This window comes from Panthera onca, chromosome F1 (genome assembly GCF_046562875.1).
Source record: "Panthera onca isolate mPanOnc1 chromosome F1, mPanOnc1 haplotype 2, whole genome shotgun sequence".
In the NCBI taxonomy this organism is placed as follows: Eukaryota; Metazoa; Chordata; class Mammalia; order Carnivora; family Felidae; genus Panthera; species Panthera onca.
Window position 1 is genome coordinate 10,765,573 of NC_138355.1, and position 241,724 is coordinate 11,007,296.

At 38.6% G+C, this 241,724-nt stretch overlaps 2 protein-coding genes and 1 non-coding gene across 4 annotated transcripts; all 3 read right to left on the reverse strand.

Moving 5' to 3' along the window:
* Nucleotides 1-5,994: 5,994 nt before the first annotated feature.
* On the reverse strand, nucleotides 5,995-44,802 carry EXO1 (exonuclease 1). Its single transcript, XM_078441336.2, has 15 exons — nucleotides 44,690-44,802; nucleotides 43,891-44,328; nucleotides 41,781-41,954; nucleotides 40,793-40,912; nucleotides 37,954-38,077; nucleotides 36,824-36,961; nucleotides 35,677-35,889; nucleotides 33,911-34,098; nucleotides 33,240-33,336; nucleotides 27,409-27,634; nucleotides 22,798-23,041; nucleotides 16,222-17,113; nucleotides 12,917-13,018; nucleotides 8,765-8,958; nucleotides 5,995-6,351 (listed from the first exon to the last, which is right to left on the reverse strand). Exons 3-15 carry the CDS (start codon nucleotides 41,939-41,941, stop codon nucleotides 6,210-6,212), a joined length of 2,841 nt encoding a protein of 946 aa, XP_078297462.2. The 5' UTR covers nucleotides 41,942-41,954; nucleotides 43,891-44,328; nucleotides 44,690-44,802; the 3' UTR covers nucleotides 5,995-6,209.
* A 14,919-nt stretch (nucleotides 44,803-59,721) lies between these two features.
* LOC132686991 (U2 spliceosomal RNA) lies at nucleotides 59,722-59,911 on the reverse strand. Its single transcript, XR_009613941.1, has one exon. It is a non-coding gene; the product is annotated as a U2 spliceosomal RNA (small nuclear RNA).
* Nucleotides 59,912-96,089: 36,178 nt separating this feature from the next.
* On the reverse strand, nucleotides 96,090-236,318 carry WDR64 (WD repeat domain 64). 2 transcript variants are annotated; one of them, XM_078440900.2, is made up of 28 exons: nucleotides 235,988-236,318; nucleotides 230,624-230,754; nucleotides 217,832-217,934; nucleotides 216,392-216,495; nucleotides 213,407-213,436; nucleotides 212,089-212,199; nucleotides 209,392-209,606; nucleotides 203,680-203,814; nucleotides 184,043-184,122; nucleotides 173,021-173,160; nucleotides 144,742-144,868; nucleotides 141,149-141,297; nucleotides 138,736-138,859; nucleotides 135,657-135,832; nucleotides 133,860-134,033; nucleotides 128,130-128,260; nucleotides 125,461-125,562; nucleotides 124,337-124,406; nucleotides 122,682-122,718; nucleotides 121,977-122,116; nucleotides 119,737-119,842; nucleotides 114,715-114,773; nucleotides 111,119-111,228; nucleotides 108,003-108,191; nucleotides 105,860-105,965; nucleotides 103,001-103,081; nucleotides 102,055-102,165; nucleotides 96,090-96,611 (listed from the first exon to the last, which is right to left on the reverse strand). In XM_078440900.2, the coding sequence occupies exons 1-28, from the start codon at nucleotides 236,130-236,132 to the stop codon at nucleotides 96,528-96,530; spliced, it is 3,270 nt and encodes a 1,089-aa protein (XP_078297026.2). In that variant the 5' UTR covers nucleotides 236,133-236,318; the 3' UTR covers nucleotides 96,090-96,527. The 2 variants fall into 2 exon arrangements, with proteins under 2 accessions (XP_078297026.2, XP_078297027.2); XM_078440901.2 differs by lacking the exons at nucleotides 216,392-216,495; nucleotides 235,988-236,318 and having other exon boundaries at nucleotides 230,624-230,713.
* Nucleotides 236,319-241,724: the final 5,406 nt, after the last annotated feature.

The following is a 241,724-nucleotide window of genomic DNA, read 5'->3' on the forward strand; positions in this document are numbered from 1 at the left end:
CAAACACACAAGATACAGAACCAGACTCAGAGATGAGCCAGATGTTGGAAATATCAGACAAATAATTTATAATAACTATGGTGACTGTGTTCTAGCAGGAAAAGTAGGTAATAGGCATGAACAGATGGGGGACACTATAAGAGTAAAATAGAGAGGCGCCTAGGTGGCTCAGTCAGTTGAGCATCTGACTTCAGCTCAGGTCATAAGCTCACTTTCGTGGGTTCGAGCCCTGCGTCGGGCTTTGTGCTGACAGCTCAGAGCCTGCTTCAGATTCTGTGTTTCCCTCTTCTCTCTGCCCTTTCTCTGCTCACACTCTGTCTCTCTCTTAAAAATAAAGACTAAACACACTAAAACAGTAAAATAGAAACGCTAGAAATAAAAACCAAAAACACAGCAATAAAGAGCCAAGTAAAGAACTGGTAAACTTGAAAATGGATCTGTAGAAATGACCTAAACTGAAAACAGAAAACAGAGTAGAAGGTAGATATAACAGCATTAAGAGTATGGGACAATTTTGAAAGTGTGACACAGTATAACCGAGATCCCAGCAGCAAAAGTGAGAATGGGAGGCTGAGCAGAGAGATGGGACTGGGGATCACACTGTCAGCTTATCTCTCATCATTCCTTCTTGCCAACAGCAACACCCCACCTGTCCCTCCACTATGCTCTTGGTCCTTAAAGTTCAGCAGCTGTCTGGTGCTGACTGTCCAGAGTAAACTTCAAGTCGTTGGGAAGTGAGGATAGCTGCTGGATTTTGTGTATGAGGGACAAGACCTGCGATGTCTAAGTGCTGCATTTCATCTATTCTAAGGTGCACATTGTAACATTTTTGAAAATAGTGTGTCTTAAAGTTGGTGGTGTCAGTATCACAGATTTTCTTCTTTCAATAGTAAAAATAAAATAATGGTGCCCCTTTGCAATCAATTACATCTTCAATATGACGAATTACTATTTAAAAAATATCATAAAACAGAAAACTACACAAAAGAGCTAAATAGCTTAAGTTATTATAAAACTGCCAGCCACTCCCAGAATCCCCTCCGTGTGCTTTTTCCTAACATCAGTGCCCTCCTCCTCCCTGGAGTAACCACTCGCCTGAATTTTAGTTATCACTGCCTTGTATCTTTATTGCTTTATCAACAGTGTGCATCCCTAAACAGTCTATTTCAGTTTTTATCCAGCTTTCAAAAAAATATGGACTTCCCCTCCTTATCCCTTTCCTTAGCTCGCCTGTTGAAAATCCCAGCGTATTAAATCTGTGGCTTCCCATTCTGGACTGTGCTAACTGCACACTTAAGATACAGTTCCACACGTTCCTCTGTCCTCCTTGTTCCTACATTTTGGCAGCTGCACCTAGAGGCATGATCAGACTCCCCTCCCATCCCTTGGCAAGACTGTAAGAGGATGCTGAGTTCTTTCACTAAGAGGTATGATGTGTCCAGCTGTCTCTTGGGGTTTTAACTGCAGCTGACGCTCAACGTGTAAATCCATTAATCCACCAGGGGCTGCAAAATGGTGATTATGATCTCACTTCTTTTTCATTATTGGAACACTAAAAAGTTTTCTTTCCCTCCTTCATCTGTTTGGTTACACAGTGGTGCGGTTCAGAGGAAAGAAGAAAATGATTGATGTTTCTCCTTTATTTCCCTGTTTTCAAGATCATGAGTTGGATACCCTATCACTCTGAAGGTGATCATTTGTCTTTAATCTGTTTCTGATGCATTTCAGTAAGTTGCAATTATTACCCTTTTTTCAAGATCAACTTTAACCATATTTGGGCTTCTTCAAGTTGGCTCCTGTCTTAGCTTCGGTTAATAAGATATTCCAGGGCTTTCTTATATATTTTCTGCCAGGTAATCCCCCCCCCACCCCCTAGATGTTCTGGTTTCCTTTGATAAAAAATAGTATTTTAAGACTTAAAGTTGAGTGGGGCACCTGGGTGGCCCAGTGGGTTAAGCATCCGACTCTTGATTTCGGTTCAGGTTATGATCTGTTTGTGAGATTGAATTGCTCATCAGGCTCTGTGCTGACAGCAAGGAGCTTGCTTGGGATTCTCTCTCTCTCTCCCTCTTTCTCTTTGTCCCTGCCCACTCACACACTCTCTCTCCCCAAATAGACATAATAAATAAATAAATAAATAAATAAACAAACAAACAAATAAATAGGGGCACCTGGGTGGCTCAGTCAGTTGGGTATCTGACTTCAGCTCAGGTCATGGGTCCTGTAGTCCATGAATTCAAGCCCTGCATCGGGATCTGTGCTGACAGCTCAGAGCCTGAAGCCTGTTTCAGATTCTGTCTCCCTCTCTCTCTGCCCCTCCCCCACTCACCCTCTGTCTCTGAGAAATGAATAAACCTTAAAAAAAAATTAAAAAAAAGAAAAAAAATTAATTTGTTTAAAATAAACATTAAAAATTTTTTAGAAAGACTTGTTAAACATAAACATTAAAAAAAATAAAGACTTGTCTAAAAAAAAAAAAGCCTGTAAGCTGAGCAATGCTTATTAGTACTAGATTAGTTAATTTTTCCTAGGTCTCTTCAGCATGTATACATGCAGCATATATGCATATAATGAGTGTATACATACACATATTTTTAAGTTTCTATCACTACTTCCAACTCAAATTTATAACTATAGGGATTAAAGGGGCTCTTGGGTGGCTCAGTCAGTTGGGTGCCTGACCAGCCCAGGTCATGGTCTTATGGTTCATGGGTTTGAGCCCCACATCAGGCTGTGCTGACAGCTCAGAGCCTGGAGCCTGCTTTGAATTCTGTCTCCCTCTCTCTCTGCCCCTTCCCTACTCACACTCTCTCTCTCAAAAATAAACAAACATTGAATTTTTTTTTTTTTAAATATCCCATAAATGTCCACATTATACACCCAAGAGTCTAAACTAACAACACTATCAGATACCATGAGCTAAGCCAAATGTTTCTGCATCTGCTTTCCTCTTTTTTAGTTTTACTATCATCTGGACATGAAGCCGTTGCACATCACACTGTCTTGCTTGTAACTCCAATTAAAATACAAAATTTTTTTTAATGTTTTATTTTTGAGAGAGCATGAGTGGCGGTGGGGGGGGGGGGGAGGACGGGGAGGGGAGGTAGCAAGAAAGAGAGGGAGACACAGAATCTGAAGCAGCCTCCAGGCTGAGCTGTCAGCACAGAGCCGGATGTGGTGCTCCAACCCACTAACTGGAAGATCATGACCAGAGCTGAAGTCGGATGCTTAACCAACTGAGAATTAGGGGCCCCTTAACTCCAATTTCTATATATACAGGCTGCTATATTAAATGCCCACTAGTTTTTATGATGCTATTTCTCTAGTTATTTTGGTTTTGTAAAGGAGCTCATTTTCTGATAGGTTCTTTAGGAATAACTTAAGGGAATACTATTCCCCAAATTCTTGCCTGGAGTATGTTCAAAATGTTACTTCATTTTCTTCAAGTAAAAAGTAATTGTGGAAAAATCTGTTTTTGCTTACCCCAAGGATTTCTTTTTAAGTAACTTTGTTACTTAGGTCTTGGTGTTGCACGTTTTGGATCAATAATCTTGGGTATGAGAGTGCCCTTTAAAAAGTTTCAAATTTTTTTTTTTTATTAGGAGAGTTTTCTGAAATTACATTTTTTTCTATTGTATTGTATTTCTATTGTATACAGACTATTACCTGTATATTGCACCTTCTGTCCCTATCTTCAATATTTGTTGCTTCCTAATCTTTCTTTTTTTTTTTCTTTCCATTTTGTCCAGATTTTTACTTCCCATCTTGTATCTGTTATCTTGTATTACTTCTGGTTTAGTTTTCACTTCTGAAATGTCCATTTCTAATGCTTTTCGGGGTTTACCTTAAATTTTTCCAATTCTAAATTTCCTTCATATCTATATTCCTTTTTCTTAATTTTTACATTTTTCAAACGGACTGTTTTTCATCTGCTCTGTGGACTTTTTTTTGGTAGATTTTCAATATCTATAAAGATGTTATTCTGCTTTTTAAATTATCATAAGAGATGGATCCAAAAGCTTTCTCGTGGTTTCAAGTAAAATTAGTTTTCTTTGAGAAGGAGGCACAGTTCATGGGAGCTTCTTGAACATCAAATGTTTCTAAGTGTTCAAAAACAGGTATTCTGCGGAGATTTCTTGGTCACCCTTGCTCCTCCCACTATTTCAACCATCTCTCTCTCCTTTGCTTCTGTTGTTTGTCCTGCTCGATTTTGGGCTTCCTCTCACCAGTTTTCTTCCATGGGGGACCCTGTCCCAGAAGGAGCCTTGGCCAAGTCGGCAGCTAAATTGCAACAGTTCACGTGGACCAGTCAGCATTAGTTCCCTCAGAGGTCACGCAGGCCCCGAGCACTTACCACGGGAGTGGGAAAGGCTTTCCCGGGTCCAACATGACCTACTATGTTTTAATGGTTATTCTGAAATTCTGTTCTCAGCTCCAGTAGACTCCCTGTTGCCTTCCTGATTCTCCATCCTGTGGTCTTGCTGTTGGGAGCTTGTCTTCACCCACTTATATCTTGGGATTTAAGGAAACTCCATCACCTGTGTCGTAATGCTGTTCCTAAGTGTTTGATTTTGATATCCACTTGGTTATGTGGGGATTTGGAGGCTGATAATCCATGGCATGGCTGCCATCTCCCCACCCTCCCTATACCAGTTTTGAATGTTTTCAGCCAGCTCCATTTTCAGATTTACCTCCAGCTCCTGGTTTTGAAGGAAGCTGCATTGCCAATTGCTGAGCCCATCTGAAGTCTGCCTCTTGTTGGCTTCTACCACTGCAGAATTGATCATTTCTTTGCTAAATCACTCACCACTTATCCATCTATTTCCTTGCCTGATGTCTCTTCCTCGGTTAACCTTTATGGATTTAAACTGTTTTACTCCTTTTCTGTCATTTAAGTGGCATTTTAAATGGGCAAGGAGATAAACATTTGTAGACAATGTTTGACTCACATTCTTAATTTGTTCTATAACAGGAAACATTCATAGAGTTCAAATTTGTTTTTGTTTTTTTTCCAGATTGTTGGTTTTTAAAAATTTTTATGGTGTTTCTTACAACTTTTTTTTTTTTTTCCATTCTGACTCTTTATCCAAGAGTCCTCTATCACATCTTATTTAAAAATTAAAATAATTTGGATCTCTTTCCTTTACCCTCTGTATCTCAGGTAAACCCTCTGCCCCCTGCCAGATTTTTCCTTCCTTCAGCTATTCACCTGCATGGCTGGTTTTTTCTAGGTACCTGACTGTGGGGAAATAGGTTCTACTTACATAAATGGGTTAGAAAAACAGCTTAGGGTAAAGCCGCCACCACTGGGCGAAAGCACCCAAGGTTAGCTAGTGACATACTGTAATGGGATCACAAGTAACTTGTTCTATCACCTGCAGGAAATTGCTTTCCATCTGGAGCCAATATACCTTGATCACAAACTCCACTTGCCCCCTAGACCTTTTGATTCTTACACATACAAGTTAATGATTACGGTCTGATTGTTTTCTCCATGTTCACACGTATAAGGTCTTGTTTTACTCACGTTCACCACATGGGTAATACCTTATGAGCTCAATAAATATGGAGACGAAACCCCTGTTCCGGGCTCTTGTCTCCTCCTGGACATTAGCCTCTCGTATTCAATTCTGCGTCCACTCTCTTTCTGGACAAGAGAACTCCAGACTCATAGTCTGCGACACCTGACCACCCCTGTAGAGTGTACTCTTCACAGACCCTAATGCTTTAGTGTCTTACACCATACCTAAGACTCTAGTTAAGGGATTTTCAGCTCACACTTTAACCTTTCCAGCTACCCCTCCCATTCCAGAAACTTTATTTCCAATTCAACCCTGAGAGGAAATACAGTGATTCCCTCCAGGCTAAAATGATTACAGAATTGTGGCTTTTCATTTACTATCCTTACATTTGACAACATGACAGAAACCTTCAGAGTAGATTTTTCTAAATTCCAGGGGCCTTGCCCCAAAACATCAAAACTTCCAAAAACTGTCAAAGATAAAATTATTTCTCTATTTTAGCTTCTTACAAAATATAAAAAGCTGAACAAAGAAATAGTTACAGTTAATATACAAAATGTACTCTATTTAAAAAATGGCATTACATCTATGCATAAATCTTTCAGTCTGGTAACTGCCTCATTCCCAAACAGCACTTCAAATTGATAGAGATTGTCTTGCAGGCAATAGCCTCCCAGCTGCCTGCATTTATTGGAATATTGCTCTCTGAACACGCATGCATTCAGATTTGTTAAATATATCCTCTTCTGCTTCTGGAGTTAGTTGGATGTTGTCTTTGACTGGCGACAGGGGATCTGGCTTCTTACAAGAAGGAAGCTTTTCAAAATCTCTGTAAAATACAAGAAAATGAATTTGGGGTTTTTAGGGTACTAGTTATTAGAGAATAGTCTACCTAGACAAAAGAGATATATGAAGACAAGACCTTCTAATTTGTCTCTGAGTATCCCAATAAAATGTGAGTTTTGCTTCTCAGTTCCCCCTTCCTGCTTCCTAAATTACCTTTTAAAGCAGGTGCAAGGCCACTACTAAATATGTACTAGCTAGGAAAGAATGATTCCAATAAAGAACCTTTAGTTCCTTTCTCCTTCTTAGCACCCTTCTCCAGTCTGGCTAAGAACCAACATAAGTGAAGCATGAATAAGGTTTAAGCCCTATCTTTTACTCCTGCCTCCTCACAACCTTTTTTTTTTTTTTTCTTTTTTTGGGCTGAAAATCTCTAGGTCTATAAACATCCTATTAGGAACACACTTAGGAATGCTTCTGCACCCTCAATTTCTCTTTAGTAGCAGTTCTCGAAATAGGGCCCATGGTCTCCTAAAAATTCTCAAGACCGTTTCAGGGGGTTTACAAGATCAAAACTATTTCATAATAATATTTACACTTTATCTGCCTTTTCCACCGTGCTGACATGTGTTCATCCAAAAGCTGAACTGACGTAGAAGCTACTGGCAACTTAGCACGAGTCAAGACAGCGGCCCCAAACTACACGAGAAATACAAGCAGTATTTGTATTCTCCAGCTCCATGCACTTGTAGTTAAAAAAAGCCAGTCTCACTTAAGAATGTTCTTAAAAAAGCAGTAAAAATCATTAATTTTATTAAATCTCAACCTTCAACCTCTTAGTGTGAGAAAATGGGAAACCAAGGAGGCACTTTTGTTGGTACTGAAGGATGATGATGGTTATCTCCAGGAAAAAAAGCACGTGTGACACTATTAGGGTTATTCAAATTTAGGTAATCGACTAACAGTATTTGTTGCCAAGGATAAAATTTAAACTTTCAAGAGAAAGTTAAGATTTTGGAAAACTTCCTAATTCTTAAAGACTTTGCTGATAAGATTGTGATTTCTTTATATTGTAAAATGAAATGTGTCAACATTTGGAAGATAACTCAGTAAGACAACATTTCCTAAATGACCACTTCATGCATGAATAAAAGAGGCACTCAAGGTGCAATCTGGACCAATGGATGTTAATGTAACAATATGCAAAGTTGGCTGACAAGTTTCAGACTCTACACTGCAACCTTTAAGAAACCATCACTTGTTGAATTTTGGTATCATGTCAAAGTATAAAATTTACAACTAAACAAAAAGTCTATTAAATTATGTTTCCCAGCCAAAAATATGTATGGAGCCAGATTTTATTCCTATACTTCAACCAAAACAATCTACCATAACAGATCTAACACAGAAGCAGACATAAGAATCCAGTTCAATCCTGTTAAACCACAGTAAAGATTTGCAAAAAAACCATACTTATTTTATGTAATAATATACTATTGATTTTAGTATGGGCTTGTCACTGTTAAAGATAAATATTTTAAAATGTCCATTTTAATTTCTACGATAGTTAAGTGCTGACAGGTATAATCACGTAAACCAAAGTATTATGGGGCCCTTAGTAATTTTTAAGGGTGTAAAGGGTGCCTGGAAGCAAATGTTTGAGAACTGCTGCGATATGGTATAATCCTAGACTTTACACAATGCAAAATAAAAAAACAGTTGTCTGGCACTTGCTTATTTAAAGTGAGTCCCCACATACCATCCATTTCATCTGATTGTGACAACATTTCTATTAGATAAGATTTAATCCCCCCACCCATGTAAGTTTCCCTCCCTCTATTCTTAGCACATTTGCTTTATTGAGAAGAACAAGAGAATAAGTTAATTATAAATCACAGCTACTCCAAGGCTAATTTTGTAGTCTAACAGAAGGAAGTACTATGGCTCAAAAAACATACATATACAGAAGATCAATTCTATTAAAATAGTGTCTGCCCCCTACATTAGAAATCTGGCACATTCATCATAAACACTGGATGATTCTCCCCACTTTAGATGTGATGATCTAGGGAAACAAATTGCTTTAAATCAAGAAGTGTGATGCAGCATTATTTTCCCACCCCCGTGTCTAGAACAACCCTACTCTCATCACAATCCTGAGTGACAACAGAACAAAGCTGAGACACTTAGGCCAGAAAAAGTAATCTGCTTCAACAAAAGACCCCAAAGCCAGACCAGGAACTCAGGATTTTCAGTCTGGCACCTTTTCACAAGAAGGCATAGACACTAAAATTAAATGTACTTAAAAAGAGCTAAAGAGAATAGAGAAAAATAATTCTTATAGGGTACTAGAAAACAAAACTGACTCATATGAAAATAGAAAGAAATGGGAGAAAGTAATTGAAGTTACAAAAAACAATAACTTATCCTATCTTAGAAGAAGTAACACGGCAACTCACTTTTTAAATCCAAAATTTTTCCAGAGCTCATTGATTTTTATCTGCAATCCTGGCCTGTTCTCAGCATTATGATGATTTCTCTTCTGGATGTTTGATGGCTTCTTGCTGAGCCCACTGGCTCGAGCTGGAACTAGAGGCTTGATCCTGGTCGCAGAAAGATTGTCCACAGAACTAGATTTATACAGCCCGGGAATCTGAAGAATAAATGCTCCTTTTAATACTGTTCTGTTCAGGCAACTACCTTTAAATAACTTTGAACTAGTATCTGTAGATACTAGATACTGTTCTACTAGAACAGTAGAACAGAAAAATAACTGATAAGCAATGTGTAAAAATGTTCACTTAATATATTTCGATTCTACTTAGTAATGTATATTGGATAGTTTTCTTTTTTACATGTAGAAGTGAATTTTGCTTTGAATAAGTTGTTCAAACACATCACTAATGACATTTAGCTTTTTCTATCCAAGGGTTGATTTTTATCCTGTGGGAAACATGGAGCCATCAACATTTTGTTGTTGTTTAGGATAGTAAAGAGTGAGGAAGATAAAACAAGGCTTTCAGAATGATGCAACTACCAGAGGAGGTATGAAGAATGGAAAAGTTCACACATGAAAGATGAAATCTTGTCTTGGGGTGCTGGTGAGGGGAAAAGGGAGAGAGCAAGAAACAAGACAAAGAAAGAAAGATTAGAACTTGGATAGGTACAGATGTGTGGTGGTTTTTCTTTATCTCCTGCAGAAGGATCGAGCTGGCAGAAAGAAAAAGGATAACCCTAAGATTTTGAAACTAAATGGCAAAGAGAATAATATAACTTATGTAACAGATAGAAATGTTCTGAGAGGTTTGAGGTTAAGAAAAAAAAAGGTTTGGGGTGCCTGGGTGGCTCAGTTGGTTAAGTGTCTGACTTCGGCTCAGGCCATGATCTCACGATTTGTGAGTTCAAGTCCCGAGTCGGGTTCTGTGTTGACAGCTCAGAGCCTGGAGCCTGCTTTGTATTCTGTGTCTTCTTGCTTTGCCCCTTCCCCGCTCACACTCTGTCTCTCTCAAAAAGGAATAAATGTTTAAAAAAAAAAAAAAAAAAAAAAAGGTTTTATTTTAGATATTAAAGATGGATATTGGGGAGCAAGGGGGAAAATTCTGGGGAGTTTCACTAAAACAGGAGTGACAGACCCCTGACAACTTCTGAGAGCAAGAATAATAATAAAAAGATGGCTTAATGTCCAGACATAACTTCTTTTGCGAAACTACTTTCTACATTTCCAGTCCTGTCGCTATAAATAATTTTGGTATCTTTCCGACTTTCTACTGTGATTATGTAAACATAACACAGTGTGCCTGAGTATTTGTGAATATTTAAACAAAAATACCGTGTCATACATACGTTCCATGTTTTTTCTCTTTACTCAAAAATAAAATGGAGGTGCCTGGAAGGCTTAGTTAGTTAAAAGTCCAACTTCAGCTCAGGTCACCTCAGTTTGTGAGTTCGAGCCCCACATTAGGGTCTCTGCTACCAGCACAGAGCCTACTTTGGATCCTCTCTGGCAACCCCCTGACCCTCCCCTATTTGTTCTCTCTTTCTCTCTCAAAATAAAATAAACTTAAAACAAAAACAAACATGGATACCTTTCTGAGACAGGATGTTTGAAAAAGGCTTTTGCACTCAAAGATTTAAAAATAATCTTTTTTTAATGTTTATTTTTTTTGAGTGAGAAAGAGCGACAGAACATGAGCAAGGGAGGGGCAGAGAGAGGGAGACACAGAATCCAAAGCAGGCTCCAGGCTCTGAGTTGTCAGCACAGAGCCTGACACAGGGCTTAAACCCACAAACTATGAGATCATGACCTGAGCTTAAGTCAGACGTTTAACCAACTGAGACACCCAGGAGCCCCCCAAAATAATCTTATATTTACATATTCCACATTTATATATTTAATATATCTAGGATTTATATTTGTATAGTAGGAGATGGGGGATCTTCTTTCAAATCGATATGCAGACCATTTACTGAAATTTTTAAAAAGTGTTTATGCTATTAGAAAAATAATATGTTCACTGTGGAAAAACAGGGGAAAACAACAGAAAAAAATTCACTTATTCCTACCACCTAAGAGCTAAAACCAGTAATGTATTTAATAATTCACCCCCTTATTTTTAGATAGGCAATTTTCAATTTTTCACTATTGTAACTAATGCAGGCTAAGTGTTCATGTACTTTTTTTTAATGTTTATTTGTTTTGAGAGAGAGAGACAGACAGCACAAGCAGGGGAGAGGCTGTGAGAGAGAGAGAGAGAGAGAGAGAGAGAGGGAGAGAGAGAGAGAGAGAGGGAGAGGGAGAGGGAGAGAGAGAGAGAGAGGGAGAGAGGGAGAGAGGGAGAGAGAGAGAGAGAGGGAGAGAGGGAGAGAGGGAGAGAGAGAGAGAGAGAGAGGGAGAGAGAGAGAGAGAGAGAGAAGGAGAGAGAGAGAGAGAGGGAGAGAGAGAGAGAGAGGGAGGGAGAGAGAGAGAGAGAGAGAGGGAGAGAGAGGGAGGGAGAGAGAGAGAGAGAGAGGGAGGGAGAGAGAGAGAGAGAGGGAGGGAGGGAGGGAGGGAGAGAGAGAGAGAGAGGGAGAGAGAGAGAGAGAGGGAGGGAGAGAGAGAGAGGGAGGGAGGGAGAGAGAGAGAGGGAGGAGGGAGAGAGAGGGAGGGAGGGAGAGAGAGAGAGGGAGGGAGGGAGAGAGAGGGAGGGAGGGAGAGAGAGGGAGGGAGAGAGAGGGAGGGAGGGAGAGGGAGGGAGAGGGAGGGAGGGAGAGGGAGGGAGGGAGAGGGAGGGAGGGAGAGGGAGGGAGGGAGAGGGAGGGAGAGAGAGGGGGGAGAGAGGGGGGAGAGAGGGGGGAGAGAGAGGGGGGAGAGAGAGGGGGGAGAGAGAGGGGGGGAGAGAGGGGGGAGAGAGAGGGGGGGAGAGAGAGGGGAAGAGAGGGGGGAGAGAGGGGGGAGAGAGAGGGGAGAGAGAGGGGGGAGAGAGAGGGGGGAGAGAGAGGGGGGAGATAGAGGGGGGAGAGAGAGGGGGAGAGGGGGAGAGGGGGAGAGAGAGAGAATATCCCAATCAGGCTCCATGCTGTCAATACAGAGCCCGACTTGAGGCTCAAAGTCACAAACGATGAGATCATGACCTGAGTCGAAATCAAGAGTCGGTCGCTTCACCAACGAGCCACCCAGGTGCCCCAAGTGTTCATGTACTTAAACTCTCATGATTTCCTTAGACAAGTTCTAGAATTGGAACTTGAATTATTTAAATTGGGTTGAATTATTTAAACTCATTCAAATTGCTTTCCTGAAACGGCAGAGCAATTTATACACAATTAATATGTTTATTTGTCTCGCTATAGTCTCATAAAAATGAGTACAACTAAAAATATTTTTTGAAAATCTGAGCGGTAAGAAATTATGTTTCATTATTTTAATTTGCATTATTTGATTACTAATGAGGTTGAACATGCTTTTATGTGTTAACCAACCATTTATACTTTTTCTTTTGTACTATATATGTCCCTTGTACATTTTTGAGTTAGAAATTAGCATTTTTCATATTAATGGGTAGAACACTTCATACGTAAAATATGTTTTAGCTTATGAGCTTTCCCTTTGCAGTCATGCAAATATTTATGTATCTTGATAAAAAAAATAACCTGGCTTCTCGGATATACAGTTTCTAGAAGGTCTTTTGGCAACATATATCAAAGCTCTAATTCTGGTGCCTTTAGACTAGCAATACCACTCCACGGAATTCATCCCTATGAAATAATCAAGAACGGCACGTAAATATTTATCCACAAGTTCTTGGTTGCAGTCTTGTCTGCTACCGCAAAAAATGTTCAGTTAAATGACAAACATAGAGGGTTGGCTACACTCATCCAATGGCTATTACTCAGTCATCATGAGTAACGCTGTAGAAGCACATGAGAACAAGAGGTTTATAGTGCAGAAGATAAGGGTTTCTTCAACAACTTTACCACCTACAGTCAGGCATAAACATGGCCCTAGAAGGACTGAGAGTAAACATTTCTCCTGTAAATTAAAATATACGCATTTTCAATTCTGTTGATATTTCTCATTTTTTGGTAATAAACATATACTGCTTCTGAAATTTAAAAAAATTAGATGTTTGTTTTACCTTGTTTTTTAGAAGTGTGACTTTTCTTGAATACTGAGATAAATGTAGTTTGGATTCCAGATTACCTTGATTCTCAAATGACTTATTATTGCAGTCAGATTCCTAGATTCCCCAATAAAAAAATAAAATAAGATTTTTACTATGGATTTTTTTATGACAACTAACCAGTATTCAACAAACTAGCAAAATGTTTTACCTCAAGTAAATTGTATAAAAGAAACGATACATTTGAATTTGAAGACTTTTTCTAACCCTTTCAGGAGCCTGTCAAAATGCTGACTCTGATTAGACAAAAGTCTCCTGATGTAGTATCATTGCTTACCCAAGCTCGGCTAATAGGTTTTGTGAACTACTAGCTACAAAAAGCTGAACCAGTACAGCCAAATCTTTAATTGTGGAACACATTCAACATTAAAGAAAAAAAAAAGGCATCTGCTTTCAAGAAGTAGAGTAATATTGCGTCAAATGCAGTTACTTTTCCCAATGCCACTGAGATCTAACCTCTGCCCTATCCCATCATATAAAGCTTTGCTTTACACAGAAAAATCTGGATTCCCACGAAACTCAAATAAAAAAAGGACAATGAATGAAGACTTTACATTTCTGCATTTTTCAAGAGGATTTTTTTTTTTCAATTTATTTTGGGATTCTTTAGAGTATTAGATACTTAAAAAATAATCCCAAAGTGAAAAATACTCCATTAACTTGACTGTAATTTTCAGAAACTCTAATATTCCTTGCTCATAGTTAACAGTAGTGGTGACTCAGGGACAAATCATTTGCTTATTTTTCTTTCTTCCTTTTTTTTTAGTTGACACGTTACATTAGTTTCAGACGTCAAATCATTTCTTAAGATAAAGGTCATGAGTAAGGTCATAAGATTAATTCACCTCAAATAGGGTCAGTGAACTCAATACACACAGAATCTAAGATTGTTGCTTTTCACAGTGAACTACCAATGGAAGGCCCCAATACAGAAATATTTTCTTCAGAGCCACACGGTAAAAACTAATATTAAAGATGAAGCCCAATGGCACTGTGGCTTTCTGACACATTTTCTGAATCAACGAAAGATTATGTAATTTTATGTTAACTGTTAGTGTTCTAATTCGTTGAGAATTAACAATTCATTTATCCTAACAGGAGTTTACTCCATCTGGTGGCAAGAGAGGACTTAATGAATCATTTCTAGTTTAGGTGGGTAGTTGTTTTTGTGGGGAAGGAAGGGAGAAGAGGGTTCATGTGTCTATAACTGATTAATACAAAAAATGGTTAGCTAGAAGACAGAAATGTGGAAAGTTCATCAGCATGACCAGCCCACAGCCTGTGAACTGGTATGCTTCTCAGCAACACATGGCTAAAAGATTACAAAGTGAAACAGGAAGATGTCTGTTGAAAAAGGAGAAAGCACTTGCCCTGAAAGAGCTCAGCAGACCTAAGAGTAGTCTCATAAATAGATGACGTTTTCATGAAAGATGTTCAAGAGACAGCTACTGTGTTGGCACCCAAATGGGGCCAAGGGCAAATGCAGTATGCAGTACAAAATGAAAAGGATGGTGTTAAAATGGAGGATTGTAGTATTGTTTTTTTTTTTTTAACGTTTATTTATTTTTGAGACAGAGAGGGACACAGCATGAACGGGGGAGGGTCAGAGAGAGAGGGAGACACAGAATCCGAAACAGGCTCCAGGCTCTGAGCTGTCAGCACAGAGCCGGATGCGGGGCTCGAACTCATGGACCGCGAGATCATCACCTGAGCCGAAGTCTGATGCTTAATCGACTGAGCCACCCAGGCGCCCCTATTGTATTGTTTTCAAATGTTTATTTTTGAAAGAGAGCGTGAGCGGGGGGGAGGATGAGGGAGAGGGGGACTGAGGATCCAAAGTGGGCTCTGCACTGACAGCAGAGAGCCTGATGTGGGGCTCAAACTCACGAACCATGTGATCACGACCTGAGCCGGAGTCAGATGCTTTAACTAAATGAGCCACCCAGGCGCCCCTAAAATGGATATTAAAAGAAACAGAAAGAGTGTTGTAGACCAGTATGGATGAACTGAGGGCAAAGCAAATGAAAGGAAGAAGAAAAGCACACGTCTCCAAGGCAGCCCAGGGGTGGCCTGGCCTAGTCTTCACACTTCAATACCGCAGGGAACAGTTTGAATTCAACATATTAACTGATTTCAGCATTCTCTAAATGAAAACAATTTGTTCTCACATTGTAAGTTAGCTTTTTTCTTCACTTTGAGTCCAATACAACTCAAGTTTCCTTTGGAAACTTGAATAAAATATTTTCCTTTTGATAAATACAAGCTATCCTGATAGACACACTCCAAAATTGAGGATTATCAAAGTTCTCTCAAGTAGTACCGCGGCTATAACTGTTCTTATAACTTGGTAATTACAGGTGGTGAAGATAAAACGAAGTATGTTATATTGGTAAATCTGAGGTAACTCAGATGTAAAGGAAGCTATCCTGTCGTCATGTCATTTTACAACCTCACGGCATCTTATGAGCAGTACATACTCGAAGCTTTAAGTCAGACTAAAAGATATTTCATAAGCAAGGGAAAAAATGGTTAGGATGCTTTTATTAACTTAAAACAGAATGACAAAATCACATGCATTACCATTTTGTTTTGTTAGAAAGGGGAAGTTTAGCAGGACTAAGAAGGGTAAATGAAAATATATTTCTAAGTACTAAAACCTTAAGATGAACATCATCAAATTAATAAGGCCATTTACTTATAAGGATTCAAATGTTATTTGAATCCAAAAGTATATTAAGGAATTAAATGTTAAATGTATTGTAAGTTACCATTCTGCTTACGTCTTAACTGTTCCACAGTATGTAAGTAACTCAGGAGACAGAGTTAGATTGAATGTACAAGAGTTTAAAGTATTAAACATACAGAGAAGTCCTTACAATGAATAAAATGTGAAGTTTCTACACAGTAAGACCTAGAATAAAAAATTCAGACAGCAGGGGTGCCTGGGTGGCTCGGTCAGTTAAGCCTCGGACTCACGATTTCAGCTCACATCATGATCTCACGGTTTTTCAGATTGAGCCCCACATCCAGCTCTGTGCTGACAGTGCAGGGTCTGCTTGGGACTCTCTCTCTCTGTCTCTCTCTGCCCTTCCCACACTTGCGTGCATTCTCTCTCTCAAAATAAAAAAGTAAACTTAAAAAAAAAGTTAAGACAGCCAATTATTTCCATAACGTAGGCAAAATTTCCCCAGTGATCTGATCAATACCAGATCTTCTCTTATGTATGGATTTAAAAACAAAGGCTTCATAATGTGACTTACCTCTGAGTCGGAATCCTTACTAGAAGGCTGAGACAGTTTTGACACATTTAAATTGTGTGGTGACAGTTCTGGGCTTCCTTGAGACTTTGGACACCAAGCCGCTGCCTGCACGGGAGGCGCTCCATCACCGGACTCCTCACTCTTTAACTGGGACACAGCAGACGCTTCCCTCTGGTCCGGTGCCACAGTGAGGGAATCGGTCCTTCTCCGGAACTGCTGCAGTGCTGCGCCTGGAGAGGGGCTTGAAGTTCGTGAAAAATCTCCAAGACTTCCAGACCAGCTAAAACAATTTCTGAGTGTCCCCAGGGTGGGTGGTGAGATGGTCCTTGTGAATTTGCTGGTCTCCAAACATAGAGAGTCGTCAGCAATCATAGTTGCATTATCTGGAACCTGATCACCTGAATTATATGCTCCATCTGGACCAGCCAGCTTCTTGCCATCCTGACAGTCTGATTTATCTACACTGGTCTCTTCATCTGCGATAGAACTTTCATCTGGAACCTCATCATCTGAATTATATGCTCCATCCGGACCAGCCAGCTTCTTGCCATCCTGACGATCTGGTTCAGCTACACTGGCCTCTTCATCTGTGACAGAACTTTCATATGGAATCTCATCATCTGAATTATATGCTCCATCCGGACCAGCCAGCTTCTTGCCATCCTGACGATCTGGTTCAGCTACACTGGCCTCTTCATCTGTGACAGAACTTTCATCTGGAACCTCATCATCTGAATTATATGCTCCATCCGGACCAGCCAGCTTCTTGCCATCCTGATGATCTGGTTCAGCTACACTGGCCTCTTCATCTGTGACAGCACTTTTTTCTGGGGGCTCACCGCCTGCTTTCGCTGATACACAGTTGGCGGAATCCAGAGAGCTGCAAAAAAATCTAACAAAAAAAATAATACAAAGAATGCATAAATGTTTTAGAGTTTTCTCACAAAGGTGATAAGATTCAGATAATGAAAAATGGAAAAATGGTCTTGTTTCTTCAAGAAAAACTCTCCTAAATACATAATTTCATAAATAAAGAGGAAACCGTTCTTGAAAGTTTAAATTTTGATTATAACAACATTCACACATTCAGAAATTTATTTGAAATCCTGAAGTTGTAGACAGGATTTCCTAAAACCAGTCCTCTCTACATACGTGTATTTGGAACTGGCATAATTTATCTATACCTCATCATCATATAGGTATCCTTTCTCCTAACCTTCACTGAATAGACTCCCAACAGACCAGAAGCTCCTTGAGGACAGCTACCATCCAAGCCATTGTGTCCTCCACAGTACCTACAATAGTGGCTAACACATGGCTGACAATCAAATATTTGAGGAGATATGGAAATATGCGACAGAAAGGACAATTTACAACTACTGTCTCTTACTTTGTAAATGCAAAATAAAAAAATTTAGTCATTTACTCTTTATCTTGGCTTAGTCCATTGTAGTGAATCATCTGGGAACTTGTAGTGGTCCATACTCTACTGGCTTTTAAAATAAATATCCTATAAACTTTCACACTATTTTAAATATGTGAGGTTATGACTTTCACCATCAATCATTTTTTTAATAAATTTTTAAAAATGTTTATTTATTTTTGAGAGAGAGAGACCGAGAGACCAAGCACGAGTCGGGGAGGGAGGAGGAAAAGACAGAATCTGAAGCAGGCTCCAGGCTCCACACTGTCAGCACAGAGCCTGATTGGGGGCTTGAACTCATGGACCGTGAGCTGAAGTCGGACAATTAACCAACTGAGCCACCCAGGTGCCCCTCACCATCAATCATTAAATTCTGTATTAATAAGAGGTTTACTCAGTCTGGTAGCTTTAAAACATCACTTATAAACACCCCAATAGAAAAGAAAGATGAGTATCCTTATAGAGAAGATATATTCAGAGAGTTTTTAGGTTAAAAAGGAAATTCCCAGAGTATATGATCAGATAAATATGAAACCTAAAGAGAAATTACTGCTTTAATTAGTTCAAATCCAAGATGATAAACAGAATATTTACTAAATGCTAGAGAGTAAAAATACCCTCTCTATCCTTCATCTAATCCCCAGCTGAGGTGTGGGTACAGGGCAGGAAGGAAAGGTCTTACTAGGCTAGTCACTAAGCACAAAACAGCTCCTAGATCTGATTACATAATTCATTTTTAAATAATAACCCCTATGATATCCAAGTATTCTTCCAGGTATGATTTCATAGGTAAGAAAAGTTATAGTAACAGTGCCCAAGGTTATAAAATTAATCAGCAAGAGAGCAGAATTAAAACCCAGAACTCCTCCCAGATCATGGCTACCTCTTCCCAATTAGTGTATGTTGCTGCTTAACTTATATTTCTAGATCTCAAAAGATAAACTGGCATGTTTCTAGGATAAAGTATCTATATAATAAAAGAGTTAAAACAGACTTCTAAAAAAGCAGACAGGATGAAGACAAACTTTGGCATATTTAATACCTCCTGTTGCATTAGGTTAATGTAGTGGGGTGATATTATATTAAATACAAATCACATTAAAGAGTGGGGTGATGATAAATTCTCGCAGATATATTACTGACTGGGCACTGTGTCAGGTGCTTGATATACTTCTGCTAGTCTTCAGAACAGCTGATACATATTTTATAAAGAAATAGGCTCAGGGAAATTCAATGGTGTGAAAGATCACTCGATTAAATTTTTTTTTTAAATTCATTTATTTATTTTAAGAGAGAGACAGTGCAAGCACAGGAGGGCCAGAGAGAGGGTGAGAGAGAATCCCAAGCAGGCGCTGAGCTGTCAGCATAGAGCCAGACGCAGGGCTCGAACTCACAAAATTGTGATATCATGACCTGAGCCAAAACCAAGAGTCAGACACTCATATGACAGAACCACCCAGGTGCCCTGGATCACTCAATTAATGTGATGACACAGTGTGAATTCACATCCAGGCCGATCAGATCACGTGCTCCTTTCCACCCACCATGCTGAGGAAGACCAGGACCTCTCCCATCGCCAGTCCTAACTATGCCACCCTGGGAAAGTTTTTTTTTTTTTTTTAAACCTCTTGGAGCCTGAATGTCTTAACCCAAAATGGAGAAAATAACACCAACCCTGAATGTCTCATCATTTTGCTGAAAGGAGGAAGAGAGTATGTTAAAGAACTTTGAAAATTAGCTACAAATACCAACTTCCTAACACTTAGTTGTTATTAGATGTTGTTATACCACCCAGGTCAGAAAACTGTAGAGACTTACAATTATTTCATAGGAAAGTGACAGAAAAAAACTTTTATTTTTCCAAACATCTCTCAACGATTTATCAGTGCCACATCTACCTAAACTATTAAAGCAGCGATGTGCAGCTGTGAATGGAAATTTGATTAAGCTTCGCTGGTGACTAGGTGAGGCCTGCAGAGATATGCGAACTCTGTTCTCATTAGCCCGTCCTCGAAGAAGAGGTGGGCACTGAGTGACAGAAAAGGGAAATTTTATTTTCTCCCACATGGAAAAACAAAACGCAAGTTCTAAAAATTTCTCCAAGTAAGAAAAGCCAACTTTCTAGGATGTTATTAATCAGTGTGTATCATCTAGAGCCGCCTTCATCTTTGGAAGCCTCCTTTTTCATCGCTGCACTGGTAATGCCATCTTTAATGACAGTGACTAGGAAAGGCAGAATCAAAATGATCCTTTAATTGGGACATGGCTGTTCCCTTGAGAAGGCCTGATGGGAGAGGAGCAGTGGGGGGTTCCTTCCTGCCCACTTCCCACAGTCATGGTCAGACAGCCTGGCTCAGCCTGGTGTATACACTTGAAGACAACAGCCTCTCCAAGTCTCCTAGGGGAATGCGGGGGCTGCTCGGTTCTCAGAGTTGCTACCTCATGTGCCCACATAACTTTCGACACTGAGACGTCCTGTTGCTCGTTGTGACTTCACCACCCAGACAACAGAAGAAGAGCTATTCATTGTGTATTGATCACCTATCAGGTACTGTTTTAGGCACCTTTATTTACAGTATTAATTTAATCCTCTCAGTGGCCCTGAGGTTGTCAGAGATGTTGGTCCCATTTTTTTTTTTTTTAATTTTTTTTTTTTCAACGTTTTTAATTTATTTTTGGGACAGAGAGAGACAGAGCATGAACGGGGGAGGGGCAGAGAGAGAGGGAAACACAGAACCGGAAACAGGCTCCAGGCTCCGAGCCATCAGCCCAGAGCCTGACGCGGGGCTCGAACTCACGGACCGCGAGATCGTGACCTGGCTGAAGTCGGACGCTTAACCGACTGCGCCACCCAGGCGCCCCGGTCCCATTTTTTAAAGAGGGTGCGCCTAGGTGGCTCAGTCGGTCAAGCGTCAGACTTGATTTTAGCTCAGGTCATGATATCATGGTTTGTGAGTTTGAGCCCCGTGTTGGGCTGACAGCCCAGAGCCTGCTTGGACTTCTCTCCCTGCTCTCTCTGGTCCCCACACCCACTCATGCACATGCTCTCTTTCTCTCTCTCAAAAATAAACATTAAAAAAAAAAAAAAAAAAAGAGGGAACTGAAGCACCCAGAAGTCCGCTTACCTAAGTCAAACATCTCATGAGTGAACAGGATGGGATTCAAATCGAGGCGGTCCAATCCCAGGGTATAAACTCCAGACCCCTACATTATCCTGACCCCAAAATCTCATCATCACTCACAGGGACTACAGAACAGCCTACCCAATCTTTCTGTTCCACTTTGGTCTTCTAGAATCCATCCTTCATGGCACACTTGGAGTGGTCCATCAAAAGCAGGTATGATCAAGTCATACCCTACCCTGACCAAAACCCTCCAAATATCTCCTGTCACCTCTAAAGATGAGAAGTTCCTTAGCCTGGCTTGCAAACTGAACTGGCCTTGTGCCTATTTCTGCTCCCTCAGCATCCTTCTAGACTTGCATTTTGGCAGCTAATAAGAACGACTGACAGCAAGAAGCTGTCCCCATGCTTGCCCCATGCCGCTGCCCAGCTCCATGCCTCTGCCCAAGCTGCCTGCCTCTACTGGGAAGGTAGAGGCTGCATTCTTTGTAATGGCACCTGACCCCTGCCCCTTCCTAACCACCCAATCTGCATGAGACGTCCATTTAATGCCCCCAGAACACCTCAGGGATACTTTTGTCACTGTACCCACCACACTGTATAGATTTCCTTTACGGATCTATTTTTGCAACTGGACTATAAGCTTCTCAACAAATACTAGGTCTCTCATTTTTGTAACCCAATGCTTAGTGTGGTATTGGTTTTCAATTAATATTAGAGCTCTATAGTCATCTGTATTTAAATGTACTTCTAAAAATACCTTGCATCCAAAATCTATAAAGAACTTACCAAACTCAACACTCAAAAAACAAATAATCCAGTGAAGAAATGGGCAAAACACATGAATAGACACTTTGCCAAAGAAGACATCCAGATGGCCAATTAACACATGAAAAAATGCTCTACATCATTTATCATCAGGGAGATGCAATTGCACTACTAGGCATTTATCCATGGGATACAGGTGTGCTGTTTCGAAGGGACACATGCACCCCAATGTTTATAGCAGCACTATCAACAATAGCCAAAGTATGGAAAGAGCCCAAATGTCCATCGATGGATGAATGGATAAAGACGATGTAGTATATATAATATATAATGGAGTATTACTCGGTGATCAAAAAGAATGAAATCTTGCTATTTGCAGCTACATGGATGGAACTAGAGGGTATTATGCTAAATGAATTAGTCAGTCAGAGAAAGACAAATATCATATGACTTCACTCATATGAGGACTTTTTTTTTTTTTTTTTTTTTTTTTTTTTAACGTTTATTTATTTTTGAGACAGAGAGAGACAGAGCATGAACAGGGGAGGGTCAGAGAGAGAGGGAGACACAGAATCTGAAACAGGCTCCAGGCTCCGAGCTGTCAGCACAGAGCCCGACGCGGGGCTCGAACTCAAGGACCGTGAGATCATGACCTGAGCCGAAGTCGGACGCTTAACCGACCGAGCCACCCAGGCGTCCCCATATGAGGACTTTAAGACACAGAACAGATGAACACAAGGGAAGGGAAGCAAAAATAATATAAAAACAGGGAGGGGACAAAACAGACTCTTAAATATGGAGAACAAACAGAGGGTTACTAGAGAGAGGGGTTGGGGGGGAGGATGGGCCAAATGGGTAAGGGGCATTAAGGAATCTACCCCTGAAATCATTGTTGTACTAGATGCCAATTAACTTGGATGTAAATTAAAAAAATAAAAAAATAAATGCTCAAAATAATAATAAAAATACCCTGCCAAATTGTTTTTAGCTCTTAAAAAAAGTAGAAACAAAGAAGCAGGGGACCCTCCAAAACAAGAGAATTTTTCTAATGCAAAATATAATAAGTCGACAGTTCTTATTTTGCGTCCGCATGACAATAGCTGTGCATTTACGTCAGGACTACAGCTACACATGATACAAATGGTCAAGGGATTAAGCCAAGCCCACACCTACTCCATGGACTGCTTATTTAAGACAGCTGAAATAAATATCAACAGAGTAGATAATACAACAGACACACAACATCCTGTAGATAAACTGTACCTGCTTCGTGTCCCTGGAACCACAACCGCACCACTTTCTTCATTTTTTCTCTGTAAAAATGCTGCAAATTTATTTCTTGTCGTAGGTGGTGTGCTTATGTTTTTTTTAACAGTAGTTCCATCTACCAGGTGAGGCATGAGCATTTCAGAGTTCAATGATTTATGACCTTCACAGTTACTTTTCTTGGTCTTCTTTGTGAATGAAAGGGAATACTGACTCAACAGATCGTCTTCTGGCAGCTCCTCTAAACAGAAACAAAAACAGTCTGTAAATCTTTGTGCCTGCCGTGTGCAGACTCAGCCTTAATGTTACAGCCCACATCTCACTGTCTTAAGGATGAAGTCTTATTTCTTTAACAGTGCATCCCAAAAGGAGATACAAGAATGACTTAGAAGAAAAAGGAAATTCCCTTAAGCTGTGGTTTACAATTTCACAAATTAGTTAAGATTTAACGTCCATTGTTTTTATGATTTTATGTGAAATTACTGAAACCAAAATTTCAGGATACGATCAATTCTGTAAGGCTATATACTTATTATACTAAAGGCTTGATTTTGAATGAAAAAAGAAATTAAGGCAATTTACATGCCAATATATGATTTACTGTTTGATTTTTAAAATGTTCCAATAAGACAACTCAGAGCCTGGAGCCTGCTTTGGATTCTGTGTCTCCCTCTCTCTCTGCCCCTCTCCTGCTTGTGCTTTAACTAACTAACTAACTAAATACAATGTTCCAATAAAACCAGCAGCCATTTCTACACACCGTCCATACGTTACAGTCTCTACAGTCTCGGAACTATATGTGACTGTCATGTTGTGAAGTAATCTATGCTCCAGTTCTGATCCTCATTACCGAGTTATGGGGCCCTAGAAACCTGTGTGACAAATGTATTCTATGGCATTAGAATAAATCATAAGACTAAATAATACAATACGTTGATGCCTGACATAGGCCACCAGAGACAGTGCTAAGGTGCTTTAAATCAGTCCAACTAATTCTTTCTGAACGGCCTCACTCACGTAGCAAAAGTACTCACTACTACTTTATGAGGCCAGAAAAATGGTTGCAGGTACCAAACGCTAGAGAGACGATGATGCCTCAAATTTAAAAACCTATAGATTTTTAAGAAGCCACAGATCTGCAAACTTGATTTTGATTCCTGGCAAAAGCCTAAATTTGTTTATTACGCAGAGAACTGTGGGCCCTTATGGAAGAAGGAAACAAACGCTGATGATCCTCAGCAAGGTTTCTCCAAGAAGCAGTCATGCTAGGCAGGCTAGCCTCATTTTCCTTTTGTGATAAGGTTTTAGACTAGCTATTTGGGGGAATGTCACGGATTTAGCATATTTTGAATTGAGCAGGACACCTCAGTGTGTCTCATATTATCCTGGTGGACAATGCAGAGCAAAATAACTGTATATTAGCTATTATGTGGAATTGCAGCAAATTGAAGAACCCCAAAGACTGCAGGCTGAACGGCGGTCTGGAATCTAGTGTACGTTCTCTCAGTGTCTCTACTTGTGCTGATTCCATCAAATGTTACACCAGCAAACACATTTTAACACAGGGAGCCACACTTCTCTAATTTCCAGGTGACATAGATAATACCCATAAATTAGTAGACAATACGAAGATTTTTTTTTATAAAGGCAGAACAATGGATTATAGTGAAGATTGCCTCAATACAGATAATTTACTTCACATTCAAGTTTAAAAATATAACTGTACCTAGTTTAACAACTAGTGGATTCTGATTATAAACAGTAAATGCAGCAAAATGACAGGAATGTTAATAAAAGCTAATGCTATCTTATTTTGTAATATTAAAGCATAGTCTCTGGGTGAAGGGCTGAAATAGTGACATAATTCTTAATTTTTACTGTGCTCTGTGGTAAGAAGACTGTATTTCAACAATCACTGACTATAATAGTCACACAATCATTAAAAACTACATTGTATCCAAAACACAACATGGTAGGTAAGAAACAGCTTGGGAAAGAAATTTAGGAGTCAAAGTGGCTGTCTCTAAATCTATGACAGGCTGCTGACTAAAAGGGGTAAACTTATGGGGCTCTGGGGTGGCTCAGTCGGTTGAGTCTGACTTCGGCTCAGCTCATGATCTTGTGGTCTACGGGTTTGACCTACATCAGGCTCTATGCTGATAGCTCAAAGCCTGGAGCCTGCTTCAGATTCTGTGTCTCCCTCTCTTTCTGCCCCTCTCCCACTCAATGCTCTGTCTCTCTCTCAAACAAACAAACAAACAAAAACCTTCAAAAGCATTTTTTAAAGGGGTTAACTTACTGTTTTCTGTTCTGTTGTTGTGTTTAGATGTGTGTCCAGGGCACAAAATCCAGTGATAGGTGGTAGTTATAGCATAAAGAACTTACAGATAAGAAGCTCCCTACATAAAATGAATAGCTGATTTTCATGGGAACAGAAGGGAAGGAAGGAACTAACATGTATACTGTACTTGATACATACCAGGGGCTTTTAGAGGTTACCCTATAGAACATATACAAAAATTTGTGAATAGGCAACATCGTTCCCATTTCAGAAAAGGAAACAAAGCTCCAGAGATATTATCAGGAAAAGATTTAGGTGCAGAAGGAATCAATACATTTTGACAAAAGATGAATAATCTATACCTGAATTTACAAAGGGCTTGTTTTATTTTTGTTGTTAGACTTTCATTCATTCATGTAGCTATCCGAGGAAAAGAGAGAGGGGACAGATTGCAATCATCCTTTCTACTTCTACACAGCTTCTAGGAGAAAAGTAAAACACCTTTCTTTGCCCAATACTTAGTATGCCACTCTCAGTACTTCTGTTCAACATTGTACTGGAGGTTCCAGAAGACAAGAAAAAGAAATAAAAGGAGGGGAAAACAAATGAACAAACAAACAGCATCTAGAGTGGAAAAGGAGAAGCAGACTAATCTACCATTATTTGCAGGCAGTATGGTCATCTATACAGCAATCCTGCAGAGTCTACAGAAGAGATACTATGAACCAATATATAAATTTAGTAAGGTTGTCAAACAGGAGATCAAAGCACAAAAGTCAATTGTACAGTTGACCCTTGAACATGAGAGTTAAGGGCACTGACCCCCTCGAGTCAGAAATCTGTGTATAACGTTGGACTCCCTGAAGACTTAACTACTAGTGGCCTACTCTTGACCAAAAGCCTTACTGATAACACAGCTAATTAACACATATTTTGTATGCTATATGTTGTATTGTAATAAAGCTAGACAGAATAAAATGTTAAGAAAATCATAAAGAGAAAATACATTTACTGCACTGTATTTATAAAAAAAAAAAAAAATCCACATATAAGTGGAACTGGACAGTCCAAATCCTTGTTCAAGAGTCAACTGTATTTCTAGCAATGAATAACTAAAAATCAAAATTAAAAGTGTTTGCAATAACATCAAAAATCTGAAACATAGTGATAAATTTGACAATATATGTCTGTAAGACCCGCACACTAAAAATTACAACACACTGCTGAAGAAAAATGAAAGACTTCACTAATCAGATCAGAAAATCCAAAATAGTGGAGTGCCTGGGTGGCTCAGTTGGTTGAACATCCGAGTTTGGCTCAGGTCATGATCTCGCAGTTTGTGAGTTTGAGCCCCACGTCCAGCTATGTGCTGACAGTTCAGAGCCTGGAGCCTGCTTCAGATTCTGTGTCTCCCTCGCTCTCTGCCCCTCCCTGCTCATACTCGTCTCTCTCTCAAAGATATAAACATTAAAAAACAAAACAAACAAAAAACCAGTATAGTTAAGGAGTCAATTCTCCCCAAAACTGATCCATAGATTCAACCAAATTCTAATCCAAAATCTCAGCAGGCTTTACTTATTAAAAAACATTTTTTAAAAATGTTTATTTATTTGAGTGTGTTGGGGGGGGGGTGGCAGACAGAGAGAGAGAGGGAGACACAGAATCTGAGGTAGGCTCCAGGCTCTGAGATGTCAGCACAGAGCCTGACTCAGGGCTCAAACTCAGGAACCACAAGATCTTACCTGAGCCAAAGTCGGATACTCAACTGACTGAGCCACCCAGGTGCCCCTATTTATTTTTAAATTGACAGCTGATTCTAAAAATTGTATGGAACTATGAAAATCAGAGAATAGCCACAACTTTGCAAAACACGAACAAACTTAGAGAACTTCTTTTACTTAATTCCAAGATTTACTATAAAGCTATGGTAATTAAGACAATGTTCCGGCATGAAGATGGGAAAAGACCAATGATACAGAATAATAGAGTCTAAAACAGACTCACAAATATATGGTTAAGGTCAACTGATTGTCAACAAATGTGCCAAGGTAATTCCATGGGGAGAGGGCAATCTTTTAACAAATGGTGGTATAACAAATGGATTGCCACATACACAAAAAGTGAACCTTGATCCTTACCTCACACCATATAAAAAATTAATTCAAAATGGATCAAAGACCAAAATCTAAGACCTAAAACTATAGAAGTTCTAGGAAAAAATAAAATAAAGGAGAAAATCTCACTGACCTTGGGTTTGGCAAAGAGTTCTTAAATGTGATCAACACTCACTAATATTTCACAATATGTACCACAAGCAAAATACATACCACTTCTTGGTCTTTTCACAATGGATGACTTCCTTGGAAGATTTAATCCTTTAACACTGATCACTTGTTCAATGCCCACAGTACTTGGACTTTCCTTCAATCTTATAGCATCTGAAGCAATATTCAGTTCAAGTCTAGGGCAATAATTCCTATGCCAAATGCTATTAACATTAGAGGACTTCTGGCATGTTTTGTCATTCCAACTATGACTTCTTGACTGGGCAGGCTAAAATAGTAAAAAGGAAAAGGGTTACTTGAAGAAGGAAAATAGCCAAATCATTTCCCTTATCAACATAAATTATAAGTAAATAATTAACTTATTCTTTTGAATAGCTTTTGAGGAAATATCTGTTCTTTTTTCTTAATATTTATTTTTGAGAGAGTGAGAGAGAGAGAGACAGACAGTGTGAGTGGGGGAGGGACAGAGAAAGAGGGAGACACAGAATCCAAAGCAGGCTCCAGACTCTGAGCTGTCAGCAGAGCCCGATGTGGGGCTTGAACCCATGAGCCGTGAGATCATGACCTGAGCCAAAGCCAGACACTTAACCAACTGAGCCACCCAGGCACCCTGAGGAAGTATCTGTTCTTTAATAACATTTTCTATTTTGATGTACTACACTTTTCCATTAAATGTGTCTTGTATTCCTGGGTCTGCTTCTCGTAATGAAACTCAAGTGACCTTGTTAGCTCATTTCTAAGAAAAAGTGAATCTTCCTAAGATGAACAGTGCAAGAAATGAAAATGCACTTGAACAAATGTAGCCAGAAAAAAAGTACTTTCTTTTAAATTTATGTTTTAGAAACATTTTACTTATTTTTATTTTAGAGAGAAAGAGCATGTGGGTGTGTGTGCAAGAGTCAGGGAAGGAGAGGGAGACAGAATCTTAAGTAGGTTCCATGCTCAGTGCAGAGCCTGACGCAGGACTCGATCCCAAGACCCTGGATCATGACCTGAGCTGAAATCAAGAGTTGGATGGTTAACAGACGGAGCCACCCAGGCGCTCCAAAAAAAAGTACTTTTAAAATTCCAGTATTGTTTCAAAAAATAGTAATTAGTTTAACAAGCATCTGGTAATAAGCCTCTGAATAGTCATTTACACACCCTTTACAAAGCACCTGAAAGTTAAAACCATAAAACAGTGTATTTAAAGTAATCAACCATCCCACCTCTAGAAAATGGTTGAATTCAAACCAAAACAATCTAATTCATAAAACTCTAGTTTGTATTAGACCCATACTTGGTACCGTCTTCAGTGGACAATCTGGAGAAACAGAAAGCTACTTTGGTCTACACTGAGTCTTGCATAAAACTTTCTCTGACAAAGAGTTTACTGACAGTAAGTGCTGGTAAGTAGTCATTCTTAATGCTAATATAAGTTATTCACAATGGCATCATGGATATATTAAGAGGATATCAATAAAACTCTAATAGAGAGGCAAAGGGAAGAATTAACAAAGGCATAAAAAATGTTGGTACTCAGGGCACGAATTCCAGTCAACAAAAATCCCACCTAACTTGGAATGAATCTAAGCTCTCAAAGAATGGATAAAAATAAATAAAACAAGGTGACATTATTCAGGATACGCTTTGAGAATTAACAAGGAAGGTAATTTGGAATAAATGAGGAAATGGTTATAAAAAACAGCTTAATTGTAACGGCTCATGGCAATAGATCCCATTGACAGTTTTACTGAAAAAGACAACAGGCAAGTAGAAAACCAGACTGGGAAGACTAAATTTTAAATAAAAAGGATTAATTCGCTTGTACAGTTAAGGATTCCTACAGAAATTTCTCTATAAAGGGATGGACATCTTAGTGAGCCATAATACTCTCATTAATGACTGGATAGATTCGATACAGCCAAATATTATAGAGTTTCTGAGACAAAGAAACAACTTAAGAATCATTCCTGATGAGGGGCGCCTGGGTGGCTCAGTCGGTTAAGCGGCCGACTTCGGCTAGGGTCATCACCTCGCGGTCCGTGAGTTCAAGCCCCGCGTCAGGTTCTGTGCTGACAGCTCAGAGCCTGGAGCCTGTTTCAGATTCTGTGTCTCCCTCTCTCTGACCCTCCCCCATTCATGCTCTGTCTCTTTCTGTCTCAAAAATAAATAAACGTTAAAAAAAAAAAATTAAAAAAAAAAAAAAACATTCCTGATGAAATTATAATATCAATAATTCAAATGTGTAAAGATAGCAAAGTATACACTTTTCAGTCCCCTTCTTTTGATTATTATCCCCCAGAACAAAACACAAACTCCATCTGCAGTAAAATTAGAAGATACCTGTGTCGATCAAACAAGAGTATAGACAGAGGAATTTTAAGAACTCAGCAGAAGAGAGATCAAGCCCAAGTGTCTGCAGAAAATACCAAAGAGAAGTCAACTTCACCTGCACACACATGAGAAAAGCTCAGGAATTGAAGGCACCAGTTACCACACAGGCTTTACATGGGGCAGGGCTAAGAAAAGGAAGATTATTGGACTCTTGGGCCTTTATCTTCCAACTGACCAGTCAACTCACACCTACCTGCCTTCAGAACCAGAGCAACTGTTCAGCTGAAACCCAGAAACAGAAGGCACTTCAGAAGGTGGGAAGATCCATTTATCTAAAGACAGATATCAAATGAAAGGCTCACCCCAACTCACTTTCCCTAACCTGCTCTTAAAATGCAAACTGCCATGGGGGCACCTGGGTGGCTCAGTTGGTTAAGCGTCTGACTTCAGCTCAGGTCATGATCTCGCAGTTCGGGAGTTCGAGCCCCATGTCGGGTTGTGCTGATAGCTCGGAGCCTGGAGCCTGCTTCAGATTCTATGTCTCCCTCTCTCTCTGCCCTTCCCCCGCTCATGCTCTGTCTCTCGCTCTCAAAATTAAACATTAAAAAAAATGCAAACTGCCACGTTTCCATGTGCAAGTAGAAATTGTAGGATCCCTTTTTGGAAAAATGGAACTGTGCAGAGAAAACATGCTGACATTTGGGACTTCACAAAATCAAGCCAGCTTGTTGGCAACCAGATCACCCAAGGGTAAAGCCCAAAACTGTAGGCCCCACTTGTTCACACAAATCTTCTCGAGCTTCTCAGTGCCTCTCTCAAATAGGAACAAATAGACAAGAAGCTTCAGATGTTTGAATAAAAGTCTCCACTATGAAAGAGAAAAGGCCAAAACAAGTAGAAAAAAAAACCCAAAAACAATTCAGAGCAGAAAATGCAGACAACAGCAGAAAATGTGCAGGAAATTATAATTGGTATTCTCAGAGAAAGATCCGTGAAACAGAATCTTTAACAGGCCACATGTGGCCACTGGCTACTACACTGGATAGTACAAAGTTGGAAGACAAACGTTTCCCAGAAAAAAAAAAAGGACAAAGACATGAATAAGAAAAACTAGAGGACTAAGAAATAACATCTAATTAATAGAGAGGTTCTAGGAAAATAGAAAAGAGGAAGGTTGGGGCACCTGGGTGGCGCAGTCGGTTAAGCGTCCGACTTCAGCCAGGTCACGATCTCGCGGTCCGTGAGTTCCAGCCCCGCGTCAGGCTCTGGGCTGATGGCTCGGAGCCTGGAGCCTGTTTCCGATTCTGTGTCTCCCTCTCTCTCTGCCCCTCCCCCGTTCATGCTCTGTCTCTCTCTGTCCCAAAAATAAATAAAAAACGTTGAAAAAAAAAAAAAATTAAAAAAAAAAAAAAAAAAGAAAAGAGGAAGGTTTACATGATTTGAGATGATCAACATAAGGTTCTTTCCTAGTATCATTAGGGATTTGTGTCCTCCTGGTAGGCTTGGTTTATTTCAGCTGACAGTAATGATTTCTTTCCAATGCTCAACTGGTCGCCAGTTTATCAGCAGCCACCTTCTCCAGGCTCACCTCTTTTTCTTTCTCAAGGCCCTCTGCTTCCTTCACATGGAACACTAGGACATTCTTGGGCCATCCATAATGAACTGCTTACTACCCTCTTCCACTCATGCTTCAACCTGGAGTCACTCATCATCTTGAAAATCCCCACTGACATTTGCAAACCCAGGACACATGTTTCTCCACAAGGAGACAGCAAAGCTTGGCCTGGGATCATAACTCCCCAATTATTTAAATGTGTGATCTGGGCAACTTCCCTAACCTCCCTCTTGTTGTTTATTCATCTGTAAAATGGGAATAATAATATTGACCTCACAGGCTTGTTGAAGAGTAAATGAGTCACTATGCGTAAGGTTATTAGAATAGTATTTAGAACATAGTAATGCCCCGTAAATATTTGCTACTATTATTATGAAGAATTCTCTCCAGTGGAGTTAGGTGCATGGTCTTTTTTTTTTTTTTTCATGGAGCCTAGAATACATCTCTACTACAGAACTTACTATTTCTATCGATATAACGTCTCCCTCCCCTAAGGAATGAGCACCAGAGAGGAAGAATTAGATTTTATTTTTGTTTATATTCCAGAACACTAGCTAACCTATGCTAATTACAGTGCTTAATAAATGCTAAGTCAGGAACTGAATTAGTGAGCAAGGGTGGGAAGACCTGGATTAGACCAGAAGCTTTGTGAAAGAAGAAACTATCCTTCAGGAGGACAACTTAAAAGCAAAAGGACTTAGCAATGAAAGAGCAGCCAAAGTTTATTTCCAAGTGTTCTAGTCTGAGAATGAAAGAGATCATGTAGCTGATATTCATTCCTTCCATAGATAAACATGGTAAAAATAATATAGCAGCGAAGTTCTTAATGTCCTGCCTTTATGAAAATTGCATTCTGCTGGGAAGACTCACAAAATCAAGTATTGAGATGTAATTTATGTAGTGAAAAGTGCTAAAAAAGAAAAAGGAGAAATGTTATTAAGGAAAGCTGATAAGGAATGAAGAGTTGTTTGTTTTTTTTTTTTTATTTTTTTCGTGTTGATTTTTGAGAGAGAGACAGAGCGTGAGTGGAGGAGGGGCAGAGAGAGAGGGAGACACAGAATCTGAAGCAGGCTCCAGGTTCTGAGATATAAGCAGAGTCCAACGCAGGGCTCGAACTCACAAACCACAAGATCATGACCTGAGTCAAAGTTGGACGCTTAACTGACTAGTCACGCAGGCACCCCAAGGAGTTTGTTCTTGACTGTGGATGGATTTAAGGTTCTAGGAAAACATTTACGTAGAAATCCAAGAAACATTCAGAATTACGTGGCTGGTACTAGACTGGAGATAGGGTTAAAGATGTGTGAGGTTTCTGCATGAGTAAGTAAAGCCATCAGAACTTATTTTAGGAATAGATATGAACAGAAAAGAGAACAGTCAGAGAAAGGAGAGAATGGTTGGGGGGGGGGGTGGTTGTCAGAAGGGATATACAAAACTGGGAAAAAGTAGAAGAAAACATGGAGGGGCTCAAGGACAGAGCTCAGAGGCACTCAATATTTGGTCAACGAGCAAAAAAACCAGGTTTTCCTTCTAATGGTAGCATTTCTAGGTTTGAATCTTCAAAATGCCAAAGGCCAAAGGCAAATGGAATGGGATGGAATGGGATGGAATGGGATGGAATGGGATGGAATGGGATGGAATGGGATGAGAAGAGAGGCTTGTAGACACAAAAGAAATGTTCACATCTAAAGGTCTGGTAATATATCATGTGATTGCTTTTTAACTTAAGGAAATTAACCAATATACCTATGTTCTAAGACAGACAATTTCTCTAGCATCAAGTTGTTTTAAACCCACATTGTGCAAACAGCTGGGATACAGCAATCCTTAGAAGATGTTTATTACATGAAGATTTGCCTTTCGTCACAGTTCCTAACACATAACTAAAACATGCTCTCTAAAAGTGAAGTCACTTAAAAAAAACAACTCATTAAGACGTTACCGTAGCAATGTCTGGATTGTAGTTATCGATCTGTTCAAAAGTATTTATGTCTTTATTTCCAAGTGCTATTTGAAGAGCTATGGAATCATCAAAATACCTAGGTTGGTAAGATTAAGGAAAAATGCTTTCATTAACAACCAAATGAGTGTAACTACGATAGAAAAGTGTTTCCTATCGTTGCAGAAAATGCTCAGGTTTAGGGCTCCAGCAGATCCTGACTTTCTACCTTCAGCATTCCTGAAACCACAGGTGTCGTTCACTAGTGTCTACTTGTCACTAGTAGATCACATATGTGACCCAGGGCTCTGAACCACACTGAGTGTATGTAGCCCGGGTTAGGAGCAGGGCACACGGTGTGCACACGTCCCCAGGATGGCCCTCCTAATAAATCGAGCTTGTTTGCCGAGAAATGCCACCCTTGCCATGGGTACCTTAAGTGACTGACTCGGTACATGTTTCTGTCAAGTCAACCCAAGTAATTAGCAAGTTATAAACAAAAAGCTGCTCTAAATTTTCACCAGCATGGTATTTAAAATTAACAAAAGATAGGCTTCACTATAAAAAAGAAAGCAGAAAACAATTTACAGGCTTTTTACTGAATGTTTCACTAAAAATATCTCCATAAAAATAAGAAAGAAATACAAAATTCTATTCTGGTTCAGAAAGGATACTGCCCCGCGTAGCTCAGTGTTTCAGGATCAATGTCGTCTTCATATGCATTCAGAGGGATGAGTTTCCTTTTGATGGGATCAAAAACTAGCTGATAAAGAAAGGTATTGTTGGCCCGAATAAATCCTTTGATGTAATCTTCTGGTACCGTTATATTCATCTTAAGATAGTGTCCAATTTTCTTGATGACCTAATAATGGATGTAAAAATATTTACTGGTTATCTACAAATACAGAATAGGGAATGTATCATCTCCAAGACCAACTGGTTCACATTACAGGAGGCTGAGGCAAGACAGAAAATCAACTAATTTTATCTACATTAAAAACCTCTACCAGAAAACACAATCATGTTGCAGTACTAAAAATTGTCTCTATGACAGTATCTTCTTTGATTTTTCTGTTAACCCAAAGAATGAACAATTCAGTTACGACGTCAAGTTTATATTCCCATGTGTGATGTTAAGACACATTCCTCACCCTCAAAGTCCCTTTTATCTAAAAAAGCAAAACAACACACAAAACCTGAGAATTAAAAATGGAGTCATCATCGCATCACACTCACAGGTGAAGAGCCAGAGAGTGAGAATCAGTGGCCCGGGAGTCACAGGCTAGTTAGTGCCCACGGCTCCAATCCCAGCTCTACTACCAACTCCTGATGAGAACTGCCCAAGGCGGGTGGCGGAAATTAGCTTAACATATACTTATTTTTTAAGGTAAAGCTATCTGGGAAATGACAGAGTGGTGATGGAGGAGTCTCAGTTTTCCAGAGGATGCCCTCCACATGATATTGCATCAGATTGTATGAGGATGTAGATGTGAGAACTCAGCTGTCTCCTATCAAGCCATGTTAGAGATTTACATAAATGTGCAGTTCCTGTCATTTTCATGTTTTTAGAAGACACGGCTATTTTTCTTTAGAATATGCTATATATGTTGAGAGTGAGAGCAAGAGCAAGAATCCCAAAGAGGCTTTGCACTGTCAGCACAGAGCCCGATGTGGGGCTTGATCTTACAAACCATAAGATCATGACCTGAGCTGCAATTAAGAGTTGGACACTTAACTGGCTGAGCCTCCCAGGTGCCCCATGAATTTATTATTGTTAATTTTAAATTAATAAACATTTTAGTTTTGTTTGAATTTCATTCAGTAAATATCAATAGCTATAACCCATTAAACAAAAATTATTGCCACGAAGAGCTTTTAAGAGTGTAAGTGGTGGGGCGCCTGGGTGGCTCAATCAGTTGAGTGTCAGCTCTTGATTTTGGCTCAGGTCATGATCTCAGTTTGTGAGTTCGAGCCTCACATCGGGCTCTGTGCTGCTAGCACGCAAAGTCTTGGGGATTTTCTCTTTATGCCTCTTCCCTGCTTGTGTGCTCTGTTCTCTGTCAAAATAAATAAATAAACTTAAAAAAATTAAAAAAACAAACAAAAAAAAGAGCGTAAGTGGACCAAAAAGTTTGAGAACCACTTACAACAGACAATAGGACAGAAACTGAAAGATAATTTTAACATTAATTTTATCTAGAACACTTTACCCTTAAGTCACTTTATATAAGTCTTCATTTAAAAAATTTGTCAATTGCTTAAAACAGGTCCATCAGTTGCCAAAAACAAAATTCTAGTGTTTTAGTCATTTTTTCCTTTCAATGACATAACATGGGCTGTTGACAGGATAGAATATTTAAAATTCATATTCTGAGGGGTGTATCTATGACGGAAGAAATGGTTTGGAAACTGAATATGGCACTTGGTGAATCACTCCCACCTTTACAATATCCGGATTATTGGCTAGTCTGAGCACTTTGCAGGCCTTTGCTAACCCAATCCCACGCAGTGAGGAGAGGTAGTCACAGCCTGAAAGTATGCACATATACCGGAACTTCTCCTCGGTGAACACGTCCCCAAGCTGCCTGCACATTCCCAGCCGAGCCTGGTCAATTTCTAGTCCATTTCCAAACTGGTCCATTTTTAAAATCACCTTCAAAAGGAAGGGAAATTGTTAAATACCTAAGTACCTGTAAGGGTCATTTTAATGTTTCGTGATCTAACCCATTGTAATATTCCTAAGAATTCTTTCTTGTTATTTAGCATCACATTGAGAAGAGAGATAGGCCAGGTAATCACTGTGCAATTTGTAAATAAATTAAACTGAAACATACACTATGTCTAGATAGGGTCCTGCACCAGGACTCCCTTGCCCTGACTCTGGTAGAAAGAGTGTCTCTTACCCCCTACTGACATTCAGAGTTGTCATGGCAATCAAATAACAATCCATACAGAAATCCTTTCTCTTAGAGTAATACATGTTCATTGTAGAGAATTTGGAAAACAAGGAAATTCAGGAAGAAGGAAACCAAAGTTGCCTGACACCTCTCATTTGTCACTGTTACCCAACATTAACCCTTCAACAGATCCTTCTAGTCATCTATAAAATATGTAGATAATATGAATAACATTGGCAGTAACAAAAATGAGATCATCTTATAGTTTTGTATCTTAATCCTCCCTTACTATGTCATGATAAAATTTTCCATTAAACAGTTTTATACATAATTCTAAGTAACTGCAAAACATCCTGTTAGGTAAGTTATTTACCTCACCTAGTTGAAAAAAAATAAAGCATATAAATTATTACCAAAAATAAGAATAGCAAGTCTACACTCTACTGAAGAATTCGGATAAAACAAAACCTTTTAACCGTAAGAGCTTACTCTGAAAAAGTGTCCAGATTACACAAATGTCAAGCAGCAAAACCCTGCATTTTAAATAAAATAATTATTAACATTGTAAAGTAGATATTAACTGTAGGTATTAAATAAAATAAAGTGATGATTCCTAGAAAAGAAAAACCTTAATGCCTTGATTTACACCATTACCAACTGCACAGAAAACAGTATGTAGTAGTAAAGTACCTTTTTACAGCCAAAAGCGAGGAGATCAGAGTCCTCTGTGATTATGGCTTGTACAATACCAGCTTTGTTAAGATAGGCCAGCTGCGCGTCTGCTTCGTATGGAGCCACAAGACAATCTACTCCCTGGGACCGGGCAGCCTGCCAGAGAGGATCATGGTCAATCTCCAGGATGGCATCTGGAGAGCACTGAACAATTTCCTGTTTCACTACCAGCCTCGACATGCACATGCTGATAATTGTTTTCAGAAATCATTTCCTTTGAAGTGTTTCTTAGTCCTAGCAAATATTGAACTAATCATATAGCCACAAAGAATTTAAAAAATTCTTTTTTAAAAAATCACTTTATAAATGTGGAGAAAATAGCTGTACATTCAGAGGGAGAAAAAAAAAAAAATAGAAGCCAGAAAACTTTAATTATTTCAAGTTGTAGAAAGCTTGCATCTTCAGAATGGCTACGCTCCAAAAGCATATAAGACATTTGTTTGGAGCTCTGGATGTATTTTCCCTATGAAAATATATTTTCTTTTCACACTACAAAAGTCTACCTGACACTGTTTTGATAAAACTACAGAATTTAATCACTATATTTATTTTCTTATTTGTTTACCAAGCAGTTTGAACAGAGGCCTGAAGGAGGGTAAGTGAGGGCTGGGACTTTGGGCCATTGAAGTAGGTCTATGGTTGTAAGATGCTTTTAAGCAGAAGCTGATTGAGGAAGACTAGGGTCGGAGAGTTCCGGAGTCAGTGAGGCTCGTTCTACAGACCTGACGGCCTACAGAAGTGAAGGTTATACATGTTGAAGACTACAGGGCAGTGGGGTGAGACTGATGCTCCAGGAATTAACACTTCCGTCTCTACGGAACAAGGTGCCCATGGAGCTCATTAAGTCACTTATCTAAAAAGGGAGAGTGTCTCTTAGTCCTTAGGATTTCTCCCCCTGGAGACTGGTGGACTCTTCTCTGTCAAAAGATCCTGCTTCCTCTTCCTGAGACCTGCCACTTCCTTGAGGTTAGACCGAAAGTAATTTCCCTCCCTTCATTTTCTTGCTCTCCCATCAATATACAACTCATAACTAGCTTCGATGAAGTTGGCCATTTGTTCTCTTTGGCTTCATTTCCTATTGGGCTTACTTTAATGACTTTGTGGGCCATCACATGTGTGATATTGATGGAACGGGTAAAACATTCTCTGGCTTCTGAAACCTTCCCCTCACGAAGAAGCTGCTTTCCCTTAAGAAGATTGGCTTGTCGTCTTCTGCAAGGGGAAAAAAAAAATATTAAGAGGCTGACTTCAAGAAATTCAAGAAATTTTCCTAGGGGAAAAAAAATAAACTTTGACTCATTGGACAGTGTGTACCAGGTGCTTGAGAACATTAATCTGGATCTTTTGGGCTTCGAGTCAAAAAGAACACAGGTGATTTATCATGTACGCACACACAAGCATATCCTCAGACTTTTTTACATCATGCTTTATGTCAAAGGAAAATGCAGTAATTAAGACACTTAAGAAAATATGAATCAAGGGTTTTATACCATCAAAACTTTATGGAATATAAAGAACTTGAGAAATACTGTTTCTGAGCTTTTCTGTGGAATCTACTAGACAACAAATTTCAGAAAAACCAAAATAACATCTGCATAAAAACTGTCAATAATAATCAAGTATGTGGTAATTTGTAGAATACTAAATATAGGTTTAACGGAGACAGTGATAACACACGTTCTAACAATATGGAACCACTATTTTTAAATGGGAAGAAAGCATATGCAAAAGGAGAAAGAAATTTTAACCGTTTTCAATAATCATATTGGTAGGGGTATCAGTATTTTATTCTGAATCTATTCTTGAGTATAATAAAATATGTGCATTTATTTTGGGATAGAACAAAGGAGTAATTATAAGATACTCCAACTTCGTCATCCCTTTACCCTTGAAAATAAGGATTCTACGTATGAAGAAAGGAGGTGAAGATACACTGCAGAAGAGGTAAAAACCCTGAGTCCTGAGTTTGACTTGGAAGAATCAGTCTGAACTTATGAGGTTTTTATCTTTAGGTAAATGTGCGCATACATATACAAATTCCCTAGTTCCACAGACTGGGCTCCATGGAGGAAGAGACTTGTAGGAAAGGATTTTAAGCGCCCCCTCTCACTGCTACAGTGGCACAGAAAAAGCTGATCTTACAAAGACAAAAAGAATATGCAGGACAGAGACAGGCAGCTGAGACATGTTTTTAGCCATTCTTGAGCTTAGCAAGAGAAAATTAGTAAGTATCTGCAATTAGAATTAAGACCCGGTGGGCAACACCCGGGTAGGATGTGGTTTGGACTAGTCTCTCAGCCGCTCTGGTTTAGGTCTGTCATTAATCCTTTCAGAACTAACCTAGAATGAACTAACTTTTATTGAGAGTATATTTGGTAAACTGTACATTATTTGTAATAGAACGTGGGCTCACACAGTTTCAGTTATTCCTTTATAAACAGTCTTTATAAAGTTCTGGCTTTAAGAATCAGAACCCTCCAGCGTGAAACTGATTTGACTCTGTATGTGAATCAGAGCCCTCCAAGTACAGCTAGGTTCCAAAACCTAGGTCTGAAAAACTCTCTCTAACCTATCTAGGCCGAGAGAGAGCACAGCCAGGACAGCAGCACCCTAACAGATGGCTCCCTCAGCGAGGCTTACTTCTGTCTGGGTGTGATTCACACTAGCTCTGACAACTAAGCCCAGGGGTCTTTCCTATACAACACAAGGACTCTGGGACCTAGAAACACAGATGGGAGTGGGGGTGTGGGGGGGAGGGACAATGAGAGCAGATGAATATGGGGAGGATACCTGTTTTATTAAAATACAGAAGTTCTTTCTGAGGCCTGTTGTTAGAAACTTACTAGAATATGTGAAGTTAAACATGAATGATAAAATTTCTGGGTTAACTATTAAGGGAAATAGAAGACATTACTTTTCAACTAGAAACAAGAGACAATAAAGGTAGAAAAAACAATCCAGAAGTCAAGCAAGGCAGGGGTTAACCTCCCCCCCCCCAAAAAAGAGAGAGATGGACAAATATAAAATACCAAGTAAGAGAAACAATGTATTAAAATATACTAGTAATTAATGGTCAATGTGAAAAGAATAAACTCTCCATTTAAAAGATTTTCAGGGGCACTTAGGTGGCTTAGCCGGTTGAGTAGTCTGAGTCATGGTTTCAGCTCAGGTCATGATGTCACAGTTTCAGGAGTTTGAGCCCTGCCATTTGGCTCTGTGCTGGCAGCGTGGAGCCTGCTTGGAATTCTCTCTCTCTGCCCCTTCCCTGCTCGTGCTCTGTCTCCCTCAAAATAGATAAATAAACTTAAAAAAAAATTTTTTTTTTTCAAAAAATGGCAAAGATTGACAGAATGGATAAAAAAACAAAAACAAAACATAGTAATGTGTTCTTTGTAAGAGACAAACCTTAAAACCAATGAAGTAGTAAGCTGTAGGTAAACAAATAAAAAAAGACAGTGGGAATATAGAAGGAAAAGTTATGGCTACGGTTATAATCGGACAGAAGACTTTAGAACAAAAAAGCAAAACTAGGGACTAAGAGTCACTAGTAAAACAGTTACCACAAGAATGTAACTAATTCTAAACTTGAATGCAACCAATAAAATAGCTTCAAAATAAAACAAAAATGATCAGAACTATAAGGTAATTGACAATTCCACTACCCCCACCCCCCCACGACCAAAACCAAACAAAACAGTAAAGATAGATTTGAGCACCATAATCAATAAGCTTGACTTACTGGACAACCAATCTTCCTCTTAATAACTGGAAATACATATTCCTTTCTAGCACACATGAAACATTTCAAGAAATTTGTTGAAGTACTAGGCTATGAAGCAAGCCTCAATAAATTAAAATTCAAGAAAATTGGTACAGACTATAGCATCAGACCTTAACGCAATTAGAGTGAATAGAGAATCAGCTTACTCTCTTCTAGACTTTTCCACTTCCTTTTTAGAAGGTAAAGTACATCCATCGAATACAAGAATAGGCTTGATCCCATGAGAGAGTAACATATTTACAAATTTCATACAAAATCCTACATACCTATGAAAATAAAGAAAAAAAATTTTAGGTGCATTGCGTATTATAAAGTAATACTCTTTAAAACCAGAGGAGATGGATTATGAACAGGGAAGTTTTTTTCTTTCTTTTCTTTTTTTAAAGCAAAATGTTTTCACAGGACATGGAAACTCTAATTTAGGCTTCAGGGTTCAAATCCTGCCTTGGATCCTAACGGGCTATGTGACAGCTGATGAGTTATTGACATTCTCATCTACAGACTAAAAAAGGCTTTGACATCCCTTCCAGTTCTGATATTTTGTGGTTCCAAATCTTACCTTTTTTCCATTTTTTTTTTTTTTGCTTTGAAAAATTTCAAATCTACTGAAAAGTTGAAAGAATAGTACAATAAATACCTGATCCCTTCAACCATACCATTATCACACCCAAGAAATTTAACAGCAACAAAATATCATCTTACGTACAGTCTGTACTGAACTTTGTCCAACTGTCTCAACAGCTCTTATAACCAGTGTGTTCTGGTGAAGATTTAACAACCAGTTTGGCGAGAGGAGGCGCCTGTTCCGTAGCATCTGTCCATTTCCCGGACATGAATGTATTACAACGGTGGATAAACTACCAATGCGGGGTCACGGAATGCTGAACTGGGAGAAGACGGTGGTGCGCTGTGAACTTGGATGAGTTGGCTGCAGCACAGCATTGCTACATCCCACCCTGCAACGGTCCAGGATCCAAACAAGGATCAGGTATTGCATTTAGTGCTCTATTCTGGCAAAGCAATTAACTGGACAAAAAGAGCTACATCACAACTTCCCTCATTTATGAACAAAAGGATATTTAATATAAGTCTCAGTCTTAACTGGCAAAGAGTTAATACAAGGTGCAGACTTACTTATCAGTAGGTTCACCTTTGGCTAGTTTTTCAGCACAAGCAATAGCTCCTTTGTGAAGCCAGCAATATGTATCCACAGCTACTACCTGTCCTTTATACTTCCTCACGTGGATTGGTTCAGAAGCTTCTTTGATAAATTGCAGTAATCCTTGTATCCCCATTGTGCCAAGTTAACTGCATGATACGAGGGGAGAAAGAGAAAACAGCAATATTCAAAGCAAAACATATTTATCCAAAAGGTTTAGAAAAATAAGAAGAGATCAGAAATTGATATAGCGACTGTTATTGCTTATTTGAGAATCACCTCTTTAATACTCAATTGGGCTCCTCCCTGCCAACAATTTCCATAATCTAGAATACTTTCACTAATCGCTAACACTAACTCTAATGTCACGTGATAGTTCCTTAACATTTATTCTTTCCAAAGTGCTTTCTCAGTTGGAATCATCAAGTATGTTTCAAGCTGTTAACACACTACTAGGCACACAGAAAGTGCTAAAAGAGCATAAGTCTCTCTCTCTCTCTCTCTCCAAAAAGGCATTGCTAAAAGCCACAAAACCGTGCATGCTAACGCATCACAGCGCCTCTACACAAGCATGTTAAGAGCCAGCATGCACATCAGCGTAGGAGTGGAAACTCCAAACAGAAGGAAAGTAGACATTTCAACTGAGAAAATAAACAGAATTACAGAAGTAAATTGGTACATTTTTAGGACTTAAATTTGCTGCCATCAGAATGTCTTATTCCAAGCAACCAACATTCTGTTAATAAGCAGCAATGGTGCCCAGCGACAACTCCATCAGACTCTCTGAAAGTTACTCCAAAGAAATGTGAAAGTGTGCTCGCTGTGCAAAATACTGATTTCAGACGAATGCTTCTTTCACTTCCTACCCCGTCCCGCCCAGAAAGAAGCCCCTAAGTCCCTTCTATACAGAAATTCTGGACAAGGAGGGGGATTATTTGCACCCACCCCTACCCAGTCAAAAATCCACGTATGCCTTTTGACTCCCCCCAAACTTAAAGCCTCACCAATAACATAAAGTCAGTTAACATATATTTCATATGTTACATGTGTTACATACTGTATTCTTATAGTAAGCTAGAGAGACGGAAATGTTAAGAAAACCATAAGCCACACTTACAGTACTGACGAGGGAGTGTGGGGCAAGCTGAAGGCTAAGTACAGGCTATTAGCACCCGCCCCACCCCCGCCAGGTGGAATATGTGTGATATTCCTCAGACCTCCTGGCTACCCAAGAACAAAGGAAAGGGGTGTAAGTGCTTGCCATGGTGATGTGGGAAACTAAGGCAAATGAAAAATTAAATTCCCTTACTGCTTACAGACCACTGACAAGTCCTTGAAACAGTAAAGGAGCTCAGCTGCCTTGATGATGACAAAAGGTAATCTTTCCTAGGGGCAAAAGGTAATCTTAGCTTAACATTATCCCAACCTGGAGGACACTGTCAGTTTACTTTAGCATAAAAATTCCTTGGGAAACGTCCTTCATCTCAACTCCCCCAAGATATATGCTGGCAATCATACTCCAAGCTTATGACCTCCCCTGACATGCATCTGAAGGGTCCCCGGTTTTACTAATCCCAGGTATTACTGCAGTAATTAATGGCATTTTCCTAACAGCAGCTCAAGGTCCTGGTAACCTTGCTTCCAAAATTCCTTAGAGACCTACCCTATCCTTAACCCTCTCCCAACCTGAGGGGATATAATCAGTTACCCCCAAAGTTACCCCAGTGCAGCTCTACCTGCCCATGGGTCCTGTCCCTGTGCTTCAATAAAATCATCTTTTTGTACCAAAGACTTCTTCAAGAATTCTTTCTTGGCCATCAGCTCTGGACCACCACACCATCACCCAGGAACTTCACCAGTACTGTACTGTATCGAAAAAAATCTGTTTGTCGTGGACCCTCACAGTTCAATCCCCTGTTGTTTAAGGGTCAGCCGGCCTACCCACCCCCCCACTCCCACTCCTCATGATAAAAATTGATAGCAATGAGGCTGAACAGCTGCTTGGTGTTTCCTAACATCAACCTCTCCCACCAAACTACGTTTGGAAGGAAAGGAAGAAAGCACAGGGTGGCAAGTCAGCCTCACCTTGATGCTGTATCAAAACTCGGATGCTCTAGTTCAGCAGCGCATTCACCAGCTGCGGAGCCAGGTGGGGGGATTCCGACGTTTAAATCCAGGTAATCTGGCTGCAGGTGCTCCTCAAGCCGCAGTTTGAGAAAAACAATCAGCCTCCCACCTCTCAGACAATGCCTCTAAAAAGAGTTTTCTTCCACTTTGAGGAAAACTGACGTAACACACTTTCTGTGAAGCTGATGTCTCTTCTAAGCTGGGTAAATACGCTCGCATAAACGTTTCCTCTGGAGCGTGGTGGGAATGGCCGGGGGCCGCTGCGCAGGCATCATCTCAGGGCGCCCGCCAGCGGCACGCCAGCTACAACACCGGCGACCTCGCCGCCCCACTCCTGTTCACAGGCTGTGCACAAGCGGCCCGCAAGCCCATTCCAGAGAACACGCTTCCTCTCGCCTGCACGACATCAAGAAGACAGTTCACTTTCCACATTTAAACGCCGGGGGAGACTGCTAGGTCGGCGGCAGCCCTGCAGGAGTCCCGCACGCAGGAGCCTGCGCTCGCGGACCCTCCCTGCCCTCCCGAAGGGCAGCCCCGGGCCGGCCTGCACCGCGATATGCACTCGGGACTCTGCGGCCGGGCCGGGAAGACCTCGCCGGACCCATCCCCCCGTGCTGGAAGACAGGAGTCCCGAGAGGACGCCACCCAGGGCCCACGCGTAGCCCGCTCCGCTCCCTCTCCGGGCAGGGCTCTCCCCGTCCGCCCCAAGGGAGCCGTGAAGGGGCTCCGAAACCCACCCCCGACGCGCCCAACTCACCCTGGGCCAGCTCGCCCGAGGCAGGCGGCTCGGAACACAGAGGGCCTGGTGGCAGCCGGGCACCAAAGACTTTTCAATTTGCGCGGGAGAGCCCGAGGCCCCGCCCCAGCGGAAGTGACGCCAGAACGCCCCTCCGCGGCGCCGCTTCTCTTGGCCTCCACTTCCGGGACGTGAGCCTCGCTCCTCGTGGAAGCGACGGCGGCCCCGACCCTGAGACCCTGAGACCCTGCGACCCTGCGACTCCGCGACCCCGGCCGCCGCCTCCCGCCTGCATACTGTGCTGCCTTCCGATGGCGCGGGTGGAGCTGGAGCAGCTGACCCACGGGAAACAGTCCCCGGAAGTTGGTAATTTTCACTCGCCGGCGCTGCTGGGAGTTGTAGTTCTCTGCTGATTGCGGCCTTCAGGTCGGGTCTGCTAAGGTTTAAAGAGCGCCATCGCGTGTTTGTGTGGAGTTTTTTAAGCCTGAAAAAGATCCTGCTGCAAATTAGTCTCCCTTAATTTCTGTGGTGTGCTGTAAATCCCGAGGCTCTTCAGAGACAGATGCGCGGTGGGCTCCAGGGAAACAAGATGCCTCTTGGGTTATATTTTTTGGACCCTTCCTGTAGACTTTGGGGGAGGGGGGGGGGGGAGAGCGGTTAGTAATCAATGTCACTAGGAAGTGACAAAGAGTTGCTTCTTGACCACACTCAGCCCAGACTGCTATGAGCCCTTCTCTCTACTGGGTCCCTTCCTCGGCCCATAAAGACTTGAACAAAACACTAACACAGTTTCTAACACTTCAAGGCCACATCCCTAGGATTTACTGCTGGTTCCAGCCCACATCTGATAGTAGGGTCTCTGTCTCCCAGGGTCTGTAGGAGCCTAACTTCTACAAGGCTGGTAACAGTCCCAGGTGACTCACTTACTCTCCCGTCCTGGGTTTTGTCATTTTTCACCTCCCGGACTCTACTGAGCCCTCATTCACCCCTCCCTGTTCCCTCACTCTGTCTTCATTTTATTTTTTTTTTTAAGTTTGTTTGTTTGTTTGTTTGTTTATTTAGAGTGCAAGCAGGGGAGGGGCAGAGTGACAGGGAGAGAGAGAATACTAAGCCGACTCCGAGCTGTCAGCACACATTACCACGTGGGCCTCTCACCAACTGTAAGATCATGACCTGAGCAGAAATCAAAAGTCCCCTGCTTAACTGACTGAGCCACCTAGGCGACTCCCTCATTCTCTCTTTAAAACAGCCCTCCCCTTGCACCACCTCAACACAAACCAAAGTTAAAAGCTGGACTGTGTCCTGCTGCAATAGCATAATGCTGATTAAAACTGTCCTTACCACTTTATCTGGTGTCCAGCTTTGTTCATCTTTGACCTAAGTCAGGGGCGGGAGGGAATCTTTATTGGCAAATAATCATGGAAATGAGCCTTATGGTTTGCAGAACTTAAAGGCAGTTTGGACTCTGGTAATCACTTGGGTGAGCCTTCCTATCTTCGTAACACTCTAGACCTTGTGTCTGTCCTCTTCTCTTAGAGCTACTGTGGTAAAAAATTGGGAAAGAACCTTAGACCAGACCACGAAGTGTGTTCTGGATCCAGGGATGGGGAGGAATGATAATTCCTACTCAATTTAAAGAGCTGATGGGAAAGAATTAAGCACGTTTAACAAGATGCTCCCCATTTGATGAGCTTCTCTACATGGTTCCCTCCTTCTTTTAAGGTCTTTCCATGATCAATTTAACATCAATCATGCCAACATTCTCCCTTAGCAACTGCTGAAACGGTGCCACTTTTGGGTTATGTGCTCAGGGCTGCTTCCTTCCCTGGTCTGGTCTTTAGAGCTGAGGCTAGGAGAGGAGGTCAGAAAAGTTACCTTTCCTTGTGCTTCCAACAGCGATGGGTAGACTTCATCCTGGACCAGCGTGGAGCTGACTGTAGGGGAAGCTGGGGGTCAGTTCCAAACTGCAATAGGGTAGAGAGGAACTTAAGGGTGGGTGGGGTGTGTTTGTAGAGAAACGTTCTAACAGTCACTGGACTATCGAATTGTAGCCAAGAATATGCCACATATGGGTCCCTTCCTGACACCCAGGCATCAGAAAGGTGCCCATTCCAGCCACGCTGAATCCATCATGAAGCGAACATAGAAGATGGCTGCACTGTAAACAGCTCATACCTTTACTGCTAATTTGACTCCTTAGTGTCAGACTGGATTCTTGGCTGCAGCGTTTGAATTGGCCACAGCATGTGAAGGCTGAAACTAAAAAAGAAAACATGAATTTGAAAATGATTTCATTGAACAGGATGTTTTTAACTTTTTGAAGGGATAAAACCATTTGAATCAATCCATGTGGTAATGTGCCCGAGGTGTGCCTGTCATCCTAGTGGTAGCGGAACACAAAGAAATGGTCTCTGTCCTCAAGCAACTTAGGATCTAGTTATGCAGACAAAACATGTATTCATGAAAAAGTTGAGGAACAAACCATGATGGTGTGTTATTAAAATCTGCAGTGAATGGTACAGCCCATAAGTTCTCAGCTGAAGACTCTGCTGAATGCTACCGGCTTTCTGAAATTTTCCCTGACGTGCACCCAGACACCTTGTGATGACCACTTTGCCCCGATGCTTTTCATACTCTCTATTTTATGGACTTTGCCCCTAGGTTTAGCAAGTAATAATAATATAGACCCAGTGAAATTTGAATTTCAAACAAACATAGGAGACATTTTTAGTTATGTCTACTGCGATATTTGGGACATAGACTAGAAAATCCATATTTATCTGAAATTCAAATTTAACTTGGTATTCTCTATTTTTATCTGGAAACCTAATTTTCATATGCCTGGTGTTTTGCACTGGTATTGATAAAAAAAAAAAAAAAAGTCTGAATTTATGGACTAATAAATGAATGTCCTAGCTACAGCACTATGCATTCTAGATTTTCTGGGAAGCTCTGATTTTTAACCTTTTTTTTTCCTTTCTTTCTTTTTTCTTTCTTTCTTTCTTTCTTTCTTTCTTTCTTTCTTTCTTTCTTCCCCCTTTTTTTTCTTTAAGTAGGGTCCATGTCCAACATGGGGTTGAACTCATGACCCTGAGATCAAGAGTCACATGCTCTACCAACTAAGCCAGCCAGAGCCCCTGCAGCTCTGATTTTTAATTTGTTGAAAGGTCATGCATTCTGATTTTTATTTTAGAAAATACTACCTCTGTTGTTACGGAGCAGTGTTTTCTAAAATGAGGAACAGGGGTGATTGTTAGGGGCCCCTCTGGGATGTCCCCCTACCCTTGCCTGGTTTAAGGTAGGCTTGCTACAGCCACAGCAGACTGGCACCCCCACCCCCCACCACTCATAGAAAAGTGAGCGCTTTCCAGGAAAAGATGTGGGAACAGGGGTTCTTTTTGTTGGCAGCACAGGAGGCTTTTTCTTAGCACCAAGTTTCCGTCCAAGCCATGGAGACACGGAACTGAAAATGACCTGAGGTGCTGGGAAAGTCAGCATCCTTTGTCATAGAGTTGTGGGGACTGCATTTTCATTTCGGTCCTCTGTTGAACTCAATATGAATGTGTGAAAAAGGATGCTTAGAGTATAAGGGTGAAGACGATGGTGGTGATTGTTGTAAAGACATGGGACACAGTGCTCCTCTCTCTGGTCATTAACAGCTCTAGTTTTTTGACTGATGGGCTGGTTTTTAAGTGTTCATTTTGGTAGCTCAATTCGATGGATTTTTCTTTACATTTCTTTGTTTTTACATTTTTTAATGATTTCAAGTGAATGACATGCTTTCCTTGTATTTTTAGTTGCTTCTATTATGGCAAGTGACACTTATAATTTGAAATAAATTTAAGTTGAAAATGAGTCAGTTTAAAGAAAACGTAGTTAAGTAAATAATGGGACAGGTGTTTCTCTCTCATGGCAAATATGAGTAAGTGGAGTTTCCCAAACAGTCATTTATTTCTCCCAGCCTCAGAATAACCCTTTTGCCATTGTCCCATTTCTCAGCTCCCCTTATGGTAAAATGTCTTGACAGGATTGTCTGGGGTGGGGGGATAAAAAAAAGAATTGTCTGTTCTTGCTTTCTCAAATTCTTCCGTTCACTATTGTGTATTGTTTTTAATTCATGTATAAATATGTACAGAAAGGTGCACAAATGCTAAGCCAGTTCTCCCAAGATGAACATAACATATTACCCTCACTCAGCCCTCCCTGAAGACCCTTGTTCCCCCTTTCCACTTGCAAATACCTCTTTTCCTCTCAAAGTTAACTATGATCTGTCTTCTAACTGCATACATTAGTTTTGTCTTCTTTGTAAAGTTTATGGAACTGGAACTATGTAGTTTTTATTCTTTAACACTTGGCCTCTTTTACTTAACATCATGACACTCATCCATATTGTTGACAGAACCTATATTCTTTCTTTTTCATTTTTATGTGTAATTCAGTTACATATATGTACAATTAATTCATTCTGTCATTGATGGATATCTGAGTTGTTTCTAGGTTTGGGCTATTAATAATGCTCCTGTGAACATTCTTGTGACTTGGTGTGTGACTTCAATTCCCACTAGTCTTGCACTTGCTCACTCTATTTCAGCCCCACCAGGGTCCTTACCATTCCTTGAACAACTACTACCTTTGCTCTTGCTTATTTTATTTATCTATCTATGTATCTATCTGTCTATCTATCTATCATCATCTATCTATCTTTCATTTGAGTGTAGTTGACACACAACATAGTAATTCAGTTGCTTACTTTATTTTAGCTACAGTAGAATCCTTGCCATTCCTTAAACATTCCAGGTACCTGCCCACCTCTAGGTCTTTGGCCTTCCTCCTAGAATGCTCTTCCTCTAGATATTCACATGACTTACTCCATCACTTTTCTTAGGCCTTTGCTGACAGACTTTCTCTCAGTAAGCATTCTCTAACCATGCTACCTACATTAAAATTAAATTCCTGTCCCTACCTTGGGACACTCAGTTTTTTCCCCCTGATTTATTTTCCTCCATGTTACTTATTGTAGTTTGACATATTTGTGCATTTTAGTTGTCTATTGACTGTCTTCCACCCCACTATAATGAAATCTCTACAGGGGTAGAGATTTTTTTTTTCTTCTATAACACGGCTTGACATGTAGACTCCCAGTAAATACCAGTTGAATAAATGAGAGAGTAAATATTAAAATTAACTACCAGCCGGAATCTAAAGTAGTCACTGACATTTTTAGAACTTTGAATAATGTAGCTATTTTCAAAGCTGTTTATTTTATTTTATTTTTTTTATTTTTTTACCGTTTATTTTTGAGACAGAGAGAGACAGAGCATGAATGGGGGAGGGTCAGAGAGAGGGAGACACAGAATCCGATTAGTCTCCAGGCTCTGAGCGGTCAGCACAGAGCCCGACGCGGGGCTCGAACTCACGGACCGTGAGATCATGACCTGAGCCGAAGTCGGCTGCCCAACCGACTGAGCCACCCAGGCGCCCCTCAAAGCTGTTTTACAGTCAAATTGAACAATCAAAAAGTTATCAACACAAGTATTATTTGAATATCTAGTACATAAAATGCAGAAAGAATAAATGTTGCTTCTCATTCCCTACTATGGAGAGAAAACACTTTAAATGGCCTTTCTATGTAATACATTTACACAAAATGACAAGTCCAACAAATAATATCCCCAAATGTGCATTTTAGAGAAGCTGGCATAGATATTTGGCAAAGCTCTCTTTTAGGGATTGAAACATCAGAATAAACATTGTCTGTCTAAATAAAAGTTTTTTTTTAAATCTCTTTTTTTTTTTAATGTTTATTTATTTTAGAGACAGAGCATGAACAGGGGAGGGGCAGAGAGAGAGAGAGACAGAATCTGAAGCAGGCTCTAGGCTCTCAGCTGTCAGCACAGAGCCTGACGCGGGCTCGAACTCATCAACTGATGAGATCATGACGTGAGCCGAAGTCAGACGCTCAACCGACTGAGCCACCCAGGTGCCCCTAAATAAAAGTTTTACTATGAGAATACTCATTATAACAGTTAGAAAGCACCTAGTATCCTTCAAGGTTGTTGTATGTTTTACCTGCTTATCTTGTTTAAACACTCATAACAATACTATGAGGTTGGTAAATTTATGATCCCCATTTTACAAATGAAACAACTGAACTACAAAGGGATCTGAACCCCATGTAGCTTAACTCTGGAGCCTGTGCTTTGACCCACTACCTTTGGACGGCCATTATAGATGCTTATCCACGCACATAGATATTGTTACATTTTCAAAGTTATTATTTTAATTTTTTTAGTTGTTTTGGGAATAAGAAAGGAAAAGAACAACTTTTATTTAGAATCTACCATGTTTTGTATGTTACCTCATTTAATCCTCAAAATGGCTCTGGAAGATGACTATTATTGCCCCGTTTACAGAAGAGAAAACTGAAGCACAGAGAAGCATATAAGCTTATCCTAGTCCTAAAGCTATTATTATGTGATGTGACTCAAATGTGGTTCAAACCTAGGTCTCCAAAAACCCATACTCCTCACCATGATTTACAGGGAGGAAAACTGGTGTTACCCACTAAACAGTGGAGCCCCGGGACAGGGGGAGTGACACACAGTTCCAGCTGGGAACAGGCTGTAATGGGGCCGTGGAATCAGGAAGACAGAAGACACAATCTCAGCTGAGAATTTCTGGGCCAACAGATGCCTTTTCCTGACCCAGGCCCTCGGGGTTTCCTTGCCACGTGAGTGCTAGGAGAGTAGGTGGAGTGGGGCCCTGTGATCACAGCCAAGCTAACTCTTCATTCCGGGAGGAAGACTTCAGTAAGTCACACATACTGGGTCCAGTGGTTCAGACTGAGGAAACTCCTCTTCCTGCCATTGGAGCGGCAATCACACCTCCAATGATCCTCACTGTTACCATGACTTCTTCATGGCCCAGGGTTACTCACTCATCTCAACACTTCAACTCTTCGGTTTTGTTTTGAAAACAAAATGAGGAAAAAAAAAAAGTTCAGAGAATGCTATCCCCTTTCCTGGTGAGCTTGGGATCAGTCATTCCATAGGCACAGAATAGATATGGCTTTTTCGACTTTAGTGGGAAGGTGTGAGTTGCAGTAGGATGTCAGAATAACAGTTCCAAGGTGGTAAGCTAATGGGGAACACTCATTCACCATATAGCTGGAAGGGACACTTGTATTGAAAAACTCAGTGAAATACAACCTGGAACAAGAAGCAGACGTGAATACATCAACGGAGTGAGAAAACAACCAGAAACAGCCTGCTGAGTGAGGAGAAATACAAGATGGAGAGGCTGAGCTTGAACAAAGGAGTCACAATGATTATGAGGCAGAGTGGTCCTTGTGTTTAGAGAGCCAGATTCTGCATGAAGCAGCTGCTGTCAGAATGAAAGAATAATGAATTCCTGTCCATTTATTGGTCTTTCAGCCTCCAGGGCACTTACTCAGCCAGCAGTTCTATTTTCAGAAGCAGAGGATAAACACGTGCTTTAATCTCACCATTTAAAATCTAATAAATATTTTTGCCAAACATCTGTGACCAATTTTTCCATTGTTCTTTTGTATATTTATAGGCATATCGATATCTAGCTGCCTTCTGTTATCCTTTACATACTGCCTCACTTGCTTAAGAGCTTAAGGTCTGTACATGCATTACTCAGATTCACATCTGGACTATACCACCTGTTAGCTATTAATTAGCTGACTTGGGAAAAATTTCCTTGTCTCCTTATTTTTCAGTTTCTCTGTAACTGCAATGGATAAATAGATCTAGGTTAACTGGTTCATAGGATTTTGGATATTAAGTGAGAGGATTTGCGTAAAGCAAATATAATGTCTCGATAATTGGTTAAGTGAAAAAAAAAAGCCCACAATATTTAATAGTGTGTGGTGATCTATAGTGTGCTGAGGGCCTTCACACACAATTTTTATTTGGTTTTCACAATGACTTAGACAGTCCAGGTTTGTCCTGGTAGGAGGACCAGGTAGGAGGTTTCTAGCTCCATTCAGGGGCTCACATAATACCACAGAGCAAATGGTAGATTCGGAATATTTTATCTAACAAGACATTTTTGGGATACCTGGGTGGCTTGGTCAGTTAACAGTCTCACTTCGGCTCAGGTGATCATCTCATGGCTCATGAGTTCAAGCCCCACATTGGGCTCTGTGCTGACAGCTCAGAGCCTGGAGCCTGCTTCAGATTCTGTGTCTCCCTCTCTTTCTATCTTTCCCTCTCTCTTGCTATTTCTCTCTCTCTCTGAAAAAGACATTTTAATCCTTAGATTAATGGCTTTTCCACACTTTTATGTTACTTCCCCTTAAAATGAAATTGCTGTTCTTTTTGTAGCTGATTTGGCCAACTTCATTCATACTAGGAGGAGCCTAGGTCTCCTCCTGCCAGAACTCATCCTGAACTTCCGGATTCCCTCAAGAACTACTCAGAGGACCTGAATTGGTTAAATAAAAATTGTGCCTGTGCATATTGTCGCCCATTTCTGGAAATATGCAGGGGCTTAAAGGAATACTTAGTTATGTAAGGGAAGGAAATTGAAATTTAGTGAGCAGAAGTCTTTTAGTTGCAAATGACAGAAGCCCAACTTAAATTAGCTCTTCTAAAAAGGGAACGTATTCCCTCTGTTTTGAGTTGAATTGTGTCCCCCTCAAAAAAGATATGTTGAAGCTCTAACCCCCATTACCTCAGAATGTGACTTTATTTGGAGATAGGATTATTACGGAGGTAATTGAGTTATCATGAGGTCATTAGGGTGGGACAGAATCCAATGTGACATGTCTTCATGGAAAGGGGAATTTGGATACAGAGATGTGCACAGAGGGAAGACAATGTAAGAGACACAGGGAAAGGTTTACCATCTATAAACCCAGGAGAGAGACCTGGAACACAGCCCTCCCTCACAGCCCTCAGAAGGAACCAACCTGCCAACACTTTGATCTTGGACTTCTAGCCTCCAGACCTGTGAGTTAATACATTTCTTCTATTGTTTAAGCCACTTGATCCGTGTACTTTTTTATAGCAGCCCTAGCAAGGCAATACACCCTCTTATATCTGAAAAGTGCAGGAGTAGCTTAAGGATTTAGGTAGGAGTGGATCATCAACTATTGAGGCTTGGTTCAAGAATTGTGTCAGTCATAGTGAATCCACCCCATTCCACTGTGAGACTGTCTCCATTAGGCATAGACTTAGGTTTTCTGCATCAAAATTCCGGTAAGCAGTGTGGAATCTATAAATATTTTTGACATTTCTGGCATTTCTGGGTTTGCATAACCCAGATACAGTACCCCGTTCTCCATACCATTTTCTCTTTATACACCTGTCTTCAATAGCTCTTCAAATGATATAATTACTTTTTCTGAAACTTTGAATTGTCAGTTATATCTGTAACTGATACTGGTGAAATGTGGCTAGTAGCTTTCTAGAAATTATCAGAACTCCCTAGAAATCCCTTTTGAGTTTCAAACTGTAATGATATAAAGAACCTTATGTTTGAAAAGGACACTGACTTTATCCATCAAAATTTCTCAGGTTGAGTGACCTTTTGATAGTGAACCTGAGTGGACTGCAGACCATTTATTGCCTCTGTTTTACTCTGCACATCACATCTCCTCTAAATGATCTGGCTGTGGCAGTGGGAATCCTAATGCACCACAAGTCCTGCTCATCCCTTTTTTTTACACTGTATATTTTGTAAAGATCTGGCTCCTAAAAAGTAGCAACTGCAGAAATGCTCCTGGCAATCACTTTGTCATCCTTGGGTAGTATTTCTGCTTAGACCAGATGTCATGTCCTTCTTCCTCAGATTATCTGTTCATGACAAGTCAAGATGTCCTTGTGCTTCTTAAATTATTTTGTATTTTCTAATTATAATAGAAACACATATTTTTGTATTGTATATTTTGTAGTGACCTTAGGTAAATACAGAAATGTATGGAGAAGAAAACAAAAATTCCCAGGAAGACTATAATATTCAGAGAGAACTGTTAACATTTAATGTGTTTTCTGGCACTGTATATATGTACATAATCTCATGTTTTTCCCATACATTATTATCTCATGAGCATTTTACTGTGCAGTAATAATTTTGAACACATCGTATTATATATTTCTTCCTTATAAATGAATCATAATAATTTAACTCTTCACCTATTGTTGGATATTTAGCTTGTTTTTATCTTTTCTTATAAATGGTGGACATAATTATATCTTTATCCTCTTATCCTTATCAATTCCTTGAAGAGGAATTGCAGAACTTGATTATCTTTATCCTTAATGTCCTTGATGTGTACAGACTGCCTTTCCACAAACGATTAGCAATTTAAACCACCAACTCATTATGAGTGCTTCTCCTCTTCCAATGTTCCCCCAATGATATAGGACATTCTCATTAAGAAACATTTTGACTGTGGGCTAGCTGAAAGATGTTATCACACACTTCCTTTACTTCTTTGGTTACTAAGAAGTTGAGCATTGTTTCTTGTATGGTTTTTCCTTATTTGCATTTATTTTCTATGTTCATTCGTTGTGTCCTCTGCTTATTTTTTTTTTTTTTACTAGTTTTCAAGTTTTCTTTCTATTCTTTCTCTTTTAATATTGGACCTCAGAGAGAGAGTTGAGTTAGTGATACTCCTCTTTTCATGGACATTGCTCCCTTTCATCCTGATTCCTGATTCCCATCTTACTACTGCCTCTCCCCACACCCAATGTAAGCTTCCTAGTATACGCATTCATGTGTGTTGTAAAATAGATACTATTATAAGCATATATTTTAGATTGATATAAATGAAATGGTATTGCATATTACATTTACGTCTGCTTCTCAGTTTCACTTACAGCAATTTTAAAGGTCATCTATGTTGCTCGGTGTGTATCTGGTACTTCTAACTGCTGCAAAGCACTACATGGTGGGTGGATATGTGCATATTCAACAGGAGTGGAATTGCTTGGTGATACCTAATGTGACTATTGAGCCAGTGCTCTTTAGAAGGCTAGTCCAGTCTTAATTCGCACCAGCTGTGCATGAAAATTCCTAAATCCCTACATTCTTCCCATACTTACTGGTCACTCTAACAAATGAGAGTAATAAGGTATTATTTTACTTTGCTTTTCTTTGGTTGCTAATGAATTTGAGCATCTCGATTTGGGTTTTCTTTTGTGTATATTGCCTAATCATAGAACTTCTGCAGTTTTTAAAATATTTTCTGGTGTATTTGTTTTTTTCTTTTTTGTAGATTTCCAAGTCTCTTGTATGTTTTGCTCTACTTGTACATCATATTTGTTAGAAGTGTTTCATCCAGTTCATTTTACTTTTAATTTTGTCATGCTATTTTATGCATTTCTATTTTAAATTAGTAGGTAGTCGCTTCTACTAATGGTATTATGTGATTTTGTCCAATGCATTTATGACATTTGACAAAGTGAATTATGTTTTCTTTGCACTAGCAATCTATCTGTTTTACTGCTTTCCCCAAATACAGTCTTCCAATATGCCAGCCAGTTGTTTCAAAAAGTGTGTTACCACTTTTGATCCACTAGGGGCCAACACTTCCCTGAAAGAAACTGATGTGCCTTCCTAAAACTCATCCTTTCCTCTCTGAAAGGGAGGAAAGTAGCTAAAAATAAGTAATTTCCATTTAAATTAAATGCCTGGAAACTATGTGAAAAGATCTAAATAAAATGAAAAGGCTACCGAATTATATCAAAAGAATTCCAAGGTTTTTTTAGTGAAAAAAATAAAAGCAAAAAATACAAGTAAAGCAGTTAAATGTTTAAAAAATTAACTAAAAACCTTTTAGTTTTAAAGGTTTTTTTTTAATGTTTATTTTTGAGAGGGAGAGAGAACGAGTGGGGGAGGGGCAAAGAGAGAGAGAGAGAGAGAGAGAGAGAGAGAGAGAGAATACCAAACAGGCTTTGAGCTGCTAGCAGAGTCTGATGTAGAGCTTGAACTTATGAACCGTGAGATCATGACCTGAGCTGAAACCAAGAGTTGGATGCTTAACTGACTGAGCACCCCAGGTACCCCAAGAAAGTTTTAGTTTTAAAATAAAAATAAAAATGGTTCAACCTCTATTCAAAATCTACATAAGACATTAGTAAATAAGAGATAGGTAACGAGAAACAGCAGTAATGACTTTTTCTACTTTTCTACACTTCTTTGCTCTGAAAAGGCAGGGAGCTCTCCTGGCTTCATATTTTGTAGCTTCTACACAAACAACCAAGTCAAAAGCTGTTCTCAAGCTAAAAAAAAAAAAAAAAAAAAAAAAAAAATCGGTGTTTTAATTCCAATGAGGCAATCTGTACAAAAGGTCCATGCTGACCTTAAAGCAATCCTTGAAAAATGCTTCCTCTCTGAGTCCCATTAAAATTCTTAAAATCATGCTTATGACACAAAAGTAGACAACTCCACAGAGGAAGGAAAGGAGGAAGAGAAAGAGGGGAATGAGGAAGGCGGAAGAGAAAGGATAATCAATTACCAAGGCTGCAATTCTTTTATCTAGGAAGATACAAAAGGACAGCTGAAGACAGTTCTTTACACATAGAGAGCTGCTTCTGTTTAGTCCTGGAAGAAAGGATCAAGATCCAATCATGGCCCACATGGAAAACAACATGAAAATAAAGTGCTATTATTCTTTTAAATATTAAAAAAATTTTTTTAACGTTTATTTATTTTTGAGAGACAGAGCATGAGGAGGAGAGGGAGACCCAGAATCCGAAGCAGGACCCAGGCTCTAAGCTGTCAGCACAGAGCCCGGCATGGGGCTCGAACTCACAAATTGAGAGATCATGACCTGAGCTGAAGTCGGTTGCTTAACTGACTGAGCCACCTGGGCACCCCTAAAATTTTTTTAATGTTTATTTTTGAGACACACACACACACGCACGCACGCACACACACACACACACACACGCAGCACACAAGTGGAGGAGGGGCAGACAGAGAGGGAGACACAGAATCTGAAGCAGGCTTCAGGCCCTGAGCTGTCAGCACAGAGCCCGCCACGTGGCTCGAACCTGTGAACCATGAGATCATGACCTGTGCCGAAGTCGGACTCTCAACAGACTGAGACACCCAGGTACCCCTAAGGCACTATTATTATACAAAGATGCATATGTCAGGTTGGAACTTGGTTTCTGGGGTGTCCCTTCCTAAGGGCGGCGGCTATCTCCTATCAAATATGACAGCCCATGCTATAAGAAGCAATTTGCATGTGAATTCAATCAAAATGACATGATCTAAGAAGCGATTTGTATGTGAATTCAAACAAATGCATGGAAGTTTTATATTTGTATGTAAGACAAGGTAAAATTTTAAGGATCAGCTAAAACACATCTTAAGCATGACAATTTACATTATAAAACACTTTCGAATTAATGTCTATTCTGTTTACTTTCAGTTTAGTACTTATAAAAGCAGGATGTACAACTGTAAGAACACATTTACGAGTACTAAGAAAGCCACGAATTAGCTCATAAAGTTTATTTTTTTAACCCTTAATTGATAAGGGTCATTTTGTATGTGTAACTAATAAGCAGAAAATTATTTTCTCTGAAAGCACACTATCCTTCTGTCTCCACCCCCACCCTCTGGTCTCCTAGTTTCACTCTCCAGAGGTGGAAAAAACTGTTTTATTGCCAGTTTCTTCCTTTCTGATTCATGTGAATTTTCTTTCTTTTTTTTTTTTTTTTTTTTTTTCAGAAATGGTAGTATGGTTATAGGGATTGTTCCATACCTTGCTTTATTTTTTTTTCAAGTTTATCTACTTTGAAAGAGAGAGTGTGAGTGGGGGAGGGGTAGAGAGAGAGAGAGTCTCAAGCAGGCTCCACACTGTCAGCCTGGAGACTGATGAGGGGCTTGACCCCATAAACCTTGAGATCATGACCTGAGCCGAAAGTAAGAGTCAGATGCTTAATCTAGTGAGCCAGACTGTTCTTGTTATTTGCAAGCCTTTTAGTCAACAGCAGGCCACTAGCAGTTATGTTTTGGGGAAGTCAACAATTATACATGGATTTTCAACTGCATGAGTTGTTGGCACCCCTAAGCTCTGTGTTGTTCAAGAGCCAACTGTAGTTTGGCTTTCATTTCAGGTCAGTTAGAACAGAATGAGGTATGTCTTGTTCTTTTTAGTGGTTACAAAGTATTCCATTGGTTGAACATATGAGAGTTGATTTCTCTAGTCTCCCATTGAAACACATATAGGTTGTTTTCAGGCACTGACTATCACCACAATAATTAAGTGATTTGCTGTGTACCTGTATTTCTTTTGTGAGAATATAATTTAGGAATAGAAACTTGGAAGAGGAAGTGATGGATCAAAAGTTATGAGCATGTTGTGTGTGAATAGTGCTGAAATTGTCCTTCAGAGGGATGTAGCAATTTATATTAACACCACACTCTCTCCAAGATTGCTTTTTGTCAATTTTTTTTGGTCTTTTCCAATATATTGGGTGAAAAAAAGACTCTTATTGTGATTTTTAACTTTCATTTCTCCTAATATGGGTAAAACTTCAACATCTTCCTATATTACTTAAAAACTTTTTTAATGTTTATTTATATTTGTGAGAGAGAGAGAGAGAGAGAGCGAGCACACATGGCTGGGGGAGGGGCAGAGAGAGAGGGAGATACAGAATCTGAAGCAGGTTCCAGGCTCTGAGCTGTCAGCACAGAGCCTTATGCAGGGCTTGAACTCATGAACCATGAGACCATGACAGGAGCCAAAGTTGGACACTCAACTGACTGAGCCACCCAGGCACCCCTCACATCTTCCTATTTTAAAACCATTTGTATTTTTGGTGAATTGATTATGTTTTTTGCCCATTTTCCCATTTTTCCATATAGTTGTAAGGCATTTTTTTAACGATTTGTAGATATTTGTGAATATGGAAATTAGCCCTTTGTTTTTATATGTTGAAAATAATTTCCCTGAGTTTATTAGCATAAATTTAACATTTTTATGTAGCAAAACTATTGATTTTTTTCTTATATGGCTTTTGTGTGTTTTATCAGTCTTTATTTTATTTTATTTTTTTATTCCCCTGAGGGGGTACACCATTACTGGAGGTACTGCAATTCCAGATTGATGCGTGGAGTGGACAGAGCAAGCTCCTATTCCATTTCCTGCTCCAGAAATCCGTTTGATATACTGCCCTTGGGTAGAGGACATACCAGAGATTAAACTGATAAGAACAAATAGTATGCTTGATCTTAGCTAAAAGGCTGAGAAGCCACATCATGTCAGGTTTTAAAAGGTCCCCAAGTCTGAGACTGCTGTTAAAATTCTTCCATATTTCCTTCCAGTATTTTCATTGTCTCATTTTTCCCTTTAGTATACTTAATCCGGCTAAAATTTGTTTTGATGTAATCCAGAGTATTTTTTTCCTAGATGGCTCCCCAAAACTCTCTAATTTATTGACAATTCATCTTTACCATTGATTTGAAGTATTCATGTCTCAAAACTGTCCCCATAAGTATCTGTATGTTTCTTGACTCTTATGTTGATTGATCTGTATATTTCTTTATGTGCATGTAGTAGACTATTTGATTACTATTGCATTTTAATAGGTTTTAAAATCAAGACAAGAATGCCCACTGCCATCACCTGTATTCAACATAATACTGAAAGTCCAAGCCAGAGCAATAAGGCAAGAAAAGAAAAGGCATTCAAATCGGAAAGGAAGAAGTAAAATTGTTTCTATTTTCAGAAGACATGATCTTATACATGGAAAATACTAAAGATTCCACACACACACACACACACACACACACACACAGAGAAAAAAAACTTTTAGTACTAATAAACAAATTCAGCAAAGTTACAGAACACAAATCAACATAGAAGTCAGTTGCATTTATGCACACCAACAATAAGCTATCCCAAAAGGAAATTACAAATACAATCCCATTTACAATAGCATCAAAAAGAATAACATACTTAGGAATAAACTTAACCAAGGAGGTGAGTGACTTATACACTAGGAAGTATAAAACACTGATGAAAGAAATTTAAACAGACAAATAAATGGACAGCTTTGTCATGTTCATGTATTAGAAGAATTAATAGTGTTAAAAGATCCAAAGTAACCAAAGAAATCTACAGATTCAGTGCAATTTATCAAATTCCTAAAGGTATTTTTCACAGACATAGATTAAAAACAACCCTAAAATTCATATGGAACCACAAGACCCTGAATAACCAAAATGATTTTGAGAAAAAGGAACAAAGCTGGAAGCCTCATGCTATTTATTTATTTATTTATTTATTTATTTATTTTCAATTAACTGACATACAGTGTAGTCTTGGCTTTAGGAGTAGATTACATACAATACCCAATGGTCATCGCATGTTCCCTCTTCATTGCCCATCACCCATTGTCCCCACCCCCATCAACCCTCATTTTGTTCTCTGTATTTAAGAGTCTCTTATGGTTTGCCTCCCTCTCTGTTTTTATCGTATTTTTCCTTACCTTCCCCTTTGATCACCTGTTAAGTTTCTCAAATTCCACATGTGAGTGAAATTATATGATATCTGTGTTTCTCTGACTTATTTTGCTTAGCATAATACCCTTTAGTTCTTCCATATTGTTGCAAATGGCAAGATTTTATTCTTTTTTATCACTGAGTAGTATTCCATTTGTGTATGTGTGTGTGTGTGTGTGTGTGTGTATGTATGTATTTATGTATGTGTGTGGATATATGTATATATATATCACATCTTCTTTATCCATCAGTTGATAGACATTTGGGCTCTTTCCATAATTTGGCTATTGTTGATAGCACTGCTATAAACATTGGGGTACATGTACCTCTTTGAATCAGGAATCCTGAATCCTTTGGATAAATTCCCAGTAGTGCAATTGCTGGGTTGTACGGTAGTTCTATTTTTAATTTTTTAAGGAACCACCACGCTGTTTTCCAGAGTGGCTGCACCAGTTTGCATTCCCACCAACGGTGCAAGAAGGTTCCCCTTTCTCCACATCCTTGCCAACACCTGTTGTTTCCTGAGTTGTTAATTATAGCCACTCTTACCATTGTGAGGGGGTATTTCAATGAGGTTTTGATTTGTATTTCCCTGATGATGAGTGACATTGAGCATCTTTTCATGTGCCTGTTGGCTATCTGGATGTCTTCTTTGGAAAAGTGTCTATTCATGTCTTCTGCCCATTTCTTCACCGGTATTTGCTTTTTGGGTGTTGAATTTGTTAAGTTCTTTATAGATTTTGGATACTAACCCTTTATCTGATATGTCATTTGCAAATATCTTCTCCCATTCCATCGACTTTCTTTTAGTTTTGCTGATTATTTCTTTCGTTGTGCAGAAGACTTTTATCTTGATGAGGTCCCAATAGTTTCTTTTTGCTTTTGTTTCCCAATAGGGTTAAAATATTTATTAGTTAATTATTATATGCACACTGCAAAGCTATTGGTTTTTTTCTGCATTAATTTTGTACTAGACAGCTTGCTGAATTTTCTTCTTGTTTATAATGGCTTTTAAGTTAATTATCTTGGGTTTTTCAGGTATATAGACACAACATGTGAGAATAACACATTTACATTTTTTTCTGTCTTCATTTTTAAAGAGTAAAGTAAGAATCTACTAACAAATAAAGCTGTATAACTTTTTGTTGTACATAGAAACATTATTGATAGAATAAACACTTAGGATACAGAGTAAAAGTTAGGACTATTTTAAAATAATTGGGGGTGGGTGTAGAGAGAGAGAATTTACCAGGAAAAAAAAAAAAGACTAAGTTCTTAGCAGTCATTAAGAAAATTAGCAAGCAAATCATAAAATATGTATAATAAGCTTGAACATTAATGGACATTAGTGTCTGTGAAATCTGTTATATTATGACTCCTACCTTGAACTTTAGGTTAAATACCTCCTTGTGTTGTGAGTGAGATGGTCAAGTTATGTGGCCCATCCTTCAGCCTGCTGCAGTGGCAGCTACTGAAAAGAGGGTACCAATGTCCCCTTTTCCAGCAGCAAAGCTGCAATTAATGGCCAATGATCACTCTGACCTGCTTCCTCTTTTTCCTCAGCCAGAGATTAAAGAATTGTCACTGACTCTTCATAAAAGGAAGGGGGAGAGAAAGGGTGTGAGAGAACCACTGGATTCAGTTGAATATGACTCAGTAATGGACTGTTAACAAAAGAGGGCAGCTGTGTTGCTGTTATCACGATGGGGACACTGAGCACCTGGTCCCTTGTGGGAAGAGTCGCCTTATGGACGGGGCAGTTGGCTTCACTCTTTTAGAGACACTTCCTCGCTTTGTTGGCTTCCTTGAAGTTAGCATCACTGCACTGGCTGGCAGCCTGCTTCCTCCCTGCCAAAAAACTATTTTGGATTCAATTCATAGTTTGCCTCCTAATTTATTTTTACACTTTAAAGAAATCGGATACTATATCTATTTGTGTGCTAAGTAAATTTTATGTGCATTTAAGTATTCTCAGGCAGACCAATAAGTTCTACAGAACTCTTTTTGTAAAGACATAGAGAAAACCAACTTGATTGAGAAATAGAAGCCTGGCAGAACACTGGTTATGAAGTTTCAGTTACATGAATGAGATTATATGTTTAACTACATGAATGGGCTTAACTGTTCAGACCTGCCTTTTTCACCAGAACAGTCCAGCTTGACTTTTCATGTCCGTACATACAAGTGTAACTCACTCTTTTAATGATTTATAATTATGCACTGTGTGAATGTACTATAAATGAATCGACCCGTCCTTTGTTAATGGAAATTTGAGTTGCTCTCGCAAAAATTCATTGCATTATATGTACCAAGGTATACAGAATGAGAATGAGGATGGTTATATCAGAATCCCAGTTTTGCCCAGAGCAGGAGTATTTCTTACTGGAGCAGTATCCACTCTGTGGCAGTGGAAACAGCAGAGAGCTGCCAAGCATTGGGAACTGTGATCAGGGCCATCGATATTTGGATGTGACAGCATTGGCAGGTGGCCTGACGCAGAGGGAGGCCATGAGAGGAGCCATAGGAGTCGATTTGGTAAGCTCCAGGACTGAGGCTTAGTAACTGCAACACTGGAGAGAAATAACAGGACTGGCCATATTTACATTTTCTTAATCCTGAAATACTGGCACAAATGTTGGTATTACTGGCAGTCTTCTATTTAAGAAAATAATTGTATGGTGTTGTCATCTACACTTTGTCATGAGAAAATCATGAACTTGAGAGAGAGCCAAGGACTGTTGTTCCTGTGCCCTTCTAGCCTAAATCTTTCTAGAAAGGGTAAGCTTGGAAGAAGTTAGAATAAATTATCCTAGGGGAGAACCATCTGTTTGTATGAAAATGGGTTTGGTGCTCTCAGGAAAGAAAGGGAGGAACCTTTAATCCAGAGCTTCCTTATCTTTTCTTTTTCTCCTCACCCAATGCCTTCCCTCATACTACATATTCCCCAGGGCCCCTTCCTAACTCCCTATCCCCACCCTCACCCCCATCCAGATTCCATCAGGGACTTCTGGACACTGGGCCCAAACTAGCTTTGGGAAATACAAAGTGCTCACCTTCATCTGTAATTTAGAACATTGAAATTAATGCAACCAAAGGATACTTTGAACAGGTCTTTCTTTTCTTTTTTCTTTTCTTTTCTTTTCTTTTCTCTTCTCTTTTCTTTCCTTTCTTTTTTTTGAACAGATTTTAAAAGGGAAGTGATGCAGTGAGAGAGATTTCTAGCAAGTCACCTCTATTTAATACAAAATGTAAATGAAGTATAGAACTTTCTGGATATGTGTCATAATGTCCATAACTCAGAGGTTAGATTTTTGAAATACTGAAATAATGGGACTACACTAAGAAAAATACCACAAGATACTTGGATTTTCAAAAAATAGCCTGATATTCCGGCATACCAGAATGCAGTTGAGCACTGAACAATACGGGGGTTGGAGCACCGACCCCCACACAGTTGAAAATTTGTATTTAACTTTTGATTCCTCCAAAACTTAACTACCAATAGCCTACTGTTGACCAGAAGCCTTACTGATAACATGAACAATTAATTTACACAAATTTTGTATATGTGTTACTGTCTTCTTATAGTAAAGTAAGCTAGAGAGAAGAAAATGTTATTAAAATCATAAGGAATAGAAAATACGTTTATAGGACTGTACTGTGTTTAGCAAAAAAAAAAAGCCCGTGGATAAGTGGACCCATGCAGTTCAAACCCATGTTGTTCAAGGGTCAGCTGTACTGCAAAACGACATTTCAATCATTTATTAGGTCAAGGTTGGAAAGACAGAGCAAGGCAAAGTACTAGTTTGGGATACCAACTGACAATTAGAAGAATCCCATGAAATTGGGCCAAGTAGAATGGCATAGCAAAGAGGGCCAGAATTTGGTGCCAACAAATTAAGTCTCAAGAGTCCTGACTATTTTACTTATGAAGGTGGCTGGGTTGAAACAAGGTCTTCTATCCCATTGGGCCTTACTTTCTTCATCCATAAAATAAGCATAGTAGCACTGCTCTGTCTCTCCCACAGGGCTGCTGTAAGATAGTATAGAATATTGGCAATAGAAACTATAAAAATAAGACCTTAAGCTTCAAGGGTAGAATTGTCCTTTATTTAAAAGTGTCAGTGTTAGGAAAGAAACGTTATGATTTTGCTCTCAATCTCTGCATAAAGATGGTTCCTTCCTTGAATGTTCTCTTATTCTTATGTAGATGTAAATTGAGGGGAAATTTTGAATTACAGGATGTTTCCTTCCTCACTAACAATGTTAGCTCATACCTCTCATGAATGTGTTTAATTTTTAGCTACTGTCATCTCCATTCAGAATGATGTAACCTGAATGAAAAAAGAGCTCTCATACCATACTGTTGGGAAGGCTAGTTTTGTTTAGTCTGTACACACGGGGTCCTCTCCCCATTATTTTGAAGCAAGGCTCAGATATCATATTAACAGACTCTTTGAATTTGATATTTAATTTGAACTGTCTTTGATTTCTGCATATCTGTTAGCCTTACACCCTGCAGCTGACCTAGTCTTGAAGATTCATGGGGCATGAGAGCCTTTGGCAGTTTGTTTGCTTGGAAAGGAAGCTTGGCTCCTTCCTGGCAATCATCCTATTCCATTTGGTCCTCCCTTGTTCCTGCTCTCTCACCCCATCTTTGAACTCTGGCTCACTGAGGCTTCAAGCCCCTGCTTGGTATTTGTTGCCACTGAGCTGGGTTCTCACTCTCTCCAAGGGACAATGGCTTATACTTCCTCTTCTAAGCTTTCCTGACTTTTGCTTTCCCAAGCAATTCACATGTACTTCTAGCCCCTCAAATCCCAACCCTGGCAGGACTGGTTCACTGCCAGGCCCAGTCAGGAGGAGAAAAGGACATGCAAATTTGTGACAGCTTCCTCTCAGGTTGTGGTGTTGCTTCTCCTTAATCTGGTTCCTTAAATTATCCTCCAATGGCACTCTTCCAACCAGAACTGACTAGTCCAAATTTTCATGGTTTAGTCATGATAACTGCTGGGAAGAAGATGATAAGTATCTCATTTTGTGTTAAACCTTGCCATTGGGCCACTGTCTTGTTTTTGGCCTTATGATCCCAGTTTTCTATAGCACTTTTAGGTCAGCAGCTCTTTATCTTGACTTGTATGGTTCTGATTCTGATTCCAGTCACATTGTTTGGGTTTCCCACACCCAGGCAACTTTCCAACACCAGCCAGGTGTCCTACAATTCAACTCTGTTCAGATGGTATCTGATCTCACAGGTTAATGGCTCAGCCCCACAAGACTGTCTACACTTCAGATGCCCAAATTGCAGGTCCAGATTGTTCCCTCTGCTTCTGACCAACTATAAACCAGAGGTTCCCATGACTCCCTCTTTGGGTTGATTAAAAAACAAAATTCAACCAAGTAAATTTGAAGATCAAATTGGCTTTATGTAATGATTCATAATCAGGCAGGATCCCATCTAGATCCAAGAAGCGGAAAGCTCCAGGAAGCTGTAGAAAATGGAAGTTTTCTAAAGCCAGGAAGGGGCAGAAGAAAGAAATTTATTAGCAAGGAATGCATTATTTTAGGCAAAGATACCCTTCTAATGGTGTTGGGAAAATGAATAAAGTTTTACACCATAAGATGGCCAGTGGGACTAAAACAAGCTCTGGTCTCTAGCTTAGAGACTCCTCTTCCAGGTTCTTCTTGCCCTGTTTGCAGAGCGTGTGAAAACCCCCACTATTATGGGAGCTGATGGAAGCTCTCTAAACCCCAGACTTCTGGATTTTTATGGAAGCTGCATTACATAGGCATGACCGATTAAATCATTAGCCATTGGCGATTGAACTCAATCTCCTGTCCGCTCTTCTCCCAGAAGTTTTAACCTTTTACTTTATTTTTAATTTTTTTTAACGTTTATTTGTTATTAAGAGACAGACAGAACATGAGGAGCAGGCAAGGGACAGAGAGATAGGGAGACCCAGAATCTGAAGGAGCTCCAGGCTCAGAGCTGTCGGGCACAGAACCCGAAGTGGGGCTCGAACTCACAAACTGCGAGATCATGACCTGAGCTGAAGTTGGTCGCTTAACCGACTGAGCCACTCAGGCGCTCCGAAGTTTTAACCTTTTAATCACGTGGTAGGTTCCTCTGGTAACCAGGCTCCAGTCCTTAAGTGACCTAGGAGTTTCCAACAATCATTCATTAACATAACAAAAGACTCGTTTATAGCTATGGTCACCTAGGAAATTCCAAGGATTTTGGAAGCTCTGTGCCGGAAAAGGTTTGAAACTACTATCACCATGTGACAGCTTGCTCTTCAGAATTCATGCAGCCCCTTTTGCCCAGCGAGGCTAAGAAGGAACCCAGGGAGCACATCTCTCTGCAGCTAAGCTGCAAGACAGTTTGGGTAACACCAGACATGCAGCATTCAGAACCGTCCCTCAGGACACCCAGCTTCTCTGTGTCTGGAACCTCCTTGGGATTCTTTCTACTCTCTGCCCTTCCCCTGTTCTGTCTCTCTCTTAAAATAAATAAACTTAAAAACAAAACAAAACAAAAACTTTCCATCCTGTTCTATCTTGGATTAGAGTCAGATTGGCTTTTGAACTAAATTGAGGTCCAGGGCGCCTGGGTGGCTCAGTTGGTTGTGTCTGACGTCGGCTCTGGTCAGGATCACGTGGTTAGTGAGTTCGAGCACCGCATCAGGCTCTGTGTTGGCAGCTCAGAGCCTGGAGCCTGCTTCAGATTCTTTGTCTCCCTCTCTCTCTGCCCCTCCCCCACTCATGCTCTGTCTCTCTGTCTCTCAAAACAAATAAACATTTAAAAAGATTAAAAAAAATAAGTTGAGGTTCATAAGAGAAAGGATTTTCTCTGCAGACAATAAAAGCTATGTGGGTTTGTTTATGTTTTCTGAAAACCCATAGAAAGCTGGCCCTACAAGATGGTCTAGAATCTCAGAATTAGAATCAGTGAAGGAAAAGCACGTTATCGGTGACCCAAGCTATTTTTCATTTTTCTTCTTGTTATTTCAAGCAATGAGGGAAATGTCAGAAGAACTGACATGGATAAAAAATGGACAGTTTCTAAGATGTGAGCTTTGTTTTTTCTGTCTCCTTCTTATTAGGTTACTTGTGTTCATTCAGGAAAGGGCAGTACAAAATGGAGTGCAATGTTGGAGGAAATATCAGAAAATATTTTGTGTATAATATTGGCAAGAACAAAGTGGGGTGAATACCTAGGTGAAATAAAGCTGAAAAAATATAAATGCACACATGTATCTATCATCTATACACATATAAAGTGTACATTAAATAAGTATATATGTGAATATATATTTTGCTAAGCAGTTTTACATGCACTATGTAATTAATCTGCATAATAACTCGATGAAGTAAGTACTATTATCATTTCATTTTGGAGACAAGTACACTTGCACACAGAGATCTCAAAGAACTTGCCGCAAACCATGTTCATGTGGAGACAGGATTTGAATCTGGTGGGGGATGGGGGGGGGGCTAATTCCAGAACCTGTGTTCTTTACCACAAAAATAAGTCTGATTTCCTTCTGTGAATTATGAACAGCAGGAATTTACAGAGTTTCTCTGAGGATTCAGTGCCACTCAAGGGAAGTGTGGGTGGCCAGTGTGATCTTTAGACTAGATCCAGATGGTCGCTCTCCTCCAGAAGAACCTTTAGAACAACCAGAGACAGTCCTGGAACCCCAGATCAAAAACATATTCTGGTTCTGGACTGAACTGGCCTGGCCATCTGAAGAGAAAAAGAGGAATTCTGTTTACCGTTATGTTTGATGGACAATCTACATGATTATCACCTGTACAGGTGAATTGGAAGCATATATATTCTTTCTGTTGTTCTGACTTCTGAACCAGTGTTGCAAATAACTGCATGTAACATTTCTTATCATTGTGCTATTTTAATCAGAAGAACATAAATAGTGAAATTAATGAAATTCCTTAACTATTGTTTCAGCATATAATTTTCACCTATTTGTAAGACTGTTCTAATAAAAAATCCTTTGTTCTATGTAGCAGAAGTGTTTTCTTCCGAACATGTTAATCTTCTTTTGTTCATGAATGATTAAGTCAGTATGGCAGAAAAATAATATGTCCGGGCAGTGAACAAAAATGCAGACGTTGAATTTACTAGCCAAGCACCAAATCTGAGTCATTATACCACAAGTAAATTATGCTGTGCATGAGCAATGCATTAACTTGTTCAATTTGTTCTGATAACATACGACATTTTAAGGAAATGTTAGGGATGTTTAGTTTATTTCTATTCATTGAAAAATTTTATTTAGCCACCGATGCCTTTGAGCTTTCTTGCTGTCTCCAGCCTTTTATGTAGGAAAATACTTCTAAAAGTAGATATGACATTTCTTTTAAAACCAAATGCTTCTTCGAACATGTTGCCATTATAAAAATAGGAAGTAGTACAGATGGCATGTAGCTGTAAACGAAAGCTTATTTTGACTTAGACGCCACATGCAATCATCTAGCATTTAATCATATAAAATTGGGACTGGTGGTATAAATAGGAATCCTTTTTGTTGGTCATTTTCATACCCATTTCTACTGCCAAATCTTGTTGACCCTTTTATGTATTATTTCCTGCCTTTAATGTGGTGTACATTTCCTATAAAATAAAAACTGGAGAATGGCTTTCATTCAGCTTAAAAATAAATATTTCCTCCTTTCTGGCCGCTGCACAGATGATGACTGTCACTGCAAGTGCAGGTGTGTGTCTGTCAGAATTAGAAGGTTTCCCATGTTCATGTGACACCTGTACTGACTTCCATCTGCACACCTGTAGCACTCGGTTCTGATTCCATCTGTGTTTCTTCCAGGTGATGAGTATCGTAGAGATCATCTCATATTTTCCTGGGTATCTCTAGTTTTTTACACAATATTTACTGAGCAAATTAATGTCTCCTTCTGTTTCTTACCTAATTACTTATACATCCATTTAAAAACTGGTATGTTAAAGAAAAATATAAAGGTAAGCAAGCTCATAAAGAGGTAAATTAAAATTTGGGGACACAAGGGTGCCTGACTGGCTCAGTCAGTAGAGCATACACCTCTTGATCTTGGGACTTGAGTTCAAGCCCCACCTTGAGCATGGAGCCTACTAAAAAAAAAAAAAAAAAAATCAGTTCTGAGGCACTTATACTCTAATAATGTCTGAACTAGGTATTTAAGGAAAGTAGAAAAGAAATACTACATAGACATGATCTATTTCTTTAAAGCACCTCTAGATAATGGAAAGAGAGGGCATGAAAACACATACACAAAATGTAGGAACATCTATCACTGAAATGAGTGCAGGCATTTTGTTCACACACAAATACAAGCCACACAAATACAGTCCATTTTACTAGTGTTTGAGTATGCAATTTTGTGCTTTGCATTATCTCTGAGATATTTTGGATCCTAGCTAAATTTTCCACTGCCATCTAGCATGCTTGTATCCATTTTCCCCCCACCTATTCCGCTGTTATGTATTTGGTGGATGACAACTGTCCTCAGTGTTAAGCCACAACAAAGTCTGGAGGTATATCTGCTACAAAAATATCATAGTATGTATTTCAAAGCCAAAAGAAAAAATCAGGTGTGGATTTCCAGATTCCCTCCACCACTGCTTTCCACAATAGTTTGGCTATTGTGAATATTCTAGACTTGTTCTTCCTGACCCTCACCTCCTAAGAGCTTATAATTGTGTTGCTCTGCTCCCTCTATGTTTTTGCCAGCTCTTACCTCACCATGCACACACACACACACACACACACACACACACACACACGTCTTGCCTGCCTCTCTTATCTTTGTGTGCCTTCTTTCTTTTTCAGCCTTTTGAAGTACCAGATAATCTGACAAACAAGTCTTCAGGGATATATTCATGGAGAGGGCATATGTCGATTTCTCTAGACCTCTAGAAACAATGTTTTCATTGGATGACCCAGGAGGGTACCCCTCAAATGCCTCTAAAAAAGCAGATTGTTGCTCAACCTGTAGGTAGGGTTGGAGATCTGGATTCAGGAATGATATGCTTGATTAGACATTGGAAGACTAGCAGTCTAAATAATGCTGCACATATTTGCAAATGGGATTGATATGGTGGATGTAATTGCTCACCACTCATACTACCTACATGTAACTTGACAGAAGCCCTCTTGTCTTGGCCTGAATAAGCTGGCAGGGAATCAGGGAATCTGAATAATCATTTCAACAGTTGATTTCGCTGGTAAAGAGAGCATTCTCAATTGTCTGTCCTTCCTTTTTGGGTAGGGGAAACTGACTGGGGCCCATATTCCAGACCCCAAAGTCTGCATATCATAGATCCTTAGGCTTGGAACCCACTTTACAGATCACATGAGCAAATCCACAGTCCACACAGGACTACCTCTGCAACACCCCTCCTTGGACACCAATCTGCCAACCAGGCGGGGATGTATCAGCAAGGACAAGTAGGGCCCCATGAATAGCCTCTTTTATCTTGGGTAGAATTTGTGGCTGTCAGTCAGCAGCCTGCTCCCCTAGCCAGGATAAGCATTAACAAATTGTCTTTTCCAGACTCTGTGTGCTAACATGCCATGTAGGAGTTATAGTTGCATTATTTCATTTGTTCATCAAATTTACAGACACCTATTATATATTTCCATTGTTTCAGGTGGTTTTCTGAATATCAAATGTTTATATTTTCCATTATTACATTTCAAATCTAAAGTTACTGGGTGGGTACTTCTGTAAATTTCAGTTGCCATGTACATATTTCTTTCAAGATTAGTAAACACATGTATATGTTCTTATTAAATCCTTTTTGATTTCTGCTGAGAACAAAAGGAAAGGGAGGGAAGCTCGTGTACCTGGTTGTCACTGTGCTAGGCACCTTGCACCAGAGCTTCTGAGGGGGATTCTGTTCTAAGGACATACATGAGAGAACTGAATCCTGCAAAGGTTTGAATCTGAATCTGCTTGGTCACACAGCTAGGAAAATGGCCAATCAGGATTTGAAACCAGCTCTACTGGACTCTGTGCTGGCTGTCCTGCCTGGGGCTTCTTCTCTGGGTACTTGTTCCTATGTAGCCTCCCCAGTGTGCCCAGAGTTTCCGGGAATCTCCATTCAGCAATTCCTTCGATGATGTAAGTGGTGGCTCCTACCTCTATCACCCATTCCAAAACAAAAACGAGAAGAAAAACCTGCTCTCTCCACCTTGTTTTCCCCTTACTTTGCAATCTCATTGCTTTCTCTCTCTTTCCAGCAAAGCAACTGGAAAGGCTTGTCATCTCTCCACTGTCTTCGCTGCCTGGCTCCCCACCTTGCTCTACAACATGGCTTGCTTCTGACTCTGCCCTTCTGCTTTCAAAGGTCTTCAAACTTGTCTTAGTTCAAAGAACTTACAGCACAACTTTATGCTCTTAACCTCTCTCACCTTTGAAAATGTCCAGTGTTGATGAGTCCTTCCTTCTTAAAACCCCCTCCTTTCTCGTAGACACACAATGGAGCCATATTCTCTCCTGGTCCACCTCCAACCTTCTCTCATCCCCAGGCTCTTTGACTACCTCTTCTTGTCTCACCTGCTCCTTCCATGGGGGAGACTGCTTGGTGTCTGCCTTTTTTCTTCCCCCACTTCCACTTCCTCTTTCTCTGCATTTAATTTATTTTTTTCCTATGAAGTCTTATCCATTGCCATGGCCTCAACTCTCAAATATATGTCTTCAGTTCCAGACCTTCCTTGTAAAGTACATACTGGGCATCTCCTGGTGCATGTCTCAAGATGCTACAAGCTTCTCTCCCCTCTCTCCCCGTTGCATCACTCAGTAGACCCCCAGCCCCCAAACAATTGGTTGCTCTGTACTTGGTGATAATGTAATACCTTTACATTAGATAAAAGATTTCTCTTTTATCACTTGATGTATTATAATTATTTATGCATCTCTTCCTTCTGTGGTTGATTAACTATGGAAGAGCTTATCTTCAACACTTGTAATAGTTTCTTCCATTTTTAGCATCGTTTCTGGCCAAAAGTAGGGGCTCAGAAAACATTTGTTGAATAAATGACTCAGACTGCAGATATGCCTTTACAGACTCAACTGAATCATTCTGAAGTAAATCTGGAAGCACAGTAATGAAGCCTACCTTTATGGCTCTGTTTTCTGTGATCCATACGGATAACCTGAATCCCTGAGATAAAAATGTGGGCCACTTTTGTTGAATGTTCTAAGCATGTGAGTGAAGAATACTCAGGTCTTGGCAAGGGTTCGGTTTTAGTATTTCATCCCACTGTAAAGAGTTATATAACCTTAGCTTCTATGTGATGACTCTATACCAAGCCCACCAGAACACAGTAGAACCATCAGTTCAGTCCCAGTGCCCAAATGTCCTGACCATGAGCCTGCATCACAGAAACACTCTCCAACTTTGCCACTCATGTTACCTTCCTTTTTCTTTCTCATCTCTCAGTTCACTGCTTATAATTATTCCCAATAGATTTGACTCAGTCCATACAGCATCACCTCTGGTAAGTTAGAAAGTTCTGAAGGTTTTAGGTGCAGCCATGAGAAGTTATGTAGACTGAGTATTTCTTTACAACCTCGTATCTCAGACAAAATATAAAACTGTTTGTTACAAAGATGTTTGTCTCAGTCCCGTACAGAATAAAGCTGAATTGGACAAGGTATGATTGAGTAGGTATTTCTAACTATAGTCAATCGGTAAGCATTGATTAAGCTTTAGAGTGAGCAAGGCATTGTTAAACACAGTGGGTAATAAAATGAAGAAAAAATGTGGTTCCTGTTTTAAAGATGTTTGTTGCTGACTCATTTAGAAATTGATCACAAGTATTATGTAATGTCCTGAGTCAGTCTTAACAGCCTAAACCTATCTGTACGTCACAATCACTTTGGTACCTTTAAAATAGTAAGGATGCCTTGAACCCACATTGGACACAACTGAATCAACATTTTTAGGGGATTAAGCCTGAGAATCTGCATTGGTTTTTTTTTTTGTTTTTTTTTTTTAAACAATTTATCAGCTGGTTGTAACGCAGCCAATAGTCTGGCTTTTAGAAACCACTGGTCCATGTTTCACCTAAGTAAAACTCAGTGGAAATATCTGGCTGTGGGAATAACTAAAAGAGCCGTGTTAATTTGTCCCTTCAGTTTTAGTGACACAATTTTTAGAAACTCAGACAAATTTTCAGTTTCATAACTTTGTAAAGTAAAAGCTCAGAGAAAAGAAAAATGTAAGTCCATTTTTTTCCTAAGTGAAATGTCTGCGTTTTTTTTTGTGTGACTTTTATATAATTTACTTGTCATGCTGGAATGGTTCATGATTCAGCTTTGCTAATCAGTGCTAATAGCAAGAGCATCTGGCATATTGGAATAGAATTAGTTATGGCAATCATGAAATTCAAATCAAACAACAAATATTATCAAGTGCCAGCTATGTGCCAGGCATAGCATACAAATCACCAAAAATATTTTAAAAATAGATGAATTGAGCTACTAAGTAAAGGCAGACTATGGGAAAATATTAAGTAACAATGATTTCTAGGTAGTAGCATATTATCAGGGGAATTATAATAATCCTTCTGAGTCAATCAAGGGCAAATTGAATGAAATTCTGTAGTGTTAGAGTTAATGCCATTGATGTTGGTGTTATTAATTTCATAGTTTTAATATACATCAAAATGGACTTCAAAGGTCTTGTGTTGCATACATTCAGTAAGGTATTTATTAGTTTCCCAAGCTTAGGAAGGTCAATTTACTAATTTTAAGACAGCTAAAAGAATATAGAGGTGGAATAGTAAACGAGTTGAAGGAAAGTGTGAGAGAGAGGTCTCCTGATCCATGATGATTGACTTAGAAGCAGGAACTAAATTATTCCTTTGGTAGAGGTGTGGGGGAGGGGAAAAGAAAGCAGAATGATAAATGAGGTCGGTTTTGGTAGAGGTCAAGTGTGTGGGGAAATGGGGGGGAATGTCTTTAAAGGTAGAAGAAAATTATATTTGGAATCCACAATGGCATGGTATGCTCATGTTCTAGAATCTAGAAATATATGGTTCTCCTTCAGATGGATGGATCAGGGGAAAAGAGGAAGGGATGACAGGAGGGTCTAGAAAGGGGTCAGATCAATATCTGGGACTCTAAATGTTTGAAGGAGGATTTAACTTCCTCCCTCTGCAATCAAAAGGATTTGCAAACCAATCAAAAGAGTTTTGAAATTTCAATTGAGAACAACTTAGAAGTTAGATAACACTTCCTACATTTCTAAACAGTAGATTAAAACATGTAGATTAAAACAGTAGATCTAAACATGGTTAAATTTTCTTTATATTTATTTATTTAATGTTTTATTTATTTTTGAAAGAGAGAGAGAGAGAGAGAGAGAGCGAGCACACTAGCAGGGGAGGGGCAAAGATAGAGGGAAACACAGAATCCAAAACAGGCTCCAGTCTCTGAGCTGTTAGCACAGATGTGGGGCTCGAACTCACAGACCATGAGATCATGACCTGAGCTAAAGTCAGCCACTTAACCAACTGAGCCACCTAGGTGCCCCCTGATTAGATTTTCAATGTAGTATTTCAACCCCCTGAAACTTCTTATGTAATAGCAAATAAATTTAAAGAAACCTTTTACCTTTTACTCAATGAAAATATATTTTCTAATGGCTGGATATCTCTCATAGGCCTTCTGAATGGTTTAGTGGCAATGTATTCTCCATATTTATTATATATCTTTCGAAACAATTAAGAGGATCATATTAACAAAAAAGAATGCTTCATCAGTTATGACAAATGTCATTCGTGTCCCAAGTTCTGTTTTTGGTGGATTTTGTTTTGTTTTCATTTTGGTTTTTGGCTTGTCATGATTTTAATAATAAAGAAAAGGGTTTTAATTCTTCTTTTCTCTTTTCCCTGGAGGCCTATTTACATGGAACGATCTAACTTATTCTCTACAATTCTAGAGGTTTCATGAATCCCATTTTGGGAGGAGGCACTCTTATTTGCAGACATTGGCTACTGACTTTTGGATTTGCAAATAGACTGCTATATTTCAGTTGTGCTTTATGGAAAACAGGTCGGCTTTGGGAGAAGGAACTTATTACTCATCAGAGGAACGTCATAGAAACAGACAAGATCAATTCATAAAAGAGAACTAGAGACTTAGAAGAGAATTTGAAAACACATTTTGTGCATTTTAATTCTTTAAACCCTGAACTACAAAATATGTGTACGTATATAAAATATGTGTACACAATCATCCATCCACACTAGATCTTATCTCACGAAAGGGCTAAATTAATTTATAAAAATACATACCATGCAAAAGGTTAACATAAATTTCTTGGGCAATCTGGGCCAGAGGACTATTTGTGCGAGAACCTAAGATATAGTCATGTTCTAAAACAATGGGTAAGGGAAGGATACAAATTTGGCTCTAAACTTTCTAAGCCATCAGAGAAAAGAGGAAACAACATCCACTTATATGAACTATGGTGTTCCCAAGATCAAAGCATGTCAGTTCTCTGGACAAAGCACAGCCTTCCTTAGCCCTGAGACCTGAGAGAGAGCTCTCTCTTGAGTCTTTGTAAAGGACTCTATGTGATCTAGGGACGATGCTGTCATCTCTGTATCACTGGGATGCGTACCACAGAGCCTTCCATTTGCTGTTTATCACAGTGTCCCTCAATTTAGGTCTGACAAAGCCAAAGTACAATTCAGTGAAAGCAATTCAATGGGTTACCAAAATAATGTAGCCCAAGTAGGAAGCTTCCAAACAGCATGATATGATACAAGGGACAAAATGTATATCTGAATTGCCTTTCACATATATTGACAGGTGTGTTCCATGCACAATAAAATAGCACATGATGTCAGCACATCACTCAATAGTATTTAAGATGCTGAGAGGTAAGCAGGACAGGTAATGCTCTTATTTTCCAGTTAAAATAATCTAGGATTGGGAAGATAAATTTATCTGATTCACACAGCTTGTGAGTGGGCCACACCTGGATTCTTAATAATGATCTCCTAATTCCAAGCCCAATGCTTTCCCCACCACATTCAGCAAGTTCTTATAGGGTACCTTCTATGGGCTTGCACCTTTCCAGAACTTAGGGACACAGCAAGTTGTGTGACCAGTGTCTCTAATCTCAGAGAGGGAGGAGTAACAGATACTAAAAAATAAGCAAATGGATATTATCAGCTGGTGCTAAGTGCTATAAAGAACAGTAAGGAAGACAGAGAGCCAATGAATAGAGACAGGGATACAGGGAGGGAAGGTGCCATTGCAAATGAGAATCCTCAGAAAAGAACTCTTATGAGGTGATACTTGAGCAGAGATCTGAAGGAAGTGAAGTGCCCTGAGAGAAAAATATTCTCCTTTTACGCCAGATATACTGGCTAAGGTATATAACCCTCTTTTTTGATACTCTGCTCATATTTGGCTTATATATTTTAGACTTTTTTTTTTTTTTGCCTCATGTAAAAATTGCCTTTGGTGATTATTATCACATTGGTAATTATTATGACGTGTCTCAGCTTGGTGGGAGTAAAATCTGCTAGACTGGAAAATAATCTAATTATATCATCCTAAAATGTGGTAAGAAATTTCCTGAAATATCCTGGCCACACACAGCCCCAAAACTGGGCTGAATCAAATAGCAGATGGAGTTTTAGGATATTATGGAATAAAGATAACCAGAGTTTGATGGCCAAAATTGTATCTTCCACAATGAATGAGCCCAAGGATCCATTTCAATTGGATCTTAAAGAATCTAAAATCTCCCTCCTCTTGAAAGAAAGACTTCATGGAGCAGCTGGTGGCTGTGTAGGTCTAAAGGGTAACTAAGATGTAGCAAAGTGAAAAGAAGGGTAGAACTTGTTCCAAATCAAAGGAATAGATGCATAATGGGAAAAATAGTTCCTGCTATTGTGATTTTCTCTATTTACACTTTTTAGGGACTGGAAGTCCAACAAGAGCTGCAGGTTTGGCCTACCCCAAACTGGGGCAGCTTATGACACCACCGAGTGACCCCGGTTGCTCTCACCAAGATATCTTTGAACATGTGTTACCATCAGAATCCTGAGACTGGCCAATATTACTTTATCTTTCATTCCTGCTGTCCTTCACCCCCCAAATCCCGGGCCTTTCCGGTCATCTGTCCTCACTTATCCTTTATCCTAGTTCTCTTCTGGGCTTCCTCTATCCTGGCTTGTCCCCATACTCTTGCCCTATTTGCTAGTCCTTTCCACTGGGCTTGCCAGAACCTCCATTCAATTGCAAACTACTCCATTCTTTTTAGTACAACCCAAGGTCAGATTCTAGCCTCGCTCCCACCTTTTTTCCCCAAAACTGTTACTCCTTCACCCTCATACAAAATGAACTTTTGGCTCAGGGTATTTTCATTCAAATTCAGTCCCACCATCTTCCTGGGTGTCTTTTATATCTTGTGGGAAATTTATTTAATGCATAACATTAGAGTTTCCTGATCTCAGTTTTAATGAACTTCATCTCTACTTTCTTCCAGTTTTCTTTCCCCATGACCATCCACTCTATACTTCGCATCTAGGATTGTTCTACTTCTATAATCTAAAATGTCATTAACCTGCTCTGACCACACCACAGCCTATTAACAACTCAACCTCTCTTACTTTTCTTTAAAAAAATTTTTTTTAACGTTTATTTATTTTTGAGACAGAGAGAGACAGAGCATGAACGGGGGAGGGTCAGAGAGAGGGAGACACAGAATCTGAAACAGGCTCCAGGCTCTGAGCTGTCAGCACAGAGCCCAACGCGGGGCTCGAACTCACGGACCGCGAGATCATGACCCGAGCTGAAGTCGGCCGCCTAACCGACTGAGCCACCCAGGCGCCCCCCTCTCTTACTTTTCAATACACTTTGAAAGTATTAGGTGGTCCATGACCACACACTTTCCCTGGGTTGCCAGTACTCTGCTAGGTTCCCCATCTTCTCTATCAACCTCTGTACTGTGGTTTGCCATAAAATACTGCCTCGCTCTTTCGCTGAATCATTTGCCCCTTGTCCTGCCATTGTGTTCATTCTGTAAAATCTCTGATCAGACCACTGAGATTTCAGTCTCTGCAAGAGATATAGAGAAGATCCTATAACTCTATAGATTGGAACCATTGCAAATTTATATTAAAAAAAAATCAAAACAAAACTCAGTTGGACCTTCAATGCTACCTGGTGGTCTTTGGTATATCTAGACAGCCTTCTCTTGCATTCTTCATCAATAGCCAAGTTTCCTCATTCATTCCTTTTCTTTTTTTTGTTTTTATATGAAATTTATTGTCAAATTGCTTTCCATACAACACCCAGTGCTCATCCCACAGGTGCCCTCCTTAATGCCCATCACCCACTTTCCCCTCCCTCCCACCCCCCATCAACTCTCAGTTTATTCTCAGTTTTTAAGAGTCTCTTATGGTTTGCCTCCCTCCCTCTCTCTTTTTTTTCCTTCCCCTCCCCCATGGTCTTCTGGTAAGTTTCTCAGGATCCACATAAGAGTGAAAACATATGGTATCTGTCTTTCTCTGTATGACTTATTTCACTTAGCATAACCCTCTCCAGTTCCATCCACATTGCTACAAAAGGCCATATTTCATTCTTTCTCATTGCCAAGTAGCATTCCAGTGTGTATATAAACCACAATTTCTTTATCCATTCATCAGTTAATTCATTCCTTTTCAACCACCTTTTCAGGCCCCAGCTCCAATTTCACTACCAGTTCTGATTGCCTAATGATGTGGGTCTGGGAATCAGAATTTGATTCTCCTCCACTTCCTGAAGATGTGACTTTGGGCAAATTGCTTAACTTCTCGAAGCATCTGTGTTCTCCTATGTAAATTTAAATACTAACAACATCATTGTATTATGAAAATTTAATGAGGGAAATCCATGTCTAGTGCTTAACCTGGGATTGATAGATAATAAATATTAAATGTATGTTAGTTATTGTTATTATTCATGGGGGAAGCTGAGACAAATTGCCAGGAACTCCCTCAACTTTCTCCTGTGACAACTACCATTTCATCTGTGTTTGTACCAACTTTTACTGTTTCCTGTCACAGAGGAATATGAATACTGACTCTGGTCTAAGGCAAATCTTACTCCAACAAATATCACAGATATCTCCAATATCTTCAGTTTTTCTCTTTACTGTTTTGACTCACTTTTCTGTCTTTAAACATGTTTAAGCCCCTCCCCTCCTACAGTCCTGGCTACCCTACTTTCACAGCCAAAAATAAATTGATTTTAAAATACTAGATATAAAAGACTATTTTAAAAGACTATAGATTAGATATCTCAAAATTCTCAGAACCACAAAGAAGCTTGAATAAAAACATCATGAGCTAACACAAAGAGCTTCCCACTGTTTTCCTTGATCTCACTGCTAAATTTCATACCATTGATAACTTCTTCCTTGAAAGTCTTGGCTTCTGTGTGTCCAAGTCTCTCCCGATTTTCCTCCAAATTTCTTTTCTAAGCAAGTCTTTCTTTTCCTCTTTTTTAAACAAAGTTTATTTATTTATTTTTGAGAGAGGGAGAAGGAGAGAGGAAGAGAGAGAGAGAATCCCAAGCAGGCTCTGGCTGTCAGTGCAGAGCCTGACATGGGGCTCAATCTCACAAACTGTGAGACCGTGACCTGAGCTAAACCAAGAGTCAGATGCCTAACCACCTGAGCCACCCAGGCACCCTTTTCTTTGCCTCTTACTACTGATAGTCCTTGGGGTTCTGTCCTTAGCTCTTTCATCTTTTTATCTTATGTACTGTCTCTGGTTGACCTGATCAACACCTACTGATGTGCCTAACACTAAAGCTCATGATCCTCAAATCTCTCTCTCTGACCCAGAACTCTACCAAATCATGAAAACCTGGAAAGACATATGAGTACCCAAGATAACTAATTCAAAGTAGAATGTGTTAAACACTACAAAGGAGGTTCAGGTGGAAAAAGTGCTATGGAAGCCAAAGAAGAGGGATCCTACTCTTGGTGAGATCAAGCACAGGGAAAGATTTTTATGGAGGACATAAAATTACCCAAGCCTTGAAATGTGATAATTTCAAATATCACATTTCAAATGTGATAATTGGAAATATTTGGTGGCCAGGAGCAAGAGAAAAGGAAAATAAGGGAAAGTTTAGAGCTTGTTGGGGAGTGGTGAGCAGCCTGGATTTCCTAAAATTTAGCAAGGAGATAAGTCTGAATATTTAGTTTGGGGCTAGACCTGGCAGTGTAGACTTTCTCAAGTTGTTTTTTAAGAAAATATTTTTAAATTTGTGTTAGAGAGAGAGTAAAAAATACATTTTACTTCATGATCCAGCAAACAGATACAATATCTGCACATGCATCCTGAACAAGGTTCAGTACCTTCACAAAAGGACACAACGTTTCTATGTGCAAATGCACACTAATATTGCCTGTTCTATTATTAATTAAATTCTCTAATATTTTTAAAAGTTAAAAATTTAATACTTTATATATTTCTCTTCCTTAGAATAGGACCATTTGAGAGCTTCTGAGTATATATAGTCCAGATGCATGTGACAATTTTTGGAGGTCATGTTAGCTTGGCAAGGATCTCATAAGCTTTTAAGCATTTTCATATTTTGTTGAATTTATACTCATAATGGATATGGGTTGAAAGCAGGAATTGTAACAAATGTTGAAGTTGAAATGCAATAAGGCAACAAGGACAATAACATTTAATTCAGTAAATGTCCTCAAGGTCATAACTAAATTCACATATTACATCCATTTGATCAACATTCTCAAATAGCACATCAATATGCCTCTAACATTTCAAAGTAGAATTAAAGAAGACAAAAATTTAGTGATGGTTATAACTATTTTGGCTTTCTCCTTGTTAGAAATAAGGCTTTACACACCTTTAATGTATTACTTTCAGAGAAGAACCTGTAATTAGCATACTGAGCCCTTCTCTGATGGCTCATTATTTAGAAATGAAACACAAAAATTATTAAACTATTTTTTAAATGCGCAAAGTGCAATAATTGTAAACAAGTCTTGACAGCAGTTTTGGTCTGTTTTGGCTCTAACATGTAATTTAGTTATTTTTTAACTTTTCTTGTGAAATATAGCACAACTATAGAAAATTGATCTAAAGGTAGACAGAAAGCTCACTTTATCATCACAAGTCAAAAAATAGGATGTTCTCAGCACCCAAGAGGCCTCTGTCATGCCCCTTGTGGGTCTCAATGACTCATTACAGAAAATGATGAAGATTGCTGTAGAGTATGGGATTTACCCTTACACAACTGTGTGAGCTGGGTGAATAGATTATATATATACACAGCTGCTGCTTCTGGGTCCTGTGCTGGTTCTGAAGTCAGCAGAGCAGGCAGTCCAGCCCAGGAGTCACAGAAGGTGAAGAAGGAGGTTTGGGGTAGTTATAGAAGCACAGGTCTGCCCCATGTGCACCTTTGTGGCTAGGACCAAGGTGAACCGGGAGATGAGTGACAGCATGCACTAAGTCAACCACGGCACCCTGCACCACCTTTTGTGCATAAAAAATATATGGTCACTGCTGTACCTTTGCCTTCCATATTGTGCTCAAGTTCAGATGGTCTATGCTTAACCTAGAATTATAGAACGGAAAATTCTGGAAAAAGTCGTTACAAATAAGCTGACACTGTACAAATAACTACACTTTTCTTCTGCCAAAAAGGTAACCACTATCCTGATTCTTATAGTGGCCATTCCCTTGCGTTTCTTTTTTGTTTAAAAACTGTATGTAATTCATACCTAAAACCCTATAATTTCTTCATTTTTCTGAAAACATTTATTCTAGTGGAATCCTATAGCTCAGGTTAATTTATGTCTGGCTTCTGCTCAACATTCTTATTTGTGAGATCCATCCATGTTTTGTGTATAGCTGTAGTTTATTTCTTTTTATTGTATTCTATTATATGAATATCTATGACAATTTCATTGTCCATTCCACCATGAAAAACACGTGCGTTGTTTCCAGTTTGGAGGAATTGTAAATAATAGGGCTGTGATCATTCTTTTACTTGTCTTTTGGTGTAGATGTACACATATTTCTGTTGGGTGTACAGATCTAGGATAGAATACTGAGTCAAGGACTGTGCATTTGTTCAATGTTGACGATATCAAATTGTTTTCTAAAGTGACTGGATCAGTTTACACTTCCACTCCCCCCAGAAGCATATAAGAGTTCCTGTTGTTCTGTATCTTTGCCAATTGCATTGTTAATTTTAATTTTAGCTATTCTGGGGTTTGTGTAGAGGTATGTGATGTGGTTTTGGTTAGCCTTACCTTAATTACTAGGGGGCTTGAACACCTTGTTACATGTGTATTGGCTATCTGGATATCCTCTCTTATGAAGTTTCAGCTCATGCTCCTCTCTTATGAAGTTTCAGCTCATGCTTCATGCCTATTCTACTGGATTCTCTGTAGTTTTCATATTGATTTGTTGGAGTTTTTCATATATTCTGGATGAAATTCTTTTCTTAGTTATGCATGATGCAAATGTCAGCCATTCTGTGGCTTCCTGTTTTACTTTCTTGATAATATTTTTGTTGAAAAGGAATTTTAAATTTTAAGGTAATTCAATTTTCCAGTCTTTTTCTTTGTGTTCAGGTACTTTTGTATACTACTTAAGAATTGTTGGGGCACCTGGGTGGCTCTGTCGGTTAAATGTTCAACTTTGGCTTGGGTCATGATCTTGTGGTTTGTGGGTTCGAGCCCCACATCAGGCTCAGTTGGTCTGTGCTGACAGCTCAGAGCCTGGAGCCTGCTTCGGATTCTGTGTCCCCCTCTCTCTCTCTGCCCCTACCCCATTCATACTCTGTATCTCTCTCTCTCTCTCTCTCTCAAAAATATATAAAAATAAACATTAAAAAGATTTCAAAAAAAGAAATAAAAAAGAAGAATTGTTTCCCTGCTCCCAGCTCATGAACAAATTTTCCTTTGTTTAATTCTAAAATCACTTTATATTTTACCTTTCATTCTTAGAATTATAATCACGTGATATTGATTTCTATGCATGGTGTTAAATAGAGGTCATTTTTCATGTTTTTCAGAGCAGACACCTGATTCTCCCAGGACCACTTTTGGAAAAGATAACCTCTTCGTACTGTGCTGTAGAGCTGCCTATGACATAAATCAAATGTCTTGATATGTGAGAGTTGCTTTCTGTGCTCTTACTCCATTCCATTGGTCCCTTTGTCTATTCTTCACTTGATCTTAGCCAAAAGGCAGAGAAGTGATTCCCTTTGTCTATTCTTGTGCCAATACCTCTCAGTCTTAATTACTGTAGCTTTATAATAAGTCTTGATAATAGCCAAGCCATTCTGTACTCTTTGATTTTTTAAGAAGAATTATCCCTTATACTATTGGTGATTCTTGACCCTTTTTTGTATTCTTAAAAATTTTTTTTTAATCTTTATTTTTGAGAGAGAGAGAGAGAGATAGAGAGAGAGATACAGAGTGAGAGTGGGGGAGGAGCAGAGAGAGAGGGAGACACAGAATCTGAAACAGGCTCCAGGCTCTGAGCTGTCAGCACAGAGCCTGGCAAGGGCCTCGAACTCATGAACTGCGAGATCATGACCTGAGCCAAAGTCAGATGCTTAACTGACAGAGCCACCCAGGCGCCCCGACCCTTTTTTATATTCTTAATTAGAGTTTTGAAAAGCTTGTCAATTTACTCTTTAAAATGTTTATTTATTTTGAGGGGGGAGGGGCAGTGAGAAGGGGAGAGAGAGAGAGAATCCTAAGCAGGCTCCATGCTGAGTGCAAAGCCCAATGTGGGGCTCCATCCCATGAAGTGTGAGATCATGACCTGAGTCAAAATCAAGAGTCAGATGCTCAACAGACTGAGCCAACCGGTGCCCCTAAATTAAAAAAAAAAAAAAAAATTAGAGATTTTGATTGAGATGGCATTAAAGAATGTGGTAGATCACAAAAAAAAAATAGGTTCACATTTTTCCTAATTTTGCATGGCTGCCTCTTTGTAATTTGACTATTTCTCCGCCCCCCTGGAATTGTGGTTTGCTTTGTAACTTAATTCTGGGAATCCTCAACCTCGGCTTCCAGAGATATTGCAGCTTTTGTTCTCATCCTCTTGAAACCCTGAGACTATCCTGTGAAGAATAGCGTCAGCAGGGACGAGAGACCACATACAGCGACAGGTCCAGCAAAGAGCTGGCTCCAACATGACATGTGTGAGGAAGCCATGTTAGGCCATCCAGCCACTCATTGCAGTGACTGATAACAGGTGAGATCAGAAGTGCTCAACTGGGCCCAGCCCCCATTACTGACCCACAGAATGATGAGCAGATAAAATAGTTGTTTTAAGCCACTCAAGTTTCTTGGGGGTTTTAAAATGCAACAATAGATGATTAACCTACAGAGTATTGACGTCTTTATAAAACTGAGTCTTCAAAACCATGAACAAAATATACCTTTGCATTTAGATGAGGCTTAATTTCTTTCTTATGTGTTTTACTGATTTCCCCATTAGACTTCTTTTCCCTTCCTCATTTTATTGTGGAAAAATTTTGAACACTCAGAATTTGCAAGAATTCTATAACAAATACCTATGTACCTACCACCTATTTTTCAGCTCACTAATGTTCTTTTTAGTTGACCTACTCTGTCATTATAACCTTTGACTGAGTTTTTAATTTTGGTAATTGTGTTTTTTGGTTCTAGAATTTCCATTTGACTCTTATCAGCAAATTCTTATTCTTTGCTGAAATTCTGAATCTTGTGCTTTACCTCCAGTTGAGCAAAGCAGTTATTCTATTTTATTATTATTTTTAAATGCTTATTATTTTTTTGAGAGAGACAGGAGGGTGCAAGTGGGGGAGGGGCAGAGAGAGAAGGAGAGAGAGAATCCTAAGCAGGTTCTACACTCAGTGTGGAGCCAGATGCGGGGCTCAATCCCACAACTGCTTGTGAGATCATGACCTGAGCTGAAATCAAGAGTCAGACACTTAACCAACTGAGCCACCCAGGTGTCCCAAGCAAGCAGGTATTTTAAAGTATGTTTGTTTCTGTTACCTGCTTTTCCCCTGTCAACTCTCATTCTTGTTGTCTCCTCAGGTAACTGGTCAGTTTTTATAGAGTGTCAGACATAGATTTGGAATCATGAAGATATAACTGAAGACCTAAAGTGATGTCCTCTTTCTCTGTGGGGTTTACCCTTGCTTCTGCAGGCTCCTGGGGGCTCTACCAGTTTAGGATTACCTTAGTCCAACTTCAGGAATTGAAATAATTGGAAGGTGAACTGTAGTCCCAGTAAAGATCTGTCTACGTTTGCATCACCCACATCTATGTAGTTCTGTGGAGCCTCCACCCAAAGTGAGAGGGGTTTATCCCTTGATGAGGCTTGGATTCCATTCCCTGTCCCCTTGGCCCTAGTTACCACTTCAACTTCTTAACTTCCTACTCTTCCCTTCTGGAATCAGCACATGCTTGCATGGGAAAACTGACTTCAAAAGCTGGACTCACCTACCTGAGCGTCAGCCCTTTCCCAGAGTCTGGTATGTTCATGCTTTACCATTTTATTTGCATTCAGATGCCTTCATTGAGATGTTTTTTTAAATATTTTGTCTATGTTTTCTAGTTATCCTCAGTGGGAGTGGTTGGTCCAAATTACTTGTCTCACCATTACCTGAAGCAGAAATCATTACCTATATTTTAGTAAACATTTTAACCATGCCACACCAAACATGATATATTATTTGTCAACAAGTCAAGACCTTTTTCTCAACATTTCTCAAATGATGAATCTAGTCAACCCATTGTTTGATAATTGAAAGAAAAGATAAAAATTTTAATATATTATGTGTATCATTAAAGCTATATGTTATGATTAAATAGTTATAGTGCCATTTCAACAACATACTAACATGAAATCACTTATTATATGATGTGTGAAAATGCTTAAATATAATTTGTAAATCCTAAGAAGTTCAAGAAAATGTATCTTTATTTCAAAAGAGGTTTGAGAGATTTCCTCAGTCAAAAAGGGAGGGGCTGCTAATTTAGGTCCTGAATGGCATGTTAAAGAGATTGAGTACTTGGCAGGTGTTCAATATGGTCTTGCTTTAGTAAATATGTGCCTAGGGATAAAATGACCTTCTCTTACAATGAGGTCAAAAGGTAGAAAATGGAATCATTTTCGTAAACTTGGAAATTTTCAATTTTACTTTTAGAAATCTTAAAAAAAAATCTTCTGGGCAAAAGGTACAAACCTCTAGTTATAAGATAAATAAGTCATGGAGATGTAATGTGTACCATGGTGACTATAGTTAATAATAATGTATTGCATATTTGAAAGTTGCTAAGAGAGCAGGTCTTAACCCCGTCACAAGAATGAAAGAAATTTTGTAACTATGTAGGTGACAGATGTTAATCAGACTTATTGTGATCATTTTGCAGTATATATTAATATCGAATCATTATGTTATACACCTGAAACTAATATAATGTGATATGTCTTTTATACCTCACTTTTTAAAAAAAGGATCTTTGGGTTTACTTAGGTATTGATAAGTGCATACTTTCTATAACTATGCTGTTTTTCTAGAGTCTCTTCTTTCATTTGAGTAAATTGTTCAAATTATTATTATTATTTTATTTTTTTAAAAATTTTTAAGGTTTATTTATTTTGGGAGAGACAGAGAGAGTGAGTCAGGGAGGAGCAGAGAAAGACGGCAAGAGAGAATCCTTAGCAGGCTCCACACTGTCAGCGTGGAATCTGATGCGGGGCTCAAACTCAAGAATCTTGAGATCATGACCTGAGCCAAAACCAAGAGTCAGACACTTAAGTGATTGAGCCACCCAGGGCTACTAATTAATTAATTAATTATTAAAAAATTATTTACTTTTATTTTTTAATTTACATCTAAGTTAGCATATAGTGCAATGATGATTTCAGGGGTAGATTCCAGTGATTCATCCCCTATGTATAACACCCAGTGCTCATCCCAACAAGCGTCTTCTTTAATTCCCCTTACCCATTTAGCCCATCCCCCCTCCCACAACCCCTCCAGCAACCCTCAGTTTGTTCTCTGTATTTAAGAGTCTCTTATGTTTTGTCCCCCTCCTTGTTTTTATATTATTTTCATTTCCATTCCCTTATGTTCATCTGTTTTGTATCTTAAATTCCTCATATGAGTGAAGTCATATGATATTTGTCTTTCTCTGACTAATTTTGCTTAGCATAATACCCTCTAGTTCCATCCGCATAGTTGCAAATGGCAAGATTTCATTCTTTTTCATTGCCGAGTAATATTCCATTATATATATGTATGTGTGTATATACACATATATATATATGTGTATGTATATACACATACATATATACATACATATATATGTGTATGTATATACACATACATATATATACATACATATATATGTGTGTGTATATATATATACATACTTATATATACATACATATATATGTATATATGTGTGTGTGTATATATATATATATATATATATGTGTGTGTGTGTGTGTGTGTGTGTGTGTGTGTGTGTATGTATATATATATACACACACACCACATCTTCTTTATTTTATCCATTCATCCATGGAGGGACATTTGGGCTCTTTCCATACTTTGGCTATTGTCAATAGTGCTGCTAAAAACATTGGGGTGCATGTGCTCCTTTGAAACAGCACACCTCTATCCCTTGGATAAATACCTAGCAGTGAAATTGCTGGGTCGTAGGATAGCTCTATTTTTAACTTTTTGAGGAACCTCCATACTGTTTCCAGAGTGGCTGCACCAGTTTGCATTCCCACCTGTAGTACAAAAGGGTTCCTCTTTCTCTGCATCCTCACAAACATCTGTTGCTGCCTGAGTTGTTAATTTTAGCCATTCTGACAGGTGTGAAGTGGTATCTCATTGTGGTTTTAATTTGTATTTCCCTGATGATGAGTGATGTTGAGCATCCTTTCATGTGTCTGTTATCTATATGAATGTCTTCTTTGGAGAAATGTCTGTTCATGTCTTTTGCCCATTTCTTCACTGGATTATTTGTTTCTTGGGTGTTGAGTTTGATAAGTTCTTTATAGATTTTGGATACTAATCCTTTATATGATATTTAATTTGTAAATATCTTCTCCCATTCTGTCGGTTGCCTTTTAGTTTTGCTGATTGTTTCCTTTGCTGTGCAGAAGCTTTTTATTTTGATGAGGTTCCAGTAGTTCGTTTTTGCTTTTGTTTTCCTTGCCTCCAGAGACATGTTGAGTAAGAAGTTGCTGTGGTTGAGGTCAAAGAGGTTTTCACCTGCTTTCTCCTCTAGGAGTTTGATGGCTTCCTGTCTTACATTTAGGTCTTTCATCCATTTTGAGTTTATTTTTGTGTATGGTGTAAGAAAGTGGTACAGGTGCATTTTTCTGCATGACACTGTCCAGTTTTCCCAACACCATTTGCTGAAGAGACTGTCATTATCCCATTGGATATTCTTTCCTGCTTTGTGAAAGATTAGTTGGCCTTGCGTTTGTGGGTCCATTTCCGAGTTCTCTATTCTGTTCCATTGATCTGATTATCTGTTTTTGTGCCAATACCATACTGTTTTGATTACAGCTTTGTAGTACATCTTGAAGTCTAGGATTGTGATGCCTCCAGCTTTGGTTTTGTTTTTCAGGATTGCTTTGGCTATTCTGGGTCTCTTCTGGTTTCATACCAATTTTAGGATTTTTGTTCTAGCTCTGTGAAGAATGCTGGTGTTATTTTGATAGGGATTGCATTGAATATGTAGATTGCTTTGAGTAGTATCGACATTTTAACAATATTTGTTCTTCCAATCTAGGAACATGGAATATTTTTCCATTTTTTTGTGTCTTCTTCAGTTTCTTTTGTAAGCTTTTCATAGTTTTCAGTGTATAGATTTTTCACCTCTTTGGTTAGGTTATTTCTAGGTATATTATGGTTTTTGGTGAAGTTGTAAATAGGATTGATTCCTTGATTTCTCTTTTTGTTGCTTCATTATTGGTGTATAGAAATGCAACTGATTTCTGTGCATTGATTTTATATCCTGCGACTTTGCTGAGTGCATGGATCAGTTCTAGCAGTTTTTTGGTGGAATCTTTTGGGTTTTCCATACAGAGTATCATGTCATCTGTGAAGAGTGAAAGTTTGACCTCCTCCTGGCTGATTTGGATGCCATTTATTTCTTTGTGTTGTCTGATTGCTGAGGCTAAGACTTCCAATACCATGTTGAATAACAGTGGCAGTTGAATAACAGTGGACATTCCTGTTGTGTTCCTGACCTCAGGGGAAATCTCTCAGTTTTTTCCCCATTGAGGATGATATTAGCGATGGGTCTTTCATGTATGACTTTTATGATCTTGAGGTATGATCCTTCTGTCCATACTTTCTTGAGGGTTTTTATCGATAAACGATGCTGTATTTTGTCAAATGCTTTCTCTGCATCTGTTGAGAGGATCAGGTGGTTGTTGTCCTTTGTTTTATTTATGTTATGTATCACACTGATAGTTTTGGAGATATTGAACCAGCCCTGCATTCCAGGTATAAATTCTACTTGGTCATGGTGAATAATTCTTTTAATGTATTGTTGCATCCGGTTGGCTAGTATCTTGTTGAGGATTTTTGCATTCATGTTCATCAGGGAAATTGGTCTATAGTTCCCCTTTTTAGTGGAGTCTTTGTCTGGTTTTGGGATCAAGGTTATGCTGGCCTCATAGAATGAGTTTGGAAGATTTCCTTCCATTGCTATTTTTGGAATAGCTTCAAAAGAATAGGAATTAACTCTTCTTTAAATGTTTGGTAGAATTCCTCTGGAAAGCCATCCAGCCCTGGACTCTTGTTTTTTAAGAGGGTTATAATTATTAATTCAATTTCTTTACTGGTTATTGGTCTGTTTGTATTCTCTATTTCTTCCTGTTTCAGTTTTGGTAGTTTATATGTTTCTAGGAATTTGTCCATTTATTCCAGATTGCCAATTTTATTGGCATATAATTGCTCATAATATTATCTTATTATTGTTTGTATTTCTGCAGTGTTGGTTGTGATCTCTCCTCTTTCATTCTTGATTTTATTTATGTAGGTCCTTTCCTGTTTCTTTTTGATCAAATTGGCTAGGGGTTTATCAATTTTGTTAATTTTTTCCTGGTTTCATTGATCTGTCCTACTGTTTGTTGTTGTTGTTGTTGTTGTTGTTGTTGTTGTTGTTGTTGTTTTGGTTTCAATACCATTGATTTCTGCTCTAATTATTATTTCCTGTCTTCTGCTGTTTTTGAATTTTATTTGCTGTTCTTTTTCCAGTTCTTTAAAGCGTAAGGTTAGGTTGTATATCTGAGACTTTTCTTCCTTCTTTAGGAAGGCCTGCATTGCTATATACTTCCCTCTTATGACTGCCTTTGCTGCATCCCAGAGGTTTTGGGCTGTTGTGTTATCATTTTCATTGGCTTCCATGTACTTTTTAATTTTCTCTTTAATTTCTTGGTTAGCCCATTCATTATTTAGTAGGATGTTCTTTAGTCTCCAAGTATTCATGGTCTTTCCAAATTTTTTTCTTGTGGTTGATTTCGAGTTTTATAACTTGTGGTCTGCAAATATGCACAGTATGGTCTCTATCTTTCGTATTTATTGAGGGCTGATTTGTGTCCCAGTATGTGATCTATTCTGGAGGATGTCCCCTGTGCACTCTAGAAGAATGTGTATTCTGCTGCTTTAGGATGAAATGTTCTGAATAATGTTATGTTAAGTCCATTTGGTCCAGTCTGTCATTCAAAGCCATTGTTTCCTTGTTGATTTTCTGTTTAGATGATCTGTCCCTGTTTGTGATTGTTTATATATTTGGGTGCTTTCACTTTGGGTGCATAGCTGTTTACAATTGCTAGGTCTTCTTGGTGGCTAGACCCTTTAATTATGATATAATGCCCTTATTCATCTCTTGTTACAGTATTTATTTTAAAATCTAGATTGTTTGATATAAATATGGCTAGTCTGGCTTTCTTTTGCTGACCATTAGCATGATAGATGGTTCTCATCCCCTTACTTTCAATCTGAAAGTCTAAAATTTTAAGTCTAAAATGGGTCTCTTGTAAACAGCATATAGATGGATCTTGTTTTCTTATCCATTCTGTTACCCTATGTCTTTTGATTGGAACATTTAGTCCACTGATGTTTAGAGTGAGTACTGCAAGATATGAATTAATTGCCATTGTGTTCCCTGTAGAGTTGGAGGTTCTGGTAGTGTTCTCTGGTCCTTTCTAATCTTTGTTGCTTTTAGTTTTTTTTTTCCGTGTTTTTTCCAGAGAGTACCCTTAAAATTTCTTGCAGGGCTGGTTTAGTCGTCATGAACTCCTTTAGCTTTTGTTTTTCTGGGAAAAATTAAAAAAAAATTAACGTTTATTTTTGAGAGACAGAGAGAGAGACAGAGTGTGAGCAGGGGAAGGGTGGAGAGAGAGAGGGAGACACAAAATCTGAAGCAGGCTCCAGGCTCTGAGCTGTCAGCACAGAGCCTGACACGGGGCTCGAGCTCACGGACCATGAGATCATGACCTGAGCCAAAGTTGTATGCTTAACTGACTGAGCAACCCAGGTGCCCATTTCTGGGAAAAATTTTTTATCTCTCCTTCTATTTTGAATGACAGCCTTGCTGGATAAAGAAGTCTTGGCTGAATATTTTTCCAATTCAGCACATTGAATATATCCTGCCATTTCTTTCTGACCTGCCATATTTCTTTGGATAGGTCTGCTGCGAACCTGATCTGTTTTCCCTTATAGGTTAAGGACTTTTTTTTCTTTGCTGCTTTCATGATTCTTTCCTTGCCTGAGTATTTTGTGAATTTGACTATGATATGCCTGTTCATGGTCAGGTTTTGTTGAATCTAATGGGAGTTCTCTGTGCTTCCTGGATTTTGATGTCTGTGTCTTTCCCCAGGTTAGGACAGTTTTCTGCTATGATTTGCTCACATAAAACTTCTACCCCTTTTTCTCTCTCTTCATCTTCTGGAACCCCTATAATTCGCATGTTATTCCTTTTTAATGAGTCACTGAGTTCTCTAATTCTTATATCATGCTCTTTTGCCTTATTTTCCCTCTTTTTTTGTGCTTCATTATTCTCTGTAAGTTTGTCTTCTATATCACTGATTCCCCGCTCTACTTCATCCAAGTTGCCGTGGCATACATTCAAGATCACATCGCAGTTACAGCATTTTTAATTTCGTCCCGAGTAGATTTTATTTCTTTTATCTCTGCAGAAAGGGACTCTATGCTTTTTTCAACCCCAGCTCGTATTCTTATTATCGTGATTCTAAATTCTGGTTCAGACATCTTGTTTGTATCTGTGTTGATTAAGTCCCTGGCTGTCATTTCTTCCTATTCTTTCTTTTGGAGTGAATTCCTTCATTTCGTCATTTTGGAGGAAGAAAAAGAATTAATAAAATAAAAAAATAAATAAACATTTAAAAAATTAACAGCAACACACACAAAAAAATCAAATAAAGGATCCTAGGTGTGTTTTGGTCTGGCTGTTGCAGGAAGCTTGACAGAATAGAGAACAAAGGGAAAGAAAAGAAAGAAAAAAGGGAAGAAAAAGGAAATCATTTGAAAACTTAAAAAATGAATGCAGTAAAAAATGAAATGATGAAAGTAAAATAGAATTTAAAAATTTACAAAAAAGTAAAAAACAGTACAAAAAATTAAAGAAAAATCTTTTTTATAAAAACGAAAAATAAAAATAATTTTTTTCTTTCTACATTCAAGAATAAGAAAAGAAAAAGAAAAAAATTTGAATAGATGGACCAGAGGACAGAATAAAATATGACTGAAATTATGTCCAGTTCCCCCCAGAAATCAAACTATGAAGCAGTTTATAGTCCGTAAAGTAAGCAGGTGGAGAGACTTGTGTTCCTCTAGAGCATGGTTGGCCCAGATGGACAGAGTTTGGCATAACACCCTGTTCTCCAGTAGATGGCACTCCTTAGTTTACTGGGGTGATTTTTGTGGTGCATATAGGCATGTATGCACATGCGCGGGAGGGTTGACAATGGTATCACCCAGCTACCCAGTCTCTAGTATCTGTGCTCTTGGTCACTGGAAATCAAGCACCCCTCCTTTGTCTCCAGCTTCTGTCCACTCCCTGCTTCTACATTTTCAGCAACCAAGTCATCAGCCTGCCAGGCGGCACCTCCTTCCTGAGTTTTATCTCAGATGGGCTGTGTTTCCAAACCTCTCACTTCTGAGGGCCCTGCAGATTTGAACCACTCAGACCCTCTGGGGGAAGGAATCGCAGAGCAATGGCTGGTGCCAGCCTGTCCCCAGGAACGTTCATGTGACCACGCTGTTACCGATGCCCAGAGACTGTGGCTGAGTGCCAGCCCACCCCAGAAAATGTTCATGTAATTGTGTAGCAGTGGTGGTTCAGGGATTACAGTAAATCACAACACACTTCTGGTGCCAGGCTTCACCATTAATGTTCTTGTTCCAACAACAGTGAACATGGCTGTTCTCCAGGGTCCACTGGGACTTTACCTCTGGGTGGCCACACAGCCTCTACCAAATGTCCTCCCAGCAGGGGAACCACCTCTTCCTGTGTGGCTCGAGGACCACTTGGACCTCGCTGTCTGCTCCAGGGGATTTGCTCTTCCTACCAGAGCTCTGCCAGGTATCAAGCTGTGGAGTTTCAGACTCTGCACTCCCCTGTTTATAGCATCTTAATGGTATTTAAACCCTCTCCTTTCTCCCTTTCTTGTTCAGTCCCTTGCTGGTGCTTCCACTCTTTCTCTTTCTCTCCAGGTGCTTTTGGGGGGAGTGCTTTTCCTGTATCTTCCCCCCTGTCTCCATCCTCTCTCTGCAGCAAAAGCAGCTTCCTGCCCTCCACGGCTTCTCTCTTCCCCAGTTTGCCTCTCCACTCCATGTACCTGCCAAATTCTGTGGTACAAGTTGTACTGATTTTTTTTTTAAATCCTCAAGTAAGTTTTCTAGGTGTGCAAGATTGTTTGTTATTGATCAGGCTGCATTTCAGGGACAAGACAGGCAAAAAAAAACTTCCATGCTGCTCTGTCACCTTGGCCTCTTCCCCCCCCCCCCAACTTATTTTTTAGAGGGGGAGAGACAGAGAATGTGAGTGGGGGAGAGGGGCAGGAGGAGAGGGGGAGAGAGAGAGAGAGAATGAATCTCAAGTCGGCTCCATGCCCAACTCAGAGCCCAACATGGGGCTTGACCTCATGAACTGGGAAATCATAACCTGAGCTAAAATCAAGAAAAAGAAAATTAGGAGGAGAAATAATCACATTCCTACAAGCACCCAAAATTAGTACACGCCTCAAAATAAACATGGAAATGTATAAAGTTTATGTGAATAAAAAATTTCTTTATTTTTTCCAAAGTTGTTGGAACTTTAAGAAATGGAGCCCTTCAGAATGGAAAGGCAGAATCACATCTTAAGAGACCACAGTTTTTTATTACCAAGTGGTATCATGCATATAACTGCTTTGGGTGCATATAACCCTTGACATGGGAATGCTTTCATTACCCAGAGCTCTGAATCATTTCCCAAAGAGAAGTGAGGTCAGTGAATGTGCAGGCTTCAATTCTGATACCTTCCTCATGCCTTTGATTTATTTAAAATCTCTTGTATTGTTGATCATATTTAGGTGCTTTCATACAAATACAAATATAAAAATACCAAAAAATGTAAAAATACATGCGTGCCCATTGGTAAAATTAATGATTTGGCCACATTACCAAAATAAATTAGTAAAATAATTAATTAAAAGATGAACCCAAGAAAGGTCAGATAATTCTTTTTATCTGGACTCATTTCTAGGCTAAATGTAAATAACTTCTAACTTTAAGAAACTCTAAACATTTTCTTCCACATGACATTTCCCTAAATGAAGGAAATAAAGAGCTAGAGGCTTGATTTGCACATTTTTCTTTTTAATGTTTTTCTTTGTATAACACATAGGATGAAACAAATTCTGATAATTCTGCTTATGAATTCAGGTGAACAAGGGGGAGATGCAAACAGCTGATCATTGATAACCATGTTATTTTCAATCTACTTATGCTATTGATTCTCTTTGTTTCCTTATGTGTCATGTTGCTGACAGTAAGCAAGAAACATTCCCTATTCATTAAGTGGATTTCCATCTATGAATGAAGTTGGCTAACTGTCTGCTTGCTGCTTCCTTGTTCAGATCTGAGGCCACCTGGGCTCCATGAGCAACCTTCTCCATTGAAAGATGGCCTGAGGATATAGATATGGATGACAGTGTCTGGGAGACCCACACTTTCATCCTGAAGTAAAGACTGGAGTATCATACATGTGAAGCTCAGGCCACCACAGTCACATCTGATTTTTCTCTCTTCATTTGTTGATGGCTGGGAAGAAGGAAGAAGCCAGATTTATTTGTGGGACGAAATTTCTTTTCAGACTTTTCTTCCATTGACTCTGTGAAATAAAGGACATGTCAGTTAGTAACTGGCATTATATGATAAATACAATTTTTAGAGTCAAGTTGCACCACTAATTTATGTAGAGATTTTAATCTTCCTAGTAAGAAAGTATAGTTATTTGCTTAACTATCCTGTATGCTTCCAGGGTAAATATGTGTTAAAAACTGGAAGTAGGGGTGCCTGGGCGGTTCAGTCAGTTAAGTGTCAGACTTGATTTCAGCTCAGGTCATGATCTCATGGTGAGATCGAGCCCCGAGTTCGGCTCTGTACTGGTCGTGGAACCTGCTTAGGATTCTCTCACTCTTCCTCTCCCTTTGCCCCTCCCCTACTTGCTCAAGTGCGTGCCTGCATGCACACACTCTTTCTCTCTCTCTGAAAAACGAAATGAAACGAAACGAAACAAAACAAAACAGGAGGTGGGGTTCCAGAAGGGTATGGTGGAAAAGCAGAAGCTTTGGACTAACTACTTGACTGGGCAGTTATCCCATGCTGGGACTCAACTACCCAGTCTGCAAGGGTTTGATTAAAATAAAGCCAATTACAGAAGTTTGCTATGTTGTTGTCAGGCATAAAGATATCGTATATGAATATCATCAGAGTCCATTGACTTATAGGAAAATAAGATCAAGTGATGATCCCACAAATGAGAAATGAAAATTAGTTTTGAATTAGATATTTCTGGAAGACATACATATAGAAAGTTAAACTCATTTGGTTTAAAAATTCAGAACAAGAAGTATCTAATTTTTGTCAGTAATATTCAGCTAATATTGACAGTACACATCAGTTTGATTTTATGCTCTATTATGGAGAATAAGAAAGAAAGAAGGAAGAAGGGAGAGGAGATACAGAGAGTTTTAGCTAAAGAAAAAAACAGAGAGAGCCCCAAGGTAAAATTCAAACACCTAAAGATCTCTCAGGCTTGAACGCTTACAGTCACCTGACCAGTCCTCTCTGAGACACAAGGTGGGAAACTTAGTTCCCCAGATCAATCCACTAACCAATTGGAGCAAATTCCCAGCTGCACTGATTTTCTAATCTAATTTTCTATCATTATTCTCCCCCGCTTCCTCCTGCTCTCTCCCCTCCTTCTTGATCTCATTCATTCTTTCATTCAGCAAATTGTGTGTGTGTGTGTGTGTGTGTGTGTGTGTGTGTGTGTGTGTGTGTGACTTATGTGTCTGTTCTAAGCCCTGGAGATCCAACAGAGAATAAGCCAAAGTGCCTGCCTTCATGGATCTTACATTCTAGTGGGGGAGAATCATTACAAATAAATCCATTTTTATGACATGTGATAGCAGGTAGTGATTGGAGCTGTGAAGAAAAATAAACTAGGGTGAGGGCACAGAGAGTGATGGGAAGGGAGAGTTCTTCCTTGTTCGTTACCTGCAGACTCTCATCTGGTTACTTAACCCGGAGACACCGAGCAGCTTCCTGACTGGCTGAATTACACTGCATTGTATTTAAGTGTCTGGGCTCTGAAGTCAACCTGCTGGATTTAGATCCCAGCTCTACTATTTACCTCTTTTGGGATCTTAAATAAATTATTTATCCTCTTGTGCTTCAGTGTTCTTGAATATCAAATGGGGATGGTAACCATAACTCCCTCGTTGTTATAAAGATTCAGTGAAAGAGTGCATATAGAACCTACAGGTTTGTGCCTGGCATGCTAATTTAAACACCAATGTTAGCTATTATCACCAGCAGTAGCACTCAGTTACAGTTTATATCCCCTTTCACCTGAAATAAAATTGTGAGTGTTTTTCTCTTATTCTTTGAAAAGTTATAAAGTATGCTATTATATATATTTTTTCATTGTTTTAAGTAATGGATGAAACACAGTTGTATGAATAATCCAAAACTAACAGGTAGTCAAAAGAGTGTTTGTTTGGGGTTTTGTAATTCATATATTTTATGCCTATGTTTGCATTCTTATATATCTTTCACTTAAACATTTTTCTATTATTGGCTGTGCTTCCACAATTGTGTAAATGGATCACATGTCACAAAGTTCATGTTCTCCCACTCTCTTCCACATTTAAATTGAAAAGGAGCTACAGTTGACCCTTGAGGATCCCCCCATGCAGTAGAAAATCCACGTATAACTTTTGACTCTCCCCATACTTAACTACTAACAGTCTACTGTGGACTGGAAGCCTCACCAGTAACATACACAGTGGATTAGCACATATACCATATTTTTATAATAAAGAAAGCTACAGAAAAGAAAATATGATTAAGAAAATCATCAGGAAGAGAAGGTATACTGTACTGTATATTTATTGAGAAAATCATCAGGAAGAGAAAATACTGCACTGTAATTATTGAAAAAAATATGCACAGAAATGGACCCTTGTAGTTCAAACCTGTGTTGTTCAAGTGTCCACCGTATAAAATTGGCTCTGATGTATGCTTTCCTGTGCTATGGTTAATATTTTGTAACTTGTTTAATTCTAAAGGGATTTACAAGCTATTTAAAGACACTAATAATTGAAATCATCATTTCTATTATTTAAAAATAATCAGTTGAAGAGATTAAGATACCTGTTTTTGGACTATTTGGTCAGAGAACTTTCTCTTCTCTTTACTGTGAGCTCTTTGATCTATGAATGGCTTCTTAGTGCCCAACACAGTGCAGGGCACATTAGTAGGTATTTCAAGATATTCTGTACATGTTTGTTTCACAAAACTGGAATTTGAACACAAAATTTTCTGAAGTAATGTTATGCCTAGCTTCTTGGAAGTGCTTTTCATGAAAATAGATATTTGATGGGTATTTATTAATTGGACCTCATCCACTATTTTCCCCACTTAAGCTGTATGTTTTTTTTTAAATTGCAGACAATCAACATAGTGATTCTTTTTTTTTTTTTTAAGTTTATTTATTTATTTTGAGAGAGAGCAGAAGTGGGGTGGGGGTAGAGAAGGAAAGATAGAATCCCAAGCAGGCTCTGTACTCTCAGTGCAGAACCCAGTGAGGGGCTTGAACCCACAAACTGTGAGATCATGACCTGAGCCAAAGTTAAGAGTCAGATGCTTAACAGACTGAGTCACCCAGGTGCCCCCATGATTCTTTAATCTATACCAGTTTCCAGATTTCATTGTCATCTTGCTAAGTGCATAATTTTGTGGAAAGGACCTAATATTATTTTGGAAACAGATTTTAACCCCTGACTATACTTAACTCTTTTCTACATTAAACTAGAAAGGGAATTTTTACCTTTTCTATAAGCAAATGGAGATATCTACTCCTTTTACCCTTCTTGTATGGTTAATGATTTTTCAGAGTGAAAGAAAGCTTTATTCTCTTTATTAAGAGAAAATAAAGTTTTAATATCTATTAAAACAGTAGATATATTAAAAATTCCTTTGCATTTGGAGAAATAATTTATCATATTTCATGATCGTTGACAAAATTAATCATAGTGGAATCAATTTCTGATGATCTAAGTGTAGATTATTCATTATGTAGATTAACCATGACTAATTTTTATTCCATTTTTGTCTTCCTCCTGGTATTTAAGACACATTTGGCCACCTTCTTTCTTCACTTAGTCTGTACTTAAAGAATGCAAAGTATACTTAATATCAAATGAGGCAAAACAAATAAGAATGGAAATACAAGCATAAAATATACAAATTATAAAACCCCAAACAAACACTCTTTTGCTTACCTGTTAGTTGTGGATCATTTTATACCACTGTGTTTCATCCACTACTTAAAACAATTAACAGTAAATTATATTATTTTATAGAAAATCCTCTATTGCCAAAAATTCATATTCAAACAATTGGTAGAGTTGATGATTAACAGGAATCATTTATGTACATAAGCTAACAAAATAATGGTCAAGATTTCTATATAATTAAACAAAGCAGCTTTTTGTTCTGGTGGTGGGAGTTATAATTTTTATCGTTTATTCCATTAGGCACAGACAGTATGAACCAGCTCTTTCTGTTTTTAGTCTGACATCATGAAATGTGGCTTACAAGAAGTACCATGTGTTAGATCCTCCTCTTAAGGTTTGATCCATTTTTTTAAGTTTATTTATTTATTTTGAGAGACAGAGGGCATGAACAGAGGGGGGCCAGAGAGAGAGAGGGAGAGAGAGGATCCCAAGCAGACTGTGCTATCCACCTCAGTGGGGGGCTCGAACTCACGAACCGTGAAATCAAAACCTGAGCTGAAATCAAGAGTCAGGTGCTTAACCAACTGAGCCACCCAGGAGCCCCACATTTCATCTATTTTATTATAAAGATGAGACGAATGGCCACAGGTTAAGTTGAGCCAATACAAGCTTCCTGGAACTAGTAGAAGAGTGACAGCATTTGAATTTTCTAGGCTGTATGGCTTAATATGATGAGCATGACATTTAGAGTCACAAGTAGAACTCAGCTTATCACTTATTTCTTATGTGATCTTTGGCAAGTCTCTTACCCTCTGGTTAGGCTCTACTTTTTCCCAGTTTTAAGACGGGTATAACATTTTTCTTTGTAATTGTTGTGAAAATGAGGGGAATAATTTCTAAAAGTACTACGTAAACTGTAAGTCGTTGAACGTTAGCTACGCCTATTAATACACAAAACAACTTCTTGACGTGGCTGGTGAGACAGAGGCTTACTGATTTCATGGCTCCATCCTGTAGGTACCATAACATTCAGAAGCAAGGATGGTTATACAACCCTCGGAGATGTTATGTCATGTTACCTAGCTTTTTTTTTTTTAACTTTATATGATTTTCTTTTTTTAAATATGAAATTTATTGTCAAATTGGTTTCCATACAGATTCCCTCCTCAATGCCCATCACCTACTTTCCCCTCCCTCCCACCCCCCACCAACCCTCAGTTTATTCTCAGTTTTTAAGAGTCTCTTACGGTTTGCCTCCTTCCCTCTCTGTAACTTTTTTTTTTTCCCCTTCTCCTCTCCCATGGTCTTCTGTTAAGTTTCTCAGGATCCACATAAGAGTGAAAACATATGGTATCTGTCTTTTTCTGTATGACTTATTTCACTTAGCATAACACTCTCCAGTTCCATCCACATTGCTACAAAGGCCATATTTCATTCTTTCTCATTACCAAGTAGTATTCCAATATATATATATATATATATATATATATATATATATATATATATATACCACAACTTCTTTATCCATTCATCAATTGATACTAGCTTTTAGAAGTAGGCAGTGAATCTAAGTCTTGAATTAGCTCTGGAAAAATTTCATTTGTCAGGTTCAGAGGTCCTGTTTAATTTTTCCTCTCTGTCCAGCAAATTCATGATTTCCATCTCACAGAGCTAAAACACATGCATCCTGGAATATTCATGATAAGAATATGGACTGAGAAAATCTTAGGCCCAGAATGTCCCTGGGAACAAAGAAATAATTAACAGTCCACACAGAAAAGGAATACACTAGGAATTCTAAGTACTAACCTTATCATGAGTGTGACCTCCCTTCTTTTTTCCTGGATTGATGTCAGAAGATTCCCTTCGTGCTTCTGAACCAATGAGTGGAAGAAATCTTAGGCTAGTGGGGCTTGGTACCTAGAAGCCATAAGTAAAGATTTAGTGAGACATATTTAAGGTGATTACACCTGTAATGTGAATTCACGGGGGTGGAGAATAGGGAAAGGTTCAACTGCTTTAAAATATACCCCTCCTTCCCAAATGCCCACTATGACTTCTTGACACTTCATCCTTAGCATTATCTGTAGCTTAAGTGTTTGACCCTATTACAGGGAACGTGTTCTTGGGAAGGAGAAATAACATTTTATGAAATAATAAGTTAAGGTTAAGTTGAAGTATTTCTTCTTCAGTTTATTATTCTTGGTTTAATTAGTTGTTTAATTTAACAGAGGTTAGCTCTAGTGGAGACTGGAAGAGAATGAGTAAGGAGGAGAAAATTCTGGGCAGAGGATGAATTCTGGGCCAACGGACAGCACAGGCAAAGTCACAGAAGAGGGAAGAGTGGTGATGCTTAAGGAATGGCAAGTAATTTGGCACAGCTGGAGTATAAGGTACATGGGAGAATGTGGTAGAAAATGAAATCATACAGTTCAGGCAGATGCCAGATTATGAAAAGTTTGTATGCCAGGTTAAAGGTATTTGGATTTTATCCTGTAGGCGATGAAGAGCCAGGTTAAAATCTGAAATAGTTTCTTATAGTGTTGTTTAACGTGAAATGGCAGAGGCAAATGGTCAAGACCATGCACATCTAGAACTAGAGACTTCTTTGGGATCAGATGCAGCACGCTCATAGAAGCATCAGTCTGCTTGGTTATGTGATTTTCTTCAACCTTGTTGGGTAGTCCAAGGTCGGGAATGAGACATCAGATTCCTTGTTTTCTAACTACTCCAGTTCTAGAAGCCTCCAACTTACCCTATATATAGGAAGAGAGCCGAAAACAATCCCTGCCTCTCTGTTTTCCATCAGGAATCCTTCTAAGGCACGTCTTCGAATCTGCAAAACACAGGAAGTGGATGTTTAGTGATGTCGGCACATTCTATCAGTGGCAAAATTCCTGGGTTTAAATCCTGACTCTGATGCTTATTAGCTGAGTGATCTTGGGCAAGTTCTTTCCCTGTTGACTATTTATGAGGATCAAATGAAATAACACAGATAGTGTGCTACTCAAATGTAAGATTTACTATCATTGTATTATTATTACTGATAATGATATGTCAAAAAGAAGTGAATGAATACATTTTATATAATTGAGAAAGAAAAGGAATAGGCAAAACAAGATTCTGGAAGAATTCAGAGATTCCTAAGAAAAGGGTGTTTTAATTCAACTTTAGCATTAACGTTTTATTATTTTACCAATGAATTGAAAAGATAAAGTTGAGCTAAGGGGTAGACAATCCTTGGGGCATTTGATTGTTTCAAGGCCTTTTAAACTTTGCTAAAGATTTCCCCAAAATGTATTTAATATTGCAGTTAAATTATTTAAAAAATTATTTCTTATCTTCAAATTGGAAGAGAATATTAAAAGGACATACCAGTCTTTATTTTTAGGTTGTACTATTTCAATCCTATTCAACAAAATTGAGTTATATGCTATGCATAAGTTTTTGGCCATAAAGAGCTTAGGACTCAGTGGTGAGTGGGAAGTAAAGATGAGTACACAAAAAAATACTGATTCATTGGAGAACATGGTAAATGAATACGCTATAAAACACAAAGCAGGGAGAGATCAGGGTTGTTGGAGAATGTAGAATTAACATTTATTGAGAATCTGTGATGTAACTGTATGCATCTTCACATCTAATCCTCACCACAACACTTTGAAGGGTTTGCAGATGAATAAAGAGATAAAATTATTTAAGACTAAACCTAAGTCTGTCCCACTCCCCATCCTGTCCTTCTCCTCCTTGTCACCCTGCCCTCTGGGAGCAGCTGAGTTCCATTTGGACAGAAAGGCAGGACTTATGAAAACTATTTAATTTGGAAAATATTAAGTATTTATCAAATTATGAAGTTGATAATGTGAAAGAATAATGACATAATGAACATCCATGGACCCACTGCTCTGTTTTATGTATTGAAACAATACCCTCAACTTTGAAGTTCTGAGTCCTTTTCATCTGCCTTTAAAATGTAATGACTGTCCTGAACTTTGTGCTTTTAATTCTCTTGCTTTCGTTTATATAGTTTTACTTTATGTAAATTTTTGCCCAAACAATATTTTATTTAGTTTGGCTTCTTCTTGACTTTTATACAAATGAAATAATTATGTACATATTCTTAAGCAAAACTTTTCCCATTTAATAGCATGTGTCAAACAATTATTCATATACATGAGTGTTGTTTTGGTCCATTTATATTCACTCTTCTGTAGTATTCCAATTTATAGATATGCCATAATTATGTTCCAATTATAATGTCTGTGAGCATTTAGGCTGCTTTCAGGTTTTTCTATTACAAACAGTACTGCTCTGAACATTCTTGTGCCTGCCTCCTAACCATGTGTTTAAAGGTTTCCCAAAGATATATATCTAGGATACTATAACTATTTTCAACTTTACTAGATAACGCCATATTGTTTTCCAAAGTGGTTCTACCAATTTACACTATTTCCACCAGCAGATTAGTGTTCTGATTGTGCCAAATGCACACTGACCCTTGATATTGTCAGACTCTCTGACATTGGCCAATCTGCTGGGTGTAAAATGATATCTCATAATATTATTGATGTGGATTTCCATGTTTACTAATGAGCATCTCATCATGTGCTTATTGGCAATTTTTTTTTTTCCTTCTGTGATGTATCTATTCAAGTATTTGACCATTTTTTAAATTGGACTGTCTTTTTTTCTTATTGATTTTTTTAGGAGTTCCTTTTCTATTCTGAATACTAATCTTTTGTCAATTACAAAGGTGGGGTGGACTTGACAGAGAAAGGTCACAGATGTGGTACGGACAGCTCAGGCGAACTGGAGCAGAAGGCAGGAATGCTCAGGAAATAACAACTAGCCTGATCTGTAGAGGGTGGGGCAATGGTAGGTTAGTAACAGGAGACAAGTTTAAAAAGGTTAAGTTTGGCTTATTGTGTTGAAGATCTTGAAGAAATTGATTTCAATTAATACCACACCTTAGCCTAAAGACTCATGCTATATCCACTTTTTACAAATATTGCAAATAGAATGAATAGCAGGACCCATTTCTCTCCTAATTCTGCACTGGAGAAAAGTGTGTCAGTCTGTGATAGGCAGAATCATGGCAACCAAAGATGTCCACATCCTATTTCTCCCACCCCCAACCTATGGTTTCACTGCCTTACTTGGCAAAAGGAACTTTGCAGATGTGATTTAGGTCAGGAACCTTGAGGTGGATTATACAGGTGGGTCCAATCTAATCCCAGGCATCCTTAAAAACAGAGAACCTTTCCCATAGGGTCACAGACATGTGACCACAGGAAGATGGTCAGGGAGAAGCAATATGTCTGGCTTTGAAGATGAAGGAGGAGGGCCCCCAACTAAAGCATTGAGATTCTCCCCTACAGCCTCTATAAAAGGAACATAGCTCTGGAAACACTTTAATTTTAGACCAGTGAGAACCAGGACAGACTTCTGACATATAGAACTATAAGATAATGAATTTATATTGTTTAAGCCACCAAGTTGGTAGTAATTTGTAACAGCAATAATAGAAAACTAATATACCAGAGAGATCTAAATTCAGGAAAACAAAAGCAAAGTGCTTTATCTTTTTTTGTTCACTTGTTTGTTTTAAGGCTACCTTGGGAGAAGAGAGAGACTTGAAAAACTTAAAATCATGATCCACTTCAAAGGCCTTGGGAGGTGTACGTTTGAAAAGCAAAGAGATTGAGCTCATTTTTTTCCATCTGTGTAAAAAGATACAAGAAAAACTGTTCAGCACATACCCACATCTTTTATTCTCTGCCTACTGCACATGTATCCATTAAATCCTTCTTTCTCTGGGTCCCAAATTCTCTGGCTTTCATGGCACCAGTCCTAATGATGCTACCTCTGCACTTAACTAGTCATTCTTTATTTGTTCACTCAAATACCTTTTAAGTGCCTATTGTGTGCTAAGCACTAAGCTAAGAACTGGGTATATAAAGATGTATAAAACATGGTCTTAATCCTCAAGGAACTCACAGAGCTAGTGAAGGAGATGCATATTACCAAATTAGAATATACTATTTTGAGTACTAAGATAAATGGATGTTCAAGGCTCAGCAATTACCCATTGATCAACTGTGTGTGGGGAACTTTACCACAACTTGATGAGTCTTGACTCTACTACACCACCTCATGTTTTGGCACGACCTCTTCTCTGGAGCTCTTGCTGGCCAGTCAAGGCAAGGCTTGAACCCTTCAGTGGAGTCTTGGCAGTCACGTGGAACCCTTGTCGATTCTTCTAAAATTGCTGCTGTGTGGCTTGTGACACTTTGCTTCAATTTCTCTTTCTTCTACCAACTATTGGACTAGATGATGGCATGCAATCTCTCCAGCTTTGGCGCACTTACGATTTCCCTAAAGGGATTTATTTTAGACAATCCCTTCTGCTTCTTCCCATTTTTGACTCATCTGGTCAGTTCCCCCTGTTCTGGTCTGCTCTATATTACCAGTCCAGGGAGGACCCCCATGCTTTGCTGATGTTGAGCTCAGTTAAGCTCCAATCACTTCCATAATGACAAAGATCCAACCACATCAAAACCAGGACTGAATGTTACAAAAGCGCAAAACACCTTTTGCCAACACTCTGTTCCCTACTAGGTAACTGTCCTCTTTTTCTAAGCCTTTAAGCAGTGCTCAGGTGTCCTTGAGACACAAGCATACCCATGAATCAAACTCTTGTTTAACGTTAGAGCTATCTGACTTCCTTACAAAGCAATATATACTATCATCACCTCACATCTCCTATTTATTTCTCAAGCACTAGCATGTGATTGTTACCCACCACTCCACTGACATTACCCTCTCCGAGGTCATCAGCTGAAATAATGCCAATCGTGTGTTTACTTTTCTGTTGTCCTATGTGACTTCACTGCCACGTTCTACAAATGTGTCCTCACTACCACTTGTCATCATACCATGTGCATGTGGTTTTCTTTTCAACAACCAGACATGTCTATCTCAATGCTCATTAAATATCTTCACTTGGATGTCCCACAAACATCTAGACTTACACTTGTCCAAAACCAAATGCACTATCCTTTTCTTCAGACTTGTTTTTTCTCTTCTGTATTCTGTCACTATGATTTCTGTAAAGCTTAAAATCCTTCTGTTGGTCTGTTACAAAACCCATTGCGATTTGGCATCTATAAAATTTTCTTGCTTTATCTCCCACCACGTCGTCCTTACTTGCTCACTGGACCCCCCAGTCTTGAAAAACTACATCATAGTCTTTCATTATTTAGTGATTTTACTTACCCATGATTTAAGGAAACATAGAAGATCAAAGTTGCCTCTTTGGTCTTGTTTGGTTACATCCCATCTACCCCTTGGTGATTATCTTGAGAATTACATTTTCCTAGAAGTACTATTATACTAAACTGTAGCTTTTTGTTTACATATTTTTCCCCTCCACTGGATTGCAATGTTATTGAAAAGTCCTGGACTTTTCACCTTTGAATTCTCCATGTCCAGCACAGTGTCACATTCTTGGGGTGCCTGGGTGGCTCAGTCGGTTAAGTGTCTGACTCTTGGTTTCAGCTCAGGTCATGATCTCACGGTTTGTGAGTTTGAGCCCCACATTGGGCTTTGTGTTGATGGCACTGAGCCTGCTTGAGATTCTCTCTCTCATTTCTTTGCCCCTTTCCTGCTTGTGCTCTTTCTTAAAATAAATAAATAAACTTAAAAAAATAGAGTTTAATTCTTGTCTGCTCATCTAAAGAAAAACCCAGTGGTCTTACTTTTGCCGGTCAAATACCAGAGGATATTCATATTTTTGCGTCTTCTCTGTGAATTTGTTTTCTTCTTTTATTTCTATGGGATATTCATTAACATCACATGGCAAAATGAAATCATTTGTTGGTGATATTTCAAACATTCTTCGCTGTCCAAAATATCCACAGTAATGACCATTGAGGGCATGCCAGACCCTGAGGAAAGGCAAAAGTAGGGAGAAGAAAGTAACTGGAATTCAGTGAAAGTTATTGTTTATTAGATCATTTATATGGGTTTTTACTGGTCCATCAGAGATTTTAAGCTTGAATCGAGGACTATTCCTGTTAAATACATGGAACCAATCATAGCATAAGCATTTTTATCCATTAGAATTCTAATCAACAATTTTGGGAAATGTTGATTTGAATCTGTACTTATGATGGCCATTCATTAAAATCAGAAAACAAGGAATGGATATTTCCCAGAATAACACTGTTCATTCATTGTGATCAGAACCTGTGTTGACTGACAGTATGCTAGTTGAATTAGGCCTTACAGTGTGCTATATCTTAGTTGTCTACCTCTGCATCAGCATCAGTAGGGCTTGTGGGAGGAGTTTCCTAAGGATGCTTTTACTATTAACAAAATCCTCTCAACCTCCATCCATAACTCCTACTGTTCTGGAAAAACCATACTATTTTTCACAACTGAGTTATGAAATAAGGTGACAAAAGAAGTGTTTTTTTTTTTTTTTATCCATATGCATAGTTTTACCATCAGGTCACTCTGTGAGATCCCTCTAAGCAGCCCACTTGATTTAAAGTCCTATAGAATATCCTTAGCAGGAGTGTGTGCCCTGCATCTTAAGGAAAGATAAAACAGTATGTGGAAGATCTTGCTTTTATATCTTGACTTCAACCTCAGAGTAACAAATGATGGAAGCAGTCATCATGGCCCATGAGGAGGACACACTAAATGAGGTAAGAGTAAATTCTGCCAAGTTCAAGTGGTTTCCCAGGTCACGGGGGCGGGCATTGAGGAGAGGACAGAGGAGAGGTATCTAGCCAGGACTCCTCACACCTAATAGCATCCTAAGAATGTAACATGAGCATTTTACATCCCTTACATATTCTAATTCTCCTACACTGCCTTGCCAGAGCCTTCACCAAAGTGAAATGGACCGGTCCTTCCAGCACAGAAGTTAGAGGGTAAGGACTACCTTTAGGACAACTCCAAACTCACTCTATTCTAGGTCAGGACTGAAGCAGCTTCTGATCTTGTTTTGTGACATTTCCTGCTGCATGTGGAATTCTTCCAGATGACTGATCCCACCTCTCAGCCTGATTTCCTGGGTCTTAGATAAGTATCTTAGCCCTGTCTATCCTCTGTCTAAGAGCTAAGTCTTTATTACACTTTTTCCTATTATAATATCACAATCTTTTTGAAAACAAAGATTTAGAATGTTAAAATTCCCTACCCCTTTGGAAAGTGGCAGCCAGTGTTTGCAAAAGGACATAGCTTAGTTATAAAGGGAAGTGTATCTGAGATAGTTATTCATAGAGCTACTTTTTCTGAATTGAGTATCTAGGGAGATCTCCACTTGAAGGAATCATATAAAAGAAATATCTGAGCAGGGAATGCTCATAACAACAGAAGTGTGTGCACATGTGACATGTGGTGCACGTGCACACGTGCATTTGTGTGTGCGTGCCTGTGTGTATTACAATCCCCAATTAGCACTTCTGCTGACAGGTAGCTGAAAATAAACTGGAACAGAGACCCAAGGGACAGAGTTGTGAAAAACATCTGTAATAATGAAATGACATGTTTTTAATTTTTCCTATAAATAAAATAACACATTCCCTTTCTGGCGGAGGAAGAGCTCTGTTTAACCCCAGTTAGGACCTTGCCCCCTTCCAGACTCACCTTTCACTCAACATTTCTAATAATTTACTTTCACCCTTCCATATTTAAAGTATTTTCCTCTTTTAGTGCCTCCTTTCTCTCTCTTTTTTCTTTTTTTTTCTTAAGTGCCTCCTCTCTTCATGAATGGTACCATCGTTCACTGAGTGGTATATGGCAGGAAGTAGGCTTGACATCCACTGCTTACCTTCCCTTTCAGTTACAGTTTATGTCTCCTGGAATTTATCTCCTGGACAGTTCTCAGATCCAGACTATCTGCTTCCAGCACTGTTGCCACTGCCCTAGTCCAGGCACCTGCACTCAGCATAGACTTCCAACTGGTCTCTTTGCTCCCACCTTGCTGCTCTGAGATCCATTCCCTACACGTTATTTTTTTTAAAAATGTAAATCAGATTATGTTAGTCCTTCACTTAAAATCCTTTGGAGGCTATTTCCTTCAAGGTGAAGATTCAAACCAGCCCCAGGCTCACACAGGGTCTTTTACCCAATGTAAAAGATTCCTTCCTTTTTGCCTTCACTATGTTTAAACTCTCCAGCACACTTTGAAACCTCTCTACCACTCTCGATCTTACCTGACTTTATTCTCCCAAGAGGATAATTCATTACCATGATTTTGACACATTTTAATATGCAGCAATTTGTCTCAAGAAATGTCATGGCATTTCCTTTCTTTTTGTATGTGTGTATGTGTGTATGTGTGTATGTGTGTGTGTGTGTGTGTTCAGTATTGGTGTATGTATCCTTAGCATTATCCAGGCAATTAGAAATAAGTAGGCTTTGCAGAATCAATCACAGTGTCCATGAAAACATTAGCTTGCTTTCACTTTTCTCAGTGTTGAGTTGCACTTTGCTATGACTTTCTTTATGCCTTCTGATCCTGTGTCTCCTGTGGCTATTCCTGGGCTTGGGTCTATCTCTCTGAGATAATCATCTTGCTTCATTCTTTGAAATGAGTACACAAAAAACACTTTTATTGAAGTATTTGTCATACTCTGACATGGATGAGCAGGGCATCTTGTCTCCTTGGACATGGAAAACAATTCTAAGCCAGTGGCCATCTTTCCAAAGCCCTTTCTGTGTGCCACATTTTGTTTGTTTGTTTATGTATTTATTTTAATTATCCAATCAAGATTGTATTTGGGGTATAAACTTAAACCGTAGCTTAAAATTTTTACTTCTCGTGCTCAAAACCCTAAATTCACAATATGAAGGTCCATACCTTACTGAGCCATCAACGGAGGCAGTAAGTACCACTTGTTTGTCTTCTACATAGATTACTTGAACAATTTCTAAAGAATGAGCACGCCAGGCAAGCCGCTGCTTCAGTTTCTAGAAAGCAACAATAAAGCATATTCTGTAGCATAAGTATGTGCTGATCATAATCCAATCTCAAGCAAAACCAGTAACCACGAATGAGCCAAGCTTCCAAGTGAATGGGTGTGGACATCTGTGCAAGTCGAAACCCCTCTCCCTGTGAGCTCTTTTTCCTTGCTCAGGTACCCTAACTCCATTTTTAGGTGTTTGTTCATCTCATGTATTCCTGGGAGAAGAAAGACCTTATGTCTTTAGCAATTTCTCATTTAAGTGAGGATGAACATTTAGTTGAGGATTACAAGATGAGTAGACAAAAGAAAAGCCTTAGGAGAAAGGCTGTGGGATAGGCAGAGGCAGAGTGGAATCAGGGGCAGGAGGAAGCAGAGCTGAAAGGTGAGGACCGAAGGGGAAGTTGGCAAAACTTCCGTGTTTTCAAATTTTATCCAGAGATAGCCCTGGTGATTTTGTTCTCTTTTTTTGGCGGTGGTGGTGGTGGTGATGGAGGTAGTAGGGTTATATACGATATCACAAGGAATCAACAATTAGAATGGGCCTGGCTCATTCTCTTTGATAGACCTCAGAGGTCTCAATTCAAGATGTGGCTTATCCTCAAGTCTAGAGCCTTTAAACAGGCCTGAACTGTGTGAACTAGAGTTGTCCACTGGAAAGCTGACTCTGTAGCAACATCTCCTTAGAGCACATTCTGTCTCTATCACTGATGAACTCACACCAAGCACTACTTCTTCTGGGGTCATCTACCTAGAATGTATGTGTAGCCAGAATTCTGGCAGCTTGGAGTTTTCTTATGAGTCTCCTATTCATTTAGACTTGAACAAAGTTCAGACACAATTCCTCCTAAATTTATTGACCTTCTGACTCAATCCCCTCTAGTTGTTCTTAGACAACCAGGGTGAAATCTGCATTCTCTTACTTCTTATTGTCTCATAGTTATTCAATAATAGCTTGTTATCCAAGGGTTCTTTCTCTGCTTTGGGATTGGATTCACTTAGGCAAGTGTTTCTCTACTATGGGCCATATCTATAGTAAGAAAGACATTTTACAGATGTCAACAGATATAATATCTGCACGTGCATACCGGACACATTTCAGATTCTTAACCTTACTATGTGCAATGCACACTGATATCATCTATTCTATTCTATTGCATTTCATTCCCCTTTTAAATTAAAATACTGGTCACCACTCATTACACTGGTTTTATAACCCACTAGTGGGTTATAACCTGTATTTAGGAAAACATTGCTCTAAGACTTTTTTTTTTGTAGACAAATGTATATTATCATATGTATGATTTCTCTTCCTGTGGACAGGTTTTGACTATCCTATCTCTTAGAATATCTATATTATATAGAGCATCTTTTTAATAGTGATGTTGCAAGAGAAGCAGATTATGATGTATGCACTGACATATTAGGTGTTTGCACTGACATATTAGGTGTTTATTGTAACTAGTTGTAATCTATAACTGAACCTGATTTAATTCATGATATATATTAATCTGTGTAATAATGAGGCATCTTATAATGGGATTCTGTTGTATATAGGTAGCCATGTACAAAGTGGAAAAAATACATTGCCAAAATACAGAAAAAGGTTGAAATGACATTGAATATGGAGTAATTTCAAGTAAGTTATTAAAATAAATCTTTGCTTTTGTAAATTGGTGAAAATGCTTTAAAATAAATTCCACTGATAGTTTAATTCAATATTATTTTATAACTTTGTTTTTAAGATTTTCTCTAAATTTTATAAGGTCTTGTATCCCAGTTTATAGAAAGTTCATTTGCAAAACTGTAAGGTTTTTGGGTCATACTTTTGTGCCTTAAAATTAATAACAATATATGATAGTCATCAAAATTAAGGGGGAACAGATAACTTTCCACTTATATATGGTTCAAGCATGTCATTTGTTTTGTTCTGCTCACAACATGACTTGATTTCAGACCATTTATACCTGTTGATAAGTGAAACTTTGTGCTTCACAAGTTGTTTGAACGTTGTTTTCTATCTGATAGCAGTGAGTGTTATATATGGAAAAAACACTAGACTTGAGGACAAGAAGCCTGGCTCTAGTCCTGACTAAGTCATTAACTGTCTACATGGAGTTAAGGCAAGACAGTCTCTGATTTCCCCTCTGCAAAGTGGAGATAATCATAGGAAAAATAAACATCTGAACATTAGAAAACCATCATTGGTTCTTGGAAACAAAAAGAAAATTCTATGGATCAACTGAAATAAGGTTTGAAACAGTACCATTCTGTGACACTCTGCAAGGAATCCAATCTTAATCTATGTAACCATAGGAAAATAATAGTAAAAGAAATACTATTTATTTACGTTTTAGATTTAAAATATGACCTTAAAGAGAAATAAGTCTATGGTAAAATAGTGCTTCCTTGCTGTAACTTTTAATTAGTCAAGTTGAGTCTTTATAATAGATGTAGGCATATTTGTTTATCCACATTGACACAAAAAGTTCATATTCAGGTGGTTTTAAATAAGGATGGTGACATTTACATTGCGTTCACTCTAAAAAGAGCATAAAATATGTTTGAATCACAAGGAAGACTTAGACTAGATGTGAGGAAGAGTTTCTTTTTTTAAAATTCAAGTATAGTTGGCATGTAACGTTATGTTAGTTTCAAGTGGACAACATACTGTACATTACTCAGTGCTCACCCTGATAGCATGATAACATGTTATTGCAGTGTTATTGACTATATTCCCTATGCTGTATTTTTCATCCCCAATGGTTGGGCACTAGATTAGGCCTGTAAGGAAAAGTTATAGCATCTCTTTCTGTTTTTTTTTTTTAAATGTTTATTTATTTATTTATTTATTTATTTATTTATTTTTCTTTTTTTTCTTCAATATATGAAGTTTATTGTCAAATTGGTTTCCATATAACATCCCAAAAGGTGCCCTACTCAATACCCATCGCCCACCCTCCCCTCCCTCCCACCCCCCATCAACCCTCAGTTTTTTCTCAGTTTTTAAGAGTCTCTTAATAGCATCTCTTTCTGTAAAGTTATGTCATATATATAAACTGACTGTGGAGGACTAGATGATTTGTGAACTTTTTTAAGCTCTGGGTTTCTACATAGATTCTCTCAAATAAATCAAAACATGAAGATGATGTAATGTGGCCAGTGGCTAGATCACTCACTCACTCACTCATTCTTTCTTTTCACCAGTAAACCATTATTATTTGGCATGTAGCTTGTTTCTTTTTTCTTTTTTTTTTACTTCAAGTATAATTAACATAGACTGTTATGTTAGTTTCAGGTGTACCATATAATGATTCAACAACTCTATACATTTCTCAGTGCCCATCAAGATAAAATACTGTTAAGATTCAATAGTATTATATATGACTCCAGAGTAGGAAGTCTTGGCTTGCATTTCTATCTTTTGTGGTGTCTAGCACAGAAAAATGGTCAGTTTCTGGTTCATGAATTAAACTAAAACTAAAGTTCCTACCTTTTCATTGTGAGGTGAATCCAGGAAGGAACTAATGCTGCAAAGGATAACATGTCCTTCTGTAGAAAATGTAAGCATTGGAATCTTTAGTTAGGTATCCTTTTTGTCTAAGCACATACTATCCAGCCCGCCAAATTAATTTGACTTAGGCATTTATAATGGTAAATAAAATAGAATCTGAAAAACCAGAAATGAAAGAAAAAAAATTATATCACTTATACGTAGGAATTCTGATATATGGCAACCTCATTGTGACTTACTGTTGCCATGTATGCTCAAAGTCAAATTTCCTCTCGATGTCAGGGTAGATGAAATAGGAATGAAAACAACACTACCAAATGGAATCCAAACCATTAGAGAGATAATCATCCTACAATCCACATGATAGTTATAAAACTAGATTTAAAAAAAAGCAACAGGGTGCCTGAGTGGCTCAGTTGGCTAAATGTCTGACTTTGGCTCAGGTCATGATCTCACAGTTTGTGTGTTCAAGCCCCACATCGGGCTCTGTGCTGAATCTGGATCAGAACCTGGAGCCTGCTTTGGATTCTGTGTCTCACTCTCTCTCTGCCCCTCCCCCGCACATGTCTGTCTGTCTGTCTCAAAAAATAAATAAACATTAAAAAATTATTTTAAAAAAGCAAAAAGGACTACATCTAGGCATATTCAAACTGCAGAAAGAAAAAAAATCTTGAAAGAAACCGGTGTGGGGGGGGATATCTTATCTATAAAGGAACAATATAAGAATTACATCTAACTTCTCAGAAACCATTAAAGTTAGAAGAGAATGGAATGAAATATTTAAGTGTTGAGAGAAAAACCATCAACCTAGCATTATGTCCCTTGTAAACTGTCCTTCAAAAGTGAAGGAGAAAGGTGACTTTCCCAGACAAACAAAACCGGAGACAATTTGTTGCTAGTAAACTTGCCTTGCAAGAAGTATTAAAAGAAGTTCTTAAGAGAGAAGGAAAATGATATAGGTAAGAAATTCAGATTTATATAAAGAAAAGAAGAGCATAAGAGAAGGAATAAATGAAGATAAAGTAAAAGCAATTTATTTAAAGCAATAATAGCAACAATGTATTTGACAATTGTAACTTATAGGTACTTGAGCTGAATGACAGTAGTGACACAAGAAGAAATTAGGAATATTTTGTTATTATAAGGTACTCATATTACCAGGGAGGTGGTGTAGACTTGTTTGACACGAATTAGTTGTAAATGTATATTGCAAACTCTAGGGAAACCATTCAAAAAATTTTAAAAAGATACATAATTGATATGCTAAGAGAAAGTAGAATAATATGAAAGGTCACTTAAAACCACAAAAGGCAGAAAAAGAGTGAAAGACAAAAATAAGAACAAAAACGAGGAATAAATAGACCACGATAAGAAATATGGTAGATCTATATCAAAAATCACTTTAGATGTCAACAGTCTAAGTAAACCACTTAAAAGACTGAGATTGTCAGAATGGATTAAAAAACAACACCCAATTATATGTTGCTTACAAGAAATCCACTTTATATATAAGGATACATGTAGACTAAAAGTAAAGGGATAGAGAACGACTTACCATGTTAATGCAAATCAAAAGAAAGGAAGAGCATCTATGTTTCAGAGAAGACTTCAGAGTAAGAAAAATTATTAGGGATAAAGAAAGGCATTACATAATGATAAAGGGGCAATTCTCCAAGAAGACATAACTATCCTTAACATGTATGTGCCGGGGCACCTGGGTGGCTCAGTCAGTTAAGCATCGGACTTTGGTTCAGGTCATGATCTCGCGGTTGGTAAGTTTGAACCCTGCATCAGGCTCTGTGCTGGCAGCTCAGAGCCTGGAGCCTGCTTTGGATTCTGTGTCTCCTTCTCTCTCTGCCCCTCCCCCACTCTCTCTCTCTCAAAAATAAACATTAAAAATTAAAAGAAAAACATGTATGTGCCTAACATCACAGTATCAAGATATGCAGCTGAAAACTGATAGAATTGCAAGGAGAAATAGATAATACACTGTTATAGTTGGAAACTTCACACCCATCTATCAGAAATGGACAGACCCAGGGGGCAGAAAATCAGTAAGGACATAGTTGAACTTAATCACACCATCATTCAACTAGATATAATTGATATCTATAGACTACTGCATCCAAACACAGCAAAACCCATATTAATCTCAAGCTATCATTCACCAAGATAGACCAAATTCTGGGCAATAAATTATATCTTAACCAATTTGAAATAAGAGAAATCATATAGTGTATGTCCCCAGACTACAATGGAATGAAATTGGAAATCAAGAGAAAGGGAGCTGGAAAATCCCAAAATAATTAGAGATGAGACAACATACTTCTAAATAATAGATCATAGAAAAAAATCTCAAGAGAAAGTTTTAAATATTTTGAACTAAATAAAAATGAAAATATGACATCAAAATTAGAGGGAAGCAGCAAAAACAGTGCTCACAGGGCAATTTACGAGCAAATATTAGAAACAAAAGGAAGATCTATAATCTAAACTTCTCTTTTAGAATGAAATTAAAAAAAAAAACAAACAAATTCACCAAAGTAAGCAGAATAAATGAAGTAAAAATCAGAACGGAAATCAATGAAACTAAAAATAGGAACTCAATAGAAAAAAATCAACAAAACCAAAAGCTGGTTCTTTAAAAAGATCAACAAAATTGACAAACTTCTATCCGGGCTAACTAAGAAAAAAAGATCTCATGGGAATTAAAAGGATACAAATGAATACTATGAATTCCATGCCCACAAATTTAATAACCTGGATAAAATGGACTGATTCCTTGAAAGACACAATCTGTCAAAGCTCACCCAAGAAGAAACAGATAATATGAATAGGCTTATATTATTTTTTTAAAATGTTTATTTATTTATTTATGGATGGGGTAGGGAGTCAGAGGGAGAGGGTCAGAGAACCCCAAGCAAATTTCATGCTGTCAGTGTGGTGCCCAATATAGGCCCATGAACCGGACTGTGAGATCATGATCTCAGCTGAAATCAAGAGTAGGACGCTCAACTGACTGAGCCACCCAGGTACCCCAGGTCTATATTATTAAGGAAATTAATTAATAATCTTCCCAAACAGAAACCACTGCGTCAAAATGAGTTTAATGGTGAATTCTATCACACATTTAAGTAAGAAATCTTACCAATTATGTACAAACTCTTCCAGAATATAAAAGTAAAAGGGAATACTTTCTAACTTGTTCAATGAGGCCAGCACACCCTAATACCAAACCCAAAGATATTATGAGAAAGCTATAAACCAATAGCTGCTATGAGTATAGATGCAAAAATCCCCATCAAAATATAAGCATATTAAAAGAATTATACACAATGGTCAGCATTTGAAGATCATTTCATGTAATCCATCCTATCAACAGGCTATAGAAGAAAAAAATCACATGATCACAATAGATGCAGAAAAAGCAGTTGACAAAATTCAATACCCATTCATGATAAAAACTCTCAATTTGGAAATGCACGTTACACTTTTCCCACCAAATTCTAAAAGCCAAAAAACCCAGATCAAAACAACTCTAAGCGTAACATGCAAAACTATAAAACTGGAAGAAAATCTAAACCTTGGGTTTGGCAATGACTTTTTAAAAACAACATCAAAGGCACAATCTGTGAAAGAAACCATTGGTAAACTGTACTTCATTAAAATTGAAAATTTTGTACAATCTCCGGAAGACTGAAATAATTGAAGGTACAAACTGATTCATAGACTAAGTTTTGAAATGAGAACAATGTTCTTTCAAGAAAAGGTGTAAAACAAATATTATTACTTTTTGTTTAACATTTATTTATTTTTGAGATACAGAGAGAGAGCACAAGCAGGGGAGGGAGGTGAGAGAAGGAGATACAGAATCTGAAGCAGGCTCCAGGCTCCTAGCTGTCAGCACAGAGCCCAACACAGGGCTCAAACCCACAAGATCATGACCTGAGCCTAAGTCGGAGGCTCAACCTACTGAGCCACCAGGTGCCCCTAAAATTTAAATATGAATGTAATAGCAGTACCCGAATGCAAATATCAAGGTTACAGTAGCAAATGATAAGTGAAGGGGTGGGTGTAGAAGAAAAGCAAGAGTAAAGTGGGCTAAGCTTTTGTTTAACTGAAAAGATGCTGTTTCAGTCTAAATTCTAACAAACTGGTTAGTTTTGTCTGTTTTTTGGAAAAACTTAAAAGTGAACACTACTAAAACTTAAAAATGTTTTTACACTAGGAATGCTCATTCACACACTCACATAATCTTTTAAAGTAGATGAAAAGAAAGATAATTCATGATTAGTTAAAAAGATGAAAGAAAGGAAATAAAGCATTAGAAAAAAGAATTTTGTGACATCAAAGAAGAAAAACCAACTGTATGAGTTCTAACAATCAATACAAAATCCCCTAATGAGAGCAAAGAATCCCTCTCCTTCCTAATTAATGCTGTTACTCCCTTTATGAGATAAATACAACATAACCTATTCAAGATGGAAAATGAAAACTTTACATTCTTCCCAATATGTAAGGTAAGAGAACAGGTAGTTCTGTACCCCATTAAAAATTTTTTTTTCAATGTTTATTTATTTTTGAAAGACAGAGAGAGACAGCATCAGCACGGAAGGGGCAGAGAAAGGGAGACACAGAACCCAAAGCAGGCTCCAGGCTCTGAGCCGTCAGCACAGAGCCTGACGTGGGGCTCGAACTCACGAATGGTGAGATCATGACCTGAGCCAATGTCAGACGCTTAACTGTGTACCCCATTTAAAGATGGGAAAAAAAAGATTGTCTCACTCTAAGTAAAGACCTCAGAATGGAATAGGTTCTATTCATTGCTCTATTCATTCATTATTCTCTTTATTCAGCAAGCTATTCATAACACTCTCTCCTGCTTCAGCATCCTTCTTTTTCTTTCTTTTGTCTCAACAAATGTCATGTATTTTCCTACCTCCATCTTTATGTCATGTGGTTATGGAGCAACCTGTAGACGACTACCTAAGCATGACTTACCCACATTTCCAGTCAGAAGTATCCTGGTACATGGATCAGTATACAGCGATGTCAGAGAAATGGCAGAATGTTTTGTGAAAGGCAGCATATCTTTCAGTAGCTTTCCCTGAATGAAGTATAATAAATTCTATAAAATATTAATCTCAGAGTTGAATTTCTCTATAAATAATCCATCTAAAAAATTATCTCTACTACTGCAACATGATTCTCTTCTTTGTAATAAAAACAATTTGAAACTATCTGAAGGGACTTATTTCCTTGAAATTAAATATTCATAAAGCTGTAACAACTATTAAGAGCATCTAAACTCTGATTATTACAGACCACTTCTATTCTTGGGGGTTGTTTCTTGCACTTCCATGACCCTTTCCATGAACTTCCTCAGACCTCTTTTCCAGGTACATATTCCCCTTCTAAACAAACATTCTTTTCAGGTTTAAGTGTATCTCACTTGTTTAAGTGTATCTCAACCAGTAATATTGCACTTACGTTTTCAGACATATCTATTTTGAAAATTGGTGCAAGATAAAGAGATTGTAGGAGATTCAAATTCAGCAGATTATTTTTCAGTGCTTAGGATAAGTCAGCACCAGGAAGGATTTTCCACAAGCACTGCCTCACTTAGACAATAAACATCCCTGCTTCAGAAGAGAGATTTAAATTTTTTTTTTAATTTTTATTTTATTTTTGAGACACAGAGAGGCAGAGTATGAGCAGGGGAGGGGCGGAGAGAGAGAGAGAGAGAGAGAGAGAGAGAGAGAGAGAGAATCTGAAGCAGGCTCCAGGCTCTGAGCTGTCAGCACTGAGCCCTATGAGGGGCTCGAACTTGCCAACTGCGAGATCGTGACCTGAGCCAAAGTCGGATGCTCAGCCGACTGAGCCACCCAGGCACCCCAGAACAGAGAATTTGATAGGGCACCTGGGTGGCTCAGTTGGTTAAGCATCTGACTCTTGATTTTGGTTCAAGTCATGATATCATGGTTCCTGGGATCCAGCCCTACATGGGGCTCTGCACTGACAGCATAGAGCCTGCTTGGGATTCTTTCTCTCTCCCTCTCTCTGCCCCTCCCCTGCTTGTGCTCCCCCCACTCATCAAAATAAATAAATAAACATCAAAAAAAAAAGAAGAGAGAATTTGAGTCTGCTAATCACTTCCTGAGATTTATTTGGGTATAATCTTCCTTCTGTCACTCTTATTTCTCTGTCAGAAAAAAACAAAAAAAAAAAGGCATTGCTCCAATACCAAGATACTCTCAGGAAAAGTTGTTAATGATAGTTTGTATTTTTGGGGCGCCTGGGTGGTGACCAACTCTTGATTTCAGCTCAGGTCATAATCTCACAGACGTGAGATCGAGCCCCACATCAGGCTCAGTGCTGGATGTGAGCCTGCTTAGGATTCTCTCTCTCTCCCCCTACCTACTCCCCCTCCCCCACTTGCTCTGTCTCTCTCTCTCTCTCTCTAAAATGAAATTTAAAAATTGTTTCAAAAAGTTTGTATTTTCAAACCAAGATTTTCCCACTTACACGCTAAGATCTATTGACAGACCTGGACATTTTACCCAGTAGACGCCTGCACTATTCTGTGTCACTGGGTCTCACTATCTGCCATACAAAATGGTGGCTCTTTTCTCACTTGCCTCTCTAGTGATTTCTTGCCTCTCTACTGATTTCATTGTTATCAGCACCTTCCATCAAGATCCTTCCTTCCATCATTTCTGTCTTCCTAGTTTTAAACTCTGCCACCCTCCGCTCCAAGTCATTTAAAATCTTCTGGGAAATAAAAGCTATTTTTTCATTGTAAAATACTTAAGGACACTCAGTACAATGTAATAACTTCTTCCAATAGTTTAGATAACTAAAAATTTATACATACTCAATATTTGAGTGTTCTTATATTCTTTTACTGTAATATTCTTTTACTGTAATTAATATCCTCTAATGTTATTTAAATATCCAATGAAATAGTTAGCGGCATGTACTCATAGCTCAATTTAAAGAAAAGAAAGATTTGAAATAGTTAACTTAGGAGTTTTGATCATTTGACCCGAGTTACAGAACTGTTCTATTGTAATGTTTGAGTTGCACTTTCAGTGAGAAGGCTGAGGAACCACAATTTGTTATAAGGTTGAAAAATACTAGAATTGGATGTTCTCTGGAACCTTAGAAGGCTAGGATTCATTCCACAATACTTTTATCTTTCTCATTCTCTGCTGTTCCAGGTAAACAATGGGTCCCATCACCTCCATAGTCCACAAACGAAGATGTCCATCCTCATGAGCACTGACAATGATAGGGGGCTGAGCTTCTATTAAATTGGTGCCTCCAGGATGTTTTTTGTCCACTGGATGTTGCTCTCCCATTGTGACATCAGTTTGTTCACCTACAGGAAAGTTAACGAGCTACCATGGGTGTTTGCAATACTTGGAATTACAAATTTTATAGAACATAAAAGAGGAGCCAGGTAGGAAAATAGTAAGACAACACATTCTTTTTCCTAGAATATTTTTTTCAACCTCAGATAACTTCACTCAGGGCAGAGAACAAAAAAAAGCATTAACAAATGGAATCCTAGATCACTGGGGGGAAGAAATTATTTTTCATCTTATTACAAAAGCCTCCACATTGTATATAACAGCTAAAACTAGATATATACCCAGTGTAAGTCTTACACACCCCAAATGGCTTATGAATCTAGTATAAGTTTTAGGAAAATGGACTCAAGACTAAGAAGCTCAGTAATGCATTGGATTTTTAAAAATCTAGAATTAGTATTTAAAACAGCATCATCATAATGGAAATTCTGCCTCTTAGACTACTGAATCTTATACCACCTCCTTAACATTTAGCCACAGAAAGGATATAATGTATATTCATAAGACTATTCTAGAACCCGAACTCCTGTAACATGAAATTGTTATAAGAAAGAGAGGTGATTTCATACTTACGTTTAACCTCAGTGTCATGTATGCTCTGTTTGCTTCCCTGAATTAGGGGAGAAAAAGAGAAGGCATTTCCGTGACATTGTAAGGAAATGAGATGTACTGGATGAGTTAGATTCTTCAGGTGCATTTACATTTTTTTTAAATTTTTAAACATTTGAGTATAGTTGACACACAATGTTACATCGTTCCATTAGTTTTAGGTGTACAACACAGCAATTGGGTAGGTCTTTAAGTTATGCCATGCTCACCACAAGTGTAGCTACCATCTGTCCCCATACAATGCTGTTGCTGTACCGACTATATTCTCTATGCTCTATCTATATCTTTTTTCTTGGGATTTATTCACCCCATAACTGGAAGCCTGTAACTCCCCCTCCGCTGCACCTATTTTGCCCATCCCTCATCCTCTCCCCCTGGCAACCATCAGTTTGTTCTCTGTTAATTTTACATTTCTCAGTATTCTTTTTGAAGTTTTTATTTTATTTTATTTTTTTATTTCAGAGAGAGAGAGAGAGAAGGAGAGAGAGTGGGGAAGAGGGGCAGAGAGAAAGAGAGAGAATCTTAAGCAGGCTGCATGCTAAGTGCAGAGCCCAATGTGGGGCTTGATTCCACAACTAAGGGGTCATGACCTGAGCCAAAATCAAGAGTCTGACACTCAACTGACTGAGCTATCCCAAGCACCCCTGAAGTTGTTTTTGAATTAATTATTTTAAAAAGTATATTGCAGAGATTGTCATGTTCATAAATATGGTATCTGTAACACAACATTCTAGTGGCTTAGGGAGGGCATAACAATGAGAGCAATTATGTGTGTAATGCATGCCATGTTCTTGGTGTACATGATCTCCAATTCTATTAGCAACCATGTGAATTAGACTTTATTTGATAAAGAAACAAAACTCAGAGATTAGGTGATGTCTCTAAAGCTAATCAGAGCACCTGATTGAAGTACAAGTCTGTCTGACTCTTACATCCTTGTGAGTTTATTCTTTTCATCATGCTAGTCATTTTAAAATAATTTTTCCAGGGAAAAGTTTCCTTTAAAACAAAATCCTACTAGAGGGGAGCCTGGGTGGCTCAGTTCGTTAAGCATCCAACTTCGGGTCAGGTCATGATCTCATGGTTCATGAATTCGAGCCCATCAGGTCAGGCTCTGCTGACAGCTCAGAACCTGGAGTCTGCTTTGGATTCTCTGTCTCCCTGTCTCTCTGCCCCTCCCCAACTCTCTCTCTCTCTCTCAAAAAATAAATAAACATAAAAACTATTCAAACAAAATAAAACAAAATCCTACTAGAGATGTAATGTGCCAAATCTATGGACTGAGAACAGAGTTTGAAAACCACAGTATTACTCTGTGTGTCGTCTCTTCCCTGTGTAATGTATGTAATACTTTTTAGCAAAAGAGGTTGTCTAAAATTGATTTATTATTTCAGAAATGTAAAGATAGCATATGTAATGTATTTTATTTATATGTATGGTTTATTTTCAGATATGAAAACCTTGAAAATACAAAACAAAACAGATTTTACACATGCATGTACACACAGTTTTTCCACCTTGACCTTCTCTCAAAAGAGCATCTCAAGTGGGGCCAATCACTATTTCTAAACCAACATTGGATATAACAGGAAGACATACTCTTTCTATTTGTTGCTTACCTTGCTACTCTGTGGACCTTTACTAGAATCACATTGTGATGAGGAGCACACAGAATCCTGACTTGATCTCCTACAGGAAGAGGGAAAAGCCCAAGGAAGGAAAGTTAAGATATTCTATCCTACACAAAGTGTGCTCTTTTCTGCTTTAATTTCAGTAGGTTACTTCTCTCATCATCTATGGATACTGAGCCACTCAAGAAACAAATCATACTTTCTATCTTGGGTTACAAATGTTCATCTGTCTGGTTTTGGTAGATGCTGTTGGGGAGCCTCAGTAATTAAGATTTAATGTTGCCTGGGTCTGGGAAATAAAAATATGCCCTGTACCACTGCTCAGGGCTAGATGTATTCCCAGGAGCTGACACTGAAATGGCAGAAGCAGTGTTGGGGGGTGGGCCCCTGAAAAGCCTGGCTAACCCCTGCTCTGCTCTGCAATCCCCAGTTCTAGCCTGGTTGTCTCGGCCGTGCTCTGCTGGAGTGAACTGGAAAGTGACTTAGGTTCCAGTGAGGGCACTGATATGGAACAAGTCTTCAAAATAGTCTCAGTTAAGACAATTTCAAGTCAAGGGGTAGGGAAGGTGGTACATTCTTGCTCACTGCTGGGTGACTCAAAACCAACATGGAAGCCTTTGCTTTCTCATTTCCTTTCCCATTACATGTTGCCTGAAAATCAGAACTCTGAAGCGCATCTAGACAGAAAAAATAGTTTTTCTTAAATATTTAGAAAACAATATCCTTCCCCTCAGAAATGAATGGAGATGGCTCCATTTTAGCAGATGTCATATGAAACCTTCTGCTATAGGTTTAAATTTGCCCTGCAAGTCCTTCCTTATTCTGGCCACAAGTGTGGTCAAGTGGGCATTTTCTACCTCTTCTACTAGTGTAGAGATCGCTGTGAGGCTGACATGGTAAGGGAAATGAGAACCCCACACAGCAAATCAGATCCCAGAGGACCACCTACCTACAAAAGATAGTAGCAGGGAAGAAAGCTTAAGCCAAGTAGCATACCCAATTTATGTCTTCCCTCAATTGTACCTTCCTTAGTGCTGGGATAAGGAGAACTCTTTTTACATCACCCGCATAAGTCCCAGACAGTATTTCTTCATCAGTAAGTACTGAGTTACCTTGCACATTCAGGCGGTCGAAAGAGGAACAGTATGTCATTGATTCTAAAGCGTTTGGGATCCAAATCAGGGTCCACCTTGAAGCAATTTTCAGGTCTGTACCTGGGAGTGAAGCATACATTTACATGATAAACATTTACAAGTTAGGCAACTTGCATTACTTATACATCCCATGAAGAACTAATCAATTCCTGCAATGCTGGTATCACTGAACATAAAGAGAAAACCTAGAGGGGTAGAGTTGGAACCTATCTCCCTTAATAAAGCCCTGTGTAACCACATGACCAACTCAGTGTTTAAAAGTCTTTTAATCCAATTAGCAGGTCTAGCCTTCTACTAATACGTCAAAGTGGACTTACATATAACCTCCTGGAAGTTTCAGAAAGTTTGAAGAATAGAATTCTACTCTGAGTAAGTGGAGTGGCAAATTTCCAGTTTGGGCCCCCCAAAAAGCATGAGACTTTGAACAGGAAGAGAAAGGCCAGGTCTCCTGACTGGTGAAGGGATCTTAGGCAAATTTGAGCAGAGGTAGAGACGGCTTCCACCATGAATATGGAAACCACTTTCAACTTTAGAGCCTTTTGAAAGCTGGGCCCAAGTTACATTAGACAGTTGTGTACTAAATTGTATGTTTTGCAAAATACTAAAGTGATTCTAAGTCACTTACTTGTGTATAATCATCTTCTCATGGGAAGGGAACATGATGTATGGCTCACCATACCGTTACTTTCCTCTGACTGAGTGCTGTATTCACATTCATCGCTTTGCAAAATACTAGCACTTCAACAAGGAGCATCTCCTCCTTCAAGTTGGGAATAGTCTCAGGAGAGCTTCCCTCCTGATGCTGTGGAAGCAGGACTACAGTCTCTCTGCTTTCCTTTTGTAGTGAGTCACGCACAAGCTGACACAGCATGAGAACTGCTTTAATAAGAGACTGAAGAACCACACAGTGCATATTGATATGGGTATCAAGTGACAAGTCTACAGTCATGAGAAAGCCCAAGGGCAAGTGTTGAGAGGAAGGAACAGGAGAGTGACAGGGATTCGAGGGCAGGACCCAAGAGAACACTGGCTGAGGTACAGAGGGAGAAGTCAACGAACGGTTCAAAGGAGAACAAATCCAGGATCCAAACAAGAGAGGACTATGTCCTGTCAAACGTTGGTTAAAGGTAAAGGCTCAGAGTTACACTGGAAAGGGGCCTGGGGTCCAGATGGACCAGGAGTGTTTAAGGCACTGTGAATAGAGAAGCAGAGGTTTCTTCTGTTTTCCTCTTTCCTCTTGTCCTTTCTAATGCTCTTCCCCCTCTTTCCTTCCTCTGAATGCTTAGATAGACTTGATGTTATTTTTATCCATTCACTAAGGTTCTTGACCGCCTTGTACCTCAAAGTAAAACACTGCGAGTTCCCTTGATACAGGATGTTTACACATGGCCCTTGCTTATGGCCCAATTACAGAACTGGGGAGAGTTTGTTATTTACAACCTATCCGTAGCAAATAATCCAATGTTACATTACTTTCTTTACAGTCAAAGGTAAGAATATTTAGAAATGGATAGCAGGGAATGGGTAAAGCTTTTGGCTATGGTGCAGGGCATATCTGATTGGTTGAGATCTATTTATTTAATTGCATATGCCACCCCCGTGTTAGCATTGACCTATAATGCACTGTACACATTGCAGTGGTGAATAAAAAGAAAACCCATGTAGAATGCTACTCACCATTTGAGGTGACTAAGCAGATGGTGGTATCACTGGGAATACAGGAAAAGGAGATGCATGGGAATGGGGAAGACTGGGACACAGTTTTGGTCTTTCAGGGTGTTGCTGGTGACCCAGATGGTCATCGCCAGATATGTGTGTTTAAAGCTTTAGGGAGATTAGCGTTTAAAACATATATTTTAGGGGTGCCTGGGTGGCTCAGTCGGTTAAGTGTCCAACTTCAGCTCAGGTCATGATCTTGTGGTTTTATGGGTTCAAGCCCCACATCAAGTTCTGTGCTGACAGATCGGAGCCTGGAGCCTGCTTCGGATTCTGTGTCTCCCTCTCTCTGCCCCTCCCCCGCTCACACTCTGTCTCTCTCTGTCTTCTCTCAAAAATAAATAAACATTACGAAAATTTAAAATATATACATATTTTAACTTTTTATGTAGGTTATAAATTAGGACAGGATCACACATGAAAGTATGTACTAGAGGGAGAAGAGTGAAAGTCAAGGGACTTGGGAATATGAATACTTAAGTTTCCTTTTATTATTATTATTATTTCCTTTTATTATTCCTATTATTACTCTGGGATTTGGACATACAGAACAAATCTCATGAATGTAACTTCCAGAAAAGCCTCTCTTGAGAGCATCACCGCTGTTATACCACTGATTTATTGTTTTTAAAAACATGTTGAATGTGGGGCACCCGGGTGGCTCAGTTGATGAAGTGCCCGACTTTGGCTTAGGTCATGATCTCACAGTTCATGAGTTTGAGCACTGCATCGGGCTCAGTGCTGAAGGCTCAGAGTCTGTATCTTGCTTCAGATTATGTGCCCCCCTCTTTCTCTGTCTCCCCCCCCCCAAAATAAAGAAACATTAAAAATTTTAAAAAATAAAAAAGTATTGAATGTTATTTTGGCTCTTTTGCAGTACAGCTTTTATATTGTTTAAAGATGCAACTTACACTTCTTTGACAGTAGAGTTTACAAAATTCCATAAAATAATCACACCATTTAAGGTTCCAGCAACTATCAAATTATATCCTTCTACTTGCAATAAATCAATGCAGTTCACTTCCATACTGATGGCAGGATTCTGAAGAAGGAAGCAAAAAGACTTATGGACCATCATGAACACAGTATCTAACCACAGCAGAAATGCTATGTGTACAGTTTGTTATTCTACCATTAAAACAAAATGTCTCATTATGATTTTTTTTAAATTTAGAGCATGAAATTTAGTAAAATAGATTTAATTTTGCATTAAAGTTTTTTTTTGTTTGTTTGTTTTAACTAGTTGAACTCATTAAAACAACAAAATATACTCCTCAACTACTGGCTCCTTCTTCCCAGACTTGACTTATTCTTCCCTGGCATACCAACCATTAGATTCCCTTGCCTTCCTTCTCTTTCCTTCAATCTTCTTAAAAATATTCTATATTGGCTGATCCTCCCTACGACTTTCCCTTCACTCACTGTTTGGCTTCTGCTCCATACTTCTCTATGAAAACTTTTTCTATTTATCACTAAGCACTCTCTATTGCCAGTGCTATTTGGCACTCTTCAATTGTTGCTTCAACTATTTGTTGGACACCTGCTGTTAGGTTCCTGAAATACAAAGTCAAACAGAATGTCTGTGACCTGGACAAAACTTATCATATCATGAAAGTATTAAGATAAAGCCCTGTACAATTTAAAAGTGCTGTATTGGAGGCATGTATAAGACTTTCTAGGAACATAGAAGAGTGACATCTAAATAAAGTAGAGGTCTATTATACAGATGGCCAACAGGCACAGGAAAAGATGCTCAACATCACTCATCATCAGGGACATGCAAACCAAAACCATAATGAGATATTGCTCCACACCAGTTAGAATGGCTAAAATCAAAATGACAAGAAACAAATAAATGTTGGTGATGATGTGGAGAAAAAGGGATCCTCATGCCCTATTGATGGGAATATAAAGTGGAGCAGCCACTTTGGAAAATAGTATGGAGGTTCCTCAAAAAATTAAAAATTGAAATACCATATAGTCCAATAATTCCACTACTGGGTATTTACCCCTCACACCAAATAAAACCCCTAATTTGAAAAGATATATGTACCTCATATGCTTATGGAAGCATTATTTACAATATCCTAGATATAGAAGCAGCCTAAATATCCATCAATAGACAAATAGATAAGGAGGATGTGGTGTATACATACATATGTGTACCTGTGTGCATGCATGAGTGCTCGTGCACACACACACACACACACACGAATATTACACAGTCATAAAAAAGGATGAAATCTTGCCATTTGCAATGACTTGGATGGAGCTAGAATGTATTATGCTAAGCTAAATAAGTCAGTCAGAGAAAGACAAATACCATATGATTTCTTATGTGGAATTTAAGAAAATGAACAAGCAAAGGGGGAAAAAGAGAGAGAGAGAGAGAGAGAGAGAGAGAGAGAGAGAGAGAGAGAAACCAATAAACAGACTCTTAACTATAGAGAACACACTGCTGGTCACCAGAGCGGAGGTGGGTGGGTGAATGGGTGAGACAGGTGGTGGAGATTAAGGATTGCACTGGTGATGAGCACTGGGTGATGTATGGAATTGTTGAATCAATGTATTGTACACCTGAAACTAATATAACACTATATGTTAACTATACTCAAATTAAAATTGAAATAGGGGATGAGATCGTGCCATCTGAGATACAATGCATGGACCTAGAAGGTATTATGCTAGGTGAAATAAGTCAGACTAAGAAAGACAAATACTATATGATTTCACTCATAAGTGGAATCTAAAAAAAACAAACAAACTAATAAACAGAAAGCAGAGTTGAACCTACAAATACAAAGAACAAACTGATCGTTGTCAGAAAGGAAGGGGGTGGGACACTGGGCAAAATGGGTGAAGGGGAGTAGAAGATATAGGCTTCCAGTTATGGAATGAGTAAGTCACAGCATAAGGATACAGTGGATGATATTGTAATAGCAATGTAATGGGACAGTTGTAGCTACATTGTGGTGAAAATAGCATCATGTATAAACCTGTCAAATCATTAAGTTGTGCACCTGAAACTAATGTAACATTGTGTGTCAGCTATACTCAAATAAAAAAAAAAAAAGATTATAGGTGTATTATTCTTGTCACTCTCAATTGCTCTCTCCTTCCTAAAACTTCTTACTCTGTTGACATCTTTGACATGAGACTCCTAATTTTGCTTGTGTCTGACAACCCTTCCTTTTCTGTTTCCTACTTGGTACCTCTTACTCTACCAACCTGTTAAATATTAATATGTTGAGGGTTTAGCTCTAGCCCATTGGCTTTTTCTTTTTTCCAACTCCTCTGGGCAATCTCATCATCTATGTTTTAATAATTGTTCCAATTTCAGTGTTCTAATGATCTTTTCAGTCCCCTCCCATAAACTTTGGGGTTACATATTTAATTACTTAGAAAGGTTACAGGTATCTCAACATGCATAATTTCTCACCTCCTTCAAGTATGTTACTTCACTCCATTCTACAGCTCACTGGGTAGCACCCCCTCAGTCCATCTTTCAAGTAGGAAGCTCCATGCTGTCCTTGATTCCTTCCTTTCTGTCAGGACCCTCCTCTCCCAACTACATAACATCAATCACTAATTAATGAAGTCCATGTTCTGCTACATTTGCCACCTAAAGATTGTTTGAAACCTCTCCTTCCACCATCCTATCATGGCCTTATCTCCTTCACCAAAAACAGTGGCCTATTGCCTGAATCTTCTGCCTGCAATCATGTCCTATTCAAAACTGTCATCAAAGGGTGCCTGGGTGACCCAGTTGGTTAAGTGTCTGACTCTTGATTTCGGCTCAGGTCATAATCTCACAGTTCGTGGGACTGAGCCCTGTGTTGGGCTCTGCGCTGACAGTGTGGAGCCTGCTTGGGATTCTCTCTGTCTCCATCTCTCTCTGCCCCTCCTCCCCAATAAATAAATAAACTTAAAAAAGAAAACCATAAACTGTCATCAAAGCAGCATCAAACGTGCTACCCACAAATTTGATCATGTCATTTCTCATTTAAAGCCCTTCAATGGCTATTTCTTATACAATATTCAAGTACCTTAACACCATGAGCATGATCTAGCCCCTACCTATCTATCCATCACCATCTTCTCTCACTCCCCATCTTCTTTCAGCCACACTGAGGTACCTGCAGTTATTCCTCACAAACCATGCAATTTCTTACTTTTGCGACATTTTTCTTTTTATCTCCTCCACTTGGCATTCACTTTGTCTTCTCAACTCCTGCTGGAAACTTTTAGATACCCTATCTGGGCCAAGCTACATCTTAGTAATTCTTTCAGACCTATTCAGCAATGGTTTTTAGGAAACTCCCCTGACCTAATCCTCCCAGCTCTCTGCTGTGCTGCCAGAGTGCAGTAGGTATAGGTACCAAACTCCACCAACCTGTTAATCCTGGTGCTGAGAACAATGCATGATACAAAGTAGGTATTCAATAAATAGCCCTTCATAAATGGAAGAGTTTTAGAGAAAGATAATTTCCATGCACAACCCAAGTTTTTTTCCCTAAGTGACTTTTGCAAACTTTCCGTCTATAGAGTAATTTAAAAATGTGTTGCAAAAAAGAAGCGCCATAAATGCTAATTATGATAAATACAAAACATAAGGGCTCAACATCAGAGATAATTTACATTTTTATTATAACCATAAAGGTACTTTGATTATACTTCAATAATTTATTCCAGAAGTTTTTCTCATTTTTTCCAAAGTAAGCGTTTTTCATTACCCATGTAATAACTTGCCAATTGCATCAGGTCTAGTTCACTGTGCATTAATCATTGTTGAGCTTTCATTAGCTCCAAACAAGGAACAAAGAACTGAACCTAGTGTTTCCAATTGTGTGGAGCTGGAAGAAAGGGACTAGAATGAGTGTTTGAGGAGATGCATTCTGTTCTTCCAGCTTTGGCACACATTATGTGGTAATGTTATCCTGAGACAGTCACTGTATATTTTGATTTCAAGTCCTTTAGCAAACTATGAAACCTACTTATCACTTAAACTAACAAGAATGGAATTGGAATTGTAGAGCTGAACTAACATTTAAATTTGAGGGAAAATAATACAATATCTCTCCATGTAGGATGAAATAATAGTTTCCAAATTCTTTAAAAAAATTTTCCTAATGTTTATTTATTTTTAAGAGAGAGAGAAAGACAGAGCATGAGAGGGGGAGGGGCAGAGAGAGAGGGAGACACAGAATCCGAAGCAGGCTCCAGGCTCTGAGCTGTCAGCACAGAGCCCAACGTGGGGCTTGAACTCATGAACCATGAGATCATGACCTGAGCCAAAGTGGGACGCTTAACTGACTAGGCACCCAGGCGCCCCAGTTTCCAAATTCTTTAAAACAAGCTATATTATTCTCTCTCAAATTATGTTTGTTTCACTAATGACAGCGGTAAAACCTTAAGGCTTTCTTCAATTGCTCCCTCTATAATTTTCAGTTTCTTGCATTCTTTAGCATCTGACCACTTATCCTTGTAAAAACTGGAAAGTATAAATGGCTTGAGCTAATATTAGAGTAAGCAAACACGATTGATAAAGTCTCAAGAAAATCAATCGATCTGAATCCTTATGGGAACAAGGGCAGCTTCCTTAGTTCTCTGTTCTTCAGCCTGAAACATGTCATGCACTGTACCCCTCAGGAATGATCACGTGCTCCTGCCATACTGAGTAGATACAAGTGCCTCACAAAAATACTTTCTTAGAGATTTTAATTTAACTAATTAATTTTTAAAGCAACCATTTTGTGAATCCTAATGGAAGTATATGACAGAATCTATCGAATCTAATTAAAAAAAAATCAGGGGCACCTGGGTGGCTCAGTTGGTTGGGCGTTCAACTTTGACTCAGGTCATAATCTCACGGTTTGTGAGTTCGAGTCCCACCTCAAGCTCTGTGCTGATAGCTCAGAGCCTGGAGCCTGCTTTGGATTCTGTGCCTCCCTCTCTCTCTGCACCTCCCCCTCTCATGCTCTGCCTCTCTCTCTCAAAAATAAATAAACATTAAAAAATTAAAAAAAAAATCAAAGCTCATGCAATTAAGCCAGATTAGAGGAAGTACAGACAGAACTCCTTAAATTACACCAGGGGGTGCAATCAGCAAAATCCAGAAAATGGGAAACTATGGCACCAACTCTTACTATCTTCAGTAGATAAATTGCAAAGGAAAAAGAGAAATGGAAATATGTTTATAGATTAAAAGAGATTTAAGACACTTATCAACTAAATGCAACAAATGGACCTTATTTGAATCTTGTAAGCCATAAAAAAAATGAGGCAATCTAGGAAATTTGAGCACTGTGTAAATATTTGATGATATTAAGGACTTCTTAAAAATTATTTTAGAAGATATCTTAAAAATAACCATGTCCTTCCATTTTTTGAGTCATTATCATGTAGAGATACATACTGAAATATTTAGGGATGAAATGACCTAATGTCTGGGATTTGCTTCAAAATAATTCTTTTGTGGTGGTTGTGGGAAGTGGTAGGAATAAAAAGGAATGTTTGGCCATGTACACATAATTCCTGAAGCTGCATGTTAGTACATAGAAGTTCAATGTATTGTTCTCTCTACTTTTGTATGTCTATAATTTTCCATAATAAAAGGAAAGAAATGAAGAAATGAAACTTACATTAGCACGTTGAGAAAAGTTTTTCTCTATCAACTCGACTTGTGGGAAAGGAATAGTCATGCTCCTGTTTTGAGGGGATGTCCTCAGATGCACAGTGTGAATCCCACTTTGTAGCATAGGCATGACATTGGGCAGCTCCCATATTACCATAAGGCACATATCATCTTCCTTACCCTTCAATAGAAATACAGTGAGTATATGAAAAATTCAATTCACTGTTTTATTTTGAGCTGTTTTAAAGGTATAGGAAAAATAGAACATACAATGATGTACCCCCCATCTGGCTTTATCAAATCTTAAATCCTGTCTAGATCTCTTTAATATAGTCCTGTTTCTTCTTCCTTCTCCAGAGGTAATTAGTAACCTGAATACAGTGTTAGTTATGGAAGTTTTAATATTTCTACATAAACTTATACGTACATTCTGCATATACATATATTACATATTATTGTACATATATACGTGTACATATATAATGACATTTCTTTATGCCTATTTATAAATGCTATCAAACTGTATGAATTCTTTAAATTTTTTCACTTAACATCATATTTTTGAGATTTGTACAAATTATTACATATCTTCTAAAAGGTTTCTTATATTTCTTCATTCTCTCAATCCTTAATCAGCACCTGCTTGGGGCAGAGCAGGAATACAAATATGAATAAGAGAGGTTTTCAGTCTTCATCAAGCTCAGTCTATGGATTTTTGAAACATGAAGAACCAGAATAATCAAAATGAACAATGCTGCAATAAAACCAAAACCAATTTTTACTTGGGAACAGCACCAGGCTTTTTTTTTTTTTTTTTTTTTTTTTTTTTTGGAATGGTTAAAAAAGGCTTGTTTATAATAGACACTGTATATTAGGAAAAGCATACTGGTGGCCAGTTGCACTAATTGAAAGAAGGGAAATCACTATGTTGTCATGTGGTAGAGTGTATAATAACTAAAACATTCCTTTCTATGGTGCTATCTGGATTGCTCAGACAACATGGGAAGAGTATATTGCATCAGGGATGTTTTTCACTCCTTTTTTCCAGCAGCAGGGACATCAGTCACCTTAATCAATGCTGAAATTTCATGATTGCTTCCCTAATTTAAGATTTTTTTTTTTCTGATTTTAGCTTTCAGAAGGGGAATAATAAATTCAATGAGTCCTCGAGTTCCAGGCAGAGAGAGATCCACTCAGTAGCCAGGATAAATGATCTAGCCTTCATTTTAAAAATGAAGAAGGCATTAGCATTCTTAGGTGGTAATAGACTCGCAGAAAAAATAAATTAGCCTACCTCAATCCTCCCGAAATGGCCCTGAGCAGATTGCATCGTTAACCTCAAAGTAAACAAAGCAATTTTGGTGACAAACTGAAAAAGTGACTTGAGCATCGCTGAATGCATTATGAGTTCTGAGAACACAGGGGAATCATTGCTCCCTTACACCGAGACTGCTGGGGAGCAGTTCCGCCAGGGAATTATCCCCAGACGAGGGTATAAACAATGTCTGAGGTGGCAGCTGTGGGTCAGTTTCATCTTTCTGATACCTGCTCCAGGGGCTCCTAACTAATCCTTCAGCAAATGCTGGCTGGGCGAGATGCTGTCGCTGATCAGCTATTCTTTTTTGTTCTTTGCTTGGACCTGGACAAGGATGCTCTTAATTGGGAGCCTCCTAGGAAGACTCGTGGAGAAATGTTATCCTCAGATGACTGGTGAGAGAGGCGTGAAATGGGGATCATCCATGGACTCCATTGATTTCCCCAAGAAGAGCACATAGGATACAAATATAAAACTGAGATTGCAAACCTGGATCATTTTGATCTTCCCGTTGTGCTCCAAGGTGAGGATCAAGTACTGGTGTTTTTCCTGAGCTTTCAGGAAAATCAGGCGCCGTAGCCAGTGCTCTTCCTCCTTCCAGTCTTTCCCTTCAGGCAACATTTTCATCTCCTGCCCACTGCCAAAGTCCCAGATTTTAATTGTTCCTGAGCACACAGGAAAAAAACTATGTAGATAAAAATAATTTATAGAAAGCTTGGCTTTTATCTCAGACAAAACTGATCTAGGAGTGCCTGGGTGGATCAGATGGTTAAACGTCTAACTCATGATTTGGGTTTAGGTCATGATCTCAGGGTTCATGGGATCCAGCCCTGCGTAGACCTCTGTGCCAACAGTCTGCTTGGGATCCTCTCTCTCCCTTTCTCTCTGCTCCTCCCCCACTCACACATGCGCGCTCTCTCTCTCTCTCTCTCTCTCTCTCTCAAAATAAATAAATACACTTTAAGAAATTGATCTAATTGAAAGCTTTCTGCCAACATTTATCCTATGTTTATTTCCTACTATGACGTGTGAGTCTCCCTAGCCTTGCTGTGCAAAAAATGAATCTCTGTATGCCTTTATTTGTCACAGGCTAATACAAATTAGCAAGACTAGGGGCGCCTGGGTGGCGCAGTCGGTTGAGCGTCCGACTTCAGCCAGGTCACGATCTCGCGGTCCGTGAGTTTGAGCCCCGCGTCAGGCTCTGGGCTGATGGCTCGGAGCCTGGAGCCTGTTTCCGATTCTGTGTCTCCCTCTCTCTCTGCCCCTCCCCTGTTCATGCTCTGTCTCTCTCTGTCTGTCCCAAAAATAAATAAAAAAAAACAAAAAACAAAACAAAACAAAACAAAAAAAACAAATTAGCAAGACTAGGCAATGTTTTGAAATTTGTGACAGGTTTTTTGAAACACTTAAACTCTCCTAGCTGAGCTTTCTGTATGAAGTAGATCTTTCTTCCCTTATTCTTCCAATGTCCTCCAGTTCACTAAATACCCTCCAATATCTTCCTATTTATCTAATATTTTGTCACAGTAGTCAGCTGTAGTGAAAGATCAGTCCAATAATGTCACATTTCCTAAGGTGCTGACATGTTTGAAGAATTTAGCTCTTACTAGGTAATAAAATATTTAAGAGAATTCCAGCAGGTAGGAATCTATCAAGCTTTGAGTTGTTTTATTGGTTACATGGGAACGAAATGCAAAAGGGGTGCTGAGTTTCTTCTTACATCTGAAATCATATTTTCTTTGTCATTAACTTGGGTCATTTGATTTAGGGGAACTTGATGAGGGGCCAGGAGGCTTGATTCACTGCGTGGCTGTTGAATGTTTGTTGCTAGGTCAAAACTCCATGTAGGAATTGTCTCATGTAGGCTTTTCTAGGGGTCACCTCAGGTTTAGAATCCAGTGGACAGCCCCTCATGTCACTTTCCTCCCCTTGTGTAACCCTAATCCCACCCTGTCTCCTGCTTCTTATTTCCCAGCTTTACTCTTGCTGAACATCCGGAATGTTCTCACTGTGTTCTTTTACTCCCTTTATGCCAGGTACTCTCTATCAGCAACACTCACAACTCCTACCATTTGTTTACTCACTAACAACATCATTACACGCTGACTAAATTCTCCCTATATACTCAGCACTGTGCGAGTAGCTGGGGATGAAAAGTGAACGGGCATCGTTCCTGCCCTCAAGGACTTTATGGTGTTGGAGGAACACAGTCGTGCAAACAAATGAAAGAAGGAATGCTTCCATTCAGTCCTGGATATGTGGACTACAGTCTCATGGCCCAGATTTCCTGCTACTTTGGAACTTTGGCAGTCAGATTTAATGGGGACATAGAGAGCCAGGAGAGGTACGGCTCAGCTTAGGTGTGCGGGTCGGTGGGAATGAGGGGGACCTGATGGCTTGTGAGCAGAGCTGTTCTGAGACCCGAAGAATCCTGCTTCCCAGGGTGTCCTAGAATGTCTCTGCACCTTTGTCAATTACCTCTGTGGAGGACAAACTGTCCAAGTTTGAAGAAAATCTCCACCCTAGCACTAATAATGAAATGTGACTTGCTTGTCCAAAAGTAATACTATCTTAGTCATCTGTATGAATTGCTAATGCATATGCCTGATAATAGTTGTGTACATTGCTCAGAATTTCTATTTTAACTAATTTTCATATGTATGTAGAGTGTGCTTATAGAGCAGGAAGGCTGTTTTTTAAGAATTGTCCACATGCAGAGCAGTTGCACCAATTCACACCCCAGCACTTACATTCATGATTTTATTTCATGTGTATTGTCTGCCACACTTTAAAAAATCAGACTTTCACATCAGCGTGTACACACATCCCACCAACAGGCTTACAAGCAAGAATTTCTTTGGCAAATATATCTCTAGAATAAATAAACCATGAGTTGTGCATACAAGTTGACCATATGGTCTAGATGAAGTAGTTCTGTTGTGGGGGGTCAGGCCCAGGTGACATGATAGGTGAGGCAGCTGGAGTGCTTAGTTCCAGAAGGTTTTACACAATGCTCGATAGATAACACAAGGAGCAGCAAGCGACCTAATACCACTGGAGACTGACATCCTCTCAAGTGTGACCTGGTGTATGCTCCCAAAGAGCTTAGACATATCAACAAGTCCAATAGAGAATTCTAGGTGTTGTATAACAATGTTGGCTGGATTTTTGTCTGGTCCTCAAGTCTACTGTCAGTAAAAATATTATCAGCAAGCACTAAATGTAATGTCCATCTCTTAGCTGAAGGTACCCAAAACGAAAAGGGCAAAAGGAGTCAATGCAAGTAATGCAATGCAAGTCAATGCAAGTAAATCCCACCAAAGATAGAATGAGATATGCATGAAAGACTTTTGCAAATGTTAAAGCAATACTATAAATGTAATCTCAGGTATTGATATCAGGGCTCTGGTGCTCATTAGAGAAGAGTCACTAAGGCAGAGCACTCTCTGGCATGCTGACATATTCCAGCCTGATTCATGCTCTCTCTAACCCACACAACTAATGAATTCCTAGCACAAATTCTCAGGGCACTAAGGCAGGGAGGCCATATTCTGGATATAAGTCTGACCATTATATGCTCCTGTGGCAAAAAGAAATCCACTTTCATTAATAGCTGCAGAAGTCAGTTCAACACTGAAGCCATGAGGGTCTAAAATCTGGTATATTTGGAGGCCAGTCTCGATTTCCCATACCTGTAGGAAAGAACAACAACAACAAAAATAAAATAATCCATATACCCTTCAGTTATTAACAAATTTTACAATATTCAAAAAGCCCCAAAATTGGTACTATGCACTTCTAAAATCTTTCCCAACATTCTGCCATGAATGTTGGTTTGAGCAAACAAAGTTCTAAAAGATACATTGCTGTCTAGTAGCTACTGTGCTACCCTGGACTGTGTCTGCTGTAGGTGGCCGAGACAGGCAGCGACTATTCCAGGCACCCTGGCTGTGGAGGAAGTAGTCAATTTTGCCACTGTAAGCACGAAGCAAGATTTGCAGCAAGATAGAAATGTAACAATTATAACAGACAAAACAATGAAACGGGATTTATTCCCTGTTGACATTTATCCAAATTAGCCACGGTCACAGGACAGAATCTGTGGTTGACACATGGAATCTAAGAAGACCCAGAGGAAGGTCAGGAGCTCACTGACCTTTCCAAGAAGTGTTCTGATTAGGGACACAGGCATCACTTTTAGAGACAGAGAGAAAGACTTCAGAGAAAGCTGTCTGTGTAGTCAGGCTGGGTGTGACTGAAAAATCCAGAAACATGTCAAGACACATCATTATTTCTCTTTGGAAACACGGGAGAGGCTCTACACCTCCAGCCTTCCAGTCTAAATCTCTTCTTTTTCATGGATCTGTCATGCTCACATGTGAACTAGGCTGTCAGTGAGTAATAAAACAGAACTGGCAAGCACAGAATGGTGGCTCTCAAGGTATCTGGGGATATGGGATTGCATAAGCAAAGGGCCAGAGATGGGAAGGTGCATTGTCCCTCCGGGGAGCTGAGAGGTGTTGCAGCTGGAAGAGGGAGAGAGGGACCAAATGGAGCTCAATGGAATCACCTGGAGGCCAGGTAGCCAACCAAGGGCCACCGACTGATCTGAATGAGGCCAGTTTGGCCCTAGAGCCCAGATGTCAACATCTGAGTGCTCCCGAGTTCAGACAGGGTCCTCAAGGGAGAAATGAGTGATGCTGCATGAACAGGTTTCAGACATCATCCATTTCCTGGCCTGAAGTAGGATCACTCTTCAACCAATCAATCATAATGAAAACTCACCTAGATGCATTCCTTCCCCCACTGCTTCTCTTACAAGGAAGACATTTTCTCCATAGTTTTAGTTTTCCTTTACTTATTTTGTAGGCATTATCAGAAATAGGTGATAATTAAGTGAACTCAGGAGATTTTGGCTCGAGAAAATTTCCAGCAGATGAGCACAAAAGGTCAAAGATTGAGAGGGGATTTAAAGGGTCCCCACAGGATGCTCTCTACTGCTCGAGCTCTCTCCTTTTGGAGATCATGCATGAAATGAAAGGACAGCATGAATGAAATGAAAGGACAACACTCTGAAGAAAACACTGCCAGCCATCACTGCTGGATGGCTTCAGTGGTTGCAATTACAGGTGTACTCAGGATAGCTACATACCCTGGCCCCTGGGGAACACAGTAATGACAGGGCAGAGGAATGCAGAGAAACAGACATAGGTATCTACATCAGGCAAACCTGGATTCATATCCTAGCTATGATGCTTACTAGTTATATGATCTGAGGCAAGTTTCTTGATTGCTATGAGTCCTAGTTTCCTCATCTTTAAAATGTAAACTTTTATGTGTCCACAGAAAACCAGTGTGGAGATTAAATAAGATCATGGGTTTGAGGCACTTGGCATACATCCTGCACCTATAGGGGTTACAGTAAACATTATAAATTTCTTTCCCTTCCTTCTTAACGTATCTTCTTCCCATAGCTCAGATTTAAAAATCATCTATCATCTATCTATCCTAGTTCTCTTTCCTTGATATATTTCCTTTAAAATTTCTATTCTGATAGTAAAAACGAGCTTTATATATTTAATTGAGTGTGTGGCCTAATAAGCAGTGTAGGGGTGCCTGGATGGCTCAGTCGGTTGAGAATCAGACTCTTGATTTCAGCTCAGGTTGTGATCTCATAGTCATGGGATTGAGCCCCAAGTGGAGCTTTGTGCTGAGCACGGAACCTGCTTAAGATTCTCTCTCTCTTCCTCTGCCCCTCCCCTGCTCATGTGCACTCTCTCTTGAAAGAAAAATAGCAAGCTGTCTGAGCTGGCTTAAAATACTTGTTTTTCACATGTGCATGAACGCTTAAAAATAGCTCTACTGTTGAGTCTCATCAAATGCACCACTACAGTTACTTAATTTCCCAAAGACTTACCTGTAAAAAGAGAAAATTCTATTAGCTCTGACTTTTTCTTTCCGAAGAGCCAATATGTACTCACCTTAATTATGGATTCAGAACAGATAGTAAGGACTTGGTGAAAATATCTGTTGTAAAGCATGACATTGATCTCTCGTTCATGAGTATGAGGAATCTGTTTTGTATCTTGTACCATCCTCGTCAGAGGATACATGTCCATAACACCAGATCCTAGAACAGAAATAAGTATCTCACAAATACCCAATATTAGAAGTTTTGAATCACAAAGGATTTTACTCAATCATTTGTGTTTGGAAAGAACCAATCAGTGGGATTAGTAATATCAATTCCTAGGATATCTAATGAAGTGAAAACACATTCTTTTTCTCTAAAACATTTTTTACAAATAAAGCCTGTTATTCAGTAAGGGAAAAACATTCATTTTGACGGCTTCATTAATTTTCAAGTACAGGCGATTTGGATTCGCTGATAGCCTATTTTCAGTGACCCCCATTTTTCTATTTTTTTACAGTCTACTATCTTCCTTCTTTTAGAGAGCCTACCACATGCCTCTCCATCTGGTGTATAGTAGCTTTCTGCTGAAAGGTCAGCTTTCTGCTGAAGGTAAACTTCCATTTAGTGATTGGAATTTATTGTTAGAGAGCCTATTCCAACCAACAAATGATAAAGCACTCTGTAAACACATTCCTATTAAATGTAATGAAAGAATGGTTGCAAGCCAGTGCTTGCAACATCAATATTAAATAAGATTAATTTCTAAATCACCATGGGGAAGTAGATGGAGAGCAGATATTCCTTATTTACATTTTCCTAAGGGGGTAGTTTGGTTTTACAGGAATATATAAATGGCAAATATGATTTAACTCTCAAAATCAACTATGTATTCTGTTTCAGTGTAATGTCTAGAAATATAAATAAGAATCTCAAAGCATTTCAAAGATCAAACAAAATGAAACTTCTCTGTTTTATTGATGTGGAGATTAAATTACCAAAGATAAACCCTTTGTATTGAGTTTCTCATGACTTTCCAATCCCACCTGCACCTGTAGGAAAAGGTTCAGCAGGAGTTACTAAGCACTTTCCTAAGGTGCTTAAATTTTAAGATAGGGGCGCCTGGGTGGCTCAGTTGGTTGAGCGTCTGACTTCGGCTCAAGTCATGATCTCACAGCTCGTGAGTTCAAGCCCCGCATCGGGCTCTGTGCTGGCAGCTCGGAGCCTGGAGCCTGCTTCGGATTCTGTGTCTCCCTCTCTCTCTGCCCCTAACCCACTTGCATTCTGTCTCTGTCTCTCTCAAAAATAAATAAACATTAAAAAAAAATTTAAAAAAGAAATTTTAAGATAAAATCTGTTCACGTGTAAAGAAGGACTTAAAAGGCTTTTCTGGTAATATTTCTCAGTTTGAATGTCCCAGTATGGACATGTGAGAGGAAAATAGTAACCAAATAACCAACACTCAGAGCTCTTTGGTAGATCATTTAACATTATATTGTGACTAACTTTTTTCAGAACTCACATCAACAAAGCTAGATATGCTTATGAACCAATGGTAATGCTCTACATTTTGGCTATGCAAACAATGCAGTTACAGAGAAAGAATGTGGTTTCAGGAACCAGAAGCTCTGGTAATGAATCCCAGCTCTACCTTTTAACCTTGTGTTTTAAAACTAGTCAATGGGGGCGCCTGGGTGGCTCAGTCGGCTGAGCGTCTGACTTCGGCTCAGGTCACGATCTCACTGTCTGTGGGTTCGAGCCCCGGGTCGGGCTCTGTGCTGACGCTCAGAGCCTGGAGTCTGTTTCGGATTCTGTGTCTCCCTCTCTCTGACCCTCCCCCATTCATGCTCTCTCTCTCTCTGTCTCAAAAATAAATAAATGTTAAAAAAAAAATTAAAAAAAAAACTAGTCAATTGAACTGTTTTAATATTTCGTTTGTCATTTATAAAATAGGATAAGCAGTAATTCCCAACTCATGGGGTGGTTGTGTGGGTCAAATGAAAGTACATGAAAGCACTTTGTAAAAGAACTTTACAAAAGGTAGTTGTATTAACAGAGGAATAATAAAAACGACAGTAACAACAGTATATTCTACAAAACATTTCCAGAATGTGGTGCTGCTGTCATTGGGGTTTAGAAGATTACTATGGCAGTGTCATTTGAATCAAAGCATGAAATAGAATCTGAGAGATAAGCTTCATGTAATTCTGATGTCAAGTTGATGGTTGCAGTTGATGTAAGCAATACACAGAGCTCTATATTTTTGTAGGTAAAGTACTGTCAAGATTACATAAAACTGGGAAGTAATCTTGATTTTCTCTTCTCCTTCCTCCTCTTCCTTCTTTTGTCTTGATACTTGAGTCCTTAGTTACTCTGATGATAAGTGGGTTGTAAATGCTGAGCCCACTAATCAAATATGCAAGTGGGGATACCAGGAGAATATGCTTACAGTCATTAGCATGTTATTTTCAGAGGAGGTAATAAAGAGGAGGGGTGCTTATACCTAGAATTAAGTTCTGTTTTACAAGGTGGAAAATTGTCAAGTATGAAATGCTGGTTTGGAAAAAGACCCCCAGAGTTAAAAAATAATTATATTTTCCACCAACAGAGATAGCACCATTTCCCTACTCTAATTAATCTCACAGGAACTCAGAACAGGTGGTCAGTGGGAAAATGCTTAGGAAATGCATTCTGAGTTGGTGTTCCAGAAGGAAGAAGTACGTTAATATTGTGTATTTTTTCTTCTAAAGCCAGAAGGCATGCATGTGAATCACATTTAACCTAAATGCCTTAGCAGAATCTTTTGTGACTTTAGGAAGCATTTTTTGTTTGTTTGTTTTTTAAGAGACAACAAGAAAAGGAAACAAATCTGTTAGCATCAGCCCTGGGGATCTGTCATTTGGAACTCTATCCTCTCTCTCCACTTCATTGTCTAGAAGCAAAGACAGGTGGGAGGGTCAGCACCTTCTAACTGACTGTCTCAGCACCAGAATGCATGGGGCTAAATTGCCTCACTGAACAAAGGGGGCATTGATTCAGCGTTCTGATGCAGCCACTCTAAAATGGATTATATTCCAGCTTCTGAGAGTCATAACAGAGCTGGCTTGCCTTCTATGCAGCAACACATCACATCCTACTTCTTGCTCAACCCAAGCCATCATCCTAGACTCAAGAACTTAGAGCACTGACCTGGTCTTTTTGAGGAAGTTCAGTCACACATTTTATCTACCCGGTAATGGAAAGACAGGACAGGGTGGAACTGAATTAAATATCTACTGTGATGGGGACACCTGGATGGTTCAGTCTGTTCAGTGTCCGACTTCTGATTTCAGCTCAGGTCATGATCTCACAGTTGTGGGATCAAGGCCCAAGTTGGGCTCTGCACCGAGCATGGAGCCTGCTTACAATTCTCTCTCTCTCTCTCTCTCTCTCTCTCTCTCTCTGTCTCTCTGTCTCTTTCTCTCTCTCTCTCCCTCTGCCCCTCTCTCCCACTCACTCTCTCTCTTGCTAAAAAAAAAAAATAAAATCTACTGTGATGAATCACAGTTTACATATTCCCCTTCTACTTTTGCTTTTCTTCTGGTTAGTTTTCTTCAAGTGATAGTTAAAAAAGGTTAAAAGTCAAGATAAGAGTTTTGTCTGCCATTAATTGGGTACACTTACCTGTAATAAGCATGCCACTATTGGAGTCATATACCATAGAATAAATCTGCATATCTCCTGGTCCTCCCTGGCTGTCATGGAAGATTTGTAATAGTGAAAGAGTCTGTATATCCCACACCCTGAAAACCTGGGGAAAGAAAGAGCACAGTTCACCACTTTGACACCCTATGTTCCCCACTCAAAGCTATTTAGGTGAATCATTTTCAAAGCCTGCAGTATGCTCTTAAAATCTTGCAGCAAGTAGGATTTACGTGATGAGCACACATTTGCTAAACTCCAATTTGGTTCTTGGTTCAATTATTGTCGGTTAATATCAAGTAAATAGCAGCAGCGATTAAAAGTTTGCCTAGAGGAACTAGATTTTTCTATCATTACAGAGAAACAGTATTCTTCTTTAAGAATCTGGAGGGCTGATCATGACTTACAGTTCAAATGAAGCCATCTCTCTACATTATGGATTGGAGAATAAATAGAAGATTTATATTTTATTTTATTTTTTTTCACAATGGGATTTGTATTTTATTTATTTATTTATTTATTTATTTATTTATTTATTTATTATATGAAATGTATTGTCAAATTGGTTTCCATACAACACCCAGTGCTCCTCCCAACAGGTATCCTCCTCAATGCCCATCACCCACTCTCCCCTCCCTCCCACTCCCCTCAGTTTATTCTCAGTTTTTGAGTCTCTTATGCTTTGACTCCCTCCCTCTCTAACTTTTTTTTATTCTTCCCCTCCCCCATGGTCTTCTGTTAAGTTTCTCAGGATCCACATAAGAGTGAAAATATATGGTATCTGTCTTTCTCTGCATGACTTATTTCACTTAGCATAACACTCTCCAGTTGCATCCATGTTGCTACCAAAGGTCATATTTCATTCTTTCTCATTGCCAAGCAGTATTCCATCGTGTATATAAACCACAATTTCTTTATCCATTCATCAGTTGATGGACATTTAGGCACTTTCCATAATTTGGCTATTGTTGAGAGTGCTGCCATAAACATTGGGGTAAAAGTGCCCCTATGCATCAGCACTCCTTTATCCCTTGGGTAAATTCCTAGCAGTGCTATTGCTGGGTCATAGGGTAAAACTATTTTTAATTTTTAAGGAACTTCCGACTGTTTTCCAGAGTGGCTGTACCAGTTTGCATTCCCACCAACAGTGCAAGAGGGTTTCCGTTTCTCCACATCCTCTCAAACATCTATAGGCTCCCAATTTGTCATTTTAGCCACTCTGACCAGCGTGAGGTGGTATCTCAGTGTGGCTTTGATTTGTATTTCCCTGATGAGGAGTGATGTTGAGCATCTTTTCATGTGCCTTTTGGCCATCTGGATGTCTTCTTTGGAGAAGTGTCTATTCATGTTTTCTGCCTATTTCTTCACTGGATTATTTGTTTTTCAGGTGTGGAGTTTGGTGAGTTCTTTATAGATTTTGGATACTAGCCCTTTGTACGATATGTCATTCGCAAATATCTTTTCCCATTCCATTGGTTACCTTTTAGTTTTGTTGGTTGTTTCCTTTGCTGTGCAGAAGCCTTTATCTTGATGAGGTCCCAATTGTTCATTTTTGCTTTTAATTCCCTTGCCTTTGGAGATATGTCAAGTAAGAAATTGCTGCAGCTGAGGTCAGAGAGGTTTTTCCTGCCTTCTCCTCTAGGGTTTTGATGGTTTCCTGTCTCACATTCAGGTCCTTTATCCATTTTGAGTTTATTTTTGTGGATGGTGTAAGAAAGTGATCCAGGTTCATTCTTCTGCATGTTGCTGTCCAGTTCTCCCAGCACCATTTGTTAAAGAGACTGTCTTTTTTCCATTGGATGTTCTTTCCTGCTTTGTTAAAGATGAGTTGGCCATAATTTTGTGGGTCCAATTCTGGAGTCTCTATTGTATTCTATTGGTCTATGTGTCTGTTTTTGTGCCAATACCATGCTGTCTTGATGATTACAGCTTTCTAGTAGGGGCTAAAGTCTGGGATTGTGATGCCTCTGCTTCGGTCTTCTCCTTCAATATTACTTTGGCTATTCAGGGTCTTTTGTGGTTCCATACAAATTTTAGGATTGCTTGTTCTAGCTTTGAGAAGAATGCTAGTGCAATTTTGATTGCGATTGCATTGAATGTGTAGATAGCTTTGGGTAGTATTGACATTTTAACAATATTTATTCTTCCAATCCATGAGCATGGGATGTTTTTCCATTTCTTTATATCTTCTTCAATTTCCTTCCTAAACTTTCTATAGTTTTCAGCATACAGATCTTTTTCATCTTTGGTTAGGTTTATTCCTAGGTATTTTATGCTTCTTGGTGCAATTGTGAATGGGATCAGTTTCTTTATTTGTCTTTCTGTTTCATTATTGGTTTATAAGAATGCAACTGATTTCTGTACATTGATTTTGTATCCTGCAAGTTTGCTGAATTCATGTATCAGTTCTAGAAGACTTTTGGTGGAGTCTATCAGGTTTTCCATGTATAATATCATGTAATCTGCAAAAAGTGAAAGCTTGATTTCATCTTTGCCAATTTTGATGGCTTTGATTTCCTTTTGTTGTCTGATTGCTGATGCTAACACTTCCAACACTATGTTAAACAACAGCAGGGAGAGTGGACACCCTGTCGTGTTCCTGATCTCAGTGGGAAAACTCTCAGGTTTTCCCCATTGAGGATGATGTTAGCTGTGGGCTTTTCATAAGTGACTTTTATGATGTTTAACTATGTTCCTTCTATCCCGACTTTCTTGAGGGTTTTTATTAAGAAGCAATGATGAATTTTGTCAAATGCTTTTTTCTTTTCTTTTATTAATGTGATGTATCATGTTGATTAATTTTCAAATGTTGGACCAGCCCTGCATCCCAGGAATGAATCCCACTTGATCATGGTGAATGATTCTTTTTATGTGCTGTTGAATTCGATTTGCTAGTATCTTATTTGCTTTGCCATATTCATTCTCCATATTCATTCTCCATATTCATTAGGGATATTGGCCTGTAGTTCTCTTTTTTTGCTGGGTCTCTGGTTTAGGAATCAAAGTAATGCTGGCTTCATAGAATGAGTCTGGAAGTTTTCCTTCCCTTTCTATTTTTTGGAACAGCTTGAGAATGAAAGGTATTATCTTTGCTTTATATGTCTGGTAGATTTCCCCAGGGAAGCCATCTGGTCCTGGACTCTTATTTGTTGGGAGATTTTTGATAACTGGTTCAATTTCTTCGCTGGTTTTGGGTCTGTTCAAGTTTTCTATTTCCTCCTGATTGAGTTTTGGAAGTGTGTGGGTGTTTAGGAATTTGTCCATTTCTTCCAGGTTGCCCAGTTTGTTGGCATATAATTTTTCATAGTATTCCCTGATAATTGTTTGTATTCCTGAGGGATTAGTTGTAATAATTCCATTTTCATTCATGATTTTATCTATTTGGGTCCTCTCACTATTCTTTTTGAGAAGTCTGGCTAGAGGTTTATCAATTTTGTTTATTTTTTCAAAAAACCAACTCTTGGTTTCATTGATCTGCTGTACAGTTTTTTTTAGATTCTATATTGTTTATTTCTCCTCTGATCTTTATTATTTATCTTCTTCTGCTGGGTTTGGGGTGTTTTTGCTGTTCTGCTTCTATTTCCTTTAGGTGTGCTGTTAGATTTTGTAGTTGGGATTTTTCTTGTTTCTTGAGATAGGCCTGGATTGCAATGTATTTTCCTCTCAGGACTGCCTTTGCTGCATCCCAAAGCGTTTGGGTTGTTGTATTTTCATTTTCATTTGTTTCCATATATTTTTAAATTTCTTCTCTAATTGCCTGGTTGACCCATTCATTCTTTAGTAGGGTGTTCTTTAACCTCCATGCTTTTGGAGGTTTTCCAGGCTTTTTCCTGTGTTTGATTTCAAGCTTCATAGCATTGTGGTCTGAAAGTATGCATGGTATGATCTCAATTCTTGTATACTTATGAAGGGCTGTTTTGTGACCCAGTATGTGATCTATCTTGGAGAATGTTCCATGTGCACTCGAGAAGAAAGTATATTCTGTTGCTTTGGGATGCAGAGTTCTAAATATATCTGTGAAGTCCATCTGATCCAATGTATCATTCAGGCCCCTTGTTTCTTTATTGACCATGTGTCTAGATGATCTATACATTTCTGTAAGTGGGGTGTTAAAGTCTCCTGCAATTACCACATTTTTATCGATAAGGTTGCTTATGTTTGTGAGTAATTGTTTTATATATTTGGGGGCTCCTGTATTCGGTGCATAGACATTTATATTGTTAGCTCTTTCTGATGGATAGACCCCGTAATTATTATATAATTCCCTTCTTCATCTCTTGTTACAGCCTTTAATTTAAAGTCTAGTTTGTCTGATATAAGTATGGCTACTCCAGCTTTCTTTTGACTTCCAGTAGCATGATAAATAGTTCTCCATCCCCTCACTTTCAATCTGAAGGCGTCCTCAGGTCTAAAATGAGTCTCATGTAGACAGCAAATAGATGGGTCTTGTTTTTTTATCCATTCTGATACCCTGTAGAAGACTTATATTTTAGATGGAGGGTTTCACATTGCTCTTTCATGACTTAAGAAGATAAACCATCTTACTAAATGAGGTTTCTAAGAACATCCCCCTCCTGCTGCCCACGGATGAAAGTATTATAGAAAGCAGTTTAGGGATGGTATAGATATAGTGGGAGTGTGGGGAATAGGTTATTCAAGCTCTCCTTTGAGAAAGAAAAGAGAATTACATAATTACTCAAACAGAGCTCGAATTGATATAAAAGAATAGAAAGGACAATAAAGTACAAATTCAGCAAAAGTAGGTCAAATTTACCCTTTGTCATTTGAGATAACTGGTCTGTCTTAGTCTTATTAATTATTCTGTCTTTGTAAGCAAGTTACAGTGTGATTGAATTTCAGAAATAAGTTTGATTTGGTCAAAGTTACATTTTCTAGCATGCATCCTTAAATAACATTTTCACTTTACAATAGTTACTATTAACCTAATCATTTGGAATATTTGTTGAGCAAATGAATAATTATTATAAGAACTACCTATGAAGTAAGTAGTTTCGTTAATAGGGATATACTGTCTTCTTATTTGAGACACTTGTAAGTGAGTTAAAGGAGCTCAAAACTTCACTGTTGCAAAGGCAATTTGATTCTTATATGTAGGAGCATAAAGTTGTCTAAGTCATGTGATTTAGGGAACACTGGTAAGGAGTTTTGCCTCAAATGCATACACTTTGTAGGCCAGTGTTACTCAGAACTTGTACAGTTGGAAGTTACTTCCTTTGTTCTAGTAAAAACACAAATTTGGGAGAGGGTAGCTAGAACATTGAACCTTATCAGTCTTTTGTATCATAAGGTAAATGAGTATAATGGACTATTTATGAATTTAGGTTCAGAGCCCAGAATAAGAGACAAGTAGGAGAAAAACCTAAAAGTGAAACTGAGGAGTGCCAAAGAAATTTATCTCTATTCAAATTGTTTCTGATTGTATTGCTTTCACCAAGATGCATTCCTGGGTGGCAGGCTTTTTACTATATGTGTATCTGTTCTGCATTGTGGTTGCTAAAAAGAACAAGGGAATGAGGCAAAAGAGGATCTGCGTTTCAGTTATAGCCCATCACTTAAATCCCTTGAGCCTCTGTTTTCTTGATTCTACAACAGACATATAACATATAGCACTCTGCACCTCACTGAATTGATGTGAACATGCTTTCAAATCTGTAATGTTTTCTATAGACTCATTCTGTTTTCTTTTTTTGTGTTTCTCTCTTCTTTAGTGTTCTGTTCTTCAGGTTTTTTGTGTGGTTTCAGGGAAGTGGTGACTGCTGGGCTGGCTGATCATGCTGCAGTCTCAGGGCTCTCTGCTGCCCACTCCCTCATGTTGCCTCTGTTACCCTCACACTAGATTGCTCCCAATTTCTAAAACCCTCCTTCTTTTTCTGGTCTCTGCACACCACATACTTTTCTTATCCTCTACAATTTCCTTTCAACACCCTCTATTGTGTAGTTAACTGCTACTCTTTCCTCAAATCTGTCATAAAGAGAATTAAGGAGTCACAGTTCAGTAAGTTTATGCCCTGAGGAGTCATTTCTTCTCCAAACACTGAGAAATAGTAGAAAAAATATTAAAGAAGAGAGAGAGAGAAAGTAAAAGAAATAACAAGGCTTCAAAGCAAGAGACATATCACTATGGATCCAAACAAGAGGGGAGCAGGACCAGAAGCACCTCAGTGCTCCAAGGCAGAACATGTCAGTGAAACTGAGAAGCAATAGGCTGTGCTTTACTTTCTTTTTTTTTTTTTTTCAATATATGAAGTTTATTGTCAAATTAGTTTCCATACAACACCCAGTGCTCATCCCAACAGGTGCCCTCCTCAATACCCATCACCCACCCTCCCTGCCCTCCCACCCCCCATCAACCCTCAGTTTGTTCTAACTTTTTAAGAGTCTCTTATGCTTTGGCTCTTTCCCACTCTAACCTCCTTTTTTTTTTTTCCTTCCCCTTCCCCATGGGTTCCTGTTAAGTTTCTCAGGATCCACATAAGAGTGAACACATATGGTATCTGCCTTTCTCTGTATGGCTTATTTCACTTAGCATCACACTCTCCAGTTCCATCCACGTTGCTACAAAGGGCCATATTTCATTCTTTCTCATTGCCAGGTAGTACTCCATTGTGTATATAAACCACGATTTCTTTATCCATTCATCAGGTGATGGACATTTAGGCTCTTTCCATAATTTGGCTATTGTTGAGAGTGCTGCTGTAAACATTGGGGTACAAGTGCCCCCATGCATCAGTACTCCTGTATCCCTTGGGTAAATTCCTAGCAGTGCTACTGCTGAGTCATAAGGTAGGTCTATTTTTAATTTTTTGAGGAACCTCCACACTAACCTCTTTTTTGTGCTCTACTTTCATCTGGAGGTATAGTGTTGAGAAAACTGGGAGACCGGGGACAGAGGGGGACACTGATTTCTGACCTGGAACTAAACCAAGACTACTTCTGGCTCAGGAACTAGACCTATTTCTAGACTGGATCCCAAGGGGACAGGTGGGGAAAGGCTATAGATACAGAGGAGTGAGCATACAGACACATGTGCCAGTGTGTGCACACATACACAGAGCCCTAAATATGTAAAAGGAACTATAATTTTTAGAAAAACTTAGAAAAGGATATCCTTATGCACTTAAGAGTTGAAAAATATTTCTTCAATAAGCAAAGAAAGCATGAGCCATAAAAGATGGATACATTTAACTGAATTAGAATAAAATATCTCTGTTCAACCAAGGCAACAATCCCAAAGCCACAGAGGGTAGCAACAAGTCCAATGGTCATTGGTCAAGTTGGATAAATATGTGATACACATACGATAGAATACTGCATAGCTGTTAAAATAAATGAGCTAAAGCCATATGTTATAACACGGATAAATCTCAGCATATAGTGGTGAGTGGAAAAAAGGAAATTTCTGTAGGATCTATTCACTATATTTATAAAGAACATTGAAACATGCAAAATAAAACTGTCTACAGTTTAGGGACACTTATATGTGTACTACTGGCATAAAAACATAGCACTTGTTCAAAATGAAAAAAAAAAAAAAAACAACCAAAAACCAAAAAGCAAAAGGTCAACTTCTTTGGTCACCCTCCTAGCTCTAGATGCCCATAATATCTGTATACAGTAATAGCAATTAGAGATTGTCATATGATGTCATATGCCATATGATGATTTACTCAGTTGCCTTCTCTACTAAACTGTGACTTGCTTAAGGGAGAAACCATGTGCTATTTGATTGTTTTCTCAGTGTCTTCTGTGTTCTCTGTAGTTAGGTTGGTTACTTAGCTGGGTTTTGGTCTGCTCACTTGCTTATTCTCTGTCTTGGTCCAGACCTTGAAGGAATTTATAATGTTGCAGCACTGTGTAGGCAGTCAGTACGCTGTAATCGGATAAATCAATTAATAAGCGGGGTAACGTCAGAAAACATAATTCATTGGCTCTGTTTTTAGGTGGTTTTAATGTATTAGCTACTTTGGAGGAAAGGAGGGTAGTGTTATCAATTAGGCTCTAGAATCTGTCGATTCTAGTTCTCTTCTCTATTCATTTCCCTCAGGGTGGACAGTGTTCCTGTGGCCAGTGTTAGTGCCTCAAAGCCTGAGAGACAGAAGTGGAGCCAGTTTGGGCCTGAAGGGGATTAGGAAGGGCAGCATTTCAGAAAGAGACTGAGCTGCTGTAGAAAGAAAATAATCTGAGAGGATAGGTGGCTTCAACTAGAGAAGCCCTTGGATGCAGAATGCAGTATTTATAAATTATAAATTAAATATTATTACATATCTGTCTAACACAGAGATTACAAAAAATATTCACCTTCTAGTAGCATTAAAAATAATGATTTTCAGGGGCACCTGGGTGGCTCAGTTGGTTAAGTGTCTGATTCTTGGTTTCAGCTCAGGTCATGATCTCAATGTTCATGAGTTCAAGCCTCACATCAGGCTCCGTGCTGACAGCATGAAACCAGCTTTGGATTTTTTGTCTCCCTCTCTCTCTGTCCCTCCCCCAACCATGCTTGCGCACACTGTCTCTCTTAAAAATAAATAAACTTTTTTTAAAAAAAAGACAGTTTAAAAAATAATAAAATGATTTTCAAACAAATTGGGAATGCAGGGGTTCAGTGACAGGATTTTTTTTAACACCAGGAAAAATTGAATTGCAAGGCTGCAAGTCTTTGAGGATAAAGTTACTCATCCCCAGATATGAAAGAGAAGGACAATAGGAAGGCCTCCCCTGAAGCTTTGTGAGGAAAATTAATAAATAATGATAAAGTAAAAATTTTTGGAAACTCTTCATGTGTCTGAGCCAGGAGTGAGGATTGTTTTGATTCAACCAGGTTTTTGGTCTTTTCTTGCAAACTCGATGCCAATCACTATTATCCAAACACATTAATAAACTCTTCTTTTTTTTTTCTTGATGGGTGTTTATTACAGAGTGACTAGAGCAGAATATCAGATGTGTAGACATTGGTTTTGGATACACAGAAAAAGGATTGTAAAAAGGTGCAAAACCAACATGATATGCATGATTCCTTATACAGCAAATAACTCTGGAACTCTGAGCTAGCTGCCTCAGAAACAAAAGATCAGTAGAAGCACTATTCCTCCTGTTCTTGGACAGACCCTCATCGAGGCAGGAGAGTAGATATGACACATGACATTATCATGCATTGTAAGGGCTATATTTGAATAGACGTTGGAACAATTGTGGGATACTAACACTTGTATTAGTAGAAGTCTTTAGAATTGCAGTGTCATTTAATAGAGGGAGGGACATGGGGAATTCAGCATTTTTGATTTGTCAAGGGAAGCTGGGATTTTGCCAGCCTTCCTAATTTTACCTAATGTCTACAAGAGGTTAATTAGGTTTTAGACCCCAAATGAATCAATTAGGGTTACATTATTTTACATAGGAAGAGCCTAAAGATCTCTGATATTATGACTCTTTTGAGGGCTAACACAGTATTATAGACAAATACTATATTTGAAAGCAGGGGTATGTATAAGAGTGCAATAGAAATGGTAGGCATTCAATGTTGATTGTGTAGCGAATTCAATGCAAAAATGTATTTTTTTAAGCTCTTCCAGATAACAAGAAGAAAAAAAAATTCCTACGTGTAACTAAAACTGTTGATTCTGTTATCTTGTTCTCACATTTTTCCTGTGTGATAACTGGCAAAACGGAAATGAAATGAGGACACCCAGCATGCCTTTAAAAATTAACTTTTTAATTACCACGTTATTATATGTGCCTGGTAGAAAGTTTCAAACAGTACAAAACCCAGAGTACCCTTTCCCACCTACCCACTCCTTCTGGGATCTCCAGTTCAACTTCTTAGGTTAATCACTGTTGGGAGATATCGCCTCTGAAGGCAGAAAACTCAGTGGAATCCTCTTTCACCATTTACTAGCTGTGTGACGTTGGCCAAATCTCTTAACATCTCTGAGCCTTAGTTTTTACATTTGTAAGGGAGATTATATCGGAACCTGTCTCACAGAGTTGTCACAAACGTTAAATGAGGTCATATATAGAAAGAGCTTACATCAATATGAGGGCATATTTACTGAAATGTACTTCATTCTTTTTAATGGCTGTATAGTATTCTGTTGTATGAATGCTCCATAATTTATTTTAATTAGTTTCCAACTGATAGAATTATGCTTATTTCCTTTATTTTCTTTTAGTAAAGTGATAGTGAACCTCCTTGCACATGTAATTTTTCATAGTAGTCTAAACATACCTGTTTGATAAATTCCAGAAATGGAATTTTTGTGTCAAAGGGTATGAGTGTTTTAAGTTTTGTTAGATTGCCAAAGTCAACCTTGCTTTTTGAGAAGATTACAATTTGATGACTTCCTGATTTCAAGTTGCAAAACCAGCTTTCATAATTTACTCCAGTTCTGTAAGAGAACTGAACTTGATGTTTTTGTCATTCCTAGGTTTTGCCATCAAAGATTTTTGGAAGTTTTGCCTTATTTACTCAACTAGATTTTTAACTCCCTTTGGGCAGAGATTATATCAAAAGATGTTTAATCACAGGGCCTGATACAGTATTAGACACTTAGCAGGGGATCGCATATTATTGCTTGATTCATATAGACACAGTAGGAAGTCAAGATTTCCAGGAGGATAGCTTTGAGATACATCCAGTTTACCAGCCAAAGAACAATGTCAGGCTTTTGCAAGAATTACATTTACTAAGGAATGAAAGTTAATGGCAACTGTATACCCAGAGAGCTACCTTAGGTAGACAGTAGTGAATATGTGTGTGTGCACATGCAAATGTGTGTGTGTATTTGTGCAAGTGGTCTGGTGGGCAAGGGGGTGGGGTGAAGAGGGAATAGTCCCAAAGGGCAAAACTCAGAAGCTCATAGCCCATCTTAAGCAAACGTGTAATGACAACAAAGTGTCCCAGGTTATACAAATAGAGAGTGACAGCCACAAACGGAAGGAAGTTTCATGTAGGGGCTGGTTCTCCACTGTTTTGTGGGGCACATTGTCTCCCATCAGTCAGAACTATCAACAGGGCCTTTTGAAGATGTTCGATGAACTATTCTGGGATTAGAGACAGAAAGAAGGCAAGACGTGTACGTAAGCAAAAAGCTTTCAGACTCTTCAGACTGCTTCAGACTCTTCAAGTTGAGTCTGAATCCCAAAGCATGAGTCCCTTTCTCTTAGTTTGTATTTTTTCTTTACAGTTGGTCACTAAGGTTTTACTAGCTAAGGATTCCTAACATATATTGATCTTCCCCAGAAAAATTTCCAACAGTCTGCTCTGAGGACAGATTAGAGGCAAGTAACTCTTCCTCCTGAGGATGTTGCAAATCACAGTTTACCCAAAATGGAATGTCCCAAGCAGCAAAGGAAGGACAGAAGGTGACAAAATGCTGACAGTAGTAAAATCTGGCTCTTAATCATGGATGCTTCCAGTTATCCAAAAAGTAGGGGGAAAAAACCCAACTGGAATTTACATCATATAGAATAATCTCATACAAGAAAAAAAGCATAAGGAGTAAAAACCAGAAAAGAGTTCTGATTTTTATGAGTTAAGGGTAACATATTTTTAAAGGTCAGCTTTTCCTCCTATCCCTGGGTCTGTTTCAAGGACCCACATTTCTTATTCACCAAAGAGAGATGAACTCCAGTTTTCTCTTGGTGAAAGCTTCATGGAGGATGTGATATTGCACTGACATCTAAAGGCTCAGTAGAACAGCTGAGTATGGGAGGAAAGCATCTACAGACACAGGCAGGAAAGCATAAAGACTTTGGGGAAGGGCTGGGTGAAGTTTAGACTATCTGAATACAAGTAAGTAGCAACAAAACTAGAAAAGGTATCTGGTTCCAGACCATGAAGAGAAAACTAGAAAAGAGAATCTGAACTTTATTTATAAGGCATGAGGTGGCTTTGATGATATGTAAGAAAGTTAAGTAGGTAAGAGGATGATCAACATGACAGTGTAATATTCGGATGATGGGGAGATGGGAAGGACTGAAGCAGGAGGACCACAAGTGCCTTCTCATGTGACTACGTAACTGGGAGCCTCTCAGTGGGTCTGCACGAAGGCCATATCTGTGGGAAGAAGAATGAGGCACCCGATATGAAAAACATTGCAGAGGCTTGGAGACTGGCCAATGTGAGGGGTTAGAGAGTCAGAAGGTTTAAAAGTGACTTTGAAGTTGGTCATTGTTCTGTGGGGAACAGATGCTATCATTAACAGCTAGAAGAAGACCAGAAGTCAGGAAAAGGAGATTTGACGTGGGAAATTAATTCAGTTTTAGATAAGCAGGAATTTTGGAAAGGATAAATAAGAACCAAACGGTCCTTTAAGGAACCTTGAAGATAGAGACGTTGAGTGTAAGAAGAGAACTGATGCGACAAGGGTCTTGATGGTGCAGGGTTAGACTAAGAGAACGAAAGTAGGGATTTGATTCAGGAAGGAAGAGAAATTTTTGGCTTTGGGCAGGAGGAAAAGAGAGAAAGTAGCTAAAAAAACAGAAAAACACAAATATTTTGAGGTGGGTAAGATGGAAGTTAATGAAGCGACTCAACATTGTCAGCTTAGTAGAAGATGAGGTAGCTTGTGGAGCGTGAGAGCCATGTCAGGGGCTCAAGGAGAGTAGATTTTGTTTAACCTCATGTAGAATTGACAGGTGTTCAGCATGAGATGAATATAAATGACTGAGTAGCATGAGAAGCATGGGCTTTTGGAAAGCCTCACCCTGTTCCATGCCACATACCACACCCATAATCTACCCCTGTGTGGCCGCAGAGGAGGCTCAGGACAAAAGCAGGTAGATCAATACAAGTCCTGTCCCCACTATGGAGAATGGGGAGCACCCGTCTTTCTGATAACTGCTGATGTTAATGGTGGGGGGGGGGGTGCTGGTTACATACCAGGCACTGTGTGCGTGCTCCTTACCTTATCTCATTGCATCATCCTCACATCAATCCTATGAGGAAGGTATTCTATTACGCTTCTCAGCAATCTCAAATAACTCATCCAAGGTCACACCACCTATAACTGTCAGAGTCACTCTTCAATTTAGGTCTGCTAGGTTTTGGAGGCCATTCTCTTAGCCATGCTGCCTGGGAGCAAGACAGTAGTGTCCTCGTCACTTAGGACAGGATCTTAGACAAGGTCAGGAATAAGATGGCATCTAGCCAGACTGCAGGCCAAGCAGGCAACCCCTCTGCTTGGTTTGACATTATGCACCTGGCACCTGACTTCAGGACATTGACTCTTGCTCTAAGGCACACTCCCAGTCGAGTCAAGCTGCGCCTTTTCTCAGGTTTCTTCATATCACTTCCAAAGTGAAAATTAAAAAAAAGAAAAAAAGCAACTGTTAAACACCCATTTGCAATCTGTTAGAAGTCATCAAAGCATGTATATTTCTCTCCTCATAGCAAAAAGAAGAAAAATAACCTTTGGTATCTAGACTGTGCTTGAGAAAGCTGACCACCATGTTTCCCACTTTTTGTTTCTTCCTGCATCTGTCAGGGTTCATCAGCTCTTCAGGAGCAGGAGGTGTGGCTCAGTGGCTAAATGCTTGAGCTCTGTGACCAGAAATACAATTTTAACATCTGCAGAAGAAAACAATATCTGGGTGGAAAGTCTGCAGAACTAGGAGGAAGGATGAAAATCTGCTGCAAGGGCTTCGCAAAAGGCATGTCATAGGCACGTGACTGGCCAGTCATTTATTTTATTTTGTTACTATTTTTCTTAAATGTTTCTTTTTTGAGAGAGAGAGAGAGAGAGAGAGAGAGAGAATCTTTTTTTTATTTAACTTTATTTTTTATTTTTTAAAATTTACATCCAAAATTAGTTAGTATATAGTGAAACAATGATTTCAGTAGATTCCTTAATGCCCCTTACCCATTTAGCCCATCCTGCCTCCCACAACCCCTCTAGCAACCCTCAGTTTCTTCTCCATATTTATGAGTCTCTTTTGTTTTGTCCCCCTCCCTGTTTTTATATTATTTTTGTTTCCCTTCCCTTATGTTCATCTGTTTTGTCTCTTAAAGTCCTCATATGAGTGAAGTCATATGATTTTTCTCTTTCTCTGACTGACTAATTTCACTTAACATAATACCCTCCAGTTCCATCCACGTAGTTGCAAATGGCAAGATTTCATTCTTTTTGATTGCCGAGTAATACTCCATTGTATATATATACCACATTTTCTTTATCCATTCATACATCGATGGACATTTGGGCTCTTTCCATACTTTGTCTATTGTTGATAGTGCTGCTATAAACCTGGGGGTCCATGTGTCCCTTCGAAACAGCACATCTGTATCCCTTGGATAAATGCCTAGTACTGCAGTTGCTGGGTCATTGGGTAGTTCTATTTTTAGTTTTTTTTTTTTTTCTATTTTTAGTTTTTTGAGAAATCTCCATACTGTTTTCCAGAGTGGCTGCACCAGCTTGCATTCCCACCAACAATGCAAAAGAGATCCTCTTTCTCTGCATCCTCGCCAACATCTGTTGTTGCCTGAGTTGTTAATTTTAGCCATTCTGACAGGTGTAAGGTAGTATCTTACTGTGGTTTTGATTTGTATTTCCCTGATGATGAGTTATGTTGAGCATTTTTTTATGTGTCGGTTGGCCATCTGGATGTCTTCTTTGGAAAAGTGTCTATTCATGTCTTTTGCCCATTTCTTCACTAGATTATTTGTTTTTTGGGTGTTGAGTTTGATAAGTTCTTTGTAGATTTTGGATACTAACCCTTTATCTGATATGTCTTTTGGAAATATCTTCTCCCATTCTGTCAGTTGCCTTTTAGTTTTGCTGATTGTTTCCTTCGCTGTGCAGAAGCTTTTTATTTTGATGAGGTCCCAGTAGTTCATTTTTGCTTTTGTTTCCCTTGCCTTTGGAGATGTGTTGAGTAAGAAATTGCTGTGGGCAAGATCAAAGAGGTTTTTGCCTGCTTTCTCCTCGAGGATTTTGATGGCTTCCTGTCTTACATTTAGGTCTTTCATCCATTTTGAGTTTATTTTTATGTATGGTGTAAGAAAGTGGTCCAGGTTCATTCTTCTTCATGTCGCTGTCCAGTTTTCCCAACACCACTTGAAGACTGTCTTTATTCCATTGGATATTCTTTCCTGCTTTGTCAAAGATTAGTTGGCCATACGTTTGTGGGTCCATTTCTGGGTTCTCTATTCTATTCCATTGATCTGAGGGTCTGTTCTTCTGCCAGTGCCATACTATCTTGATGATTACAGCTTTGTAGTATAGCTTGAAGTCTGGGATTGTGATACCTCCAGCTTTGGTTTTCTTTTTCAAGATTGCTTTGCCTATTCGGGGTCTTTTCTGGTTCCATACAAATTTTAGGATTATTTGTTCTAGCTCTGTGAAGAATACTGATGTTACTTTGATAGGGATCGCATTGAATATGTAGATTGCTTTGGGTAAGATCGACATTTTCACAGTATTTGTTCTTCCTATCCAGGAGCATGGAATCTTTTTCCATTTCTTTGTGTCTTCTTCAATTTCTTTCATCAGTTTTCTATAGTTTTCTGTGTATAGATTTTTCACCTCTTTGGTTAGATTTATTCCTAGGTATTTTACGGGTTTTGGTGCAATTGTAAATGGGATCGATTCCTTGATTTCTCTTTCTGTTGCTTCATTGATGGTGTTCAGAAATGCAACCGATTTCTACACGTTGATTTTATATCCTGCAACTTTGCTGAATTCATGAATCAGTTCTAGCAGTTTTTTGGTGGAATCTTTTGGGTTTTCCATATAAAGTATCACGTCATCAGCGAAGAGTGAAAGTGTGACCTCCTCCTGGCTGATTTGGATGCCTTTTATTTCTTTGTGTTGTCTGCAGAGGCTAAGACTTCCAATACTATGTTGAATAACAGTGGTGACAGTGGACATCCCTGTCTTGTTCCTGACTTTAGGGGGAAAAGCTCTCAGTTTTTCCCCATTGAGGATGATAATAGCATTGGGTCGCTCGTATATGGCTTTTATCATCTCGAGGTATGATCCTTCTATCCCTACTTTCTTGAGGGTTTTTATCAATAAAGATGCTGTATTTTGTCAAATGCTTTCTCTGCATCTATTGAGAGGATCATATGGTTCTTGTCCTTTCTTTTATTGATGTGATGAATCATGTTGTTTTGCGGATATTGAACCAGTGCGCGCGAGAGAATCTTAAGCAGGCTTCACATTCAGTGCAAGCCTGACTCAGGGCTTGATTCCATGACCCTGGGATCATGACCTGAGCCCTAATCAAGAGTCAGAAACTTAGCAGACTGAAGCCACCCAGGCGCCCCTGGCTGGTGATTTATTAAAGCTTGATGGGTTGAAAACTAGTTTATATGAAGCAATTTGAAGGAATGCTAGATGTTTAAAAATATGCTATTTTTGCTGTAATTAATGATATTACTACTAGAAATGATGATGGCAGCTCTAGAAAAAACACGTATGGGCCGAATTTGGTGTTCTCTCTGGCTAAATTGCTCATTTCTCAGATCTTTGTGGGGCTGGCTCTTCTGGTCATCCTGGGTTCAGTTTTTCTGTCACCTCTTCAGAGGTGATTTTCAGTCACATGACATGATTGTAATTTCTTTTCATTAGAATACTTACCATGCTATTTTCCTGTTTATTTGCTACTTCGTTTGACTCTCTCTTCCCCAGAATGTCAATGTCCTGTGAAAAGGGCCTTATCTGACTCATTCAGTGCTCCCTTCTCTAGAAGCCAGAGCAGTACCTGTCACATAATAGATGCTCAAGAAATAAATGCTTCCTGAATAAGTAATGAATGAGATCATTTAATTTTTATAATAACCCTGTAGGCAAAAATACACTTTACACATGAATAACCGTGTGGAAAGATATCAAGTAATTTGCCCAGTGAAGCTGCTGGGGTGTTTGAATGAGCATCATAATGTTAATACACCTGTTACGCTTACAAGAAACGGGAAATCTAATCGCTTATGTCTCTTCACCTCTAGACATGAATGGCCTAAATATTTGCTAGACAGGTATCTTTGTTGTCTTTAATTTCTCTAGAGGGGACTCCAGTTCTCAATTCATAACGTGGTTTAATTTTAGTGCCTCAAAACCTTCACTGTCTTTCCAGTACCATTAATTTTTTTAATGTAATTAAAATTAAAAATAGTTTCCTTATAAAAGCAGTACTTACTGTAAAAAATAGGTAAGAAAAAAACACGAAAAAAAATAATCCATTCACAATTTGGCATGCAGGTAATTACAACATCTTGTTAATCACCCCTGGTAATGTATGATAGACAAAGAAATGTTTTAAAATAAAATAATTTCTTACATGCTTTTCATTATATTTCCCAATGTTTACCTAACGTTTAGGTATTTTCCCATCAGTGTTCATCTATATAACACTGAAAGTCTGTATGATATTACTATGATGTGAAAGGACACATCACAACTTACTGAATGAAGGGGAGGGATTGGGGATGTAGGGGGTCACAAGGTACAAACTTCCAGGAACAAGATACATAAGCCACAATGACTGTCGCTGACACTGCCGTGTGATGTGTGTGGAAGTTGTAAAGAGAGTAGATCCTGAGAGCTGTCATCACAGGGAAAGAATTTATTTTCTTTCTTTCTTTTAGTTTTTTCTATCTACATGAGATGGTGCATGCTCACTAAACTTACTGTGGTAACCATTTCACAATATGTGTAAGTCAAACCATTATGCTGTGTACCCTAAACTTATGCAGTACTGTGTATCAATTATATTCAATAACACTGGAGAGCAAACAAACAAGTAAATAAAATAACTTACTGAATCAAAGCCCTATTTTTAGATTTTTGAATTTCTCACTCTCCTTCCCATACCTCTCTTTTTTTTCTTTCCTTCCTTCTTTTTTTTTAAATTTTTTTAAATGTTTATTTATTTTTGAGACAGAGAGAGACAGAGCATGAACAAGGGAGGGTCAGAGAGCGAGGGAGACACAGAATCTGAAGCAGGCTCCAGGCTCTGAGCTGTCAGCACAGAGCCCGACCCGGGGCTCGAACTCACGGACTGTGAGATCATGACTTGAGCCGAAGTCGGCCGCTTAACCGACTGAGCCACCCAGGCACCCCACTTTCCTTCCTTCTTAAATCAGCGTACAAGCAACAGTGCAATGAACATCCTGTTTTATGGGTCTTTGGACACTTATCTGATTATTACATTAGAATAAATGCCTAGGGGTGCCTCAGTGGCTTAGTCAGTTAAGCCTTCAACTTGATTTCGGCTCAGATCATGATCTCATGTTTCATGGGATCAAGCCCCACGTCAGGCTCTGTGTTGATGGCTCAGAGCCTGCTTGGGATGGTTTCTCTCTCTCTCTGCCCCTCTCCCACTCGCTTTCTTTCTCTCCCTCAAAATAAATAAATAGACATTTTAAAAAAGAAGAAGAAATGCCTAAAAGTTTATTTGTTCAAGGATCTTATTCCAGTTTTTGTTATTTTTGTTGCATTTTTGCTCTCTGCTAATCTGTATTTAACATTTTTAAAAATGTATAGGGCAACTGTTTAGGGTTGGGACAGCTGGGATAGACTATATTTAGCCACTAAGTAGCTATGTGACCTTGGGTAAGTTACTTAGGTCTCATTTGCCTTTATACATACAAAATTATGATAATTACTTTATAGGGCTGTTATTAGCATCAAGTGAGTTGAGTATGTAAAATATGTACCACAGTGTCTGGCACTTGGTGAACATTTGATAAATGGTAATTATTATAATTCACAGAAAGTTTAAATGTTTACATAGTCATATTTCTTTTTCTTTCTTTTTCTTTTTTTTTTTAGGTTGTAGCAAAATGTGCTTGTTTTTTTTAAATATGAAATTTATTGTCAAATTGGTTTCCATACAACACCCAGTGCTCATCCCAACAGGTGCCCTCCTCAAAGCCCATCACCCACCCTCCCCTCCCTCCCACCCTCCCATCAACCCTCAGTTTATTCTCAGTTTTTCAGAGTCTCTTATGGTTTGGCTCTCTCCCTCTCTCTTTTTTTTTCCTCCTTCCACTCCCTCATGGTCTTCTGTAAAGTTTCTCAGGATCCACATAAGAGTGAAAGCATACGGTATCTGTCTTTCTCTGTATGACTTATTTCACTTAGCATAACACTCTCAAGTTGCATCCATGTTGCTACCAAAGGTCATATTGCATTCTTTCTCATTGCCAAGCAGTATTCCATTGTGTATATAAACCACAATTTCTTTATCCATTCATCAGTTGGTGGACATTTAGTCACTTTCCATAATTTGGCTATTGTTGAAAGTGCTGCTACAAACATTGGGGTACAAGTGCCCCTATGCATCAGCACTCCTTTATCCCTTGGGTAAATTCTTAGCAGTGCTATTGCTGGGTCATAGGGTAGAACTATTTTTAATTTTTTGAGGAACCTCCGACTGTTTTCCAGAGTGGCTGTACCAGTTTGCATTCCCACCAACACTGCAAGAGGGTTTCCGTTTCTCTACATCCTCTCCAACATCTATAGGCTCCTGATTTGTTCATTTTAGCCACTCTGACCAGCGTGAGGTGGTATCTCAGTGTGGTTTTGATTTGTATTTCGCTGATGAGGAGTGATGTTGAGCATCTTTTCATGTGCCTTTTGGCCACCTGGATGTCTTCTTTGGAGAAGTGTCTATTCATGTTTTTTGCCCATTTCTTCACTGGATTACTTGTCTTTCGGGTGTGGAGTTTGGGGGAGTTCTTTATAGATTTTGGATACTAGCCCTTTGTCTGATACGTCATTCGCAAATATCTTTTCCCATTCCTTTGGTTGCCTTTTAGTTTTGTTGATTGTTTCTTTTGCAGTGCAGAAGCTTTGTATCTTGATGAGGTCCCAATTGTTCATTTTTGCTTTTAATTCCCTTGCCTTTGGAGATGTGTCAAGTAAGAAGTTGCTGCAGCTGAGGTCAGAGATGTTTTCTCCTGCTTTCTCTTCTAGGGTTTTGGTGGTTTCCCCCTGAGATCAAGAACACAACAGGGATGTCCACTCTCACTGCTGTTGTTTAACATAGTGTTGGAAGTGCTAGCATCAGCAAACAGACAACTAAAGGAAATCAAAGCCATCAAAATTGGCAAAGATGAAGTCAAGCTTTCACTTTTTGCAGATGACATGATATTATACATGGAAAATCCGATAGACTCCACCAAAAGTCTGCTAGAACTGATACATGAATTCAGCAATCTTGCAGGATACAAAATCAATGTACAGAAATCAATTGCATTCTTATAAACCAATAATGAAACAACAGAAAGACAAATAAAGAAACTGATCCCATTCACAATTGCACCAAGAAGCATAAAATACCTAGGAATAAACCTAAGCAAAGATGTAAAAGATCTGTATGCTGAAAACTATAGAAAGCTTATGAAGGAAATTGAAGAAGATATAAAGAAATGGAAAAATACTCCGTGCCCATGGATTGGAAGAATAAATATTGTTAAAATGTCAATACTACCTAAAGCTATCTACACATTCAATGCAATCCCAATCAAAACTGCACCAGCATTCTTCTCGAAGCTAGAACAAGCAATCCTAAAATTCATATGGAACCACAAAAGGCCCCGAATAGCCAAAGTAATTTTGGAGAAGAAGATCAAAGCGGGAGGCATCACAATCCCAGACTTTAGCCTCTGCTACAAAGCTGTAATCATCAACACAGCATGGTATTGGCACAAAAACAGACACATAGACCAATGGAATAGAATGGAGACTCCAGAGTTAGACCTACAAAAGTATGGCCAACTAATCCTTGACAAAGTAGGAAAGAATATCCAATGGAAAAAAGACAGTCCCTTTAACAAATGGTGCTGGAAGAGCTGGACAGCAACATGCAGAAGAATGAAACTAGACCACCTTCTTACAACATTCACAAAAATAAACTCAAAATAGATAAAGGACCTGAACGTGAGACAGGAAACCACCATATTTATTTTTCTGTAGTCACAGGTCCTATGCTTAGGAATTACTCTAAGGTTATAGGAATATTCACCTGTATTTTCTTCTGGAAAATCACAGAACTTCTATGTTTTTATATTTTACATGTAAGATCTTTAATGTGTATGGGATATTTTGCTGTTCATTATGAAGGGATCATCTAATTATATATATTTTTTCCTTATATGGTTAATCAGTTTTCCCAACATTTAATGAACTACCATCATCCTCAAAGACTTGGGTTGCTATTTTTATAATATACAAAATTCCCACACACACATGAATTCATTCTCGCCTTTTTTGTTTCATGGATGTGTCTAACTCGTTCTGCATTTAATACTGCTTTGTTTTATTTATTGCAACTTTTAGAATATGTGTTGGGGTGCCTGGGTGGTTCAGTTGGTTAAGGATCTGACTTCAGCTCAGGTCATGATCTCACTGCTCATGAGTTTGAGTCCTACATTGGGCTCTAGGCTGACAGCTCAGAGCCTGGAGCCTGTTGAGGATTCTGTGTCTCCCTCTGTGTCTGCCCCTCCCGCATTCATGCTCTGTCTGTCTCTCTCTCAAAAATAAATAAACATTAAAAAATAAAAAAAGAGTATGTGTTAATATCTGACAGAGGAAGAAATGCTGGCTTATAATGATATTTTCCAAAGTTTCTAAGATACTCTTGTATATCAGTATTTTGACATTAACACTAAACCGCAAACTGATGCTTAAAATAATCATGAATGCATTAAAAAATAATAGCATTAAAAATTGTTCAATTTGATGGAGAATATCTTTTATAGTACCCTATTCCCATGCAGAAAACATAGCATATACCTTTGTTCATGTTCTTCAATAAAAGTACTTCAGAAAACCTAATTATCTTAATATTAATGGTGAATATCGCTTGTTAAGATTATTTCTAGGTATTTCACAATTTTTGCTCTCGTGAATGCTATCTCTTTGACCATTGTGGTTATTGCTCTTACATAGAAATTTATTTATTTTTTAGAAATTGCTATTGTCACAAACCACCTTACTGAACAATCTGCTCTTAAAATTTTAAACTGATTTTGTGTGTCAACTATCTTCAATTTAAAAAATTTAAGACCTGAGAGGAGGAAGATGGCAGTGTAGGAGGACGCTGGGCTCACCGTGTCCTGCTGATCACTTAGATTCCACCCACACCTGCCTAAATAACCCAGAAAACCACCAGAAGATGAGCAGAATGGATTCTCTGGAGCCAAGTGTAGACCAGAGGCTCACAGAAGAGGGTAGGAAGGGTGGAGAGGCGGTGCATGCTACACAGACTGGCGGGAGGGAGCCGGGGCAGAGGGGCAGCCCGCCAGTGAAGCAGAGCCCCTGAGCCTGGCTTGCAAAAGTGGAGGGGCTGGACAGAGTATGTTTGGACAGCAAGTGGGACTTAACATCTGGAAGGTTATAAGCTAACAGCTCTGCTCGGAGAGCAGGAGGGCTGGAGGACAACAGGAGGGAGAGTTGTTGAACCCAGACAACAGAGCTCAGCTTGGTGGGGAACAAAGGCGCTCGCCAGTGCCATCTCCCTTGCCCATCCCCCAGCCAAAATCCCCAAGGGAACCAGTTCCTGTCAGGGAACTTGCTTGCACCGAGAAAACACCCATCGCTGAGCTTCTGTGGATCCATCTCTCCAGCGGTGGGTCTGACTCACTCCCAGTGCCCCAGGGCCCCTCCTGAAGTGGATCACCAAAGGAAAAACGAGCTGAGCCTGCCCCTCCCGCCCCTGTGCACCTTGCCGATCCACCCCAGCTAATACACAAGATCCCCAGCACCACAAGCCTGGCAGTGTGCAAGTAGCCCAGATGGGCCACGCCACCCCACACTGAATCCTGCCCCTAGGAGAGGGGAAGAGAAGGTACACACCAGTCTGACTGTGGCCCCAGTGGTGGGCTGGGGGCAGACATCAGGTCTGACTGCAGCCCAGACCACCAATGCAAGTTATTCAAGACAGCACAGGGGAAGTGCCCTGCAGTTCCACACCACTCCAGGGACTATCCAAAATGACTAAAGGGAAGAATTCCCCTCAAAAGAATCTCCAGGAAATAACGACAGCTAACAAACTGATCAAAAAAGGATTTAAACAATATAACAGAAAGTGAATTTAGAATAATAGTCATAAAATTAATCGCTGGGCTTGAAAACAGTATAGAGGACAGCAGAGAATCTATTGCTACAGAGATCAAGGGACTAAGGAATAGCCAGGAGGAGCTAAAAAATGCTATAAATGAGCTGCAAAATAAAATGGAGACAGCCACAGCTTGGATTGAAGAGGCAGAGGAGAGAATAGGTGAACTAGAAGATAAAATTATGGAAAAAGAGGAAGCTGAGAAAAAGAGAGATACAAAAATCCAGGAGTATGAGGGGAAAATTAGAGAACTAAGTGATGCACTAAAGAGAAATAATATATGCATAATTGGTATCCCAGAGGAGGAAGAGAGAGGGAAAGGTGCTGAAGATGTACTTGAAGAAATAATAGCTGAGAACTTCCCTGATCTGGGGAAGGAAAAAGTCATTGAAATCCAAGAGGCACAGAGAACTCCCTTCAGACGTAACTTGAGTCGATCTTCTGCACGACATATCATAGTGAAACTGGCAAAATACAAGGATAAAGAGAAAATTCTGAAAGCAGCTAGGGATAAACATGCTCTAACATATAAAAGGAGACTGATAAGACTTGTGACGGATCTCTACTGAAACTTGGCAGGCCAGGAAGGAATGGAGGAAATCTTCAATGTGATGAACAGAAAAAATATGCAGCCGAGAATTCTTTATCCAGCAAGTCTGTCATTTAGAATAGAAGGAGAGATAAAGGTCTTCCCAAACAAACAAAAACTGAAGGAATTCATCACCATTAAACCAGCCCTACAAGATCCTAAGGGGGATCCTGTGAGACAAAGTACCAGAGACATTGCTACAAGCATGAAACCTACAGACATCACAATGACTCTAAACTCATATCTTTCTATAATAACACTGAATGTAAATGGACTAAATGCACCAGTCAAAAGACATAGGGTATCAGAATGGATAAAAAACAAGACCCATCTATTTGCTGTCTACAAGAGACTCATTTTAGACCTGAGGACACCTTCAGATTGAAAGTGAGGGGATGGAGAACTATTTATCATGCTACTGGAAGTCAAAAGAGAGCTGGAGTAGCCATACTTATATCAGACAGACCAGACTTTAAATTAAAGGCTGTAACAAGAGATGAAGAAGGACATTATATAGTAATTACAGGGTCTATCCATCAGAAAGAGCTAACAATTATAAATGTCTATGTGCCAAATACGGGAGCTCCCAAATATTAAAACAATTACTCACAAACATAAGCAACCTTATTGATAAAAATGTGATAATTGCAGGAGACTTTAACACCCCACTTACAGAAACGTATAGATCATCTAGACACACGGTCAATAAAGAAACAAGGGCCCTGAATGATACATTGGATCTGATGGACTTCACAGATATATTTAGAATTCAGCATCCCAAAGCAACAGAATATACTTTCTTCTCCAGTGCACATGGAACATTCTCCAAGATAGATCACATACTGGGTCACAAAACAGCCCTTCATAAGTATACAAGAATTGAGATCATACCATGCATACTTTCAGACCACGATGCTATGAAGCTTGAAATCAACCACAGGAAAAAGTCTGGAAAACCTCCAAAAGCATGGAGTTTAAAGAACGCCCTACTAAATAATGAATGGGTCAACCAGGCAATTAGAGAAAAAATTAAAAAAATATATGGAAACAAACAAAAATGAAAATACAACAATCCAAATGCTTTGGGATGCAGCGAAGGCAGTCCTAAGAGGAAAATACATTACAATCCAGGCCTATCTCAAGAAACAAGAAAAATCCCAATACAAAATCTAACAGCACACCTAAAGGAAATAGAAGCAGAACAGCAAAGAAACCGTAAACCCAGCAGAAGAAGAGAAATAATAAAGATCAGAGCAGAAATAAACAATATAGAATCTAAAAAAACTGTAGAGCAGATCAATGAAACCAAGAGTTGGTTTTTTGAAAGAATAAACAAAATTGATAAACCTCTAGCCAGGCTTCTCAAAAAGAATACCTATCCTTCTCAAGCTGTTCCAAAAAATAGAAAGGGAAGGAAAACTTCCAGACTCATTCTATGAAGCCAGCATTACTTTGATTCCTAAACCAGACAGAGACCCAGTAAAAAAGAGAACTACAGGCCAATATCCCTGGTGAATATGCATGCAAAAATTCTCAATAAGATACTAGCAAATCGAATTCAACAGCATATAAAAAGAATATTTCACCATGATCAAGTGGGATTCATTCCTGGGATGCAGGGCTGGTTCAACATTCACAAATCAATCAACGTGATACATCACATTAATAAAAGAAAAGATAAGAACCATATGATCCCATCAATCAATGCAGAAAAAGCATTTGACAAAATTCAACATAATTTCTTAATAAAAACCCTCCAGAAAGTCGGAATAGAAGGAACATACTTAAACATCATAAAAGCCATTTATGAAAAGCCCACAGCTAACATCATCCTCAATGGGGAAAAACTGAGAGCTTTCCCCCTGAGATCAGGAACACGACAGGGATGTCCACTCTCACCGCTGTTGTTTAACATAGTGTTGGAAGTGCTAGCATCAGCAATCAGACAAAAAAAGGAAATCAAAGCCATCAAAATTGGCAAAGCTGCAGTTAAGCTTTCACTTTTTGCAGATGACATGATATTATACATGGAAAATCCGATAGACTCTACCAAAAGTCTGCTAGAACTGATACATGAATTCAGCAAAGTTGCAGGATACAAAATCGATGTACAGAAATCAGTTGCATTCTTATACACTAATAATGAAGCAACAGAAAGACAAATAAAGAAACTGATCCCATTCACGATTGCACGAAGAAGCATAAATACCTAGGAATAAACCTAAGCAAAGATGTAAAAGATCTGTAATGCTGAAAACTATAGAAAGCTTATGAAGGAAATTGAAGAAGATATAAATAAATGAAAAAACATTACGTGCTCATGGGTTGGAAAAATAAATATTGTCAAAATGTCAATACTACCCAAAACTATCTACACATTCAATGCAATCCCGATCAAAACTGCACCAGCATTCTTCTCGAAGCTAGAACAAGCAATCCTAAAATTTGGAACCACAAAAGTCCCCGAATAGCCAAAGTAATTTTGAAGAAGACCAATGCAGGAGGCATCACAATCCCGGACTTTAGCCCCTACTACAAAGCTGTAATCATCAAGACAGCATGGTATTGGCACAAAAACAGACACATAGACCAATGGAATAGAATGGAGACTCCAAAGTGGGACCCACAAAAGTATGGCCAACTCATCTTTGACAAAGTAGGAAAGAATATTCAATGGAAAAAAACTGTCTCTTTAACAAATGGTGCCGGGAGAACTGGACAGCAACATGCAGAAGAATGAAACTAGACCACTTTCTCACACCATTCACAAAAATAAACTCAAAATGGATGAAGGACCTGAATGTGAGACAGGAAACCATCAAAGCCCTAGAGGAGAAAACAGGAAAAGATCTCTCTGACCTCAGCCATAGCAATTTCTTACTTGACACATCCTCAAAGGCAAGGGAATTAAAAGCAAAAATGAACTACTGGGACCTCATCAAGATACAAAGCTTCTGCACAGCAAAGGAAACAACCAACAAAACTAAAAAATAACCAACGGAATGGGAAAAGATATTTGCAAATGACATATCGGACAAAGGGCTAGTATCCAAAATCTATAAAGAGCTCACCAAACTCCACACCCGAAAGACACATAATCCAGTGAGGAAATGGGAAGAAAACATGAATAGACACTTCTCTAAAGAAGACATCCAGATGTCCAACAGGCACATGAAAAGATGCTCAACATCACTCCTCATCAGCGAAATACAAATCAAAACCACACTCAGATATCACCTCACACCAGTCAGAGTGGCCAAAATGAACAAATCAGGAGACTATAGATGCTGGCGAGGATGTGGAGAAACAGGAACCCTCTTGCACTGGTGGTGGGAATGCAAATTGGTGCAGCCACTCTGGAAAACAGTCGGAGGTTCCTCAAAAAATTGAAAATAGACCTACCCTATGACCCAGCAATAGCACTGCTAGGAATTTACCCAAGAGATACAGGAGTACTGATGCATAGGGGCACTTGTACCCCAATGTTTATAGCAGCACTCTCAACAATAGCCAAATTATGGAAAGTGCCTAAATGTCCACCAACTGATGAATGGATAAAGAAATTGTGGTTTATATACACAATGGAGTACTACATGGCAATGAGAAAGAATGAAATATGGCCCTTTGTAGCAACGTGGATGGAACTAGAGAGTGTGATGCTAAGTGAAATAAGCCATACAGAGAAAGACAGATACCATATGTGTTCACTCTTATGTGGATCCTGAGAAACTTAACAGGAACCCATGGGGGAGGGGAAGGAAAAAAAAAGAGGTTAGAGTGGGAGAGAGCCAAAGCATAAGAGACTCTTAAAAACTGAGAATAAACTGAGGGCTAATGGGGGGTGGGAGGGAGGGGAGGGTGGGTGATGGGTATAGAGGAGGGCATCTGTTGGGATGAGCACTGGGTGTTGTATGGAAACCAATTTGACAATAAATTTCATATATTTAAAAATAAATAAATATCCAGTTAGTATTCTCATTTCCCTCAACTGTCTTACACAGACAGCATACATATATATTTGGTCTATGTGTTTAATCAGCAGGCAAATAAATTCCAAATATTATAATTAAAAAATAAAAATAAAATAAAATAAAATAAAATAAAATAAAATAAAATAAACATAAAATAATTAAAAAAATAAAAAAATTAAGACCTGATTTTGTTGTATTTTTTGAGGAGGTAATCATTATTATTTGCACATATAATGACTCAGTCATTATATATCTAATATTCGTAACTCCTTTTTTCTTATTTTAGCACATTGATTAGAACATTTAAGACATTGTGTAATAACAGCAACAGAACCATCATGCTTTCTGTCTTTGCTGATGATGTCCTGTCTGCAACAGGAGAGCCATGCCTGCTCTCTTTCCAGCACGACCTTCCTTTAACGCTTATATTTAATCATATTCTTTTACATGCTCTCATCAGCAGAAACAGAACAGTGGCTCATCATTTCCTTCTCCACATCGACAGTATTTTTCTCAGTGACAAGCAGCTATTTCAGTCAAAAATTGCATGTGTTCTAGATTTTCCAGTGGCTGATTTTAAGGGGAAAAAAAGGTCTATTTCATTTATTTTGTTTTCTGTTACCTTTGCAGAAGAAAGGCTGATGATGTGTTGATCTTTCTCATTGGTTACGATCTCGATGACACTGAACATGTGCCCCACAAGTTTCCCCACCGGCTTGGTGCTGATGTTGGGATGCCACAACCGGAGTACCTTGTCGTCTCCTAACAAGGAGGATATGGGAAGGTTATTTGTTTTTTCAGGGATACAGACAGCTGTACGGACAGCTGGTCAAAGTTTAAAAAGTGCCTCTCACTCAATCATATCCTTCTCATCCTTCTAATACCAAATCATATTCTGCTTCTTCCGGGATGCCGTCTATGATTGACTTGCTAAGAGGCCAGGCTTGCTTTAGGGCCACTTCCTCCTGTCAGGCTGTTTTGCAATAATTGTATTTACACACACGAATGTGAATTCTTATAAATATTTTATGAGTCCTTTTCTTGATTCAGTACTTTCCCACTCATTCATGCATTAATGTATTATTTATATTTTATTTACTTCCCAAGGTATTTTAGACAGATGTTCTTTTGTCTTCACATTGAGAGGAAGAGGAAAATTGCACATAATCTCTACCATTATAACAAATCAACTGTTTTCCTGTCTCCATCTTCCCTTCTAGCACATATCCATAAGCATCTATAATTTACACATACTTACTATCATAGCATACATACTATTTTTTAATTGTTAAAATCATATGCGTACACGGTAAAAGATTTAACAACACAAAAGGCTATAATTTTGTCAAAAATGTCTTCTTTTCCCTCAGAATCCCTACTTCACCTCCCTATAGATAATCACTGCTAACTGTTTTCTCCCTCTTTTTTAAAAATAAACTTTTTATTTTCAGAGTTAAGGAAAACACTTTTCCATTCGTATTGAAATGCGTTGAATTATTTTTAGGGGGTATTTAGTTTACCATTTCTCAACAACAAAAAATCACTATTACTAACTTTTATCTTTGATATACACATTTAAAAAATATAGTATAAATGTTTCCAAAATAAAAAAAATCACTGTGCTTTAAAATGTATTTTTACCAAGAAATCACAGCATGCTGTCTTGAATGCAGGGAAAGACCAACCGTGTTATTATATGTGGGGATTACAAGGCAAGTTGCTTTCTGTTTTTTTTCCCAGGGTTATTGAAATATAATTGACATACAACATTGTGTGAGTTTAAGGTATGCAACATGATTATGTGATATAAGTATATATTGCAAAATGAGCTTAGTTAACACATGACCACCTCACAGTTACCTTTTTTCCTTGTCGTCAGAACTTTTTAAGATTTGCTGTCTTCATAACTTTCAACTCTACAATACAATACTGTTAACTATAGTCACCATGTAGACTTTATATCCCCAGAACTTATTCATCTTATCACTGGAAATTTGTACCCTTTTGTAAAATACAAATTTTATATGTTCAATATAATTCAAATTATACACACACACACACACACACACACACACACCATTTTTTTTTGCATTTGTGGAAAAGCACAGGTCCACACCTTCATAATTATCATTTTGGCTGCTACATCATCATTTTTTAACATTTCCTATCAATAAATGTTCCTGCTAATTCTAGTCTTTCACTTTATCCAGCAACTTACGTATTTTTTTTCTTCTTTTGGATATTGTTATTGAGGATAAATTTCCATGTTGTTAGGTAGTTTTCTAAAATGATCATACCAAATTCCAAAGCCATCAACTATATATGATTATACCAGTTTCATCAAACTTGGGCCAGCAAATGGATTTTATCACAATTTAAAATATTTGCTATTTTAATGTCTAAAATGACACTATGTTTTTATTTAGTTTATATGACAACTGATGCTGCTGAATTTTTTTCTCCCACGTATATCTGCTATTATATCTCCTCCTATGAATTATTTAATCATATACTTTACCCATGGTCTATTAGAATTCTGATGATCTTAAAAATTAAAATCTAATAAAATTTTATTATCATATGCATACACACACACACATCCACTTTTATGATAAAGACTAGCTAGTTGTTTACCAACTCTTATTGTCTCTTACTGGGTACACAGCTGGACTATATTTCCCAGACTCCCTAGCAGTTAGGTGTGATCAGATTACTGACTTTAAGCCAGTGAACTAAGAAAATTGATATCAGATTTGACATGAGTAAGAGAAATACATTTCCATTTTGCTTGAGTCATTATACATTTTGGGATTTATTGTAAGGAATAAGTTTAAGAATTCTCTGACCTTGCACCAATGGGTTAACAAGGCTTAGAGTGGAAAGCTGCCACAGGGTAAAAGTGCCTCCAGAGTAGAACAAAGGATAGAGCAGAGTGGAAAGCCCCTTGCACAGGAGGAAACTGTCCAAGAACAGATAGAGGTGGAAAGTTGCTGCAGCAAGGTGAAAACGCTGAGAGCTAGTTAACAACAAAAATGCCTTGTTAACCCTGAGGTAGCATGTTCTATTTGTCTTAGCACCTAGAAAAGTTAAGATAAACAGATACAGGACCTGGTGCCTGTAGTAAATGGCCATGTGCTCGGTGCCAGGACTTTGATTTGTATTGATCCTAACACCTAACACCTCATACCTTTAAAACCCCCTTTCTCTTACACACATGAGTTAATGATCACTGTTTTATTGTCCATCACATTTTTCAGCCTTCTGATCCTAATAAATACCAAGCAAAGATCCTTACTCAGGGTTCTTGTATCCTCCTGGACATTAGCCTCTCTCGTATTCAATTTTGTGTTCACTCTCTTGCTGGCCAAGAGAGAACTCCAGACTCAAAGTCTGTGACAATTTATTTGTTACAGCATTATCTAAACTAATGCGTAGTTGTAATCTAATTATTTTAAACAAGCAACCTAAACCATGTATAATAGTTTACAAAATATAGAATATTTTTATTTTATTAAGCTTATTTATTTTAGGAAAGAGAGAGAGAGAGAGAGAGAGAGAGGAGAGAATGAGTGGGGGAGGAACAAAGAGAGAGAGAAAGAGACAGAGAATCCCCAGTAGGCTCCATGCTGAGAGTGCAAAGCCTTATGCAGGGCTTGAACTCATGAACTACAAGATCATGACCTGAGTGGAAATCAAGAGTTGGACCCTTAGCCAACTGAGCCACCCAGTTGCCCCCCAAATACAGAATATTTTTAATATATTGGATGTCCTATTTCACAAATAATTAAATGTCATTTTGAGTCATATAAAATCATCAAAGAATTTCAAGTTGGAACCCTAGAAATATATAATCCAACTCTCTTATATCAGAAAAGAAACTAACTCCTACATATTAAGTGATTTTCAATTAAATGATTTACTTTACTTTAATGATTTAAGTGTGATTTGTCCAGAATCACATATCAGAAAATGGTATCACATTAGGAATATTATGGCACATTCTTGATAATTTATTATCAAGGACCTTCAGGGCACTAGAAAAATAAGATTCTACAATAACACTATAACTTAAGGTATAATTTATATATAAGTTATATAAGACACAATTTGTGTATTAAAAAATACAAAATTCAAAGTGGTCATGTTAGTTAATCAGGTATCACATATTTGGCCACCCACAGGATGAATTTGCTGATATATATTGTATTTTTTTATGGAAATACACTTACCCACACCAGTCAGTTAGGGAGGAGAATTAGATAACTTACCAGCTGGACATTTATAGACCAAAGAAATGTTCTAGACACAAATGTTTTCATAATTCTATGATTATTTTGCCAGGTTCCATAAAAAGAAAAAGGAACATAGTATTTTATTTCTCTCCTTTGAGTATTCCAATCCATTCTTCAAATCTTAGCATACCTTTACCTCCAAGAATATTTCAAAATGTCTTCATATACTTTAAAACCAAGTGCCCCTGCCTATGTGTTCCCTGCCCCAGCATGTTTTATAATTAATTATTCATTTTTCTCTACCATCCACTCGAGGGCAGAACTTTTTCTTTTTTATCATAGTATCTCAAGTGTGTAACCTACAGTGGGAGTTCAAATATTTATTGAACAACTTCCACAACTTCAACTTTGGGATGCTATATCCTAGCTCAGAAGTTTAACTATCAAGTGGCACAAGACTGGGAAAACATGTATCCAAACAAAAATAAATCTTTGTTGAATGTTCGCCTGATTCCTTCCACTCCAGAAGTCGTTGGGTTATGGAATCTTAGTAGAGAAAGGCTGAAAAATCTCAGGGCACAATTGACTCTTACCTTCTATTTCTCAGGCAGCTGGTATGAATTGAATCATGTCTCCCCAGAATTCTTATGGTGAAGCCTTGACCCCCAATGTGATGGTATTTGGAAATGGGGTTTTTGGGAGATAATTAGGTTAAAATGAAGTTTTGAGAGTTGGGCCCCAATGATGGGATTACTGTTCTTATAAGGAGAGACACCAGAGAGCTAGCTCTCATGCTCTCTCTCTCTCTCTCTCTTTCTCTCTCTTTGCCATGTGAGGATAGAGGGAAAAAATGGCCATGTGCTGGCCAGCAAGAGAGCTCTCACTAGACATTGACCATGCTGGTACTTTTATCTTGGACTTCCAACCTCTAAAACTGACAAAATAAATTTCTGTTGTTTAAACATTCCAGCCTATAGTATTTTGTTATGGTAGCCTAAGCTGACCAAGACGGTGACCAAGATATTTTAAGTGGGTAAGGGGGATGTTTTGTTAAATTTAAAACTTCCATGTTGCTCTTATTAACAACAAAAAAAAATCTTAAGAAATTACTTCATGCTTGGCATTTTGTTAGATGTTGAAAAAATTCTAGATACTGACCCTACTGAAAGTCTTTTTCAGAAGACCAAAACTTATACCTTCTAGAACTTATTTCCAACATTTCCTCCCTAAAGCTGCCCCTGATCACTGTCCCCAGCCTCAGATGGTGTTAGGATTTCTTCCCCATTCTTAGGTTGTTTTCTTCATGTTTTGTTTATAGCACAAACCCTATTTAATTATTATTATTATTATTTTTTGCTTAAATATCTGTTTACTCATTATCTGGTGAGTCTTATATTTCTCATTTACAGCAGGGTTTGACAAATAGTAAGTGCTTAATACATGTTTGCTAAGCGAATGAATTGGCTAGTAGAGTCACTCAGGGAGTGCTTACAAAATATGTATGTGGGGAAAGTCTACCTTGATTTGAAACCTGACTCTATCACTCACTAGCCTTATGGCTTTAAGTAAGTGACTTCATCTCTCTATATCTGGGTTTTCTCATCTGTATATATATCAGGGATGACTGGAACTTTTGTCATAACCTTATTGTGATATTAAATGGGGTCATACATGGATAATCTGAACAGTTCCTGGACTATGAGGGGACTATTACTACGACTCTATTCTTCTTCTTCGAAATCGCTGTCGTGTGCAATGTATTTTATATAAAATGTTTGGGGGAGAGAGAGAAGAATGCATTCACAGTGATACAAAACATGTCCTGCTCTTGAGAGTTTATAATCTAGTAGAACCACTAAGGCAAGCATGAACGATCTGGAGGTAAAGTAAGCATTCATAGAAAATATTTCAAATCTGAAGGTAGGATTTTCTACTATAAATGATATATTATGGGTCATAAAGGGTTAATTCCTTGTTCTTTTGTTCTTTTTCATTTATTTTAGTTTCTCTCTTCCTTTTTTTTTTCACTGTGATTTAGATAAGGCCACATACAAAGATAGGATTTTCTTTCCTTTAGCAAGCTCCTATTTCAGCTGGTGAGTCAGTGGATCCAAATGCCTCACTCTTGATGAGATGAGCTGGCTCAATGCAGAGAGAAAAGCAAGGGAGGGAGAGACTGTGTCAACCAGATTGCTGTGGTCCAGGGGTTGCAAAAAGGGGCTGGGAGCAAAGAGAACTGACTTGAGCTCAGGTTTCTGAGACGACCGGTTGCATGATGAATTGAGGCAAACCATTCTCTTTTCTGGGGCCTCAATTTCCTTATCTGCAAAATTTTGATCTCCCGAGATTCCTTCCCATTCTAAAGTTTTATGATTGTGTGCTGTGGAGGGAGGGGATTACTACAGTGAGAGTACAGAGCAACCAGGAATTTGTAAAGGTAATGAGAAAAACTCTAGATTATCAGCTACATGATTCATACTGAATAATTCCTATAATGCAGTATTTTGCTTGCATTCTCTTTTCATTGGCAAGTATGTTCAGAACCTGAGCCTCAGGCCCACAGGTAGTTGGGCTTTACCACTCCTGGAGGATGAAGCCGGGCTATCCTCAGAAGAAAATCTGTGACTTGTATGACACAGGAAGAAGGATACAATAAAAGATTATGACTTGAGAAATGTGGCAAATGAAGAGCTTTGTCCAGTGTGCATTATGAAAGAAACCCATTGTGTGCTACCAGAGTCTTCCAGTTGGGTTTGGTTTTTATTGATAGTAATGGAATCCTTACGTGGTCTGTGTGGTGGTTATTTGGAGCCAGAATGATCAGAAAGGGACATGATACTAAGCTCTAAATGTCTACAGTGCTTAATCTGTATTGTTATTGTTACGATTATTAATCTGTTGACTCATGATCCATGTTGTATTATAGTTATGTATTAATATGTCTTATTTGTATGATTAAATTTAGAATTCTAGAAGGTTAAAATACAACCTGATCTCTATGACACATAATGCCTAGTCTGTAAAGCTGTGCAAGAAATATTTGTTGAATGAAATATTAACAAGTGCATGCAGAGCCTCCAAGTTATCTTGGATGGCAGAGAATTGTTTTTATACACTGGAACTTCCAAAGTAGGAGTTTAGCTCTTAAAATGCCAATAGAGATGGATATTAGCTTTAAAAAAAAATTCTTCATGGTCACTACAACAATGCTCAGGAAGTTTGCAATTTTTTTGTTTGTTTTGTTTTGTTTTTGTAAATACCTTGTCCTGGTTTGGCTTTTTTTTACCTCCCTGCAAGAGCTTCTATTTTTTCAAGCTCATCAAATGTCTCTGCATATTTCACACATTCAACTATGCCTAGCAAAGCTGCTTTCATAGTATATTTTGAGTCATCAGCTGGTACATACAGTACATTTAGCAATGTGCTTGGCTGAGTCACTAATCAACAAGAGTATTCTCCTGAGGAAAACGTTTTCAGTTATTGAGGAATTGCATTTTCTACTAATAGAAGCTCTGTAACTGTGACAATTTAATAAATTTTGCATGGTGAAAAGTATCACTTGCCTGTCAGTCATACTGCTAGATGTTTTGGTTTTGTAAGAAAGCTAGAAAACCTATAATTAATAAGATTTCAAAGCTATAGCTGGGCATCTTATAATATAATGACCACTGAGGTTATAATGAAGGTCAAATACCATATTCCGTAAACACTGAAGTGGTTTGAGTTCCAGAACTTCACCAAACACGTTTGTGTTTTTTCCCCTTCAGAAATGATTAAAATATCTAATATTACAAAATATATGAAACCTGGTCAATTCTTACATTTTGAATTATTTTGTGTGAGACCAAAGTGCTGTTCAAAGGAGTTGATTAAGATGGAAGTGACAGTTTTTCTTTTCAGAAGAATCCAATTTAGGAATCAGAGCTCACTATAGCTGTGCCATTTTGCTTTCTTATAGGGTTTCCTGAGGAGGGTCTGAGTTGAAGTAGGATAGAGGCCACTATATTTTCACCAAACTCAAGACATGCCATGCTGGGACAGAGTCCATGATAGTTCTATTCTCTGTCCCAGGACCACTGTGCTCTTGCCCTCATCCCCAGAACACCCCTACCTCCTTCTGATGAGTGGTCAGCATCATTTCCTCACAAGGAATAAGCCAAGACAGTCATTGGCTCAGCAAAGGGCAATGGGGATCAAGAAATTGTGAAAGAAGGACATCACCTCTTTTTTTGAAAACATGTGATCTTAGTATTTGTTCTCTTATGTGTTCTAGACTTCAGCGCGGGGCTCTTTAAAGGATAACCTCAGTGCACCTGGGTGGCTCAGTGGGTTAAGCATCTCACTGTTGGTTTAGGTTCAGGTCATGATCTCACAGTTCCTGAGTTTGAGCCCCGTTTGGGGCTCTGTGCTCACAGCATGAGGCCTTGTGTGGGATTCTCTCTCTTCCTCTTTCTCTGCCCCTCCCCTGCTCACACCATCTCTGTCTTTTTCAAAATAAATAATAAATTAAAAAAAAAAATAAAAGATAACCTCAATTAGCACAGCTTACAGACTTGGATCCCTGTTCATTTTGAGAATTATCACCACCAAGCATCAGGAAACTCGCCCCCTGTGCAAGCCATGACTCCCACATACTACTCTGCAGACTCCTTATACATATGCTTTGCTTTCTTGATGTCCTTGCTTGAAATTTAGAAGTCTGTGGCGCATTAATGCCTCAGTTTTCTGAGTACACAAAGCTCTGACTATATATTGAGTAATACCTAATTAGCAGACTGGGTTCCAAAATTTCCAAAGAACATTTTAATTTATCTCCCTATGAACAGGAATTTCCTTAAACAATAGAATCAGGGTATTTTAAGCTCAAGGGAATCTTGGAATTGATGTAGTTCAACTTCCTCTGTTTACCAGATAAGGAAAGTGAGCAATGGGAGAGATTACATGATTGTTGAAAATCAGACAGTTGGTTAGTGTCCAGGTTATGACTAAACCCAGCTCTTCTAACTTTTAGTGCATTATTTTTACTTGTTTTGCTCTTCGATAGACTACTGTATATATTTTTTTAATAATATTCAAACCATAAACTAGTTTTAAGTAAGCGTTGTGAAAGGGCCCAAAGCTGAGCACAAATTTCAATATAAACTTCAAATATAAACTTGAAGAAAACTTTAGCTTTATGTCCTCGGGGGAGATTACCCAGGTGTGCAGAGACAGTGTGACTATCTTTACACAGTTGACCCTTGAACAACACAGGTTTGAACTGCGTGGGTCCACTTATATGAGGATTTTTTTTTTTTTTATAAATACACTATAGAACTATAAATGTATTTTTTTCTTCCTTATGACTTTCTTAATAACATTTTCTTTTCTCTGGCTTACTTTATTGTAAGAATACGGTGTATAATACATCAAACATTCAAAGAATGTGTTAATCAGCTGTTTAGGTTATCTGTAAGGCTTCTAGTCAACAGTTGGCTGTTGGTAGCTAAGTTTTGTGGGAGTTAAGAGTCACTTAAAGTAGGGATTTTCTACTATAGGGGGTCAGTGTCCCTGACCACTGCATTGTTGAAAGGTGGACTGTACTTATCAATATTGCGCTTCAGGGCTGAGGCATGATAGGAAACTCTTGATAGGAAAACAAAGGTGTGTGTGTTTTGGGGGAAGGAATTTGAAGGAGCTGGTTGCATTACTCACTGAACAGTTTTGCTCTTTTAATAAATATTTTTGCTCTAAGAATTTACCAAATGGTACGTTTGTTGGTGACAGCTTGCTTCTTAAAAATCTTGTTTGCTCTTTCCCTTGATAAAGTTCAGATCTCCAGTATAAGCCATTTTCTTGATGTTTGTTTGAGTTTCTGTTTTGTTCATTTACATCTTTCAAGTCTATGTGATCTTTACTTAAGGTGACTCCGATCTCCTTGAGGTACCCCAGGAGCTCTTCTTCTCACACATGTAGGCAGCCTGGGGCCGCCACATCCCCTACATCCAACTAGGCCTTTTTTTCATCACCAAAAGGAGCATCCTCTTGGGTGTCTAATCACATGTGACATTTAAGTTCAAACTTGAGATCTGCTTGCTCTCCTTCCCATGTAAGCAACCTCTTCCTGATCTCTGGTGACAATACAGCTGCTGCTCTTCTGTTTCTCCTACTTTACACACTTGCAGCTGGTTGATCTGTCTTGTTAATCCCAATGCCATTCTTACTTCAGGTTTTATGACTAGTTTCTTTCCCAGGCCTTTGGGACTGGCTCTCTCTTTTCTTTTTCCATTGCTCCTACAATTCAGACCCTCACCACTTCACTCATGACTTCTGGAACAGCCTCCTAACTGGAACCTCTGAGTTCTTTTTATTCCAATAAAACCCCCATATGTTTGCCAAAATGACTTTGCCTATGTGTTATAGATGGATTGAATTAATACTTATTGAAAAGCAACTATGTGCCAGGCATACATTATCTCAGTTAATCTTAAACACCACCATATGTAGGTTTTGTTATTGTTAGTATTATTATTTGTAGATTTGTATTGAGCACTTATTATGTGTTAAGTACTTTATTTGAATTTGAATTCTTATATATAATCTTATGAATAGATACTGTTATCAGTCTCACTTTCCAGTAGATGGAAGCTTAAAGGAATGAAATAAACTCCCCAAGGCCACACAACTTGCTGGAAAGACAACCAGGATTTGCAGCCAAAACGTCTGACTCCAGAGCTCAGGCTCAAAGCCATCCTCCTGCACCCCTGGATTATAGGTGATGCGTCTGAGGCTCAAGGAACCTCTTCATTCTCCACTTTCCCCTTCAAGCTTCTTATAATACCATCTTTCCCTTACTCTCCACAGATGACCTTGTATCCTATATTACACCATACTTAACCCTTAAATACTAGTGTGTTTCAAGGCTTGCTCCCTGGCCTCTTTTCTCCTAACTCTAAAACACTGGCCCCTGACCTTGGTGGTCATGTATCCCATTGAAGATTTGATAAAATTTGGAACTACCTTTCCAGAAAAATGCACATAGACACACAAATGTCATTAGCTTTCAGGGGCCTCCAGAACTCCTTTAAAACCCTGGGGGACCCAGTCTAGGAACTCATGCTCTCACATGTTGAAATAACTTCTAGAGAGATTAAAGGTCTGAAGGAAAAATATAAATAAAGCAATAAAAAACTATAGTAAATACAGGAGAAAGTATATCATATATTCTGGTGCTAAGGAAGAACTTTCTAAGTGTGCCATCAAATCGAGAAGGCACAAAGAAAAAGTCTGACAGATTTAGGCAAATTTTTTAATTCTCTAAAATGTTTTCCTAGGAGTAAAATTCTGTAGGCTTATGAAGACCACCATATTAATCAAGGAGAGCGCTGTTTGCCAAGTAGAAAATCTCTGTATGATATGAACTATCCCCTTACCTCCAGTGACAATCACGTTTGCCTTTGTACAGTAACAAAAAGTGTTTGCTCCTCTTGGCATGGAGAACTCTCTGACAGGCCTGGGAAACACAAATGAGATGTAAAGCTTCTACATTTTTCTTTATAAAGCGAATTCTAACTTATACATAGGTTATGTTCAGTAGACTCATTTCTAAGCTGGTTGTAAATCAGGAAGTATGGTAAGTAATGATGACATCTTCACTGACCCACAGAATCCATTCATTCCATAATGTGATTTACCACAGCACTTTGTATTCTTTCTGCTTAGCGGGAAATCAAGTCTTCCACCCTGGGAACTATGCTTGTGCTCATGGAAGGACTGTCAGACACCGACCTTTCTCAATCCAGAAAGGCTATTGGGCAGCTGACTGAGTCCATTTGGTACACACAACACCAGGAATGCCTTTGGACGCATCCTCCTCTACCACCACCCACATGCCACCTTCTGTCAAGTCCTCTAAAATATACTGAAATATTACCACTGCTTCCTGTTTCCACTACAGTGTCCGGGTTAAAGCCTCCATTCCCTCTGACCAGACCTTCTACAATAAACTGCTAACTTCTTAGCCTCCACCATGTCCATTCTCCTGTCCACATTCCCACCTCAAGTTCTGCTGTCATGTTACAGCCAGGGTGACCCCTAAAACCTGAATCAGAGCACACCACTTCTGTCCAGAGATTTCCTGAAGTTCTAAGAGGACCCAAGCTCCTTCACCTGGCCCACTTGGTCCACATGGCCTTGGGTGGCCCCTGTCACCTTTCCAGGCTTGTTCCATGCCTTCTCCTTTCCCTTCATGCTGTGATCCAGCCATGTTACTCTAGCCACCCTCCCTCTGGCCACACTAAGCTCCTTCACTCCCTCCATAAGACATTCTGCACAGGCCAAAGATGTGCTTGCTTGAGATCCCGGCCTTTCTCCACCCATCCTTCTGTGAGCATCAGTTCAAAAGCTCCTTTATCAGAAAAGCCTTGCCTCAACTCCACCCTCTTGCCCCCACCAACTAAGCAGTATTTTTTGTGTTATTGTCTCTCCTGGTGCCATATTATTTTCCCTGTAGCATATAGCATCTATCATATAATTTTAGTATAGTTTTGAGTGTTAATTTAGTATCTGTGAGTAGTATTGTGCTGTTCTTAAAAGAGCCCAGGCTTCAGTGAAAATGTGTGGGCTTAAATCCTGGCTTCATCACTGCCTTCTGACTTATTGTTTTGTTTGTTTTTGTTTTTGTTTTTAGAGAGAGAGAGACAGTGAGCATGAGTGGGGGGTGGGGGGGAGAAGAGTAGAGGGAGAGAGAGAGAATCCCAAGCAGGCTCCATGCTCAGTATGGAGCTGGAGACGGTGCTCAACCCCACAAACCATGAGATCATGACCTGAGCCAAAATCAAGAGTCGGACGCTCAACCAACTGAGCCACCCAGGTGTTCTATGCCTCCTTGTTCATTAGATGGGATAATAATAATAATACTGACCTCTGATACTAGCAATAGTTGAAAGGTGTTACTGCATCTGACCAGATGGGGTGAAGGAAGAGACGTGTTTATGTGAAGAGGGACACCTGGAAGGAGCCCTGGATCAGGAATTAATGAGTCACAGAAGCAGGGAGGGAGGGGAAAGACAGCAGCTGGCCTTCACCTCCTCTTGCCTTGGATGTGTGTGTTATTTCCTTTCCTTTTTTCTTAAGCACAAATGGCAGCATATATCATTCTGTTCCTTGCTTTTTCACTTCATATTATATCTTGAACATATTTCCAAATCCATACATAAAATACTCCCCCTTTCTTTTCCCCAAAGTTCATGAAAAGAAGCCTCAATGTAGTAACAGAAATCTAAAGTCGGAATTTAGAATTTTGAAAATGTTTAAATGTCCCAGATAAGAAATAGAAAGTTTTGGCAGGTGACTCATTCAAGTTTTGCCAATGACACACTTGGTAACTGTAGTTGGTTGACTGAGCTAAGCTTGATGGGGTTACAAACCAGGAAAGACATCACTCTCTTCTACCCTTGTCTCCAAACACAGTCTCTTATGGTGTCACTTTGTACCAACAGCACAGCCTCTTGGGCTACCTTGTGTTAGCACAGCTTCTAAGATATCTACTGTGTCTCACAGGACATTCACACTGGCTCACCACACAGAAAGGTGTCACCCTTCTCCATTGTCCTGTGTCCCTCTGGCAAGAGAAGAGTGTGTCCATTAGGCATGGAAAGCACATCACCTCAGGCTCACAGTACTTTCAGCGTCCTACAAAAATGTTCTAGTTGTTCTTAATCAGAAGGTTAAGAACAGGGCCAAGGTGCCTCAGTGAACCCTTATCTGTAAACACCCCCCAAAGCAAGATGGCACCAGCCTCAGTCTCATGTACAAGGTAGGCCCACATGGTCCATTCCATAGAAAAGAAAATGTAGCCACCATGGCACTTTGAGCATAGAAGACTCCCAATAAATATTTGTTTGAATATCCTTAAGATATGAACACCAGATAGACAACACCCCTTTCCGGAATCACAGAGAATAGAAATGTATTGATTCTGGGAAGTTCTCTCTGAAGTTTTCCCTGCTACTCTTGAGACAATGGCACTTCTGAAAGAGAAACATTTTCTAACAATTTCTTTAAAAAGTAAAAATAAAAACCAACTCTACTCTCAAAAGGCCCTGACTGAATGATAGTGTCCTTCGCCTCAGCTTCCCTGTTATTGTTACACAAATCCAAGCCTGGGAGGGAAGAGGTCAGTCATGGAAGTTAAAGGGGTGACTCTTAGTGCATGTGTGTCACATGACTGGTGCTGTTTACTGGATGGAAGATGGTGCCTAGACACAAAGGGACTCCAGGGAGATCCTGTGATCGATGAAGAAGGGCCATTGAGCAAGTAGGGTGTCTTCCTATCTTTTCTTCCCTTGGAGGTAAGGATAGTTAGTGGAAGTGAAGGCAGGATGCAAGGAAGAAAGTATTTTTATTTTCTCCTTGAGAATGTGAAGTAGGAAATTTCAGAGTGACTCACATCAAGGTATTTTTTTAAGTGGCCCACACTCTGCATTGTTACCTGCCACTGATCCATATTGTGCCCATTCCCAAGGGACAAGTAAGGATGCAATAGAAAACTAAATCAGGAGTTGGTAAACTTTTTCTTTAAGGAGCCAAATAATAAATATTTTAGACTTTGCCATATAGTCTCTGTTGTCACAACTACTCAACTCTGCTACTGTGGCATGAAAACAGCCATAAATAATACATAAATGAGTAAGCATGGCTGTATTCCCATACTACTTCATGAGCAAAGAAATTTGAATTTCACATAACTTTCATGGGTCATGAAATGGGTCATCCCTTTGACTTGTTCAACAATTTGGAAATGTAAAAATAATTTTTGGTTTGCAGATGTAACAAAAACAGATGGCCTACTGGATTTGGTCCTTGTGGTTTTCTGACCCCTACTCTCAATGCCGGAGCACAAGGCCCAAACCATGACTGCTCTATAGTAGTTTCACCTGTTGTTAGTATTCACACTCATTTTTTTGCAGCTTTTCAGCATCTTTACAAAGGGAACAAAAAAAGAACTTACATTTATTGAGTACTAACCATGTACTCACTTTACATGAGTTAACTTAGTCATTTTCCTAAGACTATAAGGTAGGTATATTCATTCCCATCTAATGATGGGGAAACAGATTAAGAAGAGGTAATGTTACTGTGTTCACGGTGTTCAGTGCTCAGAAAGCTAGTGGTACTAGGATGGAAACCAGTTCTGTCTGGGTCCACAGCGACCCTATTATGAGGCAGTATACACTTCCCAGTATAAAAACCTGCGTCTGAGTTGGGTAACTGAGAAAAAGTAACGCTGAATAGTTAGTTGTTCATCTCTGGGAAGTTGTCAAGCTATCGAAGAGTTAAAGGTTCAACTTATGTCTTGCAACAGGCCCATATGCTTTACATGGTATAATTAATTGCAGATGTTCATTTTCTTGCTGGTACAAAACTCCATTTGTGAAATTACCATACAAAATTATAACCAAAATGGTAATCACGTTTGAAATGGAAATTTTTTTGAGAGGAGTTTTTTCCTGCCTTCTTGGGAGTTGTGCTAGCTCCCATTTTAACAGCTGGCCAATTACGTATTAGGATAATTGCAGTTTCATCGGGCTCAACTTAAGACTCATTATAGGAAATTGCAGAAATAGGAATATGTTGAATCTAGGGATGAAATGGACCTGACTCTCCTTTCTATTGAGATGACTCTCCAGTGGCACCGACAGTTCAGGAAAACATTATTATACTGTATCACTTGAGAAATCTCTTTAGCTTCTAGATTTAGGAGAGTGGCCCAAGGAAATAGTTGAAAAACTCAGCCATAATCTTACTGAATGGATCGATGATCACCGTTTGCTGAGGTTGGCTGAGTATTTTTATCTCAGTTTCCTGACTCCCTCAGGCTGAATGTATCATCAACCACATTCCAGAAGTTATGGTAAATACTAGGAAGCTCAGAATTGGGCTCAAAGACAAACTCCTGACTCTTGCAAAATAGATGATTTCAGAGCAAAGACCAGAAGTATTGGCTAGTTTGAAAATAAAATCTTCTAGCAATCTGTTTATGACTACTAAGTACCAAATCTATGGAACACTGTGGAGACTAGGAATTTAAGTTCCCTATAATACCATTACATAAATTAGAAATACATACAAATATAGATTTTGAAGAAAATGTATAAACAAAAAGATACATTGAACCCAATAGAATGGTGTTGTGTGTGTGCGTGTGTATGTGTGTGTGTGTGTGTGTATGTCTGTGCATGCATGCATGGGAAAATGGATTGGAATCCAGGATAAAAAGGAATACAATAAGTGAAGGAGAATGTAAACAACTTAGTCCTGCTCTTGAGGTTACTCCACTGGGGGAGAAAAGAAATTAGATTGGCTTAGAATCATGCTAGTTGAAGGGCATATTTTCCCTCACAAAAAGAAGGTATACAATCTAAATGAGATCAGGAAGATTACCATCTTGTTTAAAATCTAACACAAGAATCACCACTTGATAGATAGATCCTAAGCTTTGGAAAAAGGGAACATGTGCCCCATCATAACTTGTTCCCCAAGGAAAAATATTAGTGCTTTTCTTTCCCTCCCAGTATTGTCATTATTATGGATTTTGACAGTGCATGGAAATCAACGTGTTCTTTAAAAATCAATTCTTTGTGAAAGAGCATGAACATCTATAAGCAAATAATAAACCTTTAAATTATTACAGTATTTTACAGTTTCAAGGGACCTTCACTCATCTCAGCTCATTTGAGCAGTGCAAAAGTCCTGGGAGGTAACAAAGTTACCATTTTCCCCATTCATTAATGAAGCTATTGAGGTTCAGATAAGTAACATGCCCAAGACCACTTGGCCAAGAAATAAGTGGCAGAAGTGACATTAGAAGTCATTTGCTTCCTCATAAACTTATTCCTTTACTAACATTCTCTCTTAATAAATAGCTTAGCCACGCAAATGGGCCTCCCAGACAGAAACCCAGCAGCCTGCTACTGCCCTAAGGTTTCCTCTGGATCTTGGATGATTTGCTCTTCACCTCATTCAGTTCTTTGCTCAAATGTTAGCTCCTCAGAGCAGTGTCTCCTGACTATCCTATCAAAAATACTATCTGCAGTCACTCTATCCTGTAACCTTACTTCATTTCCTAAATTTCTATTATTTATAGGATTGTCTTTCCCACTTGGATATGTGCTCCAGGAGAGGAGAGAGTTGATCTTTTTTGTATACCATTATATCAATTCTTGGAACAGTTTTTGGTCTATAATAGTCGTTCAATAAATATTGTTACAAATGAAAAAAATGAAATTTAGATTTCTCTCTTTATTTCTTTTATCCAGTAGGTCACCAATTCTTATCAATTTTACATGAATCTCTTCTCTCTCCATTTTTATTTCCACTGGTTAAGTTCAAGCTCTCATCAGCTCCTTTCTGAATTATTACCCTATATTCCCAGTTCTCTCCTTTCCAACTTGCCTTTCCCCAATCCATTCTCCATCGTGTTGCTAAGGTGGTCTGTCAAAAATACTTCTTTGACCATTCTGCTTGCCAAAGCATTCAATAGCTTCCTATAGCTCTCAGGTTAATATTCCAACTCTTCAGCATAATATACTGGCTTTTTCATTTTTTCCCTGTCCCTCCTCATCTTTCCCAACACTTCTCCCTCTCTGTGCTCCAATAATATTGATCCACTTACAGTTTCTAGAACTTGCCATTTTCTTTTTCACTTCCACACCTTTGTAAATGTCATTTCTTTAATGGGGCTATTTATCCACTCTCAATGCAATAGCTTTGCCTGGCTAATTGTTATCAGGTCTTCAAAACTCAGCATGCATGAGCCCTTCTTCAGGAAGACTTCCCCAATTTTTCTCCCTTCAAAATCCTATGTAGGATGCTCTAAGAACTCTTTTCTGCTCCCATACACCTCTCTAATATCTATATCATGACACTTATCAGCCTCTGTGGGAATCTATTTGTTTTCTCTCTCATCAGATACAAGATCAAGGAACTAGTCTTATTCATCTTTAAATTACCAGCACAGAGTACAATGCCTCAAATATAGCAACTCATCAGTAAGTATTTACTGAACAAATGAAGATTCAGACTCTGGAGCTTCTTCTGGTTTCATCAAATTGCTCAAATTATAGGACAATTGGTTAGACAATGTTAGATATAGTAATAGCTCTAGACAAACTTAGTGTCTTGGGAAGGCACACCCTTAATCATAATTAAAAGATAAATAAAAAGACTGAGGCACAAAAAGGATACCTAAATCAGTTGGGAAAGGAGGTTCTGGGAGAAGGTCAGGAAAATTTCCTAGAGTTGGTATCAACTGATCCTTGAAGGATTATGGGATCAACTGTACCTCAATAAAATTGGAAAAAAGTTAAAAACAAAAAACCTTCCTCTTTTCCATGAAACAAACAAACAAACAAAAGGATTATGGAGGTTGAGGGAATAGAAGTAAGAGGAAGAGAGGGGAGAGTATTTAAGGCACCAAACAGGTATAAAATCCCAGCATGTACATGCTCCTACCCTGAGAGCAGCCCCGAACTCAGAGTTACAGGAGCTTAAGTACAAGGCAGTGAAAGGCAGTGAAGGGGATGAGGTAGAGAGGCTGGAAGAGACTAGACCATGGAGATGCTATGGCAGGGGATGGAAAACGTGAAAGTTATCGAGATGGCTGGATATCATCTTTATCAGAATACTCTGGAAGATTAAGGGACAATAGTCTTGGCAGGGATAAAACTGAGGCAAGACGCTAGTTGAAGATAGCCTAGGGATATAGAGATACAGAAGATAAGACAGATTCAATGAGTGTTTATAAGAGAACATAGAAGGATATGTTGATTGGTGGTTTGTGGGCACAGAGGAAGGAATCATATGGGGTTGTCAGATTTCTGCCTATGATGAGTTGATGGATCATAGTAATTGGATGGACCAAGAAAAATATTTTAAAAATCCTGTAAAATATATAGCTTAAGAGGTGAAGGATTTAAGTTCAGTCGTGAACATGAGTTTGAGGGGCTATGAAATATCCAAGTGGAGATGGTGAGCAGGTATACGAAGTACAAAGTTCAACATAGTTTGGGTTTCATAGCATATAGACGTTCGTATGTTAGAGAATAGGAACATCACCCAAGAAGTTCCTAGAAAGTGATAATTAAAGTTAGCTAAGGACAGAACTCTAGAGAACACCCCATTTAAGAGCAAATACAAAAAGAGGAGTCATAGGAAAAAGAATAATAAGATACCAGGAGAAAACTCTGGCTTCCCAAAAGCTAAGAGGATAGAGTTTCAGGGTGAGTGAGATCAGTAATGCCAAATGCCCTGAGGCTATCTGGTATGTTAAGTTTCCTTTGGTTTGACAATGTAGACATCATTGGCCAACTTGAGAGTCCCTTCTACAGAGTAGAAGGGGAGACACTGCATGAGAGAAGGTTATGGAGGGAACAAATAATGTAGAGGTAGTGGAAATGGTGAGTGTGGAGTACTTTTTCCAGGGAAAGTGTAGTATGAAAGCTCAAAGGAGGTTATAGGTCAAGAAAAGCATCACTTACATCAGAAGAGACTTAAGTATTGTAGGTGGAAATGAGAGACTAGGAGAAACAAATTAGCAAGCTAAAAAAAAAAAAAAAAAAAAGCAAGGCCACCAATGGAGGCTTTTCTATTTCAACAAAAAAGAAAGATCAAGGATAGGTGTGGATATAGAAAATTCCAAATGATGTGGGATGTTGGGAATTACTCCAAAGACCTTAGGGTTTTGTGGTCATGAAGGGCCAACATCAATGGAGGTGGGGATAGTCTGAGGTAAACAGAGAGGGTGAAATAAGGACTCTATGGAGCAGTAGGGTTGGGATTCTGATTGGTGCTTGACAGATGGGGTGCATGGTAGATGAGGTGCAGGGCAGAGAATGCTGATGATACATGAGCTCAGATGACTTACCTGGGGTCCAGGTTAGGAGGGAGACAAGAAAGTCAAGGAGAGAACTGACAAAATTTGGAGATGAAGGATTAGAGGCCTCAGTGAGGTCATTGAGAAGGCGCAGAGAGAGTCACATCTTTTAAGAGCCAACAGTGTAAGACAGAGAGGCCAGAGAGAGGGATACCGGGGATTCTGAAGACAAAACTTCTAGGTGCTTGTCAATATTATTCAGCCTAATCTTTTGATTTCCATTTTGTTTTAATTTCTTTTAAGAGAGATAGAGAGCACACCTCTACACTCAACATGGAACCAATCCAGGACTCGATCCCATGACCCTGGGATCATGACCTGAGTCAGAATCAGGAGTTGGCCCCTGATCAACAGACTGAGCCACCCAGGTGCCCTGGGTTTCTACTTTGTAATGTGAGATTGACAATACCCAACTAAACACATCAATGTAAAGATATTCTTTAAGAAGAAATAAGCCACCTAATTCATCCAAAAATGGACTTGGCATGCTTATTGTTAGCTGCTATGACCTTTCTTGTTTAATAGAATCTCTGCTAAATTTATTTTCATCATCCCCTATATAAGGCTTGTTCTTATCTCCAATAGGCTTCCTAGAGGGCTATCATTTATCACTCTCTTTTCTAAGCTCCTATTATGCCCATAATCATAAACCATTCAACTGAAATTAACATGCTTTGCTTTGCAATGTGAATTATCCTATGCAGTTGTGTGCTGGTAAATGTTTAATATTCAGCAGGGGCCAGGGAAGTGGAGGTGGGGGAGGGCATTTGTTTATAACATTTGCTGTTTTTCATTGTATAAATATTCCTATGGTGGTCAATTTCAAATGAGTAATGTGACGTCTCTGAACTTGGAGTCTGGAAAAGATACACAGTTACACACCATTATATAGTATTCCCATGTTCTTAAGGACATAAAATCCTTGAGGATATACATAATAGTAAAATGTAGTAAAATAAAAAGTGATGAGCTTGGAGTATTTATTGCTTTTGGTTTTAATATACTGAAATTCTGAGCTTATATAAATTTTAAATGATGGCAGTGTTTAAGAAATTTGCCAAATTCCTGAAATCTTAGCAATCAGCTCTCATAAACTGATATGAGCTGACTCCAGCATGGCACTGATTTTATGTATTTCTTGTCATCTTACCTAGATTTTAAGCATTTAAAGGCAGGGATCACGACTTAAACATATTTGTATTGTCCACAGTGCTTACCACATAGTGACTTAGTAAATATTTGTTGAATTACTGATACACTTCTGGATTCAAGGCTGAACTACATGGCCTGTATAGCTTTCTGGTCGCCATATTGATGGTTAGAATTACCCTGGTGAATGTACTAGAAATATTTGTGTGGGTAAAATCATGTGTGTAGATTTGTGTATCTTGGAAATGAAAATCCTTTCTCTGGATGTTGAAGTAGAATATACATGTACTATAAGGATACAGGGCATATTATATTTCATGTGCTTTCACAAATGCTTCTTTATGGTTATAAATGTATCATGAATTGCCAACACAATACAAAATCAATTAGAAATTAAGTTGCATCTATTCTTAATTAAATGTTTCAGAAATGCACTCCCTTAAAACGTCAGAGTGTAATCACTAGTAGTTAATTATGTTGCAGAAACTAAGTGAAAATTAATTATGCCATAGAAATGATATTTATGGAATCAGATCTGGTGTTAAGAAATGAAACTATTTTTAATGTTCTGTGAAAAGTTTTTAATTCATTTCTCAGTGCAATATATTATACGTCAAGGTAAATATTTTTTATCTTTTTCTAGATGATGGGAAAATATGTTTCTTTCATGAAGATTACAACTTTCAAGAAAATGGAGGGTAGTCAGTCATTTCAGAGATGTGATATTCTCTTCTTCCATAACATTTCTAATTTTGTTAGTCTGTTTCTTAAATTAAAATTCTAGCCCTGTATGTGTAGAGGCTATCTTTTTCTCTCACTTTTTGTGAATTTCGTTAAAAAACTCAATAGGAAGGGCCTGGAAGTTACCATTTGTGTTTTGTTAGGGAAACACTATTCATTATTTTTTCTAGTATGTATTTTAGTTTAACCCTAATGTAAAAGGGGGAAAGCCCAAGTCCTATAGGTAAGACTCAATCTCTTGTTCTTTACATAGAAGAGCTGAAATTCATAAAAAATGATTACAATGAGTTTTAAAGAAGGGAATTAAATTACCAAGAAGAGATTTTTATTGTTTTAAGTTTTGACCCTTAGTCTTTTGTTTTGTTTTTATCTTTTCAGGTTTTTTTTTTTTTTTTTTTGATCTGATATGTATATACATTGTGAAAGGATTCCTCCCCATCCAGTTAACTAACATAACCATCACTTTGAGTATTTTTCTTTGTTTTCTTTCTTTCCTTCCTTCTCTCATCTCTTCTCTTCCCTTCTCTCCCTTCCCTTCCCTTCTATTCCCTTCCATTCTCTTTTCTTCTCCTCTTCCTTCCTCTTTCTTTTCTCCCTTCCTTCTTTCCTTCTTTCCTTCCTTCCTTCCTTTTTTTTTTTCTTTCTAGAACATTTAAGTCCTACTTTCAGCAAATTTCAGTTATACAATATAGTGTTATTAATGATAGTCGCCAATACATCCTCAGATCTTATTCATTTGTAACTGCAAGTTTATACATTTTTCTAACTTTTCCCTATTTCCCCCAACCCAGCCCCTGGCAACCACTTTTCTACTCTTTGTTTTTGTGAGTTTGACTTTTGGGGGGGATCCCACATGTAAGTGATACCATCCAGTATTTGTATTCCTCTTTCTGGCTTATTTCACTTAGTATAACTCTCCAGGTTCATCCATATTGTCACAAATGGCAAGGTTTCATTCTTTTTATGGCTGAATAATATTCTATTGTATTTATGTACCAATTTTCATATCCATTTATCCATCGATGGACCGTTACTTTGTTTCCATATTTTGGTTACTGTAAATAATGCTATAAGAAACATGGTGGTGCATATTATCTTTTTGAATTAGCGTTTTGTATTCTTTGGATAAATACCCAGAAGTGGAATTACTGCATCGTATGGTAGTTCTATTTTTAATTTTTTGAGGAACTTCTGTATTGTTTTTCATAGTGACCGCACCAATTTACATTCCTACCAATAATGCACCAAGGTTTCCTTTTCCCTACATCTTCACGAACATTTGGTGTTTCTTATAATTTTGACTTTAGCCATCCCAACAGGTGTGAGGTGATATCTCATTGTGGTTTTGATATGCATTTCTCTGATGACTAGTAATGTGGAGCACCTCTTCATGTACCTGTTGGTCATCTGTATGTCTCCTTTGAAAAAAAATTTCTATTCAGATCTTCTGCCTATTTTTAAATTGGATTGTTTTTTGCTCTTGAGTTGTATGAGTTCTTTATATATAAAACATATATAAATATATAATATGTAAATAAATTATATAAATAAATTAAATTAAATATTTTTATATAAGTATAAATATTTATAATATTTAGATATTAGCCCCTTATCAGTTATATGATTTGCAAATATTTTCTTCCACTCAGTAGGTGGTTTTTCATTTTTCTTAGGGCTTCCCTGCTGCGCAGAAGCTTTTTAGGTTGATATAGTCTCACTTGTTTACTTTTGCCTTTGTTGCTTTTGCTTTTGGTGTCAGATTTAAAACATCACAGCCAAGATTAATGTCTTACATTACTTACATTACATTTACTCTATGAGTTTTATGGCTTCAGTTCTCACATTCAGGCCTTTAATCCATTTTGAGTTCATTTTTGTGTATGGTGTGAGATAGGGGTCCAATTTTATTCTTTTGCATGTGGCTGTCCAGTTTTTCCAATACCATTTATTGAAGAGACGGTCTTTCCCATAGCGCATTCTTGGCTTCTTTGCCACAATTAATTGATCATATTTGTGTGGGATTATTTCTGGGCTTTCTATTCTGTTCCACTGATCTGTGTGTCTGTTTTTAGACCTATGCTATACTGTTTTAATTACTATAGCTTTGCAATACAATTTGAAATCAGGGAGCATAATGCCTCCAGCTTTGTTACTCTTTCTCAAGATTGATTCACCTACTTGGGGCCTTTTGGGGTGCCACACAAATATTGGAATGCTTGCTTTATTTCTGTGGGGAAAAAATGCCACTGGAATTTTGATATGGATTACGTTGAACCTGCAGATTGCTATGGGTAGTATGGGTATTGTGATGATATTAATTCTAACAATCCATGAGCATGGAATATCTTTCCATTTATCTGTATCTTCTTTAATTTCTTTCATTAATGTCTTACAGCGTTCAATCTTTCATCTCCTCGGTTAAATTTATTCATAAGTATTGCATTGTTTTTGATTCAATTGTAAATGGGATTATTTTCTTATTACTCTTTCCAATAGTTAATTATTATTTTATAAAAACACATCTGATTTTTGTATTTTGTATTTTGTATTTTGATTTTGTATCCCATAGTTTATTGAATTAATTTATTAGTTCTAACAGCTCTTTGGTGGAGTCTTTAGGACTTTCTATATATAATATCATGTCATCTGGAAATAGTGACAGTTTTACTTTCTTTCCAATTTGAATGCCTAAAAGGCATTTCTTTTTCTTGTTTCTTGCTCTGGCTAGGATTTCAAATACTATGTTGAAGATGCAAAAGTGGGCATCTTTGTTCCTGATCTTAGAGGAAAAACTTTGAGCTTTTACTGAGTATGGTATTAGCTGTGGATTTGCCATATTCATTGTGGCTTCAATCTGCATTTTTCTAATGACATATAATGTGGAACATCTTTTCATGTGCTTATTTCCATCTGTATACCTCCTTTGGTGAAGTATCTGTCTAGATCTTTTGCCCATTTTTAAAATTTGTTTGTTTTCTTATTCTTGAGTTTTAAGAGTTCTTGGTCTAAGAGTCCTCTATCAGATATGCCTTTTGCAAATATTTTCTCCCAGTCTATGGTTTGTCTTTTTGTTCTCTTGACAGTGTCTTTTGAAGAGCATAAGTTTTTAATTTTAATGAAGCCCAGCTTATCATTCATTCCTTTCATGGATTATGCCTTTGGTGTTGAATCTACAAAGTCACAGCCAAAACTAAGATTATTTAGATTTTCATCTAGGAGTTTTATAGGTTTGGGTTTTATATTTACATCTTTGGTCCATTTTGAGATGTGTGTGTGTGTGTGTGTGTGTGTGTGTGTGTGTGTGAGAGAGAGAGAGAGAGAGAGAGAGAGAGAGAGAGAGAGAAATACAAGGTCTGTGTCTTGATTTAGAGTTTTTACATGAATAGATTTTTTTCAAATGCTTTTTTGTATCTATTGATGTGATAATTGATTTTTCTTCTTAGCCTGTTGATATGATGGATATATTAAATAATTTTCAAATGTTGAATCAGCCTTGCATACCTGGTCATGGTGTATATTTCTTTTTATATCTTATTAAGTTCAATTTGCTAATATTTTGTCAAGGATTTTTGCATCTATACTCCTGGGAGACACTGGTCTGTAGTTTTCTTTGTAATGCCTGTGTCTGGTTTTGGTATTAGGGTACAACTGGCCTCACTGAACAAGTCTGAAAGTATTTCTCTGCTTCTATTATCTGGAGGAGATTGTAGAGAATTGGTATAATTTCTTCCTTAAATGTACAGTAGAATTCACCATTAAACCTACATGGGCCTGATGCTTTTTCTTTTAGAATGTTTTATTATTAATTCATTTTCATTAACAAATTATAGGCCTATTCAGATTATTTACCTTCTGGTGTGAGTTTTGACAGATTATATCTTTCAAGGAATTGGTCCATTTTTATCTAGATTATCAAATTTGTGGGCAGAGAGTTGGTCATAATATTCCTTTATTTTTTTAATGTCTATAGGATCTGTAGTCATGTTATTTTCTTTACTTCTGATAGTAGCAATTTGTGTCTTCTCTTTTCTTAGTTATCCTGGCTAGAGGCTTATCAATTTTATTGATCTTTTCAAAAAACCAGGTTTTGGTTTTATTGACTTTCTCTATTGATTTCCTGTTTTTAATTTCATTGATTTCAGTTGTAATTTTTATTTTTTTTCTCTGCTTACTTTGGACAGTTTCTATTTTTGTCTAGTTTCCTAAGGGAAACTTAGAGTATTAGTTTTAGATCTTTCTTTTCTAGTATATGTATCTAATGCTATAAATTTTCCTGTCAGTGCTGTTATAGATACCTTGATCATATATATTTGTATATATCTCAATACATTGTTGCCATTGTTGTGAACAAACTGTTATCTGTTAGATAAATTAAGAGTAAAAATAAATGTTTTTATTCTTACCTTCACTTATTCCTTCTGTAATGATCTTCCTTTCTTTATGTGGGTCTTGATTTCTTACATACATTATTTTTCTCATCTCTGAAGAACTTCTTTTTACATTTCTTGCAAGTTAGGTCCATTGGCAAAAAATTCACTCAATTTTTGTTTGTCTGAAAATGTTTTTATTTATCTTTCACTTTGAAAGGATACTTTTGCAGAAAAAATAATTCTGCGTTGGTATATTTTCGTTTCAACTCTTCAGATATTTTACTGCACTTTCATCTTGCATGGTTTTTTTGAGGAGAAGTTGGATGTAAGTCTTACCTTTCCTCCTCTAAAAATGAGGTGCTTTTTTCCATCTGATTTCTTTCACAATTTTTTATCTTTGATTTTCTAGCATTTGAATATGATATGCCTCAGTGTTTTTGTTGTTGTTGTTGCTATTTTGGCATTTATCATGCTTGGTGTTCTCTGAGCTTATTATATATGTGGTTTGGTATCTGACATTAATTTGGGGAAATTCTCAGTCATTCCTTCAAATATTTCTTCTTTTCATTTTTCTCTTCATTTCCCTAGAATTCCCATATGCATATGCTACAACTCTCGTAGTTGTTCCACAGTTCTTGGATATTCTATTCCTTTTTTTTTTTTTTCAGACCTCTTATCCTTGTTTTACCATTTGTTAATTTTTAAAAATGTTTTTATTCAGTTTTGAGAGAGAGAGAGAGAGAGTGACGGAGGGGCAGACAGAGAGGGAGACAGAGAATCTGAAGCAAGCTCCAGGCTCTGAGTTGTCAGCACAGAGCCCAACGCAGGGCTTGAACTTGTGAGCTGCAAGATCATGACCTGAGCTGAAGTCAGACACTTAACCGACTAAACCACCCAGATGTCCCTTGTTTTATCATTTTTGAAGTGTCTATTGACATATTCTCAAGTTCAGAGATTCTTTCCTCAAGTAGTCAGTCTACTGTTCCAGTCAAAGGCATTCTTTATTTCTATTACAGTGTTTTTGATTTCTAGCATTTCTTTTTTATTTTTAAAAAAATTTTTAATGTTTATTTTTGAGAGAGAAAGAGACATAGTGAGAGCGGGGGAGGGGCACAGAGAGAGGGAGACCCATTCTGCAGCAGGCTCCAGGCTCTGAGCTGTCAGCACGAAGCCTGATGCGGGGTCTGATCCCACGAACCATGAGATCATGACCTAGGCTGAAGTCAGACGCTTAAGCAACTGAGCCACCCAGGCACCCCTTTTTTTGACTTTTTATTAAAATTTCTATCTCTCTGTTTACATTCCCAATCTTTTTTTTTGCATTGTGTCCACTTTATCCATGAGAGCCCTTAACATATTACTCATAGTTATTTTACATTCCTGGTCTGCTGATTCCAACATCCCACCTATATCTGAGCTTGGTTTGATGCTTGCTCTATCTCTTAAAACTGTGTTTTTGCATTTTAGTATGACTTGTAATTTTTTTTTCTTGATAGTAGGACTGAATGTATTGTGTAAAAAAAAGGAATTGCTGCAAATAATCCTTTAGTAATGTGGTTGTAAGGTGGGTTGGGTGAAAGGGAAGTGGTCTACAGTCCTTTGATTAGATTTCAGTCTTTTAGTAAGACTGTCCTCTAAACTGCAGACTTCACAAATATTCTGCAGCCCTCCTCCCCCTTAGGTAGGTCAGGATGGCTGGAGTGGGCTAGGTTTGGGTATGTCCCTTCTCCATTGTGGAAAGCTAGAGTAGGCTAGAGGTGGATATTTCCCTTCTCCCTTCTGATCTCCCTGATCAGATCATTTCTCTGATCTCTGTCAGTTTCTCTGATAAAACCTCAATAGTTTAGGCTCTGGTACGGTAGTTTTGCTGAAAGGAACTTGTTAAAAAGAACAGAATGTGGTGCATTTTCCTCTTCCCTTGTCAGAAGCAGGAGAGGATTTTTGTCCAATATTCACTGTGAGAAACTGGTCCCAGAAATAAAATGCACAAAAGTATGGGAACCCCTATAACTGGGTCCCTGGAGTTTTTAACTCTTAGACTTGTGTATGTTGAGCCCCCAGGGATTTATGTTTTCCTATCACAGTATGTTGGTTTCCTAGAGGTATCTGCTTGTGGATTTCTGCTCTGGTAAGTTGTGATTCTTAGTAAATACCTGCTTGTCTCTCTAAATTTGGGGACAGCAGTTTGATCTGTGACTTCACTTCTTTGATGGATTTAAGAAGAATTGTTGATTTTTTGGTTTATTTATTTATTTATTTACTTACTTATTTTACCTGTTGTTAGGGCTGAGTGATGACTTCCAAACTTTTTATGTGCCAGACTGGAAGCTAGAAGTGTCTATGTATTTTTAAAGACAGTTTTGTTAAAGTATACCTTATATAACATAAAATTCACCCATGTGTAGGTTCAATTGTTTTTAGTGAATTTATACAGCTGTATAACAATCACCAAAATAAGTTTTAGAACATTTTCAATACTCCAAAAATATTCCTTGTGCCCACTTGGGATCCCTGCTTTCACTGCCACTTCCTGGCATCCACTGATCTACTTCCTGTCTCTATAAATTTGCTTTTTCTGGACATTTGATATAAATGGAATCATTCAAAATGCAGTCTTTTGTGTCTGGCTTCTGTCACTTAGCATAATGTTTTTGAGGTTTATCCGTGTTGTAGCATATAACTCAATGCATTTTAAAACTGAAAATTAAAATACAGTGTCTGCTTGGAAAAGACCTCTCTGACTTCAGCCGTAGCAATCTCTTACTCAACACATCCCCAAAGGCAAGGGAATTAAAAGCAAAAGTGAATTACTGGGACCTTATGAAGATAAAAAGCTTCTGCACAGCAAAGGAAACAACCAACAAAACTAAAAGGCAACCAACAGAATGGGAAAAGATATTTGCAAATGACATATCGGACAAAGGGCTAGTATCCAAAATCTATAAAGAGCTCACCAAACTCCACACCCAAAAAAACAAATAATCCAGTGAAGAAATGGGCAGAAAACATGAATAGACACTTCTCTAAAGAAGACATCCGGATGGTCAACAGGCACATGAAAAGATGTTCAACGTCGCTCCTTCTCAGGGAAATACAAATCAAAACCACACTCAGATATCACCTCACACCAGTCAGAGTGGCCAAAATGAACAAATCAGGAGACTATAGATGCTGGAGAGGATGTGGAGAAACGGGAACCCTCTTGCACTGTTGGTGGGAATGCAAATTGGTGCAGCCACTCTGGAAAGCAGTGTGGAGGTTCCTCAGAAAATTAAAAATAGACCTACCCTATGACCCAGCAATAGCACTGCTAGGAATTTATCCAAGGGATACAGGAGTACTGATGCATAGGGGCACTTGTACCCCAATGTTTATAGCAGCACTCTCAACAATAGCCAAATTGTGGAAAGAGCCTAAATGTCCATCAACTGATGAGTGGATAAAGAAATTGTGGTTTATATACACAATGGAATACTACGTGGCAATGAGAAAAAATGAAATATGGCCTTTTGTAGCAACGTGGATGGAACTAGAGAGTGTGATGCTAAGTGAAATAAGCCATACAGAGAAAGACAGATACCATATGGTTTCACTCTTATGTGGATCCTGAGAAACGTAACAGAAACCCATGGGGGAGGGGAAGGAAAAAAAAAAAAAAGAGGTTAGAGTGGGAGAGAGCCAAAGCATAAGAGACTGTTAAAAACTGAGAACAAACTGAGGGTTGATGGGGGGTGGGAGGGAGGGCAGGGTGGGTGATGGGTATTGAGGAGGGCACCTTTTGGGATGAGCACTGGGTGTTGTATGGAAACCAATTTGACAGTAAATTTCATATATTAAAAAATTTAAAAAAAAATAAAAAAAATAAAAAATAAATAAAATATAGTGTCTGCTTTACAGTTAGCATATATTAATGTAATTAACACATAAGTAGTATAGTGGGGCACCTGGGTGTCTCAGTTGGTTAAATGTGTGACTCTCGATTTTGGCTCAGGTCATGACCTCATGGTTCCTGAGATCAAGTCCTGGGTCAGGCTCCTCGCTGACATTGTGGAGCCCGCTGGGGAGTCCCTCCCTCCCTCTCTCTTTGCTCCTCCCCCAGTTGCATGTACATTCTCTCTCACAATAAATAAACAAACTTAAAAAACCCACATAGGTACTATATAGTTATAATTTTATTACATATTAATAGTTATTAATGAACATTTAACGAGATAAAAAATAAAGCTACATACTATTCAAATTCACCTGTCTATAAGAAAGCCATTTCATGTATTTATTACACATGGAACATGATGTTTGTGCTATAGATATTCACAGGCTAGCCAATTGACCTGTAAGAATGATTTTCAAAGTGTAAAGGCTTAAAAAAATTTTTTTTAATGTTTATTTATTTTTGAGGAAGAGAGAGAGAGTGTGAGTGGGGGAGGGGCAGAGAGAGAGGGAGACACAGAATCCTAAGCAGGCTCCAGGCTCTGAGCTGTCAGCAGAGAGCCCACCGTGGGGCTCGAAATCATGGACTGTGAGATCATGACCTGAGCTGAAGTCGGATGCTAAACCTGAGCCACCCAGGTGCCCCTCACAGTGTAAAGTTTTACCCACCGAACTATACTGGGAAAATATAGATATACCTGCATTGATTTATTCCAATACATTGTGTCAATAAACAACAAATGAGCAAAATTGTTGTGAGAAGGACACATCATATTCAGATTTGCATGAGTGATTTCAATTTCCTCTTAAAAATCTAATCTTGTCAAACAAATGAAATCATTAAGATCTGATGTTTTCTAAAAAAGCTCCATGCTGTCATGGGCTTATTACTTGTAAAAGGTCTGAAAGTCACAGAATGTTCATGTATACAAACTATTGTACTTACAAATTATCCTCAAGTCTCTTCAAGGATTCCAAAACCAATGAATGAACACTGTCTAAGGAGCAGGACCCAAAGCAACTTAGGGCTGCAATGTATCTAATTTTCATAACCCAGTCATTATGCAGCTTCCTTTTAACACTGGGAATTAAAAGAAAAAAAAGGAGGTGTTATGTTAGACACACAGAGACATTATGTTGAGATTCTATTAAGCATTTCATTTTGATTTTAACCAAGTCAAAACTCTGAACTGTGGTAAAGCCTGCAATTATAAGACCATCCTATGCATTATACCACTTTTAACTGTTTAACTAAATTTTTATCATATGGCGTATTTAAAGGAAAAATAAAAGTTTATCATCAAATTTTGAGCTGTAGATTCAGAATTAAAGGAATACTCTAGAAGAATCCTTGTTCAATGTGGGCACTATTACCCTTACTTTACTGATAAATTCTAGTCATCCAAAAGGACTGTGCTTCATATTGTTTTAGGTGAGTCAATGCACTTTCATATTTTCCATGAACACTTTCAGAACTGGAAAACTGAGAAATTTGGAGTCCCAGTCACTGGTGAAGCTGAAGCTGCGACAGCCTTGCCAAAGTGTTGCTCATCAGTTCACCGGACACTTCAGTGAGAGGCTTAGCATTACGGGCCAAAATTTTTATGACAAAATTCTTACCTCAACTGGAAGAAGCCATCTTCCTGGTGTTATCTTTACTCAAATATTACAGTGTACTTGTTTCCTCATTCATGAACACTTATTGAGCACTTACTGTATCCCAGTCAAAAGGACATAAGGATGACTAAGGCAAAATCCTTGTTCCCAAGCTCCTTAGATTCTAGTTGAGGAATGGATGTGTTTATAACTCAAGGCAGGGATGTTTGACAATATGAGATTAAACAGAATAGAGAGCTTTCTTTTTTCCATACTGGATTGCATTTAATTTTGGACTCTGGGTGCTGGCTACTTTTTTCTTTAATTTGCACAACATTTTGCTTACCAGTATTTCCTATCCACACCCCCACCCCCACCACCCATCTGATATAAATGTATTATGTGGATATCAACTGCAGGAAAACATTATGATGGCTCCAGAATTTAATTACCCCTTTGGCCCTAATCCTTTTCATTCTGTTGGGTTTAAGAATCTGTTTGGTGTAAGAATATGCCTCCACACTCAGCTTATCTATGCATGTCAGTCTTAATAATTTAAATAACGTACATTATGATCATCTACATGAGTAAATCATCTACATGTAAATAATCACCCAAAAGAACCAATGTGAATTAGCATTTATTTAACTGTACCCAGATTCCTCAAATTTCTAACATTCAGCTAATGGAAACAGGAATGTAAAAGAGGCCATGTAATATTCTGACAGGTGACACACATCTCAGAGAAAGAAAATTTATGTCTCAGCTTCTACTCCAAGAACCTATTATAATGGGAATGAAATTCTTTTTTTTAATATATGAAATTTATTGTCAAATTGGCTTCCATACAACACCCAGTGCTCATCCCAAAAGATGCCCTTCAATACCCATCACCCATCCTCCCCTCCCTCCCACCCCCCATCAACCCTCAGTTTGTTCTCAGTTTTTAAGAGTCTCTTATGCTTTGGCTCTCTCCCACTCTAACCTCTTTTTTTTTTTTTTCCTTCCCATCCCCCATGGGTTTCTGTTAAGTTTCTCAGGATCCACATAAGAGTGAAACCATATGGTATCTGTCTTTCTCTGTATGGCTCATTTCACTTAGCATCACACTCTCCAGTTCCATCCACGTTGCTACAAAGGGCCATATTTCATTCTTTCTCATTGCCACGTAGTACTCCATTGTGTATATAAACCACAATTTCTTTATCCATTCAACAGTTGATGGACATTTAGGCTTTTTCCACAATTTGGCTATTGTTGAGAGTGCTGCTATAAACATTGGGGTACAAGTGCCCCTATGCATCAGCACTCCTGTATCCCTTGGGTAAATTCCTAGCAGTGCTACTGCTGGGTCATAGGGTAGGTCTATTTTTAATTTTCTGAGGAACCTCCACACTGTTTTCCAGAGCGGCTGCACCAGTTTGCATTCCCACCAACAGTGCAGGAGGGTTCCCGTTTCTCCACATCCTCTCCAGCATCTATAGTCTCCTGATTTGTTCATTTTGGCCACTCTGACTGGCATGAGGTGATATCTGAGTGTGGTTTTGATTTGTATTTCCCTGATGAGGAGTGACGTTGAGCATCTTTTCATGTGCCTGTTGGCCATCTGGATGTCTTCTTTAGAGAAGTGTCTATTCATGTTTTCTGCCCATTTCTTCACTGGATTATTTGTTTTTTGGGTGTGGAGCTTGGTGAGCTCTTTATAGATTTTGGATACTAGCCCTTTGTCCGATATGTCATTTGCAAATATCTTTTCCCATTCTGTTGGTTGCCTTTTAGTTTTGTTGATTGTTTCCTTTGCTGTACAGAAGCTTTTTATCTTGATAAGGTCCCAATAGTTCATTTTTGTTTTTAATTCCCTTGCCTTTGGGGATGTGCCATGTAAGAAATTGCTGTGGCTGAGGTCAGAGAGGTCTTTTCCTGCTTTTTCCTCTAGTGTTTTGATGGTTTCCTGTCTCACATTCAGGTCCTTTATCCATTTTGAGTTTATTTTTGTGAATGGTGTGAGAGAGTGGTCTAGTTTCATTCTTCTGCATGTTGCTGTCCAGTTCTCCCAGCATCATTTGTTAAAGAGACTGTCTTTTTTCCATTGGATATTCTTTCCTGCTTTGTCAAAGATTAGTTGGCCATACTTTTGTGGTTCCTAGTTCTGGGGTTTCTATTCTATTCCATTGGTCTATGTGTCTGTTTTTGTGCCAATACCATGGTGTCTTGATGATGACAGCTTTGTAGTAGAGGCTAAAGTCTGGGATTGTGATGCCTCCTGCTTTGGTCTTCTTCAAAATTACTTTGGCTACTCGGGGCCTTTTGTGGTTCCATACGAATTTTAGGATCGCTTGTTCTAGCTTCAAGAAGAATGCTGGTGCAATTTTGTTTGGGATTGCATTGATTGTGTAGATAGTTTTGGGTAATATTGACATTTTAGCAATGTTTATTATTCCAACCCATGAGCACGGAATGTTTTTCCATTTTTTTGTATCTTCTTCAATTTCCTTCATAAGCTTTCTATAGTTTTCAGCATACAGATCTTGTACATCTTTGGTTAGGTTTATTCCTAGGTATTTTATGCTTCTTGGTGCAATTGTGAATGGGATCAGTTTCTTTATTTGTCTTTCTGTTGCTTCATTATTAGTGTATAAGAATACAACTGATTTCTGTATATTGATTTTGTATCCTGCGACTGCTGAATTCATGTATCAGTTTTAGCAGACTTTTGGTAGAGTTTGTTGGGTTCTCCATGTATATTATCATGTCATCTGCAAAACGTGAAAGCTTGACTTCATCTTTGCCAATTTGGATGCCATTGATTTCCTTTTGTTGTCTGATTGCTGATGTTAGCACTTCCAACACTATGTTAAACAACAGTGGGGAGAGCGGACATCCCTGTCACGTTCCTGATCTCAGGGGGAAAGCTCTCAGTTTTTCCCCATTGAGGATGATATTAGCTGTGGGCTTTTCATAAATGGCTTTTATGATTTTTAAGTATGTTCCTTCTATCCCGACTTTCTTGTGGAATGAAATTCTTGATAGTGTATACAGTAGCACATCACATATTAGGAATTCCCCATCAGATTCTAATACTTTGGTGCAACTAAGTAATATGAAGAATGGAAAATGGAGCCAGATAGTTAATTATTGTGTCATTATCAAGATTTCAGAAATTGGCTAATTGTTTTCTTTTCTTTTCTTTTTTTTTTTTTTTTAGAAATTGGCTAATTGTAATAGTTTGAGATTTAAATTGCATATTCTAACTCTGGGATAAAATATTTGTTACATTAACGACAAAATATAACCCTGTATTTTTAAAAGTATTTTTTTTCTTATTCTGAAAGAAAATTTTGCAGGTGCCTGGGTGGCTCAGTTGCTAAGCATCTGACTTTGGCTCACGTCATGATCTCACAGGTCCTGAGTTTGAGTTCCACATAGGTGAGCTCGAGTCCCGCTTCAGGTAAGCCCCACTTCTCTCTCTGTGTCTCTCTCTCTCTCTCTCTCTGCCCGTCACTAACTTGTGCCCTCTTTCTCTCTCAAAAAAAGAAAAGAAAAATTTTCATTGCATAATTTAGAAAGTAGAAAAACATAAAGAGGAAAATAAAAATCACCTCTTCAAAGTCCCCCATAGAATCATTATTAATATACTGAGATATTTACATTCAATATTTTCCTAAATAGAAATATACAACACATCTATGTATTTTTTTATAAAACTGAACTCATATGTACATAGAAAAATTAATTTTTTTTACCTAATGTTATATTCTTTACATTTTCCATGTTATTAAATATTTTTCAAAACATTATTTAATGGGAGTGCATGGCATTCCCTACTATGATTATACTATGATTTACTGAATGCTCTTGATACTTTAAATATCTGACAAAAAACAGGAGTCTGACAAAAAAATATATTTTACATATAAATGTATTATATTTATATGGACATATTTATAAGATATGTAAATATATACTGGTAGAAACTGTATTAGAGCTTTTACACATTTATACAGTATTGAACTGACTTAATCATTTAAGTTAATCATTCCTCCATTGTTGGACACTAGATACTTTACTGTTGGGAATAATGCTGTGGTAACCATACTTTTATTTTTAAACACATGTACATCCTGGGTCCTAATGTGTAAAGGTTTATGCAGACACTTGATGTGTGTGCTCAAGTTTCCCTCCAGAAAGGGATCTAACTCATACTTTCTACCACCAATAGTGTGGGAGAATGCCCATCCATAAAATCTCCCCCATTTTTAATCTCTTCCAATTTTATAAGTGAGAAATTGTATCTTATTTTAAGTTGTACTTTTTTGATTAAGAGAGAGGATATATTTAATATAAAATTTGTTTCGCTGCTAATAAAAGTAATATATGCTTTACTCTAAAAACTTCAAAGACAGCACAATTATAAAGACAATAAAAATCACCTATAATCTCATCACTTGGACATAATTGTTAGTATTTTTGCCTGATGACCATTTTGAAATGTTTACTGAGTATTTGTACTGTGAGTGCCTGAGTGTGAATTATCTGGTCATAGTCTTTGACCATTTTTCTCAGGGAATTATTGTTTTTTAATAAAGCTCCAACATCTATTAAAGAGTATTAACCCATTATTTGTCATATTGATTTATAAATATTTATGCTAGCTTATTTTAAAATGTTATCTCTTGATGTCCAGAAATTTTGATTTTGTCAAATATCCAATTTTTTCTTCGAATTTTACATTCACTGCTTTCATGTTTATACTCTTCTTCATTCAAGTGCTAGTAAACAGTCATATATGTCTTTTATAGTTTTTTCATGATTTAATTTTTTCACTTAACTCTTTCGTTTATTCAATTACCTATAGGTTTTATTGTTAATTGAAATTTCAGGGGCTAATTTTCTCGTTTCTCTTCCCGATTACACTGCAAGTTCTTTGATGTAAGAGGCATTTCTTGTTCAGCTTGGCATTTTAGATCTCTACCACAGTAGGTCTAGCACATTGTGCTCACTATATAAATACTTGAACACAGTCTATATTAAAACAATTGAGCTGCCCATGTACTACCCTTACCTTTTAAAGTTCTTTGAGTCTAAGACTTGGTTTTGTAATTTTTTTTTGGCTTTTGCCTGCTTCAGTCCAAAGTCATCACTATTTACTGTGAATTTGTTTACGAAACCACCATCATCCCCCAAGAGGATGTCATCTCGGCAGACCTGGTCGGGCAGAGACACTACGCACACACAAAGGAGGCAGTGATCCACAGGCTTTATGACAAAATAGTTTTCCTAGGAACAGAAGAATGCTTTTAATAAGTTATTACATTGCTCTACTATCCACATATTAGCTATTGCCCTATTATTTGATACAAGTTTTACTTTCTGATGTCTCTCATTTTAGATACTCCCACGGTGTTCAAGAAACTTGAAAAAAAAATGTCCAAAGTTAACCAAGTAAAAGTTAATGACCATTCACCATGACCCCATCACTGTGCTTTTGGGGGGTTCGTAGGGAAAAGGGTGAGGCGCCTTTGACTCAATATGTAATGAGATTTTCTGTGGTGTTACTGGGCCTGTCCCTCTCTTGAATTTGTATGGCAAATTTATGGGAAGTAACAAGGTTGAGGTGTTACAAGACCAGGGACATAAAACTGGATGGTAAATAGGAAAATCAAGTATTAACACCCCGATTATTTTACAAGGAGTTATCATGAAAAACATATCCTAACAGCCAAGTTCATCCAGAAATAGTCAGCAAGCATTTATCAAGCTGACTCTGGGCTATTGGATTGGGTTCACTGGGCTATATATCGAGTGCTCTCTCAGAATTCACTCTCTACCTATGAGAGAGGGAAAAAAAAACTATTAAAACATCTGTTTTGTTTTATTTTATTTAGAATGTGTGAGACTTGAATATATTTAGAGCTTCATTCAGTCAGTCAACAAATATTTATTGAGCAACTACAATGTGCCAAGAGCTATTGTAGGCATGGGCCATGTGGGGATGAACAAGACAAGTTTCTGACTCTGTGGAGCTACCATTCTAGTGCAGGAATACAGGTATAAGGAAGCAGATCACTTAAGATCATGGGCAGTGCACTGAGGAAATAAAGCAGGGTGCTGTGATAGTGACTGGAGAAGCCACTGTAGGTCCCATAGTCAGGGAAGGTGACCTGTGATCTGGGATATGAACTGGTTGACAGAAAGATTCAGAGGTGGTTGAAAGGAATGGTTTAGAAGGAGAATTGAATGTCAAAAAGATAGAAAGGAAAGAGCCTTGTCCTGGACGAGGGTGGAGGGGATGGGATATTTGCCCCCAGAGAGAGGAAGGAAGAAAGAAAGGTAGTAGAATGTCCTCATTAAAGCTGTAGGTGGGAGAGCTAGAATTTACAAGAGGTTAAGCCTCATAGACTCAGATTCCTCAGGAAAATAGGGGCAAGTCCATCTGCTGAAAGGGACAGAGCTTGAGGACAATAATGGCCTTTGGAATATTGACAGGGATGGGAAAGTGATTTGTCAAGGGCAAGAAAGAGGTTGACAGAAGTCAGTGAGTCTTCAGATGAGTCTGCGGACCCTGAATTGTAGTGATGCCAAACAGTGTGGCTTCGTATTTTTCTCCAGGAGGTATTAGCCACCGTGAAGAAGCAGAGAAAGGCTGTCACATCTATCAGTACTAGAGTTTCAAAGGATTTAGGAAAATGGAAGGTGGGGATGGCTTTAGCCCAGATGCTCCATCCAGGTGGTGCAGACAAGAAGGCAGAGAAGGAGGCAAGGGGACAGAGAGTGGAAGAAGATGCTCTCAAGGATCTGGAAGCTTCTATGGGGTGGAAAACAGGAGTGAAAACTGGACAGAACTGGACAGAGAAGACGTTGCAATCAAACTGCAGAACATGAGACCTAACACATCACATAATAAAGTACATGAAGCAAGAACCTATCTTCTTTAAAGTCATCCTGGCATCACTAGCTGGTTATGGGGACAAGAATGAGAAGTTTAGTTTTCCACTGAGCCTAGGGACAAGTAAGGCACAGAGGAAGGCTAATTATTTCTTAATCCTCATTATCCTTCAAAGGATCCTGCTTCCTGAGGGCATTTTTTACAATCTTGCCTCTCTCCAAACTCTTATGGCCGTTGTGTTTTTTTGTTTTTTTTTTTTAAATGCATAATTTGTTGCACCATTGTATTACATATTATGTTTTTTCATGAGATCCTTCAAGACTGAGTTTTGTTTGAGTGCAGGGAATGTGTTCATTACTTCTATATGTCTGCAAATGCTCAATAAATATTGCAAACTGCTTAAATGGTAACATTTCAGTGCACTGAAGGGATAATATTGACATCTTCCCCTTAGATGTTTTACCAGAATTGGTCACTTCATTTTTAGTAATTTTCTTACCAAATGAAGCTGCACTGGAAAGAAGGGCTATGAACCTGATAACATGAGCATAATCAAAAAGCTAATACTTGAATTCAGAGAAGGGTATAAAGAAGAAAGGAATCAGCTTCTCTCTCTCTCTTAAAAACAAAAGAAGACAAAATTATTTATTTTGTTCACCAAATTAAATACGCACTAAATGAAAAGAATGTTCCTTTTTAATTAGACTCACAGAATATTAATGCTGAACTTGTTTAATGATGAACTTGATTAGTTAAACTGCCTAATTTTATGTATGAGGAAACTGACATTCAGTAGAGGAAGTGGATAGCTCATATCCTACCAGGATGGAAAAGACAACCTCAGTACCAGGAGTATTTTTCTGGGCACAGTACCTGGCCACTGCCTTGAGCTTTATAATCCCAGACAATGATGGTCCTTTCTGTAGTGGCAACAATTCTTTTCAGCTGTGAGAGGTAATCACATCCTGTGATCCAGGAGGTGTCCTGGTAGAAAAACACAGAATTGGGGGAGGAGGACATAATATGTTTTAGTCTATCACTTGGGGATGGTTACTAAAGAGTATGTTAGTTCCATTTTAAGCCTCACTTTGCCCCAGTATTTGCAGGGGAGCCTTGCAACATCTCTGCTTTGATGTCTGGAAGAGAGGCTCTCATCTTTCACACTTGACTCTTGAGTTTTCCAGCACCATCAGCGCGAGAATGATGAGCTCATGCCTGTTGCAACTCCCTGGATGCACAGAGCCACCCACAGAGCAGGCATCTGTGAGCACTCTTTACTTTCGTGAGAACACCTTTTCATGGGGACATGGGGAGCCCAAGTTAAGCCAGTTCTCTGATCCTGTCCCCATGCATACAATTTTTAGCCAGAAAAGAGCTTAGTGATCATCTGGTCAATAACTAAGTTGAGTCCAATGAGTTTGTCTTGTGTTGCCTAAAGTCACCAAGTTGGCACAGGTAGGATCTGTCATGTCAAAGACACAGGACAAAGCCAGCACAACAGCTCCCACTTATGAGTGCCTACTTGTGCTGGACACTGCTGCCTGCTTTCCAGACGTGCGTTAGGGATTTCAACAGCTGTTTCAGCTTAAGAAGCAAAGGCTCCTCTGCCAGGCGGCATGGTTCCATCCTGTGTAGTTCAGGGCATTCAGTGCTTATAAGCAGGGTGAAAGGCAGACATGTCCCCATCTCTCATAAAGCCATCGTGCGACTCTGAAACCAGCTCATCATAGCTTTACAACCGCCACAAGGTCACTTTCCACTTAGAGATATGGATTAAATAAATTATAAGTTGCACTAAAGTTTTCAATGCTATTTTCGAGTTTCCAATACAATATTTTCAAATTATATCCCTTGGCCATTTCCCTGTTGTTCTCACAGCTTGGATTGTGTCCAGGTTTTACATTCCTCAATAGCAGCTGCCCGGAAAAACTTTGGTGAGGCTTTTAAATGGAAGCTTCCAGGGACTGATGTCTCTGAACACTTCTCTGAAATAAATTTAACTTCAGGAAGCAAGGTGAGGGTCCTCTGCTGTTGCTCAAGGTCTAGTTTTGGTCCTAGTCAATAGACATACAATACGAAAACATCTTCTTAGGGCCTACTTGGCACTGCATAGAGCTTGTGATTAGTTATTGAGGATCCATGCCCTCAGCCCCAAATCTGACTGCACTGGGAGTTTATAAAATGTACTCACCCTAACAGTGGTGCTGGTCTGGACTCTCATCTATGAACAAAGGAAGAGAATAATGAAAATTAGTTGACACTACAATTAAAATGGAGAATTTTGGCTTTAAAACAACACATTGTCTCCACAGTTTCCTCTCTCTTGTCATTTGTACCTTCCGTGCATTTCCTCCTTTCCCCTAAAAACCTAGCTCTGGGGAAGAATTCACTATTTGCTTCGGGCACAGTGTGTGCTTCTGTGGCTTGTCATTAAAGCCTGTTGACTGTGCCTGTAGAGTCTCACACTGTACTGATGGTTTTTCCCTGTTTGCAGACTGCCTTACATTCTTTAGTTATTCGGAGCAACACTGGGTATCAAAACTGGGAATGCAAAATAATACTAACAGCAATGTCAAGAGTAGTCCAAAGGAATGCTAAATAGGTCAATATGAACACAGCTTGAATTGGAAAAGAGAAATACTGTTTCATTTGAAAGTTGTCTCTCAGGTTCCTGAGAGACTTAGGAACATTCTACCCAGTGTGCTTCCTCTTTTACTGGGTTAAGTATCTATTGCATGAATCTTATGCTCTGTACTGTGTTGGTTGAGAATCATAGACTTAGTCCTTGCAGAGCTATAATGAACCTGATCAGACTCATCTTCCCTTAGGGCATGTTAATTGCTTTCAAGGTCAAGGTAAGTATTTGAAGTATATTAATGACCAGATATCTTTCGCATGGTCATGTGGTCTTGGGAAAAGTACAGAAAATGGCTGCCCAGAAGGAACAGACGTGAAAAGGGGGAAAAGTAAATTAGATCACTAAAACTGTTAGTCACGGTCATTTCAGACTCTCTTTCATCTGAAGAGTTCAAAGAGGCTTTTTCCAACCGGGACTTTTTTTCCAGATGGGAGGAATTAAGTGCCCTCAGGAAATTGGTGAGCAGAGCACAGAACACCCGTGGTGTTCCTCTTCTATTTCTCTACCTCTATCTTTAGCGGAAAGCATGTGTTTCAATTTCTTTTATCATCTTTAAAAGTTCCTTAACCCTTATAAATATCTTCTGAATTTTTAAAATTCAGCCTTTTGGCAGGAATTTTTATTAATGACATTTACAGTCTATATTACCAACCCCTCTAGAGAGCATCATGAAAATCCTTAACTGTGTTTATTGTACTTTACATTGAGCCTAAATTATGGATTAACCTATTCTGAGATATTTTGCATTATTAATGACTACCTTTTAATAAACTATTCCTGTGACCTACCCTACCAATTATGTTGTTCACAGAATGTGTCACCCTATTTGTAAAACATGCAACTTTCAAAATGCTGTTTATTCTTGGTGTATCAAATCTTAAAAAAATCAGTTTTTAAGCAATTTTTCTCTCCAGTTGCATGGTTTTTATAAGAAACAGATGTGTCTGCATGTTTGTGAGTACGCACGTGTTCATCTATAAATGTGTGAATGAGTGTGTGTGCTCACATGCATGCATGTATGGGTGTGATGTCTCCGGAAATAGGAAAATGCCGCCTCACTTATTTCACATAATCCTGAACTATTTCACTATGAAGTTCATTATTTTCCTTCTCATGTTCTTCTTTACGTATCATCTTACTCTATTTTTGAGGAAATAAAGCTAAAAAATTAGAAGGCACCAGGGAGAAAAAGAGGTGGAGAAAAGCTTTCATATTTATATGAGGCAATCCATTTCTGTTTTCACACTATTTGTCCATAATTGTAACAGCCAATACTTCCTGAGCACTTACAGTGATGCCAAACAAGCACTTTGTATGTATTAACTCCTGCCAATAGCATAGCTACCTCAGGAGAAAAGTTCTCAGGTTCTGAGAGGAGTCGGGCGTGGAGGTTATAAGTAACATGCCCAGGTGCCAGGCAGGGCAGCCAAGCTCCGCATCCCCCACCAGGCACCTGCCACCACACCTCTTCAGGGACCCGGCAGCCTTCTCCACTGCCAGAACCCAGCTGCTCTGATCACTGAAGGGCTAACCACTACTGTTGAAACTGTAATCATGTGATGGTTCTTTTAAATATATTCTACTCGTATAAAGCTTGTCTCTAGTTGAAAATGAACCAATAGGTGGAATTATTTGCTTTCGATATTTAACACCATTCCTTTCAATGTTATAGTGAAACACTGTGTAGTCTGTAACATTATATATTGCAGTAAAATCTCTCCTAGTTTGAAAGTGGAAGCCTGAAACCTACAAATTTAGCACTGAGTGACAATAATTGTAAAGAGCAGGGATACTTATCGTTCATAAAGTGCTTCTGTGTTCATTATCTCATTTACCTCCCCCACAGCCCTCCGAGGGAGGGAAGACCCGTCTGGGTGTTTCATTTTGTAAACGTGAAAGAGACATGAAAACATGTAAGCCAGGTCATTAAGTTTCCTATTTAACAGCATAGCTGGTAAAACAGAGGAGCCGGAATATGAGCCACCTTGTAACTCCACGTCCAAGGTTGTTGTTGGGACCTTCTGTACTTGTTAAGATTATGACAAAATCACATGGCTTGTGAATTTTTCTGATTTTATCTGAGAAATTTTGCAGGATCATCCTTTAATTGTGCTGATGCCACATGGTTCAGTAAGACTCCCTGAGGAAGACTGCCAGACGCAGTTACCAAAATCTCAGCAATTGCTCCGAAACTTGGCAATCTCCTTATTTTACTGACATCTGGCTTACTTTTTGGAGTAACTCTGAAATATGGCTTATGGATTCTGCTGCACCTGATACATATGTGTCTACAACACATAGACAAAAGAGAAGAAGGAAGGAAGGATGGAAGGAGGGAGGGAGGAAATAAGGAGGAAGGAAGGAAGGAAGGAAGGAAGGAAGGAAGGAAGGAAGGAAGGAAAGAAAAAAGGAGGGAGAAAGAAAGGAAGGAAGGAGGGAGGAAGGAAGGAGGATGGATGGAAGGAAGGAAAGAAAGAAGGAGGAAGTGAAGGAAGGATGGAAGGGTGAGAAGAGGGAAGAATCCAACTTTCAAATTACCTGGCTATTAAAGACTGTTATTAATCCTTTCTGAGAAGCTGTTACTAGTAAATCGAACTGAGGGATCTTGACGATGCATTTAATCACATCCCGTCTTCTACTACCTGTCAACAACATAATATTCATTTCATCTCCCAGCACTAAAGATCCTAAAACTAATTTGTTAGGTTTGTTTTTAAAGAAAGAGTAAAGCATCTTTTTTACCTTTTTGCTGAAAAAGTAAAGTAGAATAAAACCATAAAAACCAGCAAGTGTTACTTTTTAATTATCCCCAGAGATACTAAACTGAACCTGTAACCCTTTCCAATTCAATGTGGTGCATGGATTCCCAGGGAAAATGTGTATATGCTCATGCCCCTGGCACATATTTTACAGAAAATGTATATTTTACAGAGAATGTGTTTTCCAAACATCTTTTGGAATCATTCCATTTTGAGATTTCCACATCTTTCAGGAATCCTTTCTTTGAACTGTCACCCTCATGGTTTACACAGAATAAAAGTCTAATATGATCTCAGGCTTTCCAGCATAAAAGAATGAAACCACCTTAATACTGTTAAGGGTTTTTTCTTTGTTTGTTTGTTCATTAGTTTTTACTTTGTTTTGAAAACAATGTTGGACACTTTCATTTTCCTTTGCCTGTGTACTGAATTGATAAAACCACATATATGCAGCTGGGACAGCTGCCTAGCTTCAGTTGTCTGATGATCGTTTCCATGGCCTGATGATGGGCTCTGGTGAGGTCCAAGGGTCGGGCTGAGGAAGGTTGGAAGACAAAGGTGGGCTTGGTTCACAAGTGACTGCAGGAAGTTCAGGCGCTTTTTAAAGAGACACCAGATGCGACTTAGACTACATGCTTCATCTCAGAATGTCTGGGATGAAATGGAGGGCAGGGGCAGATTCTGGGGTTTGCCTTCCTCCTTGTGGGCTTCTTCCTCCCCAGAGGGAAGAAAGGAAAGAAAACCCAAAGTGTCAACAGTGGGGAGGGATGGGTCCCAGTCTCAAATTTAAAAAGAAATGATGTATGTTCTTGAGACTTCTATGCTGAGATGACCCTCCTCTGTGATTGGCCCAAGTTCACAGTTTTAGAGATATAGGGTTAAACTTCCATGTGATAATTAAGGGAAGTGTAGGAAGGAGTTCTAATTACTAAAAAAAAAAATGAAATTTCAGACAATTTTAAAAGAAATGTGATTTCATCTTGTGCTTGGGCATACGGTATTGAGGTGCCATCGTACAGAGCTTGCACTCACTTGAGATATGAACCTTTCCAGAAAAATGTGAATTATTTCCCCCCAACATTCTTTATTTAGGGTCCCTCAGAGCAATGATCATATTTCAAACCTAACCTCAGGTACAATTTCTATTTTACTCTCAATATTTACTTTTGAGAAAATATTAAAACCCATATTGATTTGGAAAAGAAATTAAAAATATCACCTGAAATGACAACTCGCTGTTTTCTAGAAACAAGGAAAACCAAATTGTCTTCATCCATCTGGGAAGCAAGAGTATCTTCTTCAGAGGAGAAGTATCCAAAGATCTAAAATGCCAAACAACACACGTAAACATGTAGAAGATCTCAAAGTTGGCTGTAAAGTCACAGATTTTATGTTGGTTAAATTTAAAGTTTAATTTGGATGAATAGTCAACACCTTGCTTTATAAATGCCAGTGCATGGCCCATAGCAAGAGAAGGTAGTTAATTATGTTCAACACACCATGTGCTGATGGTGCATGATTTTTGAACAGTTACTGATTTTTCTTTTCTTTTTTTTTTAAATTTTTAAGGTTTATTCATTTTTCAGAGACAGAGGGACAGAGCATGAGGGGGGAGGGGCAGAGAGAGAGGGAGACACAGAATTCAAAGCAGGCTCCAGGCTCCGAGCTGTCAGCACAGAGCCCGATGCAGGGCTTGAACTCACATACCGTGAGATCATGACCTGAGCTGAGGTCGTACACTTAACTGACTGAGCCATCCGGGTGCCCCCTGATTCTTCTTTCTGATGGATGAATTGGTGTACCAGGCTGGTGTCCTTGCTCAGACTGATAGTTCTTTTAGGAGCTAACTTTTGTCTGGAAGCCAAATCAGCCATCATCATACAGGGTCCCAACCGAGAATCTTAACATTGAATTTGGCCACTCTCAAATGGCTACTCTTGCCCATTTTCCATAAATCTTCCTGGGCAAGTTTTTTATCCCTACTCAGGGAAGTTTTGCATTTAAGAGACAGTGCAGTTTCTCTATTTAACCTTTCCAAATCCTAGTCTGTAGGCATGAAAATAAATTACTAGGAAAGAATCCTGGGGAGGAAAAGTAGTCTTTATTTGTGAATAAATTGTCAAATTATGTAATTCCAAGGAATTTGAAAAATTAGATAGCTTCCTTCAATTGTCTTATGAATAAGCAGAAGTATAATTCAAATAAACTAATGACACAGAATATTTCTCTGGCTTTATTTTTTGGAGTAACTCTGAAATTTATGTTTCATTATGAAATGATTATGCAATCATAAACCATATGATTTATGGTTTCTGCTGCACTTGATACACACGTATAATGCATAGACAAAAGGGAAGAAGGAAGGAGTGAAGGAAGGAAGGAAGGAGAGAAGAGGGAGGAATCGAACCCCCACTGCTGGGTAAATACGACCCCTTGTGTGCCTTGCACCCACACCACTGGGGCTGGTCACCCCCAGAGAAAACCTCCCAGCCTGCTGGACGCAGCCACCAATCGTTGAGGAGCTCCACCTTCCTGGGGCTTTGGTGACTGTCATCCCGTGCTTCTCTAGCTGATCTGGCTCATGGTGCACAGCACCAGTGTCCAGTTTGCTGCACTCGTGTCCCAAACACACGCCCACCATCATTTCACTTTCAACAGCTGCCCTCACCTCCCACGTCAAATGACAGTGCAAGCCCCAGGCAAGAGTTTCCCCAGCATTTCTTGCCACCCTATGTACAAACCCAACCTGGGTTTGGACATGCCCTTTCTCCTTTCCATCCCTTTCAGAGGAAGATGTGTTTCTCCTGTCTTAATCTCTCCACCTGCTCTCTGCATCCATGCCACCCTCAGAGCTTGTCACCTCTCCCCTTATCAGTCCCTCTTTCTCCCTTTCTCCAGACTTCCTTTCAGCATGTTCAGATGTTGCACATCTTAAAAACACAAATACCACAAACCTCCGAAGGGCAATTATGGGAAATAACTCTTAGTCCCTGTCTTGCTTTTCTCATCTCCACCTTCCTGCTCCAAGTGCTGTAACTCCTCCCACTGCTGTTGAACTTGAGTTCCTCTTACAGCTGCATATTGGTTTTCCGTAGTTGTAACAGCAGACACACTCTTTTTGAATTTTGACACCTTTCCCCTTTCCCCCGTTTGCTGCTGCTACCAAAACAAGTGACTACAAACATAGGGACTTCAACCAACACCCAGTTAGTGGCTCATAGCTCCATGGAAGGCCAACATGGGTCTTGATGGGCTAAAACCCAGATATCCATAGAGACGTGTTCTTTATTGAAGTCTTGGGAAGAATCTGTTATAAGCTCATTCAGGTCGTTGGCCTGAGGTCCCTATTTCCTTGCTGGCTGAGCTGGGGCTGCATTTAGTGCCCAGAGGCCTCTCTTCAGACGAGGACATGGGCCCTCCGTTTCACACCAGCAATGGCCCCTCAAATCCCCCTCGCATCTGGAAGCCCCTTTGCCATCCACTTCTGTTTATAAGGATTCCTGTGATTACATGGGGCCCACACAGAAAACCCAGGATAATCTCCCTATTTTAATTCAGCTGATTAGTAACATTAATTGCATTTGCAAAATCCTTTTGTGGCAGTACCTAAATCACTGTGTGATTGCATAACCAGGGCACAGGAATCTTGGTGGGGGGGCACCTTTAGAATTCTATCATATCTTCATTTTAAAAATGCAGTTCCGAGGTGCTGAGTGGCTCAGTTTGCTTAGTGTCCGACTCTGGATTTCGACTAAGGATCTCATGGTTACTGAGATTGAGCCCCGCATCGGGCTCTGTACTGAATGTGGAACCTGCTTGGGATTCTCTCTCTCTCTCTGTCTCTCTTTCTGTCTCTTCCCCCACTCTTCTCTCTCTCTCTCTTCCCAAATAAATAAATGAACATTAAACAATAAGTAAAATAAATAAAAATGCAGTTCAGTATAACTTAAATTATTTGTGCAAAATACAACAAAAAATTACAAACACTAGCAACCAATTTAACTCCAGATAATAGTGTGAGATTAATTTTAGATAATAATGTGAAATGATGATGTTAATGATGTTATTTCTGTGCTGATGAATTCCAGTTTTTCGCAGGGGTAGGAGAACTGCACACATATCTGTTGTCACCTAATTTGAAACAACGTTCTATGTGTCTATGATACTTATATTTGATTTTATAATTTTATTTTTTTAGGAATATAATTTATTGTCAAATTGGCTTATATATACAATGGAATACTACTTGGCAATGAGAAACAATGAAATCATGCCATTTTGCAGCAACAAGGATGGAACTGGAAGGTATGCTGAGTGAAATGAGTCAGTCAGAGAGTGACAGATCTGTTTTCACTCATATGTGGATCTTGAGAAACTTAACAGAAACTTAACAGAACAAGAAGGGGAAAAGATAGTTATGAACAGAGAGGGAGGGAGGCAAACCACAAGAGATTCTTAAATACAGAGAACAAACTGAGGGTGGATAGGAGATGGGGGAGAGGGAATGAGCACTGGGTGTTGTATGATACCTATATTTTAAAAGCAGTTTACAGATAGCCATTTAACTCAATTTGCAATTTTGGTGTAATTCGTACAGAGATAGTGAGAACATATCTGCTAAATGTCTGAGAACAGATGTGGGAGGATGTCCTTTGAGGGGCCACACTGGTGCTTTAGACTAACACTTAGGTCCAAATGCAGGTTCCAAACCTACAGGTCATGTGACCTCGGGCACATTCTTTCATTTCTCTGTGCCTAAGTTTTCCCATCTGTAAAATACTAATAATTCCCCAAACTTATGCTTTGGTGTCAGAATCAGATGAGGGAATCATGATTGGATTACTTAGGAATTCAGAAGATTAGAAAGTACCTAGATTGCACCACGTGCTGGGTAGGAACTGAATCGAAGTCAACATTTGAGTAAATATCATTCCCAATTTTATGAGACAGTATGGGAAGCAGAGCTCAGGTGTCCTCTTTACTAGCTGAAACCTGTCCACTGGGCACCCCTGCTACCTGCACAGATAGCACATTGACCATGCAGTCAGTCATATGTGTGTTTTATAGTCACATCTGTAGATAGGTACGTGCCCTCTTGCAGGACATCTGCTCTTATAAATGACAAATTGTGCTACTTTTTCTTATAATGTTACACAATAGTACAATGCTTACCATAAGTGATTTCCATGGATGATAAAAATTACAATTTTCTGAGGAAAAATTTAAGAGCCTTTCTACCAGATAAACTCCTTCAGAAGAGACAGGTAAAGGGGAGCCTGGGTGAGTCAGTCGGTTGAGTGCCCGACTTCAGCTCAGGTCATGATCTCACAGTTTGTGAGTTCAAGCCCCAGGACAGGATCTGTGCAGACAGCCAGAGACTGGAACCTGCTTCGGATTCTGTGTCTCCCCCTCTCTCTGTGCCTCTCTCTCTGCCCTTCTCCTGCTCATACTGTGTCTCTTTCTCTCAAAAAAAAAAAAATAATAAAATAATAAAAAAAAAGAGACAGCTAAAGCTTTACATTTTGAAAGGAAATGTTTCAATGTTTGTAATGTTTTTAAAGAGCAGAAAACATCTTTCGTATGATGATCTATAGCCTCAAGGATGTCAAATTTCTCTTTCAACAATTTAGATTTTTTTTTTGAATTTATTCTCAAATTGGATTCCATACAACACCCAGTGCTCATCCCAAAAGGTGCCCTCCTCAATACCCATCACCCACCCTCTCCTCCCTCCCACCCCCCATCAACCCTCAGTTTGTTCTCAGTTTTTAAGAGTCTCTTATGCTTTGGTTCTCTCCCACTCTAACCTCTTTTTTTTTTTTTTTTTTTGCTTCCCCTCCCCCACGGGTTTCTGTTAAGTTTCTTAGGATCCACATAAGAGTGAAAACATATGGTATCTGCCTTTCTCTGTATGGCTTATGTCACTTAGCATCACACTCTCCAGTTCCATCCACGTTGCTACAAAGGGCCATATTTCATTCTTTCTCATTGCCACGTAGTATTCCATTGTGTATATAAACCACAATTTCTCTATCCATTCATCAGTTGATGGACATTTAGGCTCTTTCCACAATTTGGCTATTGTTGAGAGTGCTGCTATAAACATTGGGGTACAAGTGCCCCTGTGTATCAGTACTCCTGTATCCCTTGGGTAAATTCCTAGCAGTGTTACTGCTGAGTCATAGGGTAGGTCTATTTTTAATTTTCTGAGGAACCTCCACACTGTTTTCCAGAGCGGCTGCACCAGTTTGCATTCCCACCAACAGTGCAAGAGGGTTCCCGTTTCTCCACATCCTCTCCAGCATCTATAGTCTCCTGATTTGTTCATTTTGGCCACTCTGACTGGCGTGAGGTGATATCTGAGTGTGGTTTTGATTTGTATTTCCCTGATGAGGAGCGATGTTGAGCATCTTTTCATGTGCCTGTTGGTCATCCAGATGTCTTCTTTAGAGAAGTGTCTATTCATGTTTTCTGCCCATTTCTTCACTGGATTATTTGTTTTTCGGGTGTGGAGTTTGGTGAGCTCTTTATAGATTTTGGATACTAGCCCTTTGTCCGATATGTCATTTGCAAATATCTTTTCCCATTCTGTTGGTTGCCTTTTAGTTTTGTTGGTTGTTTCCTTTGCTGTGCAGAAGCTTTTTATCTTCATAAGGTCCCAGTAATTCATTTTTGCTTTTAATTCCCTTGCCTTTGGAGATGTGTCAAGTAAGAAATTGCTGAGGCTGAGGTCAGAGATGTCTTTTCCTGTTTTCTCCTCTAGGGCTTTGATGGTTTCCTGTCTCACATTCAGGTCCTTTATCCATTTTGAGTTTATTTTTGTGAATGGTGTGAGAAAGTGGTCTAGTTTCAACCTTCTGCATGTTGCTGTCCAGCACCATTTGTTAAAGAGACTGTCTTTTTTCCATTGGATGTTCTTTCCTGCTTTGTCAAAGATTAGTTGGCCATACGTTTGTGGGTCTAGTTCTGGGGTTTCTATTCTATTCCATTGGTCTATGTGTCTGTTTTTGTGCCAATACCATGCTGTCTTGATGATGACAGCTTTGTAGTAGAGGCTAAAGTCTGGGATTGTGATGCCTCCTGCTTTGGTCTTCTTCTTCAAAATTACTTTGGCTATTCGGGGCCTTTTGTGGTTCCATATGAATTTTAGGATCGCTTGTTCTAGCTTCGAGAAGAATGCTGGTGCAATTTTGATTGGGATTGCATTGATTGTGTAGATAGCTTTGGGTAGTATTGACATTTTGACAATATTAATTTTTCAACCCATGAGCATGGAATATTTTTCCATTTCTTTATATCTTCTTCAATTTCCTTCATAAGCTTTCTATAGTTTTCAGCATACAGATCTTTTACATCTTTGGTTAGGTTTATTCCTAGGTATTTTATACTTCTTGGTGCAATTGTGAATGGGATCAGTTTCTTTATTTGTCTTTCTGTTGCTTCATTATTAGTGTATAAGAATGCAACTGATTTCTGTACATTGATTTTGTATCCTGCAACTTTGCTGAATTCATGTATCAGTTCTAGCAGACTTTTGGTAGAGTCTATTGGATTTTCCATGTATAGTATCATGTCATCTGCAAAAAGTGAAAGCTTGACTTCATCTTTGCCAATTTTTATGCCTTTGATTTCCTTTTGTTGTCTTATTGCTGATGCTAGCACTTCCAACACTACATTAAACAACAGTGGTGAGAGTGGACATCCCTGTCGTGTTCCTGATCTCAGGGAAAAAGCTCTCAGTTTTTCCCCATTGAGGATGATGTTAGCTGTGGGCTTTTCATAAATGGCTTTTATGATATTTAAGTATGTTCCTTCTATCCCGACTTTCTGGAGGATTTTTATTAAGAAAGGATGCTGAATTTTGTCAAATGCTTTTTCTGCATTGATTGATGGGATCATATGGTTCTTATCTTTTCTTTTATTAATGTGATGTATCACGTTGATTGATTTGTGAATGTTGAACCAGCCCTGCATCCCAGGAATGAATCCCACTTGATCATGGTGAATAATTCTTTTTATATGCTGTTGAATTCGATTTGCTAGTATCTTATTGAGAATTTTTGCATAACAATTCAGATTTTAGACAGGTAATTGTGCATGTGACATGCTTAGAGTACTTTATAACTATATAACTATTAAGAATGCATTAGAATATTAATTTTCTTTTAATTATGTTATTTAAAGGACTTGCTCCATGCTTTAAGTGATTCATCTATTTAACTATACTTTTCCTGATTACATAAGGAATATGTAGAACATTCAAAGAAAATAAAAAGCAGAAGAAAATGAAAGCCTCTCTGCACCTTATTTTTTTAGCCTACCCTGGAGCATTTAAAAAATATTTTTGAAGTTAGCAGATACAGTTTTAGATTTATAATAACTCACTTTAAATTCACTTTTGGGAGAACACCGTTATAGGCATTCCATATGGTGTTGCATGCCTCTTTTTAAAATTAGTTTGAGTCTGCTCCCAGAAAAAAAATGTGTTTGTGAATCGCCCACTGGAAACATAGACTAACATTGTGTTGTTGTGTCAGAATCTCCCAGTGACTAGTTTGATAAATTTAAGATAATCACATTACTTTAGATCTCTTTATATCTAATTTTTCTCCTTATAAATTAAAAAGGGAGATCTAGATGTTTTAGTTGAATTATAATTTTTTGCTATTCTATAAATGTCCATTTTTCCAACTGTGTTTATATCTAAAACCTAGGGGGAAAAGTGTATTTGCATCTAAAAACCTAGAAAAACAAAGTGTACCTTTTTGTGACATTGCTACCATAAAGAAACTTATATTCAAAAACAGTTTTGTATATTCAGTGCCTGACTTTAAAAGAATAAACCTAGTTCTTATTACCTGATAAGATTAACAATGGCTGATAAAAAAAAAATGGTAATCCAAACTGAAAAAAACTTAATCTTCCAGCACTGAATTTCCATTTTACAGATGATGGATCTGAAGCTCAGAAAGGTTAGGTCACATTGCTCAAAATAGAAATGCCTCTTAGGAGCATTGGCACAGATAGTTGGTGACGAAAATGACAGAACAATAAAAGAGGCTTCCTGAACTATTTTCTCCAACCTCATTATCCTTTATATACATACAGTGTGCAGAGGCTGGTCACAAGTGTTTGTATTAAACTTGTGTGTGACTTATAAGGACCCAAGTGATGTGACTGAATAATGTCATATGAAATTACTGGACAGAGAAGGAGAAAATCTCAGATCCAGGATCAAAACTCATTTTTTTCTGTGGCTTTAGGTAAGTCAATTAACCTTTCTGTGTTTCATTGTCCTCGTCTTTATTATTGTAATAACATTATCTTCCATAATCTACATGGGGGGGGGGGTTGTCATGAAGATTAAATGAGAACATAAAAAGGAGGTGTCTGAAAAAACAAATGTGAGTTAATTCTGGTGTTCTAACAGGAAAGGTCAGGAGAAGGAGAAAGAGAGAGTAGATGTGGGAAAGAACAAGGTTGCATTTCCTCATCTACACAATAAAACAATCTGGATTGACTGAATTCATCCATTCATTCATTTATTTCAAGAACAAAAGAGTGTTTTGTTTATTTACAACAAATCATTTGTAACATATTTCTCTCTCTTCAAAACAGAGAACCCTACAAAATACACAGAGGCCAAATTATCCGTTAAAGTAGAACTCCAGGTAAGTGGATTAACCAGAGTTAATTGGTTTGAGCATTGGTTTCCTGAATCTAGGTGTGTGATATAATATAAACAGACTTCTGTTATTTCTTGAAATGCATAAATTATTTGATGTTCACGTGAATCATTTGTTTTGTTCTTGTTTTAAGTTTATTTATTTATTTTGAGAGAAATAGAGAGAGAGGGAGAGAATCCTAAGCAGATTCCACACCATCATTGCAGAGTCCAATACAGGGCTCGAACTCATGAAAACGTGAGATCATGGCTTGAGCTGAAACCAAGAGTTGGATGCTTAATCGACTGAGCCACCAGGCACCCCAACATGAATCATTTGTTATATACTCATTTGCATATTTTTAGGGATCCAAAAATATTGCATTAGAAATTCCAGCACATGAACCATTGAGTGTGTGAGAAATATTCATTAAAAAATTGAGAACAGTAAGGATGATTGTCAACATCATGGCTACTCAAAGTTTAGTGACATAGAATTTAAGGTACCAATAGATGGGACAATATCCAAAGGATTTACACAGTGTGACTGAGCCCAGATCCTTGGAAAAACACGTTCATTTTGTACACTTACAAGATTTAGGAAAAAAACAGCCATTTCTGTATTCCTGAAAAATTACTGACTGTTTTAGTGTTCATTTGATTTCTCAAACTTTTTAAGTCTTTCAGTGGTTAAGGGCTTTTGTTGATATAGATGATAGATAGATAGATAGCTCATATGTATACTTATCTTCTTTTTTTTTATTTTTAAAAAACAAATTTTTTTTTAACGTTTATTTATTTTTGAGACAGAGAGAGACAGAGCATGAACAGGGGAGGGGCAGAGAGAGAGGGAGACACAGAATCTGAAACAGGCTCCAGGCTCTGAGCTATCAGCACAGAGCCCAACGCGGGGCTCAAACTCACGGACCGTGAGATCATGACCTGAGCTGAAGTCGGACTCTTAACCGACCAAGCCACCCAGGCGCCCTGTATACTTATCTTCTATTTTATTGAATTAGTAGATTAAAAAGGACAAAACAACTGCCTTTGCACTTGTAATCTTGCTTTTAGATCCATCCCTGGGACCTACGCTTATAAAGCCATTTGAACTTTCTGCAATGACAAGACTTTTCTGTAATCTCTCCTATCCAATATGATAGTCTCTGGCCTCATTGGATATTGAACCCTAGAAAAGTAATCAGCACAACTGAGGAGTTGAATTGTTAATTTAATTTAATTTAATTTAATTTAATTTAATTTAATTTAAATGTAACTAGCCCTTGTGACTACTGTTGGTTAGCTCAGCTTTAGAGGGTCCACTCTAGTTCATGATGCTAAGGGGCCATTATCCACTAGGAGTTCATACTTTTAAACCATGTCCTAGATTCCTGAGGCCCCAGAATTCCCTGCCTAAAGGGCTCCAAGCCTCCTTTCAGGCCCATGAAGTCTCTTTTAGGTACATCCTCATGAGGGTGGACCACACACCACTGGTTTGTGCACCCCTAGGACTGAAGAGTCCCCAAGGCAGAGTGTTGATGGAGAAGGAGCTTAGACATATGGGTTGGAGGTATCCATATATGTGCATGCATGGTCCCCCATAATGTGGGATGGGGCCATTGGTGCAAAATTAAGGGAGGTGGGCTGGCACTAACTCTCTCCTTGTCTCTATATTTTAGCGTGAAACTGCAAGGTGTGAGAATTTTAAATTCTAACGTGGACTTCCAGGGCAATATTAAGGCATATTTTCAAAATTGGAGGATAAAACATATTTGCTTTAACAATTAGCTGAATTTATAATTTCACATATTATATATATATGTGAATTTATAATTTCACTTATTATATATATATTATATATATAGATATATGAATATATCAAATATTCACATATTTGATATCTAGGCCTCTATTTATACTTGTGCCCAAATAAAAGGGACATTTTGTACATTTGACTTCTCTGTAGAACTAGTTGACAGTAAAGAATTTGACATCGCATTCTTCAGATAAACATTTCCAATCATGGTGGCTACTTATATCATTTTCTTTGAACTTGTGATATTTAAACACACTATATTAAACTTTTTTCTCTTATTCTTATGCTCTTGGAGAACAACGACAAATATCTTCTTATTTTTTCTGATACTGTTCCCAAAGAACAAAGTTGAATACTTTCTATGGTCTGTCCATCTTTCCGTTGTTTGTCAACAAAAATCCATCTTTGTTGATCAGGAGGAATTCCTTCTATGTCTATTTTGACATTTTCTGTGCTTACCGATAAAAATATAATGAGAACAATATATATAACTTTAAAGTTTCCAGTAGCCACATGAAAAAATGTAAAAAAAAAAGAATTAATTTTAATAGTGTATTTGTTTAATCCAATATGTCCAAAATATAATTTCAACATGTAACCAATAGTAAGATATTTTATAATCTTTTTGTGTATTACATCTTTGAAATCCGGTGTGTATTTTACAATTACAGCATATTTCAATTGAGACTAGTTACATTTCCAGTACTAAATAGCCTCATGTAACTAGAAGAAGTGTTTTGGGTAGTGCAGGTCTAGAGTTTCTAAGGGTTCAACCTCAAGGATGATGGTCTTTCCTAGTGAAGCTTCTTTGAGATTTTGTGTTGTACCTTCACTGAGGAAAAACAATCCAATGTTTCTCATTCTTTGACTGTCTTACTAATACAGCTGTCTGGTGTGACCTGAACCATCTAAGCAGGGGGCATATCAGGTCCTGGCCCAACCTTCATTTCAGGTGTTCTATCTTTAGGAATAACCAGCAGTTACTTTAAAGTTCCATTTAGCGTATTCTGACAAGATGACCATAATTCACTCTAATTTTAGCAACACAAACATTAATTCGTGGTAGTTCCAGAAAAACAGGTCACAATTGTATAGAAATCAGGTAACCATGCTGGAAATCTCAGAAATCTTCAGCTGAAAACCCAAGACATGTTGGAAAAGTGACCATTGAATAGAAGGCTTAAATATTTATTTACTTAAAAAAAAATTTTTTTAACGTTTATTTTTGAGACAGAGAGAGACAGAGCATGAACAGGGGAGGGTCAGAGAGAGAGTGAGACACAGAACCCGAAACAGGCTCCAGGCTCTGAGCTGTCAGCACAGAGTCCGACGCGGGGCTCGAACTCACAGACCGCGAGATCATGACCTGAGCCAAAGTCGACCTAACCGACTGAGCCACCCAGGCGCCCCCAGAAGGCTTAAATATTTATAATGCAAGCTCTGCTAAAACATTTCCATGGGCACAACAGGCTTTTAAAAAAAAGAAAGAAAAGAAAAGAAACAAAAAGGAAAGATGGAAGGGAGGAAAGGAGGGAGAGAAAAAAGGAAAAAGAAGTAAGCTTGGCAATTACAATTCATTGTCTTTGATACATGAGCCTTGTTCTCTGGTAATCCCTTTCCACTTCCACCTAGATATATATTTTTATACATAGGGTGCTTTCATATATTTGCTTTTGATATCATAATCAAGTAAAGATCTAAGTGAACATCATATTTTTACTTTTCATTTCTTGAAAAAAGAAAAAGCTTTAAAAATATGGTACACAGTAGAATCTTCATGCTAATCTGGAGACTGAAGCTTCCAGGCTTGTTAGTACTCACCAGAAGCTTGTGAGAATGTTTTTCAATTTCTAAAAGCAACCTGAAATATTTATAAGAATTATTAAATTGAGAAGAGATGTATTAAAATTCAATTACTGATGTGTTGGGTATCTATTAGCTTAGCTGTATTAATTCCAAAAATCTATTTTATTGAATTATTACATTTATAAATATTAACAAATTACTGGGGACAATTGAGATCTTTGTAAATTGAGTGCCTTAATAATTTTCCAGATCTTCTCTTAATCCTTCAGGTAAGTGTGATAGTCTTATACATTCCTTGATAGATTTATCTGTTGACATTTTCTACTATTTGTTATTCTTGTTTTTTTAACAAATTTTTTTTACAAAAATTTAAAATTTATTTTTGAGAGATAGGCAGAACGTGAGCAGGAAAGGGGCAGAGAGAGAGGGAAACACAGAATATGAAGCAGGCTCCAGGCTGTAAGCTGTCAGCACAGAGCTGACAGTCAGTTAAGCATCCAATTTTCGCTCAGGTCTTGATTTCGCTGAGCTGAAATCAAGAGTCGGATGCTTAATAGACTGAACCACGCAGGAACCCTAATGGTGGCCATATCTTTATGGAGTTTACACATACCATGTACACATTGTGAGCTTAACCCCTGTGGGAGTAACTTTTTGATTAAATTATTCATCCTGAACAAGGAGAAATAATACCCAGATTTCATACAATGAACATGAAAAGTGACTACCTCACACCAGTCTACAGACACATCAGGGTTGTTGCAGAGCTTCCTGTAAAAACATTTCACATCTTGATTCTTCACTTCTGGACCAAAGAGTTCCTCCACGGCTGCATAAAACTTGTCATAATCAATTGCATCTGCATCGTAACAAAGTGCAGGAACATCGTTATCAGACTTCAAGGACTATATTGCATTTCTCAGCTCCTTTTTCTATTTTCTAATCTATTTCATTATTTCAACCTATTAAAACCAGATTCTGCTGCATTTTAAGGTTCTTTTAATTAGAAACAGAACTTGTCCCTTGATTAAAATATTAGAAGAAAATATTTTACTTTGGTGTTTAGTTTTTCCTCCAAAACTTATATTTCAACTATTTTAGGAGTTTTATTCAGGAATACAAAGATCAGAAAGTGGATTACTTCCTTCCTGTCAGGAAAATTTTTACCAATCAAGAGTGTCTGCTACAGCCCATCTTCAAGGAAAGGGAGTAATTCTTGATAGGTTCTTTGAACCTATTTCGACACCACACACACACACACACACACACCATACTTGAATATTGATTTTTCCAAACTTGGTGATTCACTTGGGAGCTACTGTTCTGTCTAAAGGCAAGAAGGAATTAGAAGCAAAGGTGCACTGAGAATTTGTTATGTGTGGGAACTGAGCTAGACACTGGAATTAGAATGCAAAATTAGATAGACAAGTTCCCTTCCTCTGGGAATTTATGTCCTAGTGGAAGACACAGCAAACCAACAAGTAAACCAACAAATAAAGTATTTACAGATTGTGATGGGCAAGACTAATTACTAGAGATAGACATTCGATTAATGGTTATCTAATGTGAGAGGTGACAGGACATGAGGAGACTCTGGGATGCTAGAAATGTTCTTTGTCTGGACCTGGTTGGCAGCTGCAGGTATGTTTACCAATGTCCAAATTTGCCGTGCTATATACTTAAGATTAGTTGTGTTCTTTGGGCTCCAATGTATGTATATTATACCTTAGGAGCAAAGTAAAAGTTATTAGGTATAGAGTGAGCTAAGTTCTGGGAAGGAAACCAATAGGGAGCTATGAGAGAATTCTCTATCTATCAGTGTTGGTGGGCAGGGAAGCCTTTCTAAGGACACAAGTAAAAACAGTTAAGCTAAGACCTAATAAGCAAAAAGAATTCAGCCATGTGTAAAGCTAGATAACAGCATTTTAGGCAGAGGCCAACCAAAGACTCATGTTCTGAGAAGGTGTATGGATATGGAGTATAGTGAGGACAGGGAAAGCACTGTGAGGTGAGATTACCAAGAAGGAGGGTTAAGCTGGAGTCAGTAGTTTGTAATTTATTCTAAGCATGAGAGTAAGCATGATGGTAAGGTATTGCCTTAAACTTTTCTCAAAGCACACTGGCTGCTGTAAGGACAGCTATAAAGAGTGACAGCTATAAGAGTGACAGCTATAAACCTAGCAAGGGCTAGTGCATTAATCTGGGATTCAGGTAGTAGAGCCTTGGCCAGAACGATGCACTAGCCAATGTACATCCTGGGCTGTCTTGGAAAGTCCAATTTATACTGATATTCTCAAATTAGTTAATAATAACAAACCCTTTCACTCTTGAAAGTGTCCTCAATTGGATGATAAGTGATATAGACACTGAGAGGTAGCACTGGTGATGGCGAGATATGGTTGGAAGTAGAATGACAAAGACTTATAACTGATTGGAAGCTGTTGGGGGCAGGGGTGGGGAGTGAAGGACAAGCAGGATTCCAGAGCAACAGGTCTCATCCAGGGGAGGATTTGCCGTCTATCTCCCACAGGGACATTGGCAATGTTGACTGTGGACAATTTTGATTGTTGCAGTTAGGAATGGAAGTGCTATGTCATCTAGTAGGTAGAGGCCAGAGATACTAACCATCCCACGATGCACAGGATAGCCCCTCCCTCACCCCACATACACATACACAGAACAAAGAATCATCCAGCCCCAAATGTCAATAGTGCCAAAGTTGAAAAATCCTGTTCTAGAATGACACTCACGGTTTTGGTTTTAAAACTCAGCAAGTATTGGTGTTATTTACCAAAACAGAAGCAACTGAGGAAGGACCATGGGTCTTGGAAGGGGGAGAATAAAGCATTCCCTCTTGGTCTTATTAAATGTAAAATTCCTATGAGATCTTCAAATAGTTTAGCTGCTTTAAATTCACACCATTGTGAGTATGATGTGTCTCCTTATAAATGAGTCTCACTGTAAATGCCACTGGATGAGGATGATGAAACTTTCCTTTCCTGGATTATTTTAATTCTCTCAGGTCACTGACAAGATGATCGAACAGTAATATTACACAGATGAATTCCTTGGGTGAATTCCTTGACATCATTTTTGAGATAGACACTGTTACATTAAAAACATTCTCTCTAGTTCTTAGCTTCTTGCCTATCATGAGAAGTAGACCCTATTTTCCAGTACTTATGAATAAATATGAATATATGCTAGTATTAGAAGTCTGATGAAAGTTAAGATTATATTTCTTCTTTCTTAATCTTTTAGGTCAGTCCCTCTCTCATGGAAGGAAATTTATCTGTACTTATTATTTTCTATCAAATCTATACTGTATATCTACATATCTATTGTACACTATACTGTGGCATATTATAGTATAATATTATATAAAATATATATTGCTATATTAAAATATATTCTTTCTGTATAGATACATATTTACATATACATACACATAAACATATATACTATAGAGGAAGGAAGTTTTTCAATGTGGCTTTGTGATTGCAAGCTTTAAGTGAAAGCAAGATTAACTTGTTTGCTTAGCACACATTTCAAGAATACTTCTTGGATATAAGACTCTGGGCTAACCATAAGGTTATAAAGCCTTCAAAGCACTCACAGTTCAAGTGCTACGGCAAAGAAGAGGCAGGAACACACACATTTCAGCAGGTTAGGTGCAGCAGGGAAATTCCTCAAAATGGCAAGTTAACAGTGTGCTAAGGATGGCTTTGCCTGGGGAAAGTTCTTACAAAGAGATGACATTTGATTTGGGTCTTAAAAGATGAGCAAAAGTTATAGGCACAAAAAAGGAAGAAAGGCACTCTACACTTGGGGAATGACACGTGCAAAATCAGAGTCATAAGTCATTGGGAATGCTGACAAGTTCATATTAGGACAGAAAGTTTATGAAGGGAAGTTCCAGGAGCTGAGGCTGGAAAGGTAGATTGAGGCATGGCTGGGAATAGCCCCGAATGTCAAGTTAACATATATGGACTTTAATGCTGAGTTAATAAGCCAGCAATGTGTCAGTTTAAAAAAAAAAATTAAAAGAATAACTCTTGGGGCACCTGGGTGGCTGAGTTGGTTGAACATCCCACTCTTGATTTTGACTCAAGTCATGATCCCAGGGTGGTGGGATTGAGCCTCGCATTGGGTTCCAGCTGAGCATGGAACCTGGTTAAGATTCTCTCTCTCCTCCTTTCCCCCTCTCCCTCACTCATGTTCTCTTTCTCTCTTTGTCTAAAAAATTTTCAAAAATAAGGCAATAACACTTGGCAAGAAGACTATTATATTGAAAGGCTGTTGTAATAACCCACGAGTGAGATACCATCATGAAATAGTCAAAGGTTATAGCAAGATATCTGGCTCAGGAGACTATGTAGATGGAGTCTCTGCTCTAAGGTTGATAGAGAACACAGGCAAGGCTCAAAAAAAAAAAAAAAAAAAAAAAAAGGAGGCAAAGAAAGAATGAGAAAGGGAAAAAAGGAGAGAGGTGTGATGAGACACCCAGAAGGAGACAGTTTCTGGAAGCAGAGGCAGCAAGCTGCTAATGCAGTGAAATAGCCAAGTAAGCTGGAAAATGAAAACAATTGATTGAATTCGGCAACCGTATTAAGGTGATGAAATACCTTGGTAAGAGCATTTTCAGCAAAGTGATGAGAGAAGTCAGACTTGAGTAGATTGAAAATTAAGTGGTGACACTGTGGGGAAATTTAGTGGTGAATCAAAGCAAAGGCATACAGTGGCAGCTTATAGGGAAGAACAAGTCAAGGTCAGGACGTTTGGGTATATTTTTAGTTTGAGAGGACAAAGCCAAAAAAAAAAGGAGATTTTGAAGTTGTTGCAGTAGAGTGATGGCTTTGGAGAAAAGGAGGGATAGAAGAATGAAAGGTGCTGGTTTGGGAAACTCAGAAGTGGAGTAAAGGGAGTTTGAGAGAATTCTTGTCTTTTGGCATTGCTTTTTCTTATGATGATGTAAGCTTGGCCAAGGGGAGCTGAGATCCAGACAGGGTTCAACAAAAGTGGTAAGGGTTTGGAAAATCAATTACAGATAATTACAGGTAAACAGACTGGGGAACATTTTTTTTAACTATATAAAAATTAAAAAATAAAAGTTTTGTCTACAGGTTTAGAAAGCCCAGCCAAGTTCACAATCATCTAAATACTACATCCAGAAGCCCTGAGTCTTATCTCTAACACATAGAGGTTGAGTGACTTGGGGTGACAAGTAAAATGGGGGTGATAGCAATAACAGTAATATTTGTTGTGAGAATCAATTAAATTATATTTATTAAGGTGATTTACAAATTATTAAACACTATTCAAATAATACCAGTTTTGTGTTTGATATGGAAAGTCAACAATTTAACTCATTTGTGGCTGTCCAGCCTGGCACGTTAAGAGGCTGGCCATGCTGACCCCTTTGCAATTGTATGGGCTCTGCTGCTTTTCTTGTAACAGCAGGATTTGTTCCATTAGTCTTTTACTCTGCTGTTAAGCCTTATTTGTCACTGCTGTCCTCAGTGCCCCAAAGTTGTCCCCTTGAGTCCTGACCATGGTGGTGTACTTTCCATTCTGTGTTGGTATTTCTGCTGTTAATGATCCTGGCAGACCACTGCCTACCTTGCTCCCCTTACCTTGGCATGCTACAAATTATTCCAGCCTAGAGACATAAGGGGAGGCCCAGGCAGTGAACAAAAGTTTCAGAAAAACTTTGCCCTGCTTATGAATGTCTTTATGGTCTCATGATACCCTTAAGAGGTGGCAGGGCAGCTTCTATGGCTCGCTAATGGTCACTGTGCACTACTGGGAATCCCAGGTCAACCAGCAAGACATCAGAGGTAGATCCCACAGAAGAATTCTTAGATGCCACTTAAGGAAACCCCTTAATTTTACTTTTGATGTCTCAAATTTAGGTTCAAGGAAATGAACAAAGCTTCCCCAGGATGACTTAGCTAGTTAGGGACAGAGTCAGAACTCAGGCCTCCCATTCAATGTCTTTGCTATTAAGCAACATTGCTTCTCTTTAGTGGCTTAAAACATTGGACAGTTCTAACCACAGACCCAATTGGGTGCCCTATAATCACTGATCTTACCTTCTTTTTGTATAAACAGGCCTGCTCTTTCATCTCTTTTCTGGGCTGCTACATGTTCAATCAATTTTTCAAACCCTTTCAAGGCTGTCTTGAAATTGCTAATCTGAAGTGCAGTGTTTAAATGCTTTCCCTCCTTGATATCCATAGGGACATAGAGTTATTTATTTCTGTGCAGAAATAAACAGCACAAATTTGCCAACTTGGAAAACCTTCCAGTTGGTACAGTGCCTCCCTGCTGTCTCAGTTTTGTCCCAGGTCTCATTCCTTCGGTCTTAAAATCCCATACTGTGGGTAGGAGTCAGAGTCATCACTAGGATGTTAGCAGGGAGGAACCCTGACTTAATCTAATGCATTTCATATATGCAAACATTTCAGTAAGTATCCTGACCTCATAATGTTACCAGTGTCCTTCAAATGGCCCCCATTGCATCATAATATCTCTGTCACCTCCCCTTCCTTCATAAGGAGGGCATTAAGCTTTCCTTCCCCACAAACTGTGCGTGCGTGTGTGTGTGTGTGTGTGTGTGTGTGTGTGTGTATGTACACTGTCTGGAGGGAAGTCTAATAGGTAAAGGCCAGTGAAAGAGACTTGGCATTACTTTCCCTCTCCTAGATCTCTTCCTACCTCAAACCATCTGCCTTCCTCAAAATGCTGTGGAGAGTCACCTTACCACTCATTCTTGTAGCTTTGCTGGATATGGAACCAAAAACTTCTCAAGATGAAGGTATATTTCAGCATTTGTCATTTCTGTCCCAAATAAAGATATCTTTAGAGGTCCTAGGGAATAAAGAAGTTTCTTCTTCCTTTATGCATTGACCTTCAGTGGAAATGATCAAGTGAGGCAGGAGTGGGGAAGGGGTAGTTTTTGACTGGGACGAAAGTTCTTCAAGATGTTATTAGTTGAATGCAGCATGGGGAATATAGTCAATAATATTGTAATGATATAGGATGGTAACAGATGATAGCTACACTTATGGTGAGCATTGAGTAATGTCAAGCCACATGTTGTACACCTGAAATGAATACGACATTGTTTGTCAACTGTACTTCGGTAAAACAAAACAAAACAAAAAACCCTGACCAGCCCTTCTCAAACTATCAAGGTCATGAGAAATGAGGAATGTCTGAGAAACTATCGCAGTCGAGAGAAGCCTAAGGAGATTTGATTACTCAGTGTAACGTGGCATCCTGGTGGGGATCCTGGAACACAAAAAGACATTAGGTAAAAACTAAAGCATTCTGGCTAAGCTGGGGCCTTTAGTTATTAGCGAGTATCAAAACTGTTTCCTCAGTTGTAACAAATACACTAGTACCAGATGTTAATAAAAAGAGAAACTGGGTGAGTAGGTATATGGGAACTGTCTGCACTATCTTCTGTTTTTCAGTAAATCAAAAACTGTTCTAGAGGGGTGCCTTGCTGGCTCAGTTGGAAGAACACGTGACGCTTGATCTCAGGATCATGAGACTGAGCCCCATGTTGGGTGTACAGATTGCTAAAAAATAAATAAACTTGAAAAAATAAAGTACATTTACAAGGTGAAATGGTTTCCCCAAGCTAGTCTAAAAAGATGATACAAGAGAAGGCATCCTGATGTCACCCCTCCATGTGCCTGTCTCTTGAGTCACATTCCTGAAGCCTGGACTGATGCCATCTGTGTATCAGGGCATAGCTGTTATACTGCTCTCCACCTTTGCCATCACTTGGGAAATGTCCTTATCCAATCTCCTATGCCTTTCTTGTTATTCCCTCATTTTGGTGGCTTACGTACAAAAATAGTGCCTGGAAAATACATTTTTGTTATACCTTGCATGTTTGAAAATATTCTTAACCTTCTCTTGCATTTGATTGATATTAGGTTGGGTATAGAATCCTAGGTTGGAAATCACTTTCGTTTAATATTCTGAAGATTTTATTCCACTGTCTTTTGTTTCTCATGTTGTTACAAGAAGTCTTTTCAAATCAGTTTCTGCTGCTAATCATAAGCTAGTCTATCCCTGATTCTTTGTACATAACTTGTTTTTATCCCCTGCCCCTTACACACATGCACACACAGGAAGCTTATAAATGTTCTTTTTCTCCCAAGTGTATAAAAATTTCACTACAATGGGTATTGGTGTGGAGATATCTCTCTCTCTCTGCTTTTGAGGGCAAGGTTCTCAGTGAAATTTCATTTTTAAACACATGTATGCATTTGTTTAAACGTCTGCATTGGGGAAGGCGAATGTGGACAGATACACAGTTTATACATCAAGCTGATTCCTACGCATCTGAGGAGCTATATGCACTAGGAGAACTGACATTCAGAACTGAAGACATGCAAGATTCTCTCTCTCCCTCTCTTTTTTAATTCAACTACATTCATTAAATTATGTTTCATAAGGCAGGAAAAGATGCAGATATATTTGGCAAGATATTTCTGTAAGGGCTCTGTTTCCCACCAGGGACCAAGGTTAGAGAGAGTAGGGAAGCATGCATCCCAGTCCTTGGAAGTTTACTTGATTGTGCAAGTGTTGAAGTTCCCTCTCACATGACATGTGTATGATGCGGAAGGCTGGGGGTTATCAGTGATCCCATGCAAGAATGACAGGTAAAACATGTCTCCATTCCCCCTCACTGCCCCCTTGTATTTTATAAAGGATTTGCTTGGAATATAGGCACATGGATGATTTAATGCTCCAGTGTAGGAAGATATTAAAATGGACCCCTTGATGCCTTGGAAGGGGCCCCACAATACAACTGAAGAACTCCCCCATTCTAAAGGACAGGGCTGCACAGTCCATGCAGGAAGATGCACAGAGATACTGGGAAGCCAGTTCTGCAGGTAGTAGCTCATTCTCACCTTCAAACTACTGAAGAGAAGGTAGTTTCTTAGGAGATCGAGGAGAGCACTAGTTAACAGTTCCTTGGAATTTCAGAGCAGTCAAAGGGCCGAGACTTTTCTCAATTTCTTTCTACCCAGTGGGCACCAGAGGGGAGAAACTGAGGCTGGCCAGTTCTCCACAGCAGTCCACACCCAGAATTTGGTGTGACTAGAATGCATACATTTCGAGAGGAGTAGATGCTAGACTCTGAGGGCCCCTACTGGAGAAGACTGCCTGCAGGGTCTGGAGGCCCTAACCAGGGTCCTAGGGGGAGATGCAAGCAGACAGCTGACAAAGGCATTACCTCTGTCAAGGGACTTGTGAGAGAAAGATCTCTGTCACTTCAGGTCCTCAAAAGAACCCACAAATCACCCTAGAAAATGACAGCACTTAAAATCTGCTACAATCTGAGGGTGCCAACATCAGATGACAACTTTACCAATCAAGGAAGACAGGCTTTGGAACCTCATAAAATATCATTCAAAGGCAGTTAAAGAACAGGTGCAGAGAAGACATTTGAAATCAGTAATGGGAGAGAGTAAAGTTACTTTCTGCTTACACCTGCTGAGTCCAGCTTGCTCAATAAGCTGGTTGCATCTGTTTCCTTTTCCTACTCTGAGAAATGCAGGCACAATTTGCATCTACTTTTTTATTGTGAAAATATACATAACATAAAAGTGTACACAAGTCAGTGGCTTGAAGCACACTTACAATGTTATGCAACCATCACCACTGTCTATTTCAGAAGTTTTTCATCATCCCAAACTGAAGCTCTGTGATCTTAACCACTAACTCCCATTTCCTCCCACCTCAGTCCTCAGCCCCTGACTTTCCATCTCCATGAATTTGCCTATTCTAGGTACCGCATGTAAGTGGAATCATACAATATTCGTCCTTCTGTGTCTGACTTATTTCACTTAGCATAATTTTTTCAAGGTTTATCCATGTTGTAATGTACTAGAAATTCATTCCTTTCTATAGGCTGAATACGATTCCATTTTATGCCACATTTGGTTTATCCATTTGTCTGATAATGGACATGTGGTTCATTTCCACATTTTGGCTGCTATGAACATCAGTGTACAAATATCTATTGAAGTCCCTGCTTTCAATTCTTTTGGAGATTAGATAGATAGATATATGTAATTACTGGATCATATGATAATTCTATGCTTAACTTTTTGAGGAGCTGCCACACTGTTTGCATAGTGGCTACACCATCTTACATTCTCAGCAGCAGCACACCAGGGTTATAATTTCTCCGCATCCTTGCCAACACTTATTATTTTCCAGTTTTTGTTTTAGTTTTTACTTTTTGAGAATAGCCATTCTAGCAGGTGTGAAGTGATATTTCATTGTGGTTTTGATTTGCATTTCTGTAGTGACTAATGATATTGAGCATCTTTTTATGCACTTGTCGGCCATTTGTGTATCTTTGAAGGAAAGTCTATTTAAGTCCTTTGCCCATTTTTGAATTGGGTTGCTTGGGGTTTTTTGTTGTTGTTATTGTTGAGTTGCAGGAGTTCTTTTTATATTCTATATATTAATCCTTCATAGATCTATGATTCACAAATATTTTATTGACTGTCATTTCACTCTCTTGATAGTGTCATTGGATGCACAAAAGTTTTAAATTTTGTTGGAGTTCATTTATGTATTTTTTCTTATGTTGCCTATGCCTTTGGTGCCATATTGAAGAAATCATTGCCAAAGCCAATGCAATGAAGACTTTTATCCTATGTTTTCTTCTAAGAGTTCTATAGTTTTAGTGTTTAAGTTTAGTGGTTTGCTCCTTTTTGAGTCAATTTTTCTAAATGGTATAAGAGAAAGGTCCAACTTGATTTTTTTGTTTGTTTTTTGTTTGCATTTGGACATCCGGGTTTCCTACCACCATTTGTTGGAAAGACTTTCCTTTCCCCATTGAATGGTCTTGACAGCCTTGTCAAAAATCAATTGACCATATATGTGAAGGGTTATATCTTGACTATTCTTTTCCATTGATCTATGTCTGTCCTTATGCATTTGCTTATTCTGTTCCATTGGTCTATGTCTGTCCTTATGCATTTGCTTTTTAAGGTGTGGTATTTTGCCATCTCCTATCATAACATACTTCTGAAAATAAATAAAAATATATATCATTACTGACAATATAAATCATATTTCTGGTATTAGTCTGCTTCTGTTGAGTATAATAAATATCTTTAACAGTTAATAGTATTATAATAATGACTCTATCAAAATCCTTACACATTTGCCAAAAGCCTCTTACTCCTCTTTTTCCTTCCTTGCTATTATTCTTCTCCCATATAGGTTTCCCTGGACTTTACTCTGAGAGAGTAAAAGCAAAAGTCCTTTTATTAAAATGGCCATGGCCCTGCATGATCTGCCCAATCACTGCTCACCCATATTTCTGCCCTCATTTCTTAATTCCCCTCTGCTCCAGCCACATTGGTTTCCTTGTTTTTCCTCCAAAATGCTAAGAACAGTCCTAACCCAGTACATCCTCCCTGTGCTTGCAGAACTTAGCATGGCAATCCATAACCATTTGTACAAAATAATCTTTTCACTCTCTCCCCCATACCCTTTCTCTGCCTTATTTTTTCTTTATGGCACATATCAGCATCTGACACACTACACATGTACTTACTTGGTTATTATCTATCCCAACACTACCAGAATGTAAGCTTTGTGAGGGCAGGGACTCAGCACCAATGAACGAACGAATGAATCAATGAATGCTTTAGAAAAAAATATAGTGAGCCCTTTATTCATTCAACAAATATTTATTGAGAACTTACTGTAGACTAGATAGGAAGTGTGATGAAAACATAGTGAACATTAAACATATTAAACATATAGAACTTGTTAAATGTT

Excerpts from the sequence above, each read along its gene's own strand:
- EXO1 (XM_078441336.2), bottom strand. The coding sequence starts at position 41,941 with ATGGGGATACAAGGATTACTGCAATTTATCAAAGAAGCTTCTGAACCA. Across the intron at positions 34,099-35,676 it reads ATAATCCGGATATTGTAAAG|GTCATCAAGAAAATTGGACA; the intron begins GTGGGAGTGATT and ends ATCCATTATTAG. Across the intron at positions 17,114-22,797 it reads GTTCCAGGGACACGAAGCAG|ATTTTTTTGCAGCTCTCTGG; the intron begins GTACAGTTTATC and ends TTTTTTTGTTAG.
- WDR64 (XM_078440900.2), bottom strand. The coding sequence starts at position 236,132 with ATGGATATCAAGGAGGGAAAGCATTTAAACACTGCACTTCAGATTAGC. Across the intron at positions 128,261-133,859 it reads ACTTTTCTCAACGTGCTAAT|AATCCTGCCATCAGTATGGA; the intron begins GTAAGTTTCATT and ends TTCCTTCTTCAG. Across the intron at positions 122,117-122,681 it reads ACATGACACTGAGGTTAAAC|GTGAACAAACTGATGTCACA; the intron begins GTAAGTATGAAA and ends ACTTTCCTGTAG.